This window comes from Plecotus auritus, assembly GCF_963455305.1.
Source record: "Plecotus auritus genome assembly, chromosome: 7".
NCBI classification, from domain to species: domain Eukaryota; kingdom Metazoa; phylum Chordata; class Mammalia; order Chiroptera; family Vespertilionidae; genus Plecotus; species Plecotus auritus.
This window is the reverse complement of record NC_137774.1, coordinates 171692877-171963623: the sequence shown is the minus strand read 5'-3', so window position 1 is coordinate 171963623 and position 270747 is coordinate 171692877. Positions and strand designations below refer to the sequence as shown.

Below are 270747 nucleotides of genomic sequence, written 5' to 3'. Positions count from 1 at the left end.
TTTTTTGTTTGTTTTTTTTAAATATATTTTTACTGATTTTCACAGAGAGGAAGGGAGAGGGATAGAGAGCCAGAAACATCGATGAGAGAGAAACATCGATCAGCTGCCTCCTGCACACCTCCCACTGGGGATGTGCCTGCAACCAAGGTACATGCCCTTGACCGGAATCGAACCTGGGACCCTTCAGTCCGCAGGCCGACGCTCTATCCACTGAGCCAAACCGGTTTCGGCCTGAGTTTTCTGTTTTATTGTCACGAGATTCAAATAGCCACGTGGGTCTAGTCCAAGGGTGGGCAAACTTTTTGACTCGAGGGCCACAATGGGTTCTTAAACTGGACCGGAGGGCCGGAACAAAAGCATGGATGGAATGTTTGTGTGAACTAATATAAATTCAAAGTAAAGGAGCGGAGGGGAGAGCAAGAGAACCGGATAGAACAGCCGGATCCGGCCCGCGGGCCGTAGTTTGCCCACGGCTGGTAGTCACTAGACCAGTCTAGTGGTTCTTGTGATGCGCGGTGTAGTTTTAAAGCGTTGCCATTAATGTGACTCAGCTGCAGTTATTCTCAGCTTCTGTCTCAGTTCAAAATTGCAAATCTCTTGGAGGGAACACGCAAATGATGCCGTTTGGGTAAGAGATTGCCTCCTGGATCAGCCAGCTGTGGCTAGGATCACACAGTACAGAAATGGCTGCGGCGGGCTTGTCTGTGTTTCTGAGTCTTGGTGCATAACCAAATGGCCACAGGGTCTTCCAGCCCAAGGGAAGGGGAAAGAGAGCATGCACACAGTCTCAAGACCTGGGCCCAGAAATAACACAGTTTTCCAGCTTATGTTGCTTTGGAGAGAAATTAATTCTCTGGTTAAACCTAATTGCAAGGGAGGCTGGGAAATGTAGGTTAGCAATTGCCCAGTAAGACTGAAAAAATAATTTAAAAATTTTTATTGATTTTAGAGAGGAAGGGAGAGGGAGGAAGGGGCGGGAGAGAGGGAGAGGGAGAGGGAGAGGGAGAGGGAGAGAGAGAGGGAGAGAGAGAGAGACATCAATGATAGAGAATCATTGATCAGCTGCCTCCTGCACGCCCCACACTGGTATCGAGCCTGCAATCTGGGCATGTGCCCTGACCTGGAATGGAACCATGACCTCCTGGTTCATAGGTCAACACTCAACCACTGAGCCAAGCCAGCAGAACAGAAAAAAATTATGTTTTAAAAATGAGCAATTAGGCCCTAACCGGTTTGGCTCAGTGGATAGAGCATCGGCCTGTGAACTGAAAGGTCCCAGGTTCGATTCCGGTCAAGGGCATGTACCTTGGTTGCGGGCACATCCCCGGTGGGAGGTGTGCAGGAGGTGGCTGATCAATGTTTCTAACTCTCTATCCCTCTCTCTTCCTCTCTGTAAAAAATCAATAAAAATTAAAAAAAATTAAAAAAAAAATGAGCAATTAGTAGTTTTGTTTTGTTTTGTTTTGTTAAATATATTTTTATTGAGCCAAAACGGTTTGACTCAGTGGATAGAGCGTCGGCCTGCAGACTGAAGGGTCCCGGGTTCGATTCCGGTCAAGGGCATGTACCTTGGTTGCGGGCACATCCCCAGTGGGAGGTGTGCAGGAGGCAGCTGATCGATGTTTCTCTCTCATCGATGTTTCTAGCTCTCTATCCCTCTCCCTTCCTCTCTGTAAAATATCAATAAAAATATATTTTAAAAATATATATATATATTTTTTATTGATTTCAGAGAGGAAGAGGAGAGGGAGAAAGAGATAGAAACATCAGTGATGAGAGGGAATCATTGATTGTCTGCCTCCTGTACGCCCCCTACTGGGGATCGAGCCCGCAACCCAGGCATGTGCCCTTGGCCAGGAATCAAACCTAGGTCCCTTCAGTCCACAGGTCGATGTTCTATGAGTCTATCCACTAAGCCAAACCGGCCTTGGGCAGGCAATTAGTAGTTTTTAGTACAAGTGGTTAGAATACAAAAAATAATACATATTTCCTGCCTTCAAGAATATCACAGGCTTGGTGAGGAGATAGATGAGTATTTAACTAGCAATGAATAAGGAACGTGCTATAAGAACTTAAAGAAAAGCATGGCTTAGAGCAGTATTTCTCAAAGTTTAATGTATGTGCGAACCACCTGGAAATCTTGTTAAAATGTGGATTCTGCCAAAACCGGTTTGGCTCAGTGGATAGAGCGTCGGCCTGCGGACTGAAAGGTCCCAGGTTCGATTCCAGTCAAGGGCATGTACCTTGGTTGCGGGCACATCCCCAGTGGGAGGTGTGCAGGAGGCAGCTGATCGATGTTTCTCTCTCATCGATGTTTCTAACTCTCTCTCCCTCTCCCTTCCTCTCTGTGAAATATCAATAAAATATATTAAAATGTGGATTCTGACTCGGGGCGGGGTATCTGCAGATGATGCCAATGTTGCTGGTCCTTGGCCCTGTCTTTGAGCAGCAGGTGATTTCAGATTTGGCAACACCGCAGAGGGAATGGCATTTACCCCACACCTTTGCTCGTAGCACAGTGATTAAGAGACCCGCTTTGCATGTGGTACAGCTAGCCGGAGTCTCATCTCCCCCTTGAGGATGCTGCAGTGCCCACGAAGGCTCAGACACATCCTTCATCCTCTGTCCAAGTCCCAGCTCTGTGAATTCCCGCCTGATTTAAAGTGCCAGTCTCTATGCTCGACAAAGATTTTAAGTAACAGAGAACCTCATACATAGGACTTAACCATGAAAGAAGTTGATTTGCTCGTTAACTCAGGGGCTCAGCAGGTTTCTTGCAAGTTTTGATCAGGCAAGCCTCCTGTTCCGTTTTTGTTTAATTCTTTTCACTCCGCCCTCTGTCTTCGGTCTGGCTTCTTTTGTGTTAGTGAAGAGATGGCAAATTTACACCCATTTCACAGAGAACATGTAGTTTAAATCTTTTTCTATAATTAAACATTCTTCATGAGCCTCTACCTCAATGTGTAGCAAGGAAAGTCTTTATCTTGACAATTATATTTTTAAACGTTTATTTATTAAATTGATTGGGGTGGCCCTAACCGGTTTGGCTCAGTGGATAGAGCGTCGGCCTACGGACTGAAGGGTCCCGGGTTCGATTCCGGTCAAGGGCGTGTGCCTTGGTTGCGGGCACATCCCCAGTGGGAGGTGTGCAGGAGGCAGCTGATCGATGTTTCTCTCTCATTGATGTTTCTAGCTCTCTATCCCTCTTCCTTCCTCTCTGTAAAGTATCAATAAAATATATAAAAAAAAAAATCAATTATATATATATATATATATATATATATATATATATATAAATTGATTGGGGTGGCATTGGTCAACATGAACATATAGGTTACAGGTGTGGGTTTCTATGTTTAAGATCTGTATATTGCACTGTGTTTTGTGTTCACAAGTTTTAGTTTTATATCCCACATGAGTGGAATCATACAGTTCTTAGCTTTTTCTGGCTGACTTATTTCACTTAGCATAATGTTGTCAAGGTCCATCCATGTTGTTGCAAATGGCGCTATTTCATCCTTTCCTATAGCTGAGTAGTATTCCATTGTGAATATGTACCACATCTTTGTTATCCCGGTCCTCCACCAGGACACTTTGGTTGTTTCCATATCTTGGCCACCCTGAATAATGCTGCAATGAACATAGGGGTGCATATATATTTGAGAATACATGATTGAGTTTTTTTCAGGTATATACCCAGGAGAGGGATTGCTGGGTTGTAAGGTAGTTCTATTCTCAATTTTTTGAGGAACTGGCATACTGCTTTCCATAGTGGTTGTACATTCCCACCAGCAGTGAATGAAGGTTCCATTTTTCCCACAACCTCTCCAACACTTGTTGCTTGTCTTGTTGATAATGGCCACTCTAACAGGTGTGAAGGGGTATCTCATGTAGTTTTGATTTGCCTAATTGCCAGTGAGGTTGAACATCTTTTCATATATCTACTGGCTGTTCGTATGTCTTCTTGGGAGAGGTGTATTTCCAGGTCCTCTGCCCACTTTTTGATTGGGTTGTTTGTTTGGTGTTGAGTTTTACGAGTTCTTTATATTTTGGAAATTAAACCTTTGTTGGAGCTACTGTTTGCAAATATCACCTCCCATTTGGTTGGCTGCCTTATTGTTTTGTTGTCCGTTTCTTTTGCTGGGCGGAAGCTTTTTAGTTTGATAATAGTCCCATTCATTTATTTTTGCTTTTACTTCCCTTGCCTTTGGGGTCCAGTTCATAAAATGTTCTCTATGACCAAGGTCCTAAGTTTGGTACCTATGTTTTCTTCTATGTAACTTATTGTTTCAGGTCTTATATTTAGACCTTCGATCCATGTTGAATTAACTTTTGTACATGGGGACAAACTGTAATCCAGTTTTATTCATTTGCATGTGGTTTCCCAGTTTTCCTAGCACCACTTACTGAAGAGACTATCTTTACTCTATTGTGTGTTTCTGGATCCTTTGTCAAAAATTATCTGTCCATATACATGTGGTTTTATACCTGGGCTCTCTATTCTGTACCATTGATCTGTGACTTGACAATTGATTTTACTTAAATTTGTCCTTTGGTCAAGTCTCTTTCCAACAAATGCAGATTTTTACTCTCATTCTACTTAATCTACAGAGCAGATTCGTAATGATAGTGGAAGGAGGGGTTTTGTGCCTTCACGGTAATGATGGAGAGAGTGATTTTACTCCTGTTTTCTTTTTTTTTTTTTTTTTAATATATTTTATTGATTTTTTTACAGAGAGGAAGGAAGAAGGATAGTCAGAAACATCGATGAGAGAGAAACATCCATCAGCTGCCTCTTGCACACCTCCTACTGGGGATGTGCCCGCAACCAAGTTACATGCCCTTGACCAGAATCAAACCCAGGACCTTTCAGTCCGCATGCCGACGCTCTATCCACTGAGCCAAACCGGTTTTGGCAACTCCTGTTTTCTATATGCTTACCCATCATTGCTTCAGATTGTCTGATGCTTGCTCCTGGGTTGTTGCACTGGTGTCAAATGGTACAGCTAGTCTGATTCTCCCCTCGATGCTGCTGCAGTGCCCTTGAAGGCTCAGACATCCTTCATCTTGCCATCCTGTGGCCTCTACAGTGGGTCCTCTTGCTCTCAACTCCCCTCTGCTCCCCACCCCCAAGTGTCTGAGAATGTTATGTTCCTCGGACTTGACATGAGCTGAGAGCAGTCAGGAATGTATCAGCTCCATCCCCTCTTACATATTTTATTCTGCTGGGATCACCTAAACTTGGGGGTGAAGGAAAACCCTGAGGGACAACCTTTCCCACTCTAACCATGTGGAAGTAGCTCTACACCTGGACTTCTTAGTTTTGAGGGCCAATAAATTATTTTGCTTAAACTTGAGATTTTTTGTTTCTTTTTATTTTTGTCATCTGCAATGGAGTCCTTATATGCTACATTAGGAATGTGGAATTTCTTCTGAGGGAGAACGTGAGGGTATAATATATGTAGGTTTCCATTTAAGACCACTCCAGTGTGGGAAAAGGAAGGAAGGGTCGAATTAGAGGCAGAGAGACCACTGAGAGATTACTGTAGGCATCCAAGTGGAACAGGGCAAACTGACTAAACCGTAAAAACCTGAGACAGTTGGACAGACATGGGGATATTACAGACTTGCTTGGAAATTGGTGACTGCTGGGATTTGGAGGGAGAGAATTTAAAGATGATATCCATATTTCGGATTTGAATAATTAGATGATAAAGCCTGGAGAGGCGGGGAGAGAGGACAATCCGGTGGCCACCTTTTGACTGAGCAGCTTTGGAGGGCCTCCAAGTGGAAATGTTCATTCCACAGGTGTGGGCTGGAGCGAGGACAGGCCCGGCTCCCACGGCAAATTGATTGATCTTAAAAAGAGTTAGTGCTCTTGCTGATGGTAGTTGCTAAAATGCAAGAAGCACACCTAGTTTTAAAGTATTAATTTCAGGAAAAAAACCAAGATGGCGGCATAGGTAAACACCTAAACTGCTGCCTCGCACAACAATTTCAAAACTACAACTAAAAGACAGAACGGACACCATCCAGAACCACAGGAAAGCTGACTGAGTGAAAATTCTACAACTAGAAGGATAGAGAAAAGCTCACAGAGAATTGGAGGTACAGCAAAGGGTCTTTGTGCGCGCAGAGAGGAAGGGCGGCTGAGAGCCTGGCTGACTTTCTCTGGCGGAAGGGGGAAGGGAGCCCCCGACCACACTGAACCCCAGTTCTGACTGCACTGAACCCCTGTTCCGGGCGAGCCCCTGGGGACCCACGCTCTTGTGGGGGGAGTCTGGACTCTCAGGCGGACACTCGGGAGCCGGGGAAGGCGGAGGACTGAAAGTCCTCTCGCGCCAGTGCGCACAAAGGCTGCGGAGGCTGCCACAGGCTTTCCCTAGCGGAAGGGAGTGAGAGGCTCCTGACGGCACTGAACCTCAGTTCTGACTGAAGTGAGCCCCAGTTCTGACTGCAGTGAACCCCAGTTCCAGGCAAGCCCCTGGGGACCCACGCTCTTGTGGGGGGAGTCTGGACTCTCGGGCGGAGACTCAGGAGCCGGGGACGGCGGAGGACTGAAAGTCCGCTCGCGCCAGTGTGCACAAAGGCTGCGGAGGCTGCCACAGGCTTTCCCTAGCGGAAGGGAGTGAGAGGCTCCTGACGGCACTGAACCTCAGTTCTGACTGAAGTGAGCCCCAGTTCTGACTGCAGTGAACCCCAGTTCCAGGCAAGCCCCTGGGGACCCACGCTCTTGTGGGGGGAGTCTGGACTCTCGGGCGGAGAATCGGGAGCCGGGAAGGCAGAGGACTGAAGGCACACACGTGCGCGCAAGGGCAACGCTGATGGGAAGCCAAGACTGAGACCCCACCCCATCCAAGCTGAGCACAGAGGCTATTGCAATTTGGCAAGTCTAATCCTATAAGGTTGTCTCCAGCACTGGACTTCTCCCAGCATAGACACAGCTGATCCTTACAGCCAACTGGCCTGGAGGTCAATTCTTCCCAGTGATACCAACAACAATAAAGACTTAATTACAACAAGGCTGTACACACAGTCCACAAAGGTGTGCACCAAGAGTGTCCACCTCAGGTTAACTGGGGAGGCAGACCCACTGGGCCAAATTGGAAACCTAGCACACAAATCTACCAACTCAGGGAAGCAGTGAAAATGCGGCGTCTAAGAATCAGATCACAAACAAAAGAAATGGAGGAAAAAAAACGACTGGATATAGAATTCAAAACCACGGTTATAAGGCTTTTTAAGAATATCCTAGAAAAGGCCGATAAATATAACGAGACCCTCGAAGAGATGAAAAAGGACCAACTAGAAATTAAACATACACTGACTGAAATAAAAAATATTATACAGAGAACCAAAAACAGACAAGAGGAACACAAAAATCAAGTCAAAGAATTGAAATACAAAGAAGCAAAAAACACTCAACCGAAAAAGCAAAAAGCAAAAAAAAAAATCCAAAAAGTTGAAGATAATGTAAGAAGACTCTGGGACAACTTCAAGCGTACCAACATCAGAATTATGGGGGTGCCAGAAGAAGAGAGAGAGCAAGATACTGAAAACCTATTTGAAGAAATAATGACCGAAAACTTCCCCCACCTGGTGAAAGAAATAGACTTACAAGTCCAGGAAGCCCACAGAACCCCAAACAAAAGGAATCCAAAGAGGACTACACCAAGACACATCATAATTAAAATGCCAAGAGCAAAAGACAAAGAGAGAATATTAAAAGCAGCAAGAGAAAAACAGTTAGTTACCTACAAGGGAGCACCCATACGACTGTCAGCTGACTTTTCAATAGAAACTATGCAGGCCAGACGGGAGTGGCAAGAAATTTTCAATGTGATGAATAGCAAGAACCTACAACCAAGATTACTCTACCCAGCAAAGCTATCATTCAGAATTGAAGGGCAGATAAAGAGTTTCACAGACAAGAAAAAGCTAAAGGAGTTCATCACCACCAAACCAGTATTACATGAAATGCTGAAAGGTATTCTTAAAGAAGAGGAAGAAGAAAAAAGTAAAGAGAAAAATTATGAACAACAAATACATATCTATCAACAAGTGAACCTAAAGATCAAGTGAATTAAAAACCTGAGGAACAGAATAATCTGGTGAATATAATAGAATCAGGGGCATAGAAAGGGAGTGGACTGATAATTCTCAGGGGGAAAGGGGTATGGGGGGGTTCATAAAGAGACTGGACAAAAATCATACACCTATGGATGAGGACAGTGGGGGGTAGGTAAGGGCAGAAGGTGGGGTGGGAAATGGGTGGAGGGGAGCTATGGGGGAAAAAAGGAGAAATAATTGTAATAATCTGAATAAAGATTTATTTTAAATAAAAAAAAAAAAATAAAGTATTAATTTCAAACATCCCATAAAGCCATAGAAGGAATGCTTATGAGGAATATTTCCTATGAGGAAAACTAACTCGAGTTTAAATGATTTACTAGAGGAGTCAAAAATATTCTAAAAAATTTTTATTAAGAGGATTTAAATGAAGAAACTGATAGACACTGAAAGGAAATGATGTGCCCTTTCAAGACCTGTGGATTCAATGTTCTCAGTTCTTCACTTCCTTGACACGATTGGACCACCACCCATGTTTTCCTGTGCTGAGAGGAAAACAAGTGGAGTGGGAAGTACCCTGAGGAAGAGACTGAGTCATCTGAGAGTCCTGAGGTGAAATTAACGATAACACATAGAAGTGGAGGAGGGCCCTAACGGGTTTGGCTCAGTGGATAGAGAGTCAGCCTGCGGACTGGGGGGTCCCGGGTTCGATTCCGGTCAGGGGCATGTACCTTTGTTGTGGGCGCACCCCAGTGGGGGGTGTGCAGGAGGCAGCTGATCAGTGTTTCTCTCATTGATGTTTCTAACTCTCTTTCCCTTTCCCTTCCTCTCCATAAAAAAATCAATAAAATATATTTTTTAAAAAAGTGGAGGAGGTTTATGTGGTTAGCAGAGTGGTTCAATGAACCAGTCACTAGCAAGTCGGGAATGTTGTAACTAAAAAAATGTTGAACATATGTCACATGCATTTCAGGGTCAATATCCTTTACCTTGCAGTTTCTCAAAATAGGTTTTTCTCTTCTTTCCTAACCATTTTGCCATACTAATGATCTACCTAAAATATACATATGTAACAATCGAGGCCTTCAGGGACTCCTCACTGCCTGCAATGAATACACCATTTCATAAGCTATGTTCTGTTGGTTACTCACTGCCCGTACGTTCACTAGTCACTATAAAGAAACGTGTCCCAGGTACAGAGCGCACAGATGCAGTGGGCACATGTGCCAGCACAGTGCTGCCCAAGCTTACACCACTGACCACCGCTGTCAGCATCCCACTGGGGCTGAAACTCTGTCATCTGTTTCCTAGGCTGCCCAGGTGAGTCTCATGAACGTTAACGTTTTAGAAACACGGTTCCAGAGGACTAAAAGGGAGGGGACTGAATTTCTTTTCTCTTAGGGATCTTACCCCCCCCCCCAAAGGGTAGTGAAAACACCTGTCAGGCAGCTGGAATTCTGAAAGCCCCTCAAAAGGTGCTATGTGAACGGAAGGGACAGGGCTCAGATTTGTGACTCCTAAGGACCATTAGCCACGATAGCCTACAGCCCTTTTGAAAGAAGTAGCTTCAATATTGTGAGTTGAGTATATTTAACACATATATTAATGTGGTTGTGCATAAATGTACTTAAAATAAAACTATATAGTTATATTTTATAAATATGACATATTGGTAAATGTAAGTATATATTATATAGTTAATACATTATATAATATGTTGTTACACATATTAGAAGTATATTATATATAATACATATCATATGTATTATATATAGTTATATATTATAAATATGATATATTGTCATATATTATATAGTTAATATATAATGTTATGTATAACACACACATATATAAAACAAAACTATAAGTATATCTAGCAGAACTGGCGTTATAGCTAAATTTTAATATTTAAGCAAGACTTTCAGTTTAAGTAGACATGACAGAATCTTAAATTTACAGAATTAACCAAGTATTGCATACATTCATTTTCCACATTAAAAAAATTTAATTGAAAATCTAAAAAAGATGAGAGGTAGTTGTATATTTTAACATTCTAGTAAATATTATAAATTAGAGGTTATGGGAGAAAGGGAGCTAAATTCTAAGAGAATAAATATGGGAAGGACAACTCATGATCTCGGGGAAAAAATAAAAGTGGAAAGAAAAATATTTCCAAAATGCATTTTAAAAATGTTAGTCATGCATCAGTGACAACGGACAGAAGGCAAGCACTCCTGGTAGCAAACGTGAGAGGAGAGGAGTCCGTGTCTTAGTCCTGCTCCTCTCTCCCCTCGTCGTCGCCATGACTTTGGGCACTTGGTTTAGTTATTCCAATTTTCTTAAAGCCTAAAAACGACATTACTAACAACCCTGCTTTCATACTGTGTGTCTTGGGTAAAACCCGTGGGTGTGGTTCCTGATGGGGGAGAAGGGGAGCACTCTGATAGGAAGCACAACCCAGCAGCTAGGTGCGTCCTGTAATGCAGTGGTTCACAAGCCTGGCATGTGCGGCAGGCCCACAGGCTGGTTAAAACACACCCTGGATTACAGATTCAGCAGGTTTGAGAATGGGATCAATAATCTGAACTTGCAACAAACTCCCAGATGTGCTGGTGTACTGGTTTGGTGCACACTATTTGAGAACCATTATTCTAATAGAATCAGTAGTCACAGGCCAAAGAACTAGGTAGACACTAGGAAAAACAGTATCTCCTGGATAGGTTTCCAAGACAGAACATTAGGTACAAGCTTATCACCTGCTCAAAAAATTAATCTTCCAGGATTATAACTGGAAAAATTACTAGTTGGAGGAAATTTCTTTCCAAGGATAAACCCAAACCTTAATAAATTTTAAAGAGAGTGTTTGTGTGCCTATTTAAGGATTGTTGCAGAATCCAGTATTATGCGAATGGCCTGCTCAGCTAGCCTGTCTAAATTTTGCTATCAACATCTTTGGACTAAATTAAAAATGAATATTGTAAATTCAAAATTTCTGCCTGCAGTAAAATTCAAAATAAGAGTTTCTAAATATTTCTCATCCTTGTGGGAATAAAGATAAAAATCTTAACCTCAATTGTTTTTTAACCTCATTATAAAACAAAGTAGTAAAAAAGAATTCATCTGGTAAATGTGTTGTTTGTAGACACTAGCCACCTATTAAAAACACATTTCTATTAAAATTGTTCTCAATTTCTTAGATTTAGAGCACTTGATATCTGGACCAAGCTGAGATTTTATTTTACAGATCAAAACGTGTGGATAAAAATACATGAGGATAATTAATGAAGCCGTTCTAATTTAGCCTGAAGAGACTTAAAATTCCCTGTGATGGCTTGTACTGCTCCTGACGGGCTCATAGACTGTAGCTCAACCAGGTAACCACAAATAGCATCCAGGCAGAGATTTGTAAATCTTCTCCTGCAAGGCAAAGACACCAGATCAGCTATCTGTGCATTTACAAACATTCCTTCCCTCCAACGTCTGCTAACCTTCCTGATACTCTCTCACAGAAGTGCAAGGATCATGCGATTTAAGTAAATGGCAAACAAATAAGGAAACTCAGGGGGTAGGTGGATTACCACACAACCACCATTTTTCTTTTAAAGATGATTATAATGAAGAGGCAGTAAAGGATAATTCTAAAATATTATTTGCAATCTTTTGGCCTTTTCAAACAAATATATCTTAAAATGGCCAATAATATCACAAAGTCATGATTAAACTGTCCTTGGTCACTAATTCAAATCAGAAAGAATTTAGAAGTAATTCATAAATTATATTTTTCCACTTGTAGAAAAAATTCAAGATAAGGGTTGAAAATGGAAAAAACTCTAACCTTTCTTTAATACACACTGATCAGTATCATTCAAATAGTTCTTATTAACATAAAAAGAGCCTAAATCTCCTATACTTCTTTATACTCACAGTTATCTTTCCCCATTCTCTCCAAATTTGTTAACCAGATATTTATTAGAAGCACTTAATAATGCAATATCTAATTCATAGTTAGTTACCTCTCACAATTTAAAACCTGGCTAGGATTCTCAACATATCTGGTCAATAGTACATGTAAACAATCCAAAAGGTGCAGTGGCTTCTTCATTCTGTTCCAGAATGGATCCTATATAGAAAATATACATTGTGAGTTATAAGGCAAACGTGTCGACTGACTGTTCAACCATTTGTGTTAGTTAAAACAGCCATCAGAGTCCAAGCAAAATGAACTGATATTAAAATAGGTATTTAATATTATGTGGTTACTAAATTACTTTCTGGTTATGATTAATATTTGAACAATATTGAAAACTGCACTTTGATGTTATTTCGAGGAATATTGGATGTATAAGTCTACTCTATAGAGCATGTAAATGTCCTGTTTAGGAAGCAGAGGTAAGAGAAACAACCCATCTCTTCCTATCATGTGACATCACTTTTACTTTGAACCTATGCAGACTTAGTCTGATATTGTAAATGAGAGACTAAATTAGTAGTCAAAGAATCTTAGTTCTAGTTCTGGCTTTACCTGTTAACTAGCCGTGTGAGTTGAGCAGATTATTTAACACTAGAGGCCCAGTGCATGAAATTTAAGCACTGGTAGGGTCTCCAGTGGTTGCCAGCCAGATACTCCCTTCCCCCAGCCAGCCCCCGCCCCTGGTCGAACTCCCGGTTAAGGGGACAATTTGCATACTGTGCTTTTATTATATAGGATTTCTGCCCTTGTCAGATGCAGTAGAAAAGGGGATAATACTACTTGCTCATTTCCATCACCGTTCATTGTGAGGCTTAAATGAGATACACAAATACCTTCAAAGCATATGGACATTTTGATGATGCCACTATAAAAGACACGATCTAGTTCACAAGGTTTTATTTGGATCTTGTATCGGACAAAAATTACAATGTATAATCTAATAACTGATTTTCAACCCGTGTGTCACAAAATGTTTTTAAACATGCAATACCTGACTATTTAGTCAGGGGCACTGACCTCTTTTCCCTTAGACTGTCAGATAAAAAAAATGACAACAGTCATAATGGCCATCTGGTGTGAATGCCCTGTCTTGACCCATAACTACATAGGTCATAATAGTTTCATCTTATTGATCATGTTGCATAATGAGGTTGCATCTGATTGGTTAATTCTTGGAACCAGAAATCTTTATATACAAGTATAGGCACCTGATTTTTTAAAGAAGTCACTTTGACCCCACCAGTGGTTGAGCGTTGATCTATGAACAAAGAGGTCATGGTTCTATTCCCGGTAAGGGTACATGCCGGGGATGCAGGCTCAATCCCTATTGGGGGGAATAAAAGAGGCAGCCGATCAACTATTCTCATCATTGATGTTTCTATCTCTCTCTTCCTCTCCTTTCCTCTCTGAATTCAATAAAAACATATTAAAAAAAATTTTTTTAATATATTTTTATTGATTTTTTACAGAGAGGAAGGGAGAGGGATATAGTGTTAGAAACATCAATGAGAGAGATACAAGATCAGCTGCCTCCTGCACACCCTCTCCTGGGGATGTGCCCGCAACCAAGGTACATGCCCTTGACCAGAATCGAACCTGGGACCCGTCAGTCCACAGGCCGACGCTCTATCTACTGAGCCAAACCGGTTAGGGCTAAAAAAAAAATTTTAAGAAGTCATGTTGGCCCTAACTGGTTTGGTTCAGTGGATAGAGCATCGGCCTGCGGACTGAAGGGTCCCAGGTTCGATTCTGGTCAAAGGCATGCACCTTGGTTGCGGGCACATCCCCAGGAAGGGGTGTGCAGGAGGCAATTGATCTATGTGTCTCTCATCAATGTTTCTACCTCTCTATCCCTCTCCCTTCCCCTCTGTAAAAAATCAATAAGATATATTTAAAAAAAAAAAGAAGTCACGTTGTAGCAAAAAGGGTACGTAAATACTATTACTATTTTTTGTAAATCAATAAAAATTGTCAGGTTGGCAAAAAGTATATTTTGGTGTGCTGATGAACTTTAGAAATTGGTTTTGTGAGCCATGAGATGAAAAAGGTTGAAATCATCGGTCTAATCAGGAGGAAAGACCTTTAAGCACTGATATTTTAGATGAGGTTTCAGTTAACACAGCTGAAAGGGTTAGCTAGGTAGCTTAATTAGGAAGGTTAGGGAATGAGGAGGGTCCATGGGAGAGGAAGACATAGATGGAGACTTGAAGACGCCAGGGTGCTTATTTCACTTGTACAGAGGACAGAGAAATGCAACAGGAAGAGGGGGTCCAGGCAGATGGAAACATTTCTGGCCTGAGCAATTAAAACAGCCACAGACCAAAGACAGACAGGGGTATCTCTGGCCTGAGCAGCTGGGAGATCTAAGGCAACTCCAACCAGCAAGATAAGGGCAGAGAGGTGGGGGAGAGGGGGGTACTACGTGGGCACTGAGCTTTGAAACTAATACCATGTAGCAGAATGACCAATGAGGAAAGCAGGGGCGTCCCAAATTAAGGAAAGGAACCAATTAAAAATGTCAGATTCAAACAAAGAACTGCAGCATATATTAACTGGAGACAGAGGGACATGAGGCGGGATTTTTTGATTTTCCCATTAGAGAGAGCAGGCTTTTCCCATTGGGGGGCCCCTCTGGGGACACCCATGTCCATTTGGAGTTTGTATCTGCTTCCCATAAACTTCTACATTTTTATTAAAGAAGCCTTTTTGTCCGCGAGTTTATTCTTCAAACTTTGTGAGGACAAGAACCCACGGGAAGAAAAGTCTGCACCCCAAACCCCAAGTTTCAGTTATTTTCTTTTAAAGTACATGATGATTCTTAATGTAATGTGTTTAGCCTATTCCAAGAGTAAAGAATTTATTGTGTTAATATTAAAAAGTGAAATTTAATTTTTATCATGACATATGGCAAAGCCACTCTCATTGGTTTTAAAAGTATGAATTATGATAATTTCTGATACTAAACCAATGAAACAAGTTTCTGATGTATTAGATTATGAGAGACTTATACACATGCAATCGGAATACGCCCTCCTATATCTAGAAAAAGTTACTGAACTTTACCTAACTAACTACTTTCATTTCATATTTTCCTTACCCGTGACTTGAACAAGTGATCATACACTTCCAGCAGCCTGGGTAAGGGCACTCCAATTTCATTCATTGTCTGTATTACAAAACCCACATCCCAGCTCAGAGTACAAACTTGCTGCTCTAAGAACTGCACAATAAAATCTGGGGAGGAAAAAAGATCAGATCAGGATGGTTATCTCTTTCCCACAGCTTTATGAGATCTAAGTGACATATAACAATGTGTAGGTTAAGGTGTACAATGCCATGATTGATTTGATACACATATAATGTAAAATGTTTACTGCAATAAGGTTAGTTATCACAAGCTTCATGTCACATAATTACTTCTGTATTGTTGTAGGATTGTTAACTCTTGATATTAAAAAGTAGGCCGATCCAGAGACATGGAAGCAAGGAACAGAGTGTGGAATCTTGGAGGGAAGGGTGAGGGGGCAGGAGGTAATCAACTAAGGACTGTGTATGCATATATGCATGGCCCATGGACACAGACAACGGGGTGGTGAGGGCCTGGGGTGGGGGTGGAGGCAAGCTGGAGGGGGTCAACGGGGGGAAAAAGGAGACATATGTGATACTTTCAACAATAAAGGTTTATTAAAAAAAAAAAAAAGTAGGCCTTATTCATAAATGAGTAGTTTATAAGGGGAAATCATTTAAAATTTTTTTCAAAAAATTTTTTGTAATAAAAATAAGACATATACCAGAATAAGCAAGTCTAGAGAGATGGAAAGCAGATTAGTGGTTGCCTGGGGCTGAAGAAGTAAGAAGTGGCTGCTACCTGGTTTCTTTATGGGGTGATGAAAATGATCTAATTGTGGTGATGGTTACAAAACTCTGAATACACTGTAACCACTGCATTATAATACACTTTAAAGTTACTAAGAAAAAAGTGCATTTAGTAAATTTGGAAAATACTGGCAGGTACAAGAAAATAGAGACCATCCACAACCCCACTATTGGAGAGAACCCACTGTTGACGTTTCTTTAACATATTACTGCAATATCCTCGATTTAACAGCTTTTCAGAAGAAAGGCTACTACAAGTTATTTACTTTGATCGTTTTAACGTGCGAACCCACTTTTTACTGCCTGTCGTATCATAAGACATAACAGTAACATTCGAATTCCTATCATGATACCTGAAATCTGAGACCTGCCAATGTGAGCATCCGTGGGTAAGAGTCACTGAAAAGGTGCCGCTGGGCTTATGTCTCCCCTAGAATTTACCAAGATTTCGGGTAGGAATAGAAATTCTAAAAACGCCCATCTTGTTCTAGTTTGGAGTCTCCCGGAGCCTGTTTGCCATTTGACAGAAAAAGGAAGACCTCTTCCACCCTACACTTTATGGAGCCCGAAATTAAAAATCGGAGTCAAAGCAGAAATACCCTCAAAAAGGAATTGTGCAGAATGTGGGTGGCCTTTTTAGTATTAAAATTGTCAAGTTTCATATACTTACTATATATATATATATATATATATATATATATATATATATATATACACACACACACACACACACACACACACACACATACGTATGTTTTTCTAATCAATGAAATGTCAGAGCAGGTAGTACTGTACTTACAAGAAATAAGGGTATGCTTATAATGGTTTTCTTTCTTACTATGCCCAAGGAACACTAAATCAGAGATGGTTTTCCTGGCGGGTTTCGCTCAGTAATTAGAGTTGGCCCCCAGACTGAAGGGTTGCGGGCTTGATTCCTAGTCAAGGGCACATACCTCAGTTGCAGATTCGATCTTGGGCCTCGGTCGGGGTGTGAGTGGGAGGCAATCAATCAATGTGTCTCTCTCACATCCATGTTTCTATCTCTCTCCCTCTCTCTCTAAATATCAATGAAAAAATATCCTCAGGTGAGGACTAAAAAAATAAATTTGTTGATTCCATTGTTTTAAAGCTGAAGAAAATATGGTAGGTTGACAAATGATTCGTAATAATTACGGCCACCTACATAATGATTATATTTAGCATATTATATTTTTAAGACAACTACCCACTATTTTAAAGAAAATATGCCCTCAATATAACAAGAGGAGTTGAATCAATCAGAGACTAGCCATTCACAAAAATACCAGCCATTTTAACAATATTATTCCGATGGTCTGTTAGCCAACACTATCCCAAGACAGATAGATGCACTTGGAAGGTCAGTCAAAGGAAGTTCCATACCAAGCTATTCACCAACAAATCCTGCTGTTCTGTGGAGGGTTTTCTTTTAGGAGAAGTAGAACTAAACTGCTCAACTAAACAGCAACAAAGATGCATTCACTCTAAAGGTAATTATTTTTCCATGTCAATGAAGAAAACCATCAAAAGACAAGAAAGACGCAGGCCAGCTGCGGTCCCTGCTCACCTAAAGGGAAGAAGCGAGGTGTGCCCGCATACATTTTGCCAAGAAGAACAATCTTCAGACTAAGGGCGTGCATTCTATCGGAAGAGCTCAGTGCCACACTTTCATTCAGTTCTGAAAGACAGAGAATGTTCTTAGAAACCCAGATGACTTTCACTGTGAAGTGTTCAAATCGGCTATTTTACTGTTTCAAGGAATAAAAAACCCTAGAACTGATATTCACTTAACATAATGAGCAGATCCTGTATTCTGTTAGTTTCTGAGATACTCTCGTCTTACCGGGACAGGGGCCAGGAGACTCTGAGAGAAGTGTCCCAGTCTCGCTTACTCAGCAGCACAAACCGAAATGACACTCTCAAGAGTCCTCCCCAATGTTCACTGGATCCTTCTCTGGAGGACCCCCCTCCGCCAGGTCCAGGTTCCCTCCATGCACCTCTGCTTAGGCACATACAAGTTGCCTGAGCCCTGGACATCTGAGCCACCAGCAGCCTGTGTCCCTCTACCGCGTCACTAAGTAATGCATGCTACGTGCACCTATAAGCGCTCCCTTACCTTTCTCTATGATATCTTGCCAAAGTGTCTGCACCAATATAGGGTCTGAATAACCGGCACAATGAATTATTGCAAGTTTACACTCTGCAAGTTTAAACGGGTCAGCAAATTCCCCATAAAGCTGTAGGAGAAAATGTCAACGTTATACATCCAATCAGAGGTCAGGGTCCAGAAACTAATAGTGAAAAATGACTTGAAAGTTCAAAACAACCATAGGTTTTATCTGAAGTTCCTAAAATATGAAATAAAAACATGATGATGCATAGCTGGTCGTAACTATGGATTAAAAGTGGTGAATGACTGGCAAGTACATCCACATAGATTCAGCACGTGTGCATTTTTTTCTTGGCTGGAAGATGTCACAATGACTTTTCTTCTAGAATTAACGTTGTCTAACACAAGGTTTGCAGAATCACGGGAACACTGGCCAATCTCAGGTGCTTAAGGGCGCCAAAGCCACGTCCAAGAGTGAATGAGAAAAGAACTGCTAGAAGACACAGAGAGGCTCGGGGAGATAAAGAGGCTGCTTGTTCGAGACAAGACGTGAGGCATTCAAAGACCAGGCTCGAGTTTTACCCAAGCCCCTGACGCTGATAGGTTCTTTACAGGCACTGCCCTGGAGAGAGGAACTCAGCTCTTTCTCCAAGTCAAACACCACAGCGGTGATTTGCCCGGGGACATGCTGCCGAGGAAGGCGTATCTGACTCTGTGGAGGAAGGCTGGCACTACTGACAAGGAATTCGTAGGTATGAGGCGACTGCCGCTTGACTGCTACAGGAATTCCACTGGGCTTCTCATTACCTTAGTTATGTCCATTAGCTCGGAATCCAGCTGAGAAATCGCGTCCTGTACAGAAGAATGATGGGAGTACTGCCTTTGTAGCGTGTCTTGTATCTGGAGTTGGATCCTAGCAACCTAGTTTGGACCGAAAAAAGGAAGTAATGATTTCATTATTTAAGATCAACAGGAACTCAAAGAAATGACTCCCAGGATCTGACGTCATGGGATTACATTAATGTTTTAATGAAGACTTCTACCATAACAGACTGGCAGCTCTACTAACATCTTCAACATGAGAGATTTCTCAGTCTTTCTGCCCACCCACACCTGCTCCTCCCAGAACTGTAGCCACACGAATGGCGAGGCCTCCAGCCTCCTCGCAGGGAGGTCTGAACCTGAGCCTAAGTTCCCTGCAGAGGAAGGCCAGTGAAAGTGAAGCGTGTCACATCAGAGCCAAGGTTTTTAAGAGTGAATGTGCTGCTGGCATGCTTTCTTCCTTCCTCCCTCTGACTGAAGAAAAAGTAAAGCCGCAGGTAATAGTAGAGAATAGAACTTGGATCCCAAAATCAAGCAGGAAGAAAGCCACCTGTCAACTAGAAATACCCACTCTGGATGTTTGTGACTGAGAAATAAGCGTTTGTATGGGGACCTTTATACACGTGGGGTCTCTTAGTTAAGGCCGTTTAGCCTACTCTACTTTCTAGCTTCCAGAATAAATGGTGAGTGTGATGTAATATGCTCCATGTTGGAATAGTTGGGAAAAAACCTTTTGAAGTGCCACAGAGAAAAGTTTAAACTACAGCAATATCCTATGACCCAAATGCTGTATCATTAAAATCTTTTACAATTTACACCTAGGTATGAAAATAAGTGAAAAATAAAGGCGGAAGAAACAAAGATTACTAAAACTGACTGCTACAGAGCCATCACAAGCTAGGGGAAGAAGGGAGTGAAGAACAGGCGACTATGCTGTCCGTGTGGACCAAGCTGAAGTGTCTTCCTCACTTACTTCCATTTTTTCTTCCATTTCATGAAGGAACTCCCCATCGGCAGCTGTGGAGGAGATGGCAGTGGAGCTTTTGGCACTAAGAATGGCTCGAGCAATGTACTCCAGTCGCTGCTGGAGTGAAATTTCTGTGCTGGGGAAAAACAATGGTTTTTATTTATGTGAGTTCTTAAGGTTTCAAAATACAAACACATCAGTCTGATGTACTATTTCAGACCAAATGGACATAAAACACAATCTGAAACTTGAAAAAATTATTAGAGGATTTCTAATAAGAGAAATCTACAACTGAAGGCAACAAATAAATATTTATGTATCTGAAGAAGTAACTTCCGACTTTAAAACTTCAGGATAGTAAAACTTAAATTCTTCTAGAATTAAGAATATCCCTTATGCCCTGGCCAGGTGGGCCAGGTGGCTGGAGCATCGTCCTGTACACCAAAAGGTGGCGGGTCCAATTTCCAGTCAGGGCCATACCCAGGTTGCAGGCTGGATCCTAGGTTGGGGCACGTACAGGAGGGAACCGATTGCTGTTTCTCTCTCTCTCTAAAATCAATAAACATAGCCTGGGTCGAGGATTAAAAAAATAAATAAAAAAATAAATAAAAAAATAAATAAAAAAAAATATATATATATCTCCTTTTTTGCTCCTCATAGTCTTCACTTCTTTGCCGTAACATGGCCAAGACTACATTTAATCTTCTATAGAGCTAGAGTGACCACTTAAAAACAAAGAACAGCCCGGTTGGCATGGCTCAGTGGTTGAGCATTGACCTAGGAACCAGGAGGTCACGGTTCGATTCCTGGTCAGGGCACATGCCTGGGTTGCGGGCTCGATCCCCAGTGTGGGGCGTGCAGGAGGCAGCCGATCAATGATTCTCTGTCATCATTGATGTTTCTATCTCCCTCTCCCTCTCCCTTCCTCTCTGAAATCAATAAAAATAGATTTGACTCTTCCAACCTCATCTCCTTCCACTTGCTCCCTTGTCTTTTCTATATCCCCTCCTTGAATTTTAATCTTTTCCTGTTAAAACAAGGATTAATTTTTGTTACAAAATATTCATAAATTCTCTAATTATACATTTACTTCACACACATACGCACAATTTTATTACATTGTCTTTGATATAATAATCTAATTAGAAACCCCAATGCTTTCTTAACAGGATTTAAAAAATATATATTTTATTGATTTTAGAGAGAAACAGGGAGAGGGAGAGAAACACCAATGATGAGAATCATTGTTGGCATCGACTGCCTGCTGGATGCCCCCTGCTCAGGATCGAGCCAGTAACCCAGGCACCTGCCCTGACCAGGAATGGAATCATGACCTCCTGGTTCATGGATCGACGCTCAACCACACCAGCCGGGCAACAGTATTTTAAGACCTTTTCAGTAATTTAACTCAATGTCAGAGTAGAGAAAATTAGTCTGGAACTGGTAAAACATTTAACAACTTTAAGTAGTTTCTGTCCTTTTAATTAAGAATAATAATAATTAACTCATTGGTAGGAAGAATCCAAAGACATACTTTAGAGAATTTACAAGACAGTTCAACAGAAAAGGTCTTAGGTAAAGAGAAAACTTCAGATAAATTCAAATAAAAGCATACAAATTCTACAGATGTATAACCTGAATGAAGTTTTCTTTAAATTATGAAACCTATATGTAACTAGATATAGCTGGGTTACAACCATTCTTCCCACTGAGGCTACTGCCATACCTGTGCATGTCAGCCAGCTTCGACAGGACACGAGCGGCATTGCTGAAACTCCTGTTCTTCTCGTAGTACCTCCAGAGCAAATCCATGTACCGAACTTTGTTTTGATCAACTTTGGCCATTCGGGATAGATGTGGCTCCAGAAACGGGGACGTGAACTGGAAATTGTACAGTAACCCAGAGACATTTTCTCACCACCCACTTGCTCTTTACGTAGTAAATATAACATTTAAAGATAACGACAGGTGTTCCTTATTTTATGGATATATAAGCAAAATTATAATCCAACAACAGATAAAAGAGAGGGTAAATTTTTTCATTATAAATTATTTTTGTTTTGTCACAGTTCATGAAAGAGTTGTTATGATAGTTACTTAGGCTGATAAAAAGAATTTACTGTAATCCAATTATAAATCTTTTTTTAAGGTGTATTTTTACTGACTTTAGGAAGGGAGAGGGAGAGATGGAAATATGTGATGAGAGAGAATCATTGATTGGCTGCCTCCTGCACGCCCCCTACTGGGGATCAAACCTGCAACCAGGCATGTGCCCCTGACTGGAATCAAACCTGGGACCCTTCAGTCTGCAGATTGGTGCTCTATCCACTGAGCCAAACCAGCAGGGGCCAATTATAAATCTTTTAATAAACCCTGAGATCACAGCTACTAAGTTCAGATTCTGAACTAAAAGGCACCCTTGAAATGATCAAATGCCACGTATTCATTTTACAGAATGAGAAGCACAGACTTAGGGTGGGGTGTGATGTCATAGCGACTTAACAGGAGAGCTAAAAGAAAGGTCATGTCTCCTAATTCACAATCCAGTGATTTCCATCCCACAAGAAAATCAGAGCAATGGTTTACTTTACCCACTGGGAAATTAATAATATTGGAATAAAAAGCCATTTTTTACCTGTAGCAGTTTATCTGTAAGGTCAGCTTGGATTAGCCAATTATAAAGGGCAATACTAAAGAGCTCATCTTTGGATCGTTGACACAATCTAAGCATTTGTTCAAACTAAAATAAAGAAAGAAAAAATTAGCATGATCAAGGGTCTGGACACCATGAACCCTGAGCTTAACCCCTGGTAAGAAATAAAGAATCCTTCAATGTTCTAGGAGTTACTACCTTTCCCAAGGTGGTCAGGCTAGTACTACCACACAGAAGTGCTAAACACGTGTTTTTAGAATGAAAATACGCTGTGTCCCTTACGTGGTGTCCGGCTTCTTCGTTACTCAGCATATTGGGGTCAGAGGACAGCACCGGAGGCCCAGGCTTTTTGGGCACACTGGGAGACTGGGGAGCAGCCTTGCTCTGATTCACCAGCTCCTGCAGGGTATCGGTAATGCACTTGTAACTGTTTAATCTGAAAAAAGAAAAGGAAAAGGAGCAATTCCATTAATTACACAGTAACTGACTTATCTTCTTTAAGTACACACAAGGATTGAAAGGCTATTTTGGAGAATATATGTATATATTTGGTATTAAAATTAATAGAAATCATATACTTTTTCTTTTTTAAAAAAACATTTTTATTGATTATAGAGAGGAAAGGAGAGGCAGAGAGAGAAACATCAACGATGACAGAGTATCACTGATTGGCTGCCTCCTGCATGCTCCTCACTGGGGATCAGGCCCGAAACCTGGGCATGTGCCCTTGACCGGAATCGAACCCGGGACCCTTCAGTCCACAGGCCAATGCTCTATCCACTGAGCCAAACCGGCTAGGGCTCATATACTTTTTCAATAGGTTTGAGAAGCATTTGGTTAAACATAAAAGGGTAAAGTCATAAAAATGAATGTATTAACAAAAACCACGTCTTAGAATATATATTTCCTTTATGGACATACACTTTTTTCTTCTAATAGTCTCTACTAATTTGTGAACATTTAAAAATCATCTTTTACAAAATAAAATGCTTCCTCAGAATCAGAAATGGGGTTGGGGAAGGAGCCAGTTTTCTTTCCAAGTAAGTTATCTCATTTATTTATTTATTTTAAAAATATATTTTATTGATCTTTTACAGAGAGGAAGAAGAGTGATAGATAGTCAGAAACATCGATGAGAGAGAAACATCGATCAGTTGCCTCTTGCACACCTCCTACTGGGGATGTGCCCGCAACCAAGTTACATGCCCCTGACCGGAATCAAATCTGGGACCTTTCAGTCCGCAGGCTGACACTCTATCCACTGAGCCAAACCGGTTTTGGCTAAGTTATCTCATTTAAAATGGACATTAATAGAGTCTCAAAAAAAAACCCACAGAATAAAACATTTGTAAGTTCTTAGGAATTTTTACTGGACTAAAGTGTTATCCCTAGACAAGAAATTATACTCCTGATTCAGACCTCTGATAAAAGAAGTTATTTTAAAGTGAAGCATAATAAACAGATAAATAGACAAGTGAAGTGAAAGTATAATTGAATTTTATAAGGGTTGCAGTTGGAGTATTATTTCCCCAACTAGAGGCCCGGTGCACGAAATTCGTGCACGGGGGTGTGTGTCCCTCAGCCCAGCCGGCACCCTCTCCAATCTGGGACCCCTTGAGGGATGTCCAACTGCCCATTTAGGCCTGATCCTGGGATGTCCGACTGCCCGTTTAGGCCTGATCCTTCCAGGATCAGGACTAAATGGGCAGTCAGGCATCCCTCTCACAATCCAGGACTGCTGGCTCCCAAATGCTCGGCTGTCTGCCTTCCTGACTGCCCCTAACCTCTTCTGCCTGCCAGCCTGATCACCCCCTAACCACTCCCCTGCCAGCCTGATTGATGCCTAACTGCTCCCCTGCCAGCCCAATTGCCCCTAACAGCCCAACCCTGCTGGCCTGGTCGCCCCCAACTACCCTCCCTTGCAGGCCAGGTCTCCCCTAACTGCCCTCCCCTGCCAGCCTCATCGCCCTTAACTGCTCTCCCCTGCTGGTCTGGTCCATCCCCCCCCCGCCCAACTGTCCTCCCCTGCAGGCCTGGTCCCCCCCCAACTGCCCTGCCCTGCAGGCCTGGTCCCCCCAAACTGCTGTCCCCTGCAGGCCTGGGTCCCCCCAACTGCCCTTCCCTGCAGGCTTGATCACCCCCAACTGCCCTCTCTTGCAGGCCTGGTCCCTCCCAACTGCCCACCCCTGCTGGCCATCTTGTGTCCACATGGGGGCAGCCATCTTGTGTGTTGGAGTGACAGTCAATTTGCATATTACTCTTTTATTAGATAGGATACTATTGGCCAACCGTTCTCTGGTACTAAGATGCACCTTTCTTGGAAAGCCTGAAGTCCCAGGAGGTCCTCCTCTGGCTCTCCGTGCTTGTAGAAGTGCAGCCCGAGGCCCTGCAGGTCCTTCTTCTCAGCAGCGGTGAGGGAGAGCTCCACCACTCCCTCATAGAAACGCACTGACGGGGAGAACGGGACAAGACGGGGGCATGTTAAGCTGGACACGCTTTGTTCTTAGCTCCCTTATAAAAATACTCACCAAGATCATTTTGTTTCTAATATACATTAGTCACTCTGGTGACAATATCATTTAAATATTTCTGAAGAGTCTATCAAAGAACAAGGCTGTAACATCCCTAAAAGGCAGCTATTAGGTATATTTCCTTCACTGGAAAAAAACAGTTGTATTTAAAAGAACCAACCAGAGAGTTTCAGTTTCTTGTTGAAAAAAATCCTGGGATTCAAAACAATACCCCTGGCTAAGAGTTACTACTTTTATGTGAGATTTAATTTTTAAGTAAATTTTAAAGAGAGCAGGAAGGTAATATTTTAAGAATTAATCAAAACTTGTAAGCATCTTAAAATTAAATGTAACCCAGAAAGCAACCTCATAGAGATAGTAGTGTAACGGGACAGGGACTGAAACACCAATGTTAAAAAGTTACATATCTGAAGATCTGAAAGAGCACGATAGCTTTTTCAGGGGTCAGTGCAGCCACCACAAACTGAGACACAAAGAATGAACTTGCTGCCATACTTGAGCCAACGAGCTGAAGGGAGACGTGCCTCCTGTTCGTCACAGTCACTCGGCCCCGGTCAGTTAGGAAGAACGGTGTGTTTCTCACCTTGTCTGTACTGAGCACAGACATTAGGAAGGTCCACTTGGTTGCTGATTTTCTGGTACTCCTTCAGTGATTCCCTTAACATTCTTTCTTTTTCAATCTTATTTTGAACTTGTCGGGAATGCTGGAGAAGCTCATTTGCCTGAAGGAGAAATGACAAGAACTTAAACAGATATAACATCAAGCAGACAGATGATGCTGTCAACATAAGTTTTAGTCTGTGTCTAAATTTACATCTGGTTTATTATAATCAATAATAAAAACAACTCTATAAACTTACTTCTTCTTAATTTTAGGCAGAAAAGTTTTTGACCAAAAAAATCCTAGCTATTCTTAATTCCTCTGACAAATATGTTAAGCAAGATAGCTTTTTTTCTGGTAAATCTCTTGTCTAGTCAATACATTATTTGGTCAGCAGGCAGTCCACACGGTACTGATTTTTTAAATTACTTCCACCTGTAGGAAAGGATCAATAAAAATTGCCCAATTAACTCTGATTCATTACAGACTAATTTTAGGTTTTAGAGAATTTCCTTAATTTCTAAGGAGGGGCATATGTAACCATCGTCTTTTTAAATATGGCCTAGAGATACCATCAAAGACTCTTTATGAAAAACTTAAATACATATGGACTTTAAGAAACCAGGTATTCCAACCCCTTTCTTACACAGAAGAGGATTCAGAGGCCAGGAGAGGTTCAGAAACCTATCAAAGGTATAAATTAGGCGAAAGAAGGTGGCTCCTGATTCCAATTCTAGCGTGCTGTTCATAACAGCGGGAAACCTCTCCTGTAAGCCCCACTGAAACAGGTACCCAGGCCTCCCACCTTAGAACAGACTGCATCGTCGGTGCTGTACAGAAGGGGGCAGATGTCCTGCAGGTGTGAGCTGATGCCGTCCACGGCAGCGTTGTCTCTGATATAGCAGTTGATCAGAGAAGCAATTAAAGCCCCGGTCAGCTCTTTGTCCCGGATGACCAGATCTTTAAAGGTGGTGATTTTCAACTGCTCCTGAAATTCCTAGGAGCATAAAAGAATCCTTCCTTCTATCAACTACACAGGAATATCATATTTCCTCACAGAATCAAATTTCTTTAATTAACCAAAACATTAACAGACTTCATAATTCAAGAGACAATACACAAAAACTATACAAACTAACACATTTTTGAAATTATCATAAAATCACACAGAAGTGAGAAAGAACCCACTGTCCGAATGGCTCACTTTACCAACGAGGAAAGTAAACCCCGCGGAGCCGGAGCCGGAGCCGGAGCAGGAGCCAGGTATCCTGACCTCAGTCATGACCAGGAAAACGGTCAATTAGCTACATCACAAAACTTGGCCTTATGTCTCTTTTTCCAAAATAAGTTAGCATTCTATTACTGAAGGCTTACTAGTGTTGGAGTTTAATCTCATTTTCAACAAACCTGCTTGTTAAAATTGAGTTTCAAATTGTTGAGGTAATTTTTACTAGAATAAATTATTGTTTAGTGATTTGCCTCACATGTGCCCGACAGGAATTAAACGCCAGACCTTCGGGATGATGCTCCAACCAGCAGAGCCACCTGGCCAGGGCTGATCCTTCTTTTTACCTCCCAACAGAACTCATTCTACCTGGTATGGAAAAGTTTTCATAATTATCGTAAGGGTTTTTTTTACAGTATGTATTTAAAAGCACCAAACAAATCCACTCTTTGGACTTTACTGAAAAGAACTAGAGGAATGACTTGAAGGATAAGAGAAAATTATTCTGATATAAAACATATTAGATTTTGCCTGGCTGGTGTGGCTCAGTGGTTGAGCATCGAACTATGAACCAGGAAGTCATGGTTCGATTCCTGGTCAGGGCACATGCCCGGTTGTGGGCTTGATCCGCAGGGTGGGGCTTGCAGGAGGCAGCCAATCAATGGTTGGTTCTCTCTCATTATTGATGTTTCCATCTCTCTCTCCCTCTCCCTTCCTCTCTGAAATCAATAAAAATATATTAAAAAAAAAAAAATGGAGGCTCTAACAAAGTGAATCCCTCAATCTTTAGTGCAATCTTCCTATGACATACTAACTTTGTCATAACCTAAATGCTTCTGAAATGATCCCCCCCAAACCAAAGTGTGAGATTAAAACTCACTTCAAAGAAAACAAACGGAGCAGAGGATTAACGGTATGGTCTTACAGGAACAAAAACACCCTACCTTCTGAAGTTCACCTACAATGACCGTGAACTGATGTTCACAAAGAAGTTTCCACAAAGCCAGAGCTTGGTACGATTTTCGGACCAATTGCTGGATCGCCTGAAGTGAAATCTTTTCACTCACTTGAGCCTCTAATTACAAATACAATTAATAAAGTTTTATCAAACGACATAGGTTGTTTTATTCCAAGTACAACATTTTACCTCAAATAGAAACAACTATTAAGGTGAAATCCTCATTGTTCTTCTCCCTCCCCCATCACAGGCAACCATGAGCACGAGTTGTTGAATTCATGTTCTTATCCTCTAACTAATATACACATGTGCATTTGTGTGTGTACACATAAACAGTAACAGCACTGCTGTTTTTAAAATATTTATTTACACCATAGCTTTTTCCATCAGTTATATTTTTGCAAGCTAGTCATAGCAATAAGTATAAATCTAGCATGTTGATTTTAATTGCTGAGTGTTCTATTGTGTAAAGAGGCTACAATTAGGTCCGCTGTCCACCTGACATATATTTGTATTTTTTCCAGTTTTCCCTCTAAAACTATAGCAATAAAATACCCTTAGAAAAGGTCTCCGGGAAAGTGCAGTGAGGTTTTGCTAGGACTGAGTTTCTTAGATCTAGACTAGGATGCATTGATGAGTCATCAAATCTAATTCAGTTACTCAATATAGCTTTTTATTTTTTCTTAAAGAGGAAATATAATAAAAAGGGAAAAACTTAGAGTGCAAATCAGGCAGAGTTTTTTCCTAAAATTCTGCTCCAGTTGGTGAGTCTGCTTTTAAACACCTGGGTCATAATGTAAGGTGTGTTTTTACTGTGAGAAAAGTCTGATAGACTGTTCCAGGATGTATTCCTAGAAGGGAAACTGCTGGCTGTGAGTGTACAGGCTTTCTCAGCTTTTACTAGGTCTGACCAGATTGCTCTACAAAGGGGTCATTTCAGCGATTATTGCCAGCAATCTGAATGCTCCTATTTGTGTAAATCCTCAGCATAATGCTTGCATTGCCAGGCTGAAGGCCTTATTGAAGTACTGAAAAAAGAATTTACAAATAGTGAACAGAAAACGAAGGCCAGCACGAAGGAAGGAAAGTACCTCGGGGTGTAATGGCTGGGTCTTAATGAGCAAATATAATAATTGGCTCAAAAAATAGAAGACAAGATAACAAAAAAATTAAATCTCAGGCAAAATGTAAGCAATAATTCATTATTCCTCTAATTCATATCTGGAATAATTGATGATAATGAGAACTTTTTAATTCCCTTACTCTTTCTTTAGTTATTACTATTAAATTAGATAAAAACACAACCAAAAACCTGATTCACTTTTTAAAAAAAATCCTTACCAGAGGACATGCTTATTGATTTTAGAGAGAGGGGAGGGAGGAAGACAGACAATGAGAGAGACATCAATGTGAGAAACAGCTACATACACACCGCCTGGGAGTGAACCTGCAACCTAGGTCTGTGCCCTGACCAGAAAAATCGAACCTGAAACCTTTCAGTGTACGGGACAACACCCCAACCAACTGAACCGCACTAGCCAGGGCTTGATTCACATTTCTAACTCTATAAAGAAGTGTCACTAATCAAATCAAACCACAATGATACCAGTTCACACCCATAAGGATGGATATTATTTTAAAAACTGCAAAATAACTGGTGCAATGTAGAGAAGCTGGAAGCCTTTGGGCACTGCTGGTGGAAATGTAAAATGGTGCCGTTGCTATAGAGAACAACATGTCAGTGCCTCAGAAAACTAAAAGGAGAATTACCACATGACCCGGCAATTCCATGTCCGGGTATTTAACAAAAGAATTGAAAGCAGGGATCAAAGTTACATCTGTATGCCATGTTCACAGCAGGACTGTTCACAGTACTCAAAGGTTAAACCAATCCTAATATCCACGAGGATGGATGGATAAACAAACGTGCTATAAACACATTGGAATATTATTGTTTTAAATAAAGAAAGGAATTCTGACATGCGATACAACATGAATAAACTTTGAAGGCATTATGCTAAGTGAAATGAGCCAATCACAAAAGGGTAAATACTGTATCATTTCAGTATTTGAAATACTGAAATGGAGGAGGTACCCAGAGTAGTGAGATTCAAGAGACAGAAAAAAAAAGGTTGATCGTCAGGGGCTGAGGGCGGTGTAAAGGGGGAGTTACTGTTTCACGGGGTTCAGTTCCAGTTTGGGAAGATGAAAAAAGTTCTACAAATGGACAGTGGTGATGTCTGCACACTGTGAGTGTATTAAATGCCACTAATTACACACTTACTAGTAGTTAAAATGGTCAATTTGTTATGTAAATTACAATTAAAAAACTCAAAGAAAAAAAGGTGTGTATCATGTTTTCTGGAGGATGGGAAAAAATGGGCTGAAAGTTATGAAAATACATGACATCCATACTGTCCACTTTCCCCAATCACACTGATGTTTTAATAAAAAATATTTGTTACCACAAACAAGATCTTATTGAGAGATGTGCATTATTTTCTATTCAACTAACAAAACTCTTTACTAGGTTCGTGTACACTGAAGTGATGAGAAGCAATAACTTACCATGAAACTTCCTCTGCAGCTCCTGCTGCATTTGCTGGGTGTTCCCATTTTCAGGACGCATGAATCCTATGAGCCTCTGCGGCACTTTGGCTGTAGTACTGAAACAGAAACTCCAGAATGTGTGCTTGCGTTTTTCACGGCATTATCGAGATAGAATTCATACACCACATAATTCAACAATTTAAAGCGTACAATTCATAGGGTTGCACAATTATCACCACAATCTAATTTTAGAACACCCCTGATTAAAGGTCAATCCCCATTTCCCCCCTTCTCCCACCTCTACCCTAAGCAACCATCCGTCTTACCCGCTGTGTCTATAAACTTGCCTTTTCTAAATATTTCATATAAATGAACTAGAAAATGCAAATATTTTTCCTCTGTAGATTAGTGACATAGCACTGGCAAATCAATGATAGTTTAAACTGAAAGTGTTTGGTTTTTTTAAAAATATATTTTTTAACTGATTTCAGAGAGGAAGGGAGAGGTAGAGAGAGATAGAAACATCAATGATAAGAGAGAATCATTGATCGGCTGTCTCCTGCATGCCCCATGCTGGGGATTGAGCCTGCAACCCAGGCATGTGCCCTGACTGGGAATAGAACTGTGACCTCCTGAATCATAGGTCGATGCTCAACCACTGAGCCGTGCAGGCTGGGCAACAATTTTGTTTTATTAAAAAATAAAAATTAAACAATATACAGCTTGAGCAGGAACAGATTTTGGCTATAATCTCCAATACCTTTCTCAGCTAAAAGAAACCAGGGCTCCCTGCAGAAATGGCTGATTTCAGGTCTAGGGCAGGAATTGGACCAAAGGAGATTGGAGGCTCTTACCCTACTAGAAAGCAAAGAAGCTACCAAAGACTATTGTCAGAATGATCAAGAGCAACCCGAAGAGGCAAAATACGGAACAATTTTGCATTAAACACCTACAACAGACTGAAATAACAAAACTGTAAGTTGTTACTGTTACTAAATAACAACCTCAACTGACAGCAGGGGCCGAGATGGAGCAAGCCTGCTGCTGCCTCGCTCACTGACCACACCTGGAAAGGAAACCTTGGACACTATTAAAGAGCAACTACTCCCTGAGGCAGATCCACCGAGCAGCCAGGTGAGTGGGTGCCAGGGACCAGGGGAGGGGAAAGGAGGAGTGACATGGACTAGATGTTGGAGTCCCACCAAATTCCTAAGCTGAAGCCCTAATCCCCAAAGCAATGGTGTTGGGAGGTGGGGTCTTGGGAGCTAATTAGGATTAGGTGAGAACATGAAAATGGAGCCCTATGATGAGATTGGTACCCCCATAAGAAGGTACCCGAAAGTTGCTCCCATTTTCTCTCCGCCATGTAAGGACACAGCAAGAAGGCAGCTGTCTGTAAACCAGGAAGTGGGTCCTCACCAGAACCTGAACGTGCTGGCACCCTGATCTCAGACTTCTAGCCCAAGAACTGTGAAAAATAAATGCCTGTTGTATAAGCCAGCCCATGAGATTTTTGTTACTCCAGCCTGAACTAAGACAGGGAGTGTCTACTAATGGGTATAGGGTTTCTTTCCGGCATGATGAAAATATTCTAGAATTTTAGATAGTGGTGGATGATGACTGCATACCCTTGTGACTATACTAAAAACCAATGACCTGTATGTTATAGAAGGATGAATTTCATAATATGTGAATTATACCTCAGTAGAAAAAAAGAAAAAAAAAAGAGTAAATAAATCTCTTTTATTCTTACTTTGGATTTCCTAGTGGTCCTCCCGCAAACTGGGAGTTTCTGTCTAGAAATTCTTGCAAGCCTTTTAGTTCCAGCAGCACCGACTCCAGCATTTGGGAGGGAACACTACTTTCAATCTGTAAGAAAGAAAGTATTTTCAAAAGTTTAAAACAGTGAAAAGGCATATATATGAAAAACATACACTGTACTAGTATGTCTATAACTAAATGTAAACTTTAATTTTGAAGTACCCTAACTTCATAAACAGTAAAATTATTTCTTACATCAATTCACTGTTGGTGACCAGAATCAAGGGCTAAGTACCACATCCCTCCCCTCCTACTCTGGTTTGATTGAGATATAATTTACAGATCGTAGAACATTCAAATCTTAAGTGAGTATCTTATTAATTTTTTGCATTTTAATACAGTCACAGCCATACTACAGTATAAAACATTTCCAACACTCAGGAAAGTTCATTAATGCACCATTACTCATTCCCTCTCCCAGGCAACTACTTTTTTTTACTTCTATTACTATAGATTAGTTTAGCCCACTGGTTGGCAAACTGCGGCTCTGTTGACTAATGAGTTTGCCGACCACTGGTTCAGCCTGTTCTCGAACTTTATATGAATGGAATCATCTGTATTAATAAAAGCCTAGGTGGTCCTCACACGATGCCCTCACATCGCCACAAGATGGCTGCCCTCACGTCGTCACAAGATGGTCGGCAGGGGAGGGCAGTTGGGGGCGATCGGGCCAGCAGGGGAGGGCAGTTGGGGGCGAACGGGCCAGCAGGGGAGGGCAGTTAGGGGCAATCGGGTTGGCAGGGGAGTGGTTAGGGGGCGATCAGGCTGGCAGGCAGAAGCGATTAGGGGCAATCAGGCAGGTGAGCGGTTAGGAGCCAGCAATCCCAGATTGTGAGAGGGTGCAGACTGGGCTGAGGGACAACCCCCCCCCCCGTGCACGAATTTCATGCACCAGGCCTCTAGTATACTATAATAAGTACATGCCTATTCTTTTTTTTTTTTATATATTTTATTGATTTTTTTACAGAGAGGAAGGGAGAGGGATAGAGAGTTAGAAACATCGATGAGAGAGAAACATCGATCAGCTGCCTCCTGCACACCTCCCACTGGAGATGTGCCCACAACCAAGGTACATGCCCTTGACCGGAATCGAACCCGGGACCCTGCAGTCCGCAGGCTGACGCTCTATCCACTGAGCCAAACCGGTTTCGGCCATGCCTATTCTTAGAAATGTGAACTGAAAAGGATCATCAGAATTTAAAAGATATTTGGTATCTTTTCATTTAAAAAAGAATAAGTTAAAAAAAAATGCATTCATATTCCACATTAAAAAATCTTACAACCTGAACTTAGGATAATACATAGTTCTATAAGATGCTTTCTCAAAGTAATTTAGAATGTAGGCAAGTACATAGAAATTAGTACCGGGTCCATGACTGGATATAATAACAAAGTATTTAAATGGTAGCTTTGAGCAACATTGAGTAGGACTTACTCTAACTCTCACAAAAACCTCATGAGGGAGATATACGATTTTTCTCATTTTACAAAGAGGTATCAGGCTCTGAAATGCTAAGAACTTTACTCATCTGTTAATAAAGGTTAGAGCAGAGACTTAACCCAGGGACTGGACAGTTTATTAGACAAGTACACAAATGTAAAAGAATAACCATTGCATCATGTGTATAACACCAAGAAATGTGCAACACTACCCTCACTCATCAGTAACAACCTGGTTAACATACAAATAATGGACCCCACTTACTGCAGTGATCTCTCTGTTGCCACTCTTGAATACTCTTTCCACAACTAAACTAGCATCCCAGATATTTCTGCAACAAAAAATGTTTTCATAATTATGCTGCAGTTGAATAAAAATAATTACAATATGTAGTAAATTTCTTCTATGTGTTTATTAAAATGTCATGGTTTCATTTAACATTGTACTAAGTTATCTGGAAAGAATGAAAACAGGAAAATTTTAAAAGCTGATATAGCTAACTTATTTAACTAAGTTGAAAGGCTCTGGATAATGAATTGTAAACAAGGAAGCTTATAATGCAAAAACAAATTTATAAAGGGGTTCTGCACTGTTTCAAAATACTAAACAAATAATTAGAACGAAAGCATACATCTCAAATCCAAGAAAAATACATACTAGATATGACAATTAACTAGATAATATGGTAGAACTGATTGCAAAAGTGGCTGCTATTCTTCACCCCTCTCTGTGCCTACCCCCTTTTCAGCTGACTTTGATGCTGCTCTCATAATGAGGGGTCCATGTCCCACCTTTTGAATCTGGGTTTGCCTGGGTTGGCCAAGTAAATGACGTGGAAATGGTGGTAGGCCGGTGCTGAGCACCACGAGGCTCGGCAAGTCTCTGCTCTCTCATGGAACTTGGCTACCACCACGTGGAAATCCCTGGCTGCCTGCTGGAGGATGGGAGGCACGTGGAACTGCCCAGCTGCTCCAGCTGAGACCACGCCGGACCAGCACAGAAACATGACCGTAAGCATGTGCGAGTCCAGCCAATGGGGAGAGAGCTCTCTGCAACCTCACAGTGACTGCACAACAAGAGGGAGCCTAGCCGTGACCAGAACTGTGTAGCTGACTTGCAGGCACATGTCACAGAGTTATGGGGCTTGTAACGCTATGTAGAATACATATACATATATAGGAACAAATATAGAAATATAAGTGGTTAGATAATAAAGGAGTTGAATACTAGAGAACAATCTTATTAATGGACAAGTGAATTAAACTTTAGGTACAATTTAATAGGAATAAATGAAGTCCCAAATATAGAATTAAAAATAGTCAATGACACAAACTAGGCTAAGATGAGCAATAGTCAGGTATTCCGTGAAAAACTTACCCCATGATTCGAGAAAAGTAAATGTATATGCCATTGTGCTTTCCGGAGTACACAATCTCTGGCCCAGCCATGTAGCTCATACCTGGGGCCTGAATGGCTGGGTTCCCTGAAGCTGGGGTAGACATGACAGGAGGGTGTACACCTTTACACACGTAATAAAAACAGATCTTAACATTGAACAATAAACATTCTCAACAACCCAAGTCTGCTGTATCTAAACCCACAGGAATAAGCATTTACAAAAATACTGGAATAAACAGATATTTGATTTTTCTTGACAGAGAGACTGAGACTTAAATGGGTGCTGCCACGTAGGCTTTCCAATATGGGCAATGCAGGATGGAAAGACAGCTTGCCATCACTGCTCCTTAATGCTGGAAGTGAAACTGACTACCTGTGCAGTTTTCATGGCTGGTAATTAGATCCTGGTACCCAGTTAAGGGGCTTTCCAGGTACTATCGGGTACTAGTAAAGATTTTCGAAGTACAGACATTCGTAGCCAAATGCCAACAGTTGCTTCGATGTCACTTCTTTTTTAATTTTATTATTGATTTTAGAAAGACAGGAGGACAAAGTGGGGGTGTGGGGGGTGGAGGGAAATTGATTTGTTGTTCCACTCCTTTATGCATTCGCTGGTTGATTCTTGTATGTGCCCTGACCAGACACAGAAACTGTAACCTTGGCGTAACTAAGATGATGCTCTAACAACTAAGCTACCCAGCCAGGATCTGCATGTCATTTCTTTGAAATCACATTATTTAACAGAAAAGGGCAAGTTAACCCTTTTCACAACAGGCCTCAGCGGTGAGACAGAACGCTAGCCCTTCGTGAAGAACAGCAGCAGTGATCTAAGGAAAAGAGGCACCTGTAGCCGGTGTCCCCAAAAAGGACGGGTTTGGGTATTGACCGCCACCAGGAAAAGGAGAGCCTACAAGGAAATAAGAATATGAAAATTTAGAAAGTAACTCCCCAATTTTTGAATTTGTTCAAAATTACACACAGAAGTTGTTTCTAAACAGAAGAGTGAGGAGTGGCACCGCTCACACTGTGCTCAAGAATTAGGGACTCAACTCATTTCCCAGTAATTTTTAACATCCCCACTTTGGAAAACATTGAGGTGGGAGTTTGTTTATTATAAAATCATTCACTTCCTTTTGGATAAATAACCAGTGAGTTCTGTAAACACTATTGGTCACATCTTATTTTGTTTCCTACTATACATTAAGAACTCAATATACCATTACTTTTAAGAGTCAGATATCTGTATAATTATTCACCAATATAGTAGCAGCAAATAAAATATAATGAAAAGCTTTGTCCATTGAAGGTTATACAATTCCCTCTATTGGAAACAGTTTCATTTCAGTGTTTCATACTCACTAGCATAGACAGGGGAGCCCAAGATGGGACCAACATTACTCGGGGTGGGGAGAGTGGCTGGAAATCTCATTTGCGCTTCACCGCCGTACCTGTCGATGCCAACACAGACGGAGTTTATTCAGTGAAACAGTCCACCTTAAAGGCTGGAATTGTTCTAAGGCCTGCTTAGCTTTCAAAATAGAGCTTCAAACACTAGAGACTTTAATAATATACAGGTATTGTGTTTACAGTGAAATACAGGGTGGAGCAAAAGTAGGTTTACAGTTGTGAGTACAGAGTTTTTCTTGTATTACTTTTGCTCACCCTGTGTATACATAGATACATTAAAAAATATTTAGTAAAAGTTGACTTGAAATTCTATCAGTAAGTATTATAAGGGACTGGCAATTTCTAATAAAAGGTTAGCAAAGCACAGAATTTACTTAATGAGATATGGTACTGTAATTTTCATACTAGATTATAGTTAGACAGAACTTAAAAAAAAATTCTTTTAAACAAGTCACATTTCAAATTCTTATCCTTGGCTAAAAGTTTTCCAAATAAAAGTGTCTGTTGATTCAAAATCTCAGTGCCAATAAGACCCATATAGCAGAAGTGGCTCAGTGGGGAAACAGAAAAGAGAGTAGCTGAGGTAGAAAGAAGACCAGACAGAAGAATGGGTAACAGTGCATGAGCTGCTAATTAATTAGCTGCTTCTATTAGCATTATAATCTTCCCAGAGTTCACCTTTGTGCAAACCAATTTTAGTAACTCCACTGTCTGTCAAGCCCTGAAAGTATCACATTCACCAATACAGCAACCGTTTAAAAGGGGCCAAGAGCGAGAGAAAACTGACGTATACCTGAAGAAAGCCCGAGCGGCCCACGCCGATACCTCCCGGTCACAGGCAGCGGTGGAACAAGCAAGGATAAGGCAAGTTGCACAAGCCTGGTCCTCCTGGGTAAAAAGAGTACCTTCCCTTGTATTAAGGGTAACATTTAAGAAGTGTTGCTTAATGCTGTACCCAGGGTTTAAATCTGTGCCTGGCACAGAGCAGGTCTCAATAAATATTTGCTGACTTAATGAAATCAATCGATATGAAAAAGGGGAAATAAGAAAGTATTGGTTTTAAACTGACAGTGTGTTAGAACTGCTCCCAAATATCAGTACATACGTAGTGGTTAATGTAAAGAAGGAAAGATGGGTAGGATTACCTGTTAGTTACAGTATTTTTGGTCCTAACATAAAAATTAGCCATCTTTCCCACTGTTTCATTATTTAAATTATCATCACAGTAAAAAAAAAAAAGTACATACAATTACCTGATGTAATTTAAAGAATCTTTCAATCTCTTCTCCATCTCCACCCACATTACTCACGAGTAGATGCCTCAGTTGATCTACTGGTCTAAGTTTATGAAACATAAGACTCCCCTACAAAGTAAAAAAAATAAAATAAAAAGAACATGAATAATAAATTTACCAAGTTTGATAACTGACCCTGTTATCTTATTTAATAAAATCAATGAAACAAAAAAAATACAATAATACAAAGTAAACTAGTCAAAAAGAGCATCTACATTTCCACTCCCAACCTAAACTAAATCTATGTATCCATAACAAATTTAATAAGAAAACACTGCTCCGTCAGACACACACATTAGTAGAGCATGTGCCATTACCATGCATTAAGAAAGCTGTCCTTCTGACTAGAAGATTAAAGTTAGATTACCCATTAATCATGTTGGTACAAGCATGTTCATTTAGAAAAAAAATGAAGCTGGATCCTTATTCAGACCTTACACCAGGATAAATTCCAAGCAGATCAAAGATTTAAAGGATAAAATAAAAAAAGAAACTATGGGTGAATGCTTTTATGAACCTCAGAGTGAGTTTTTCACTATCACATAAACCCTAAAAGATAACTTGAAAGTTTCCACTACTTATAAATGTATCAAACTCCTTGATACACAAAGAGCTTTTATTAATTAAATAAAAAAGACAATTCAACAGGAAAGTATGCACAAAATAGAAAGACAGTTCACAGAAAAATAAGCACTTAAAATGACAATGGATCTCACTCTTAACAAGATGGCATATTGTACTTGGACAGGATGCGAGAAAACAGGCACTGAACATTATGTACGCGTATAGGGAAGTCTGGCAACAGCCATCCAAATTACAAATGCACATGCCCTTTGTTGACTTTTTAGGATTTACAAACATTCCCGCCCTAGCCAGATTGGCTCAGTGGATAGAAGGTCAGCCTGCGGACCAAAGGGTCCCGGGTTCAATTCCGGTCAAGGGCACCTTGGCTGCAGGCTCCTCCCCCACCAGGGCCCTGGGCAGGGCTCATGCAGGAGTCAACCAATGGATGTGTTTCTCTCACATCGATGTTTCTCTCTGTCTTTCTCTCTCTCTTCTACTCTCCCTAAAAATCAATGGAAAAATGTCCTCGGGTGAGGATTAAAAAAAAAAAGAGTAAACATTTCCAAGTACTTAAGTAAATGACCACCAAGCAACTATTCCGAATATAAAAACATTAAATATGGCTTTTCTTTTTGTCTTCATCTTTTTTAAAAAAATATATTTTATTGATTTTTTACAGAGAGGAAAGGAGAGGGAGAGAGTAGCATCAATGAGAGAGAAACGTCAATCAGCTGCCTCCTGCACACCCCCTACTGGGGATGTGCCCGCAACCAAGGTACATGCCTGTGACCAGAATCGAACCTGGGACCCTTCAGTCCGCAGGCCGATGCTCTGTCCACTGAGCCAAACCGGTTAGGTGTCTTCATCTTAATAGAGTATGTACATACCTGTGCTGAGAGGAGAACAAATTTCTTTGGAGGCAACATGTGCTGCTGTACAACAACTGGTGAGTCAGTTATTGGAATATGATCCTTATTTAAAGGTGTAATTATCTTATCAACTTTCAATTCATCTATTGCAGACAGAGCCCAGGAGTGACCATCCACACGGGTCGTCATCTATATGAAAGAAACAAACTTCATACTAATAGTACTAACATTACTATTAAGGAAAACCTTTAACAAGGAAAAGTTATACAGACTTAATCTGTAATTAAGTGTAGAATTTAATAAGTTAATACGTTAACAAATATTCTCAGAAGTCTGTGTTTAATTTTCTAATTATTTCAACCAGGCATCTTCTGTAATACCAAAGGATAAAGGAAATTTTTCCTGGTAAACTATAAGTAGTATTTACTAGAATTACCTTTCCATAACCAAACACTAACTGCCTTCCACCATCTTTCAGGACCGACTGATCTATATGTAGGTTCAGTGCTTATATTTTGCTGACATGTAGATTTCTACTCTCTTCAAAGCTAATATATTTCTTTAAAAAAATGTTTTAATCTCCTAAAATACTTTTATTATAAAAAATTTCAAGCATCCATATGCCCAGTACCTAGATTCAATAATTGTTAGAATTTTGCCATATTTGCTTTTTTTTTTCTTTTATTGAACCATTTGAAAGTTATGGATATGATATCACTGCTAAATACTTTTGCATGCATCTCCTAAATATAAGGAAGTTTTAACCATGATACTATTATAACATTTAAGAATATTAACAATTCTCTAACCTAATGTCCAGCCAATATTGAATTTCCCCATTGTTCCAATGTCTTTTAGAGCTGTTTTTGGGAGATCAGAATTTGGCTAAAGTTTATGAACTACATTTATATTTGTTTGTTTTTTTAAAAAGTCCATACTTGTTTAAGAAGAACTCAAGCATTATATAAACGAAATAAGATATAAAGTATTTGCTTAAAAACAGTTAACATTTTTTGAGTGCTTCCTATGTACCAGGTAGTGTTCTCAGTGCTACATACATGAATTCATTTGATCCCACAATAATCCCATACAGGTAGGAACTCTAACTATTACAGACAAGGAAATTGAGGGCCAGAGACTTGTTATGTCATTTGAGCCATAGCTTCGAGGAAATGGAGCCAGAATGCAAACCTGCAACCACTAACATTGCACTCCCATCAGGACAGGGTTATATCTTACTAAGTTCTGAATCCTCAGTACAGTCCAAAGGATAAAGGGAAGAATTTGAGAAAGGTGCTTCTTGACCCCAAACCAACCTTCTGCTCCTACCCCGGCAACTTTGGTCCAGGTCAGAAACTTGGAGGAGCCATTACAAACCGTGAACCCATCCTGGGGGTTGGGTTCTTCCTCCTCCCATCTACACACCTTTTCTCACTGCTCTGATCAAAAGGGCTTAAGCTGGAGAATAACCAGGAAGCAGTAGTGACAGCTGGAACCAAAATGCCTTTAAAGAAATGGTTCCAAAGAGAGTATCAGATATTCACACCCCAGTGGGAGTTGGTTTATCTGTTTGATCAGCACCCTCTGGGGCAGGCAACACGGACTGTGCTAGGGCACCTAGGAGGACAGAATGGGGGGGGGGGGGGAATAGGGGACAGGAAGGGGAGGGAGCGGATGGCCTCCCCTTAGGTCCTCAGGGGCTGAGATGGCAGGCCAGATGTGGGACTGGGCTAGGACAGCAGGGTCACATCCTCACTCAGAGCCTCGACATCAACCTCAGGGAGTACGTGGTGGTATTTGCTTTTAAAACACACGTATATGTGTGTGTACATTTAGTTATGAAGGAAAGAGAGAAAACAAGATGGGGGAAATGTTGGTAATTTGCTAATGTGGGGTTCAAGTTACCATTTTCTCTATTTTTGTGCATGTTTGCAAATTTCTATAATAAAAAAATGTTTTTAGTTTAGGAAGGACTATAAATTAAAGAGATTAGTATAAATTCCTAAGTCATAACTATAATGGATGGCCTCATTTAAACTAAAAATACTATACATTTCAATGGGACAAAGATAATTCAGAAAAGATACATGCATTTTTGGGTTTACTATGAAAAATATACTGCAAAAGTTTCAAAGTTTACTTTAAAGATATTTTTAATGATTACTATGACTTCTAACTTCACAGAGAAAAAACAAAGAATTAACAGGATACATTTTTCCCCCCATTATGATTTCTAATTATATGAGATTGTTAGATGCAAACAGTAATAAATCAAAAGGTGAAATTTGTTACAATTTTATTCTTCACTTAAAATTACATAAAAAGCTCTTTACAATTCTCAAGGTAACTTACCTGGGTTTCCATCATTGGCTTTTGGAAAGGAAATGTATCATGGTTGACACACCACAAAATGTCATTATCTTCATTTTCTGAGGCTGCCATCAATAGAATACCTAAAAGTTTAATACATAAAATCTTATGATGCCAAATGATATGATCCTAAATAATATTAACAATTAACATTAATATACATACAGCATTAATCATTATAGGTAAGTAAGTTACAAAAATAAAAATAAATCCCCTAAAAGAACTTATAATTATTGGTAGGATCATTGAATGTTCCAGGTCTTCTACTTTACTTTTTTCAAGTAAACACTTACTTTTTTCAGACTTTGACATTTCTAAAGTTAGAATGTATTTTGCCATCGATGGATTTATCAGTTTACTAATTTTAAAAACATGTTTAATACATAAATTGTGTGACTTACAATCAATCTAATATTCAATGAAATACAGTTCACATACTGGTTAACTGAAACATATCATAAATAATAAAGATGAAGCTCCCAGTGGAACGGCAGAGATAGGTATATTATAAAAGCATTACCTCAACACTAGCTGACACTGCAGTTTGATTTTTAAATATATTCTCTGTGCTCAATTCCAGCTCCTCCCAATAATTTGCTCCCTTTGCAGGCGTCCTCAAACTGCGGCCCGCGGGCCACAGGCGGCCCGCCGAGGACATGTATCCGGCCCGCCGGGTGCCGCTGCCTGTCCTGCTTAGCAGCCGACTTGTCCCGGGCCCGCAGTGTGCATAGGAATTTGTTCATAGTTTTTTTTTTAAACTATAGTCCGGCCCTCCAACGGTCTGAGGGACAGTGAACTGGCCCCCTGTTTAAAAAGTTGGAGGACCCCTGCTTTATAGTGACTTTAGAGATATCAGTCTTAAGTCCACTGAGACCATAATTAATTAAAATGTATAACCAACTTGTGAAAAACTGAGACTAATTTATATCAAGGTGGTAGAAAAAGATTTCTTAAAATTTAGCATATATACTTACCAATTGAAAATGCTTAAAATATACACTGAATGGCCAGATTATGATCTCTGAACGCATAATCATCTGGCCACTCAGTGTACTTCTCTTGAGTACCTCATTTATTTGATATCAAGATTAATGAGCAATCGTGCACCTGATCGATCAGTTTTCCCCTTTGCACTGGCTGATAGAAAGCTCAGGGCAAATAGGTTGTTGATCTCCAGCAAAAGTCTAGAATATTTTTGGTACCCATTTGAGATACAAATACACTGAGTGGCCAGATTATTATGCGTTCAGAGATCATAATAATCTGGCCACTCAGTGTAATGTTAATATTAAAAAAAAATTCCTGAATAAGAAATCAAAACATTCTATATTTTATTGAAAAATCTTTATTTTCAAATGATTCAGTGCATTCTAATTATAATAATTTTAAGAATCCAACCTTCAATATGATAGTGTTTTAGAACTTACCTTTACTATAGAGAGCTTTATGTACTTTTGAAGGCTTTTCCACCGTGGAAGATGCTGAGAACCCAGGAGGTAAGCGGACATGAACCAGTGTCAATGAATTAGGTCGTGCTAATGGCTGTCTGAATGGGCAGGTGCTGAAATATAACCTTACACCTGATGATGGGTAAAATTATAAATCAGTAACAGAAAATAAAAGACCTGAGGTACATGTATTGTTATTAACGCAATTCCAAAGAGAAACAGAACTCTGTTAAAGCCACATCACTTTCCTGACTGATCTTAAGTTACCAGGGAACTACAGGAGGAGTGGATTTCTATGAAAAGATCACTTGAAACTGAGAGGTGAATCAACAGATCTCATCAGGAAGAGCCTGCCACGCTACGTGGTGAGCCTCAGGCTCCGTCCCTGATCGCTGGCACCTTAGCTTCCAGGCTGCTTTTCCATCTCTAAAATGAGCAAAAAGAACCGAGGAATCCTCCAATTTTCCAAATCCTTAATTTTATAAATCATTAATATGACTTTATAGTTGATACAGAAGTAAAAATTTCTCTCATGTTTCTAATCATAGATTTCCAATGCTGAGGATTACTAAGTTACAAAAGCAACAACAAACATATAAATAAAAACATACCGGCATGTGTGACAGCCAATAGCTGACAGTCCAGTGACTCAGAGTTTTCAATCACTGCTATCTGAACAATTGGTTTAAAAACAGAACGATCTATTGTCCTAAAAGGAAGAAAAAACACACACATAGTATATTTTTAAAATGTGTCTACTAAATTCTAAGGAACGTTTTCCACCAACAATTTTACATGTCAAAATATACAGGGAAGTAACACAACAGCAGCAAGAACTGCCAAAAACCCTTGGATGTGTATTGTTTACATTAGTTAATATCGTTAAGAGTAACCTTTTTTCAAAGACATAAAAGGCTAAATCCATTAGTCAAATGGCTAATGGGGAACAAGATGTTCTCAGAGCATCAAACTAGCATTGTAAAAGTTACCGCTAATTAAAAAGGGGGAAAAATGAACCTTTATAATGAAGAGATCTGGTGAACACCATCTTAACCAACTCTTCAATAGTGGTGAACTGGTGTTATGCCTCCTGATGTAATGCTATAAGAAATTCACATTACCTATGTAATACTAGCTAAAGAAAAATTACCTTTAATCTAATATGGAAAAAAAAAGACAAATTCAGAAAACTCCTGCCCCTCCCTCCCAAATGTGAACATTTAAAAAAAAATGTAATGGAAGTTCTGTTCTATATTAAAAAGATTAATGACCAATGTGATTCATGAGCTCTGACTGAACCTGGAGAAAAAATGGAAAGAAAAATAGCTATGAAGAGTTTGGGGAATTAGTAATTTTAATATGAACTATCTATATATATAAAAGGCTAAGCGACCGGCCGACCAGCTGACAGCTATCATGCGCACTGACCACCAGGGGGCAGATGCTCAACACAGGAGCTGCCAAGTGACAGCAACTTTGTAGTGTCCTCTCACAATCTGGGACTCTTTGGGGAATGTAGGCGAGCCAGTTTGGCCCAATCCCCGCAGGCCAGGCCAAGGGACCCCACCTGCCGGAGGGACCCCGCTCACTCCGCAGACGCCCTTCGAGACCCAGCACCACCCCAGGTGTGGCCTGCAGGGGGGAAACCACAGAAGGATGGCTCCAGGGCATGTCCAGCCTGTCTCACCCAGTCCTGCCCAGCGGGCCACCCTCTAATTAATTTACTTTCAATGTGCACGAATTCGTGCACTGTGCCTCTAGTATAATTATATTATTATTAATCTTTAGGTGTGGAATTGATATTGTAGTTAGCAGAGAGAAGATGAAGGATTTATAGATAAAAGTAATGATTTCTGCAACTTACTTTTCAAATGGCTCATAGAGTGAGCAACTGAGGCAAATTGTTAATTGGTGAGTTTAGATCAAGGGTATACCAGTCTTATGTCCTTCAACATTCCTCATATTTTAGAGATACTATGAGAAGGAAGTAACTTTAATATGCTGCACATAAACAGTATAATTATGCCTGCAAATGAAATGTCTGACAATAAGTTACATATCACCTCGCAATGTTTCCAGCAGCAGAGACAATAGAATTCTGTGACACTGAGGCAACTCTGCTCATGCCTTGTCCATCGCTGCCCAAATCATAAACCTGCAAACAAAAATTGTACCCATGACTATAACCTGTATACATTTTATTTAATATTTTTTTCATGTTTTAATGCTTTATTCATTGATTAACAAAATATACTTTTAGCCTGGCCAGCGTGGCATAGTGGTTGAGCAACAACTTCTGAACCAGGAGGTCACGGTTCAAATCCCGGTCAAGGCACAGGCCAGGGGTGTGGGCTTGATCTCGATCCCCAGAAAGGATTGTGCAGGAGGCAGCCGGCCGATGATGTTTCTTTCTGTTTGATGTTTCTATCTCTCTATCCCTCTCCCTTCCTCTCTCTCAAAAAATCAACAAAAACGTATGACAAAAAAAAGAATATATCTTTAACATACACCATATAGCATCAGTCATCAGGTCAAACATTCAGCTGGTTTCCTTAGTTTCTGCCAGCAGTTATCTTATCTGATCACATTTAAAAGATAAAATCTCACCCCATCTGGCATTTATATCCACTGTGCCAGTGAGTTCACACTACTGATGTACATATAAAACCCACACGGTATGTGCCCACTGGAGACAAGACACTGCACACCTGTCGAAAGGTCCTCTTAATAGAAGAGGGTAAAACCTTTTGTAAAACACACACCTAAAACTTTGTCCCTAAGTAGAATCGTGTCTGGTCATCTGCTGCATGAATTGTTTCCAAAGCTTACGACAGAGCAGCCAGGCGTCAGCACTGCTGGGCACCCCTGCTGGCTACTGTATTACTGCAGACTGTCCTTCAACATTAAATGCACAACGTTCCTACCACTTAAAACTGACTTAGTGCAAGTCTCAGACTTCTGTACCGCGCTTGTCCTGAAACCATTAAATCGGCTTTTCAAGCCTCTCAGATAGGTTTTAAAACGTATTTCATGGAATGTTCTTCCCGTATCATGGCAGCTCACACCTGTGATAGAAGAAGCTTTCCGTTTTCCCTTTCTTCTTTTACATTCACTATTCACAGACAAAGCGGGCACCATGTTTTTTTCCTTTTTTGTGTGTTTTGTTTTTCAGGCCTCTGCGGTGGCTGACTGAGCCCCAGCCAGCTGGGACCACAGATTGAAATGTGACATTAAATACTACACTTCTAGCAGAATCCGGCTGGCCCCTGCCAGCGTGCGGTTACATCTATTCTTTGGCAGCTGACATGCGCACTGACAGAAAAATCCAGTGACTTGTTGCTAGGGATATCACGACTAATGTTTGTTTGCAAGCATGTGTGTTCACAATTCTCTTTTTTTATCTTCTTTTAGGAGGTTTTACCCTGGAATATGGTTTATTTCTTCCTCCACTACTTAAAATGTGGGCTTAAAAGCTAACTTGAATGTGTAATATAATTGATAAAAAAAAGTCATGTCAGGTATAGTTTCTAAAAACCCAACAACTTGAGTATTTGTTCATGTAAGTGCATTTAAAAAAGGGTTAACAAGGTTCTAACCTAGTACTATACCAGCCGTGGGCAAACTACGGCCCGCGGGCCGGATCCGGCCCGTTTGGCTGTTCTATCCGGCCCGTGGAGCCGAAAGAGCGGAGAATTCTCTTGCTCTCCTCTCCGCTCCTTTACTTTGAATTTATATTAGTTCACACAAACACTCCATCCATGCTTTTGTTCCGGCCCTCCGGTCCAGTTTAAGAACCCATTGTGGCCCTTGAGTCAAAAAGTTTGCCCACCCCTGTAACTATACACATTTCAGAATGGTAATTGGTGAAATCAATTTTTCAAATTTGTGCTGTTGACACTATTGCAAATGTCCCACATTTCCGCCCTTTGCACTTCCCTCTGTCCATCACCACACAGTTGTCTGTGCCCACGGGTTATGCATAAATGTTCTTTGGCTAATCCCTTCTTCGTCTTTCATCTATCCCACCCCCTGCCCCTCTGACAGCTGTACCCATACCCCTGTTTCTATTTTGTACGTCAGGGTTGTTTTTTACAACTTTATTAAATAGACTTTTCCCTTTTAGGGACCCTTTAATTCTGGTACTTCATATAGGCTTGGAAACATTCACAGATTTGAAAATTCATAAAAAGGGGGCCCTAAAAGTGGTCTGGACTTTTTTTTCTTTAAAATCACACAGTTCATAGGAAAAGTCTAAAGAGCGACTAAATCATCTTCTTTAAAAACAGGGATGCTAGGCCCTGGCCGGGTAGTTCAGTTGGTTAGTGTCGTCCTGATACACCAAGGTTGCGGGTTGGATCTCCAGTCAGGGCACATACAAGAAGCAACCAATGAATGCATAAATAAGTGGAACAACAAATCAATGTTTCTCTCTCTCTCTCTAAAAATTAATAAACAAAACAAAAAAGGGAGGCTTATTCCCACCTTAAATGGTAGTATAATATTAACATTTACCTGTATTACTCCTTTCTCAGATCGTGTATATAAAATGTTTCTAGAATTATCAATTTCAATTTGAACAATAGGATCTGAAAGACACACACACAAAAAAAACCTCCAAGATTAACACATCAAATACAGTAAGTAGCCACTTAAATTAAAATTGTCAAATTAGAACTTTACATTCAGAGGCTTTCCTCTTGCTTTGCTTTGTAAAAGCAGACATCAAATACTGTGACTGGGTTAAGAGCATGAAAAATAAGTTGTTCTGTCTAAATAAATGTTAAAACAAACCCAAAACAAGTTCTGTTATTTCTTCATTTAACCAACATTTAATGAGTGTTTGCAATATGCTAGGAACACATGAAATACTTATTATTCCTCAGTCCATTCCATCAAGAAACTGCCAGTTTAATTTAATGATTCACTGTGTGAAGGGCAATAATTTATTTTAGTCATAAAAACTTTTTAATTTACCTTATTTCACTGAAGCATTTTAAAATTATTTCGCTGGCCTCTCTTTTTATTAAAAGCTCATTTATATTAATTTTGTGCTGGGAACTTGTTTTAGACCAGGCAAAACACGTATTAGATGTATGATTGTCTAGCTCTCACACAAACACCCACATGCTTTGCTTTTAACAGCTTAGGTACAACTGTTTTAGACACATGTTCCGTGATGCTACGTTCCAGGAACTTGGGAATGCACTCACAGTGTTTCTATGTTTTATAATCCCCTCTTCCTTTAAGAGACCTTATGAAGCCTGGGCCAGTGGCTCAGTTGGCAGGAGCATCGTCCCCTACACCAAAAGGTTGAGGGTTTGTTTACTGTTCAGGGCATATACCTAGGTTTCGAGTTTAATACCCAGTCGATTCCTGGTTGGGGTGCATATGGGAGGCAACTGATCAATATTTCTCTCTCTCTCTCTCCCCCCTCCCCTTTCTCTCCTTCTAAACACCAATAAAAACAGATTCTCAGGTGAGGATTAAAAAAAAGAGATCTCATGGATATATAAGAAATGTATTTAATAAGACAAACTTTCAATTAAGAATGAGAATTTCTCAAGAAAATGTTAAGTCACCAATCTGTTAAAAGTTTTTGACAAATTTATTTGTTTTCTACTTACCATCTTCTGAGAATGTGAATTGTAGCAATGAAGGAACAAGAAAAGAAAGTGAGCTCTTTGAGTGGTTGATTTTCCTACATCTTTGGCTAAACCAACCTGCTTCTGCCTTAAAAGAAAAAATTGAGAGAAGACTCATAAATGTAGATACCTCCATCAATTGTACACCCACGTTTACAAAAAACCTCAGATCTTAGTGAAATACCAATAATTGCAAATGAAGACATACTACCCAAAAGTAGCACTGAGTTTAGTCCTGTAATTAAAAATTGAAAGTGTAGTTAGCTATAACTAAATTACTGCCCTCAATGAAATCGATGTCTATTCCAGAAACCTCCATAGTGCTATGCTAGTGAACGCACATTTTAATTCTCTTAAAAACTATTTGAAAGTATAAGGAACACAATAAGCAGAGTTTATAAGTGCCCAAATACACAGGGTTGATATCATCTTATCCCACTTCTGCTAAAAGGAAATTTTAACAAGAGCAGCCACCACCATCATAATCTATAATCTACTTTTCAATGATGGAGTTTTGCCATACAAAACCATTTCCTGGTAATGAACAAAGCCAAGAGAAACTGGGCAAGAAAGAGGTACAATGTAATATTAAAAACACACCTAGATACATGGAAAAAAATGAAACTAGACCACCAACTTTCACCATACACAAAAATAAACTCAAAATGGATACAGGACTTAAACTTAAGACGGGAAACCATAAAAATACTACAGGAATCCACAGGCAGAAAAATCTCAGACATATGCCGAAGGAACTTCTTCACTGATACTGCCCCTAGGGCAATGGAAACTAAAGAGAAAATAAACAAATGGGACTACATCAAAATAAAAAGCTTTTGCACAGCAAAGGAAACCATCAATAAAACAAGAAAGCCCGCCGAAACCGGTTTGGCTCAATGGATAGAGCATCGGCCTGCGGACTGGAGGGTCCCGGGTTCCATTCCGGTCAAGGGCATGTACCTTGGTTTCGGGCGCATCCCCGGTGGGGGGTGTGCAGGAGGCAGCTGATCGATGTTTCTCTCTCATCGATGTTTCTAGCTCTCTATCCCTCTCCCTTCCTCTCTGTAAAATATCAATAAAATATATTTAAAAAAAACAAAACAAAACAAAAAAAACAAGAAAGCCCACTGCATGGGAGAACATATTTGCCAATGTCATTACCGATAAGGGTTTAATCTCCAACATTTACAGAGAACTCACACAACTTAACAAAAAGAAGATAAACAACCCAATCAAAAAATGGGCAACTGCTCTAAATAGACACTTTTCAAAAGAAGACAGAAGGAAGGCCAAGAGACATATGAAAACCTGCTCAAAGTCACTAATCATCAGAGAGATGCAAATCAAAACAACAATGCAGTACCATCTCACACCTGTCAGAATGGCTATTATCAACAAGTCAACAACAAGTGCTGGTGAGGATGTGGAGAAAAAGGAACTCTTTTGCACTGCTGGTGGGAATGCAGACTGGTGCAGCCACTGTAGAGAACAGTATGGAGTTTCCTCAAAAACCTAAAAATGGAACTCCCATTTGACCCAGTGATCCCACGTCTAGGAATATATCCCAAGAAACTAGAAACACGAATCAGAAAGGATATATGCACCCCAATGTTCATAGCAGCACAATTCACCATAGCTAAGATTTGGAAACAGCCTAAGTGCCCATAAGCAGATGAGTGGATTAAAAAACTGTGGTACATCTACACAATGGAATACTACGCTGCGGTAAAAAAGAAAGAGTTCCTACCATTTGCAACAACATGGATGGAGATGGAGAGCATTATGTTAAGTGAAATAAGCCAGGCAGAGAAAGATAAATATCACATGATCTCACTCATTTGTGGAATATAATGAACGGCATAGACTGATGAACAAGAACAGAACCAGAGACTGAGAAACGTCGATCAGAACCTCAAACCTCAGGGAAGGAGGGGGTCGGTGGGAGTAAGGGGGAGAGATCAACCAAGGGACTTGTGTGCATGCATATGAGCCTAATCAATGGACACAGACAACAGGTGGGTGCGGCATGAGTGGGGGGTGAGGGGTAATGGGGGAATAAGGACACATATGTATAAAAATAAAAAAATAAAAAAATAATAATTAAAAAAAAAACAACACACCTGACCTGGGTTCTAACTAATTAGATTGAAAATATTACTTTATCAGTTTTCTAAGGTTTATCTTCTGCAAAAGGCAACAGTAGGGAGATGAACGAGAAAAGGACACAAAAAGGCATTTCAAAATAGAGAAAAGATAAATGACCAATAAATACATGAAAAGTTTTGATAATCTCAGTCATAAAAAAATAATTTCCCTCCATTAGATTGGCCAAAATTGTTGGACAATACCAGTGTTAGTGAGAATGGGTGAAGGGGGAATACATTCATAGATGTCTAAAATTTTAATAGGGCAATATGAAAATATTAAATACAATTTTATTTTATTTTTTAATATTTTATTGATTTTTCACAGAGACGAAGGGAGAGGGAAAGAGAGCCAGAAACATCGATGAGAGAGAAACATCGACCAGCTGCCTCCTGCACACCTCCAACTGGGGATGTGCCCGCAACCAAGGTACATGCCCTTGACCGGAATCGAACCTGGGACCCTTCAGTCCGCAGGCCGACGCTCCATCCACTGAGCCAAACCGGTAAGGGCTTAAATACAATTTTAAATGAAAATACATCATAATCAAAACTACTAGAATTCTAAGATTCTACACATAAAAATCTACTTGTGCACAAGGAGACCTACAAAAGAACACTTACTATAGCTTTGTGAAAAGAAAAGCGGAACATCTAGACATCCTTCACGGAAGCAATTAAGTAAACCATATATAACAGTTTGTTTCATGGATAACTATGCAGCAATCACCAAACATAACATGCATCTATCCACCAGACACCAACAAGACTTTTAAGACATATTTAAGTGAAAAGCCAATTATGTAACAAAACAATTCAAGTAAAAACATATACACACAAAAATAGACTATTTTTATATGTGTATATACCCATGAATACATATACACTGAGTGGCCAGATTATTATGATCTCTGAACGCATAATAATCTGGCCACTCAGTGTATATTCTATATAATAAAAGGCTAATATGCAAATTGTCCCCTTGACCAGGAGTTCGACCAGCAGGCAAGCCGGCCAACCGCCCATGTCCCCTCCCACTGGCCAGGCTGGCTGGACCCTACCCATGCATGAATTCATGTACCAGGCTTCTAATATACACATATATACATATATATATATATATATACATATATATATATATATGTATAAAATATATGTAAAAATACATGTTTATATATATATATAAATATAAAAAAAATATATATATATATACACACACATACATACACATACACACATACACTGAGTGGCCAGATTATTATGCATTCATAGATCATAATAATCTGGCCTAGATATTTATAGATACTTATATCATGTTCTAAACAGACATACTCAGAACTGATCATCATGGTTTTACCTCTGGAAAGAGGACTGGGTTTTGTAGGCGTGTTGTAGTCATGCAAGACCATGGCTTTAACTGTATGGTTGAATACTTTCTATAAGAATATATTAATGTTCTTATATAATTACAAATTAAAAACAAAATCCACCCCTACTTCATCAAAAGGGAGAAAAAAAATGTTTATGAATGCCAGACTTACCTGGTATGCTACTTCATATAAACAGCCATCCTTTCCAGCCAAGAAAATTCTGCCGTTATCAGTGGAAGTTATTGTTAAAAGGTAAGTATTATCAGTGGGAAGAGAATACAAAGGATCTGGAAGCAACTGCATTCCACCACACATACTATCATTAAGAACTCCAGGACCTATATTTTTAAAAGAAAAAAATACAGGAATCAGTTTATCCACTTTTTAGTTGTTTGAAAATAGTCACTGAGAGAGAGAAACCAAGATGGCGGCACAGGTAAACACCCAAACTGCTGCCTCGCACAATATCAAAACTACAACTAAAAGACAAAATGGACACCATCCAGAACCACAGGAAGGTTGGCTGAGTGGAAATTCTACAACTAGAAGGAAAGAGGAAAGCACATTGAGACTCAGAAGAGCTGCAAAAGGCTGAAGTACTGAGATGTGCGCGCATGGAGAGGACGGGTGGCTGAGTGCATGGACAGCTCAGTGCGTGGCTGGCTTTCCCAAGCGGGAGGGAGATGGAAGCTCCCGACTGCGCTGAACTCCAGTTCCGGGCGAGACTCTGGGAACCCAGATTCATTCGGGGGGAATCTGGACTGTGAGGAATAGATAAAGCACCCTGAGACTCATGGGAGCTGCGGAAGGCAGAGGTCCGGAGGCACACGAGCACAGAGAGGACTGACTGCTGAGTGCACGGGCGGCTGAGTGTGCAGCTGGCTTTCTAAAGCGGGAGGGAGACAGAAGCTCCCGACTGCGCTGAACTCCAGTTCCAGGCGAGTTTCTGGGAACCCAGAATCATTCGGGGAGAAACTGGACTGTCTGGCAGCGGGCGAAACTCGAGGGCGGCTTTCTCTCAGAGGTGCTTACAGCGATTACCATGGGACACTGAGACCCAGGGGCCTCATAGGGCAGGGCTGACGGGAAGCCAAGGCTGTCTGCTCAGCCCTGAGACTCTGCCCCATCCAAGCTGAGCACAGAGGCTTTTGCAATTTTGCAAGTCTTGTCTCATAAGGGTGTCTCCAGCACAGAAGTTCTCCCAGCGTAGACACAGCTGATCCTCACAGCCAATAGGCCTGGAGGTCAATTCCTCCCAGTGATACCAACAACAATCAAGACTTAACTACAACAAGGCTGTGCACACAGTCCACAACAGGGGTGCACCAAAAGTGTCCACCTCAGGTAACTGGGGGAGGCTGAGCCACTGGGCCCTATAGGACACCTACCACACAAAGCTACTCTACCAACTCAGGGAAGCAATGAAATTGCGGAGACAAAGAAAGAGGTCACAATTGAAAGAAATGGAGGAGAGCAAATGACTGGATATAGAGTTCAAAATCACGGTTATAAGGTTTTTCAAGAATTTCCTAGAAAAGGCCGATAATTTAGCGAGACCCTCGAGGATATGAAAAAGGACCAACTAGAAATTAAGCATACACTGACTGAAATAAAAAAAATATTATACAGAGACCCAACAGCAGACTAGAGAACCGCAAGAATCAAGTCAAAGATTTGAAATACAAAGAACAAAAAACACTCAACCGGAAAGGCAAAAAGAATCCAAAAACTTGAAGATAGTATAAGGAGCCTCTGGGACAACCTCAAGTGTACCAACATCCTAATTATGGGGGTGCCAGAAGAAGAGAGAGAGCAAGATACTGAAAACCGATTTGAAGAAATAATGACCCCAAACTTCCCCCACCTGGTGAAAGAAATAGACATACAAGTCCAGGAAGCACACAGAACCCCAAACAAAAGGAATCCAAAGAGGACCACACCAAGACACATCATAATTAAAATGCCAAGAGCAAAAGACAAAGAGAGAATATTAAAAGCAGCAAGAGAAAAACAGTTAGTTACCTACAAGGGAGCACCCATACGACTGTCAGCTGATTTCTCAACAGAAACTATGCAGGCCAGACGGGAGTGGCAAGAAATTTTCAATGTGATGAATAGCAAGAACCTACAACCAAGATTACTCTACCCAGCAAAGCTATCATTCAGAATTGAAGAGCAGATAAAGAGCTTCACAGATAAGAAAAAGCTGAAGGAGTTCATCACCACCAAACCAGTATTATATGAAATGCTGAAAGGTATTCTTAAAGAAGAGGAAGAAGAAAAAAGAGAAAAATTATGAACAACAAATACATATCTATCAACAAGTGAATCTAAAAATCAAGTGAATAAAAAATCTGATGAACAGAATAAACTGGTGAATATAATAGAATCAGGGGCATAGAAAGGGAGTGGACTGACAATTCTCGGGGGGAAAGGTGTGTGGGAGGTGCGGGAAGAGACTGGACAAAAAGCGTATACCTATGGATGAGGACAGTGGGGGGGAGGTAAGGGCAGAGGGTGGGGTGGGAACCGGGTGGAGGGGAGCTATGGGGGAAAAAAAGAGGAACAATTGTAATAATCTGAAAAATAAAGATTTTATTAAATAAAAACAATAATAACAAAAAAAATAGTATCAAAAAAAAAGAAAATAGTCACTGAATTATCTTTAGAACTGAAATATTTACTGCATTCTTACTGATATGCTTAAAAGCTTCTATAACATATATTTTTAAATCACTATAAAAAATCTGATACAATGATTCAAGTGAAACAACCTATAGCATATAATTATAATACATAGCATTATAACACATCAATAAAAAAACTAAACCAATTATTACATTTTGGAAAAGAGTCTAAGAATGTGGCAGTAATAATAATTAATTTGAGTCACTGATTCAACATTGTTTTACCCAAAACAATGAAAAAGAAACCACTGAATGAGTTTGTAATAAATTGAGAACTTCTTACCTCAAGGTAAAGAATAATGCATATTTCATTGTTCCATGTAAAAATGGCCATTCAATAAATCAGAAATAAAGATGTTGAAGACACTATTGAAAATCTCACTAGCATAGACTATTCTTCTCCTATTGCCTTTCGTTTATATTGTATATTTAAAATGTGCACATTAATATGGTAAATACATCCAAAACACTTTGTAGAGCTACTATCCTGAAATATACCATATCTACAGGGAAATATGATTTTTCTGTTAGCAAATAGCACAGAAAATTATATTAGTGAATTGGTTTTTAATGATAACATTAAATCCACCAACATATTTTTACTTTAAAAACACAATATGTGGGGTGCTATACCTGTTTGCAAGTTAGCATAGCTGAGTCCAAGAATCACTATATCCACAGGGGTCGCCAACACCAGGAGGTGTCGTATATGAGGCTGGAAGATGCCTATGACAAAGCAGACATGGGTTTGGGATTATTCTCCCCCAAATCCAGTATTGAAGCATGTATTGAATGAGGTTTTGCCATCACAATAAGCTAGTAATTAAATAGTATATGAAAAGTCTGAACCTAATTTAGTTCATTTTGTTGTTAAAATATTACTATGACCATTTAAAAAAGTAAATAGCAAAAAAGAACCTTTGTAAATAAACATTTCAGTATTTAATGCCATTTAAAACCAGTTATATTAAAAAATAGTTTAGATTTATTAATATATAAAGATTTCTATTTGTATGCCCACATTTATAGCATCATAATTCACAGCACCCAAAAGGTGGAATCCACCCAAGTGTCCAACAACAGATGAACTGATAAACAAAACGTGGTATATACATACAATAGAGTATTATTCTGCCTTTTAAAAAAGGAAATTCTGTCCCTAACTGGTTTGGCTCAGTGGATAGAGCATTTGCCTGCGGACTGAAAGGTCCCAGGTTTGATTCCGGTCAAGGTATGTACCTTGGTTGCGGGCACATCCCCAGTAGGAGGTGTGCAGGAGGCAGCTGATCGATGTTTCTCTCTCATAGATGTTTCTAGCTCTCTATCCCTCTTCCTCTCCCTCTCCCTCCCTCTCTGTAAAAAAAACAATAAAATATATTAAAAACAAAAAAGAAATTCTGGCATACTACAACAGGGATAAACCTTGAAGGCATCATGCTAAGTGAAATAAATCAGTGGCAAAAAGACAATAGTATATATTTCCACTTATATCAGGTACCTGGAGTAGTCAAATTCATAGAAAGAGAAATGAGCTTATATGTCAATGAATTTCCCAAATGAGTTTATATATCAAAACAAGATAATTTACAGTAACACAGAGGACATTCCTAAGTACAAATTTTTTTTGTTAATGCTTGCTAAGGTACTGTTTAACTTGAGAAGTGTGGCATGGCATGAGATGCTATGCATAAGTGTCACTGTAATTATGTTATGAAGTCCAAAAATAGCGTCTCACTGATAGGAGTAAAATGAAATAATATCTTAGGTTATGATTATGGACATCTCTTTATACTTATGCATTTGGCCTACCTAAGGAGGTTAAATGTCATATAAAATACAATAAAGCTAACATCATGACTTGGTTTTACTTTCACTAATGAATATCAAGGGGCTTAAAAGCCAGTTTTGTGTATCAAGATTCAAGACCATGAAGCTGAAGGCACAGAAGTCCTACGTTCTTCTTTAATGACCTCAAAGTTAATGACTTAAACATATGTTTGAGTGTCAGAATTTTCAGGATTTATTGACAGCAAAGTCAGAATTGTTTAATTATCAAAGATGAAACCACTGCTGCCAAATCAGACTACATCATTAATTTTAATTTTGCGATGAAATTTACATTTAAGTAAAACAAAATTTTACTATATATTTGAGATGGACAACTGATGTTTATTAAATAGGGGGCAGGAACAGCTATTGACATTTATATCAATGAATTTTTAAATTCAGAGATACACACATCGGGTAAAGAATGCTTTTGAGTTCTATGTAAAGAAAATACATTTCCAAAGTAATCATCTAAAGAGTGCATAAAACTGCATTTGTTCTTAGGTGAATTACTGTAATCTCAAAACATCTGTGACCTTAAAACAGTTTTATTTAGGCCTTGCAAACAAGTGAATTTTGTCTATTATTCCTATTATAGGAGGGTGCATTCAAGAGATGCATGTTAAGTTTCAATCAATCAATTCTGCGTGGCAGTAGCTCTGAGAAAAGATCTGGCATAATGAGATTAAAACTGTAAGTTAAACAATGCTTGTGAATTATCTAAGATTTATTCTGAACTCTGTTCTCACTTTTCTGGGCTACCAATACTAGAGAAATGCAGAGACAAAAATGGTTTTTATAGTAAGTGATGAAAAATGTACAATGCAAAAAACTTCAGGTACATCAAAAGTAACAAATGGTAAGCAAGGTAAAAGTCAAGAACTATAATAATTTTAGAAGCAGACTCATTTACGCTATCATAAAGTAAGTAAACCGTTAACTATTCCTAATTACTTTATTTCTAACTACAGGCCCAGTGCCTGAAATTCATGCAGAGGTAGGGTTTCTAGCGGCTGCCGGCTGGGGCCTCCCTTTCCCGGCTGTTGTCTAGGGCCTCCCTTCGTTCCGCACCACTCCCTGGTGGTCTGCGCACACCATAGGGAGCGATCGAACTCCCAGTCAGAACTCCTGAGGGGACACTTTGCATAATAGGCATATATATATATATATATATATATATAGAGAGAGAGAGAGAGAGAGAGAGAGAGAGAGAGAGAGAGAGAGAAGATAAGCAATTCGGAAAAAATTTCAATAGGAAATTCACCGACTTAAAACATGTTGTCATTTAATCCTAAAGTATTTGAAGTCATAACTTTAATCCTTGTTCTTTATTTCTTACCAGCTTTTGGTTTCACAAGCCCCACAGCAAGAATAGTTTCACTAAGTCCATCAAAATAGGCAAGGTCTCCGCTGTCAATAGTTGAAGAAAAACATGTTATACAAAACATAATGGAAAATAAGTGAGCAAACAAACTGTTTCACTTCCAAGACCCAGGCACAGAGGCCTGCCTAAGGCTACACATAAACCAGGAAAACAGGAATGGATTTCCCCATTCCAAAACATTCCACCCAAGTTGTAGGTCTCTTAACAGCAATCTACTGTGGGGACAGAGACAAGCGTGTCGAGAGGGCCAACAAGCCATGAGTGAGATCACTAGATCAACAAACTTTAAGCAAAAATGCCTTGGGCCTTCACTCAGACTCTATTACATACATTTAATTTAAGGTCAAGCACGGAATCATAAAAGTCATTTCTATAAATCAACAGTCTCCCATTCTGTAGAAATGCAAGAAAAACATAAGTCTTTAAAAATGTCAAACCATCTTTCAAAGAAGTATCGATAGACAATCTTTATTGTAGGACAAAGAGCTCGGGACCTAGACCCCTGCTGCTCAGAGTGGCACCTCCTCGGACAGCGTCACAGAGCTTGTTACAAATGAACTCGCAACCTCATCCAGAACGGCTGTACCAGTCCCTACTCTAACCCTACCCCCAGGTGGTGGGACGCACACTGAGGAGCACTGACCCAGATGTTAGATGAATGAAACATACGTCAGGCAAGGTCTAATAAGAACACGAGGTGCAATAAGATAATCTAAATTCTAATCATGCTAAAGCATGCCAGCCTTAAATACATACCCATCTTCATAGTTCCACATGAATATGTCACTGTCAATTGTGAGCCAAGCTCTGCTGATAGGAGGAAACACACCCATCATGCAGTTACACTGCATATCTGAGTTGTGTGGATGTAAGGGAAAAATATTTCAATCTTATATATTTCTATTTTAAACTTGTTTCAAAAGACTTTGATATAAAATGTATGATTGCCAGTGTGGCTCAGTGGTGGAATGTCAACCCTTGGCCAGAAGGTCACTGTTCAATTCCTAGGTCAGGGCACATGCCATGGTTGCAGGTTTGATCCCAGTCGGGGGCGTGCAGGAGGTAACTAATCAATGAATGTCTCTCATCACTGATGTTTATATCTCTCCCTTTCCCCTCCTCTCTCTGAAATCCATAAAAACGTATTTTTAAAAAAATTAAAATCTTAGCCCTGCCCGGTTTGGCTCAGTGGCTAGTCAGCCTGCGGACTCAAGGGTCCCGGGTTCGATTCCGGTCAGGGGCATGTGCCTTGTTGCGGGCACATACCCAGTGGGGAGTGTGCAGGAGGCGGCTGATTGATCTCTCTCTCTCATTGATGTTTCTAGCTCTCTATCCCTCTCCCTTCCTCTCTGTAAAAAAAAAAAAAAAAAAAAAAAAAATCAATAAAATATATATATAAAAAAAAATTAAAGCCCTAACCGGTTTGGCTCAGTGGATAGAGCGTTGGCCTGTGGACTGAAAGGTTCCAGGTTCAATTCCGGTCAAGGGCATGTACCTTGGTTGCGGGCACATCCCCAGTAGAGGGTGTGCAGAAGGCAGCTGATCGATGTTTCTCTCTCATTGATGTTTCTAACTCTCTATCCCTCTCCCTTCCTCTCTGTAAAAAAATCAATAAAATATATTTAAAAAAATTAAAATCTTAAACAAAATTTATGATTAAAAAAATCATGACCTGTCCACTCTTTAATAGCTAGAATAAAATACCCTGATTTCCAATGAGTTTAATGAAAGCCATAGTACAGGACAGAAATACCTATAATTTATCATTTCTAAATAATGCTATTTGACCACATCTTCTCTCTCTAAAAATCAATAAAACATCTTAAAAAATTGTTTTTAAGCATTAAATACAAAGTAATAGGATACGTCCAAACTGTTCAACAAGTTCAGGTGGGAGAGGAACTCTTCGGATGGAACTGATCTCTGGAAGGTTGGGTACCGACAGCAAACCAGGTCCTTGTAGAGGATAATCCATATCTGACATGCCAGAAACAGTGGGACTATCTAAAAAGATAAACAAATAGAGCATTTACTTAACATTATTCATGTTTTGGGCACCAAGTAGGTATACAAAAGCATTGCAAGCTACAACAAAATTGTGCTTCTGATGGTTCTGAAAGTATAGAGAGAATAAAGTTAATTATAACCTGATGCAAAGGAGCCCTGAGAAATTTCAACGTTGAGGTGGGGGCACTAAACAAGCCTATCTTTCCCAGATACTCCATAAATAAGAAAATGGTTGTGGCCTGACCCCCTTGGCTCAGTGGATAGCGTCGGCCTGCAGACTGAAGGGTCCCGGGTTCAATTCCAGTCAAGGGCATGTACCTTGGTTGCGGGCACATCCCCAGTAGGGAGTGTGCAGGAGGCAGCTGATCGATGTTTCTCTCTCATCGATGTTTCTAACTCTCTATCCCTCTCCCTTCCTCTCTGTAAAAAATCAATAAAATATATTTAAAAAAATGGTTGGTTCAATATTTTAGTGTTTTTCTATTATTAATTAATCTTTGTGATTCTTAGCTCAAACAATTGTGGACAAATAAAATATTAATTGGGAGAAAAAAATAGCTATTTCCTTTCTCACTTAAACATTTAGAGGTTAAAATAATCCACGCCCTTTTCCACTGGATTTCCCCCTAGACCCGTGGTTGGCAAACTGCGGCTCTCGAGCCACATGCGACTCTTTGGCCCCTTGAGTGTGGCTCTTCCACAAAATATCACAGCCTGGGCGAGTCTATTTTGAGGAAGCGGCATTAGAAGAAGTTTAAGTTTAAAAAATTTGGCTCTCAAAAGAAATTTCAATCGCTGTACTGTTGATATTTGGCTCTGTTGACTAATGAGTTTGCCGACCACTGCCCTAGACCAACAAGATAAGTACAAATAATACCACAGAAACAATATTTTACTGAGGCAAAACCACAGACTGCTCTACAAAGGGTTCTCACTGCAACATTTCTCTTGCACTACGAGCCAGACACTGAGGGGGCAGGTTGGCCTCTTCAGCCTGTATTTCCTAGTCCGGAACAAAGTATTTAAATCTGACCACTATTTCACTCAGGCACCCCTTCAGGCTCTCTAAAGTACAAAGATGTTGGGGAAACTTACATGTGAGACAATTTTAAAATGTATTTAGAAATGTTAAAAATATGTACAACTAGAGAGAAAAATGCAATCAACTCCTATGTACTAATTACCTAGCTTCAACAATTACCAATATCATGCCCAATCATATTGCATTTACATCACTATCTGCTCCTTCCCTAATGGATCTTCTGAAGCAAATCCTAGACATCCCATTTAGTCTTAAAACCGATTTAATAGAACATTGCAACCTGTTAAATGGCAGTGGAGACACAAAGAACGGAATAACTCTGGTGAAGATGTAAATGGTTAAGAAAGCCTTCACAAAGAAAGGGATATATTTTTAAAAATATATTTTTATTGCTTTCAGAGAGGAAAGGAGAGGGAGAGAGCGAAACATCAATGATGAGAATCATCCATCGGCTGCCTCCTGCACGTCCCCTACTGGGGATTAAGCGCAGCAGCCTGGGCAGGAGCCCTGGCAGGAAATCAAACTGTGACCTCCTGGTTCTTAGGGGGAGAGGCCCAACCACCCAGCTCACAGGTGGGGCAAGAAAGTGATACTTAAGGGAGTCTGGAAGAACTGTGTGTCACAGAGGGAAGAACATTCCAGAAATGATGACAAGTACATGCAAAATAAAACCCCAAAGAGGGGGTTTCTTATGGAAAACGGGTTAAATTCAGTGTGACTGGAACACTGGCTGAGAAGAGGATGGAAGAAGGGGAAGAGATTAGATTGAAGAGGCAGGGGAATAGGGAACATGAGGGTCAGATATGGTGAAAGACCAGAATGTATGGACTGTTAATATCCTGCCTTCAAACCTAAGGAGGTCAGAGTGAGTAATGCTGTCCAGGAGGAGAGTTGCTCATATTCTTACAGGATAGGCCCACGGGTAAGTAACAGTCAGGTACAAATACCATCTTTGCTATGTTTTCTGTCTTTTCTCCGATTACAAGTCTAACTCTATTAACAAACCGTATAAATCGCCAGAGGTGTCCTTTAGGTTTACACTGCACAGATTATCCTGGTTATTTTAGCTCGGTTCTTGCTCACCAAAAATCTTGTCTCTATCTTACTTACACTTCTCTGCTTTTCTCTAATTTCCACCTCACAAAGGAGCCACTTTTTTTTTTCTAACCATTTATGTAATTCCACATGCCTCGAGGAGCCATGATTTAAATGTTTTTAAACAAAACATTTTTCCCCGCCCCAGGCGGTTTGGCTCAGTGGATAGAGCATCGGCCTGCAGACTCAAGGGTCCCAGGTTGGATTCCGGTCAAGGGCATGTACCTTGGTTGCGGACACATCCCCAGTAGGGGGTGTGCAAGAGGCAGGTGATTGATGTTTCTCTCTCATCAATGTTTCTAACTCTCTCTCTCTCCCTTCCTCTGTAAAAAAAAAAATCAATATATTTTTAAAAAAAACAAAACATTTTTTCCAGCCACTTTCCTTGTTGGCACATGCTCGCCCTTAGCCTCCCTGCCCATCATCATGGTCGATTTCTCTGCCTTTATTCCACGGGTAGTTTTTACTACCTTCCAGCACTTCATATTACACTAACTCTACACATGACAGAGCATGTTTTTGAGAGAACATGATCCACGTCCAAATGAACTTCGTGTGTTCTTCCGTTTCATTCGAATAGTAAGTAACACGAGTAATGAACAAGGATGAGGCTTGGATCTGGCGCTCCTCCTCACCCCGCCTTAGGGCGGAACCTTAGGAGGAGGGAGCAGCAGGTGAAGGTTGGGGTCTTTGCCTCTCTGCGTCTGCTCTTCTTCCTGCCCCCTCCAATGTGTGCAATGAAGAAGGCGAGGCCGGGTGGGGGGCGGGGAACTGCACATGGGCTCTTTTTCGCTCTTCGGTGTGTAGCACACAGCGCCCTGGGGGTGAGGACCCAGTTAGGGAGACCGGCGAGAGTCCTTTCGACCGAGCAAGCAGAGTCGCCAGAGGCACCGATCACTCACTTGGGGCAGACACCAGGAGCAGCTCGGAGAGGTCCGGGTACATGCGGTCTTCCAGCAACTGACGGTCGATGAGCCGCCCCGCATTTTCCAGCGCCTCCTGCAAGGCTGTGGCCGACGTGGAGGCCGGCATCGCCGAGCCCAGCAGAGAAGACGGCATCTCGGACAGCCAGGACACCAGCGTCCGGAAAAAGCCAACCACCACGGAGAAATAAGCGAGAACCCAAGCCCCTAGCGCAGACCCGAGGCGGACGGCGCGCGCGCCAAACGAGCGCCTCGGCGCCAGTGCATGACGCACTTCCGGTTCCTCGGGGGCGGGATTCGAAGGCTCCGTCGCGGCGTCCGGAGCGGGAAGCCGTTGAGGGCGCCGGGACTTAGGGGCGGGGCGAGGGAGGTAGAGGCTGCGGCGGAGCGTCGCTGGGGATGGGGCGGGGAAGCGGGCAAGCGGAGGAGGGGGTCTAGGGAAGGAAGGGAGGACCGGGAAGGGGCGGGGAGGGGAGGGACGGGAGGAGGATGGGAGGAGGGTGGGAGGGGCGGGGCGGAGGCGCTAGGCAGAGGGGCTGGGCCGCGCTCGTCGCTCGGTTCCGGGGGCTTGGCACGCGCTGGGTCCGGGTGTCTGGGGCCTCGCGGGTCCAACTGCAGCTGCTGAAGAGTGTGCGCGTGGATGCCTTTGGCGCTCCAAGTAACGGAGTGGACGGGAGTTGGTACCAAGTGGTCAGAGACAGTTTACATAGGAACCAAAATGTCACTATATTTCTTAGGGGTTTCAGCGTAAATTAAAATGTATTAGGCTTTTCTATTTGTGTGTTGCTGCTATTGGACTTTGTGGCCCGTTACTGTGGAGAATGATGCGTGGCTCAGTGGTTGAGCACGGACCTATGAACCCGGAGGTCAGGGCACATGCCTGGGTTGCAGGCTAGGTCCCCAGTGTGGGGCGTGCAGGAGGCAGCCGATCAATGATTCTAATCATTGATATTTCTCTCTCTGAAATCAATAAAAGCATATATTTAAAAAAGAATGATGTGCGTGTAGAATCTTCCGCTGCGTTCAGGGCGCTGCTGCCTTGCATTATTTCTCATTACAGAGAGGAAGCAGACGGTTCTAATCCATCGTTTCATTCATAGTGGAGGGGCAGTTACAAAGCTCCCAAGAGATCCCCCAGTCCTTCGGCAGAAACGGAATTCTTCATTTGTGTCCGGCATTGTGCCCCAGTGCCGGCAACATCAAACGGACAGCATTCCCGCCGGAAAGGTGCCTCGTGCAGGGGTACAGCAGCAAAGCAATCAAGTGCAGCGCCGTGACTGTTGTATGGGCTGTGCATTCGAAATACGAGAAATGAGCAAGGAGAGGCAAGGTGGGCTTCATTTGATCCAAAAGGCAACTTGGGTGGTTACACGACAGCACTCTTTTCAAGCAGCCATCCTTATTGAATTCCCCTCAGCCTCTGAACAGATGAGATCGGTGAAGCACAGAAAGCCTAAGTAACTCACCTAAGATCACATAATCAGAATCTCTAGTTCTGGAACTCATTTTCTTAACACTGTGCTAATCTGCTTCTCAAATTTATGAATAAATTCACTTTGCTGCAAGAAAATTAAAGTTGCCCTGGTATGCTTAACAATTTCATTATGAAGATGTTTCAGCAAACAGGAAAAAAATAGTTTAATATGGAAGTCTCCACTAGTGCAATTATTCCCTCTACCTTTTATCAAAAGCAAATACATCTTCTTGTGACTTTTCTGTAATGGTCATGATTATTCCCACTGGTTGATTATTTCCAGTTTCCTTTCCCCCCCCCCCCCCCCTCTAGCACATAGTAGTTTAAAATTGTATATAGCTACAATGGGATTTTTTCAACAGATGGTGCTAGAACAACCAGATATCCACATGCAAAAAAAAAAAAAAAATCTAAGCACAAACTGTATACACTTCACAAAAATTAACTCAAAATGGATGACAGACCTAAATGTAAAATGCAAAACTATAAAACAAATTAGTTGTGGATGATCCAAAGAATGTCCCTACATAAAATGCTCTAGAGACTTTTTGAGATAAATTCTGCATATAATTTTTAGTTAAATGTATTTTTAAAAAAGTAGATGAAATTGGGTAAATTGATGACTTTTTTGATATAACACCAAAATCATGAAAGAAATAATTGATAAGCTAGACTTTATTAAAATTAAAAACTTCTGCTCTGTGAAAGACAATGTCAAGAGAATGAGAAGACAAGTCACAGACTAAGAAAATATTTGGAAAAACATCTGACAAAGGACTGCAAGCCAAAATACACAAAGAACTCCTAAAACTCAGCAATAAGAAACAATCTGATTTAAAAATGGGCCAAAGACTTTAACAGACACTTTGACAAAGAAGATATACATACAGTAATATTATATTTTTCATATTAGCATGTGAAAAATGTTCCACATAGTATGTCATCAGGGAAATGCAAATTAAAACAGCAATGAGATGCCACTGCATACCTATTACAAGGGCCAAAATCTGGAACACTAACTACAACAAATGCTGGTGAGGATGTGGAGGAATAGGAACTCTCATTCATTGCTGATGGGAATGCAAAATGGTGCAGCCACTTTGGAAGACTGTTTTCCAGTTTCTTACAAAACTAAACATATTCTTATCATACGATACAGCAACCTTGCTCCTTTATATTCACCCAAAGGATCTAAAAAGATGTCCACACTAAAGCTTGCACATAAATGTTTATAGCAGCTTTATTCATAACTAGGGGCCCAGTGCACAAATTCGTGCACCTTGAAAGGAACTGTGGGCCGCAAGGCTGCAGTAGGCACAGGGGTGGGTCTTGACCCATCATCCAAGCCCCTGCCAAGCCCCTCCAGCCCGCCGTCACCTGTCTGCTGGCAGACCTGCTCCTGCTGCTGCTGCCGCTGCCGCCTCTGCTCCCACACGCTGATGGTGGCTCCGCTCGCACCCGCTGAAGGCACGAAGCAATTGGGGCTAGCAGCAGCAGTGGGTGTGAGCAGCAGCTGCTGCCCTGATCGCCCCTCAGGGGCAGGAAGAGGTGGAGATACCCTCAGGGGTGATCAGGACCAGCAGCTGCAGCTCAAACCCGCTGATGGTGCTGAGCGATTGGGACTGGTGCCGAGCACGGGCAGCGGGTGTGAGCGGTGGCTCCAGTGCTGACTGTGGGTGTGAGCAGGGCTGGCACTGGCAGTGGGTGTGAGCAGCGGCTCTGGCACCGGCAGCGGGTGCAAGTGGAGCTGTCACTGGCAGCAGATGCGAGAGGCAGCTGCTGGCCCAGATCTCCCGTCAGGAGCAGGCGGAAGTGGAGAAGCCCGGTGGTGGGGCGTGATTGGGGCTGACAGCCACCACTCATACTCATTGACGGCGCCGAGCAACTGGCACCTCGCCTTGGTCTGGCACTCCCGCTCACCTGCTTCACCATCTTGCTGCACCCGATGCCCGCCATATTCCGCACACTCTTCCTAGTGGTCAGCGCACGTCATAGTGACTGGTTGTTCGGTTGTTCTGCCATTTGGTCTATTTGCATATTAGCCTTTTATTATATAGGATTGCCAAAATTTGGAGGCAACCAAGATGTTCTTCAGTAGGTGAAGGATAAGTAAACTGTGGTACATCCAGACAATGGAATATTGTTCAGTGCTAAAAAGAAATGAGCTATGAAGTCATGAAAAGACACGGAGGAACTGTAAATGTATATTACTGAGAGCAGCCAATCTGAAAAGAGTACATGTATGACTCCAACTGTATGACATCTAAAACGACAAAACTATGGAGATAGTACCGATAGCAGGGGTTTGGTGATGGTGGGGAAGGGAGATGAATAGGTAGAGCTCAGACAATTTTGGGGGCGGTGGAAATATTCTATATCATACCATTGTGATGGAACACCTGTCATTATACATTTGTACACAGTGAGTGAACCCTATGTACTTAAGGTGATTAGGATATGTCAATGTAGGTTCATCAACTATAACAAAGGCATCACTATGGTGGGAGATGTTGATAATGGAAATCTCTACATCTTTTGTTCAATTTTCTGTGAGTGTTAAACTGCTCTAAAATTAAAGTCTTAATGAAAAGAAAGTATCAGAAAGCATCATCTTAAGCCCTTTCAAGCCCTTGACTACTGAGGAGCTGAAATAGCTATTTATAAACTTAAGCTGTATTCATAAAGTTCTGTTCTACTACCTAAGGCCTGTATATCTGAACTCAGAAAAGAGACAGTGGCATTAATAATAACTTACTTTGTTAAAGGTGCAATGAACTAGCCTTATTAATTGGAGGTCACATTGACTTATTTATTTATTTATTTATTTTTAAATTTGATTTTATTGTTTAAAAAATTTTTAAAAAATATTTATTGATTTTTTTTTTTTTTTACAGAGAGGAAGGGAGAGGGATAGAGAGTTAGAAACATCGATCAGCTGCCTCCTGCACGCCCCCTACTGCGGATGTGCCCGCAACCCAGGTACATGCCCTTGACCGGAATCGAACCTGGGACCCTTCAGTCCGCAAGCGGACGCTCTATCCACTGAGTCAAACTGGTTAGGGCGTCACATTGACTTTTGTCACTTGTGGTTCACTAATCTGTTGGGATGAAACCAAACTTTGTTGTGCCAAATTATATAACATCCTGCATATAAGCGGAGTAGCTTTTGTTTTCACTCCTACTTTCTTTTATTCATTTCACAAGTACTGAGTGCCCACCCAGGATTAGATTACATGACAGATAGAGAGGGCCTAACTTGGAGGTGTATGAAGGTCTGTAAAGTGCTCACAAGAGATTGCGATTTGAGTCCTGCAGGATGAATGGGGTTAAACGAAGGGCGTGGGGATTGGTGAAGAGTCAGAACTTCCAGGACATCGTGTTCTGAGGCTGCTTCTAGAGCTGAAAGAAGTCTCACGCGGTAGAGAGTGGAAAAGATGAAGCTGGAAACACTTCGGAGGGCATGCTAATTTTGTATTTTATTTTAAGAACAAAGGAACAGATATTAGACTTGGTCATTAACCGTCAGGGTTTGCAGGTAAAGCATAATTTGAGATAGATGAAGGTAGTGCTGGGGCTAAGGAGTAATTTTATGAAAATATTTGCATCCAGCAACATTGAGTAGGATTAGACATGATTTTGCTAGAATTCAGAAACACAGAGGTAAATAGCATGCCATTCGTTCATAGCACAGACAGGGAATCACGTTATACAGTAATTAAAACCAACGAAAAGTGAAAATACAGTGAAGCGAATACAGGGCGTGGGGAGCCCTTGCTGTGGAGAAGGAAACTCCATAACTAAGCATGGCTAACAGTCAGAGGGCGGCTTGGGCTAAGAGAATCAGCTTTGGAGAACTTTCTGACAATTCTTTTAGCCACTCGGGTCTTTTTAGCTGATGAGTGCTTTTCAGTCATGCGGTAAATATGCATTTCTTCCTTAAAATATACTCATAAGGTGGGAAACTGGGAGTTTCCTCATGGAAGACAAAATGCAAAGCAAGGGCCCTAACCGGTTTGGCTCAGTGGATAGAGCTTTGGCCTGTGGGCTTAAGGGTCCCAGGTTCGATCCCGGTCAAGGGCATTGCGGGCACGTCCCCAGTAGGGAGTGTGCAGGAGGCAGCTGATGGATGTTTTTCTCTCTCATTGATGTTTGTAACTCTCTATCCCTCTCCCTTCCTCTCTGTAAAAAAATCAATAAAATATATTAAAACAATGCAAAGCAAGGGAGTTTAGTACGGTTTTCTTTAGAATTCCGTGCGGGTTGGTCACCTTGGCTGTGGTCGCATCTGACATGTAATGGGTGTTGGAGACACTCCATCCCGCGTGGAGTGGGACGGCGGCGCGGCGCGCTCATCTCCTCCCGTCCGCCAGGGCGGCGCTGCGCGGAGGCCGCCGTCCCTCCGCGGAAGGCGCCGCTCTTGGCCGTGGCGCCGCCGGCGCTGCGAGGAGGTACTTCCGGCCGGGTTCTGGGCGCCGCTCCCGTGGCTGTGTGGGCTGCTGCTGCCGGCTCTGCGGCAGGCGGCGGCGATGGAGCGCCCGGGGCCCAGCGAAGGTGGGTCCGGTGAGGCGAGCAGGGCGGGGAGGGGAGGGGCGGGCCGGGCTGGGCTCCGGGGGCCCGCACTAACGAGGTCCCCTTTCTCTCCTCCTCTCGCCCCCATGACAGGCTCTGAGGCGTCGGGACCGGACCCGCAGCTAGCGGTCACCATGGGCTTCACGGGGTTCGGTGAGTGCACGCCCGTCCCCTGCAGGGTTTTCAGATCCGCAGGCCGGGGAGGCCGAGCTGGCACCTCCCCCGCACCGCCCGGAGCGCCAGGTCCTAGTGGCTTGCTCTGTGTGCATCTCGCAGTGCCTCCTCCTTTCCTACCTCCCGCCTGTCTGTCGGGGCCGCTCCGGTGACACTCGGGGAAGCCGAGTGAGGAAGAGGTTGCGGGGTGAGCCGCGCGCGGACGGGGTGGGTTGGTGGAGGGAGTGTTTCAGTTGCGTCCTGAGGCTGACACCCAACCCCTGGCTGTGGTCTGTAATGTGATGGCTCTCTTAGCAACAGATGGGCTAAGTGCTTATGAAGGTTTTCAATTTTTTTTTTAATAGGGTTTTATTGATTCTAGAAGGGAGAGGGAGAGAGAGAAACATCAACGATGAGAATCATCCATCCGCTGCCTCTTGCTCGCCCCCTCCTGGGGATGGAGCCCGCGTCCGGGCATGTGCCCTGACCGCACACCGGCTGGACGGTTTTAACTTCTTTTTTTTTAAAAATTATTTTAGAGAGAGGAAGGGGGAGAGAGAGAGGAAAAAAAAAAAAAAAAAAAAAACAACACACGTCGATTTATTGTGCATTCATTGGTTGAATCTTATATGTGCCCTGGCCTGGCACGAACCTGAAACCTTGGCATATCGGGGGCAACGCTCTCCCAGCTGAGCTACCTGAGCGGGGCCCACGTTCTTTCTGAGTCCAGCCTTTCATCTCCAGATCATCCCTCCGTCTCTCTGCAGAGCCTAGGCTGGGCATGCTACAAGGAAAAAGGCCAAACAGAGATGTAGGCACCTGTTAATAAAAATAAGCACACGTTGTTGTCTCACCCCATTTCTGTTGGGTCTTGGAGAGAACAAATGTCAGGCTAATGTGCCCAGACTTTTTGTTCATTCTTTCATATATTCACTTACTTTGGTAATGTATATAATTTGTTTAATTCTTCATATTGTGAGGATTTCCCCATATTGTAAAATGTTCCTCCAAAACGTGATTTTTTTAAAAAACATTTATTTATTTACTTTAAATTTTATTGGGGTGCCTTAGCTGGTTTGGCTCAGTGGATAGAGCATTGGGCCTGTGGACTGAAGGATCCCAGGTTCGATTCCAGACAAGGGCACATGCCTGGGTTGTGGGCTCGATCCCCAGTAGGGGCCACACATCTCTCATCATTGATGTTTCTCTCTCTCTCCCTCTCATTTCCTCTCTGAAATCAATAAAAAAAAAAAAACTTATAATTTTATTGGGGTGACATTAGTCAACATGAACTAAAACATGATTTTTAATGGATGAATAGTAGTCTATTTAATAGAAGTGTCATAATTTGTAGTAATTTAAACTTTCCCCTACGTAGTTTCTAATTCTTTTATCAAGAATGCTAAAGTGAACATTGTTGCAAATAACTATCTCCTTTTGTAAAAGGAATTTTGTGTGTATTTCCATTGGGTAGCTTTCTAGAGGGACTACTTTAATAGAAATGTAAGTATGAAAATGCAGCCAAAACATTGGGAGTGTACCTTTTAACTCTTATTGATACATATTACCCCAGCGCTCTGCAGAAAGGTGGTTTCAATTTACATCAGCATCAGTGTTATATAAGAATGCCATTTTTACCATGTTCTTACTGATCGAGTAGGTATTTAAAAAACACAGTGAAAACGAATATAAAATTGCTTCCAAGCTCATTCAGGTTATGGTTTTAGGGCTGAGGTCCTGTTTCCTTGCTGGCTGTAAAGTGTGAGTCTTTGAGCTCCTTAAAGTACCTGCATTACTTGTGGTCTTGCGCTCTTCATCTTCAAACCAACCACAGCACCTTCCGTCCTCATACTTTACACCTCTCTGACTTCTGCCATGCTTGCTCTGCATCTTTGCTTGTAAGGACTCCTGCGATGAGATTGGGCCAGTGAGGATAATTTCTGTAGTTGGAAGTCCATAACTTTAATTACATCTGCAAAGGCCCTTTTGCCAGGTGGTGTTACATATTCACAGGCTCCGGTGGCCAGGGTCTGCTCATTCTCCTTTCTGCCTACCGTATCAGTGTTGTAGTTTCAAGGGGTCGTGTCTAGATGAATTAGCGGAGGATGGGAAAGTTGGCTGGTTAATGTCACTTAGTGATGAGATTTTCATTAAAAATTCACTGGGAAGTAACTCTTTCTTCCTTGATATTTTATGGTTGTCTTGTAGCCATGCTATAAATTAGAGCAAGCAGTTACTGATCAATCAGTAAAAATTTTTGAGTACCTAAAGTTTGGCCAGCTTAGTGCAAAATCACAATCTGTTACTTACTCCTATTTTAGGAAAAAAAGCTCGTACATTTGATTTGGAGGCAATGTTTGAACAGACTCGAAGAACAGCTGTGGAAAGAAGTCGGAAAACACTGGGTAAGAAGTTCAATTATCTGCTGTTTTATTTGTTTTAAATACTGTGTACACCTTACACAAGGATATTGACAGTTATTATAAGACTGAAAAAAGTTCAAAATTGTTAAAAGACCATATGTACTGGTTCCTTTGGAAGCAGAGATTTATTTATCTATTTAATCTTTATTTTTGAAAGTATTACGTATATCCCCCTTTTTACCCCACATTGACCCTCTCCAGCCCCCCCCCCCCCCACTGCCCCAGCCTTCACCACCCTAATGTCTGTGTCCATGGGTTATGCATATATGCATACAAGGGCTTTGGTTGATTACCGCCCACTCACCCACCCTCCCCGGTCTTCCCTCCGAGATTCCGCACTCTGTTCAATGTGGAAGCAGAAGTTTAAAAAAAACACATGGTAAAAGTTATATCTAAATAGGGTAAGCCCTAACCGATGTGGCTCAGTGGATAAAGCGTCGGCCTGCAGACTGAAGGGTCCCAGGTTCGATTCCGGTCAAGGGCATGTACCTTGGTTGCAGGCACATCCCCAGTAGGGGGTGTGCGGGAGGCAGCTGATAGATGTTTCTTTCTAACTCTCTATCCCTCTCCCTTCCTCTCTGTAAAAAATCAATAAAATATATTAAAAAAAAATAGGGTAAGAAGGTCTGAGTGCTAAAGTGTTTTAGAAGTGTGTGCTATGAACACAACAAGGATTCTAAATTAATATATGAGATCGGAATAGCAATTTTTTTATTACCTCTCCTTCCACCTCTATTTAATCCTCATTTCATTTTTTCTTTCCTGCTTACAGCGGAACCAGTATTTGGAAGGCTGGGCGAGAGGTGGCTCTCATAGCTGTGTACACCACTGACTGTTGACCCAGACAGTATAGAACATTGAGACATACAGTGAATGTGGCTGCTGCTGTTGAATCCCTGCATTAACGAGCTGTATCAGATATTTAATGAAGGTCTTAATTTCCAGACTCTCTGTTTTGGTAGCAGGTGGTTGCCAACTCTGGGTACCACCACCTCAGGGTCTTTGAAGGAGACTGACTCTACACTGCTTTCTTTGGAACTGCTTCAGATTGTTCTTACACTAGATCGAGTGGAGGGGGCTAGAAATCAGGCAGGACTCCTGGAAAAAATTAATTGAATGTTGTTCTTGGCATTGTTGGTTTTAAAATATTATAGCAATAATCCAATATAATAAAAGCGTAGTATGCAAATGGTCCCCTCAACCGGGAGGTTTTCCAGGAGCTTGACTAGGGGGCGGGGTGGCCGGGGGAAGGGAGGGAGGCAGTGCACGGGCCTCTAGTATTTAATATTTGGGAAGTGAGCTTCACATGAAATATTTTTGGTCTCTGGAAGAATAACAGTTTGTTTTTATTGTGAAAAGATAGCTTTCTACATATACTATTTATTGTGTGAAATTTCAAACACATACAAAAGTAGAGTAATAGAATCCCATGTATTTATCACACAGATTTAACTACTGTAATAATTTATGGCCAGGGTTATTTCCAGATAGTGTGCTGACAGGCAGTAAAGGCTGTCTGTCCTTCATAGCCCTTTGGAGAGAGGTAGGTTCACTGTTAGATAAGTGGTGCTCGTTAGATAATTTTGATACCGAAGCCATGTTTGGCTGCCCACTGCACAAAATCCAAATCAAGACACAGGCTGGTGGATGGAAAAAGTGGTTTATTCAAGTGCCGGCAGCTTGAGAAGATGGCGCACTCTTATTGACACAGGCAGGGGTTTTTCTAAGGAGGGAGGAGGAAGAAGAAAAACAGAACAAGGAATCAAAAGGAAGGGATTGAGAATTTTCTGTTGAGGGGGCTACATGCAAGTCAACACAGTCTGTTCAGATAACTGGTTGAAGGCCAGCAAATCTCTCAGAGCTGTAATGTCTGAAGGTCTAAAGGTTGGGGTCTGCTTCTTTTGAAGTTAGTTCCTAGAATTCTTAAGTGAATAGGCTGTTTATCTGCAGTCACATATTAGTTAACAGATCATCATTTATAGCAGGGGTGGGGAACCTTTTTTCTGCCAAGTGCCAGTTGGATATTTATAACATCATTCATGGGCCATACAAAATGATCAGCTTAAAAATTAGCCTGCTATATTTGGTCAAACATTTAATTACCCCTAAGGCCTTGACAGGGCCAGACCAAATGATTTCTAGGACCTTATATGGCCCATGGGCCGGATGTTCCCCACCCCTGATTTACAGAAACGGTGTCAAAAAGAATGGTAAGGTAGGCTACAGTTTTAGTCCTTAGAAAGTGGTCATATCAGTTGTGGAGCCTCAGTTCACTGCTTTGGGACCTAGCAGCTCTGTTACTTAACTTCTCTGTGGCTTAGAGTTATACCATGGAATACTACGCAGCAATAAACAAGAAGGATCTCTTACCCTTTGAGACAGCATGGAGGGACCTGGAGAGTTATGCTAAGTGAAATAAGCCAGTCAGAGAAAGACGAGTATCACATGATCTCACTCATATGTGGAATCTAATTAACAAAATAAACTGATGAACGGAGTGGATCCAGAGACATGGAAGCATGGAACAGAGTGTGGAATCTCGGAGGGAAGGTGATGGAGGGTGGTGGGTGGGCAGTGATCAACCAAAGTCCTTGTATGCATATATGCATAACTCATGGACACAGACAATAGGGTGGTGAAGGCCTGGGGTGTGGGGCAAGGGTGGGCTGGAGGGGGTCAGTGGGGGAAAAGGGGAGACATACATAATACTTTCAACAATAAGGATATAAAGGATAAAATAAAAACTTGGTTTGGCAATAAAAAGGTGAACGTGGGGTAATGGATATGCTCATTGATTCCATTTGGAGAATCCTTTCACAGATTATATGTGTATTACATCATCACGTTGTATACTTTAAATGTCTTACAATTTTGTCAGTTATACCTCAAAGCTAAAAAAAATAATAGTACCAACTTCAGAGGTTGTTGTGAAGAATAAAGATTAGTGGAAGTGCTTAGAACAATATCTGGTACATAGTAAGCTCCATGAACTAGCTGGGATTTTTTTTTAAGTTGAGGCTGACACTAAGATGCTTTTGGTTACTTGCAAAGAAGTCATAGGAGACCTAATTTAAAATGGCTCATATAGGAAACATTTAGTATCACACATGACAGGAATTCTGGAGTGGGGCTCTCCCATCTTCTGAGTTCTGACATGAAGGATGAAGTTTTTCTCCCTTTTCTGCTTTGCCACTTTGAGGGTATTGGCTTGTCCTAAGCTGACTGTCCTCATGGTCCAAAATTGTCAGCAGAATTTTGTTACATGCAGATGACCACTTCTGTGGGCTGAAAGGGAACTGTTTTGTGTATCACTTTTTAGGAGGAAGAAAACCTCTCTCTTTTTTAAAAAAATTTTTTTTAATATATATATATTTTTAAAATATATTTTATTGACTTTTTACAGAGAGGAAGGGAGAGGGAAAGAGAGTTAGAAACATCGATGAGAGAGAAACATCAATCGGCTGCCTCCTGCACACCCCCTACTGGGGATGTGCCTGCAACCAAGGTACATGCCCTTGACCGGAATCGAACCTGGGACCCTTGAGTCCGCAGGCCGACGCTCTATCCACTGAGCCAAACTGGTTAGGGCTTAATATTTTTATTGATATTTTACAGAGAGGAAGGGAGAGGGATAGAGAGCTAGAAACATCGATGAGAGAGAAACATCGATCAGCTGCCTCCTGCACACCTCCCACTGGGGATGTGCCTGCAACCAAGGTACATGCCCTTGACCGGAATTGAACCCGGGACCCTTCAGTCCACAGGCCGACGCTCTATCCACTGAGCCAAACCGGTTTCGGCAAGAAAACTTCTCTCAAATGTACCATTAGCTGGCTTACCGTCACATCTTATTGGCTAGTATTAGTGTGGCATACCAGCTCCAAACATAGCCATTGAAAGAGCAGTGTGGTTGACTTGGAATTGAGATTCACCCCAGGTGGGCAGAGAGGGGCCCAGCACCTGAAGTACAGTGCTGCCCCCTACCTAGAGAAAGCTCTGGCTTTCTGAGCAAGTCAAAAGGGGAAAATGTGCCTTGGTGTGGTTTCCTGATTAGGGTCACAACTGTCCCAAGGACCTGAGCCTAGAGTCCAGGTGTCCAAATGTGGTATTTCAGTGCCTCCCAACCTCACCCTGGATGGCGTGGAAAGATTACTGGAGAAGCTGGGTGACAGGAGCCTAGCAGGCCCACTCTTAAATTTGGACATTATCCTATTTTTTAATTTTTTTCAACCTCCAGCTATCAGAGTGTAGAATTGTTGATCCATATCAGCCTACCAGAGAACATACACACACTCAAAAATCCCAAAACAAAAACAACCTGAACTAGAGTTACAGCATTTGCTTTACTTCTTCCTGGAGAGTTTTATCTTCCACATCCTATCTAATAAAAGAGAAACATGCAAATTTACTGTACCTCTGCTACACCCACAAGCCATGCCCACCAACCAATCAGGAGTGAGTATGCAAATTAACCTAACAAAGATGGCGGTGGCCATGGAGCTGGAGCGAGCAGGAGGCTTGGGTTGCCCCCAGCGATGGAGGAAGCCAAGCTTCCCACCCGCCCTGGCTGGCCCTCGCCTCTGCTCAAGGCTACAAAGTTTCAATTATAGAAAGATAAGTAAATCCCAGATACCTGCTTCCAGCTGGCCCTGGCCTCCGCTCAAGGAGGCACTGAAAAAAAAAAAGCAAAAAAGGAGGGGCTGGGAGCTTGGGTCACCAGGGGCTGTGGCCAGCCTGCAAACAGCCATCAGCCCCTCACCCAGGCTGGCCAGGCACCCCATTGGGGACCCCCATCCTGAAGGGGCTGTGGCCAGCCTGCAAACAGCCATCAGCCCCTCACCCAGGCTGGCCAGGCACCCCATTGGGGACCCCCATCCTGAAGGGGCTGTGGCCAGCCTGCAAACAGCCATCAGCCCCTCACCCAGGCTGGCCAGGCACCCCAGCGGGACCCCCACCCTGACCCGGGACACCCTTCAGGGCAAACCAGCCGACCCCCACCCATGCACCAGGCCTCAAGCTATACTAATAAAAGGGTAATATGCTAATTAGACTGGGAGACCTTCCAGACATTCTTCTGGACAAAGCCATGATGGCGGGGCCGAGGTAGAGATGGTTAGAGGCCAAGAGGGGAGGGCAGTTGTGGGTGATCAGGCCAGGATGGGACGGCAGTTGTGGGTGATCAGGCTGGTGGGGGGTGGAGCCGTTGGAGGTAAGCAGACCAGCAGGGGGGGCCAGTTGGGGGTGAGCAAGCCATCAGTGGGGGTCAGTTGGAGGTGATCAGGACAGCAGGGGGTGGCAGTTTGGAGTCAGCAGGCCAGCAGGGCGTCAGTTGGGGGCGAGCAGACCAGTGGGGAGGGAAGGTGGGGGTGAGCAGACCAGCAGGGGGGCAGATGGGGGTGAGCAGGCCAGCAGGGGAGGCAGTTGGGGGTGAGCACACTGGCACGGGAGGCAGTTGGGGGTGATCAGGCTGGTGGGGGGGCATTTGGGGGCAAGCAGGCTGGCAGCGGGGGGCAGTTGATGAGGGGTGAGCAGGTTAGCAGGCAGAGTGGTTAGGGGCAATCAGGCTGGCAGGCAGGCAGGTGAGCGGTTAGGAGCCAGCAGTCCCGGATTGCGAGAGGGATGTCCAACTGCCAGTTTAGGCCCGATCCCTGTAAACTGGCAGTAGGACATCCTTCGAAGGGTCCCAGGTTGGAGAGGGTGCAGGCTGGGCTGAGGAACACCCCCCCATGCACGAATTTCGTGCACTGGGCCTCTAGTCTATATATAAAACCCTAAGCGACCATTACAACCAAACAACCAGAACGACTGGAACAACCAGAACTAACGGTCGACCAGTCACTATGATGCGCACTGATCACCAGGAGGCAGACGCTCAACACAGGAGCTGCTCCCTGGTAGTCAGTGCACTCCCACAGCGGGAGCACCGCTCAGCTGACTGACCCGTCTCAGTGGTCCACCAGCCTGGCGGCAGCCACCCCCTCCCTCAGTAGTCCGTCAGGTCCAATCTCCAGAGAACAGGCCAGGCACCGATGCACCAGTGCTGCTGGCACAATCCCGACAGTGCTGCCAGCCTCCTGGAAGTCGGCCTTGGGCACTGAAGCCTTCCCCTTCCTAGACGCTCTGCAAGGAAGAAAGGATATAAAAGTGGCCACCAGGTGGCTCCTGCCAAACGGTGTGAACATTAGCAGGACGGATCCGGATACTGGGCCGGCAAGGGCATCTCACTGCCCGCCCGGATGGCCGATCGTATCCCGCCCCCCAACCCCCCTCGGGATCCCACCCGTGTACGAATTCGTGCACCAGGCCTCTAGTTTGAAATAAAAGACTAGTTAGTTGTGGACATTTGCTGGTTATCTCCTTGTTTCTCATCCTTCATAACCAAGCAAGGGAAGACTCTGAAGAGTACAATATTCTAATTAATAAGTGCCCTGTGATACTGCTTAACTTTGGGTGTATTGTTTTTCATTATTAAGGAAAAAATGTTAAAGATTATCTCAGGCTGTTGAAGATGGTAGCAGGTGAGAAACGGACTCTTCATATAATTCATTTACTTCCCGTTGTATTCCCCATTGTAGAGTTTGATAATCAGAGGAAAGAGATTAAATTTCCTTGGATAAACTTATGTCTTTCCAAAGTAAACAACTCTACAAATCTAATATAATTGACATTTTCTCATGATTTTGGTAGGAAGTCTCTGACCAAAACTCCAGTGTGGGAAATTCAGAAATGAACAAAGTGCTGACTTTATGGTTTAAAGCATTCAAAATAAAAAGTGAAATTAGGTGGGGATGTGAAGTACAGCATGGGAAATACGGTAAATAATATCGTCATAACTATGTATGGTGCCAGGTTAGGTACTTGAAATATCAGGGGAACACTTTGTAAAGTACATGGTTGTTTAACCACTGTGCTGTACACCTGAAATTAAAATAATATAATTGAATGTAAACTATAATTGAAAAAAAAGTATAAAAGTGTAATTACATCAAATCTTACCTTTGAACACTTTTTTACTTATCACCTTCCATATCTTTCTACATGGACCAATCCAGGTTCAAATTCTAATCACATGCTAATTTTATTGAGCATATTTGTTAATATTTTCCAAGTTTTGTACATTTTTTATCATTACTTGTATTGGATTTATTTTATATTATGTTGATATACAGTAATTCACTTATTTTCCCAGTGTTGGGTATTTAGGGTGATATTTTTTTGCTTTTAGTGATAACACTAAGTTACATTTTCATGACTGTTAATTTTCAACCTTTTTAATAACTGACAAATTTTGAAGTTTTAACTGTTGGAAATTTATTTTTATCTTTTCAGAGGCAAGAGAAAAAGAGGAAGAAATGAACAAAGAGAAAGAATTAAGAAGGCAAATTGAAGATATTGAACCAACATCTTCAGGCTCAAATGTGGTCAGAAATTGCTCTAAATCATCTTCCAGGTGCTTGACTTTCTCAAAAGGATTCTATTAAACTATCATTTTCTAGATGTTCATAGCACAAGTTAGGCAAAGTTCCTGATATTAAAAGCTTGCATAATTTCTCCTACTTTAGGCAGTAGTATAGTATATCCCTAGGATCATGAGAGGGTCCTGTGTCACACTGAATCAGTTGAGGTTTTCTAAAGTTTTCCAGATGCAGTGTTGAAATCTGTGCCCTTTTTTTTGTAATCCTCACCAGAGGACACTTTTTCCATTGATTTTTAGAGAGAGAGGAAGGGAGGATGGGAGGGAGAGATAGATAGGCAGATAGAAAGAGAGAGAGAGAGAGAGAGATGTGAGAGAGAAACATTGATCGGTTGCCTCTGGTATGTGTCCAGACCAGGAATCGAACCCACAACCTTTTGGTGTCAGGACAATGCTCCAACCAACTGAGCCACACAGGCCAGGGCTGTGCTTTTATGATTTGTTTAAGAAATGAGTCCTTAACTCTGTAGTCATTATTTCTGGTATTTTCTTCTAAAGCTTTAAAGTTTTATTTTTCATATTTAAGTCTAATTAACATAAAATTGTGGATAATCTGAAGTTGTCATCCAGTTCTTATGTTTTCCTTCACATGGATAATCAATTTTGCCAGCCTCTTTATTTTGAATGTTAAAAATTTTTTATTTAATAGACTTTATTTGTAAGTGCAGTTTTAGATTCATAGCAAAATTGAGCAGAAGGTATGGAGATTTTTCCATATGCCTCCTGCCCCCATACATTTATAGCCTTCCCCATTATGAACATCTCCCATCAAAGTGGTACATTTGTTACAGTTGATGAACCTACACTAACACATCATTATCACTCAGAATTCATAGTTTCCATGAGGGTTCACCTTTGGTGTTGTACATTCTATGGTTTGGACAAATATATAATGACATGTAGCTCTACCATTGTCGTATCAATCAGAATGGTCTCACTGCCTTAAACATTTTCTTGCTCCACCTATTTATTGCTCCCTCCCTGCTGTTAACAATCCCTCGTCTTTTCTTTTTTTCTTTTTTTCTTTTTATTTTTATTTTTTTTAAATAAATCTTTATTCAGATTATTACAATTATTTCTCCTTTTTCCCCCCATAGCTCCCCTCCACCCCTTTCCCACCCCACCCTCTGCCCTTACCCCCCCCCCCCCCACTGTCCTCATCCATAGGTGTATGATTTTTGTCCATTCTCTTCATGAACCCCCCCATACCCCTTTCCCCCTGAGAATTATCAGCCCACTCCCTTTCTATGCCCCTGATTCTATTATATTCACCAGATTATTCTGCTCCTCAGGTTTTTAATTCACTTGATTTTTAGGTTGGCTTGTTGATAGATAGGTATTTGTTGTTCATAATTTTTTCTCTTTACTTTTTTCTTCTTCCTCTTCTTTAAGAATACCTTTCAGCATTTCATATAGTACTGGTTTGGTGGTGATGAACTCCTTCAGCTTTTTCTTATCTGTGAAGCTCTTTATCTGCCCTTCAATTCTGAATGATAGCTTTGCTGGGTAGAGTAATCTTGGTTGTAGGTTCTTGCTATTCATCACTTTGAAAATTTCTTGCCACTCCCGTCTGGCCTGCATAGTTTCTGTTGAGAAGTCAGCTGACAGTCGTATGGGTGCTCCCTTGTAGGTAATTAACTGTTTTTCTCTTGCTGCTTTTAATATTCTCTCTTTGTCTTTTGCTCTTGGCATTTTAATTATGATGTGTCTTGGTGTGGTCCTCTTTGGATTCCTTTTGTTTGGGGTTCTGTGGGCTTCCTGGACTTGTAAGTCTATTTCTTTCACCAGTTGGGGGAAGTTTTCGGTCATTATTTCTTCAAATAGGTTTTCAGTATCTTGCTCTCTCTCTTCTTCTGGCACCCCCATAATTCTGATGTTGGTACGCTTGAAGTTGTCCCAGAGTCTTCTTACATTATCTTCAACTTTTTGGATTTTTTTTTTTGCTTTTTGCTTTTTCGGTTGAGTGTTTTTTGCTTCTTTGTATTTCAATTCTTTGACTTGATTCTTGTGTTCCTCTATTCTGTTTCTGGGTCTCTGTATAATATTTTTTATTTCAGTCAGTGTATGTTTAATTTCTAGTTGGTCTTTTTTCATATCTTCGAGGGTCTCGTTATATTTATCGGCCTTTTCTAGGATATTCTTAAAAAGTCTTATAACGGTGGTTTTGAATTCTATATCCAGTCGTTTGTTTTCCTCCATTTCTTTCGTTTGTGATCTGATTCTTTGACCCCGCATTTTCACTGAATCCCTGAGTTGGTAAGGTAGATATTTGTGCTAGGTTTCCAATATGGCCCAGTGGGTCTGCTTCCCCAGTTAACCTGAGGTGGACACTCTTGGTGCACCCCTTTGTGGACTGTGTGTACAGCCTTGTTGTAATTAAGTCTTTATTGTTGTTGGTATCACTGGGAAGAATTGACCTCCAGGCCAGTTGGCTGTAAGGATCAGCTGTGTCTATGCTGGGAGAAGCCCGGTGCTGGAGACAGCCTTATAGGATTAGACTTGCCAAATTGCAATAGCCTCTGTGCTCAGCTTGGATGGGGTGGAGTCTCAGTCTTGGCTTCCGGTCAGCCCCGCCCCTGCGCGCATGTGCGCTTTCCGTCCTCCGCCTTCCCCAGCTCGAGTCTCCGCCTGAGAGTCCAGACTCCCCCCACAAGAGCGTGGGTCCCCAGGGGCTCGCCTGGAACTGGGGTTCACTGCAGTCAGAACTGGGGCTCGGTGCAGTCAGAATCCTCTGACTCCCCTCCACTAGGGAAAGCCTGTGGCAACCCCCGCAGCCTTTGTGCGCACCGGCGCGGCGCGTGTGCGCACTTTCAGTCCTCCGCCTTCCCCGGCTCCTGAGTCTCCGCCCGAGAGTCCAGACTCCCCCTACAAGAGCGTGGGTCCCCAGGGGCTCGCCTGGAACCGGGGTTCACTGCAGTCAGAACTGGGGCTCAGTCAGGATCCTCTGACTCCCTTTCACTAGGGAAAGTCTATGGCTACCTCCGCAGCCTTTGTGCGCACTGGCCCGTGTGCGCCTTCAGACTTCTGCCTTTCCCAGCTCGCGGTCCGAGGCTTCCTTCCCCCTTCCGCCAGAGGAAGTCAGCCAAGCTCTCAGCCGCCCTTCCTCTCTGCGCGCACAAAGCCCCTTTGCCGTACCTCCAATTCTCTGTGAGCTTTTCTCCTTCCTTCTAGTTGTAGAATTTTCACTCAGCCTGCTTTCCTGTGGTTCTGGATGGTGTCCGTTCTGTCTTTTAGTTGTAGTTTTGAAATTGTTGTGCGAGGCAGCAGTTTAGGTGTTTACCTATGCCGCCATCTTGGTCTCACCTCGTCTTTTCTTTTTTTAATGTTTTCATTGATTTCAGAGAGAGGAAGGGAGAGGAAGAGAGAGAGAGAGAAGCATCAATGATGAATTTGCTTCCTATGTTACTATACATCTTATTTAATGCTTAGCTAAGCTGTCTTTTAAAAAGTCAGCTGAGAAAAAAATTAGGATTTGATTCTTAACTGTCTTTTCATCTAATACATATTGTTTCTCAGGCTATGGTTCATATATATATATATATTTAAGAATATATTTCATTGATTTCAGAGAGGAAGGGAGAGGGAGAGAGAGATAGAAACATCAATGATGAGAGAGAATCATTGATTGGCTGCCTCCTGCATGCCCCACACTCGGGATCGAGCCCACAACCCAGGCATGTGCCCTGACCTGGAATTGAACCGTAACCCCCTGGTTCATAGGTCAATGCTCAACTGAGCCACACCGGCTAGGGCTAGGCCAGCCGTGGGCAAACTACGGCCTGCGGGCCGAATCCGGCCCGTTTGGCTGTTCTATCCGGCCCGCGGAGCCGAAAGACCGTACCCTTTTATGTAATGATGTTTACTTTGAATTTATATTAGTTCACACAAACACTCCATCCATGCTTTTGTTCCGGCCCTCCGGTCCAGTTTAAGAACCCATTGTGGCCCTCGAGTCAAAAAGTTTGTCCACCCCTGGGCTAGGCTCTGGTTCATATTTGGTACCACATTGAGTCAAAGGCATTTTTAAACATGGAATGTGTTCTGTTTCCTGTCAGGGACATTTTTGGACATAATTTCATGGACTTTGTTTTTCAGAATATTGAAAATATGTTAAAGATTGTTTATTTTTTTGGCTTGTGTACATCAGAAGCAAAAAGGCAGAAATGGAGTTAGAGGCTGCATGGAGAAGCTGATGCCGTCCATCCAGTTTCATGTGGGTATCAGGCCTGCACTTTAAGCCCTGAAATCAGCATGGGCCCATGCTTTCTTCTGAGCTCGTTAACTCAGTTAAAGCATGGATGCTAAGGATTAGCATTTCAGTTTAGAGTTCTCTATGGTTTGAATAATTTTGCATTGAGAAAGTCTGACTTCTGAACCAGCACAGCTGGAAAACTGACTTAATCACAAGGGAGAAAATTTGGGAGAGTGAATGTTTTAATACAAATTTGTTCAGTCCCCCAACCATTACTTATTTGTTGAATATCTGTTGTGGCTTAGGCACTGCTTCAGGCGCTGGGGATACAGCAGCTAGCAAGTCAGATGGAACTCTGTGCTCATATTATTGGGGTTACTTGAAGGGATGGATAACAGATATAAAAAATAAATAAACACTCAAATGAGGTAACTTAGCATGTAGGTAACAAAGATAATCAAAGTAAGGTAAATGAGGTAATAGTGAGTGATAGGGTGTGTTTGGAAGTTTAGAAGACCTCTTTGCGGAGGCGATGTTTGAGGAGATCGCGATGAAGAGAAAGAGGCGGTATGCAGTCAGTTCCAAGAGGGAACTGCCAGGCAGAGACCCTCGTGCTGAACCAGGCTTACCCTACTCACTTAGGAAGAAGCCTGTGGGGCTGGAGCTGTTGCAAGAACAAAGGGAAACTCTCTATAGAGGTTTGCTGGCTCCTCCCTTTGTGTAAGGATAGCATGCATGTGAGAATGTATTCCTTTCAATATTGAACCTAGATAAAAATAAAAAGAAAAATCCGATTTTTTCTTTAATGGTTACGTCAGGCATCATTTGGGTGCTAGAGACATAGCAATGAAAGCAAAGGAGGGAAATTTTTGTTTTCACGGAGCTTACATACTGGAAATACTTTATTAGAAGGCAGTGACACTTTTGAGTCCTATAAAATATTTGATAGTTTAATTGATACAATTATGAGTGCAGTTCTCAACCCTTTGGGATGGGGTAGGTGGTGGAGGGATGGTGGATGATGGTGGCTTCCAGAGTGCTTAGAGGTGTTTGATAAAGACCTTCTTGAGAGTGTGTGTTCTCTGATGTGCTGGGTAGAAAAACAATAGAGAATCAATATGGTACTTCCCAGAATAATATATTTTTAGAATCCCTAATGCTACATTTAGCATTTTAGCAACTCAGCAAACTTGGATTAGAACTGAGAAATAATTTGTATTTTAGAAAATATATTGAAATATTCTTGGAATAATAAGAACTTTCTTACATGACTGGCTTTATTCACCTTTGTGGCTAACAGTGATTGGATTCAAATATAGTAAAGAGTGATTTTTTTTTCTTGTGGATGTAGTACCTTGCAGTTTTTCGTACACATCCCGATTGTTCTGCTGGCCCTTTATGAGGAACCATGGTCTACTGGGCCTCTAATGTATAATTGATATGGCCTTTATTTCTGACTTTAATTTATGTTTATGTAAGATAAGTAGATAAAATAAGTTTTTTAGTATGTTCTTAAGATGAAAACAATTTGAATACTCAGTTGTTAAGGGAGAGTCAGGGTTTCCTGAGAAATGTTGCCACAGAGGCAAAGAATTCTCTTTTTGTATTTTCAGTGATACAAGCAGTAGTGAAAGTGAAGAGAGTTCTGATTCCTCTGATGATGAGCTGATTGGCCCTCCTTTACCCCCTACAATGGCGGAAGAACCCGTTGAGCGTATGGAGGAAGCTATTGGTCGTTTACCTCCACCTCTTCAGGAGGAAGAGGAACATAGTGATGATGATGATGATGATGGTGCTTCAGAAGAGGAGGAAGTAAGTATTTAAGAATTCAGTGGCATAGTGTCTTTAGAGTAATGTAGACATCAATTCCCTGCTGGACTGTTATCTGTTATTCATAAGTGAGAGCAAATTAAAAAGAAAAAATCTGAGTTACTGAAAGCCCTTGTTGAAAGACTGTAAAGGATGTACTTCTGGAATAAAGAAATAGAATTCAAAAATAATAAATGGAGGGCCAGAAGCAATGTGTTAAAAAAGAAATTGAGTGTAAAGGATGGTAATGATGATTAAATTTGGAAGACAGAAAGGTGTTGGGAACGGGAAAAATTTGCTGAATGAAGGCCTAAATCTCTGCAAGTGCATGATATGTTGGTGAAATGTCATGTGATTAGTGTATGGCTGAGTTTGCTTACTAGGAACAAGTGGAAAGATGAGGCTGGTGAGATAAAATTCAGAGAGCAGTACATAGATGTACTTTCTGGAGGAGCTGGAATTTGAATGAGCCTTATAGAGGGTGTCATTTTGGTAGACATGGTGGGGGTAGGTCACATTCTGTCTACATAGAGTGAATGGCAGAAACAAAGGCACAGTGTGCAAGAATAGATTCAAGACGATGGGAAAATTCAGGTTGTCTAGAATAGAAAGTTGATAAATAAAAGACCAGACCTTTGACGTGGAACTGCTGTGTGATTAAACCTAAAATGCAGCTATGCAGAGGAGTAAAAACATGCCTTGATGGGGCTCAGAAACCCATTTGTAAGCTTTAGCTTTTTATGGTGCTAATGAAAGTCTGTCAAGAGATTAGCAGCTTGCTGGTTTGTTTTTATAAGATTATTTGCATTGATTCTTTATGGAAATAAATCAGTCTTTTTTATGATCTTTTATTATAAGTACTAGAGGCCCGGTGCATGAAAATTCATGCAGTTGGGGGGTCCTTCAGCCCGGCCTGTGCCCTCTTGCAGTCTGGGACCCCTTGGGGGATGTCCGACTGACGGCTTAGGCCCTCTCCCCAGGGGATCGGGCCTTAGCTGGCAGTCGGACATCCCTCTGGCAGCCTGGGAGCCTTTGGGGGATGTCCACCTGCCGGCTTATTCGGACATCCTTAGCGCTGCCGTGGAGGCGGGAGAGGCTCCTGCCACCGCTGCTACACTGGCCAGCTGTGAGCTGTCTTCTAGCTGAGCGGCGCTCCCCCTGTGGAAGTGCGCTGATAAGTTAATATGCAAGTCAAAGCAAGGCTGTTGGTGATGTGTGCCAACAGTAGCCTCAGTTTTAAAGTGTGCACTAATGGGCAATGCAGAGCTTATTAGTGTTGTTTGTGGATTAACTCTGGAGCTTCAGAAGGGAGACAAAACAGGACTGGGAGATTCCTTATTTATTTTCCAGTTCTCATTCAGACATGCCACAGCCAGCGTTTTCCAAGCTGCCGGACATGGTGGGTGAAGCAGATAGCTTGGGAGTTTGAATGTTGTGAGTGTGGCGTTGCAGTGGTCTTCCTAGATTTGGATAAATTATATTGGCCTTGAATGGAGGCCTTCAGTTTTCAGATTTTGTGGTTTGATAGTAGATGAGTTGCACCCTTAGGCGGTTTTTTAGGTTCTGAGTGAGAACACACGTTTTCCGCTGTGTTGTATTTGCTATTTGGGATATTGGCAGCTGGCTACCTCCAACACTAATAGAGTCAGGGATCATAGGCAAAGGAAATCTGCTGTTTATTGTCTTCAGTGTAAGTGTTGTGGGATCTACACAAATTAGCATGATTAATTTAGGTAATTTGCAGTATTTGGCAACATTGAGGTTAAAACTTTCTGGCCTTTGAAAGAATCTTGTTTTTGTGGTTGGTTGGACTTAGGGTGTAATAATTTTTTGCTTGTTAAAAAAATTTTTTTTAATTGATTTCAGAGAGGAAGGAAGAGGGAGAGAGAGAGATAGAAACACCAATGATGAGAGAGAATCACTGATTGGTTGCCTCCTGCACGCAACCCGGGCATGTGCCCTTGACCCGAATTGAACCTGGGACCCTTTAGTCTGCAGGCCAATGCTCTACCACTGAGCCAAACTGGTTAGGGCAATTTTTTTGGTTCTGAATTTAGTTACTTAAGGAAATCTGTTTGAGGTAATTCTAAACAAAATTATAAAAGATTATTTCATATCAGAATGCTAGTTATATTTTTACAATTTGGGATATGTAAAAATTGTCCCATATACTTATCAAGGCTTAATCATTTTATGGGTACCTTTGATCTCTCTCATACTTGGATTCTTTTTTTTTTTTTTTTTAATATATTTCTTTATTGATTTCAGAGAGTAAGGGAGAAAGAGAGAGAAACATCAATGATGAGAGAGAATCATTGATTGGCTGCCTCCTGCACGCTCCCCACTGGGGATTGAGCCCGCAACCCAGGCACGTGCCCTTGGCTGGAATTGAACCTGGGACCCTTCAGTCCGCAGTCTGATGCTCTGTCCGCTGAGCCAAGCTGGCTAGGGCGGATTCTTTTTTTTTAATATGTTTTTATTGATTTCAGAGAGAGGAAAGAAGAGGGAGAGAGAAAGAGAGAAAAACAATGATGAGAGAGAATTATTGATCAGCTGCCTCCCGCACGCCCCCTACTGGGGATGTAGCCCAAAACCCAGGCATATGCCCTGACCAGGAATCAAACCTTGACCTCCTGATTCATAGGTCAACACTCAATCACTGAGCCACACCGGCTGGGCTCATACTAGGATTCTTCACCATCAAATTTCTGCCTTTTATTTCCTTCTGTGCTTTCAGCTTTTTCCTTTCTATTTGTCCGTGGCTCTGAGCTCACAAACATACTAAAATCTTCCTTTAACTTAGTTTTCCTTTCACGCTATACAATTTCCTTTCTCTTTATCACTAAATGTCTCAAAAGCAGCGTCTATAGGATGTCCCCAAAATGTATACACACTTTGAATAGTTATAAAGGCAGTGCTTATTAAAATACATTTCATTTTCAGAACGTAATAGAAAGTTCAAGTGTGTATACATTTTGGGGGACACCCTGTATATTTGCCATCTCTGCTTTATCACCACAATCTTCTTCTTAATCTTTGTTGTTATTTTCTGCCCTTACCACACTTCACCGGAACTCTTCTCACAGAGATTTCCAGTGACAAACTCCAGATCCCCAAATCCAAAGGCCCCTCCCGAGTCTCACTCTGCTCCTCTGCAGTCTTGGACAATGGTGACTTCTTTTTCCTCGAAACTCTTCCTTTGGCATTTCTTTATACTATTGGTCTACTGCCTGTCTCTTTGTTTATTCAGCTGATCTTTATTAAACACCTCTTATGAGTTGGGTACTTTCCAGGTGTTGGGGACAGAGCAGTGAGTAAAGCAGGCAAACCCCTGCTCTGATAGTGCTTACCTTTCTGCTCTTCTCTTTTGCTACTTCCTGTGCCTCATGCTTCTCCAACCATGAGCATCCCCGGAGGACGTGTCCTTGCTTACCTTACCATTTCACATTTGTCCCGGGGTGAGTTTCTTACAGCTTCTGGTCCTCATGACTCCTATTCACTCAGAGCAGCTGAAGGCTTGCCCCATCTCATTTGAACTTCAGGTCCAGCTTTCTAGCCCCATGAAGCCGGTCCACATTTAAGCTCCAACAGTATTCTAAATTCAACATCTAAGGTCAGACTTTTATTTTCTGCCACTTAGCTTGTCTCGTTGCCTCTAGGATCTTTCATTCCAATCCCCTTTTCCTCACCGCTTCACGATTAAACTATGTGTAACGTGTGTCACATTGCAAATAATAGCTCTCATTCCCTAAATGAGTGAAAGAAACCACCACAGCAGCCAGGACTCCATCTGGGGATTCCGGAGTATAATTTGATTATTCTCTTGCTCAGGAACTTGCAAAGCACTCTGACATTCTACTGAGTAGGAAAGCAGCCAAGTTCACATACTTGAGTGGCTAAATATTTCAGCAAGTATTATTGAAATTAACGGAAAAATATTTTTTAAGATAACTTTTTTTTTAACCAGTGGTTCTTAGTCTGATTGTAAGGAACACCTTTGGTGATGAAGAAATACGCCTGCTTAGGCTGTGTAATCTGGAAATGGACTCAGTAGGTCTGGGCTGGACCCTGCCTCAACACCTGCAGTCTGTGTTGTAGCAGAGGCTCCGCAGGTAAGCCGTTCCCCAGTCAACCTGTGGGAGCACCTCTTCCCAAGAAAATGACTAAAAAAAGTTACAAGAGGATTTCCAGTAGGACAACTGATAGAGAAAGTGCATTTTAAATTGTTTCACTGTATGGGAATGAGCCCTTTAGTGAAGCCAGTTGTACTGGAAACAGAAGAAGCAGTGTTTCCTCAGTTGAGTTGATGATATCATTTTTTAAAGGTGTTTTACCTGCTCGCTGCTCTCTTTCAGTGTTTTCAACAACTTACATATAATTTGTCCCCATTTAGCACTGCCTCTATCAGGTATTCAGAATATATTTTTCAAGGATATGCCTAATATTTCATCAATATAGGCTAATTACTAAATAGAAGGTCTGATTTGTAAATGTATCCGACCTCACCAATTCCTGTTTGCCCATTAATTTTCTCTGAGAAAGGAGTCTGCTCGTTTTGAGTACATAGTGATAAAAAATTTAATGTTTCCTTCTCATTCCTCCAGGTTCTGCTTGTTAAAATTCTGTTCAGCCTTTAGGGGCCCTTTCAAATGTGACTTCCTCCAGGCAGCCTCTCCAGTTGCCAGCGGCATGTTACTCCCCAGGCCTGTTTCTGCCTTCCACAGCAAACTTAAACCATTGTCCTTGTGAAATCGTTACTTGTGTGCTTGTCCTAACTCCTCTGCCTCCCCTTTGCAGTCATATGTGATGACCTCAAATATAGGGACTTGGACCAACCGGGTTTGCTCAGTGGATAGAGTGTCGGCCTGCGGACTAAAGGGTCCTGGGTTCTATTCCATTCGGGGGCATATGCCCTGGTTGCGGGCTCCATCCCCCGTAGGGGGTGTGCCGGAGGCAGCTGATCAATGATTTCCTCTCATCATTGATGTTTCTATCTCTTTCTCCCTCTCCTCCCTTTCCCTCTCTCTAAAAAAAAAAAAAAAGAAGGAAATATAGGGACTTGTATATAAATGATATAGTAACTTTGAAAAACTCTTACAACCTCTAGTGCAGTGTCTTTTATGTAGTACATACAGAGTAAATATTTGTCAAGTGGAATGGAGCATATTTGGTTTTTATAATTGAAAAGTTTATTTTATGGCTTTTGAGAGTGTTTTCTCTTTGTGACATATTAATCCCCAGTTTTAAAATGGAAAATGGAAGTGTGAACCGAGGAAATGTGAGCATAGAAATGTAACTAGACACCTTGTTCTGTAAGGACCAGTATACGTGCCTTACCCTAAGTTTACACTTTTGTTATATAGTAGTTTATTAATTATGAGAGCTGCCCCAATTACATTAATTAGTTAATTTAATTGTATAAAGAATAACTGCTTATGAAGCTACCTGCCAAATGAGACCAAAACTAGTTATCATTTTCTCTTCTTTGAACAGTCTCACAAACATTTTTGAAAAATGTGATGGTTTTTATTGAGATGTAATTTAAATCAATGTGTACAGAACTTTAAGGTTTCAGTTTGATGAGTTTTTGACAATTATATGCACAAGATACAGGACATTTCCATCACATAAAAATAGTTCTTTATGCTCCCTCCCAGTAACATAACTTTTTTTTAAACAGAACATGATTATATTTCATACACAAGTTTGATATAACCAAAAAGTAAAACACCAGAGTAAAATAGTAACAAAAAACATGGTATTTCATTTGCAATGCCTGAGAAATGGTTAACATCTTTAGTCATAAACAAGCTCTTAAAGACCAGTAATGGAGACACTATAATGTAAAGAAACTGGAAAAAATAAAATGAAATAATACAAGTGATGATTAAGCGTTAAGCATATACGATGATTTTGTTGAGCAGTGATGAAGAATAATTTCTCTGCAGTATCACAGTGAGCAGAATAGTAACATAACTTTTTAAACATGAGTTTTTGATAGCACTAGAATTGGGAGGAAAGTATCAGTTTTCTAAGAGAACATAATTAGTAGGTACATTAAGAATTATACCGCTTGAGTATGATTATTATTTTTTGTTTTTGTTTATTTATTGATGAGAGATACAGAGAGAGACACAAAGAAAAAAACATCTATTTGTTGTTTCAATTATTTATGCATTCATTGGTTGATTCTTGTATGTGCTCTGACTGGGGATCGAACCTCCAACCATGATGTATCAGGATGATGCTCTAACCAACTGAGCTATGCAGCGAGGGTCTTATCTTTGTGTGTTTTTATATGCTTTTGACTTCAGTTGTTGTTTAGTAGTTGGACTAGTGTTACTGCTGAAGTCCTTGGATTGGAAATGTTAAGTTGTAGATCATGATTTCTTTTGATGACAAACTTGCTTTTCACTCATTCTTACTTTATTCCAATTTACTTACATACAATAATATTAATAAAATTGTTCTTTCAAATATAATACAAATGAAAATCATATGCAAATCATTATTGAACTTTGTCAAACTACACCAACTATTAAATAACTCGAAGTATTTAATATTTGAAGGTTTATTATTTTTTTCTCTGAATTTAATAAGTGAATAAAAATTTATGTGGGTAGGGTCAGAGAAAAGAGGTGAAAAATCATTGTTAAGTCATATTTATTCTGCATAAGTCTTTTTTTTTTAAGGTAGAGAAGTTTGTAACTTATAATGAAATGGAGACTTTGGGATTATTGGGGATTTTCATTATCCTTGCTATCCTGTTTCCCAGTACTACAGAAAACTGAAAGTTGAATTTTTATGACTGTAACTAAAGACGAGATGTAACAGTGACTTTTACGTTGTGAGCACCTGTTTTCCATGAACTTTCTCTGACTCCCTGCCTGGCACGTTCTGTGGTGGGGAGTCCAAGTTTGGCCACCACGGCACTTCTGTGACTTCTGGCCCGAGGCTCCTCATCCCTTTGGCCTGGGTCATTGCCAGCCACCTGTATCGGTCAGTCCCTTTCCCTCGGCGTGGGAAGGTTTAGGAGTAAAACGTGGAAAAAACCCCCCTCTCTTCTTAGTTCCCAGGAGTTGATATGAGAATGAGAATATTCATGTCAACACTAAACATAGGGATAGACCCATGCTAAGCACTCTAAATTGCTGGGTTTTATCATTGTTTTCATCATCATTACCAGTATTTGATTAATGACCAATTTTAATTTAACTATAGCTTACTGGAAAGAAAAAAATTTAAAAACATTGTGATTTTAACTTTGGAGAAAATCATTGTTCTTTAAAACAAAGAAATTTAATTACATGTGCAAGATTCTGTCAGCAGAGGATGCTAGAAGCTCTATTCCAAAATCCAGTGTGTATGCCTTAACATTTTCAAATTGATTGTGTGTGAAGGTATTCATTCTTTACGATGGGCACTAGGGGGCAGTAATCCACTTTTTTTTCAACTGTCTCCTGTCTACAGTGGAAGAAAAAAAAAGAATCTTAAAACAGGAAGTGCTACAAATTGGAACAAGTGATGTTTAGGTTGTGATTAATGCTAGAATAATTACTGGAAAAAAAAAAGCAGAAAGCAGAAACATTCTTTATATTCTTTGATGGTTTGATAGTAACATAAAGATATTTCTAGGTGTTTGCTTTTTTTTCATTTTAGCTTTTGTTTTTAAGCTTTTTAGGTCAGTAATAGATTCCTGCATAGGATAAGGCTTAATGGCAGTAATATTAAGGGTAGCCTCTTTATAATTTAAGATTTAAGTCATGAGGTAAATAAGACCCGGATGGCCCGGTCACCCCTAACTTCCCTCCCTTGCTGGCCTGGTCGTCCCTAACTGCCCTCCCCTGCAGGCCTGGTCACTCCTAACTGCCCTCCCCTGCTGGCCTGATCTCCCACAACTGCCCCCCCCTGCCAGCCCGGTCACCCCTAACTGCCCTCCCCTACAAACCTGGTCACCCCTAAGTGCCCTCCCCTGCAGGCCTGGTCACTCCTAACTGCCCTCCCCTGTAGGCCTGATCTCCCACAACTGCCCTCCCCTGCTCGCCATCTTCTGGCGACCATCTTGTGTCCACATGGGGGCGGCCATCTTTGACCACAGGGGGCGGTCACCTTGTGTGTTGGAGTGATGGTCAATTTGTATATCACTTCTTTATTAGATAGGATAGTCATCAAGCTGAACATTAGATCTCCAGAACTTAATTCAAATTATAACTGAAAGTTTGTACTCTTTGACCAGAAACTTCTTAAAAACATTAATTTTATAAACTTAACCTGGAATCATAAGTCAAATGTTATAGAAAGTGTCTAAAACAACATGTGAATATTGTGATAAGTTATTGACTGTTACTAAAGGCAGGGGAGAGCCAGTGAATATTTTCAATGAAAAACGACCTTTTTAATGGAAAAAGTAACATCATGTAATGAGCAACGTGGAGGGAAGTGAAGAAGATGTACCACATGGAAGGACCTAAGGTAGTGTTCATAGTTCTAGATGTGAATACGCTTAAGGTTAACCACGCCTTCATAGAATGTCATGAATTACCTAGCCTGACTCTTTCACTTTAAAAAATATATATATATATTTTATTGATTTTTTACAGAGAGGAAGGGAGAGGGAGAGAGAGTTAGAAACATCGATGAGAGAGAAACATCAATCAGCTGCCTCCTGCACACCCCCTACTGGGGATGTGCCCACAACCAAGGTACATGCCCTTGACCGGAATTGAACCTGGGACCCTTCAGTCCGCAGGCCGACGCTCTATCCACTGAGCCAAACTGGTCAGGGCTCTTTCACTTTTATAAGTGAAAAGCTCAGGTTCTACACAGTTAATCACAGAGTTCGGTTTAGGTTTCAAGTAATAAAAATCCTACATAATAAAACCCTAAAATGCAAATCGACTGAACGGTGGAACGACTGGTTGCTATGACGCGCACTGACCACCAGGGAGCAGACGCTCAACGCAGGAGCTGCCCCCGGTGGTCAGTGTGCTCCCACAGGGGGAGCACCGCTCAGCCAGAAGCTGGGCTCACGGCTAGCAAGCGCAGCTGTGGTGGCAGGAGCCTCTCCCACCTTCGCGGCAGCGCTAAGGACCCCTTGGTGGACGTCCTCTGAGGGGTCCCAGATTGCGAGAGGGCTCAGGCCGGGCTAGGAACCCCCCCCCCCCCAACCCAGTGCACGAATGTTGTTGTGCACTGGGCCTCTAGTAAGAAATATAAACCTTTAGTATGGTTACCAGAGGGGAAGGGAGTTGGGGGACTGGGTGAAAGAGGTGAACATATTAAGAAACACTAATTGGAAGGTACAAAATAGTCACAGGGATGTAAAGCACAGCATAGGGAATATAGTAACAATATTGGAATAACTACGTATGGTGCCAGGTGGGTACAGGAAGTATCAGGGGGAACACTTTGTAAAGTATCTGATTGTCTAACCACCATGCAGTACACCTGAAACCAATACAAAATAATGTTGAAAGTAAACTTTCAGTAATTGAAAAAGAAAGTAAAATAAAAAAAAATTTTAGGGTGTCAGGAAATGATAAGGCATGTTCATGGTAGCTGCTGAAAATAAATGTGTACTTCGATATAAATCCTGTTGGCTTATTACCGGCCATTGTTGTATGATAAACAGAAAATTGTCTTGTTTGTGTTTATTGATAATGTCGTGGAGTTTAAAAACAATAATATAATCCTACCTAATAAAAGAGTAATATGCAAATTGACCGTAACTCCAAGACACAAGATGGCCGTCCCCGTGTGGTCAAAGATGGTTGCCCTGATGTGGACACAAGATGGCCTGCAGGGAAGGGCAGTTGTGGGCAGTTAGGGTGACCAGGCCAGCAGAGGAGGGCAGTTGGGGGTGACCAGGCCTGCAGGGGAGGACAGTTAGGGGCGACCAGACTGGCAGGGGAGGGCAGTTAGGGCAATCGGTTCGGCCGGGGAGCAGTTAGGCATCGATCAGGCTGGCAGGGGAGTAGTTAGGGGGTGATCAGGCTGGCAGGCAGAAGCAGTTAAGGGCAATCAGGCAGAGGCAGGCGAGCGGTTGGGAGCCAGCAGTCCTGGATTGTGAGAGGGATGTCCAACTGTGGGATCGGGCCTAAATGGGCAGTCAAACATCCCTCGAGGGGTCCCAGATTGGAGAGGTTGCAGGCTGGGCTGAGGGACACCCCCCCTCGTGCATGAATTTCATGTACTGGACCTCTAGTCTATATATATAAAAGGCTAATATGCTAAATGTCCATCCGCCCAGTCGTTATGACATGTACTGACCACCAGGAGGAAGACACTCAGTGCAGGAGCTGCTGTGACGCGCACTGTCCATTTACAAAGAAACAGCACCAACGACCTGGTGCCCACAAAGCAATACTCGGCTTCTCCCAGGTGGGACACAGGCCCCACTACCACACTGGGGAGACAGCCCACCAAATCGCAGCCGATGCTGCTGAGACCCCATGGCACAAATGTGGCCCACAGCCCAGCCCAGCCCAGAAACAGTGGCTGTGGGTGCCAGGTAATGACGTCATGTAGCAACATCTGGCTTCCCCTCCCTAGTGACTAGCCTCTTTAGGGTTTCTTCAGCTCAGGAACACGACTTGCTTTATAGCCAGGTGCAAACATTTTACACTTTAACCAAATGTCTCGGAAGCGTTTTCTCATGCCTCATTTCATTTGATCCTCACAGAAGTCCTGGAGTAGGTAGATAGGAGACTCAGTAGAATCCTATTTTCTTTTTCATTAGCCGGAAAACAGATTTATAAAGTTTAGAAACTTGATCCGACTGAAAAGAAGTAAGAAATGGTGGAACTTAAAAATGACTTCAGGTTTTCTCACTGTGCAGAATATAGTCAAACACTGCTACAGTTAAATATTTCACCCTTTGTTCTCCCTGCATGATCCACAATAATAATCTGCTTCGTGTTGATGCTTGCTGCTGTGTTGCTGACAATTACCTGAAAGAGAAGTTGGTGCTTCACTGGGCTGGAAAAAGTTTAGCTAAATCAGAAAGCAGGTCTAATTAAGCAAGTTTATCTATATATATAAAGCTCTCGCTGGCACCAATCGCACACGTGTGTTTCCATCTGTCACTGTCGATCATGAATTTGGTTGACACTTCTGTTATAGAGAAAGGGTGAATAGTGATATTAAAATATTCTAATTAAATTTCCTTTCAATGTGCATGAATCCGTGCACTGGGCCACTAGTTTCTTATAAAATATTAGAGGCCCGTTGCACGAAGATTCGTGCAATAGGCCTTCCTTCCCCTGGCTGCCAGCACTGGTTTTCCTCCAGCACCCGGGACCCAGGCCTTCGCTCTGGCTGCCACCTTCCGTCTTAGCTCCAGCCAGAATGGCCGGAGCCTTCAGTGTTCGCTCCGGCCAGAGCCTTAAGTGTTTTCTCTGGCCAGAGCCTTCAGTCTTCTCCGCTCTGGCCTGTAGCTCCCTCCACCCCCCGCCCTCCGGCGCCCTCCCCCTCATAGCAGGCGTCGCGCCCTGCCCGGCCGCTGCACGCCTGTGTATGCAAATTAACCTGTCATCTTTGTTGGGTTAATTTGCATACTCCTAATTGGCTGGTGGGCGTCATGGAGGTATGGTCAGTTTGCATATTTCTCTTTTATTAGTGTAGATAAGAATGAACTATCCTTTTTTGAGTGTCTCAGCCCTCACACAAGTATAAAAAGTTATTTAACCATGCACTTGTAAGTCGTGTTACTGAGAAATGTTCTCCAGGATTTGCAGCTTGCCATATGGCATTGAATAGCTTGAAGGTAATTTAGAGGTGGTATGGTAATACTACTATTTAAAGGATTGGAACCAGTTGTGAGAATTAGATAGGGCCCAGCTGGCATGGCTCAGTGGTTGAGCGTCGACCTATGAACTAGGAGGTTAAAGTTCGATTCCTGATCAGAGCACATGGCTGGGTTGTGGTTCGATACCCAGTGTGGGGTGTGCAGGAGGCAGCCAATCAATGAGTCTCTCTCATCATTGATATTTCTATTTCTCCTCCCTTCCTTTTTGTTGTTGTTTTTTTTAAAAAATATATTTTATTGATTTTTTACAGAGAGGAAGGGAGAGGGAGGGAGAGTTAGAAACATCAATGAGAGAGAAACATCAATCAGCTGCTTCCTGCACACCCCCCACTGGGGATGTGCCCTCAACTAAGGTACATGCCCTTGACCGGAATTGAACCTGGGACCCTTGAGTCTGCAGGCTGACACTCTATCCACTGAGCCAAGCCGGTTAGGGCCTCCCTTTTTGAAATCAATAAAAATATATTTAAAAAATAATTATATAGGAAATTGTCTTTTCTTCCTGCAATATTTAAGACATGGGGACTGCACTGGTAACCGTTTCCAAAATAGTTTCTAGGAGAAAGCACTCATTTCAAACTCCAGGTTGGCTCTAACTCCTAGCCACTTGTGGCAGACCTGTGTGACTAGGTAGACTTTTACTATGGGTTATAGTACCACATTATATATGGTGTACAGTAAAACATATACACCACATATAAAAAATTAAATTGCTTTTTAGACTTATGACATCTGTACCCCAGAAATTTCTGATTTGCAAGTCTTTTGAAAACATTACCAGGATGTACGTCAGATGGAATTGCTCATGTTATTCCAGATATGTTTGCTATCATTGTTGTTATTGGGTGTAGACCAAAGAGCCTGGGAAATAATCCTGTGGTTGGCATTTAAAACCAAACCAAAACAAAAACTGGTATCTTTCTCCCTCTTCCATATGCCTGTAGCTCTTGTTGTGAATTCTGGTAATAAATTACTTAATTGAAGCCTTGTAGTTTATGATGTCCCCTGGCAGGGAAGTCTTGAAAATATTTTACTGTTATAGCAAATTTTGCACTAAGTAATATTTCAAAGAGTCATTAGTAAAAGTTCTGGAAAAAGAACAGTCACCATCAAGTGATATGTTACCAAAAGATGGATTGCTACTATTTTAGATGATTTAGTTGTGCCTATTATATGGACTTTTTATGAGTTATGCCCTACATGATTTCCAGTAAAACTTTGATTTTAAATGTAAACAGCATTTATTTAAACATTTAATTCACTCCTAATGTAAATACTAAGTTGTTCTGTGTTCTTGTAAGATTTTTCTTTAAATGTCAGAAATTGTCTATATATAGGCACATTCTGCATTGAAATCAGTGAAATAATTTTCATCCCTCCTGTTGGTGACAGTGTTTCTGTTTCCTGAGTGATGAGAAAGATATTACTTAAGAAATGAGGCACAGGTCATAATAGATTCTTCTCTAAGTGAAACATTTGATCTGTTCTCAGCCCTCACACAAGTATACTTAGCATGTATATATACCCTGTGTAGATTTTGTTATCTATTATAAATTAAGTGCATAACTACTTTAAGGTATGCCAGAGTACCAATGAAAAGCAGACTTTAAATATTTTGGATGATGAAAGGGCCTTATACTTTCAGGCAATCTAGAGTGTTTTTTAGGTTTATTGTTTTAAGAGCTTTAAGATAAATTCATTATCAGCTCAAAATGACCAATTGTGACCTATCTAGACATGCAGAAATAAGATATCGTTACACTTTTAATTTACTGATTTTTTAAGCTTGTGTTAAAACGTCAATGATACAATTTTTAAAAATTATCTTTCCTGTGAATGTGGCATGTTATAGTACTCATCAATGTCATGGAATTTTCCTTTTTTAGAATCCTGTTCAAAAGATCCCTGATTCTCATGAGATAACGCTAAAGCATGGCACTAAAACAGTAAGTTTAAAAATTTTGATTCTTTTCTTTCAATAACAGGGCTTTTATAGAAAAGTGAACTAAAAAGATAACATGTAGATTAAGAATACAATCAACTGATAACACAAACACTATAGACATTAAGAAAAGGTTATTTTTCTCTTCAGCCAAAATAGCCATTGAGTTTCATTTAAGATACAATTATTATTGTTGTTGTTGGCTTTAAAACCTCTTCTTCTTTGATATAAGAACATTACAAGTGAAAGAAAGAAATGAAACTCAAGTACAGTTTTGTTTTTTTATGGTGTGGGAAAATTTCTCATTACTCTTAGCTTTATTTTTATATCAGTAAAAGCCTGAGTTCATTTTTCAGATTAATGTTGAGATAAGAATTGAACATAAAATAGTCACTGTATTGTTCTAAATTTATATTACTGAGATGTATAGATTATTTTTTATATTATTATATTTATTTAAAGGTTAAGATGAAATAATTTTCTTATTGCCAAACCCATTAAAAAATGATAGTTGAATGAATGAAATTTGCTTATGAATTAATGAAAGAATAAAATTATCTTGCTTTCTCTTTATTATTAAGCTACCTTTTTCTAGTTGCCTGACATGTAAAGAAGTAAGAAAATACATCCAATAATGAGTGTGAAACATTAATAAATAGAAATAGACCCAGAAATGACATAAATAATATAATTAATAGACAAGGATATTAACAGTGACATTCTCACTAAATTTTTTTGCTTTTGAAAATACAGTTTTCATAAAAATATTTGTTAAAATTATTTTAAATGAAGCAAACAATAAATATTTTATAATGCCTTAGTTTTAATTTCTGCTATGATAAATATTGATACACTAGAGGCCCGATGCACAAAGATTTTGTGCAAGAATGGGCCTTCCTTCCCCTGGCTGCCAGCACCACCTTCGCTACGGCCTGGAGCCACCTTTCTGCCTTTGCTCTGGCCCGGAGCTGCCTTTCCGCCTTCCCACGCTGCCCAGAGGCCCAGAACGGCTGGGGTGGTGTAGAACGCCTATGTATGCAAATTAACCTGCCATCTTTGTTGGGTTAATTTGCATACTCACTCCTGATTGGCTGGTGGGCGTCGCGAAGGTACAGTTAATTTGCATCTTTCTCTTTTATTAGTGTAGATATGGCTCACATAAACAACTGCATTTTGGTATCCTCCATGGATTTTTAAGAATGTAAAGAGTCTTGAAACCAGTGTCTGAGAGTTATTGCCTTAAAAATTATTTCTATCTAATTATTGATATTATTAGATACACTAGAGACCCGATGCATGAAATTCGTGCTCTGGGGGTGGGGAAGGGGTCCCTCAGCCCAGCCTGCGCCCTCTCACAGTCCAGGAGCCCTTGGGGGATGCGGGCCTAAGCTGGCAGTCAGACATCCTTAGCGCTTCCACAGAGGTGGGAGAGGCTCCCGCTACTGCTGCTGCACTCACCAGCCTTGAGTCCAGCTCAGGGCTTCTGGCTGAGCAGTGCTCCTGCTGTGGGAGCGCACTGACCACCAGGGGGCAGTTCCTGCATTGAGCGTCTGCCCCCTGGTGGTCAGTGCACGTCATAGTGACCAGTTGTTCCACCATTTGGTCGATTTTCATATTAGCCTTTTATTATATAGGATTTTATTAAGTCAGACTTCTGTTAATTTTATTCTGAAATTGTGACAGTATTTTACCAATATTCATATTTTTAAGTATAAGGAAAATAATTGTAGACTGTTAGTACTTAAAAGGAAACTTTCCTACCATTTATGATTGGTCATAATGCTAGGTGAATTTCATAAAAATAATTATTTAAGGTAATATGCTGAGTCATTTAGCGATGTGCACAAGATAATTTCTACTTTGTCGTACGTTGTTAAATAGATTTCTTAAAGTTCCCATTACTACTCATTTTGGTAATTTTATTTTATTTAAATTTATTGGGATGACATTGGTTGATGTGTTCTTCATTTTGTGATAAACTATCTTGAAAGGTTTCCTCTAAATTATTTATTGAAAACACTGAATTGTTTGTGAGATTTCTACTTATACACTAAAACAACTTAGTTAATCATATGGAATTGCAATGATAGCTATTCTGGGTACACAGTAGATAAGTCGGACAAAGCTGGCGATTTGAGAAATTAGAATATTTTCTTTTTATTATTATTACTATTTTTAAAAAATACATTTTATTGATTTTTTACAGAGAGGAAGGGAGAGGGAGAGAGAGTTAGAAACATCAATGAGAGAGAAACATCAGTCAGCTGCCTCCTGCACACCCCTTACTGGGGATGTGCCTGCAACCAAGGTACATGCCCTTGACTGGAATTGAACCTGGGACCCTTGAGTCCGCAGGCCGATGCTTTATCCACTGAGCCAAACTGGTTAGGGCTCTTTTTATTATTTGAAAAGAAATTATACTCCTAATTCCAAAATCAAATAATAAAGGCGGTGTTGTCCATTCTCACTTTTCAGAAGTAGCAACTCTTGTTGATCTATAAGTCCAATGCCTCGAAGATAGGAGGTGAAGTTAGAGGAAGGAAGTGGGGGTCATAATCTTCCTATATAATAAAAGGGTAATATGCAAATTGACCCTATCAGTGGAACGACCAGGAACGACTGGTCGCTATGATGCGCACTGACCACCAGGGGGCAGACGCTCAACTCAGGAGCTGCCCCTTGATGGTCAGTGCACTTCCACAGGGGGAGCATCGCTTGGCCAGAAGCCGTTTCATCACTGGCCAGTGCAGCAGCAGTGGTGGGAGCCTCTCCCGCCTCCGTAGCAGCACTAAGGATGTCTGACTAATGACTTAGGCCCGCTCCCCAAGGTGAGCGGGCCTAAGCTGTTAGTCGGACATCCCCCAAGGGCTCCCGGGCTGTTAGAGGAATGTCTGACTACCAGCTTAGGCCCTATCCCCTGGGGAGTGGGTCTAAGCCAGCAGGTGGAAAACTCCAAGGGCTCCTGGGCTGCCAGAGGGATGTCTGACTGCCAACTTAGGTCCGATCTCTTAGGAAGTGGGCCTAAGCCGTCAGTTGGACATTTCCTGAGGGGTTCCGGACTGCGAGAGGGTACAGGCCGGGCTGAGGGGCCCACCCCCCACGAGTGCCCGAATTTTCATGCACCGGGCCTCTAGTAGACTATAAGTAGCTTTCTCCAATGAAAAAAAATTTTTTTTTTTTAAACCAGGTTTCTGCTTTGGGTCTGGACCCCTCAGGTGCCCGCTTAGTGACTGGAGGATATGACTACGATGTTAAGTTTTGGGATTTTGCTGGAATGGACGCTTCTTTTAAGGCATTTCGATCCCTTCAACCCTGTGAATGGTATGTATCGCTCAACTTAATATTTTCACATTTTAAGACAGAGTACTGTTCTTATTTGAATTCTATCTAAAATGATTTGTACCAAAATACAGGAGGTTTATATAACTGAATACTACTTCCATTATTCAAATGAAAGTAAAATGTACCTTAATTTTTTCGTTTAGTTTCATTAACCTACGTTTTAAGACATTTCTTGTCTTTTGTTGTTTTTTTGCTTGTTTGTAAAATATATTTTTATTGATTTCAGAGAGGAAGGGAGAGGGAGAGAAAAATAGAAACATTAATGATGAGACAGAACCATTGATAGACTGCCTCCTGCACACTCCACACTGGGGATCGAGCCTGCAACCCAGGCATGTGCCCTGACTGGGAATCGAACTTGTTCATGGGTTGATGCTCAACCACTGAGGCACACCAGCCTGGCTATTGTTTTAATCCTCACCCGAGGATATGTTTTTTACCCCTCATTGATTCTAGTGAGAGAGGAGGGGAGAGGGAGAGGGAGAGAAAGACAAAAATATGGTTGCCTCTGTACATAGCCTGACCAGGCATCAAAATCGAACCTGAGACCCTGCATGGGACAACACTCTAACCACTTAGCAACCTGGCCAGGGCTAACTATTTCTTTATCTCTAATATTTCCGGTAGAAGATTCAAAGGTTTGATTATCATTCACATTTGATCACATATATTGTCTTGTTGTTGCCACTATTAGTGACTAGCAATTAAAGCTGGTTCTTGAATTAAATTGGTAACATCGGATTCCTCCATTGTAAAGTTAATATTATATACTTGAGATAGGCAGGAACTTTGTGGGACATACTTTGGTACAATGTAAATATCCAGATACTTGCCATCTCTTCACTTAGTAAGTTTAGTGTCCATTAATTATTTGCCCCTAAATTAGTTATTTCAGTGAGGGTTGCAAGTTGGTGATTTTCTAATTTTATTATTAAATCTATGTTTGTTTGCTGGCATTTTTCTAAAAGAACTTTTCCTTATTAACCAATATGATTTGGTTCTCCTGAAATACAGCTTGTACTGGAGAAGCAGGAGAAATGCTCAGTTATTTCCCTTTAATTACCCATTTTCAGCTTAATGGTTACTGATGATAAATGAGTTGTAACTGTTATTGATGTTGTGTTTTTTTTTTGACTTTTTCTTTTCTGAGTGTCAGTATTTATGATTTTAAAATGTTCATGTGTTTCAGTCAATTGCAGTCATTATTCTTTTTGATATTTAAATTGTCCCACATTTGGGCATTGGGAGTTCCTGATTGCTATGTAGTTTCAACACGACCTCATTAGTCTTTAAAAGCTTACTTATTTTCTGGCATGACATGATGTAGGCTTCCTGGTACATTCCCTTCCAAGTCCTGGAGTCAGCATGTCCCATAGAGGTCTATTTTTTTTTTTTTTAATGTATTTTTTATTCATTTCAGAGAGGAAGGGAGAGGGAGAGAGATAGAAACATCGGTGATGAGAGAGAATCATTGATTGGCTGCCTCCTGCACCCCCCTGCTGGGGATTGAGCCCGCAACCCGGGCATGTGCCCTTGACTGGAATCGAACCCGGGACCCTTCAGCCCGCAGGCCGATGCTCCATCCACTGAGCCAAACCAGGTAGGGCTATTCCTTTTTTTTTTTTTTTAAGTGGAAATGGTATTTAGGGACCAAATCTGGATGTTACACAAGCTCATTGATATGGGGTTAATACTGTTCCTTGACCTTTTCTGTGAAAGAGGTGGAAAATATGATTACATGTGTGTGCATGCATGTATATTTAAATGACAAGATCAGGCCTGGCCATTGTGACTCACTTAGTTGGAGCATCGTCCCTTGCACCAAAAGGTTGCCAGTTTGATTCCCAGTCAGGGCACATGCCCGAGATGTGGGCTCAATAGCCCGTAGGGGGTGTGCAGGAGGCAGCCGATCACTGTTTCTCTGTCGATGTTTCTCTCTCTCTCTTTCTCCCGTCTTCCCTCTCCCTGTCTCTCTCTCAAATCAATTTTTAAAAAACTAAATGAGCCCTAGCTGGTTTGGCTTGGTGGATAGAGCATCGGCCTGCGGACTGAAGGGTCCCGGGTTCGATTCCGGTCAAGGGCACATGCCCAGGTTGCTGGCTTGCTCCCCAGCAGGGGGCATGCAGGAGGCAGCCAATCAATGATTCTCTCTCATCATTGATGTTTCTATCTCTCCCTCTTCCTTCCTCTCTGAAATCAATAAAAAAAATATTTAAAAAAATTAAATGGAAAACATTTAAAAATGACAAGATCATTGATATTTTCATTTCAAAATTTTAGTAAATTTTTAATTTCAGAAAAAATTTTAATTTACAGAAAGCTGCAAAGATAGTCCAGAATTCAGGTATACCCCTAACCCAGTTTCTTCTGTTGTTAACGTTCATCATTACCATTCTGCATTTGTGACAACTAAACCAATGTTGGTACCCTAACTCCAAATTTTTATTTATTTACTTATTTCTTGAAACTCCAAACTTTTAGATTTTACTTTTTTTTTTTTTTTTTTTTTTTTACTAACATCCCTTCCAAGATACCGTATTACATTTATAAGTACCGCGCGCTAACCGATGGCGTGACTGGAGCTCCGATACCGTATTACATTTAGTCTTCATGATAGTTTCTCAGGCTTCCCTTGTTTCTCATGACCTTGACATCTTTGAGGTGTACTGGTCAGGTATTTTGTACAAAGTCCCTCAATTTGTTTTTTTATGTTTTTCTTATGGTTAGACTGGTGATGTGGATTTTTGGGCTGAATATGACAGAGGTGAAGTACTTTTGTTACCACATATCATGTGTATATGCTATCATGTTTTTAAAAATATATATTTTTATTGATTTCAGAGAAGAAGGGAGAGGGAGGGAGAGAGAAACATCAGTGATGAGAAAGAAGCATCACACTCCCCACCAGGATCAAGTCCACACCCAGGCATGTGCCCCAACTGGGAATCGAACCATGACCTCCTGGTTCATAGGTCAATGCCCAACCTCTGAGCCACACCGGCCAGGCATGCTATTGTGTTTTTAAGTTTCTCTACTGTGCCATTACTTTTTCCCTCCCCTTTCTATACGCTAATTCTTTGGAAGCAAGTTAATAAATGCTGCTCACACTTGGGAGAGTTGAAAGAGTAAGCTTTATCTCCTAGAGAAAGTGGTATTTACATAAACTACTTGGAATTCTTCTATAAGGAAGAATTGTCTCTTTCCCCCACATATTTACTTATTTAATCAGTGTTTTTCCCACCAGTATGGATTACTGCGCATTTATTTCCTCCCCTGAGTTGTATGCCATACTTAGTTACTTATTGTGTGGCTCAGACTGTTTCAGTTGTGCCACGGGGAGCTATTTCAGTTTGGCTCTTAGGTCCCTTTCTTTGACATGCTTTTTTATTTTTTTGAGTACTTCCTTACTTTTTGGTACTATAAGATGCTCCCGACTCACCTTATATTCTTTCCTGCCCCAGTCCTAGAATCAGTCAGATTTCCGAGGAGAATGGTATCAGAAAACAAGAGCTAGGATCTCGGTGTGCTTGTTGCTCTAGGGCAGTGGTCGGCAAACCGTGGCTCGTGAGCTGCGGTTTGCCGCTCTGTTGACTAATGAGTTTGCCGACCACTGCTCTAGGGGTGTCAGTGCATGTAGGCCTTTTCAGACAACAGAGCTAGAAGTATATGCATGGATACTAACCTGTGCATGCCATTAGATCTATAATTGTTTCTGTATCCTTTTGCATCTATTTTAAGCTACATAGGTGTTCATACTCATGTCTCTGACTCTAATCCAGTGCACATTGGTTCATTCTAGCCTTCCCTCTTCTTCCTCCTGGGAAATCTCCAACTTGCCGACAGTAAGAAACCTGACTCCCACCACCCATCCCTGTGTGTATTTGTTTAACCCCAGTACAAATGTAATGCAGTTTCAGAATTGTGAATCTGTATCCCTGCTCCAGTTTAAGTTTAGCATTACAGAATGTTTACTTAAGGTTTACTTAATAGAGTATGTTCTGTTTCAAAGATAGAACATATTCTTGGGAAAAGACTTACTGGTCAAGAGCAGGGGTTGGCAAAATTTTCTGTAAAGGGTCTGATACTAAGTATTTTAGGCCTTATAGGCCACAAATGATCTTTTAATGTTTTCCCTGTGTGCCTGTCTATATTATCTAATATTAAATTGGGTTCACAATAACTTTTTTAAATAAAGGGAAAAGTGCAGTATAGGTATTTACATTTTTGGGTTTCAATTTTAGTGTCTTTATTTTGGTAGCAAATTATTCCAATTTTTTATTCCAACATCCAACATGTTAGTGATCAATCCTTGTTGTGTTTTTTTTTTGTGCCAATTTTCAGTTTGATAAATGTGCAATAAGTTGTCATCCAATTGATAACTGTTGAATATGGCAGTCAGACTTTGGTATGCCACTGGAAGCCTTTCTTTATGTTGATATTGATACGTTAAATAACTTTTTGCTTAAGTTCTTCATCCATATGAGAATCCCATGCATACCTATAACTCAGATAAATTCTTCCATAACTTTTTTTGTCACAATCTACGTTTTTCCTGTATCATCTGCCAAGAAGAACTGAGGGGCTTGGTAGACTGTCTTGAAGATATAAAAGCACAGGATGCTGTTTTCAGACCATCTCTTCACCTGAAGTAGCAGATGTCAGAATTTGGCTGATATCCAAGAGGCAGCATTATGGTGAATAAGTGGGTGTCAAAGAGGCATTCACACACAAAGGACCCCCGTAGGCACTCAGGAGGGGAGCTAGAATTCCTGAGTAAGGGATGAGACTGAGGTATGGTGTGTGAATTTGGGGTACCTCGGATGAATTTCTCCAAAGGACTCTGGTGCTGCAATGTTTTTAGCCTTGTTCTCACTCCCCTGGGACACCTTAATGAGACTGATGCTAAATGTTCTCTTGATCTGCCATTATGAAAATCAGATTTTAAAATGTGCTTTTCTTTTATTGTTGCTCAACCTCTGTGTGGTGCATCTTCCATTTTTGGTATTTTGAAGTCTGTTTAATAATTTGTTTTGGACGTTTGCCCAGCATCAATATTAGATTTGTGGATCTCTAGTTTCTACTGTTTTCCTTTGTCCCACTTAGTGAAAATCAGTACCACATTTTCTCTCATCCAGTCTGCTAGTCATCTTTTATTTTCTCTGTTTCCTCACAGATTCCCAATAATTACATATGTAGGTTTGAGTCACAATCCTTGGGATCACAAACCCTTCCTTCAGATGTACCCTCTATAACATAAAAAATATAGATGGAGTAAATTTTTTCATAAAATATTAAGAGTTTTCGGATTACTTAGGGTAACCCAAGTTAAGAATTCTCTTTCACCCCTTAAAAACGGTTAGATACTCTCAATTTCCTCTTTTTAAAACATTTTCATTAAGTAATGCATGTTATTTTCTCATACAGAAATTAAAACATTGCAGGAAAGACTAAAACTCTTCCTTGATTACCTTCATTTTAATCTCCTTCCTAGGTGAAATCACTGTTTTCATTATGGTATATATTCATTGAGGTTTTTCCATGCAGTTTTCAACAAATATCTGTACCTATCAAAGAACAGTATGTACTTTATTTTGTTTTCATAAATATTATCAGATGGTTGTTCTTCTATAACTTGTTTTTCTTTCCCACTTTGCAGTAGTTGCTTGGAGATTTTTAATATCACCACATGTATACTACATTCTTTCTAAGTGCTGCATAGCATACCATGTGAAGCTTAACCATAGTTCAGTGGTTTTGAAACTTTAATAGGCTTTAGAACCGTCTGAAGGGCTTGTTAAAATGTTAAAAGCTAGACCCCATGTTTAGAGTTTCTAATTCTTTGGATCCAGTGTGGTGCAAGAACTTGCATTTCTAACAAGTTCCCGGTGATTACTTAATTAAAACTATATTATTTGTCTTTTATGCTCTAGAACAGTGATTGGCAAATTAGGACCAGAGGGCCAAATCCGGTTCATGGATTTGTACGGCACTTGAACTAAGAATTTTATAATTTTAAAGGAATGTAAAACAAAATACAAGTGGCAGATACCATATATGGCTTGCGAAGCTTAAACTACGTACAGAAAAAGTTTGCTGACCTCTACTCTAGAACCTCTTCACAACCCCCTTGCTACTTTAGGGATTGCCTGGTGTCCAACAGGCCGACTAGGTCCTCACAGCTCCTCACAGCTCCTCGCTTCCTTAAACATAGCATCTTGTAGCTCGTGGGGGGCTGCACCTGTGGTCTGGGGGGTTTTCCAGGGGCTGCGAGCGGCCCTCACAGGGGAGTCGCCTCTCTGTGACGGATGCTGCTTCAGGGCAGCTGGTCGCTAGGTTCTGCCTGGTTGGCACATCTGTTTCATCAGCGCGGTGCCATGTCCTGAACATCCTTTCCAGCTGCCAGCGGTCTGATGTGGTAACTGTTTCCACAGGGGCAGCCTCTCTCCTTTGAGAACCTGCTCCCCCAGGAATTCGTGGTTTGTGGGGTATTTTCACATGAGGCTCTTGTACCCTTTGGGGAGGTGTCTTTCTAATCTCTCTGGTCCTTTTCTAACAGAAACGTCTGAATAGTTTCTACCTTTCAGTTGCCAATTCCGATATTTCTCCCCTCAATCCCAAAGAGACCTGGGAAATAAGGAAGTAATAACAACAGCAACTACCTGCTTCATGTGCTGTGCGAGGTACCTGTACGTGTCCTAGTTTCAGTTCCCACTCGGCCCTACACGTATGATTTCTCCTGGTTTTCAGTGGAGGAAACCAGGCCTCGGCCAAGCTGTCCCCTCATACATGGGCTGTCTCACAGCTCCGCGCAGTGCTGCCGTCTGGTCCCGTCCACGGACTCCCCAGAAAAACGGGAGACTGAGACTCGTGGGGCCTGGTTTGCATCCACAGCCGGTTAGCAGCGGGGATGGAGTCCCTGGCCTCCGGACTCACATTCCGCTGCGCTTTTCACACCTTGGCTCCCGAGCCCCAAGTGACAGCCCCAGACAGCTGTGTTTATCTGTCGTGCATGTCTCAGCTTGTTTTGCTAGCGGAGCAAAAACTACTTAAAAGGATCCTCAGTCTTCACCTTTCCATTCCCCTCCACTTCCACTCCAAGCACTCCCCTGACCCCACGAATAACTTCACAGAGAGAGTTGTGCAATGTCGCTAAGCCTTCCCCTGGAGGCAGTCACTCCCAGAGGACATGGCTTCCTCGGGACTCCAGTTGACTGTCAAGATTGGCTTTCCCTGCTCCTCTTTGATCGGAATCTTAGTTGTTGAGGCAGGAATTCGAGGAGCAGATGCTACACCCCTGAACAAGCCCCTTTAATTCTCCTTAGTGCTGTGTCTAATAACGCTTAATCCAGCCCTTTTAACTCGGTGGCTAGCAGAATGAGGAGCGAAGTGGGACAGGCATGGTGAGCTTGATGCTGAGCATTTCACTTTAGTGTTGGCAAAGAGAGCATGAAACACAGACGGCGGGAAACATGAGTTTTCCTATGAAGTTAAAAGGGCAAGGTGGATATTAGTTCGGGTCACTGAGATTTTGTATTTCCTTCCACGTGTAAAATCTGGTAGAGCAGGTAGCCAGAGAAAGGGAGCCACTGACTCTTTTTACTGCCATGTCATCTTAAATTTCACTGTTACTTTAGATTTTCCTTCCCCTTTGGAAATGAAAATGATTCCCCAGAAAAAAAACAAAACGATTGCTTATAGGACTTGATCTTTCATAGTTAGGGAAGAAAATGAAGACTTCCCCAAACGGGAGAACTGTAAACAAAGACATGCCTGTGAACGAACTGGCTCATTCTATCCCTGCTTTACAGGACTTTGGCTCAGCAGTCTGGACTATCTAATCATCAAAGAGCTGATCTGTTTGTTTACATACAAAAATATTGGACTAAACAGCCTACACTTTTCTCAGTTTCAATTCATAGCTTGGAATTTGGTATATCAGTCAGGGTCTGATTAGGAGAGAGAAGTCACAGTAATTTGGACGGGAAAATTTATAATACAGAATACTAACTGTAACGGGATTGGAGTATTGAGGGATTGGCTAGTAAAAAGTAAAGAAAACTCTAAAGACTATAGGAATGGCAGATACAAGGAGCAACCACTACCCTAGGGGAGAGAAATAAAACCTTCAAGGGAGAGGCCTCAAGACTGAGAACTGGCCGAAACCAGTTTGGCTCAGTGGATAGAGCGTCGGCCTGCGGACTGAAGGGTCCCGGGTTCGATTCCGGTCAGGGGCATGTGCCTTGGTTGTGGGCACATCCCCAGTGGGAGGTGTGCAGGAGGCAGCTGATCGATATTTCTCTCTCATCGATGTTTCTAACTCTCTATCCCTCTCCCTTCCTCTCTGTAAAAAATCAATAAAATATATTTAAAAAAAAAAAAAAGAAGAAGACTGAGAACCGGACCTCATTTGAGAGGGCAAGGCTGTGGCTCACTGAATGATAAAGTGGTTGCTGTGCTGTTATGACAGCAGAACTTTCCAGAAACCTGACCCACCAGGGCCCCCTCCTGCAAAGCCGCACAGGAGGTGCTGGGGAAGCTCCTGGTGCTGCCAGCTGCGGGTTGCCATGCACTTCAGGAGCTGGCCAGTGGAGACGCTGCACAGAGAGCAGGAGCCGGGCACAGGGAAGCCCCGTGCAGTGCGGGCGCTCACCTAGCGGAGCACTCTAGACCAGGAAGAACGCCCTCCTCCTGTCCTGCTCTCCAGCGCTCTCTACCCACGCCCACTGGCAAAGGAATCATCTTGGAAGGGCCCAAATCCATTTCTGCAGAGCAGGCAGTGAAGGTTGACTTTGTAGCTGAGAGGCAGTAAATGGACAATTGGGACATTTGATCAAACATTTAGTTTTTTATCTTATCGGTGCCGCCTTATGGACTTACATTGAAATGTGGGACCCTGCCGAAACCGGTTTGGCTCAGTGGATAGAGCGTCGGCCTGCGGACTGAAGGGTCCCGGGTTCGATTCCGGTCAAGGGCATGTACCTTGGTTGTGGGCACATCCCCAGTGGGAGGTGTGCAGGATGCAGCTGATCGATGTTTCTCTCTCATCGATGTTTCTAGCTCTCTATCCCTCTCTCTTCCTCTCTGTGAAATATCAATAAAATATATTAAAAAAAAAAAAAGAAATGTGGGACCCTGGTCAGAATTTTGCTGAGGATGTCACTCCTTCCCAGGATTTGAGAGATGCCAGGAGAGGTTTTTCGGTCTTCGGAAGGAAGGGCCCAGGCAGCAGCTCCACCTTTGCTTTTCTAGGTTCCTTTGTCATCAGCTGGTTTGGGAGCTTCTGTTCCTCATCCACGGGGACACTTTGCCTTGGCATGTGGGGACATTCCTCACAGTGTCACAGTCTCAGCTCAGCGCCCACTCAGATCTCTGTTTGAATGGTCTTTGCCGGTAGAGGCAGGATTGTGAATTAGAATTACTAGTGGCTTCTTGAAGAATAAATATTTCAAAAACAATCAGCTAGAATTTCGACATTTTAGGAGAGCTGGTCAGTATAAATTCTGAGCAGCAGTGTCTAATTGGTGGTGGTTGGCAGAGAGGCATTTCATTGGTAAGTATCTGATTTGGATTTGGTAACTAACCAGGAAGAATAATACTATTGAGACCTAGCCAGACCCACATACATTTTAATTTTATATATATTCTCTTTCTGAAGACAAAATTATTTTCTGAAATACCCCTTTATTTATCAGCCTTGAAATTATAGATTTAGAAAGTAAATTGGACTAAATAATCTAAAATTTTGTTAAGATTGTGTTATTTTATTTTAAGATTGACCTGTGAGGATAAATCATAAAGCAAGCTATAAAGACAGCTTAAAAAAAGATGTTTATTTTTACTTCTGATAGAGAACATTTATGTTTGGGGCCTTGATCATTAAGTTGGTTCTCCACAGAATTCTTTTTTTAAAAAAAATATATTTTATTGATTTTTTACAGAGAGGAAGGGAGAGGGATAGAGAGCTAGAAACATCAACCAGCTGCCTCCTGTACACCTCCTACTGGGGATGTGCCCGCAACCAAGGTACATGCCCTTGACCAGAATCGAACCTGGGACCTTTCAGTCCGCAGGCCGACACTCTATCCACTGAGCCAAACCGGTTAGGGCTCCACAGAATTCTTTATGGGATTGTTACTGATATTTACTTAAGGTGCATAACCTCTAGCTTCCCATTCACATTTGTTCGGAGATTTCTTTTGGAAGAGCATGGCACCTGTACAACATACCTCTCAGATTGCTCTGCTGTGATGGTTTGCATGCCATCTCTGAAGAATGTTATGGACTGTTTTATAGCAAGGTGAATAAGAGTTTTACCTGAGGAGTTTACTTTAATAGTCTTTCCAAATTTGTGACTGAAAGCCACACGTGGGAGTTGCATAATGACTTAAAAAAGCGTGCAAGGGAAACTAGGAAGATGGAGAAATTGCACTGCCATGTAATTGCAAGAGTAGCCTCAACTGATCCTACCGGGGGGAGCTGAAGCTGGACTAACCCTTCCCAGATAACCCACATTGAAACAGAGAGCTGGACCATTTTACTGCTTGTCAGCCAGTCCTTGAATGTGGGCTGCTTTGGAGTGGTAACCTTGGGTGAGGGAGTTCTCTGCAACTTGGGGAAATTCCTGAGGATTCCGTTGTTAGCCATCAGCAGGCCAAGTCCTGGGAGCTGGGAAATGAGTACTTTGGTCCTCAAGGGGTAGATCCGCTTGGCACACCACAGTGTTCACCACCGCCACAATGCCAGGATCAGTTTCAGTGGAGTGGTGAGGGTAGAAAGGATACTATAGTGCTAGAGAAATAAAGGTGGAGGTGAAAACTTGTTCGAACAGCAAACCTGTGAAGGGGAGGTGAGAGCCGATAGACGTTCCGAGGAGATGGGAGAGGATGGGATCCAGCATGTAGGCAGCAGATTTGTCTCATGTGGGAAGTGATTCATTTCCAACATTGTAATCAAAGAGAAGGAAGAAGAGAGTTCAGGTACAAGGAAGTTTATAACATTACTGGGAGGAAGTTGAGGCAGTTCTTATTTGTTTCTTTTGGGAAAGAGTGGGAAGAATCAATAGCTGGAAGAGGGGGAGTTGGTTGGGTTAAAGATTTAAAATGAGTAGAGCCCTAGCTGGTTTGCTCAGTGGTTAGAGCATTGGCCTGTGAACCGAAGGGTCATGGGTTCAATTCCTGGTCAAGGGCATGTACCTCAGTTGCAGGCTCAATCTTTGGCCCCATCAGGGTGGTGGGGGAGGCAATCAATGGATGTGTCTCTCGCACTTCAATGTTTTTTTCTCTCTCCCTCCCCATCCCCTCTAAAATGTAAATGGGAAAAATATCCTCTAGTGAGGATTATAAAAATAAAATGAGTAGAGAAGATTTTAATAGATGGCTATGGAGAGTGGGAAGAGAGAAGTAACACGGTAGCCGCCGGTGGCGAGGGCACATTTGAGGATGACGTTCCTGATTTTGTAGAATTACCAATTTGTGCAGGTGTGTGACTTTTTCTGTGACAGTACTTATTGTGGCTGAAGTATAAACATTATGCTCAGTGTCTTACCAGACTATTTCTTTTTCTTTTGCTTAGCCATCAGATCAAGTCACTGCAGTATAGTAACACAGGAGACATGATTCTTGTTGTATCCGGAAGCTCTCAAGCCAAAGTGATTGACAGAGATGGTTTTGAAGTAATGGAATGTATAAAAGGAGACCAGTATATTGTGGACATGGCCAACACCAAGGTAAGCATCAAACAGAATATTTCAGTGAATTTAATTAATTCAGCACACATTTATTAACAGTTCGTTTGAGTTGCCTCAATTCACACAAAAGTTAGTATCTTGTTTTAAACTTCAACAATTTATTATTTCTCACAATTCTGTGGATTGACCAGGAAGTTCTTCTGCTTGATATTGTGTCAGCTGGGGCACTAGGACGGTTATAAAGTCCAAAAGGGCCTCAGTCAGATGGGTTCACGGTGGGTACTCTGTCCCATGGCATCTCTTTCTCTCCCCCACTTCTCCCCCCACCTCTCCATCCCCCTACCCCCACTTTTCACATGTTTAGTTTGGGGTTTCTCACAGTGTGGTATAGACTTAGTGGGGTCGGACTTCGTGCTTGATGACTGGCTTACATGAAGGATGAACATGGAAGGTGTGGCTTTAAGTTCTGTGTAATATCACAGGGACAGTCCAAATTTGGGGGAGAAGAGAGATAGACTCCACTATTTGATGTGTGAGTGCCAAGGTCATATTTGAAATATCTTGTGAGGAGGGAGATATGGAGGCGGCCATCTTTGGAAACACAGTCTACTACAAACCTACTATGTCAGGACAAGAAGGAAAGAGGGTCTCATCAACCTTTTCTATGTAAAGGTTTTCAGTAGGATTATGATATTTTAAAATTAATGTATAAGTAATTAGATATTAACTCTGGCCACAATAATGCTCTAAAACTTAATGGCTTACTTATAATTGCCAACATATCTATGGGTTGGCTGCTCTTGGCTGGGTTCGGCTTTAAACCGCAGGTAGAGTCTAGGTCTGTTCTGTGTGTCTCCGTTCCTCCTTACACGAGAGGACTGTGTGAGGGTGGGTTTTTCTCTTGGTGATGGAAGAGACACAAGAAGGAAACCTCACATCTGGAAGTACATTTCAAGCCTTTGCTTAGATCATGTCCATGAACATTCCATTGGCCAAAGCAAATCACATGGCCCTGGGAAACACCAGTACAGTGGAGAAATGTGTCTGGTCTCTGTTGAGAGCAACTATGGTATCCCATGTCAAAGGTTGTGGGTCCAGGGAAGGTTGATGGATTGGGAACAGTAACATAAGGTACCACAGAAACATTAGAATGTTAGATTGATGCAGAATTTTGAGCCTTTGTTTTAATTCTGACTTCTATTCTTTCTCTACCTGTTTAGTACATTTTCTAATATACTAATCCTCATGGTTCGTGCCTATATCAAAATCGTATATGAGATTGATTGTCTAAGAAAAGAGTTTATTCTCATCATTCATGGTTTCTGTATTTGCAGACTTTCTTGCTAAAATTGTTTTGTGACCCTAAAGTCAGTACTCACGGCACTTTCTTTTTATTTGTTAATTCTTTATTGATTAAAGTATTACATATGTCTCCTTTTTCCCTCATGGACCTTTCCCCGACCACCCACTCATGGCACTTTCATGGTTTTTTGCAGACAGGCACTTGCACTAAACAACAACAAAGAATTTGAACAAGGTGACCCTCTGCTTTCTTGTTTCAGCTCTCAGACTGCAATCAAGTGTTCTTTTGGTGGACTACTGAATGCTTTGTTTTTCTTATTTTTGTGTACTTCTTGTTGGTGATGTTGCTGTTTCAAATGGCCCCTAAGTGCAGTGTTGAAGTACTGTGGTCCTGTCTAGTGTTCCTTAGTGCAAGAAGTCTGTGGTGTGCCTTAAGAGAGAGTACCTGTGTGAGACAAGCTTTGTTCAGGAATGGATTATAGTGTTGTTGACTTTGAGTTCAGTATTAATGAGTTTTATATATATTAAGTTGTCCTTAAACACAAACACGTAAAACAAAGTTATGTGTTGACTGGTTGATGAATCTATGACCAGAGGCTTTCAGGAACCTAACCTTGTATTCGATATTTCAGTGTTTGCAGAACTTTATGGACCATAACTACTGCAAGTACTGGGAATTGACTGGAATCTATTTTAGGTGCTGTGGTTGAGCTGTTGGAATAAATTAGTATAGTATGTTTCAAACTGCCCTCTGTTGAACCTATTGAAGTGCCTCTCACTCCTAATGAGGATCACAGTCCGATGCCTTTTCTTTTGTTTGTTAACTGTTTATTGAATGTTCAATATGTGTTAGATGATGATTCTCATAGAATTCAAATATAATTTAAACATAAAATTATATACAATTATATTATAATGGTGGTTTTGAATATTATTTTTGTTTCTAAGCATTCCATTATAGTTTCTCATTCCCTTCCCTTTAAAATCATTGCCCTAGAGATTCCACCAAAGATGTTATTTTGAGGATGATGGTGGTAAGGAAATAAAGCTAATGGGTTTTCAGATCACTCTCATTGTCTTAAACTCAAATAGTTCTGTTTTTTTCTGTTTTACTTGAAGCTTCAGGGAATCCAAAACTTTATTTAAACAACTGGGTTGTGGAATTGAAAACGATAAAAACTCCCATTAAATTTATTCTTTTACTAGTGACCCGGTGCACGAAATTCGTGCACATTAAAAGGGGATTAATTAGAGGAAATAATTTAATATTGCTATTTGCCCTTTCTCTATAAAGTGTCAGAGATGAAAGAAAATTAGTAAAAGGTATATGAAAACCTTCCTCCTGTCAGAGTCTGGGGCTCACCACGGGATCCAGAGTCAAGTCCCTGCCCACCCACATGTACCTCAAAATTGCGTGAGACCCAGACCTGGCCAGCTCCCCCCCACCCCACATTGGGCTAAATCCAGACCCAGCCAGTCCCACCCTTGTCAAGCCCTGCCGGGCAGGGGCGTAGCCTCAGGTCCCCTGGCCCGGCACCAGGATGCGGGGGGTGGGGGGGGGGACGCGGGGCGCGTGGCCTGAGATCCCTCAGCCCAGACTGGGGCAGGGGCGTGCCTTGAGGTCCTCTGTCAAGCCCTGCCAGGTGGGGGACATGGCCTGTTGGGGGCAGGGGAGGGTATAGCCTCAGGTCTCTGCTGATTGCTCGTTAAGGCTCCTTATGGGAACTTGGCCTCAGCTGTGGGTGCAGCCATCTTTGTGATGGAGTGATGCTCAATTAGCATATTCCCTCTTTATTAGATAGGATTAGTTTGTGCTTACGATAGATACTTTTTAAAAAAATGTGTGAGGAAGACCCAAATAATTCAATAAAATATAAATAAAAAGTGTGAGGGAGAGAAGTTTTTTCCAGCCTCTAAGCTCTTATTTTCTTTTTAAACATATTTTTATTGATTTCAGAGAGGAAGGGAAAAGGAGCGGGGGGGGGGGGGGGGGAAGGAGAGAGAGAGAGAGAACAAACCATTGATTGGCTGCCTCCTGCATGATCGGGGATTGAGCCCATAACCTGGGTATGTACTCTGACCTGGAATCGAACCATGACCTCCTGGTTCACAGGTCGATGCTTAACCACTGAGCCACCATGGCCGGGCCTCTAAGCTCTTCTTAACGATTGCAGTCATGGTTTCATAATTTACAAAGAGACTAAGGCTTTGCTGATTTAGGTTTTAGCCAAGAAAATGTCAAAAAGAAAGGAATCTTGTTGGGTCTGTGTCTGGCTTTTTCCAAAATCTCAACTTGTAAACATAGTACATATAGTAAGATAATAAGCAAAGTAGGATAAGGATGGATAAACAAATCTAGGTAGAAATATAGGAAATTAAAATACTATTAATTATCAATATGTAAAACAGTTTGTTTACTATACTTTAACTTCTGCCTAATATTATCTCCATTTTGATTTCAAAATCATGGTTAATATTTAGTCTTTTTATCTCCCAGAAGCAAATAATTAATTGATTGTTTACTTCTCTAGGAAATGTTACTGATATCTTTTTGTTGTTGTTAATCTTCACCCGAGGATATTTTTCCATTGAGTGTTAGGGAGAGTAGAAGAGAGAGGGAAAGACAGAGAAATAGCCATGTGAGAGAAACACATCAGTTGGTTGCCTCCTGCACAAGCCCCGACCAGGGCCTGGGCCAGGGAGGAGTCTGCAGTCAAGGTTCATGCCCTTGACTGGAATCGAACCCAGACCCTTTGGTCCGCAGGCCCACGCTCTATCCACTGAGCCAAACCGGGCAGGGCTTGCTGATATCTTGCAGTCTTTTGCTTGCGTGATGGGTTTTGGAAATGCAAGAATTATTTGAAAGTAGTAGATTTCAGGGACACTTTTTTTCTTAACTTTTAACGTCTTTTCTGATTTCAGGAGCAATTAGTGACTTGTGGCTATACTGGAAAATTCAGTGAATAGGTAATTAAGGGAAATAATTAATATATCTGATCTGTTATGATAAAATATTACATACTTCAAATATAAACAGGCCTTTCTAATTATATTGTCAAATGGTTATCTTGTTAAATTTGTATCTCTAATCTTTAAATTGTGTGTGTGTGTACATAGATGTATTTCTAAGTGTAGTTCCTGCGGTGCAGTTGCTGCTGTGGGTGGAGAGAGGCCTGGAATGGCTGTGAGGGGCAGGGCCTTCCTTCAGCCACAGAAGTGCTCATGTTGTCCCTGTTACGTGTTGATGTGTTGGAATTCTCCGTAAGATATCCTTTGCAAATCAGGTTTTGCTGCTTCTTTAAAATATTATCTTTAAAATAATTTAATGAAAAATAAAATAGGGAGCATTATCTCAATTCATTGAGGTTTTGCTTTGTGGCATTTGTCGACAGTTTTGCTCAAATAAACTCACAAAAATTCTGAAAATTCTAAAAAAATAAAAATTAAAAATAAATAATTAAAACAAATAAGATAAGGTAAAAGTTATTTTATCTGGGAATGGGACATTAGTTATTCAGGTTTAGGTGATTAGGAGCATATGACCCGGATAAACAGGCATCAACTAATTTAAGCCTTCAAAAGCTTGCTTTACAAGTAACTGCAGCTGTATTGTCATTACAACTCACTTATTCTAAACCAGGATTTTGGTATTTACTTCCAAGCAGAGTGTTTTCCTTTATTATTTTGAATTCTTAAGCACACACTTTGAGATTCAAATGGGGCTCTTTGGCCTAGAGCCCACAAAGTGTGATTATTCAGTTTCTATCCCTCAAAACTCTGGAACAAATCAGCGTTAAGTTAAATTCACAAAGTTTTGGTAGATTCTTAGTGAGTGAATGCCTAAGATAGCCGTCTTCTAACCTCCTTTATTCTCAGTTCACCTGCAGTTGACGTTGTTAAATGCATTTGCCATGGGTTGTCTTCAACCCTCTTCAACATCAAAACAATTCTGCGCCATTTATTTCTTAATTACAGTCAGGCGCCACTTACTGCCATTTCAGTCAAGGACTTCATATACGAGGGCGGTCCCATAAGATTATAATGAAGCTGAAAAATTCCCACCACCAGTGATGTAGTGAGGTCACAGCTGTTGTAACACCAGCGCAGCACATGGCTCACGTGCTTGTGGAGGTGCTGGTGTAAACTAACGTGCTGCCGTCATACACAGGTGAAGCCCGTGTCATTATGTACAGAACGTAATGATAATGCATCATTGATAATGATACCAAACAACCGTGTCACTGGTTTCTGTATTTACTATACTTTTAATCGTTATTTTAGAGTGTACTTTTGCTACTTATAAAACAAGTTTGCTATAAAAGAGTCTGTTCTATGCTGGTAGGAGCCTCATACATCTATCTCATGCTTACCGTGGCTCTTGATTGAGTCATTTTCTCTTATGCTTGAATTAATCTTGTGTTTTATAAATGTAGTCTAGCCTAAGTGTGCAGTGTTTATAAGTCTATAGTAAGGTCTACTAATGCCCCCTAGACCATATAGCCTAGGTGAGGAGCAGGCTGCACTGTCCATGCTTGTGGAAGTGCTCTCTATGGTATTCACACAACGATGAAATCACCGGACAGCGCATTGCTCACAATGTCTCCCGTTGGTAAGTGGTGCATGACTGTGGGTGACTGCAGTGGGAGAGGACTGGCTCTCCCGCCCTTTCAGTGGGACATTTCCCCAGGAGTGTACTTCAGGTACGGAAATTCAAAGCTTTAGAAGGAATGTTGGGGAAAATATGTTTTCAAATGCTTTATTTCTATTTGAACAGTACGTGTAGTTATTCCAATATCCAGCCACTCTAAAACATTGCCCTTGTATTTGTAGATGAAATTTATTAGCCATATCCAGTTAATAGTAAATACTGTTTCATAAGGAGTAAAATGTTTTAAACTGTGCGTCTAGGTATATTTTTGTTTATTTAAACAGTTTTAACCACAAATACAAACTCTAAACAGTGCAGTGATTTGAAGAACAGTATGTTTCTTTCTAATTTCTGAATATTTACAGATCTTTTGTCTAATAGAATCTTCCTCACACTGGTTTCTGTTCTTTTGACATACCCCCATCATTTTGGGGTACTTTCTTACATTCTGGCGCAACAAAATGTTCCAGGCTCATTTTGTACTGTTCCTGCTTTGATGTTACCCATTCTTCTAGTGATTCACGGCTCCTTTAGCTGGGAATTCTGTTTATAAATCAAGATCTGGGCACTAGATATGGTCATTGCTGCTGGGGTGTCCTTGCCTCTAGACTCTTTCAGAAGACAGAGCTGGAGTGGGGAAGTAAACCACCCAATGAATGAAAATAAACAGGATATATGAAAAATTGTAAGTTCACACTGATACATCAAATTCTAATTCTACTTCCTAGCATTAAACAGTTCCATATTTGTATTTTACTTCTCCAACAGCGAGAAACTTGTCTTCCAACATCATCATTGTATTTGCTCATTTGTTCAGTGGTATGCTACACAGAAAGTAGTTTCAGAATTGCTGCACCCATAATCCTTGTCGTAGACAGAATTCAGAACAACCCCTAAGATTCCCTACCCCTCCCCTTTAGTGAGGATGTGAACCTGGGTATGATGCGGTACTCCTGTGATTAGGGTATATGTATGGTACAGCTGACTTTAAAAAAGTAGGATTATCCTCAGTAGGTCCAGCCTAATCAGGTGAGCCTTTAAAAGGGATTGGCGCCCGGCTTGCTGGTGTGGTTCAGTGGTTGAGTGTTGATCTATGAACCAGGAGGTCATGGTTCGATTCCCGTTCAGGACACCTGCCTGGTGTGCAGGCTCGGTCCCCAGTGTGGGGCGTGCAGGAGGCAGTCAATCAATGAATCTATCTCATCATTGATGTTTCTATCTCTCTTCCTTCCTCTCTGAAAAAAAAAAAAAAATATATATATATATATATGTGTGTGTGTGTGTGTGTGTGTATATATAAAGGGATTGGCTATTCCTGGCAAAAGATATTCAAAGTGTGGGAGGGATTTGACTGGAGGGATTTTATCTGTTGCTGGGTTTGATGATGAAAGCAGAATTGGATGAAGTTGGAAAAATAGCTTAGGAGATTTCCAAGCAAAGTGCTGAAGGTACTATCTGGTTTCTTTTTGCTGCTTGTAATAAACTATGAGAGAAGAAAGATAAATTGAAAGGTCTTGTTAAAAGGTAGCCAGGACTAGATGATTTAGTTAATTTTGAGCCTATACAGATGGCAATGATTATTAAAATGAAGAAACTGCTTCTACAAGTGAGTTAGAGAGAAAAAGCCAAGAGTGTGCTGTATATGTAACCTTTTGCTAAAACCTCAGAAAGATAAGCGTCAGAGCATTCAGTAACACTAAAGGCTCTTTCTAGAAATTAAGCATGTGCCTTGTAGATCTTAAGCGAGCCAGATGACCTGTAAGAAGGATATCACTTCTTCCTCATTTCAGCAGGAGCCACCGATAAAGACTGGGCTGTTTTGCAGAGATTTGGGACATGGCTTTTGTCTAATTCAGATTCAACAGGAGATTGTCTTGCTGGTTTTGAAGATGGAGGAATCCATTTGGTACGAAAGACACACAGCTTCTAGATGCTGAGAGCAGCTCTCAGCAGACAGACGGCACGGAAATAGGCATCTTAGTCCTATGACCACAGGGCCTTGAATTCTGCCAGAAACCTGAGTGAGCTTGGAATCGGATTCTTCCCCAGAGTCTCCAGAAAGGAATGCAACCCTGACATCCCGACTTCAGCCTGTGAGACCCTGAGCAGAGAATTCAGCCACATTGTGTTAGGACTTCTGACCTAAAAAACTGTTTGCTAATAAATCGGAGGTGTTTTAAACCCCAAAATTTATGGTAATTTGTTGCACAGCAATAGAAAATTAATATAGTTATGCAAAAACTAACAAAAAATAAACACCCATACTAAGTAAAAATGAAAGTTCCTGAGTAGGTGGCAGTGATTGTGATCAAGCCCAAGAGCAAGAGTTAGCTTTGAGTGTGAGGAGGGGATGGAGCGAACAGGCTGGGCACACATGAAGTTATGTTTAGAGACGGTGGATCTTTTTTTTTTTTTTATATATATATATATATTTTATTGCTTTTTTACAGAGAGGAAGGGAGAGGGATAGAGAGTTAGAAACATCGATGAGAGAGCAACATGGATCAGCTGCCTCCTGCACACCTCCTACTGGGGATGTGCCCGCAACCAAGGTACATGCCCTTGACCGGAATCGAACCTGGGACCCTTGAGTCCGCAGGCTGACGCTCTATCCACTGAGCCAAACCGGTTTCGGCTTACTATACTTTTAATCGTTATTTTAGAGTGTACTTTTGCTACTTATAAAACAAGTTTGCTATAAAAGAGTCTGTTCTATGCTGGTAGGAGCCTCATACATCTATCTCATGCTTACCGTGGCTCTTGATTGAGTCATTTTCTCTTATGCTTGAATTAATCTTGTGTTTTATAAATGTAGTCTAGCCTAAGTGTGCAGTGTTTATAAGTCTATAGTAAGGTCTACTAATGCCCCCTAGACCATATAGCCTAGGTGAGGAGCAGGCTGCACTGTCCATGCTTGTGGAAGTGCTCTCTATGGTATTCACACAACGATGAAATCACCGGACAGCGCATTGCTCACAATGTCTCCCGTTGGTAAGTGGTGCATGACTGTGGGTGACTGCAGTGGGAGAGGACTGGCTCTCCCGCCCTTTCAGTGGGACATTTCCCCAGGAGTGTACTTCAGGTACGGAAATTCAAAGCTTTAGAAGGAATGTTGGGGAAAATATGTTTTCAAATGCTTTATTTCTATTTGAACAGTACGTGTAGTTATTCCAATATCCAGCCACTCTAAAACATTGCCCTTGTATTTGTAGATGAAATTTATTAGCCATATCCAGTTAATAGTAAATACTGTTTCATAAGGAGTAAAATGTTTTAAACTGTGCGTCTAGGTATATTTTTGTTTATTTAAACAGTTTTAACCACAAATACAAACTCTAAACAGTGCAGTGATTTGAAGAACAGTATGTTTCTTTCTAATTTCTGAATATTTACAGATCTTTTGTCTAATAGAATCTTCCTCACACTGGTTTCTGTTCTTTTGACATACCCCCATCATTTTGGGGTACTTTCTTACATTCTGGCGCAACAAAATGTTCCAGGCTCATTTTGTACTGTTCCTGCTTTGATGTTACCCATTCTTCTAGTGATTCACGGCTCCTTTAGCTGGGAATTCTGTTTATAAATCAAGATCTGGGCACTAGATATGGTCATTGCTGCTGGGGTGTCCTTGCCTCTAGACTCTTTCAGAAGACAGAGCTGGAGTGGGGAAGTAAACCACCCAATGAATGAAAATAAACAGGATATATGAAAAATTGTAAGTTCACACTGATACATCAAATTCTAATTCTACTTCCTAGCATTAAACAGTTCCATATTTGTATTTTACTTCTCCAACAGCGAGAAACTTGTCTTCCAACATCATCATTGTATTTGCTCATTTGTTCAGTGGTATGCTACACAGAAAGTAGTTTCAGAATTGCTGCACCCATAATCCTTGTCGTAGACAGAATTCAGAACAACCCCTAAGATTCCCTACCCCTCCCCTTTAGTGAGGATGTGAACCTGGGTATGATGCGGTACTCCTGTGATTAGGGTATATGTATGGTACAGCTGACTTTAAAAAAGTAGGATTATCCTCAGTAGGTCCAGCCTAATCAGGTGAGCCTTTAAAAGGGATTGGCGCCCGGCTTGCTGGTGTGGTTCAGTGGTTGAGTGTTGATCTATGAACCAGGAGGTCATGGTTCGATTCCCGTTCAGGACACCTGCCTGGTGTGCAGGCTCGGTCCCCAGTGTGGGGCGTGCAGGAGGCAGTCAATCAATGAATCTATCTCATCATTGATGTTTCTATCTCTCTTCCTTCCTCTCTGAAAAAAAAAAAAAAAATATATATATATATATGTGTGTGTGTGTGTGTGTGTGTATATATAAAGGGATTGGCTATTCCTGGCAAAAGATATTCAAAGTGTGGGAGGGATTTGACTGGAGGGATTTTATCTGTTGCTGGGTTTGATGATGAAAGCAGAATTGGATGAAGTTGGAAAAATAGCTTAGGAGATTTCCAAGCAAAGTGCTGAAGGTACTATCTGGTTTCTTTTTGCTGCTTGTAATAAACTATGAGAGAAGAAAGATAAATTGAAAGGTCTTGTTAAAAGGTAGCCAGGACTAGATGATTTAGTTAATTTTGAGCCTATACAGATGGCAATGATTATTAAAATGAAGAAACTGCTTCTACAAGTGAGTTAGAGAGAAAAAGCCAAGAGTGTGCTGTATATGTAACCTTTTGCTAAAACCTCAGAAAGATAAGCGTCAGAGCATTCAGTAACACTAAAGGCTCTTTCTAGAAATTAAGCATGTGCCTTGTAGATCTTAAGCGAGCCAGATGACCTGTAAGAAGGATATCACTTCTTCCTCATTTCAGCAGGAGCCACCGATAAAGACTGGGCTGTTTTGCAGAGATTTGGGACATGGCTTTTGTCTAATTCAGATTCAACAGGAGATTGTCTTGCTGGTTTTGAAGATGGAGGAATCCATTTGGTACGAAAGACACACAGCTTCTAGATGCTGAGAGCAGCTCTCAGCAGACAGACGGCACGGAAATAGGCATCTTAGTCCTATGACCACAGGGCCTTGAATTCTGCCAGAAACCTGAGTGAGCTTGGAATCGGATTCTTCCCCAGAGTCTCCAGAAAGGAATGCAACCCTGACATCCCGACTTCAGCCTGTGAGACCCTGAGCAGAGAATTCAGCCACATTGTGTTAGGACTTCTGACCTAAAAAACTGTTTGCTAATAAATCGGAGGTGTTTTAAACCCCAAAATTTATGGTAATTTGTTGCACAGCAATAGAAAATTAATATAGTTATGCAAAAACTAACAAAAAATAAACACCCATACTAAGTAAAAATGAAAGTTCCTGAGTAGGTGGCAGTGATTGTGATCAAGCCCAAGAGCAAGAGTTAGCTTTGAGTGTGAGGAGGGGATGGAGCGAACAGGCTGGGCACACATGAAGTTATGTTTAGAGACGGTGGATCTTTTTTTTTTTTTTATATATATATATATATTTTATTGCTTTTTTACAGAGAGGAAGGGAGAGGGATAGAGAGTTAGAAACATCGATGAGAGAGCAACATGGATCAGCTGCCTCCTGCACACCTCCTACTGGGGATGTGCCCGCAACCAAGGTACATGCCCTTGACCGGAATCGAACCCAGGACCCTTCAGTCTGCAGGCCGATGCTCTATCCACTGAGCCAAACCAGCTAGGGCGAGACGGTGGATCTTAGATAGGAAGTTGATGGTGTCACCATCTCATGGCAGGGTCACTTCCTACCTTTGTGTTTGCAGATGCTGTGATGAGGCCTTTAGTAGGATAGAAAAGACTTAGAATAGCCACTGATGGTTGTGAGAGAAAAATTACTAGAAGAATTGTGAAAGCATTTAGGGATATAGAATGTAGACTTGTAGGGACAGTCATTCTGCATATTCATATGATATTCTTGAGTCTTATATAGGAGCTTGGGTATTTGAATGGAATACAACGATGGGAGGAGGTAATTATTTCAGAATAAAAGTACATTGTAGGTACAAGCAAAAGAACATTCAGGTTTATGCTGAGAGAGAGGTTGAAGTTTAGGATATTGAAAATAAAGAAAGTTAGAGAACTGGAATATAGGCTGTAGAACTGGAATATGGAATGCCTAGAGCCTAGAATATCAGGTAATAAGTATTTGTTAAATCAACAAGTATTGGAAGTTCATGATTTCAGAGAAGGGATCATGTATAGTAATGGAAGACGTAGCCATAGTTGGGGCTGCTGAAATATCTTAGAAAACATCATTAGGCTTGAGTAGATCAAAGAAGAATGAATTTATCTCTTTGATGTGTTCAAATGGATTTTAAAGTTGCTTGGGAATTAGAAAGACTTGGACTTCAGAGTCCTTGAGTCACAGAAGGAAATGACTAAGAATGTGATGGATTACACAACAGGGTCTGGGAACTAAGGCCTGTGGGCCGAATCCAGCCTGCATCCTGTTTTTGTACATAAACATTTCATTGGAGCACAGTCACGCCCATTTATTTACTACTAGAGGCCCAGTGCATGAAATTTGTGCATGGGTAGGGTCGCTAGGCTTGGCTGGTGATCAGGGCCGATCTGTGGGATGACTGGTGGGGTGATCGGGAGGGCCCCCGCTGGCACCCACCTTAGCTGACCTGGGGCCTGCAGGCTGGGAGCAGTTCCTACGTTGAACGTCTGCCCTGTGGTGGTCAGTGCACATCATAGCGACCGGTCGTTCTGCTGTTTGGTTGATCTGCATATTAGGCTTTTATTATATAGGATTGTCTGTGTCTGCTATTGTGCTGCAATCATTGAGTTGAATGGTGCAGTGGGAGGACATTTGGCCACAGAGCCTAAAATACTTACTGTCCTGGACTGTTAGAGAAAAAGTTTGCCAACTTGCAAATTAAAACCCTGAATGTTTTCTCCAGCAAGGTATATTCATAAAACATTTTATTGACAATTTTAAGAGGTTTGGTGATTCCTGAAAGCCTGTGAATGGACTCTGGTTAAGAACTTTTGGATCAAGGCTCATAGTATTGATACCGTTATAATAACCTGGTTATTAAATAAGAGAAAAGGAGTAAAGGGCAGACTAGATAATACAGGCATGCCATTGCTACGGCTTTGCTAGGAAGCTGCAGTTAACATTCTTCAAGCCTGTTCCCCGCAGATCGCTGGGGGAAGGGGCGGGACAATAGGTGCATGCCCAGTAAGGACTGGGTGCATGGGAAGATGCTCATCTGTCAGTCACACCTGGGAACAGCAGTGGCCACTGCAGCATGGGAAGAGTTAACATTTAAACTCCTGAACAAAGAAGTTGCTGGCTCTCTTGCCTCTCCTGCTTGCCTGTGCTCCTGGGACTCCTCTTGCAGGGGGTGTGCTCCCCTGCATTGGCCCACGTGGCTCACAGCCATGTGGGACCCACACAATGGAGCACTGGACTAAACCTGGCCCGAGACTGCATCAGACCCTGCTCCACTATGGATCAGGAACTCTGGACACTGGCTCTACTCTGGGCTCTGCTGGAGCCCCGCCGCACCTTTTCCAGGACTGGGTGAAGGACAGTGGGACTTTGCAACCCAAGAAATGTAATGCAACACCAATAAAAACCATTTCGTTCTCCCATGAGAGTCTTAGAAAATTCAATCCCACTCCCACTAGCGATGGAGAAATCCATTTCTCCGGCAACAGTACGTTCCCTGCTACATTTCTTCTCTCACAGGAGTTGCTGTGTTAGCTGGCTCATCATTCCAGAGACATGGCACATGTGTTTGTGGCTCCGAGAGCCTCACCTCATTCAGTGACTGTCAATGGCATTGCAGCAGGGCCGCTGTATTTTTTTAAATATATATATATATTTTTTAAATATATTTTATTGATATTTCACAGAGGGGAAAGGAGAGGGATAGAGAGCTAGAAACATCGATGAGAGAGAAACATCGATCAGCTGCCTCCTGCACACCTCCCACTGAGGATGTGCCCGCAACCAAGGTACATGCCCTTGACCGGAATCGAACCCGGGACCTTTCAGTCCGCAGGCCGACGCTCTATCCACTGAGCCAAACCGGTTTCGGCTTAAATATATTTCTTATTTTTGTTGTTAATCCTCACCTGAGGATAGTTTTCCATTGATTTTTTTTTTTTAGAAAGAGTGGAAGGGATGGGGAGAGACACAGAGAGAGAAACATCAATGTGAGAGTTGTCAACCAAGGTATGTGCCCTTGACTGGAATTGAATTCGGGACCCTAGTCCACAGGCCGATGCTCTATCCACTGAGCCAGACTGACTAGGGCAGGGCACCTGTTTTTGCAGCTTTTGTCATAGGAGCAACCACAAGAGTCTGGACAGTTTTCAATACAGATCAGCACGTGTGTGTGTGTGTGTGTGTGTGTGTGTGTGTGTGTGTGTACACGCAGAGGAAGCCAATATTAGTCATGGATCAGTAAAAGTATAGCCTATTATGAGAGACTTAAATAGATGCTTAATTTTTCTAAGTTGTTTCCAGTTAAGGATGCTAAATAAATGAAGGGATTTTTTTCCCTGTAGGAGGGCCTATGTTCAGATAAAAGAGAAAGAGAACAACTAGTTTATTTGATGAAAAAGTGTTTTAATCACTGCCTGTTCTTTAATAGGTGTTACTTTAAAATTTTTTCCACTGATGTTAGCCATGGTACTGATTCTGTTTAGATCCATTTAAGAATCCTTAGTTGAACTTCATTTTTGTTATGACTGATCTTGGTCACTGTTTTAACACAAGGGTACTTAACATTCCCGTTGCCTTTGTCATGCTTCTGTCTTTACAAACAAGAAACAACATTCGTAGTCTTTCAGATTTTTTCATTTTAACCTACATCAGCGATGAGAGAGAATCATTGATAGGCTGCCTCCTGCACACCCCCTTCTGGGGATTGAGCCCACAAGCTGGGCATATGCCCTTGTTGGAATCGAACCCAGGGCCCTTCAGTCCCCAGGCTGATGCTCTATCCACTGAGCCAAACCAGCTAGAGCGATCCTTGTTAATGAAACATCTCGATAATTCTAGTTGGATTGTGGTGATATCTTGTGACTCCCAGTATCTGTCATAAATGGCCGTCAGGCTATGAATGATGAGAAACGTAATACCAGAAATAATCATGAGACATCTGCAGATTCTACTTGAATATCCTTTCTGCATTATTCTTTGCAACCAGGCCCAGGGATGGTCAGTGTGAGTAGCAGAGATCCTGGTGAGTGTCACCTGCAAAGACTGGTATTAAATGCAGCTCCTTCAGCACAGAAACCAGCAAACACCCTTTAAGATGAAACAACTATCTATGAGTTTTTGTTTATTTGCTTTTCTTGTTTGTTCATTTGTTGCTTTTACTTTCTTATCCTACATATGAGTGAAATGATATGGTTCATGACTTTTTCTGTCTGACTTATTTTGTCTAACATGATATTCTCAAGATCCATCCATGTTGTTGGAAATGACAGTATTTCTTCATTTCTAATGGCTGAGTAGTATTCCATTGTATATATGTAACACATCTTCTTTATCCAGTCATCTATCCAAGGACACTTGGTTGTTTCCATGTTGGACACCATGATTAATGCTGCAATGAACATAGGCGTACAAATATCTATGCCAATAAATGTTTTCAAAATTTTCAGGTAGATAACCCAGGAGTGGTGTTGCTGAGTCATATGGTAACTCTAGTCTTAATTTTTGAGGAGCCTCCATACTGTTTCCATAGCAGCTGTACCAGTTTACATTCTACCAGCAGTGAATAAGGGTTCTTTTTTTCTCCACAATCTCTCCAACATTTGTTATTACTTGTCTTGTTGATAATAGGCATCCTAACAGGTGTGAGGTGGTATCTCGTTGTAACTTTGATTTGCATTCCTGTAATAGCTAGTGAAGCTGAGCATCTTTTCATAGATGGTCATTTGTATGTCTTCTTGGGAGAAGTGTCTGTTCAGGTCCTCTGCCCATTTAAAAAAAGGTTTTATTGATTTTAGAGAGACAGAAAGGGAGAGAGAGAGGGGGGGGGGAGAGAGAGAGAGAGAGAGGAGAGAGAAACCTCAATCGGCTGCCTCCCACATGTGTCCCAACTGGAGATCGAACTACACCCAGCTCTTTTCCCACATTGGGACCCTCTCACATACTGGCTTCTTTTCATTCCTTCAATCTCAGGTTACATGCCACTCATTCAAGTAAGTTTTGCCTGGCCTCTGTCTTCGTAACTATGACCCATCTCTCCCTACTGCGGAAGAGGTTCCACATGTCTGGGCCCCGTTTGTATGCTGTAGACTTGAACAGGATGTCAGGAGTTGGCCAGCTGCTGCTTGAGGCATTGTAGGCAGCTTGCACCAGAGATGTCTCCAGGCCCACGCGTGGGTATTGTAGTTCCAACTTATGCTTTCCAGAGAACTACAGTTAGTTTCCTTCCAAGTCATTTAAACACGCACAATTTGCTTCTTGTAGTAGAGCTTTATTTTTGACCTTTTCAGAATAAGAGACCTTACCATTATTACAGTAAAAAATATTAGGTTCGGCCTTGCTGGTTTGGCTCAGTGGATAGAGCATTGGCCTGGGGACTGAAGGGTCCTGGGTTCGATTCCAGTCAAGGGCACATGTGTGGTGTGTGTAGGAGGAAGCCAGTTGATGATTCTTTCTCCCTCTCCCTTCCTCTCTGAAATCAATAAAAAATATATTAAAAAATATATTATGTTCTCTTCTGCCCCATCTGAACCTGACTTTGTATGCAACCACTCTAGCTGACTGCTACCTAGGAGGGGAGTGTGTGTGTATGTGTGTGTTTAAGTTTGATAGGTACTCTGTGGTTGGTATGGTGTGGATGTCAGTCTTATACCAACATCATATTGTTTTAATTAAAGTGTTTTTATATTATACTCTATACTTAGTAAGGCGAATCTTCCTGAATGATTTTAAAGATTTTTTCCTTTCCTCACATATATATTCTTCCATATTATTATAGAATCAAGATTGTTGACACACTTTTAAGAAGTATGGATATTTTACCCCATTGACATACTTTTAAGAAGCATGGAGTTTTTTACCCCCAACCTCTTGCTTTTGCCTTGATTATTTGAAAACACTTTGTATTCCTTTTAGTTCTTTTCCATTGAGAAGAATCTTTAAAGAAGGGCCTATTTTATTTCTCTTTCTTTCCTAAAGAGAAGCTGTTATTTCCCCTCGGTTTTCTTCCTTATTAAGCACCTATATGTAAGCACTGTGCTAATTCCTGGACAGTTGGGGTTTGGGGGGTGGGGGCGAGGGTGTTACACAGTGAATTAAACAAAGTGAAAATAAACAAAGTGAAATAAACAACATGCATTTTGAAATAAAACTGAGAAAATAATATCCATTTGTTATTAAAATAGTGTGCTTTTGAGAGGACTAAAAAGTTTAAGCCTATGTCAGTTTCTGGTTCATTTATAATTTTTTTATGTTTGTTAAACATCTTTTTTCCTTTATTTATTTTTTATTTTTTATTTTTTTTAAGGGTCACACAGCAATGCTTCATACTGGCTCATGGCATCCTAAAATAAAGGGAGAATTTATGACTTGCTCAAATGATGCGTGAGTATTGTTGATAATTCATCTAATACATTCATATCTTTTAATATTTTAACATTTGTATTGTAACAATCTTGCCAGTAAAGTAGGAGATAGAGTATTAGGAATCCTGATGTTTATATATTCTTGCTCTTACTTAGACTTTAGCTGGCAGTGTAAGGTTTGTTTAAATAAATATTGAAACTATGCAAATGAGAGTTAGTATAAATTCCAGTAGAGTTTATTATGGAGTACAATGGATCAGATGGATGTTATTAAATGGACTCAAATGACTTTGAAATTGTGACGAATAATTTGTTACTTTTTTTGTTTTGTTAAGCCTCACCCGAGGATATTTTTTTCCATTGATTTTTAGAGAGAGTGAAAGGGATGGGGAAAGACAGAGAGAGAGAAATATCTCGATTGGTTGCCTCCCACACAAACCCTGACCAGAATTGAACCTGGGACCCTTCAGTCCTCCCACTGAGCTAAACCAGCTAGGGCTAATTTGTTACTTTTTATAGTTAAGACTGATTTTCATCTGAGTCTAATTGCTAATATGTTTCTCGTTTAAATAATTGTTTCTTGGCAGTAATAACTGAAAAAATTGATTAAATGGTTATTAAGATTCTTTTCCATTATATCTGTTAGCCTAGGACTCAGGAATATTACAGGGAATATTTGGGCAGCTTTTTCCTGCATTGTCATATTGTATGATTCACTTTTAGTACTAAAAGTCGTTCACAAGAATGTGCTATTTGTAATATTACAGAGAAATTACAACAAAAATCCTATAAATTAAAAAGCATAGATGGTGTTATTTAGGTGAAACACTCTTATATTTTAGATAAAAATAACATTTTTATTCTTAGATTATTTTGTCTTTTAGCCTTTTTCTCTCTGATACTTAACATTTGCCTTATTAACTCTCAAACTTGCTCTTTATATTCTTGGATATTTTGTTTTCTGGACTTTATCTTTCAGATAACAGACAAAAGACATAATTTTACTTCCATAGAACAATTTAAAAATTAACAGTCTAAAAGGAACTAAAATTTGGGAATCTATACAGAATATGATGGAAAAAAGATAATATTTCTGAATAAAATTTTTGGTAAATAGAACTACATTAAGTCTTTACTTAAGATCCTTGATAAGGTTTTAGAAATTGCAACTTTAAGTGAAATGAGTATAATGAAACAAATTTTACCATAGCTTAAATGATGTAAACAAGTGTTCAAGCCTGGCCGGTGGGACTCAGCAGTTGAGTGTCGACCCAGGAACCAAGAGGTCACCGGCTGGATTCCTGGTCAGGGCACATGCCTGGGACATGCCTGGGTTGCAGGCTCCATCCCCAGTAGGGGAAGTGAAGAAGGCAGCCAATTGATGATGTTTCTCTCTCATTGATGTTTCTATCTCTCTATCACTATCTCTTCCTCTCTAAATACCATTAAACAAAATTAAAAAGAAAAATATATTAAACCTAAACACAAACCAATGAGCTTGCTTTTTTTTTTTTTTTTTTTCAAATTTTTATTAAGGTATTATATGTGTACATATCTTACCATTGCCCCCCACCCCCACCCCACTCCCATACATGCCCTCACCCCCCAATGTTTTGCATCCGTTGGTTACTCTTATATACATGCATATAAGTCCTTCAGTTGATCTCTTATTTCCCCCACCTCTCCCTAACCTTACCCCTGTAATTTGACAGTCTGTTTGATGCTTTACTGCCTCTGTAACTATCTTTTTGTTCATCAGTTTATAATGTTTTTCATTATCCCCAAATGAGTGGGATCATGTGGTATTTTTCTTTCATTGACTGGCTTATTTCACTTAGCATAATGTTCTCTAATTCCATCCAAGTGCCTACAAATGGTAGTAATTCCTTCTTTTTTACGGCAGCATAGTATTCCATTGTGTAGATGTACCATAGTTTTCTGATCCAGTCATCTGCTGATGGGCACCTAGGCTGTTTCCAAATCTTAGCTATTGTAAATTGTGCTGCTATGAACATAGGGGTGCATATATCCTTTCTGATTGGTGTTCCTGGTTTCTTAGGATATATTCCTAGGAGTGGGATTACTGGGTCAAATGGGAGTTCCATTTTCAGTTTTTTGAGGAAACTCCATACTGTTCTCCACAGTGGCTGCACCAGTCTGCATTCCCACCAGCAGTGCACGAGGGTTCCTTTTTCTCCGCATCCTCGCCAACACTTGTCGTTTGTTGATTTGTTGATGATAGCCATTCTGACAGGTGTGAGATGGTATCGCATTGTCGTTTTGATTTGCATCTCTCGGATAATAAGTGACTTTGAGCATGTTTTCATGTGTCTCTTGGCCTTCCTTCTGTCTTCTTTCGAAAAGATTCTATTTAGGTCCGTTGCCCATTTTTTTATTGGATCCTTTATCTTCCTTTTATTAAGTTGTATAAGCTGCCTGTAGATGTTGGAAATTAAACCTTTATCAGTGATACCATTTGCAAATATGTTCTCCCATACAGTGGGGTTTCTTGTTGTTTTGTTGATGGTTTCTTTTGCTGTGCAAAAGCTTTTTATTTTGATGTAGTCCCATTTGTTTATTTTCTGTTTGGCTTCCATTGCCCTAGGGGCAGTATCACTGAAAAAGTTCTTTTGGCATATGTCTGAGATTTTGCTGCCTGTGGATTCCTCTAGTATTTTTATGGTTTCCCGTCTTATATTTAAGTCCTGTACCCATTTTGAGTTTATTTTTGTGTATGGTGTAAGTTGGTGATCTAGTTTCATTTTTTTGCATGTATCTGCCCAATTTTCCCAACACCATTTATTAAAGAGACTGTCTTGACTCCATTGTATGCTCATTCCTCCTTTGTCAAATATTAAATGCGCATATTGGTTTGGGTCGATATCTGGATTCTCTATTCTGTTCCATTGATCTATATGTCTGTTCTTGTGCCAGTACCAGGCTGTTTTGAGGACAGTGGCTTTGTAATACAGCTTGAAATCTGGTATTGAGATCCCTCCTACTTTATTCTTCTTTCTCAGGATTGCTGTGGCTATTCGGGGTCTTTTTTTATTCCAGATGAATTTTTGGAGAGTTCTTTCTAGGTCTGTGAAATACGCCGTTGGTATTTTAATGGGGAGTGCATTGAATCTATAGATTGCTTTGGGTAGTATGGACATTTTAATGATGTTGATTCTACCAATCCATGAACATGGTATGTTCTTCCATCTGTTTACATCTTCCTCTATCTCTTTTTTCAGTGTCCTGTAGTTTTCCGCATATAGGTCTTTTACCTCCTTGGTTAGGTTTATTCCTAAGTATCTTAATTTTTTTGGTGCGATGGAAAATGGGATTGCTTTTTTAGTCTCTCTTTCTGTAAGTTCATTGTTGGTGTATAGAAATGCCATAGATTTTTTGGTGTTAATTTTGTATCCTGCTACATTGCCGAATTCATTTATTAAGTCTGTTAGTTTTTTGATGGAGTCTTTCGGGTTTTTTATGTATAATATCATGTCATCTGCAAATAAGGACAGCTTTACTTCTTCTTTTCCAATTTGGATGCCTTTTATTTCTTCTTCTTGTCTAATTGCAGTGGCTAATACTTCCAGTACTATGTCAAACAGGAGTGGTGAGAGTGGGCATCCCTGTCTTGTTCCTGTTCTTAGGGGAAATGGTTTTAGTTTTTGCCCATTGAGTATGATGTTAGCTGTGGGTTTATCATATATAGCTTTTATTATGTTGAGGTATGATCCTTTTATTCCCACCTTGTTGAGAGTTTTTATCAAGAAAGGGTGTTGGATTTTGTCAAATGCTTTTTCTGCATCAATTGATATGACTATGTGATTTTTATCTCTCAATTTGTTTATGTGATGTATCACATTTATTGATTTGCGGATATTGAACCATCCTTGCATTCCTGGGATAAATCCTACTTGGTCATGGTGTATGATCTTTCTGATGTACTGCTGGATCCTATTTGCTAGAATTTTATTGAGGATTTTGGCATCTACATTCATGAGGGATATTGGCCTGTAATTCTCCTTCATTGTGTTGTCTTTATCTGGTTTTGGTATTAGGGTGATGCTGGCTTCATAGAAGGAGCTTGGAAGTGTTCCTTCCTCTTGAATTTTTTGGAATAGTCTGAGGAGGATAGGTTTTAGTTCTTCCTTGAATGTTTGGTAGAACTCTCCTGTGAAGCCGTCTGGCCCCGGGCTTTTGTTTGCTGGAAGCTCTTTGATGACTGCTTCAATTTCTTCCATAGTTACTGGCATGTTGAGCTGTTTAGATTCTTCCTGATTGAGTTTTGGAAGGTTATATTTTTCTAGGAATATGTCCATTTCCTCCAGGTTGTCCAGTTTGTTGGAATAGAGTTGTTCGTAGTATTTTTTAACAATCCTTTGTATTTCGGCGGGATCTGTTGTTATTTCACCTCTTTCATTTCTGATCTTGTTTATTTGGGTCCTCTCTCTTTGCTTCTTGGTGAGCCTGGCTAGAGGTTCATCAATCTTGTTTATCCTTTCAAAGAACCAGCTCTTGGTTTTGTTGATCTTTTGTATTGTTTCTTTGGTCTCTATGTCGTTTATCTGTGCTCTGATCTTTATTATTTCCTTCCTTCTGCTTACACTGGGCTTTTCTTGTTGCTCTTTTTCTAACTCTTTGAGTTGTTGGGTTAGGTAATTTATTACCCCTGTTTCTTGTTTTTTGCAGTAGGCTTGTAGAGCTATGAACTTCCCTCTCAGGACTGCTTTCGCTGTGTCCCATAGATTTTGGATTGTAGTGTTTTCATTGTCATTTGTTGTCATGATGTTTTTTATTTCTTCTTTGATCTCTCTGGTAACCCAGTCATGGTTTAATAGCATGCTGTTTAGTCTCCATGTGTTTGATTTCTTTGGGTTGTTTTTATTGTAGTTGATTTCCAGTTTTATGCCACTGTGGTCTGAGAAGATGCTTGATATGATTTCTATCTTCTTGAATTTGAAGAGACTTTGCCTATGTCCCAACATATGGTCTATCTTTGAAAATGACCCATGTGCACTTGAGAAGAATGTATATTCTGTGGCTTTGGGGTGAAATGTTCTGAAGATGTCAATTAATTCCATCTGGTCTAGTGAGTCATTTAGGATTGATGTTTCTTTGCTGATGTTTTGTTTAGAGGATTTGTCCAATGGTGATAGTGGGGTATTAAAGTCCCCTACTATGATTGTATTGCTGTCAATCTCTCCCTTGATATCCTCCAGGAGTTTTTTTATGTATTTGGGTGCTCCTGTATTGGGTGCATATATGTTTACCAGAGTTATTTCTTCTTGTTGGATTGCTCCCTTTAGTATTATGAAATGGCCTTCCTTATCTCTTGTTATGTCCTTCAGTTTGAGATCTAATTTGTCAGAAATAAGTATTGCTACCCCAGCTTTTTTTTCAGTTCCATTTGCCTGGAAAACCTTTTTCCATCCCTTCACCCTCAGTCTGTGTGCATCTTTTTTTCTGAGGTGGGTTTCTTGTAGACAGCAGATATATGGGTCGTGTTTTCTTATCCAATCCGTTACCCTATGTCTTTTGATTGGGGCATTTAATCCATTTACATTTAAAGTTATTATTGATAGGTACTTATTTGTCGCCATTCCTATTCTTTACCCCTGTGTTACTTCTTCGCTTCCTGTTTCTTTCTTTCTTTCTTTCTTTTTTTTTTTTTTACAGCAGACCCTTTAGCATTTCTTGCATTGCTGGTTTGGTGGTAATAAATTCCCTTAGTCCTTTTTTGTCTGTGAAGCTCCTGATTTCACCTTCAATTTTGATTGACAGCCTTGCTGGGTACAGTATTCTTGGATTCAGACCCTTCCTTTGCATGACTTTGTATATTTCATTCCATTCCCTTCTGGCCTGATGAGTTTCTGTTGAGAAATCAGTTGCTAGTCTGATGGGGGTTCCTTTGTATGTAACTTTCTGTCTCTCTCTTGCTGCTTTTAAGATTCTTACTTTGTCATTGGTGTTTGCCAATTTAATTATAATGTGCCTTGGTGTCGGTCTTTTGGGGTTCATTTTGCTTGGGACTCTGTGAGCTTCTTGGATTTGTGTGTGTTTTTTCTTCCCTATATCTGGGAAATTTTCTGTCATTATTTCTTCAAAGAGGTTTTCTATTCCTTGCTCAGCTTCCTTTCCTTCTGGAACCCCTATTATGCGGATGTTGTTTTGTTTCGTGTTGTCCCAAAGTTCCCTTAGACTCTCCTCCTGCCTTTTAATTTTTTTTTCTAGAAGTTGCTTTTCTTGGGTATTTTTTTCCATCTTGTCTTCTAGCTCACTGATGCGGTCCTCTGCTTCTTCTAGTCTACTCTTGATGCTTTCTATTGAGTTCTTTACAGCAGTGATGTCATTTTTCATTTCTTCTTGGTTCTTCTTCATTTCCTCTTGGTTCTTGCTCATATTGTCGAATTTGTCTTCCATTCTTTTCAGCCACCTTATGACCATTTCTCTGAATTCTTTTTCTGGAAGGTTGCTTGCCTCCATTTCGTTTACTTCCTTTTCTGGTGATGCCTGCTTTTCTTTCATATGCGGACTGCTTCTTTGTCTCCCCATGGTCTCTCTTCTCTGGGTGTCTGGTTATGTAGTTCTCTCTCTCCTGGGTTGATTTAAAGGCACAAAATACAGCACTACCAGGTACAACTCACAAGGCACTGAACAGGAATGTATTCACGATATTAATAACCTCCAATAAAGGTGACCACCAGAGAAAGGCAAATTAGGTGATAGGAGAGAAAGAAGAAGAGGAAAAAGGAAAGAAAGAAAGAAAGAAAAAAAGAAAAAAGGAGTGAGAAAATGAAATTGGGAAAAGGGAAAGTAAAGAGAAAGAAAAAAAAAAAGTAAGAGAGATAAGAAAGTGACTAAGAGAGAAAGGGGAACAGACTATATATATTGGGGATAGAACTCCAATAGAACAATCACTAATCCCAGCAAATGCCAGCAACAAGTGCCTGGGGATTAGTACAAACTACCACACCAACTAATATGGAGTGAGGCAAGGGAAAGCTGAAGCACAAAACAAACAAAAAAATAAACATAAGAAGAATAAGCAAAACAATCTCACAAAAAAGCATAAAGATTGGATATAATCTACATTCAAGCAAACAACAACAAAAGGACAGAGAGAAGGACAAGTTTATGGATAGCTCAGACAGCGAAGGGAGAGGTGTATGTGGACTTGGAGCAGAGGATTGGAGATTAGATATGTAAGTAGGGTGAAATTTTAACAAGGGGTAAACAGAAAGAATAGGGAAAATCTAAAGCAGTAAAAGGGTAATATAAACAGGACACTGAAAAGGGGGAGGTTAGGAAGAGAGTGATGGCCTAAAGGTAGAGTTGAGATAGAGTAAAACGATGCTAAAGGAAAGATATAAATAGAATGTAGAACCCTAATCCCAAAATAAAATGAAGAGAAAATAAAATGACACTTTAAAAAAAAAAAAAAAGATAAAATAGCAGTAGTAATAATACGGATTGAAAATAAAAATGTAATCATTAAAAAGGTAAAATCAAGTGATGAAAAAAGAAAAAAAAAGTTTCTTGATTAAAAGATGCAAAAAATGAAAATAAAAAAAAAATAAAAAAATAAAAGGTAAAAATAAAATGTGAAGTAGTGAAGGTCATTCACTTCCTCTGTTTTTCTGTTTGGCACGCCTGTTTCTCAGTCCAGACAGTATTGCAGTTCCCTGCGATCCACTGCTCTTCGGTGTTGTAAGCCAGTCCTGATTTTTAAGCAGGCGGTGTGTCTTAATTTCTCGTATTCCTTTATTTTTGATTACACAAGAGTCGATTTGTGATTCAGCCCCTGGGTGGCAGTGTTTCTGGATTAACTTCTGGGTCTATCTATGGCCTCTCTAGGCAGTGTTAGAGCCTTCTTTCTCTGAGGCACTCGTCACCGGCCTGTGGGAGTGGTCTGCCTCAGAGCTGACTCTCTGATGGTCACTCCCCGCTCCGATCCCCAGGTTCCAGAAAAACAACCTTCCCCTGCAGTCTCCCAGGGTGTCCCCAACTGGGTGATCCTATGTATTGGGCTTAGTAATCAGAAGCAAGAATTTCAAGAGGAAAAACCCCAGTTGTGCGTACTCTGGGACTCCGCATAAGCCCAGGCACCCAGGGAACGCAGGGGCTGCGCGTAAGTCTGGACTGCCTGAAATTCTTAGGGTGTCCCTGCACTTCAGATCAAAATGGGTTGCTTTTTAGAGTGCCCTTCTCTTAGCAGCTCTGAGGACCCCTTTCCACAATCACAGATCACGCCAGCCCCTACAGCCACGGATTTTTCTAGGCACAGACTTCCCTGGTCCTCCAGCTCCCGCAAAACGCGCGTTCCTCTCTCCCGCCGGGACCAGAGACCTCACCTTATCCCAGGCGAAATCTGACCTTTCCGTAGTGGAGTGTAGAGCTTCTCTGAACCCGTGTGCTTGCGCCAGTTGGGGAGCGTTGTTCTGGGGCTCGCAGCTGTTCCTGGGGTGCCGCCGTTGTCCAATGAGCTTGCTTTAAAAAAAAAAAGAGTTCAGTTCTTATGCCATATTCTGGCCACAAAAGCTTCACCAAACTTCTACATAAAGACCCAAAACACTTCTAATATTAAATATTGGAATAAATGTGAGCTATACATTTAAGAAAGATTAATAAAAACAATTAAGAATCCTTTTCTAATCTGCTTATTTTGGTTCAGGGTCGAGGGTGGCTGGAGCCAGTCGGCAGCTGAGGGCACAAGGCAGGACCCACCCTGAACAGGGCTCCTTTCCATCACAGGGCGCACCCACACCCACACCCACACCCACTCAGACTGGGCCGATGACCCACGCCAGTTTCCTTACCTGCACACCTTTGGGGTGAGGATGGAAACGAGTCCCTGGAGAAAGCACATTCAGATGTGGGGAAATGGTGCAAACTCCACACAGACAGCGGATCAGCTCAAGTCAGCCCCTCCCCCATTAATGCTGTATGAAAACAACTTAGAACAAAATGATGTTATTCGAGGACTTGCTGTATCTTTTTAGCTTTGTCTTATCATTTGTTCAAATAAATTATGTATGTTTAAAGTGATATTCCAAACTTTAGCATTAGAAAATCAAATTTAGCGGTTAATCTAAATTAATAGTATCCCATGGCCAAGTAAAGTTTATTTTAGGAATTCAAGGCTATTTAACAATTAGGAAATTTTATCATCAAGAAATTTTCAATATAATTCATCATTTAACAAGTGAAAGGCGAAAGATCGATTGATTTTGTAATATGATAAAATTGGCATTTGTTAAAATTTAGTAGTCGTTACCAATGAAAGTTCTAAGTAAAATAGAACTAGGAAGAAATTACTGAATCCTGATGAAAACTACCAAAATTTAAAATATTGTATTATATATTGTAGTACTGAAGCTACTTGCATTTAAATAGGAAACAAGACAGGGATGCCCACAATTATTTAGAGACTTAATACAGTGTAGTAAAGTAAGAAAACAAGTAAATTGGTGTTACTCTTGGAAGAGAGCAAACATCCTATTAAAAAAAAGCACAGAGGATTTAGGCTATTCTGGTTAAAAACAAGCTGAATAAAGCAATTGAAAACAATTTCTTGTCTTCGGAACTATTTAAGGCTCACACAATTTTATTAACTCTACAGAAGCTTTCCCCAAAGTGACTTCCAGGATATGTAAATTAGTGGTTCGAAGAAAGGCATTCCAAGATCAGATAAATTTGAGAAACTTTGAATGTTATATTCCCAGGCCAGTGAGCCACAATAAACATTTAAATGGCTTTGGATAGGGCAGTGGTTGGCAACTCGCGAGCCGCGGTTTGCCACTCTGTTGACTAATGAGTTTGCCGACCACTGTCATATACTACCCTTTACCTCTTTGCACACAATATGCCACAATTGCCTAATCCTCACAGCTTCCAACTACACGGTAACATTTAGTCTAGTCCCGTGGTCGGCAAACTCATCAGTCAACAGAGCGGCAGATCGCGGCTCGCGAGCTGCATGTGGCTCTCGAGCCGCAGTTTGCCAACCACTGTACTAGTCTATTGTACCTTTGAAAACGTGCTCCAGTTTCTGTTTACACTGTAGAAATGGGCTTCCTTTGTCCATAGTCCTATGTGATGATCAGGGGACCTGAACCATAGACCCCCATTATACATATTCTTTACACCTGTTAGAGAAATATGCCACTAATAAATTCAGGTCATTTGATTGACTTTTTCTTGGCCTTTGACTCTGAAGGCAGTAATTAGAAATGTGCTAAGCTGTGGGAAACCATTCCAGATACTTAGTTCAATCAACAGATAGAGTGTTCTCATTATGTACCAGGGACACTGTCTGATCCAAGTCCCTGCCGGCATGGGGCTTACCTTCCAGCGGAGGTGAGTGCCGGAGCAGACAGGTACAGATTACATTAATGCACCAATATGGTTTTAGGTAGTAGTAAGCGTGAAGAATAAAGTAAAAGGATAGAGGAAGAACAGAGGCTCTTATGGCTGACAGTTGGGGAAATTTGGAAATTAGGTGATATGACAGACTCCTGGCTACAATTCTTCATCTTTCCTTGTCTCCATGCCCTTTGCAGGGTGACTTTATAGCTATTCCCATTTAGAGCCAGAGTCTCTCTACCCACCCCATGAATCTGGACTGGCCAGCAGAAGGTGGAAAGATGGCAGCATGCCACTTCTGAGCAGAGGCTTCTTGGGAGTTCCTGCGTGCTTCCACTCCCTGCGGACTTGCCTCACTGTCTCACCGAGCTGTAGCTACCCTGCTGAGGAAGGAAAGGTGTGGTGGAGGAGGGTTCTGCTGCCCTATTAATACCTGAGGCCGTATTAGACCAGCTTATACTCAGCCACCTCCTAAACTTGGAGAGTCACAGTGCCAAAGAGTAAATATATTAAACATCCTGAGAAATATATTCATGCCCAGCCAGTGTGGCTCAGCGGTTGAGCATTGACCTATGAACCAGGAGGTCATGGTGTGGTTCCCAGTCAGGGCACATGCCTGGGGTGTGGACTCGATCCCCAGTGTGGGGCATGCAGGAGGCAGCCGATCAATGATTCTCTCTCATCGTTGCTACAGCCAGTTACACCTATTACACTCTGTGTGGGGTGTCCCAGGGAAATGAAGGTTGTCACTAGTAAATGCTTTGGATAGTGGGATTCAGTAGATTATAAATATTCGTATTTGGTGGCATCTTACAAAGATGAATTATGCAATTAAATGGTTGGCAAAGTTGTCATGGCAGAATATATTTTGTGCGCAGTTTATAGACCCAGAGGAACTTGGTTGCTCCACCACTAGTCATGACTTTGAGCTCGTCATTTACCACCAGGTCTCAGATTCCTCTGAAATGGGATAATGCTTGATTCACAAGATTGTAATAGGGATTAAATGTGTAAAGCCTTGTGCATAGTTAGTGTTCATGCACAGGAGTAGCCTTGGTTTCATTTAAACTGGATTAAGGCTGCATATAGTTTTCAGTATTTTTCTGAGCATTTCAGTCACAGCTTGATGAGCATCTCCTGGTTGAGAGCACGTGTGGACGCGGTGTGTTGGGTCTCACCATGGGCTTTTGGTGAAGGCTGCTACGCAGATTTCACTTGATTTAATAATCAACAACATCTGCACATACAGTTATAAAATTCCCAAGGAACAATGGTTCATGTAAATGGATCCCTGAAAAGTAAACTTTTGTGTAACTCCAAGTTTTTCCCCCCTATTTTAAGTATTTTGGGGAGAAACTTTAAAATACAACATTCAGCCCTAGCCGTTTTAGTTTGGTGGATAGAGCATCAGCCCGTAGATTGAAGGGTCCTGGGTTCAAGTCCGGTCAAGGGCATGTGCCTCGGTTGCAGGCTCGATCCTGGGCCCTGGTTGGGGTGCGTGCAGGAGGCAGCCAGTCAATGTGACTCTCTCACATCGATGTTTCTCTGTCTTTCCCCCTCCTTTCCACTCTCTAAAAATCAATGAAAAAAATATCCTCAGGTGAGGGTTAACAAAAGTAAATAAATACAACATTAATGTCCTATGTGATTCATCAGTGTTTTGAATATAATTCAGTATTATAATTATAAATTGTTACCTTGTGGCATGATAGCCTCAGAATGTCTTGGCATTTGTAAGTATATTTACATCTTTTTGAGTTCTTGACTGCTGCTTTTATTTTTTGGTTTTCCTTTTCTGTTGTTATTTCTTGCTGCAGTTGTTGGGGTGATAATTTATATAAGTACCTCAGTTTCTCTCCTCAGTTTTGTGCTTCTAATAAACTGTGGACCTGGGCTGGGTAGGGCGGCCCAAGCTTTGAGAATTAGTGCAAAAGAAAAAGGAATAAGCCATTAGTATAATGCATGCATTTTTTAGCACATTAATCTTTACCATCTCTGGCTGCTAGGGGACTTTTTCTTGCTCACCTTCTGGTTCTGGGCAGAGTTTTGTACTGTCCATGCTGCCAAATAAGTACGGCACATTTTAATTTTCAAATTCCTGTTATGCTTGCATAGCCTTTGTTTGATTTATAATTTTCTTAAGACTTTCATCTTACTTAGATACATTTTTTATCATGTGTTTGCATAGGAGTAGCCATAAGTATAAAACTTCACCTCATATATCTAGGAATTGTAAGAAAATTTAATGTCACACTAAAACCTTGGTGTGAATTTTATGTAATTTTAATGCAAAATGTTGTTTGTATGTAATATAGGTTGCAAAAAATATATATACGTACTTTTACGTACTTTGAATAATTATAAAGGCAGTGTTTATTAAAATACATTTCATTTTCAAAATTGAGATATCAGCTGTTAAAGTGTGTATTCATTTTTTGGGGACTCCCTGTATATTGCCATATATAACAAAGGCAAGATGTTTATACCTTCAAAAACATTGGCGGAAAGTTTGATAAAGTCCTTTTTTTTTTTTAATGTTTTACTTTATACACTTTTTGCAGTTGTTAATCAGTAATTTATTTTGCCTATGTAAACATCAGTGCTGAACAATAATTCCTATGTATGGACTATAAACTGTACAGGATGCTATTTAGTATTTTCTTTGTTTATCTTGAAATCCATATAAAAACATTGTTCATATCATCAGTACATCTCTTAAATGTTACAGCAATTCATTTAAAAATATTTATTTATATGTATTTTTGAAGAAGAATGTGGATGTCTCCAAACGTTGAAGGGTATACTAGTGTCCTGGCATCCCTAATTCGCTGAGGGTTTGATAGGGGGCAGTTTGAATTCTTCTGGGGATTTCTAAGTCAGGCGAGGTAGCATCAGCACAGCCAGTCCACTGCATGCGTGACTAAGTGAGTCTGTGGGTGTGACTAACGCCCCAGTCCTCTGTGGTGTGTGCTGGCCCTGCGGGCCATTTATGGAGGAGTTGTATGTGGAGGAGAATATTGTTCGGTGAAAACTGATGAACTTAGTTGCAGAAATGGGAATAAAGGGTATCGTCATATTGTGGATCTTGTAATTCTTGAAACTTATAATTAAATCAAAATGTTTCTTTGGTTTGACTCTGTTTTTCTGAAAGATGGTTACAATAAATGATATTTCTTTTTAAAATTATCCTTTCCATTTCTTTTCTACCTTTTGTGCCTACATGGCAAATTCATATGTGTTCTGTTTCTGAATCCTTTCTTTTCAATTCTGCTGTATAAGCCTGTTGAGTCTACTCCCAACTTGGGGAAGAATTGTCCCCTCATCTTTTCAGTTTCGTGTTGATAGAGTTGGGAAGTCAGGGTGGCAGGTTACAGGCACTTTGAGGGAAGTGTGAATACTGGGTTGCCCTCTTCCATTGCCTCTTTCTAAACCTTGTAAGTTTACATGACTTTGTAAAACTATTTGTCTTATAAACTACCCTTTCATGTGATAATACTTTTAAAATTTCTCTTCATGAAAATGTTAGCTTCGTTGCTGCTTTTAAAAATGTGCTCTGAGTGAAAAGTTATCTTCTCTTGATAACACTTTTCTGTTGTCATTATAGTAGTAAAATCAAGCAGACTATAAAATAGAGACATCTCCTAAGTTAGTAATTACAGGCTCTCCTTTGATGCATGTTTTCTTAATGGACTAGGTTCTGTTAATTAAAATAAAACAAATGGCATTTTTGGAAAGCTGTGCTAAGCTATCAAAAAATACAACTAGCATAGACTTGTTTAGCCACATATCATATAGTCGCTTAAGTCTTGTAATATCAGTCAACTAGGGGCCCAGTGCACAAATTTGTGCACCTTGAAAGGAACTGTGGGCCGTGAGGCTGCGGTGGGCCCAGGGGCGGGTCTCGGCCCATCCTCCGCACCCCTGCCTGGCCCTTCCTGCCCCACAGCCCGGTCCCCTCTCTGCTGGCAGCCCCGCTCCCGCCAGCGCCGCCACCACTCCCATGCGCTGACAGTGCTGGCACTACTCGCACCCACTGATGGTGCGGAGCGGTTGGGGCTGGTGCCAGCAGCGGGTGGGAGTGGCAGCTGCTGCCCCGATTGCCCCTCAGGAGCAGGGGGAGGTGGAGAAGCCCTCAGGGGCGATTGGGCCTGGCAGCCACCACTCGCACCTGCTGATGATGCCGAGCAATCAGGGCTGGCCCCGGGCACCAGCAGCGGGTGTGAGCAGGGCTGGCACCAGCAGCAGGTGTGAGCGCCGGGCAGGACCGCAGTGCACGGGAGCAAAGAATTTTCAGTAACCACCAGAGGCTCGTCCTCTGCCGCCCCCGCTCACCTGCTCCACCATCCCGCTGCGGCCGATGCCCACCATGTTCTGCGCACACCCTCTGGTGGTCAGCGCAAGTCACAGCGACCGGTTGTTTGGTTGTTCTGCCGTTCAGTCTATTTGCATATTAGGGTTATATAGATAGCTGTGTCTTCATGGAGGAAATAAGACTCATTGATGACATTCTTGCCAACAAAAATTCGGTGCCACATCTTCACACAGAATAACTGAAGAGGCAGGGCAGCCTTTGTTTTATATCACGTGACTATGTTGTAGTTAGCATTCTGTATCTTACTGAAGCAGTTTTACTTATATGAACCAAATAGGCTGATGATTATAATGCTTTTATTTTTAACTTTTAAAAAATATATTCTTATTGATATCCAAGAGGAAGGGAAAGGGTGAGAGAGATAGGAACATAAGTGATGAGAGAGAATCATTGATTGTCTGCCTCTTGCATGCCCCCCACTGGGGTTCAAGCCTGCAACCCGGGAATATACCCTGACCAGGAACTGAACTGTGGCCTCCTGGTTCATAGGTCGACGCTCAATCACTGAGCCGTACCGGCTGGACCTACGCCACACTTCAAAGTGATTTGCAAAAATGTAGACCAGTGCCACGTTTATTACTACTTTGTTTGTTTGCTTTGGAAAATATTGTTTCATGAGACATATTTTTTGTTGTTTTTTTTTTTCATAAAAATGTGCTAACAGGTTATGAGTTTATTAATATAACTGAGGTAATAAATATTTTAAAATATGTTTTAATGCCGATTATGGTAAACATCCATGCACATGGTGCACGTAGACAAAAGTTCCTTAAGTGCATGGACATTTTTATGGCTATTGATACATGTTGTCAAATTGTCATCTTGTTATCAGCCTTTAAAGGATCCCTTTGTCATAACATAATACCTTCATTCTACTGGTGGCATGCAATTAAAAGTTCTCTATTTACTTGAGTTCTTTAAAATATGTAACAGCATTTTCAGCAGCTCATATTGGGCTTCTCCAATTAGTATTATCTAGCAAGGCTAGTGGTCTATACGTACTGACAGAGAAACTGCTGGAATATCTTCAACGCTCTCTATTTTTTCATGCTACCCAGAGAAATTACAAGATAATTATTTGTACAACTTTGTAGATTTGTATGTAAGGTTTAAAAGTGATAAGCACAGTGCTTAGCACACAACTGGTGCTTGGTACAAATTTACTTCCATTTATTCTGGTGATTTTTTTCCTTCAACCAAATGCATTTAAAATATACAAGGCCAAGTTTGCTGTTACTGTAGTGCAAAGCTTGGACCACAAATCAGTTTATCACCTGCCATCTACTACCCGTTAGCGCTTAGGCAGCATCTTACCCCTTTTCTAGACCAATGTTCTTGTCTGTAAAATTACTTTAAATTCTGGCCTTTCAAGAAATAACCATTTATCTATGTGAAGAACAACTCTAAAACTACAGAGAAGTAAGCCAACAGTAGTAGACCCTGATTTTGAAGGAGGTTAAAGCAATGGGCAGGGTAAAATGTTTACCGGGCGGACTGTCACCTGTGTGGATGCAGGAAGAAGAGGCAGAAAAGGAGCCAGGCAGCAGTGAAACGGGACATCGATTTGCACCTGGAGGTTTCTTCAGTTAGGCTCAGCAACCATTCGTTCTGTGTCTATTGCTGTGGGTCAGGCCCTGCCTTAGGCTCTGTGCTTTGAGCTGATTGCACAGAAATGGTCCTCACTCCCCAGGATGTTTCCCAGTTTTATGGGACCCTTGGACACCCATCACCCCATGTCTTACAGCAAGGGGATTGCGGCGGGGAGCGGGGCTCCTTCTGGCTGGTTTCTTCAGAGGAACACAAAGTCCTGTTTGCTAAGAGGCACGGATCCCAAATGAAAAAGCAGAGTTTTCCCATCGGTACTTTTCAGCGTGGGAGTTAGCTCAGGCTCACCTGGGAAAGAGACAGTTTGTTCCAGATAAAATGTTGCTTTAGTCTTCAGTAAGTCAGAGTATCAATTTCTAGATCCTTTCCCATTTTGAATTAACCCCAAACTCTGCTTTTATGAAAACTACTTTAAACTGACAGAGTCAACTCCACGGGTTGGTGTGGGGGGAAGAAAAACAACTCTTTCTTTATAGTATACTAGAGGCCCGGTGCATGAAATTTGTGCACGGGGGTGTGTGTCCCTCAGCCCAGCCTGCACTTTCTCCAATCTAGGACTGCCGGCTTCCAACTGCTTGCCGGCCTGCCTTCCTGATTGCCCCTAACCGCTTCTGCCTGCCAGCCTGATCACCCCCTAACCCAGCCGTGGGCAAACTACGGCCCGCAGGCCGGATCCGGCTGTTCTATCCGGTTCTCTTGCTCTCCCCTCCGCTCCTTTACTTTGAATTTATATTAGTTCACACAAACACTCCATCCATGCTTTTGTTCCGGCCCTCTGGTCCAGTTTAAGAACCCATTGTGGCCCTCGAGTCAAAAAGTTTGCCCACCCCTGCCCTAACCACTCCCCTGCCAGCCTGATTGATGCCTAACTGCTCCCCTGCCAGCCTGTTTTGCCCCTAACTGCCCTCCCCTGCAGGCCTGGTCCCCCTCCCAACTGCTCTCCCCTGCAGGCCTGGGTCCCCCCCAGCTGCCCTTCCCTGCAGGCCTGATCGCCCACAACTGCCCTCCCTTGCAGACCTGGTCCCTCCCAACTGCCCTCCCCTGCTCGCCATCTTGTGTACACATGGGGTCAGTCATTTTTGACCACATGGGGGCAGCCATCTTATGTGTTGGATATTATTCTTTTATTAGATAGGAGGATTAGATAGGACAGAGGCCTGGTGCACTGGTGGGGGCTGGCTGGTTTGCCCTGAAGGGTGTCCCAGATCAGGCTGGGGGTTCCCTTGGGGCGTGGGGTGGCCTGGGTGAGGGGACTGTGGTGGTTTGCAGGCTGGCCACGCCCCCTGGTGACCCAAGCGGAGGCCCTGGTATCTGGGATTTATTTATCTTCTATAATTGAAAGTTTGTAGCCTTGAGCGGAGCCAAGCCTCCTGCTTGCTCCGTGGCCCCAGCCATTTTTGTTGGGATTTATTTATCTTCTATAATTGAAACTTTGTAGCCTTGAGTGGAGCCAAGCCTCCTGCTTGCTCCGTGGCCTCAGCCATTTCTGTTGGGGTTTATGTATCTTCTATAATTGAAACTTTGTAGCTTTAAGTGGAGTCCAAGGCAGGCCAGGGCTGCAGAAACTTGGCTTCCTCCATCACTGTGGGCAACTCAAGCCTCCTGTTCTCTCCAGCTCCGTGGCTGCCACCATTTTTGTTTGGATTTATTTATCTTCTATAATTGAAACTTTGTAGCCTTAAGCGGAGGCCAAGGCAGGCCAAGGCAGGCGGAAAGCTTGGTTTCCTCCATTGCCGGGGAAACCCAAGCCTCCTGCTCTCTCCGTGGCCACAGCCATCTTGGTTGGGTTAATTTGCATACTCTCTCCTGATTGGCTGGTGGGCGTGGCTTGTGGGTGTAGCAAAGGTATGGTCAATTTGCAGATTTCTCTTTTATTAGATAGAATGTTACTAGAGCCTGGTGCATGAATTTGTGCACAGGTGGGGTCTGGTTGGCCAGCCCTGATTGGGGCGATCGGGCGGTCCGGCAGTGGGGAAGGGCCCTGGGCTGTTGGTGGGCCGGTCCTGCCCCCTGGTCGAACTCCTGTTGAATTTCTGGTTGAGGGGACAATTTGTATATTACCCTTTTATTATAAAGGATGGGCCAAGAGCTTTGTAAACTCTGTCTCACTTAATTTTCACAGTAGTGGCTCCAAGAAGGTAGTGACTTCCTAGTCATGAATCTTTTTAAGGGTTGAGTGGGGATTCGAACTCAGATCTGGCTCCATTAGATCACATTACCTCCCTAGCTTTAGCTTTCTTTTTTTTAAAATATATTTTTATTGATTTCAGAGAGGAAGGGAGAGGGAGAGAGAGATAGAAACATCAATGATGAGAGAGAATCATTGATTGGCTGCCTCCTGCACGTCCCCTACTGGGTATTGAGCCCACAACCCAGGCATGTGCCCTGACTGGGAATCAATGTGCCCTCCTGGTTCATAGGTCAGTGCTCAACCACTGACCCCCACCGGCCAGGCAGCTTTAGCTTTCTTAGGCCCAGAACCACTTGTATCCTGTTTACTACATCTTCCTTCAGAATAGGTGGTTGCATAGTAATGCTGATCCTGGGGTTAGTGCAGTGGTTTTGGGAAATCCTTTTTGGGTCATGACCAGCATTTCTTATAAAATAAAATAGAGTAGAAATTGTCAGACTGTGTCACAGGTAGAACTGTTTTCTGAAATTTCTGCTTCAGTGTATGAGGGTGGGGTACGGAGTGGGAGGAAGGGTGAGCGGGTGTGTGCGTGTGTTGGGTCTTAATATAATGTATTTCCTACTATGTGAAAGTCGCTCCCTTTTTTGAGTATAGCATGTGGTCACAAGCTCACCATGGGTCTCTTCTCCAGGCCTGGAGAACATTCCATGCTGTATTTCAGTTATAAGGCAGTAAAATGCACTGGTTCTCAGCATGGACTCTGGAGCCAGATATCAGGGTTGAATCCGGGCTCTGCTGTTTTCTCTCTGTGTGACCCTTGGCAGGTTATTTTCTTTCTCCGTGGAGCTGTGTGAGCATTGGATGAATTTCTATCCCTGAAGTTCTTGGGATGGCGTCTGTCTCACAGTAGCACTCCATGAGTTATCTGCTGTGACTGTTGTCATCGTTGGTGTTGCTGAAAGCTTTGTCTCTCTCTCAGAGGGACTGTGGACATGCTGCTTTAACAACAGCCTTGCATAGGTTTGATTTATTAGGTTAATTAATTTGTTGCCAACTTTTTATACGCTACAAGAATGCCAACTTTGCCACTGGCTCCGTGCACTGCTCCTTTTTCATGTACCACTCAGATTGTTCTTATTTGGCCAGCGCCACCCATGACAGCTACTAAGTCACGTGTGTGCTTGAGTTATTGTGGAAAGTTGTGAGCCTGACTCTGCCAGACCGTGGTCTGTGAAGCACTGGCTAGCTTTACAGGCTGATTTACTCCTGGTCATAGGCCAGCATTGCCAGCCCATAAAATATGTGTGTATGTCCTGGTCTGCTGTGCTGTGGAGGGCGAAAGCGCTAAACCTAGGTCCACCTGCCTCCAGGTCTGTGGCAGGTCTGGAGGAAGGTGTCACTTGGGTGCTCAGGGGAAGTTTCACAAAGGAAATACTATTTGGGTTTGGGGTTGAACGATCAGTAGAAGTCTTCTAGGAAAATAGTTAAAGGAGAATCGTTCCAGGCACCAGTAAGATATTATACCAAGCTCTGGAGCCTGGAAGTCATAGAGAGGCAAGAATAAGCAGAAGGAGTGAACAGAACAAACTCTAGGCTGTTACCTTCTAGGATATCAGTTACAGAAGCTTATAAGTACCTAATTGGAAAAGTAAACAAAGATTAAATATGTGTTATATTTCTTATATAGCCAACCCTATCTTATAGTGAATAGATACCTACATTTTATTATGATGATTATTGAAAAACTAGAGGCCCGGTGCACAAAATTTGTGCACAGGTAGGGTCCCTAGGCCTGGCTGGCGATCAGGGCCGATCTGGGGCAGAATAGCAGGGTGATCAGGGCCCCCGCTCTCACGTGCCTTGGCCTGGCGCTGCCCGCTCACCTGCTCCACCATCCCGCCATGGTCCCACTCTCATCGGGGCCCACCAGGCCCAGCAGCGCCTCCACTGCTGCCCGCTGCCAGCATTGCATTGCCAGTGCCCACCATGTTCCGCTCCACCCCCTGGTGGTCAGCGCACGTGTAACTCTAGTCAGTCGAACTCCTGCCTATGGGGACAATTTGCATATTAGCCTTTTATTATATAGGATAGTATTTTGTTTCTAGAATTGTACAGACTGACACAGAGGGGAGGGCGTTGGGAGCTGGGTGAGAAGGGTGAAGGGATTAAGCAAAGAAAAAATGAAAGACTCATGGACACAGACAACAGTATGGTGATGGCCAGAGGGAAGGGGGGGTGGAAGAAGTAAAAGGGGGTGATGGAAGGAGACTTGACTGGGGGTGGTAAACACACAGTGTAATATACAGATGATGTATTGTAGAATTGTGTACCTGAAACCTGTATAATTTTATTAACTAATGTCACCCCAATAAATTCAATAAAAATAAATAAAATAAATAAAAATATGGGAAAAAGAAGAATTGTATTGTGTGCTTTACCTCTTCTTTTTACCTGGGCCATAGCTCCCATTAGCAGGCACCACCCAATGGCAGCTGCTGGAATTGCAGGCAATGGATGCATTGGGAAAATTTATAGGACTTGACAGGAAAAGCCCAACCCGGGTCAAAAAAGAATTAGTATAATGTAGCGATCTGAGGTAATCTTTTTTCACAGAATCCTTAAACATGTATATTAATAATTACTGATTATTATTAAACTATAAGCATTGAACTAATTGTACCTTATCCCCATTTTATCATACAACATTCTGAAAGTATGAGCACTATATGAGATCAAGTTCTGGAGCCAGATATCAGGGTTGAATCCGGGCTCTGCTGTGTTGGGTCTTAATATAATGTATTAAGCTGATGAAGGAATCTCTCAAAGTTATGAAGTTATAAGTTCATGCCATTTTTCTAGTGCCCTTTTTATTTCCGTCTTTCTTTTTGTTTAAAATACATGTTTTATAATTACAAAGTTGTATAACGCATCACAGAAATCCGAGGCAGGTATGAAGAGCAGACCCTCACCCATTATCATCCATTGCTGTCATATAACTACCAATGTTTAGAGGAGAGGAAATACCTTTAAGTATTTTTATTTTTTTTAAATTTTTATTTTTTTAAAATATATTTTATTGATATTTCACAGAGAGGAAGGGAGAGGGATAGAAAGTTAGAAACATCGATGAGAGAGAAACATCGATCAGCTGCCTCCTGCACACCTCCCACTGGGGATGTGCCCGCAACCAAGGTACATGCCCTTGACCGGAATCGAACCCGGGACCCTTCAGTCCGCAGGCCGACGCTCTATCCACTGAGCCAAACCGGTTTCGGCCCTTTAAGTATTTTTAAATGCACTTGAATATAGCTATAATTATAGACGATACAAAATCTTACTTTTCTCTCAACCTTATACCAAAAGCTGTATAACCTTATACCAGTACTGTTTTCAAGCTGTGATGTACTTTTTATTACCATAGTTTTTAGTTGTGGCACAATAGTATTCAGTTTTAAGTACCATAATTTACAAAGCCTTTTTGTTACCTGTTTTTATCTATTATAAATAATGTGTTCAATATTTTATGTTTGCAACTTGTTTCACATTTTGGATTTTCTTCTTTCTTTTTTTTTTTTTTAAGTATGTTTATCAGCAGTGCCCACCCACATTTAGATGCAGAAAAATATTTGGAAATATAAAAAGAGTATCACTTTCCAAAGAATTTATTTTTGTTGCTTATTCTTTGATTATATGATGTGGCCAGTTCTGTGGTAGTTACTGCCATCCTGTTTGTATCTTATACTATACTAGAGGCCCGGTGCATGAAATTTGTGCACTGGGGGTGGGAGGCCCTCAGTCCGGCCCGTGCCCTCTCACAGTCTGGGACCCCTCGCTCCTTACCGCCTGCCTGCTCGCTGCTCCTTACCGCTCGGCTCGCTGCTCCTTAGCGCTGCCGCGGAGGTGGGAAAGGCTCCCACCACTGCCGCTGCACTTGCCAGCTGTGAGCCCAGCTTCTGGTTGAGTGGCGCTCCCCTATGTAAGTGTACTGACCACCAGGGGGCAGCTCCTGCATTGAGCGTCTGCCTCCTGATGGTTAGTGCACATCGTAGTGACCGGTCGTTCTGGGCGTTCCGGCCACTTAGGCTTTTATGATAAGACTAGAAGCCTGATGCACCAAGATTCGTGCTAGAATGGGCTTTCCTTTCCCTGGCTGCCGGCACCACCTTTCCACTCTGGCCCAGCCCCTTTCCACTCAGGCCCCGCCTTCCCACGCTGCCCAGAGGCCCTGAGAGACCGGGGGTGGGGCAGAACGCCTGTGTTGTTGCCATGGTGACGACACAAGCATCTCGCCCCATCACTCGCGCCTGTGTATGCAAATTAACCACCATCTTTGTTGGGTTAATTTGCATATCACTCCTGATTGGCTGGTGGCGTAGCGGAGGTATGGTCAGTTTACATGTTTGTCTATTATTAGGTAAGATGACAGGTCAGAGGACTGGGTGGAGCATCCCAGTGGGATGTCCTTAGTTACCTGTTTTGGACATGAAAATTTTGTAAAAACTAGTTAGTTTACTGATTCTGTAAAAAATTAAAAAAAAATTACTTGGTTGTTCTAGCACTGGTAACTGAAATCTTTAGTTTATATATTTGAATTGTAATAAACATACACCATATGGTCTTGATTCACAGCTACATATTCTTGATTTTAAGCAAATTTACCAGTGTTGGGTGAAATACCCAATACTTTACTCCATATTTTTTAATAGAGTACTCTTTTTAATGATTCTTTATTTCATCTTATAATTTAGGTTAGATGTAATATCTCTTTTTAATTCCTGGTAATTTTCCTTTTCTCAGGTAGATGCCCTAGGACTGTGGGAAATTACAGTAGCAATTGGAGGACTGTAGGAAGAGTGGGCTGGGAATTCCTGGAGCGCAGGAACAGTGGATCCCATTCCCAGATGATAGTGACTAAATACGAGAGTCAAAGTAAATTCCATTGTGTTGGATGTTGGGTGTCATTTTCTGATACCACACCACTGCAAAAGGAGCCACAGATACTGCATTGTGGAAAGGCGGGGTGCTGGTAAACACAGCCTGTTACTGTAAGGTAGATGCAAGGCCTGGGGCGAGCCTGTTGTGGAGGATGGGAGCCAACTTCCAGTTGTTGCATATCCAAATCAGTGTTCAGAAGTTCCTATGATTGAGGGGTTTCACTGGATTTAATATTTTTACTTTCTTTTTGAAGTGGAGTTATGGATTAGAAGTGAATCATTGAAATTTTGTCTTTAGACACAACTTGAGTAACTTCTGAAAGAAAGGTCAGCTTACTTTCATGGACTCTTATCTGGGGGTACTTGTGTTATAGAATGACATGTATGATCAGCCAGCATGAAAAGAAGTAAGCTGATATTTCAACACAGCAAACATAGTGCATGACCTTTATGAAGTTCATTTTTAAAAACAAGCTTAACAAAATCACTGAGGTTAATGACCACCCAAGTTGCTGTTGTAACGATTGCCTATGGTACTTGAAGAGCACTGGCAGGGCACTGACCCTGAGTTTACCAAATATGGGCTAGTTGTTCTTCCTAGTTAGTTTATGGAGATAGGACTTTTGTAAAACACTGTTTTTGTATGAGGGTAATGGCCGATGTTATTGAATGCTTACTATGCGCCAGATGCACTCTTCTAAACAACATACTAACCCAGTGCTCGGCAAACTGCGGCTCTGTTGACTAATGAGTTTGCCGACCACTGCCTTAGGGAAAAACACTTAAAAAACATTTTAATAATGTAGTAATGTCTTTAACCTGAAGTCAAAACTTCTGGGTAAGGATAATGTCTTACGCAGTGGTCGGCAAACTCACTAGTCAACAGAGCGGCAAACAGCGGCTCGCGAGCCGCATGTGGCTCGCGAGCCGCCGTTTGCCGACCACTGTACTAACCCATTTAATTGTCTCACAAGAAAGGTTGAACAGTTGTAAGACTCTTCCTTTTTTCTTCTTTTCCTCATCTCCTTTTTTTGTAGGAACTGAAAGTCATTGCCTTGTTCTGGGGATGCACTTTGTCAAAAAGTAGGGGGTGCTGTGGTCCCAGTGATAAGAGAAGTTTCATTTCTGGGAGAGTCGGTGGTGAGCCTTTGGTGACTACATAGTATCAGGTGTTAGGCATCTTTCAATAAGAATTTTATTCCGGTTCCAAGTAATTCTAAATATCTTATTAAATAAACCTATTTTTCATGACTAATCCATACACAAGAGGTGACTATAAAATAATAAATGAATTATTTAGGTTTGCATTGTGTGAACATCTAATTTAGATCTCCTCCTGGAATTTATTTTGAAATATATATTTTCAAATAATTTCTAATTATTTCCAACTCTGTTCATATTATCTCTTTAAATATTACTTAAGTGCTATGAAGGCCAAGACACTTTGCACTTCTTGTATCCCCTGTCGCCTTTCTCAAAGTTCTAGAAACATAGAATTAACTGATCTAGGAAACTAAGAGATAAGATTATTTTGGTGAACCTCAAAATTCAGATTTTTGAATTCTTTTGGAAATAAACGCTTCCTAAATGGTATTGATCCTGAGTTGATGATTACTGAATCTGAGTAATGGGTGCATGGGGATTCATTCTGTTGTTCTATTTCTGTTTATGTTTGAAATTTTCCATAATAAAAGTTCTAAAAAAAAAGAAGAAAGAAAGAAAGGCTTTCTAACTAGTCGATATCACAGAGATGGCATACACTGTATAAAACAACTGTTTAATTAAAATTGGATAAAATATTTGTATGAGATACATGGTCACAACAGGTAAGGTTGACTACCTTGGTGGGGCAGTGGGGAGATGGATGGTTCAAGAAGAATTCACTTTGGGCAGCTGTTCTGTTGGCATGGTGCTAAAGCTTGTTTTGCTCCCAACAAGGACAGGATCTGCTGTAGGAGGGTCTTGGCAACAGGCCATGCCATTTTGAGGGTTATTTTTATAAAGCAGGTCTCATTGTATTGGCAAAGCTCAGTCCCCTGGTGGGTAGAATTCTTTTTGTTATCGTCTATATTATGACATATTTTCTTAGTAGTAAACTAGCAAAGTACTCTCAGTCGATGTAACATAAAGATAGCATCTGAAGTTCTAAGTGCATTTGCTGTTTACATATATAAAGTGAATGTGCTACTGTGGGAAAGGAAAAACGAACTCATGGATTTGGAGAATTGAGGCTGAAGGGAACCGTGGAAGGAAAAGAGGGCCGTTTGAAGGAAACAGGACAGGGCAAGCACTCTGGGTACCCCTTGCATGGCCACCCAAGATGCACTGTGGTCTTAGGGACTGTACTAGTATATGAGTAGATGACACCAAATGCATTTTCAAATTTTCTGTAGTCAAGTGGAAATTTTTCTTTGTTCTTTAAAATGACACTCTAGAAAAATTAGAAGACTTAGGTTTAAAACCTACAAGATACCTAATAACTCACTGTGAGGCTCATTTGCCTCATTGACCATTATGTGGGCATGTTAGATAGTACCAGAGGAAGCTTAGCTCTTTCCTTTTTCTCTCTTGCTAAAAAATTGTGATGCCACCATCGGTACGGCACGATAAAATGTATAATATAAAAAAGCACGAGGTGGTCTGTTTATACTATTAGTTACGGGGGAGTGGGGGAACCTTTACCTTGTTTTTTGGAGTACTAGTATTTCTAAATTATGGTTTTAGAAAAGATTTTTTTCTATTGATGTTGACATTTTTCTAATAGTGTTTGTTTTATTTCAAAGGCAATTTAAATGGAGCTCATGTTTTTATGCATAGACATTTGCAGTAACTCATGTAGTTAAAATTTAAATACATCATAAGAATGAACCACTTCATATGACATTTTATATAGTGGCACAGAAGCTGATTTTACAGATCTTGCTCTTTCGTGATGTCCCACTGCTATAGTTTTGGTGGATTTGAAGTGTGTGCAGACGGCTTACAAATTAAGGAAAAGTTTATCGACTTGCTTGTCAGCACAATTCAGAGATACTCATCTGGATACATACAACTCTGAAGTCTAGATAAAAGTTACAAAGCACTTTACAAACTTGACAGATCAGGCCTTTTAAGAATCCCATCTTCCTCGCTTTGCTGCTGGGTGCAAGGCTGCTTGTGTCATTGGTAACCGAGCTGGTGAAATAGCTTGGCTGGTGGGCATATTTTGCTGCAGAAGTCATTCCCTTTTGATCTTAACAAGATGAGCTGTGGTCATTTATCGTTCGAGTCTTATCTTGTTGAAAGAAGAACCTTGAGTAGATTTATTTTATTACACATCAGCTTGATGTGTGAAATTACTTATGTTGTCTGTATTTACAGTTGTTAATTCTCAGGAAAACAGGTGTCTTTATATTATGTAGCTCACTGGAATTTAAATCTTTTTAAAAAAAACATGGTTCTGTCACTATAGCAAACTCTTCAATGTTTAGTGTAATTTCTGTGTTTTAGAGTTGTCAGAAGCCTGTGGATACAGCTTAAGTTGTTAGAAGCCTGTAGATATTTAGGGCACTAGAGTAACCATTCAGGGAGTTAATTCCCTAGAAGGTGGTAGACAGAGCCTCTATAGATAGATGTGAATGTGCTCAGCACATTACCCTGTGATGAATAATTATTTTCCGTTTAGAAATGCACCTAAGAAATAAAATGGTTAGCATTACCCTTTTTAAAAATATATTTTTATTGATATTAGAGATGAAGAGAGAGAAAGAGATAGTAACATCTATGATGAGAGAGAATCATTGATCTGCTGCCTCCTGCAGGCCCCCTAATGGGGATCGAGCCAGCAACCCGGGCAAGTGCCCTTGACCGGAATCAAACCCGGGACCCTTCAGTCCACAGGCCGACGCTCTGTCCACTGAGCCAAACCGGCTAGGACTAGCATTACCTCTTTTTACAACAACTTTATTGAGCTATAGTTCACATACTATGCAATTTACCTCTCTCCCTTTTTTTTAAACAAGCTCTGGTCAGTTGTATTAAAGAACAATTTTGCATGGTCTACTTCTCAGTCTGTTCTGGCGTGCCTCTATGAACCAGGATCACCTGGGTCAGTGGTAGCCGTGCACACACTGTAGTATTTTCCACTCGCTGTGCCCAGTGCGGTCTGATTGCCACTGTAGTGATAGGCGCCAGTCTTGGCCGACATGGCCTAGTGCTCTGCTCAGGTCTCCCCGCGGCGGGCTGGTTGTTGGCGAGGATGAGCGGTTTAGGTTTGCCTTGTCTGATTATTTTCAGAGTCTGCTTGCACCCCAGCTTGTACTGTCCACTTGTCATAACAAGTTGGAGCCCAGAGTTGGTCGACTCCAGTGACTTTGTCATCTTTTTTGCGGCCACCATCTTTCTGCTTTGGGTGACCCCCAACCAAGAGCAGTTGCCAAGCTGGCTGGGAGCAAGAAAAAAGTAAAATTTACCCTTTTAATGTCCATGTAATTCATTGGCTTTTAGTATATTCACAGAATTGTGCATATAGCTAATTTTTAGAACATATTTATTGCCTCCAAATGAAACCCTGTACCCATTAGCAGTCACTCCCCTTCCCACAGCCATATCAACCACTAATCTACTTTTTCTTAGTTTTTGAATTGTCCTTTATTTATTATTATTTTAAATTTATCTTTATTGTTGAAAGTATTACAGATGTCCTTTCCCCCCCACCACTCTCCACCCTGCACCTGCCCCCCTGTACTTTCTGAATTTTAAAATGATGGATTGAAATAGAAATAAATAATAGTTTAATGCCACTGATCCTTTATATTAATGAAATTATGTAATTAAGTTCTATATCATTAAATATTTATAGCAGTGACTGGGGCTTAGCCCTTGTTTATTTTAATATTAAGGTTTTATCTTCCTCGAGTTGTAAACAATAGCTTCTCATCACTTCATGCTTTAATTAGGCATGGTAGTAGTATATCTGAGTCTATCTCTTTTTTTGTTTTTGAAAATTTGAGATAAATGTTTCTTTCCTTTAACCCCCAACTTGAGATAAATACAATGAACTTGATTGTATTTATCTTTGCTTAGAATATTGTTTTTTTACAGGACAACTAAGTATTTAGATAGCAGTTATAATAGAAGTAATGCTTAAAGTAACTTAAAATAAACTTTGCACTTTTTTTCAGTCTTAGAAACATGCCATTTCTGCACACAAACAATTGATATTCTTTTATCATGCTGATTTGCTCACTAATGGAAACTCTTAAGGTCCTTGTGAGCTGTGTGACTTTGGGCACCTGACTGTTTCAATGACCAGTGGATTAATAATCACAAGTATTTGCTGATTACACAAGGTTAGTCCAGTTTTGCCTGGTTTAAATTGGGTTGACAGTGAGAGACAAAGGGAATGTTTTTTGAAGTTGGCAGATGTACTGATGATTCTGTTAGTATAGAGATCTGCTTTGTAGTTCACCTGATATGAGAACTGTCAGAATCATCCTAAAACTGTTATCGTATAAAACTCCAACATGTGTAAGGGGTGAGAGAGGTTGTGAAACTGATTGTTTAAGAATTCTGGGAAAAAGACCTTTGTAGGAACATCCCTCTAAGGCTTCTCTGACTCTTTTTGGAAGTGATGACAGAACCTGGGGTCTCCAAAAGCAAGTAATAGTAGTTCACAGTGACTGTTCCTAGAACAGCTGCTTTTCACTGCCTCTGTAGGAATAAGCAGTGGCAGATAGCTTCAACAACTAAGATACTGCAAAAACCCACAGGCCGGCCCTACTGCTTCGGCTCAGTGGATAGAGCGTCGGCCTGCAGACTGAAGGATCCTGGCTTTGATTCCTGTCCAGGGCACATGCCCAGGTTGCAGGCTCGATCCCCAGTATCTCTCTCTCCCTTCTCCCTTCCTCTCTGAAATCAATAAAAACATATTTAAAAACACACACACACAGCAATACAAAAAACAAAACCCCCAGGCCAAATGAGTACTCCATTCTTGAAGTCATGCCTAAGCTTTCTTCTCTGGATATAAAGTCAAAACATTATTTTTGAGTCGTAAGTAAACAAAGGATTAAAACATTGCCATTGCTGGATATTGACAAGAGATGCTTGGCGTCTACATCACCTGTGCAGGTGAAAAAGGCGTATCATCATACACGTGGACACCACACTACAACTTTTATTGTGGTACACAAGAATACAGCCTGGATCCATGGGCTCAGGAGCATGCTTATCTATAGATACACATGTTAGATTTTATAATAGCACTCCGAGGAAGAATGGGTTTCACTTTACAGAGTTGTGTTCTGCCTACAGAATTTTAAGAATAACTTGTATCACTTGATGCTCTCATGTGAAATAAAAAAAGGAAAGCTACCCTGTTTAGCTATCACAGACGAGGCCCTGTTAAGAAGCTCCAATAATAGAATTGGATTCTGAGGGTTTTTTCATGCTAGATTAGCTTCCGTGTCGGTCCCCCAAAGGTGCATATATTGCAGAGTGTTTCCTGTTTTTTCTTCACTGAGTCGGAACAGGCTGTTTTGTCCATGCCTGTAGCAGACTTCTCATGGCTCCCCGTTATCAGGTCTGGCTGTGTAATTGGGTAGTCATCAGAAAAAAGAGGGGGGATTTTTTTTAACCTTTGAAAGTGATACCCTTTTCAGCCTTGGCAGGTCTCAGCGTTCTATCTTTGTCTCTCAAATCCGCATCGGAAATGCTAAGCGTTCCCGTACTGGAGTTAGGAGAGGTCGTTGTCAGGAGGATCCTGTAGCACTTTTCAGAAATTAGAGGGTCATCCAGCGAAACTAGGCCACATAGTCTCAGGATCAAGTGCACCCGTAATATCACTTGGATTGGAAGACCTGCATGCTTTTAAGCTTATCTGTAATTTGGTCTGGTTTCTATTTACCTATTCAAGCCCAGTTTCTGTGGTTGCTGAAAAATACTAATATCAGTTTGCAGGTATGAAAGTATTTTTCCATTTTAATCTAATTTTTTTCTAGTAGGGGCCAGGCTTCTGTGTATTTGCCATAAGAACGTCTCATCTGGCCCTACCCACCCACTCACCTGGCTGCTATGATACAAGGGTACAGTGAGGGATTCCATCAGTGTTTTTTGAGAATTTGATCTGTTTGTGGCAGGTGTTTAGGAAGTGAGCCCATGGCCTGGTCCTTTTCCTGAATTCTATAAATACAGGATTTTTTGTATATTAAAAAGATGTGACTGGGGCTTAACCCTTGTTTATTTTAATTGAATCCTTCACCAGTGATATAATGGACTGTCCTATTACTGTTCAAGCCTGTTGACAGCGCTCACAGTGAGCAAACAGAATGCTCTGGAGTGAAACACTGATCTCTGAAATCAGTGGGAATGGCACCACAATAAATTGAGCTGGGTAGTGGAAATCTTTCAACCTGCGTTCCTATCATGGAAAGCTTTTTACAACACGTGTCTCTGCCTATAACATACTAAGTATTATTTAACTCCTTGCTGAATCAGAATCGTCATTATGAATATCATATACTGAACGGTACTCCCAGTAGGTGCATGTGTAGGGCCAAATAGTGTATGGGCGACTGACGGTAAAAAGGACCTTGATTTTTCTCTCTCTGTATCTGTGCTTCTTGCAATGTGACTCCGCAGAGGTAGAGTTTATTTACTTACTTCTTGAATCTGGGCTGATCTTGTAACTTGCTTTGGCTGATGGATATGGCAGAGGTGATGGTGGATCGAAAATGAGGCTAAGCCTCAAGAGGTCTTACGTGTTTCTGCACATGGAATCCTGTCTAGCTGCCATGAGAATTAGCCTGGGCTGACCTGCTGGCTGAGTCCCCATCACACCTGTCACTGCATCCAAGAGCCAGCCAACCACAATGTATACGAGGGAGGCCATTCCCGATAAGCCAGCCAGTCTTGGCTGACCTGTCAGACTCATGAGAAAGCTCAAAATCATGAGAAATCATGAGAAAGCACAAAATGCCCCAAAATGGAATTGCCAGTTGACCTGTAGAGTTAAGAGTTGAGGAATGCTCATTGTTTTAAGTCCTGGGTTTGGGGTAGTTTGTTATGCAACAGTGTCTAACTTGTGTGCATGTGGGTCTTAGGACATGTTTCTTTAGGGGGAAAAGCTTCAAACATCAGTTTACTTTCTGGTCAGTTGTTGCTGTCTCAGCAAATTATCCTGAATGATATTTCTGCAAAATTTGTGAATCAGGGACAAGGCAGCTGATTTCCATTGCTATTGGCTACTCCCAAGTGTCTGTTGAATTGAGTTACCTTCTTTCAAATAATTTTTTCATTGTTTTTGTTGTCCTTTTACTATAGTATTTCACGTATTATCTGTTCTGTTGACCTTATTAGAAGGGCAACCCAGAGAAGTCCCCTGTCATCCTACATCCATTTTTCAATCTGTGTACTCAGTGTTTTGATGAAGAATGTTAAGGATTTCCTCTTCATTTGTTTAGTGATAACACAAATAGATTGTGAGATTATACTATAGAAAAGCCCTGAGCCAAGCATGGGCTCTTGTGAGCGAACAGTCTAGGAAAACTGACCAGTAAACAACCAATTAAAATACAGTAGTCCCTTGCCAAAACCGGTTTGGCTCAGTGGATAGAGCGTCGGCCTGCAGACTGAAGGGTCCCAGGTTCGATTCCGGTCAAGGGCATGTAACTTGGTTGCGGGCACATCCCCAGTAGGAGGTGTGCAGGAGGCAGCTGATCGATGTTTCTCTCTCATCGATGTTTCTGACTATCTATCACTCTTCCTTCCTCTCTGTAAAAAATCAATAAAATATATTAAAAAAAATAAAATACAGTAGTCCCCCATGACCCACAGAGTCACTTTCTGCCGTTTCATTTACCTGCGGTTTCATTTCCTGAAAGAACTAACGAATGAATCCCAGGGCACGGGTGCTCGTCCGATGTGTTCACTGCTGTGTTTCTAGAGCCGCAAATCCACGTTGATTGAATGGAAGGGGGAGGGAGGGAGGGAGAGAAGAAAGGAAGGACATTTTAAAATATATTCATGACTGGCAGAGCAAAGAAAAAGAGCACGCAGAGATTTGATTATAGTCTGAAAGGAATATTTGAATCTCCGTGTATTGGCGTTTATGTTTCATTGCTGTGAACGTGGAGCGTTGAAGGGCCGGGGCACCGCAGTGGACCTGTTGCGGTAGACAGCAGCCTCACAAACAAGGCCCCCAGCATCTCATAGTTCATTCTTCTGTAGAAGATCAGCTCTGCTTTGTCTTCTTAGTTTCTTCTCTTTTGTATTTCCTTCACAATCCATTTTGATTTTGTTGTCCTGGGATTTTCAGATAATATACTTAAAGTTATTGGATTTTATTTTATCTCACTGCTTATTTAGAGGCCGTGCTTTTCTTCTTGGAAAAATATTTGCTTCTCAAGAATTCTTATCTTATCTGTTGTATGCCCAAGATAGTATATAACTTTGTAAAGGTATGGATAGGACGATATCTCTAGAAACTCAAATAATCCTGATAGCAACATATGTCCCAGTGAAACTGCTTTGTAAGTTTATTACCTCTTTAATGAATTCATTTAATTTTCTCGCTGCCCTGTTTTTAATTTCCCACTCACCACATGTGAGTCAGATGAATATAGTTTATTTAGAGGCCTTATTGCCAAGCAGCCAGGGAAAGCTTCTTTGCTTACATTCTGGTTCCCCCCTTTGTCTTTGGCCAACAGCTCAGTCCCTGTGGTGTCCCATCTGCTTAGCACACCCCGGCTGTGGGGCTGTGGCTCATTTCCACTCATCTGGGTCAGGAAGTAAGGAGACCTTTAAGTCAGCCTGGTATCACCGGCCAGCACAGTTAACGACTGGAAACTTCTGCTTTGTTTTTCCTAGGCATTGATACAATTAAGCTCGTGACCGTGAACTTATATTTTCTTTCTGAAATGCCCCTCACTGGATTCTAGAAGTTCTAACTGTCAGACTATAGAAGCACTCACCTCAGAGGACTAGCCTGTTGCCACACTCCCCATGACTTCATCACTCTTCACATTAAATTCCCATCACCACACTGGTGATTTGTTTTGCTCTTTGGCTGATGACTCTTGACTCAGTTTTTCTTTGAGGGTCTAAATTGGTCAAGGGCAGGTCCTGCTTTGGGAAGTAAAAATAATTAAATTTTCTCCTGGCTCTGTAGCTAATATACCCATGGATTAGGAAAATAAATTCTTTAAAAAAAACAGATTATCAACAATTCAAAAATAGCGCTATTTGTTTTTTTCTGTTGGTTTGTTAATTCACCTATTTAGTTTTATGCATCTTATATCATTCAAAAAATAATTCAAAGAAGCTTAAAATAATAATAGTGACACACATTATAAAAAAGAAAAAAAGCATCCAAGAGCATGAGAAAGTAAGGGTGAAGGATAAGGTTAGTTCACAAAAAATTACGAGGAGCTGGTTTTGCTACACAGTGGGTAAAGTTAGGTTGTAGATTCAGTTTGAAACTTGCAAATAACCAGAGCAAAGATGGAGACATGCTCAGTTGAGAGTCCCAGCGTCCTCAAGATGAAAACATAGAGGTTTTCCTGTCAAAAGAGCATAAAAGTTAAAAGTTTCCCAGGGGCCTCATATAGATTGCACTGGTTGATGTAGACAGTACAGTATCCTTACAATAAACACAGCAGTAAATTTACAGTAATTGGGTATTTACTGTACACAAGGCACTGTGCTAAGTGCTTTATGTATATTTTCGTAATCAAGTCCTTAAAATAACTCTGAAGTAATTATTTCAGAGGAGGAAACAGGCTGTGAGAGGCGGACTTGTCCACAGTCGTGGGAAGAGGGGCGAGAGGTTTAAACAGGCAAATCTGACTTCATTGTCCTCACCCTTAGTTATTTTTCTGGACTCTACTCCTGTTACTACTTTTTTGTTGCACCCTTCAATGTAAGTCAAGGGCAGAACCAAAACATGTAATTCCAGAAAAATCATTCTCAGAGGAGACCATGCAATGCAGTCTAAATCTATAGCCAGCTCTCTGAAGATCCTACTTGGGCCGGGGTAAGATTTGGATGACCTAGAGCCATGTTGTTAACCTTCTTGGGTCTCTTTGATGATGTAGGGGAAGTTACAGACGTTTTCTTCAAAAGGTACACATATGAACTCTCATAGGCAACGCACAGATCTCCCACAAAAACCATCCATGGATCTAGAGTCGGGTGTCAGAGAGTGCAAGGCCATGAGCTCTGATAAGTGTTAGGTGTGCTCAATGGGAAGAAATTCTTTTGCACTAACTGGCTGTTCAATATTAGATGGCTTATCCCCTCTTAAGTCATAGGCCAGTCATAAGCCAGTTCTATCTTCCCAAATTTCATTGGATTCTAAATTCCAGATCTACGTCAAGGCTGTGGGGCCAGAGAGCATTGGAGAGTTGCTGAGTTTCAGCCTCTGTTTTCAGCACGGGCTGCCCTGGTGTGTGACACTTCTCTGGTGTGGTCCCCAACAGTGCCTTTTCTCAGCCACCCTGTTCCCGGGGGCACAATGCTACTTGGTTCCCCTGCCCTGCTGATCCTAGTAGGTCATAGCCCCTGTGCAGTGTTTTAAACTGTGTGTGGTGAGTTTTAAAACTTTTCCTGGATTCACCTTATTTATTTCCCTGTTTGAACTTGGTGCATCAGCTGCTGCTGATCTGTCTATATCTTCTTTCTCCTCCCCTCCACACAGAAAATGTATCCCCTCAACGTATTTTTTAACAAGTGTCTAACAGGGCTTATCCAGGGGGAACTGCCTGCTTGTGGACACGTGTGATAGGTCTGGAAGTACAGGGAAGTGAAGGATGGGGAACAGAAGACAGGTGGTTATAATAAACTAGAGGCCCGTTGCAGGAAGATTCCTGCAAGAACAGGGCTTCCAGCGGGCTTCCACCCGCCACCACCACCCCTTCCACCCCCCCCCACCCCCCCCCCCCCCCCCCCGTGCTTTCCCTTCCCTCCCGCCGCCCTCTGCCCCCCCACCCCGCGCTTTCCCTCTCGCTGTTGCTGCTGCCCCGTGCTTTCCCTCCCACTCATCACCCCACACTTTTCCTCCTGCCGCACCCGCCCCCCCACCCCCCCCCCCCCCCCCCCGTGCTTTCCCTCCTGCTGCCACCGCCGCCTCGCTTTCCGCTTTCCTCCCTCTTCCTTCTATGCTGTCTTCAGTCTTCACTCCCTCTGCGTATGCAAATTAACTGCCATCTTTTGTTAGGTTAATTTGCATACTTGCTCTGATTGGTTGGTGGGCGTAGCAGAGTGATGGTTAATTTGCATGTTTCTCTTTTATTAGTGTAGATGGGATTCCTCATCCTTGTGTCCTTTTCAAAGTGTTTTCTTATTGATATCTTCATTGGAAGAGAAAAATTGTTATTTATTTTATTGAATAGTGAGGACTTCATGTCTGTAACATAATATATTTTATAACAGCGAGATTTTCAAAGTCACTGCTTATCTCTAAAAGATGCAAAATACAAATACTCTTCAGCTTTATTTTGCATTAATTTTATAAATATGGAATTTTTGCAGTATTCTTTCTCAGGTAAAAGTATTACTCAAACCATCAATATGTTATGGTATCCAAAATTGTTGTGACCTTACCTGTGTTCATGGGTCCATGTGGTGACTGAATCTTGAGTAGGCAGTAGACGCAGCAGTTGATTATTCCACTTACGTGAATATTGACATTTGTTTCTTCACCCTTTTGTGCTTGAGTTTTCCTCTGTAAAGTAGAGATAATAATAGTATTTTCTTCATGGAGTTGTGAGGATTAAATGATAGAGTGCTTAGAATAATGCTGTTTTCATTATGAGCACATACATGTCAGCTATCACCATTATTAGTTCAAATCTTAGCTTTAATTCAGATTATTCAGTATTCAGAATTCATTAGCAAAGACATCTTGGCATTCGTTGGTTTCTGGAAATAATCCTGCAAGTACAAGAGCTTGGCTGTGGATGAGTTTGCTAGAGATATGGAAAAGGTTCACTATTTTTAGTATAAACTTCTCAAGTAATGTTGACTTCACTGCTCAACTCTATGACTTGATTAACATTGTTTAACTTTTAGGTCAGGAAAAACCATTCTCTTTCAAAAGAAGAATATTTATCTCATTTTCAAATTTGCACTGAATCACTCTTGGCACATAACATTTTATCTTTTTAGAATCTGTTTTGCAGATGTGGAGCCTGCTGCTGTAAAACTTGCTGGGTTGAGTGAAAGTTTCATATATGTATTGCATTAAAAAAAAAAAAAAAAGCTGTAATCTTGAAGAATAATGGCTCCATCCTTCAGTGGCTTGTTGGAAAGCCTGCCTGCACCTGCTAATATCCCGGGAGAAGTTGGCCCAGAAATACTACTGAGCCCCGGCAGCACCGGGTAAAGGGAGGGTGGAGGCAGTTTCTGTAAGATTCGTCATACCTACCTTTTCCTGTGCTGGCTTCCCCTGATCTCTTCCCCTTCCCCCTGCAGCTCCTCCTTTCCCACCTCCACCCACTACGCTCTGTCTTGCTCTTGTCAGGAGGTAGTAATTACTTCTTAACATAAATTAAAACAGTCATCTGTAATTATAGACACATTTCACCTTTCTCCGCGTTTTAAGGCCAAGTTCACATGTGATTTCTTATCTTGATATGTGTGGTAAGAGTAATTCCGTGAGTTACTTGCTTTATGCCCCAGGTGGATTCATTGTGAATTTCCTGCTCCCCATCAAGTATACATCGACAGGAAGCTGGAGAATTATGGAATCCTTCGGCCTGTTCTCAGTGCCTTCTCCACTGGAGTTGATTTCCATCAATGGCCTCTTCCTGTTCACTTCCAGTTGGTCAGGAATAGACCCTATCAGAAGCACTTGATCTTTCCGATTTCAGTTTCATTTTCTATTTTCTCAGATTCTCCATTTATGTTAATAACAGCATCATTCTCCTTTGTCCAGGACCTGTGTCAGTGACACTGTCTTTATTTCTTCTTGGTTCCAGACTCTGCAGCCATGGGCCAAGCCCTTTTACTGGAGCACCAGTCCAGGCTGACTTTGGGGCACACTGCATCTTCTATACAATTTCTGGGATTCATCTGCAGAATCTCAACTCCCCCCAAAATAAACACATCTCTGGAATCCTTTCCAGATGAGCTACCTCTTTCTTTTCTCTGGGTGCTGCCTCATGACCCGATGACATTTCCCCCAGTTTTTCTCCTCCATTAGATAATGTGTTGGAGAACAGACAACTTTGTATCCCCAAGTATCTACCAAGATAGCTCATCTATAAAAAGTATTTAATATGTGTGTGTTGAATTGTAGCCCTGTGGCTTATTGCTTGTATGTTATTTCCACCAACCAAGCTGTGGTTTCTGGGAAGGCAGAGGCTTTGTCCTACTCAATCTTTGTTTCCTCAGAGCCAGGAACAGCGCTCATGATTTTTGAAAAGTGTTTTGGAGCAAATGCTTTTTTTTAATTGATATTTTTTAGAGAGAGGAAGGGGAGAGAGAGAGATAACACACACACACACACACACACACACACAAGAGAGAGAGAGAGAGAGAGAGAGAGAGAGAGAGAGAGAGAGAGAGAGAGAGAGGTAGAGAAAGAGAGAGAAAGAGGGGTGAGAGAGAAACATTGATTGGTTGCTTCCCACAGATGCCCTAACCAGGGATTGGACCTGCAACTTTGTAATGTGCTCTGACTTGGAATTGAACCTGCCACCTTTTAGTGTATGGCACAACGCTCCAACCAACTGGGCCATACCATCCAGGGCTAGAGCAAATGATTTTAAAGAGTATTTTAGGAGAACTCAAGAGTAGAGCAGTACTGAGAGCTAGATAGATAATGGTATATATTATAAATACGTATGTATTTAATTATATATATATAATTATAGACATGTGCTATAGGATTTTAATTGTATTAAAAGCCTATTATGTATGCAAAACAATGCTAGATATTGAGAGAATAAAAGGAGTCAAAATGGGTATCTGTGGATGATTCGAATTGGCATTGTAGAAGGTAAGGTGCATGGGGGTCTCCATACATTCCTTTGAAATACTTGTGAAGCATTTTTGCCAGAAGTCTGAGCAGAACCGTGCTCAGCATCTCTGTGGGCATTCTCTTAAACACTCTGGTGCATTTCCCATGAGCTTCGTGTAGGTTAAAATAAAAGGGGTAAAAGGGGAAAAAGGAAACCTACTGCCTCAACATATTTGGTTCTGCATCTGAGTTTCCCCTTCCCTCCCTTCTCCCCTTTCCCCTTCCTGTACTTAAGGTCACTTACTGAGATGTAAATATGTATATTATGTATTTTGTATTTATGCACAACCTTTAAGGGGTACAACATTTGACATCTGGTATAGAGGGCTTTTAAAAAATATATATATATTTTTATTTCTAAGGAGCGGCAGAAATCATTAGAATCACAGTCTCCTCATCCAGCCTTATGGTTTTAAAAATTGCCTCTGGGAACTTGCCTAAAATAACTTTTTAGAGTCTGCACTTCAATAGAGACCTTTCCTGAACCTTGAAAAAAATACATATATTTTTATTGATTTCAGAGAAGAAGGGAGAGGGAGAGAGATAGACGTGTCAATGATGAAAGAGTCATTGATCAGCTGCCTCCTGCACACCCGCTACTAGGGATCCAGCCTGCAACCCGGGCATGTACCCTGACCGGGAATTGAACTGTGACCTCCTAGTTTGTAGGTTGATGCTCAACCATTGAGCCATACCAGCTGGGTGAGAGGTTTTTTTTTTTTTTAATTTAAATTTTTTATTTTTAAAAATTCTTTATTGTTTAAAGTATTATATATGAATCCATCCCCCCATTGACCTTTCCTTGCTCATTCCCACTCCCCCAGCACGTGCCCACACCCCCCCTACTGACGTGTCCTTGGGTTATGCTTATATGCATGCATACAAGTTCTTTGGTTGATCTCTCACACCCCCCCCTGGAAACCACTCCCCTTGCACTCCCCATCTACCCCCCTCTCCCCCCCTGAGGTTGGATGATCTGTTCGATGCTTCTCTGTCTCTGGATCTATTTTATTTCATCAGTTTATGTTGTTTATTATATTCCACATATGAGTGAAATCGTGATATTTATCTTTCTCTGACTGGCTTATTTCGCTTAGCATAATGCTTTCCAGTTCCATCCATGCTGTTGCAAATGGTAAGAATTCCTTCTTTTTTACAGCAGCGTAGTATTCCATTGTGTAGATGTACCACAGTTTTCTAATCCACTCATCTGCTGATGGGCACTTAGGCTGTTTCCAAATCTTAGCTATGGTAAATTGTGCTGCTATGAACATAGGGGTGCATCTATCCTTTCTGATTGGTGTTTCTGATTTCTTGGGATATATTCCTAGAAGTGGTATTACTGGGTCTAATGGCAGTATCTTTTGAAGCAGATAAAATTTTAATTTTGACGATATCCAACTTACCTTTTTTTTTTTTTTTAATCATTTGTGCTTTTGATGCTGCCTCTAAGAAATCTTTCCTAATACAAGGTCATGTTTTAAGAGTTTTACATATATGTCTATGGTCCATTTTAAGGTAATATTTGTGTGATGTGAAGTAAAGGCCACATTCACCTTTTTTGCATATGGATATCTAGTTGTCTCGGCCATGTTTTTTGAAACACACACACACACACACACACACACACACTTTTCCACTGAATTGTTTTGGTATCTTTGTTGAAAATCAGTTGGCCATAAATGTAAGAGTACAAGTGGTATTTATTGTAGCATTCATTCCCTCCTCTGATGCTAGATTTCAGAAGGCCTAATTTTAGTAATTGTATGTTTATAGCATTAGTACCAAATCTGTTTCTCTTAAGTGCAAATATGTTCTTATTTGCAATTACTCTGTGGGTGCGTGAAAATTATGTATGCTTATGAAGATTATTGTGGCTTTATATAGAAGCTAAAACATTTTCCCCATTTCTGTGGAATCTTAATACCTTAGTATTTGGGCATTTTTAAAAAGAAGGTCGTTCTTGTTGGATTTGTTCTGCCAAGAGAGCCAGCCAGTTTCAGACTGTTCCACTGCTCACGCTGCTGTGCAGTCTTTCGAGGAAAAATTAAACCAAGATCTCTTAAGTGATTTCCATGCAAAATTAATGCTTCCCTTGACTTCTGCCAAATGCTGTGATGCGTGTATGCAGCAGATGCCAGAAAGTTTAGAACCTGCATTTGGAAAGAATTCAGAATTTTAAGATAGAAAGCATTTGTGCCCGGGGCAATGTCACAGCCCACCTGTGTTTTTTCCTTGTCTTCTGGGTGTTTTCATTGTGTTCTCAGAAAGGCCCGGGCAGATACTTCTATTTTCAAATCTTTTTTATAAAACAGTTTTAATTTTACAAGTCCAGATCTCCCTTCAAGTTTCAAAATATGTATTCTTTAACATAAAATGTTTTGACAGATACGTACTGGCCTTGTACTTTAGCATTCATTTTTGAAGACTGAGACTCAGAAAATCAGAGCCATAAAACATAGTGTAATTAGTCACCATCAGATTCTGCCTAAATTTATATTTCGTACATTTATATGCCACATTAGCTGCTTTCTTTTCTTCTGTTATTTTGATAACTAGTTCAGCCTGTTACTATACAACTGAAATAAATGGAACATACTTAGTGTTGGGTTTATTAGCTTTAATATCTTATTTATGGTCTAAGAGGAAGAGCAGAAAGGAGCTAGTATTTATTGAGTGCCTACTGTATTCCAAGTGCTGTCCTGGACACGTTTATATCCCTAATCTCATTTAATCCTCGTAACTCCTCATTGTGGCAGTATTATTCCAGTTTTAGAGATGAGGAACATTAAACAAGCCTGATAATGATAATGATATTTGTGTGTGGTCTTTCATATCATAATTCTAAAGTATCAGCTGACTTTTGGGGATGTTCAGTTATAAAAAAGGAGAAACCATCATAATTTATCCCCCGGTTGCAGAGCTGCTGTAGAAAGAAAAGGCACACAAGTTATTTCTCAATGTTTTGTGCATATTAACTGTGGGAGACATAGTGACCTGAGATAGGAGACAAGTAAGCAATACAGAATATGTTCAGCAAGGGTAAGGTTTGAATGTTCAGATACAAATGTTACAAAACAATGGATATTTATATGCAGAAAAAGAACATTGACTTCGTACCACATATAAAACAGCCCAAGAGCCCATCAGTAGAGGAGTGGGTGAAAAAACTGCGGTACAAAATGGAATACTCTGTGGCTGTAAAAAAGAAGGAGCTCTTACCCTTTGCATCAGCATGGATGGCCCTGCAGATTATTATGCTAATAAGCAAAAAAAGCCGGTGGAGAAAGACAGCTATCACATGATCTCACTTATATGTGGAATCTAATGAATAAAATAAACTGACGAGCAAAAAGGGTCTAGAGCAGGGGTGGGCAAACTTTTTGACTCGAGGGCCACAATGGGTTCTTAAACTGGACAGGAGGGCCAGAACAAAAGCATGGATGGAGTGTTTGTGTGAACTAATATAAATTCAAAGTAAAGGAGCGGAGGGGAGAGCAAGAGAACCGGATAGAACAGCCGGATTCGGCCTGCAGGCCGTAGTTTGCCCAAGGCTGGTCTAGAGGCATGTATGCATGGAACAGACTGACAAATCTCAGTGGGAGTGGGGAGGGGGCAGGAAGAGATTAGCCAAAGAACTTACATACATGTATGCATAACCCCTGGACACAGACAGTAGTGTGGGGATGGCTGGCGTAGGGTGTATGTATGCAAATTTGTTCAGAAAATTCCTTATCCTTTTAATGTTGTTAAGCTTTATAATGATATCCTCTCTTTCATTCAATATTTGATATTGTCTACATTTCCGTTTTTTTTCCATCAATTTTGCTAGCGATTTGTTAATTTTTTTTTTTAAATATATTTTATTGATTTTTTACAGAGAGGAAGGGAGAGGGATAGAGAGTTAGAAACATCGATGAGAGAGAAACATCGATCAGCTGCCTCCTGCACACCCCCTACTGGGGACGTGCCCGCAACCAAGGTACATGCCCTTGACCGGAATCGAACCTGGGACCTTTCAGTCTGCAGGCCGACGCTCTATCCACTGAGCCAAACCGGTTTCGGCGCGATTTGTTAATTTTATTGAACTTCTCAGAGAGCCAGCTTTTGGCTTCTCCACTGTTTTTCTGTTTTCTATTTTATTCTTTGTACTCTCATTTTTATTATACCCTTCCTTCTGCTTGCTTTGGATTTAATTTTCTCTCCCTATTTTTAGCTTCTTAAGGTTGAATGTTAGGTCATTGATTTGAGGTATTTTTTTCTAATATGTACAGTTAATGCTGTATTTCTGTCTGTGTCCTGTAGTAACAATACCATGAATTTTGATATACTATCTTTTAAAATCTGTTGTATTCTATCCCCACCCTAGCTCTAGACTGCTGTTGCTTGTTACTTAGTGAAAACTCAGGGGCTGACAGCTTTGTTTTTTAAATATATTTTATTGATTTTTTTACAGAGAAGAAGGGAGAGGGATAGAGAGTTAGAAACATCGATGAGAGAGGAACATCGATCAGCTGCCTCCTGCACACTCCCTACTGGGGATGTGCCCGCAACCAAGGTACATGCCCTTGACCGGAATCGAACCTGGGACCCTTCAGTCCGCAGGCCGACGCTCTATCCACTGAGCCAAACCAGTTAGGGCTATTCTTTTTTAATGACCTGTTTTTTTCAGTGTGCTTTCTAGTGTATGTTATAAAATGGTGCATTAACATATATAAGGAATTCAGGAAGTAAGGTGTATATACACGCGGTGTATGTTCAGCAGTTTTACTGATCAGAGTGTATCAGTCAGAGCTGTGTGGAGGCCGCTGCCTTAGAGGGTCAGAACGAATCTGATAGATGTGGAGTAGAATCTGCCATTTGCTGTTTGACGTGACAACAACACGGTTCCCCTTATTTCAGAGAGTAACCTCATTTATAACTGGAGAATGTTTCACAGAGCACATTTCATTAAAAACATTTATTAAATTTATATGCTTAAAAGTTGAAGCTGTCTTTATGGGCTCTTTTGTGTTTTGACCTCCTTTCTTTTTGTTACTTGACAATTTCCTTATTCTATTCAGGACTGTGCGGACATGGGAAGTTGAAAATCCAAAGAAACAAAAGAGTGTGTTTAAACCACGGACGATGCAGGGTAAAAAAGTGATTCCCACCACGTGCACATACAGCAGAGATGGAAACCTCATAGCAGCCGCCTGCCAGAACGGAAGCATACAGATCTGGGACCGGAATCTGACGGTGAGTCAAGGACATTTAAGTCCGTTTTTCTTAGAAGAAAATCACCTTATACTACTATCTAAGACAAATGTTAAAATGTTACGAAGATCAATTTTTCTGAGTTTAGCCCTAATTTAAACTTCAGTGTTGATGAAACATTGGAACTTTTGCAGTAAACAGCATTTTAGCAAATATACCAGCTTAGGATTTTCTAATGCATATTAGATTTTGTTTTTAAAATAAATTAGGTCTTTTGGTATAAAAATTAAGAAGCACAGTGGAGGTTATTATACAGCATTTCAATGTACATGATTTTGAAAATGAAGGATTTGATGGTAATATAAAGCAAGGCTAAGCAGAGAGCTAGAAAATATCCCTTAAAAGTTTTAAGAAAATCGTGAAATGTCCAAGAAGACACAGCCATTGCTTTGCAGTTATTCCTGTAGTAATTTAAAAAATATTTTGTCTTTACATTCCATGACATTCCATTTGAATAGGTTTCAGATTTTTCCTTTACATTATTAGAATAAATAAAAATTGAATTGGAAAGGATCATAGAATTCTATAATCAGAAATGATGAATATAAAAGACTTCCACTAATTTTGTGAATTGCCAATATGCTTTAAAAAGGGCTTTGTATGCCTGGCTGGTGTGGCTCATTGGTTGAGGGTTGACCTATGAACCAGGAGGTCATGGTTCGATTCCTGGTCGGGGCACAGACGCTGGTTGTGGGCTCTATCCCCAGTAGGGGGTGTGCAGAAAGCAGCTGATCAATGATTCTCTCATTGATGTTTCTGTCTCTCTCTCCCTCTCCCTTCTTCTCTGAAATCAATAAAAATACATTTAAAAGAAGGGGGGGGGGTTGTATATGTGGTAAAATAAGAACTTTTGATAAGTAGAATGATTCTACCTTACTATAGTACAATTTGGTTATCTTTTTTTTTTTCCAACAGTAATTCATTTTATTTTATTTTTATATTTTAAAACTTTATTGTTGAAAGTATTACATATACCCCCCTTTGTCCCCCACTGACTCCTTCTAGCCCGCACCGCGCCCCCCCCCGCCCCAGGCCTTTACCATCCTATTGTCTGTGTCCATGGGTTCTGGTCTACTTATTAATTTTATTAATGCAGTACATTTTTATTAAGTACCTACTATATGGCAGGCACTATTCTAGGCACTAGAAATATTGCAATTAGCCAAAATTCCTGACCCTGGCTGTGTAGCTCATTTGGTTAAAGCATTGTCCAAATCAGTGTTTCTCTCTCTCTCTCTCTCTCTCTCTCTCTCTCTCTCTCTCTCTCTCAACCAATCAATTAAAACATTAAAAAAGAATTCCTGCCCTCGTGGAATTTACATTCTAGTTCTTTTTAAAAATTACAAAAATAATGTCTTTCAAATAAAACATTCACATTTTGAAAGGGGTCCCAGGAAAGTAGTTGTCCTTTCAGGCGGAAGAGTTAAAGCTAGTTTTCTAGGAATAAGGTAAAAAGCAATGGTAGTGAAAGAAGAATCCGTGTTTATAATGCCAGAAATAGCTTTGGCATTTTCCGTTTGTCAGATCTCTTTATTTCTGTTTTCATCTTCACTATAAACCCCGTAAAGCTTCATAACAGCACAGAGATTTTTAAAATCCTTTGAATTGTAAACTGAGTTTTAGCCAAGCAATAAATTTTTAAGTAACTGGCTTTCATTGTCTCTGGGAGCTGTTGATTTAAACATAGAAATTCTAAACCATGAAGTTTTCTTGTGTAGCTTTAATAGTGTCTTTTTAACACGGTTCATATATATCAATGTGTGTGTCTTTCTCTTAGAGCCTTTATATTTTTATAAAGTTGAATATCTTTTTTAAAGATTGGCCTTGCATATCTCTTCAAGTAATGAGTATCCTGTTTCCAGTTTTGTAGAAAATAAAGCTGTTGGAATGCTAATTCTCCGCCCCCCATCTTTTCTAGCCATTCTGCTAATCACAGTCCTTGATTCTATATTGTTAGAATTTAATAGTACATGAATGTATGGCTTATTATACCACATCCCATTCATTATATTTTATTTATATTTTTACGTTTGCATGTAAGTGTGGGTCGGGGAAGCTGGGGCTAGAGCTGGGCATCACATCAGGAGATAAGCTCCTGGGCAGGTAACCCCTGGTGAGTAAGAGAGCATATGATGGAGAGAGAATGCAGGAGAGGAGTCCCCAGTAGCAACTTACACCCACTGCGCCCTGAATCTTTAAGTGTCTCCAGTCACCGTCAGGTAACCAACTGAACCACCCAACCAGGGCAAAATTGACATTTTAACCCATGTTAACATTTGCTTGATTTATGGCCTTGTTTACCTTACCCTTTATTAATAGGGATTAAGAGGTTTTATTTGTTTTTACATAGGGAGAGGATTTGCAATGTGCTTACTTTAATTGAATATAGCACGGACAACCTTGTAAGTAAATATGTATAACTAATTTGCTTTTTTCAAATTTTTTTATTTGAATTGAATCCTAATTTTATACATGTGAAATGTATACTTTTCAAAAAAATCCATTACTATTATTTTATTATTAATTGCCTCTCCTTTCTAATCTCATCATCCTATCTCTACCCCAAATGCTTGTAAATTACCTGGTATGTATCCCTCTGTACTTTTCTCCATATCTCTATAACTGTATGTATTTATATATCTAGCTATCTATGTAGGTCAGGAAAATTTCACCTGGTGTTTTTGAGCACCTACCACCTCACTGAGAAGGAGTCAAAAGTAAAAAATGTGTTCTTTCCCTTCTTTCTCCAAAGACTGATCACTTAATAATTCACAGCCTTTACCCAGTTGTTGTTCAAGTTAAAGCAGTGAAATACTGCATATAGGGGGGAGAGAAGCATATTATAGAGGAAATATGACTTTGAAAAAATCCTCACCTGAGGATATGTTCATTGATTTTTAGAGAGAGAAAGAGAGAGAGAGGGAGGGGGAGGGAGAGGTGAGAGAGAAACATTGATCAATTGCCTCCCATATGCACCCTGACGGGAGGTTGAACCCACAATCCAGGTTTATGCCCTGACTGGAAATCAAACCCACAACCTTTTAGTGTATGGGATGGTGCTCCAACCAACTGAACCTCCTGACCAGGGCGAAATTGACATTTAAAAAACAATTTTTAAAAAGCAAGTGATTTAGAAAAAGATTCTAGTATCATCCTTTGGGAAAAAATGGTGTATCTCTATAAAAAATACAAACAGCAATGTTAAAAATTCAAACAGAGATTTTTGTCTTTTCATTAGGCTTAATAATACTGGGAGTCTAGAAGACTATCTATGGACAGCTGAAAGTCTACTGTATAGTTCTGTAGCACATTTTGTCAGTGATACCTGAGACATGCAATTACATGGAACTTCCTGTCGATCAGTTCTGAGTTTCCTAAGCTCTTATACACCGCATTTTCTTTATTCATGAAATGAGGGCATGATCCCCACCTTGTCAGGTTATTTTGAGGTTTATATTAGGCAATGTATTTAAAGAACCCAGAATAAGACTTGTTTCACGAAACAGGTTCTTAATAAATATTGGCCTTCTTCCTCCTTTTTCTTCTTAGCTCCCAGGTGTTTTACAGTTTTTGAAATGATGACCAGTCGCTAGAAGTTGCTCTACATTCTCACCAAGGCTTATTTATCTTTTATATAATAGTCTTCCTAACAGGGTGTCAGGGTTATCTCATTGTGGTTTTATAAGTGTTCTTAAAAATTAAAATTTTATAAGTACTCTTAAAATATTTTCTCAATTTTTAAAATTTTTATTGATTTTAGAGAAAAGGAAGGAGGGAGGGAAGGTGGAAGGGAGTGAGGGAGGGAGAAAGAGAGAGTGGGAGAGAGAGAGAGAAGAGAAGAGAGAGACAGAGAGAAGAGAAAGAGAAAAAGAGAGAAACATCAGTTTGTTGTTCCACTTATTTATGCATTCATTGGTTGATTCTTGAATGTGCCCCAACCAGGGATTGAACCTAAAATCTGGCGTATCGGGACGATGCCCTAAACATCTAAACTGAGCTACTTGGCCAGGGCTAAAAAATGTTAACTTGTAAGTAAAATAGAAGAATTTTCCCTAAATGTGGTAGGAATAGAAAACATATGTATACCCACGGGTGTATGTTGATACTTAGGAGAGAAAAAATGGAAATCAGTCATGAACCTAAAACATCTCATTTAAAATATATGAATACTAGAGGCCAAGTGCACGAAATTCTTGCATGGGTAGGGTCCCTAGCGGCTGCTGGCTGCCGGCTGCCAGCTGCCGGCCGGGGCCTTCCTTCATTCCGCGCTGCCCCCTGGTGGTCAGCGCACATCATAGCGAGCGATCAAATTCCCAGTCTCACGGTCGAACTCCCAAGGGTACACTTTGCATATTAGGCTTTTATATATATAGATTAGAGGCCCGGTGCACGAAATTCGTGCACGGGGTGGGGGGTGTCCCTCAGCCCAGCCTGCACCCTCTCCAATCCGGGACCCCTCGAGGGATGTCCGACTGCCCTCTCACAATCCAGGACTGCTGGCTCCCAACTGCTCGCCTGCCTACCTTCCTGATTGCCCCTAACCGCTTCTGCCTGCCAGCCTGATCACCCCCTAACCACTCCCCTGCCAGCCTGATTGATGTCTAACTGCTCCCCTGCCAGCCTATTTGCCCCCAACTTCCCTCCTCTGCTGGCCTGGTCACCCCTAACTGCCCTCCCCTGCAGGCTTGATCACCCCCAACTGCCCTCCCTTGCAGGCCTTGTCCCTCCCAACTGCCCTCCCCTGCTGGCCTGATCACCCACAACTGCCCTCCCTTGGAGACCTGGTCCCTCCCAACTGCCCTCCCCTGCTGGCCATCTTGTGGCGGCCATCTTGTGTCCACATGGGGGCAGGATCTTTGACCACATGGGGGCAGCCATCTTGTGTGTTGGAGTGATGGTCAATCTGCATATTACTCTTTTATTAGATAGGATAGAGGCCTGGTGCACGGGTGGGGGCCAGCTGGTTTGCCCTGAAGGATGTCCTGGATCAGGGTGGGGGTTCCCTTGGGGCGTGGGGTGGCCTGGGTGAGGGGCCTGTGGTGGTTTGCAGGCCGGCCACGCCCCTCGGCGACCCAAGCGGAGGCCCTGGTATCTGGGATTTATTTATCTTCTACAATTGAAACTTTGCAGCCTGAAGCGGAGCCAAGCCTTCTGCTCCCTCCGTGGTGGCAGCCATTTCTGTTGGGATTTATTTATCTTCTATAATTGAAACTTTGTAGCCTTAAGCGGAGGCCTGGGCCAGCCAGGGTGTGCGGAAAGCTTGGCTTCCTCCACCTCCGGGGAAACCCAGGCCTCCCTCCTGCTCTCTCCACGGCCATAGCCAGCTTGTTTGGGGTTAATTTGCATACTTGCTCCTGATTGGCTAGTGGGCGTGGCTTGTGGGTGTAGCAGAGTGATGGTTAATTTGCATATTACTCTTTTATTAGGTAGCATATGAATAAAAGCTTCTGTTATGGAGTCAAATGAATAAACATTATAAGTAAGCAATTAGTATAATGTTATATTTCCATTATGTTGAATAAATAGACCAGAGGGCCTATGCAGATTAAATAGAGAATGATGTAATTTTTATCACTATTTGGTGACTTGAATTTAGCCAAAAAATTAAAGTGAAAATAATTATGCACTATTTTTTTTTTTTTTTAATATATATTTTATTGATTTTTTACAGAGAGGAAGGGAGAAGGAGAGAGAGTTAGAAACATCGATGAGAGAGAAACATCGATCAGCTGCCTCCTGCACACTCCCCACTGGGGATGTGCCCGCAACCAAGGTACATGCCCTTGACCGGAATCGAACCTGGGACCCTTCAATCCGCAGGCCGACGCTCTATCCACTGAGCCAAACCGGTTTCGGCTATGCACTATTTTTTTAAAGACCAGACATTTCTACCTGCATTGTGTGCAGTCATGATTACAGAGAGTCATTTTGTAACTCTGTTTCCAATTTCATTATACATGTATCCAAAGCATAGCTCATAATTTCCTCTGAAAACCAGATCCCAAGCTTTGCCCTCTTAATGGCCTCCAAAAAAAGTTAATTTTGGCTTTTTTTCTGATTATAAAAGTAATCCATAGTTATGTGTAAAAATGTTCACCCAAAATAGAAAAGCATCTGAAGAAAATGAGTCTCCTATAACTATACCATCCCGAGGTGAGCATTTCTAGATTCCTCTCTGTACTCACATAAGGTGTGTGTGTCCTACAAGTGTATTGTTTCAGTGCTAATAATTAGCACCCCTCTTCCCTACCTGGAATCTAATGAAGAAATAAGACGGATCACTAAAGCAGGACAGATGAAGGCCAGAGTCCCCCTTTGTTACAGATGCTAGAGGAAGATGAAAGCCAGATGTGCCTGTTGACTAACTCCTGGAATTCGACAGACTTGCCCCCTCACCCCCACCCCAGTCTCATCCAAACCTGAACCTGGCCAGGCTTGCCCCAGGAAGACTCAGGGCATGGAGAAGCAGAGAGTTACTCCCTAAGAGCAGTTTGCACTCAAGAAAGAAAAGGGAAGCCCTGGCTGGTGTAGCTCAGTTGATTGAGTGTTGTCCCATGCACTGAGAGGTCACTGGTTTGATTCCTATCAGGGTACATGCCCAGGTTGTGGGTTTGATCCCCAGTAGTGGGCATACAGGAGGCAGCTGATGGATGTTTCTCTCTCTATCCATGTTTTTCTTTCTCCTGCTCTCTTCCTCTTCTCTAAAAAAAATCAATAAAAACATATTAAAAAAAATGAAAAAAAAGAAAAGGGTAGAGCTGAGCCAAGCATTCTCCCCACATTCACAGGTCAGATTAAGAAGCCATTTTCCTTCTCAGGAAAGCCTGAATGGGAAAAGGTTGGGCAGAGGACATCAGATCGAATAGTACCTCGGAGGCTATGGAAAAGAGTTTGAAGACTCTTCTGAGGGCAATAGGGCCATTGGGTTTCAGAAGAATGACATCATCATCCAAGTTATATTTTAAAAAGAATCACACTAGCCCGGCCAGTGTGGCTCAGTAGTGGAGCATTGACCTATGAACCAGGAGGTCACGGTTCGATTCCCAGTCAGGGCACATGCCTGGGTTGTGGGCTCGATCCTGAGTGTGGGGTGTGCAGGAGGCAGCCGATCAATGATTCTCTCTCATCATTGGTGTTTCTATCTCTCTCTCTTCCTCTCTGAAATCAATAAAAATAAATAAATAAAAAAAAAGAGAATCACACTGGCTATTCTGCATGGGGACAAAGGCAGAAGCAAGGAGATGGTTGGGGGTTGGTGGTTGCAGACATCCAGATCATTTCCTGGGCAAGAGGTCACTTGTTTGATTCCTATCAGGGTACATGCCCGGGTTGTGGGTTCGATCCCCAGTGGTAGAGATGATGTTCGGACTCTTTCGGGTTTTTGAAGCTACAATTGACAAATGGGTAAAATTTAATAAAGGTAATTTTTCCACAGTATTTAAAACTATGCCTTTTAAAAGTCTTGTACACTGGCATAATATAGATAATTTAATTTAGAAAATGATTCCATATAACCCATTTGATTATTACCTTTCATGATGCCTGATTTTTCTAATGGTGAGTAGGCTATGTGAGAGTAGAGAATTTAGATTGCATGAAAGCCTGCTTCAGTATTGTGTAGCCAATTTCAAACAGCTAATTTTACTTTTATTGTTATCTTGTATTCATTGACAGTATGGTATGAATGCTCCCCAATTATTTTTAAAAAAGGCTGTTGGGGTTTTCTCTGGCACAAGTCAAGTCCCGTGCAGTGTTAGATAGGACTGCCGCGCCTTCTAAAAGGGCCAGGCTCTGGGCGCGCTGCAGAACCTAGAAGCCTATATAAGGGATGCCTCTCTCTGGGAGAGACTGCCTGAGCCGGCTCCTCAGTTGCAGGACAGCCGAGATTTATTCTGTAAGCTGACGAGGCCAAACATTACTGTCCTAACCATTATAAACAACATAGTAAATGTTCAGTGTTCACTCCCAGAGTCACTAGTAGGACTTTATATACAGAAAGTAAAGTCTGAGCCAAAAATGTGAAACAGTTCTCTGGTCTGCGTGCATTCTCTTAACCAACCCTGATTCATTGCTCACGGACGTGACGCAACCAGCAGTGACCGAGCTCCCAGGCCCTGGGTGCTTCGGGAATCCACCTGGCCTTTCCTTTTCCTTCCTTCTTCTGCTAATTACTCAAGCCCTGATGATAGTCCACATTTCTTACAACTTCTCAGAAACTTGCATTTTTGTATGTGAGGCCGAAATGGAAAACATTGCAAGATTCTGTTAAACCTCAACAAGTCAGACTATTTTAAATATTTACCCATTTTGTGACTTATCAGAGTTTTTGGGGCTCTCAACTCTATTCTACAAAGTAATGCAAGGATCAGATCTTAATTCAGAAGTATTTTTGAAGTCTTTGCCCAAATTTGCTTATAACTAGTTATATAAAGAATTACTCTCACTTGAAGCTATCTGATAAAGAATTTTATAGTAGTGCCCCCTTATCTGCAGGAGACACGTTTTCAAGACCCCCAGTCCAAGCCTGAAACCAGACAGTACTGAACCCCATATAAACATATACTATGTTTTTTCCTATATGTACATACCTATGATAAGGTTTAATTGATAACTTAGGCACAGTAAGAGATTAACAACAATAACTAATAGTAAAATAGAACAATTATAACACTATGCTGTAATAAAAGCCATGTGAATGTGATCACTCTCTCAAATACCTTATTGTACTGTACTCAGCTTTCTTTTTATGATGATGTGAGATGATAGCAGTGCCTGTGTGAAGAGATGAGGTGAGGTGAGGACGTAGGCATTGTGACGTAGCGTTAGGTTACCATTGACCTTCTGGCGATTTGGCTAAGTGACTCATGGGTGGGTGGTGTATGCAGTGTGGCTATGCCGGACAGAGGGGTGGTTTACGTCCAGGTACGAGGGAGTGGACAGCATGAGATTTTATCACACCACTCATAGGTGCAAGAGTTAAAACTTACGAATTGTTTATTTCTGAAATTTTCTATTTAATAATTTGGATCATAGTTAATTGTAGATAATTGAAACTTCGGAAAGCTAAACTGTAGACAAGGGGAGCTACTGTACTTTGTGCAGGAAAAGTGTGACCCTCATGGGCAGAAAACACTGATGCGCATGGGACAGGTGGTGAAGGAGCCCGTACCTGTGTACATCACGGGATAACCCTGTTTTATTCTAAGAGAAGGTCTTACGCTCTCTCAGCCTGAAAATATTACCGAGAGAGAAAGGGCTCATTTGTCTTAGAAAATTGGATTTTTTTTTTTTTTTTTACCCATAGTCTATTACAGTTTACATTGTGGGCGACTGCACACATATCTGTACACCCCAGCACACACACCCAAAACTGAAATAGACATTTACTATAACAGCTTCTAATCTTGCAATATACAATGCAGTCTTATCTATTTTTTCATTCATTTTTGTTTCTAAGAAGGTAGTGATCATAATCTATTAAACTGGTTTTATGACCCACTAATGAGTTAGAATCCAGAGTTTATACAGTACTTTAAAGCATGTCTCAAATGTCATTGGATCTTCACAACAACCTTGTGAGGCAGGAAAGGCTAATATCAGTTCTTTCAAAACGCAGTTAAAGCCTGTAACTAAAAGAGAGAAGTTCTGAGTGGTGATGAAAAAGAAATGGTTTGGGGCATCGAGTGACCAGAGGTCCCCATGAACACGGGGCACCTGAATGGTGAGGGAGAGGAGGGAGCTGCAGATGGAGAACAGGAGGCGGATGGAGGCAGAAGATGCTTTGCCTGCCTGGGGATTTTTGTCTGTGCCCTTGAAGATATCTGGTATGTCACCAGAAGTCACCTGAGCTTAGAAGGTTCTAGGTTGTTCGTTTCTTGAAAAGCTACCAAAATTAGTTTGCTGGGCTCTACCTATGCAATTACCATAGTTCACCCCCTGCCGTCTCAGCCATACTAATCCAGTCCAGTCTCTCTAGTGAAGCCTGTTTCCCAGACTTCATCTGTTTGCATAGTACGCTCCTAATTCCTTCATATCTATAGACCACCTTGCTGTTAACTTAATTTAAAAAATGACTTATTTAAAAATTATAAATACTTCTGAAAATTGATGTAAATGCACATAACATGCAACTAACCACTTTAAAACATACAATCCAGTGGTTTTAAATGTATTCACAATGTTATGCAACTACCAGCTCTCTCTGGTTTCAAAACTTTTTATCACCTCATAAGAACATGCAGTGCCTATCAAGTAACCCCCCCAGACCCCCCTTCCCTAAGGAAACATTATAACACTACTATAAATAAGAAGCCAAAGTTGCTGTAAATAGAGCATAGCGGTTTTTCAAGTTCTGTTAAAAGTAAAACAATTATAAATACTAGCTAGCTGTCTGCCAAGGCTCCGTGCCTGAAATCTTGCTGTGTGAAAGAGATATTGGCAGGTGTTATGGAGGTATTAAAGACAAATTAGTGCCAAATCAAGACTTTCTGCTTGGTATAATCAGAAGAATTGAAGGAGAATTTAAAAAACATAACTCTCTTGCTATGAGTTTACTGCTACTTAATGCTGTTCCCTTTAGCCACCTAAAATTTATCAGCTATAGCTGAATTCACCTTCACCTCCTCTCATTCCTCTTCTCATGAAAGGGACTGTACATTACCCCCATAGTTTTCTATAACAGCCCCTGGAATTCAGCATGTTCTACCAGGTGTGGTGAGTGTAATTTTCATTATTATCCTGATAGTATCAAATCGGGTATTTGGGGAGTTTTAAGGAAAGGACAGATACTACTCTCAAAAAATATAAATCTTGTTGTGAAAATTAATTTATGCACAATTAACACAGAAAATAAAACAGATAATAGTCAGTAGGTAAGTGGGTGGTATTCTAAAAGTTCACTGGCTTAAATTCTTTGGAGCTTGAGTACTTTTTCCTGTAACTAAGACTTACTATGAGTTCTTACTGTGAATGTTCTGTATTAGCCCAGTGTGGCTCATCTTTCTGTGCTGTTCTTCGCATTCCCCAGAGGTGGCTCTGGTGTGATCATAAGAGTACTTTGCCTCGCAGATTTTATTTTCCTCCTCTGAATAATGAGCTTCAGCTCCAGCTGCTTATAAGGATGAAATAAGATAATCTTTGTGAAAGTGCTGGGCACAGGGCCTGGTACTCAGGAGAAGGTCAGTACGCATTCATTCTTTTACGCAGTCCTTTACATTCATCGTCCTTTCCAATATATTAAAGAACTGCATCAAGACCGCTTGCCCACATAAACCCAGTGGCATTGTTCTGATGTGACCTGTAGAATGTGACCAGACATTTCACCTCCTCTCACTGCTACCTACCTCCACATTAGTAATGGTGTGGTGGCAGTGATAGTAGTAATAATAATAATAATTAGAATAGGAGCTAACATTGCTTGCCTGTTATGTACCAGGAATTTTTCTAAATGCTTCCAATGTATTTGCTTGTGATACAGCTCCAAGGCCAATATTCCTGTCTCCATCTGAATGATACGTTAACTGAGATTGAGTTATTTACCTAAGGATACACGTATGGAGTGGGTAGATCTGGGATTTGACTCCGGGGAGTCTGGCTCCAGAGTCTGTTCCTTAACCACATCTTTTGGGCCTGTCAGGGAGTGGACTCCCATTCTTCCTCTCCAGCTGAAGGACCATCAGCAAGGAAGAGATGGGGGGAGGGGTGGACAAGGGTGGCGGGGGAGAGGGGGCTCATTCTCCTCTAAAGGTTTGAAAAGCCAGGAATCGCATATGCTCCAGGGCAGACATGTCCAATAGAGGATTTGCTTCATACTGAAAAGACCCAACTTCCGTCTGTCTGTCCAGACAGGGGCTACAGAGGTGGGTGTGTGGGGAGCTAGGAGAGAAGGAAGGGGTAGGGGACATAGTGCAAAGGGTGTTTCTAGGCCCTTCTATCACGTTAACAAGGATCAAACTGCAATAGAGGGTGAGGAAGACAAGAAATCAGCTCAGACTCCAGTGACTTCCGAGTCATTCCCTCCGCTGTACTCCCAAGTGCTGTCATCTGAATCGGCTGCGTTAGAATTACTTCCAAATTGTATTTCTGGTTTCCTTCATGAGAATAGTGTGGAGAGTCCACATAAATTGAAGAAATAATTCATTTTGCATTATATTTATGCCTTATATGTTTTATTACTGAGAGAATCAAGAAATGGCATAAAATTAAAACATCTTGCTAAGTTTAAATGTCCATAACTTAAATGAAATTCCTTGTCATTGACCAGATCTAGTAGCCAGATGACATCTTGCTGTTTTATTTTTAAACCTAGAAAGAGTTGCCTGTAAACCATTTAGTAGCAGAGCAAACTTTCCAAATGCTATGAGTTAAAACATATGGAGATGCTAAAGATACTTCCCCGGGGCTTGACTGTTTTCCCACACATAAACTGTGAATCTCACAGAAGGAAAGATGTTTTAGACATTTCACTGAAATATTAATTTGAAATCCTAGCAAAACACATGATAACTTCTTATTTATTTTTTAAAAATTCTTCATTCAGTTTCTTCACTTTTGTTAGATATGATAAGCCCCCCATATCCCTAAGTCCACATTCTTAGAAAGTGACTCTCTTGTATAAGCCTGAAACTGATATGGTAGCTGTGTGTGTTTGAATGTTTGGGGTTGATAGTGATTGCTCATTTACATAGCGTTTCTCCATTTACAAAGATAGACTTGGACCAAGTGTTTCTATTTCATCTTATAAGAGTGGTTTTCAATATTTAAAAAAGCCAGTGCGTAGTCTGTTTTTCAGTTAGTGAAGAAGACTTTGTGAAGCTTCATGTTCTGTACTCTGTTACAGAAACAGTGGATAGATTGAGTGTGCTTTTCAAACGAGTCTTTATCCTTACCCCACATAGTGATTTGCCATGCCTCTCTCTGCGGCTTCGGGGTGGGGTGATGTCGAGAGGGAGGCCTACTTTTTTCCCTTTCAGTAAAGGCCTGTAAGCAAGAGAGAGGCATGATCAGACTTAAGTTTTGAAAAACCACTGTGTTTTCCATCTAGGAGATAAATCAAAGGGAATTAGGTGTGTGTGTGGGGGGGGGGGTCAGTTAGATTTCAGGTGAGTCCAGTCCCAAATGAGAGGTGAGGAGGAGCTCAATTGAGTATATGGAGTGAGAATGGAAGACCAATCCACAGAAGTGAATTAGAGAGTATTAGGTTACAAGGCACCTATGACTTGGTAGATGTTTGTATCTGAGGAGTGAAGGGTGAGTGACGGACTGGTTTGAATGACTGGAGGCCTAAGCCACCCCCCAAGGCGGGGAGATCTGCCTGAGGAAGTGGGGGGAACAGAGGAGGCTGCAGGGAAGTCAGTTTTAGATAAGCTGAGTCACAGAATCTTCAACTCCACAGCCAACTTAGTTGAATAAGTCAATGGATTTATTAATTACTGGGGCTTGTATCCATACCCATTACTCTCTTTCCCCAAATTTTGACTGAAAAATGCCCTCACTTTTTGGCTTAGGGCTAGATTTCTATTTCCAGAACTTCACTGAGATTGCATTCTTTCCTTCATGATCTCCTAGCCCAATTTCCTTGTTTTTGCTCATTGAATTTCCATGCCCTGACTCCATGCCTTCTTTACCTGTATTACCACTTTGCTTAGGACCTCTGGCCCGTGTTTAACGATGATTCTTACCAACTCCCTCTGTGCCTTACTCAGCTTTGGATCGGAATCCCTTCTGGATGCATATATTGAGAGAGATGGCACAGTAATCCTCCACAGAGATTGTGTTTTCTCCATGTCCCTCTGCACTAATTTTGATGGAAGTCGACAGGATACAGCACCGCCGTGTCGAGGCAGAGTGCTGGACGAGGTCTGTGCCCTGCTGCTTCTGAGCTGCCGTTTGAAGTCACTCCTTCTCCGCTACAAGGAGAATTCTGACTATAATGTACAGAGCTACTAATGCTGAGATGTTAGTGAAAAGGTGAGGAGTGAGAGAGTCCTTTAGCATGATTTTAATGGATTTAATAACCTTTTCCTGTTATTTAATGGAGAACTATCAGGAACTTGAAACTCTCTTCACCTTTCTTATTCTGTCTGTTAGGACACTAAAATGAGTTCATGTTGCAAGAGTGAGGCATGTACATTTTTTAGCACTTTGAGGTCTAATGTGCTTTTATATATGTTATGGTGAGCTAGTAAGTTGAGTTTGAAAGTCATTATGGTGTAATGATTACCAGTGTACACTATGGAGATATGCCTGAATTCAAATCCAGTCTCTGCCATTTATTATCTGAATGATAGTTTCTCCGGTTATAAAATGGGGATAATTACAGCACCGCCTCCCCCCCCCCCCACTCCGCCAGGCTTGTTAGGACTAAATGAATGGTGTGTATATTTGCATATGTATGTGGTATATCTATGTGGTGTGTGTGTATGCACGCTTCGAACAGTGCTTGGGAGGTAGTAAGCTCCCTAAATGTTAGCCATTGTTCAGCCTTATTAGTTCAGAAGTTTATTTACGTTTGTTTTTCTGGTTGACTTCAACATGTCAGGTCCTAACTCTCTGAGTCCGTAGTGCCTTTCCTCTCGGTGAACCTCTCCAGTACGTGTCGCACAGAAGAAAGGTCACACTGATGCTGAGATCTGAGATCACACTTTGTGAATTGGTATGGTGCTGAATTAGCTCTGTTCTTGGCAGTTATTGGAATCTATGCAGCATCTGAAGTTTTAGCTGATTTGCTTATAAGGGAAAGTGATAACTGACACTTGTTTTCAAGAGCAAGACTAAAATATTTGCTTCAGTGAATTATCTTTTAAGTATTTCTAGAATAATTTAATATACATAGCACTTAAAGAAAAATATGTAACTTAATTAAATGGTTTTATTAGCCAGATGAACAAAAGCTATTCACTGGCTGCCCAAGGGATGAGTAAGTTAGAACGTTCAGAAGAGACGGAAACATGAAAACAGCCCCAGAGAGGGCATTCATTTGAATGATGAACAGCAGCTTCATTGTGTCCAGCCTTTGAAATTCTTCCCCTAGTTGCTCATTGGAGTAAGTTTTCCTTAAATAATTACCATATTAATACGATGTAAAAACCTGAAAAAAATTTCCCATCAACTTTACACTTTCTGGCCATGTGATTAAGACTCAGTGAAGCAATTTTAATCATTATAATAGGACCGTGATTTCCCCCCTCCCGCCCAGTGGATATGGACTTTATCTATCTGTGAAGATGTATCAAAACTTCCTCAGACTTTTATTGCAGTTATTTAGAAGTCTATTTAAAGGAAAGCCAGAGAGCTCACTGGGGCTGCTAGCAAGACAGGAAGCAGTTAAAAATTACTCTCTAAATACTTTTTCTGCCGCATTTGTGGGTTCGGGAACTCTGGTCCATGAGCCTTATTTATGCACAAATTTGTCTTAATACCTTCACTTTCTTGGCTCTTCGCTCTTTTAGGTCTGAGCTCATTGTATAATTTTCTGTCCATGGCTCTGGCCTTTTACATCTGAGCTGATGCCCGTGTCATCTGTTTTGGGTTATAAGCTCCTTGAGGGCAGTGTGTCTCTTTTGGCTTGGGTTCGACAACACCCTTTGATGGTTATCATGATGATGAAGTGGTTTGCTCCCTTGATTTGAAATATACCCTTGACTTCTGGTTAGCATAGTTTGAGATTTCACAATATCGCAACTATTTCTTAATATTCATCAACTTGCCAACTGCTTGTGTCATAGCAAAACAACATAATAGCTACGGTATTGTTTGTTGATCATTTTCTGGGGACTAGAAGTGTGTGTGAGCATTTTACATCTATTATTTCACTGAATTCTGGAATTTGTATTATAGTCTCATGTTATAGATGAGAAAACCAAGGCTTAAAGAAGTGAAATAACTTGGGTCTTGTGCACAACTAGAAATATTAAAACCAAGAAACTCAGGTCCGTCTGACTGCAAAGGCACTACTTTCAATCACTGTATCATGGTCTTATTTGATCCCCATGGATATTTGTATGTGCTATTGATTCTTTTATATCTCTGAAATACATATTTAATTTTTTTGTTATAGAATGCTTACAGAGTTCTCATAATTCTAATACCATGCCATTGAAAAACAAGTGTATTTCACTTATTTGTCTTCATTGATTAGGGAAAAATTTTAAAAACATCTTATGTCATTTATGTAACATTGAAAAACCTGTGTTAATGCTGTTTTATGGAACGAACATTCCTGATGGTAGCTGTCAGTGTTGCTGCATTTTGTATTTCCATGATAATTCTATAGCTGTGTCTCAGCTTTTCTGATGTAGTAGTCACTAGTCATTGATCAATAGACTATTGTGCGGTTTTTCTTTGAGAGAATGATGGAGTTAAAAATAATCACAATAATAATTTTAAAAGAACATGCTGACATTTAGATCTAAAGACTTTCTCCTCTAGGCTATAAAGTCTTAAAAGTAGGTCACACTTTGGGTTTAAACTCTGAACAGATACTTGCTCTCTGTATTAGCTTACCTTTTGATCTCAAAGCTGCACTTATTCTTGACTCCAGTGAATTTTAAATTGTCCTTCCAAATTTGGAAATACTGTGTGAAATGAAAAATCACTAGTCACTTAAAGGAGATCAGTAAATAAACAAGTTTGTACTTTTTTGTTTGGAACTTTTCTTCAGTCGGTGATTTAAGCTAGAAATAGGAGGCAGCTTAAAAGTCCAGAACTTCATGCTTACTTGAATGAAATGAGGTATAGTGTAGCATCTTTAAAATTCCTGTTAGGACTATTTTTTATTGACCAGAGGACAGGGGAATAGGAGAGTGTTTGTGGGCTGTACCCCAACATAGCCCGTTTCTCGGCGTTAGCATCATTGACATTCCACTTGTTTTCCAATACTCCATTCATTACGGCAAAATTGCTGTGGGTCTTTTGAACTATTTTTCCTCCGTTCTACCACCACCACAAACCACTGGAGAACATGACCTTTAGCCTTTTTCATTTCTCTGATTCATAGCACACTTTCTTATACTTAGAATTTCTCTTGCAGATTTCCCTGCCCTATACTGCCTAGTTCCAGTAGATAGAAACCTCAGGTCACTTCTCTGCTGTAGGTACCGAACACTGAAACACTTAATTTTGTAAATTGATTTTTGTTGTTCCGTATGGTGGTGTAAACTATTTTAGAGAGGCATGTTTATTCTATGGCTGGAGAAGATTGGCGATGGTGGGGAGGTGTCATTAAACGTTACATTAAGTATTCTAGATCTAGTAACATCCAATAGAATATTTGATTTAAATATACTTGTAGGAGTTTTGAAAGTGTGACTGCTAAAAGTGTGGTACCTGCTTTCTGAGAGTAGGTCTTCCTTTATTAGTATAAACTCCCTACGGTTAAGTTGACAAGTATTTATTGCAAGATCAACTAACTAGTGATGATTTATTTCACATTTTAGTTGCTTAGCCTACTATTACCACCTCCCCACAATTTACCTGGTCTATTTTCTGTTTCTCTCTATATTAGCATTAGGTTTCCCTCCAAAATGCTTAGTCAAGTTCTTTCTTTTGTCTTCCTCCATTTCTTCATCGTCTTAGTATGGAAAGTAATAGTTAAAATTCTTTAAGTTTAGAAAATAAACTATATTATTTGTCCTATTGTTACTTATATTTGACATTTTAATCTTGATTTCTGTTGCCAAGATTTAAAATAGGAGCACTGAGGAGACATTTGAAAATGAGCATATAGGTTACGATCCTATATCCAGATATTGAAGGGGTCCCATTTAAGATGTTCTCAAAGACAGTATTTCCAGCATAAAGCTGTCCAGATAAGACCCGTACCAGGTGCTCATAACAATCAGGAAGTGGGAAGTAGAATTTGAATTAGAAAAGAGAACCCTGGTTGTTGGAGGCCCGGTGCCTAGGGGTACACGGTGAGCATGCCTTGTATGCTGACTCACAGAGGACTGAAAATGGAGAGGCATGTCTCCCTCACCTAAGGGTGGCAGAGGAAAAAGAAAAGGGTAAGAGAGAGATCAACAAAAACTCATCCTGCAGCTGTTTTTATGTCTTCAGTTTCTTCCTGCCAGCTCCTAATTAATTCCATCAGGTGTTCATAAATCGAGAAAATAAGCCAGCACTCTCAGTTCACCTCATTTTTATTGCATCAATACTATTGCCAGGTCCATTATTTTAAAAGATTATGATCCAGATCAAAGTATGAAAACAATTCAAAACTGATTAGAATTACACAATACATTTTTTGGTGTTTTTTTTTGTTGTTGTTGTTTTTTTTTTGTTTGTTTTTTTGTGAGCAATAAGTGACTTGTTTTCCTAAAAAGAATGAAAACTCATTTGCTAATTCATAAATCTAGAAGTATTTTGAACTTTTTATAAAAAACATATATTTTTATTGATTTTAGAGAAAAAGAGAGAGGGATAGAGAAATAGAAACATCAGTGATGAGAGGGGATCATTGATCAGCTGCCTTTTGCACGCCCCACACTGGGGATTGAGCCCGCAACCTGGGCATGTTCCCTGACCGGGAATCGAACCATGACCTCCTGGTTCATAGGTTGATGCTCAACCACTGAGCCACGCCGGTCAGGCTGTTTTGAACTTCTAATGACAGTTCTTACTTCTATCAAATATAGGATTAGATATGAGGTAAAACATTCTTTAGAACATGAATATTATACTTTCAAAAACATTGTCAAGCTTCACTTTTTCATGACTTCCTGGGGCATTTTGAGAAATAATTTTTAGGTTTTCTAAAATCTTTTAAACTTCACTCAAATGAAAAGACAGAATAAGAGCCAATTCCCTTTCCAGCCTTTCTTAGGGGAAGGCTAGAGCTTTGTGTCTGCAGTCGCTTCAGAAAAGGTGGAAACTCGGTGGGGTCTTCCCAGCTGCAGTCGATGTGTTGGGTGACCATTGTGACACTACCCAGGCTGTAACTAGACACATCCTGCAAAGGCTGCCTGAACTTCGTGAATGTTCTCATGAGACCTGGAAACAGAGTTGGTGCTTGTTCTTCTAGGTAGCGCATAATTTATACAAGGAAGGCCGCAGCTCTGCATTTTTGGTAACCTGTGATATTTCCAGCCTTACTACACTATGCCTCATGTTACAATGAACCGAGGGACAGCTGAAATCTCTTCTAAAACCGTTGCCAGTCAGTGGAGTAAGTTGAGTGTCTTTCATTCAGTGCCGTGCCTGTGACACTCATGAACTCATTTGGCCACTTTCCCACGTTCACATTGTTGTACATCCGCTGTAGCCAAATGCCTGTGTGTCAACTGTGCGACATAAAATGCCGAACGTCAATACTTTTCTCATGAAAATAATTCATAGTTTAGCTTTGAGTGCCTCAGACACAGGAGGCACAGACTGAAGTTTGTGTAAAGTTTCAAAAATATAAAATAGTTGTTTTTTCATGGAAACAATTTGTTTTCCACTTTTCTTTTCACAAAGAAACCCCCATACTAAAAACAGCTCATCAGTAAATAGGTAGGATGAGCAAATGAAAATGTTTATTTTGAGAGGATGTACTAATAAGTACTTTTCTTCAGTGTATTTTCTTACTTTATTTGCTAGACTAAGGTGGTGATAATGTCTGCAATGTCTGAAGAACCTGTGGGTTCCGTTTTTAAAAGGCCGTGTCTTTCAGGCATGTTGAATTTTCTTTTGTCTTTATGTACATTTATGAGGCTACTCTACTGTAATTTATGAGGCTGTAATTTAGAAACTTACTGTAATTAATCCCAATATTGACTTGAACTTAACTTTTTTTTTGTTAACTTCTTTTTAAAGAATAACATTTCCCCCCCAAAAAAAGAATTAAATATTCCAGAGAAAAAGAGCTCTTCTTTTAGTGATAATCTGTTGGTAGCTAGATTGTCAGAGGTCACTATAAAATAAAATATCAACAAACATCCTTATTACTCCACCGATTTTTTGTCATCTGGAGTTTATGTACAAAAATAGTGGTTTGAGCTATTTCTTTGGCTTTAATGAAACAACATTATGAAGTTGAGCATTTGCTGCTACTTTGTAGTTTGTTATTCACAGCCTTTGAATTATAGCTAAAAATAAGCATGCCTTTTTTATGAAAGGAAGAGTAACTGGACTTTTCAAATATGAAATTTTATTTACATATTTTTTTTTGATAAGTTGTGGTATGAGCACACACACACACACACACACACACACACACACACACACTGGAATATTATTTAGCCATAAAAATAATGAAATCTTGCCATTTGTAAGAAAGTGGTTGAACTTCGAGGGCATTATGTTAAGTGAAATAAGCTAGGCAAAGAAAGACAAATACTCTGTGGAATTATATATAATTTAATCCATGTAAATTGGATTTAAAAATGTTACAGCTCATAAAAAAATGGTAATTTGGAGCAAGAATTTTCTCTGCCATTTGTATTTTTATCTCTTCTAAATTGCACTGATCCTATTGAATTTTGCTACTTATGACCCTGTTGAATTTTACTTGTACGGCATTAAGTTTCTTTTTTAAAATCATTAACATTGTTAGCATACTCTGAATAATGTTTGAAGTGATTTTAGAAATCATTTAGAAATGACATAAAATGAAACAATGTGAATTTTGAATGATGAACTCCCTGAAGCATATTCCTGTACCCAACTTTATAAAAATCAAATCAAATTTTTCAAAAGGCATTTAAAAAGGGTGCTTGTGCGTATACTAGAAAGCTTCATGTAAAAAGGCCCCTGGTCTGAGATATGCAGGGTAATGACAGGAGACAGTCAGCTCTCTTAGTAAGGATCAGTCTGGCAGAGGTAGAGTGAAGAATGGAAGTCTAATGACAGTACCACTCAGGTGTAGCTAGAGCAAAGGGTTTTTACTGGGAGTAGCAGGAAGATGGGCCAGGAAGCTAGGTTTGGGTCAGGCCAAGGAGTATGACTATCATTGCACCTGATTTTAGACATTCATTCATGCATTCACTCACTTACTTTCTTACCTGTTTACTTACTTACCTTCTTATTTTGCAATGTTAATTCCCAAAACTTTATGCATATGGAAGTAACACAACCAACAGAAACTTTTAGAAAGATTAACTTGGTTGAGATGAAAGAAATGAGATCTCTTCTTACCTAAAGCTATTATAAAAATGAAAACTGGGATGAAGCAGAGGAGCATCATGGGAAGTGGGACTTGAGATCTTGAGCAGGTTATTAACCTTTCTGATCCTGTATGGTTTTTGCATGCGGACAATGGATGGAGTAAAAATATCTTTCCTAATTATCTCACTGGGTAGTTGTGAGCATGGAAAGTGATAGTACACAATAAAAGTGCTATGTACACTGTGAAGCTTGCATGCGTTTAGGCTTATATTTCTTTTTATATTACTACTAGAGGCCCAGTGCATGGATTCATACACCGGTGGAGTCCCTCGGCCTGGCCTGCGCCCTCTTGCAATCCGGGATCCCTTGGGGGATGTCGGACAGCTAGTCTCGGCCCAATGCCCACAGGCCAGGCCGAGGGAACCCACTGGTGCATGAATCTGTGCACCGGGCCTCTAGTATACATATGAGATCTTTGGTTAATCTCTTCCCACCCTCCCCCTACCCCCCTTCCCTTTGAGATTCATCAGTCTGTTCCATGTTTCCATGCCTGTGCATTGAGCGCCTGCCCCCTGGTGGTCAGTGTGCATCATAGCTAATGGTCAAATGGTCACTTATGCTTTTATATGTATACTAGAGGCCCGATGCATGAAATTCGTGCAAGGGGCTCGGCCCCCGCAGCCCCAGCTTTGTCCGGAAGGTTGTCCGGATGGTCATTCTGCTATTCAGTCTAATTAGCATATTAGCTCTTTATTATATAGGACTAGAGGCCCGGTGCATGAAATTTGTGCACGGGTAGGGTCCCTAGGCCAGGCCAGCAATCAGTGCCGATTGGGGCTTTCCTTCCCCTGGCTGCCGGCCAGGGCCTTCCTTTCCCTGGCTGCTGGCTGCTGGCTGGGGCCTTCCTTTCCCTGGCTGCCGGCTGCTGGCTGGGGCCTTCCTTCATTCTGTGTTGCCCCCTGGTGGTCAGTGCACATCGTAGCGAGTGGTTGAACTCCCGGTCAGTTGAACTCCTGAGGGGACAATTTGCATATTAGCCTTTTATTATATAGGATAGATCGGCATGTACTGGCAGCTCAGGGGGTGTAGGCCATTGTACTAGTTACTAAGAGGAGGATTGGGTGTGAGAGGAATACTTGGTAAGGATCAAAGATGATGCTTAGTGACTGAAAAAAGTGTAACTAAAATAAGTTAGGATTGGGAGTAAAAACATATGAGTTTAATTCTAAGAATATTGATTGGGAGAGATGATAGTATATCTAAGTGGAAATGGCTAGTATCATTAGACATACAAGACTTTGCTAGAAAGAAAGTTAGAGAGTAGCTGAGTGAGATAAAAATTTGGGGATCATTTGCATAGTAGGTAACCGAAGCTGTGTGTCTTCATGCGCTCTGGGGCAGTCAGTATGGAGAGGAAAGCAGACAGATTTAAGGGCAACACCATGCATGTGTTTTGTTCCCTCCCAGGCCCTCCCTCACATGCTCTACTTCCTGTTTTGAGGAGGAAAAGAAACTGTCCTTTATAACTCTCTCTGCTGCTCATACCCCCACTCTTTTGAAAAAATACTGCCTTGAAACAGCAACCCTTCCTTCAACAGAACTTCCCTGAGGGCTTTCAGAACATCAGTCAACAAAATGCACTTGGATTTCCGCAGGGGCAAAGTGTTAAGGAGTTGACTGGCTACTTACCACTGGTTTCCAAGGGGAAACTCTTAAAATATGCATTAGCGCCAAAACCGGTTTGGCTCAGTGGATAGAGCGTCAGCCTGCGGACTGAAGGGTCCCGGGTTCGATTCCGGTCAAGGGCATGTACCTTGGTTGCGGGCACATCTCCAGTGGGAGGTGTGCAGGAGGCAGCTGATCGATGTTTCTCTCTCATCGATGTTTCTAACTCTCTATCCCTCTCCCTTCCTCTCTGTAAAATATCAATAAAATATATTTAAAAAAAAAAAAATATGCATTAGCGTGTAATCCTCTTGAAGGCAGGGATAGTGTTTTTGCACAGTACCTACAAGCATAGCGTAACGCCAGGGACCTAGAAGTCAGCCAATAAACGTTTGCTTTAAATGGATTTCTTAAGTGAGCGAAACAGGAACACCTGCTTTTTTGAAGTTAATTAATGCTATCCTCAGAATAAGCAAAATGTTGATACTATCACTTACAGTTGTTGTGAAACCATTTTCTCTAATAAAGTGTACATTTAAAAAGGACAGAAGCCTGATTTTTGTAATTGAGCTGTCAAGTTAAAGTTGCATTTCACTGACCTCAACTTCGACTTTTGGGGCAAAAACACAGTTAACTCTGGGGCATAGTCCTTGGAGAAAAGGCAAAAAAAAGAAAAAATTATTAGATTTCTGTATGTTTTCCAAGATTTTGAGCTGAATTTTTGTTTTCTGACCTGAGATCCTAGTAGTATGGCTCTCTTGCTTCCTTGCTCTAGCTGTAAGTCCAACTTTATAAAACCCACAATTTTGCAGGTTGGTACCATTCCAGATTTATGACGTACATTTTCTTCTCACCCTTCTTGCCTTTGGTAATTGCTTCCTTTTTCCTGTAGTTACCTGTGCCATTTCATATCATCGGGTATTTTCAAACTTATCCAGGTTCATCTTATAACCCCTCCTCTCTCCTCCTTTACATGGAAAAGTAAGGGCAGTGGGCTGACTTCTTTGGGACTCTTCACCTCGTGTGTACAAAGGTGTCTGTGTTCGTGCCCACTGGCCTCTCAGCCTCCTTCCTGCAGTCTCCAAGGAGGAGGCCTTTCTCGACTAGTTCCTCACTAATCCTGCCACCTGTGTGCTCCATCGTGTCCTTCCTGCTTCCTCTGAGGCCTAATTTTATCAGTTGTTCCCTTTCCTGTATTTTTATCCTTTTCATCCCTATTGGCTCCTAGAAAATATGCTCAAGTTTCTGCTTTTTATTCATTTGATTTAACAAAAGCCTTCTTCAACGCTTCCTTCTTTCGTTGTCCGGTTTCTTTCCAGAATAGACCATATTTGCTCTGTCCACTTCACAGATTCATTGAAAGTGCCCATACCCAAGTCACTGATGCAACTTCAGCTATTCTCAGGCGTCCTCTTCCATTACTCAGCTTCAAGCCCTCACTCGATCCCCTGGACCACTGCAGGTGGTTCTCAACTCATCTCCCTGTCTGCGGTCTTCCTTTTCCAGGCTGTCTTTCTCACCGCTGCAGGGTGATCTGTTGACATACAGATGTGATCAGATTACCCCTCCCTCCTTAAAACCTTCAGAGGCTCAACATAGCCCATAGAGCACACTTTCAAAACTCCAGGGAAGGGCATGTGAGGCCCCGGATAGCTTGACCTACAGCTCTTCAGTCTTCCGTGCCACTGGTCTGTTCTTAGTACCACCTGTAGTTCCCAAAGCAGAGTGCTGTTTCACACTCCTGAGTCTTACATTCTGAGGCTCTCCTGGAGTTACTTTTCTTTGTATCCCTAGTAACTCCTACTTAACCTTCAAAGACCACGGTCAAGAATCCTCACCAGGCTTTCCTGATTTCTCTTTCTTCCACTCCCAACATATCACCATTATGCTACCATGGTAGAGTTGACCATTATTTTGTGGGTTTACTATGTACCGGTAGTTTATGGATACTGCCATTATTTATTACTAGAGGCCCGGCACATGAAATTCGTGCATGGATATGGTCCCTAGGCCTGGCCTGCGATCAGGGCCATCTTCCCCTGCTGCCCACAGCCGGCCCTGCCCTCCATCGCCACCCACCTCCAGTTCCCCGTTCACCATCGGGTGATCAGAGCCTGCCGGTTGGGGGGAGGAACCGAGAGGTCAGCCTTCCGCCCGCTCGCCGGCCCTGCCCTGCCGCGGGTCACCTTCTGTGTGTGGGGTGACCGGCGGGGCAGGATCCTTGGCCTAGCACTGCCTGCATCCCCGCCCCCCCCCCCCCCCTTCCCCGTTTGCTATCAGGCCATCGGAGCCTGCCGGCCAGGGAAAAAAACCGAGAGGTGGTCAGTGTGCCTCATAGTGACTGGTCAAGCGGTTGTTCTGGTTGTTCCACCATTAGGGTCAATTTGCATATTACCCTTTTATTATATAGGATACTGTGCATTGCAAATATATATTTTTATGTCTGCCTTCCTTTCCAGACAGATCTTCTTGAGAGTAAGAAGCCATTTTACTAGTCTTTACTCATTTGTAATACTGAGCATGGTGCCTTGCACATAGCAAGGACTCCATAAATATTTGTAGAATGAGTGAATAAACAGTTGGACTAATTTCAGCAAATATTAAATGGTGGTGCTTCTGTGGGCTCAGTATTATATGTTTAGAGTTAGATAACTTTTGGATTGTATGTCACTGTACTTAATGCTGGTTGACTGTGGTGTCATATATTTTAAAGAGATCTAAAGAGCAGGGAGAGGATGTGTTTGTAGCTAGGGACTTAATGTTATAGTCTAGTTGAATATTTTAGGCCTTTCTCATATTGTCATGGTGCATTATGTAAGCTCATCCATACATCCCTTCCTAACCAAATTGCACAATACCAGAGGACAGATTTCATGAAGTGTATGACCACTTCCCCCCAGGCTTCTTGTCTCTCTGTCCCCCGTCTCCATGTAGCTACCAGACAGCTCCATCTAAGATGCATATCTGATGATTTACCATTCTGTTCATGACCCTCAACTCTTTGTTTCCATTTTCTCATATCTCAGTAGTGTTCATAGTCTTTCAGTTTCCCAAGTTTAAGATCTTGGTCTAAGTTAGACTTCTTTTGAAAGTTTGTTGTCACCAACAGAACTGGTCTCATCCCTTTTACACCTGCAGCTGATAGCACTCACTACTCTCCACTCCAAGCCTGGGGCTCCAGAGGATAAACACAATATGCAGGGGTCCTCAAACTTTTTAAACAGGGGGCCAGTTCCCTGTCCCTCAGACCGTGGGAGGGCCGGACTATAGTTTAAAAAAAAAACTATGAACAAATTCCTATGCGCACTGCGGGCCCAGGACAAGTCGGCTGCCAAGCAGGACAGGCAGTGGCACCCGGCGGGCCGGATACATGTCCTCGGCCGGCCGCATGTGGCCCGCGGGCCGTAGTTTGAGGACCCCTGCTTGGGTGATGTTTATGTTCATTGAGCCCATCTTCTCCAAGCATCTGCTGCACAGGCGCAGACCCAGACAACGGCTTCACCTATTGGCTGCCAGGGGAACAGAAGGGTTGCCACAACACACTGGGCAAACAACCCCCAAATCCCCCAAGAAGTGTAAATTCATGTGGCTGGAAAATCAGAATTAGCGAAGGGCTGTGCCTTGTTGGTTTTTGACCTTAGCTTTGCCCGCTACGTCCCAGTGTAGAGATTAGACTGTTTTCTGCAGCAGCTGGGCCATCTTTACAAGAGTACATTTGAGATTCCCTCAGCTTTGGAAGAAAAGTACATTTGAGACCTCTCTGGTCTCTCCAAAGTTGCTTTGTAGTGGAGTTGGATTATGCGCCCCTTGGAAGCTCGCTTTTTGACTGACATTGATCAGGTTGGCTCCAAGGAAACCCAGCATCCTCTTTGCCCTGGCGCCACTGGGCTCGCCACCCTCCTCCCCCACCCCTTCCTCGCCCTCCCCTCCCTTCTCCACCACCTCTCTATCCCTCACTTGAACTGGCTGCCAGAGTTCACAGACAGCTGGGCAGAGTGGCTAAATCTGCCCAGCTGCCCGGGAAGCTTGGCGGCCAGGCTGAGGGAAGGAAGCATCGGCTCTCTTTGAAGGGCGGCTGCCAGTGAATCTCAGGCAGCTGGACTTCAAAGGGGGGCACCGCCGGGCTTTCCCTCCTGTCTAGGCAGGTCATTCCATGGCGCTGTGCTTCCGGTGTTGGCGCGGTGGCTCTCAAGTTCCTCTTCGATTGAAGAGCTGAAGTGAGAGCTGCACTTGTGTTCCCATGTGTGTGTCTTATGTGGTAGAGACAGGCTAAGATCCTAAGCCCTGTTACCCCGACTTCAGAGGAAAGACGGGAGAGAAATGGTGCCACCAAGCAAAGCAGCCAAGGAGAGCCACACCATTGTGGGATTTTTTCGTTGCCAGTTGTAACTTGTGTTGTTTACCAAGTTTTAAGGTAACTCAGGGGCTCTTGGTGATCTTGGTGAAGGCTAATCAGCCTGTGCTTGTGGACTGTTCAGCTCGTGGCCGGGAACTGGGTTGAGTCAAGGACGATGGTTTTATCTGTTGCCAGGGCTCACCCACCATCCCACACTTCACTCCTGCTGCACGCCTTCACCTTTCATCTTCAGACTCCATAGCGGGAGGGAGAGGACAGGCCTAGGCAGGAGAGAGCACGGGTGCCTCACTATTCAGGCCCAGCTTAGGTGCAAATGGGACTCAGAACGGAGGGAGCCTGGAGTCAGAAGAGCTGTGAGTAGGTACGAGTGCGGGCCCTGGTGCCAGGGGGCCTGGGTTCAAATCCTGGCTCTGCCACTCACTGGCCACATGATCTAGGGCAATTAACCTTACCTTTCTGCACCTCCATGCCCTCCCTGGAAAGCGAGGACAATAATAATTCTTACCTCATAAGGCCATTGGAAGATTCAAGGAGTTAATACATACCTTGCACTTAGGACAGTATCTAGTCCATAGTATACGCTCAATAAATGTTAGCTGTTATCATGTACCAGATTCCATTGACTGGGACTAGAGGGGGGTGAAAAATGACTGGTTTGTGAAAATGACTGGTTTGTGAAATTTACTGCCCGTGTATGGATAAAATACTGCTAGCTTCTGCCTTTGGTGGAATTTGTAATAGAACTCCCTCACCAACTCCACCCCCCTGAAATCCCTAATAGTGTAAAAAAATATGTTAGGTAGTTTGAAGGAGAAAAGTCATTTCATATCATCCATCTCTCTCCTTGCATTTACAGTTTATTGAGGGCCATTATGATGATAATCTATACAAATCCAAAATAAGCCTGGTGAAACATGACAATGTGTGTATGTGTGTGTGTGTGTGTGTGTGTGTGTGTGTGTGTATGCACGTGTGCCCATTAAACACATGTAAAATACAGATAAATATGTATATAATATACACACATAAAATACATATAAATAGGTGTTTTAGTGAAGAGTGGTTTCTGAAGTTGGAATCAGGGTTTGAATTTTTGCTCTGATGGTTTACTAGTCATATGTCTTTGGGTAAATTACCTTGCTAAGCCTCAGTTTTGTTTGTTTTTTTAAACTAGAGGCCCTATGCATGAAATTTGTGCAAGAGTAGGCCTTCCTTGCCCCAGCTACCTGTACCGGCTTCCTTCCAGCACCCAGGACCTGGGCTTCCCTCGCAGACGGAGGCCCCGCCCACCTGCTGTAGCCTGCCAGTCAGTGGCCCGGGCCTCCCTCTGCGGGGCAATCATGGGGCAATGGTCAGCCCCCCGACCAATCACATCGCACCTGCCTTGGCTGGCCTGGCACCAGTGGGTGTCATAGCGTGGTCCTGGAGGGTCGTCCGGATGGTCGTTCCGCTGTTCTGCTGTGCGGTCGATTTGCATATTATGCTTTTATTATATAGGATGACATAATAATTACATAATTAATAATTTCTTGTTTGAAGAATGAGATTAGAAGACATACATTTCATTGCACTAAGGATCAGCATGTTCAATAAATGTATCTGTTGTCATTGTCAGTATTATCGCCACCACCACTAGTGACACAAGTTAAAATCATTATAGTTTATGTAACAATGGCTTTACAGATAGAGTGTTTCTTCCTCAGATTTTTGTTCTCTCTAGATCAGAGGTCAGCAAACTATGGGCCAAATCCAGCCTGCCACCTCTTTTTGTGATTAAAGTTTTATTGGAATACAGCCTCATCTGTTGCTTTATATATTGCCTGTGGCTGCTTTCATGCCACAAAGGCAGAAGTGAGTCGCCCAAAATATTTACTGTCTGGCCCTTTCCAGAGAAAGTTTACTGACCCTTGTTTTGAATATACGTTTCCCCAATTAAGGTGCAGAAAATGTTAGTTCTATCTGTTTTAGTAAGTACTCTCTATCAAATAAGCTTTGGGCATGGTAAAGAAGCTGGTTTATTCTGGGACTCCTAGTGAAGAGACTCTGGCTTTAATACCCTAATGTGCACTGTGACTCTCGAGACGAGGCCGTGGTGAGCAAGTAAACTCTGGTTTCCCAGATTTCCTTGGCTGCAGAACCCCCTCCCCCCGCCCCCTATCCCTGGGTGCGATGATGTTACACAAAACACCCTCTGGGAAGCCTGCTTGGGGCTGTCTCTTAGTCATTCCTCTTGGTGATTTAGGTGATGTCCTCATTTGGAAACCTACAGAAGAGCAGATGGGATTCTGTATAACCTCATCTTCTCCCCAGTAAAAAAAAAAAAAATAGACTTCCTTTAAAATCAGAACAGTAAATACCAGGTATTACATTGTCTAATCAGATAATATCCCCGTCTTTAAATGTTTCTATATGATGTCCAGACATTAGAAAGGAGTCTGAGTCCAAAGTTTTATTTCCCGCCTTCTTGAAATTCCAGAAGCGTGGGCCTTTGTGGGGCTTTGACGTTTCTTACATCTAAACTTCTGAAGCCTAACTGGTACATCCACTGCGCTCAGCTAGGCTTTTTAAGAAGAAAGATTAGCGTGAAGGTACCTTGGGCCTTCACCGTAAGGGTTTTTTTTTTTTTTTTTTTTTTTTTTAGGGGTTTGTGTTATAGACTAAAGTAAACACCTTGAATTCCAAGTGGCAAGCACATGGGGAGCCAGGGATTCCAGAGCAGTGGCGTCATGTTCTGCCTGTGGCTCACACGTCCAGTGGCTGAGCTGTCTCCTGCTGCTGCAGCGTCCAGCCGTCATCGGATAGAGCCCAAGGTAGTCACACACTGCAGTCACCTGGTCTCAGATGACCAAACAGGCATGTGATTGCAACACTGTCTAGTTATGAATGAAGCCTGGGCTATCTCTTTGCCAAACACAGTTGAAAAAGAAATGCTAAGTCATAGCTGTTTTCTGAAATCACCGTCATTACAGAGTGAACCTGGGCTAAGAACGGAGAACCCTGCTGGCGAGTTCAGCCTGATCATAAATAAATGCTCATTCTCCCTACTTCTCTCTGTCTCTCTTTTTGTCTCTGTTTGTCCCTCTCTGTCTCTCTCTCTGACTTGTGAGCTTCCCGTTACGGCAGAGGCCAATCTTTTTGTCATTTTGATGCCCTCTAAACCCAGCTCAAAGTTGATGCAGTAAATGCTTTATGAAAGAATGAAGCTTTTCATTGTGTTTCTCCCCTTTTCCCAACTTGTACATCATTTGAAGAAAATTCCATGTTGTCTCTATTTATATATCTCAGTGTTGTGTGTATAATGGACCTTCAGTAAATGTGACACTGTAGATGTGAATTCCAAAAATCACATTACCACACGTTTATGGGGGACGATGAATGGAATTTTCAGAAACTTTTGTCAGGTGTCATTTCTTTTGTCTTTAAATTATTTCTTTAAAAAAGAGAGAGAGAAGGAGGGAGGTGAGAGAAAGAGAGAAGGAAGAAAAGAGGAAAGGGAAAAACATCTTGGCTGGAACAATAATGATCTTTTTTAAAAAGTTAGAAAGTTGGAAAACTGTCAAGTTACTCTGAAATATATTGTTTCCTTGAAACATGCTCAGAAGTTCAGAGTTTCATTTGCTATATTTATTAAGTATGTTCCTCTTGAAAGCACCATGGTATGTGACGCATAGCATATTACACTGAACTCAAGACTCAGATGACGTGCCTGGGAAAGAGAGAATCTGTGGCTGACCTACTTGAAAGGAAGGATCAAAAATAATGTGGGGAAGTGAGATGAAAGAGCTTTCATCTTACTACGTTAAGAAAATCAATAGAAACACAATTCTCCCTTCCATGTTTCCAAGCAGGTTCTTCTCTCACTTCATTATTGTCTGCTAGAATCATTGTCTTGTTCGGTGTCAAAGAACGTATAGAAGAAATGGCTGCAATTGGTTGGAAACAGACTACAGCTACCTGGAGACGCTGTGTGTGCCGAGCAGCCACAGCAAGCACGAAGGAACGCTGCCAGAGAGAAGCTGTGCTCTCACAGGCAGATACAAAATGGCAAGAGAGGAGCATAGTGATTATATGAAGAGCAAGCCATGATAAAGTTGAATACATTTGAGCCCTAACCGGTTTGGCTCAGTGGATGGAGCGTCAGCCTGCGGACTCAAGGGTCCCAGGTTCGATTCCGGTCAAGGGCATGTACCTTGGTTGCGGGCACATGCCCAGCGGGGGGTGTGCAGGAGGCGGCTGATCGATGTTTCTCTCTCATCGATGTTTCTGGCTCTCTGTCCCTCTCCCTTCCTCTCTGTAGAAAATCAATTTTAAAAAGAGTTGAATACATTTGAATTATAGGGTGGCAGGGCTAATTGATGTTAGTTATTATTTGGTAGAATGCCAAGTTGGGGGAGAGAGAGTCCACCTTATTAAAAAGTTATTAGTGTTACTGTAGCATCATCTGACTTATAATAGGGACAAACTAACATAATGTTTACTGTCAGGCACTATTCACATTCTTCATTTTTAAAAAAAACGTTTTTTTTTTAAATTGATTTCAGAGAGAAAGAGAGAGAGAGAGAGAGAGAGAGAGAGAGAGATGGAAACATCAAGGGTGAGAGAGAATCATTGATCGTCTGCCTCCTGCACGATTAGGGATCAAACCTGCAACCTGGGCGTATGCCCTGACTGGGAATCGAACTATGAGCTCCAGGTTCATAAGTCGATGCTCAACCACTGAGCTACCGCGGCCAGGCCCACATTCTTTATATATGTTGCATTAGTTTACTTTTGCTGCATAAGATATTACCCTAAAACTTAGTAGCTTAAAACACCAAACATTTATTATTTTTATGATTCTGTGATCAGTGGACAGTATTTCTGGTCTGAACTGGCTTGGCTGATTTCTCCTGGGGTCTCTATCGTATCTGCAGTTAACTAACAGCTTATTTGGGGCTGGATGGTCTAGAATGGCCTCCCCAATGTCTGGCTGTTGGCTGGTCAGCTGGTGCTATGGGGATGACTGGGCACACGACTAGTTACCTAGGAAGCTAGGGCGTGCATTTCACAAGGTGGCTGGGTTGCAAAGGCAGCAAGAGGAGGGCAAGTCCCAATGTATACGCCTTTATAGTTCTCTGCTTGTGTCTTGTTTGATGACGTTGGGATGCTGAGAAGCAGATGCTAAGGCAGCATTAGGTATGTAACTCTTGTAAGAGCAAAGCGGGTGGGGAACCACGAGAGGCTGGGAGTGTCAGATGGTGATGCCGGGCTGATCCCTCTGAAGGAAAGAGGGAAGGAAGGAAGGAGGATTGGCCAGGAAGATGCTCAGGCTGCCACCCAGTTCTCAGAAAGCTTTGGCCAGGCCAATGGGAAGTCCTTGGTCAAAGTCACCGCTAGGCTTTGTTAATCTGCTCTACCTGTGCTACCCCATTCAGCACAGCCACAATTGGGACCACTTCTTCGTCTGCAGAACTAGAAGGATTAGAAGCATTGCCCCACTGAGTAGCTCAGTGTTTTCTTAGGAATATGGCTACCTCTGTAGCCAGGAGGCTCCTGATCTGAAAATAGGCTCAGATAGGGAGACAGAGCTAAGGATCATGACTTTTGTTGGTGTGATCACCCTTAGCCTCCTGCTCCTCCATTTGGTTCTCTTTTTGATTGTAGATATTAAGCAATAATTTTGTCATCTGCCCATCTCTCCTCCCCTAGGAATGCAGTGTTTTATCAGCCATCCCCACAATTCCCTGCACGTCAAGCCCCCATGGTTGTCTCTCTGACCTTGTCAGTCATTATTAATTGTAGCCTTTTGATTTCTAGCAACTAAACACTGCAGCCTGGATTTATTGCTTTGGGCCTCATCTTCCTCATGGATATGAATGGCCAAACTCTGTGACGTTAGCCCGGGGCTGCGGAGGGGAGCTACCACTGAGGTTCTTGGCGCTGCTGGCTCCCTCTCACCTGTGCATTCCTGATGATGGCCTTGGTGAATGGTATTTTCTCTGGGCCCTCCCATGAAAAATAATATTCTGTGTTGTCTGGATTGACACAATATATCCATTCCAGCATGCCCACTTCTCCCAGTCTTCTTATTCCCCTTGTCATCTGCCAGGGCATTTGGGTGTCATTTTTTCAGGCCTTTAATAGCATCCTAGCAGCAAGTTTGTCCTTGTCTAAAAATGTGTCCCTAAATCAGTAAATCTTGCTTATCTAGTCTTACGTTGAAGCCCCCTTGAGTTAGCATCTTCAAAATCGAAAGCTTAACGTTAGTGGATGGCTCCTGCCAGTAGCTGCTAGCTAATTCTTGCATCTCTTTTGGTATGTAATCTCCTCCTCCCTTTTCAGCCCCAGCCACTTCCCCAACTGCATGAAGCTGGGTTTCAAGCCTAGTTATTGGCCTAGCAGCCAGGAGAAGAGGTGGGACAGGTCCAAAGAGAAGGTGCCTGCTGCCTTGTGGGGTGGGACAGTTGTAGCATCTTCTAGCACAAAGGAAGTTCTAGCTCTTACTAGGCAACAGCGGGCCACCCCTGGAAGCCGTGAGTGTTGCAGGGGGTCTGCAGATCCAGCATGGTATGGGCATCTGTTCAAGTATCCTCTCCTCATGTTCCAGGGTCTCTGGTTTTCCCAGTGAGAGCCCTGACCTCAGAATACCAGACCGGCCTTGGCTGAGCGTTTAAATGTCTCCGGAGCTCTATAAATCCACTACCAGAGCTCTCTTGTTTGTTGCTCAGCTGTGCCTGCTCTTCCACTGCAGTTCTTTGGAAGCAACTGAAGTGGCCCTCGGCTTCTCCCGCTTTGTCTGTAACTGGTACTGACCCTCGCTTCTCATTATCCCTCTGCAGGGTATCCATGGACTTAGCAGTAACCAGCCAACACTATTGTCTTTGTCATTTTCCCTCCCATATCTTTTAGATGCCTAAAAATCCTCTTCTGGCTACTGAATGATAACTGAGTGGCAAGATTAGTGTAGTAGAGTTACTTTTATAAGTCTGTGTAGAAGCGACATTGGAAGAAAAAGACTATTAACATACATTAGTAGAGGAGCATAATGTAGTGCCGCTCACTAGATGTGTGACTTTGGACAAGGTACTCAAGTCTTTGTGCTTTAGTAAAATGGAAATGATAATGGTAGAACCTGCTGTGTAGAGTGGTTGTGAGAATTAAATAGGCAAGATAAAAAAAGGGTACAGTGGCTAGGATATAATAAGCATTGTGAAAGAGTTAGATAGCTGTCATCATCGTTATCATCACCACAATAGCATCATCCTGCAGGCACATTAAAGAGGGTTCAAGCCTACAGCTACGTGCAGTGTCTGTCTACTAGGCATACAGTGATATTTTGGGTTAGTAAATAGTACGTTCAGGTGTGATTTTTATTTACATTTACTTTCAGATAACTATAAGAAATGGTCCCAGTAACTATGTAATAAAATTTGTAAGTATAAAAGGAAAAGCCAGGGGCTGTGGTTATCTTTAGTTGTTCTGAGCTTACTAAGGCAGTCTGGAAAATATCTTCTACTGATATTTTATTTCTCTCTTTTTTTTAAAAAAAATCTTATCTCTCTCTCTTTTTAAAAAATATATTGTTATTTATTTCAGAGAGGAAGGGAAAAGGAGAGATAGCAACATCAATAATGAGAGAGACTCATTGATTGGCTGCCTCCTGCACGCCCCCTACTGGGGATTGAGCCCACAACCCAGGCATGTGCCCTTGACCGGAATCAAACCGTGATCTGATTCATGGGTTGATACTCAACCATTGACCCACACCAGCCGGGTACCTTATCTCTTTTTATGCCTCTTATTAAAGCAATTGGATGTCATTTTCCCTCCCATATCTTTTAAATGCCTAAAAGTCCTGTTCTGGTTACTGAATGATAACTGAGTGGCAAGCTTTTTGAAACATTCTTTTTCCCAGAGTAAAGAAAACCATAATCAGGTGACATTAATATTTTACATGCAGATGGATGTATATCATTTTATGGATGATAATGTGAAATATATGTATTTTTAATCCTCACCCGAGGATATTTTTCCATTGATGTTTTTAGGGAGAGCAGAAGGGAGTGGGGGGAGAGAAACATTGATGTGAGAGAGACTGGTTTGCCTCCGTTTGCATCCCTACCGGGGCAAGAGATCAAGCCTGCAACCAAGGTACGTGCCCTTGAACAGGAATCGAACCTGAGATCCTTCAGCCCCTGGGCCAACACTCTAACCACTGAGCAAACCTGTCAGGCCTAAAGTGAAATATTCTTGCCACAAAAATGTCCTCATCTGAATTCAGATGAGATGTTAACACGTGGCTTTCTTCTCAAACAGGTTCATCCTAAATTCCACTACAAACAGGCTCATGACCCGGGTACAGACACTTCTTGCGTGGCCTTTTCCTATGATGGTAATGTCCTTGCCTCTCGTGGAGGTAGGTTCACAACTTTCTTTTTGATGTGTTTCTATGTATAAAATGATCATATTTAACTCCAACAAATGTTGCACTATGTAATAAAATTTAAGTAAAGCTAGTTTTGGCTAATGCACCTTTGCCAGGTTGATTGTTTTCATTAAAATGCATGCCCACCCTGGCAATATTATTTTATTTAAAGGTATCAAGTAAAATTTAGAAAATATGTACTTTTGTGGTAAGTTTTTATTTTACCTTCAAATTCCATATGAGTTTGGAGCATCCAAGGATGACTTTGCCTCTGCCTTATGGAATTCTGTAGATGGTGTTCTACATTTTTATACCATTTTATAATTCTGGGTCTGGTATTTCAAGATCTTTATTTGCTGACCATTAATCCCCCATTTAACCAGTCTAGGTCCTTTTACCCCCAGGAATTCCATTTAGATTCTCTTTTCTTCAAAGAACTCTATTCAATTCAGTTAAAAAAAAAAAAAAGGTTGGATACCTGGATGTTATTTTTTAATAGTTACACAATTCCTCATGGTCAGATTATATTCAGCTACACTCATGTGGTTGAATAGAGGTTGTTTCTAATTTTTTGCTAAATCTTTCTCACAAGGATAAGCTGTGTGTTGATAGACAGAAATAAGAGAATAGTGAGGGCAGCTTATGAGCAAAGCATTGTGGGGAAGTAGAGGACATGACTGGGGACGTAGGCCCATTTGTGGGGAGAGAAAAGAAACAGCAGGGTAAGTAGGTTGGAGCCGTGCTACAGATGCCCTAAAATATGACGTCGAGGAGTTAGTCTTTATTCTGTGGGCCAGATTAATCTAGCAGCACTACACGTAGTCAGTCACTCACCTACTCAGCTACTATATATCGAACGACTGCTCTGAGCTAGCGTTATGCTGGGTGATGGGTATAAACTGTGAACATCATGCACAGGGCTCCTTCCCTGAGAGAGTTTACAGCCTGGTGTGGGGCGGGGGAAGTGAGGAGGAGATGAGATTTGCACAGCTCTCCCCCAGTTTAACCAGGCCAGGTCCTTTCACCCCCAGGAATTCCATTCGGAGTCCCTTTCCTTCAAAGAAGCTTTATCCATTACATCGCTCACATAGCTAAACTAACTAAAAAAATACATGTGCCTGTATTTTCTATTTATGGTACACATGGCAAAGGTGGATATGTGCTAGTATAAAATATGTATTTTGGGCCATCTATTCTAAACTGCTACTTGAGTCCTAAGATAACTCTTAAGTAAGACTGTATATACTCTTTACTTATAAACAGTGGTTCTTACCCCAAGAGAGTTTCTGAATCCTTGGTAAGATTTTTTAAATGAGATCCTCACATTCACTTTTGCCTTTGTAGAGTGGTATACCCAGATCTCCAAGGCAGAGTGGGGAGGAAAGAGGGAATGAATTAGAAGGGAGCATAGTCTGAAAATTCTTTTTTGCACAATTCACTTTCTCATCAAATAGGCCAACCTCCACCTAGTTGATAATCACTCCCTTAGAAGTGTAGGACCGATTCCATTTCAGCCAGTCATTTTGGTGATAATTCTTACCACCCCCTTCCATCCTGTAGTAGCTATTGGGTAACGAGCAGTTGTCGACACAGCATGTATGCTGTATTCCATCATTTCCCTTCCTGGGCGTCTAGAATATGGCAAGTCTATTCAGCATAGTCCCCAGGGTGTTGTAAGGTGCTCCTACAAGCTCCAGAACCTGCCAGGTTAGCTAAACTGTTTAATGGAGGTTGATGTTTTCTTACTGATTGAAAATTATGAGGAAGAATATGTAACCTTTTTAAAAGACTGAAGCAGAAAGGTGAGTCTTGCAAAGTTCTTCCAATGCACGCGGGTCCCAGTCCAGCCTGTTGAGGATTAGCACACCTGCCTGAGTTGGGTCTCAGAGGAAGGGTCGCTGGGGAGAGTGGGGATTTTTATTGAACTCTCCACTCACCTCGCTTGCACCTGATCCTGATTCCGTATTGGACCCGAGGGGTTGAGGCAGGTCTCAGCTGTGGACACCGGGGAGAAAGAACAGCAAAGACGTTATTTATATGGGTTTTGGCTTTCGTTATGGTCGGGAATTAGTTAGTAGCCCTATAGAAATATAAAAAAGTGATTCTTAAAAGAATATTCATGATACTTTAAATAGCTTGGAGCACTCGTACTCCCCAGCAAAGCGAAGAATGATAGCCACAGTTCCATTTGGGCTGAAGTGAAGGGAGTCCCATGGCTCTCCCTCGTTAATGTTAATGGATAGCTTCACATACACACTCAAGGGAGAAAGAATGTGATGTGAGTTGAGCTATTTTCAGTCCTGATGGTTGTTAAACTGATATCCTCCTAAGAAGTCAGGTTATGCTCAAGTCTACCACAGGGAACTGCCATCTGCTCTAAAATCACTCCTTAGAGTGGATTCTCCAGGGCTCCTTCTACCTACAGATGCTGCAGCCATCTGGAAAGGAATTTCTAGACGGCCAATGCATTATCATATATCTTCTACCGTTCTCGCAACTACCACTTTCAAGCTCCCCAAACAGTTAAAAAAGGAAAACATGCCTCTGGGCCTCTCCTTCTTCCCTTCCTCCCCCTTCTCTCCCTTCTGATGGCTGTGCACTAAGTTTAGCAAGCTCTAAGCTGGGAACTGGTTCTTTTTCGTACAATTCACTCTGTCCTTTTTTTTTCTTCTTATTCGTCAATCAGGTGATGATACATTAAAATTATGGGACATCCGACAGTTTAATAAGCCACTTTTTTCAGCCTCGGGTCTTCCCACCATGTTTCCAATGTAAGTAACATATTCTTAATATTTGATAAGCATAAGAGAATAGAAAAGAAATTATTCACCGCTGTGTTAATTTATGTCATATGTCTTTTAGATCTTCTAGAAAAGGGATTTGAAGAGGGATTGAGATAGGTGTTTTGAAAAATGCATTTTATTTTTCCTTTTCATTTTGCACATTCTTCAGACTGTAAAACTTTGTTTGAAGTTGCGATGATGTTTGTTCAAGTGTTTGTGTATATATATTGGATGCATGCATAGGTCTTGGGGTAGCAAAAATATTTTAAGGGATTGATTTGTTCTCTTAATATTGTATAAATGACAGGGTAGGCCTACATTTTTGTTGCCTTTTAACAATTTGAATGCTTTATCATCAAAGCGAGTTTTTATAGTTAGTAAGCATTATTAGATACCATTTTCTTTTTTTACATATATTTTTATTGATTTCAAAGAAAAAGGGAGAGGGAGAGAGAGATAGAAACATCAGTGATGAGAGAGAATCATTGATTGGCTTCTTCTTGCATGCCCTCAATTGGGGACCGGAGCCTGCAACCCAAGCATGTGCCCTGGCCAGGAATTGAACTGTGACTTCCTGGTTCATAGGTTGATGCTCAACCACTGAGCCACACCGGTCAGGCCCAGTTTCTTATCATCATTAACCTGGATTTGTTCAGACCATCTTGCTGTGGGTAGCTGAACACTGTTATCTCTATCTTACTAAGTTGACAAGTGAGGCATTTAAAGATTTTTTTCTCAGGCAGCTGAGTTGGAATTTGACCTCCATGCCCTATTGGTGCCTAAACAGAATTTCCAATTTTGGTAGAAATAAAATTTCATGTCTGTATTAAATAAGGACCAGCATGGAGACGCGGAGGTAAGGGGAGCATCAGGTGCAGGATGCTGTGTGACAACAGCATTAACTCTAACATGGTCTGTTGCCCACGGCATTTATCTGTTAAGACAAACAGATGGACAAACATGGATTAATAGCTGATGAGGTTTTTTTGGAGCTACTACGCCTGCTACAAGTAATGCTAACTACGTAACTTGTTTGGATCATGACTTAGACTATTCCCAATCAGTGGCCAGACCTCCAATAACAAGAGCTATCCTATCTAATAAAAGTGTAATATGCAAATTCACTGTACCTTCGCTATACCCATAAGAAACGCCCACCAGCCAATTAGGAGCGAGTATGCAAATTAACCCAACCAAGATGGCTGCAGCCATGGAAAGAGCAGGAGGCTTGTGTTTCCCGGGCAATGGAGGAAGCCAAGCTTTCTGCATACCCTGGCGGGCCCAGGCCTCCACTCAAGGCTACAAAGTTTCAATTATGGAAGATAAATAAATCCCAACAAAAATGGCGGCATCCACGGAGCTGGAGAGAGCAGGAGGCTTGAGTTGCCCCCGGCGATGGAGGAAGCCAAGTTTCCACAGCCCTGGCCTACCTTGGCCTCCACTCAAGGCTACAAAGTTTCAATTATAGAAGATAAATAAATCCCAGATACCAGGGCCTCCGCTTGGGTCGCTGGGGGGCGTGGCTGGCCTGCAAACCACCACAGGCCCCCTCGCCCAGGCCGTCCCACGCCCCAAGGGAATCCCCACCCTGATCCTGGACACCCTTCAGGGCAAACCAGCTGGCCCCCACCTGTGTACCAGGCCTCTATCCTATCTAATCCTCCTGTCTAATAAAAGAATAATATGCACAGTGACTGTCACTCCAACACACAAGATGGCTGCCCCCATGTGGTCAAAGATGAGTGACCCCATCTGGACACAAGATGGCCGCCACAAAGATGGCCAGCAGTGGAGGGCAGTTGGGAGGGACCAGGTCTGCAAGGGAGGGCAGTTGTGCAATCAGGCCAGCAGGGGAGGGTAGTTGGGAGGGACCAGGCCTGCAAGGGAGGGCAGTTGGGGGCGATCAAGCCTGCAGGGGAGGGCAGTTAGGGGTGACCAGGCCAGCAGAGGAGGGAAGGTTGGGGCAACTGGGCCTGCAGGGAAGGCAGTTTGGGGGGATCCAGGCCTGCAGGGGAGAGCAGTTGGGGGGGACCAGGCCTGCAGGGGAGGGCAGTTAGGGGTGACCAGGCCTGCAGGGAAGGGCAGTTAGGGGTGACCAGGCCTTCAGGGGAGGGCAGTTAGGGACAAACAGGCTGGCAGGGGAGCATTTAGGCATCAATCAGGCTGGCAGGGGAGTGGTTAGGGGGTGATCAGGCTGGCAGGCAGAAGCAGTTAGGGGCAATCAGGAAGGCAGGCAGGCGAACAGTTGGGAGCCAGCAGTCCTGGATTGTGAGAGGGATGTCTGACTGCCCTTTTAGGCCCAATCCTGTTAGGATAGGGCCTAAATGGGCAGTTGAACATCCCTCGAGGGGTCCCAGATTGGAGAGGGTGCAGGCTGGGCTGAGGGACACCCCGCCTCCCCCCCCCCCTCGTGCACAAATTTCGTGCACTGGGCCTCTAGTCCTATATAATAAAAGGATAATATGCAAATCGACTAAATGGTGGAATGACTGGCTGCTATGACGCACACTGACCACCAGGAGGCAGACGCTCAACGCAGGAGCTGCCCCCTGGTGGTCAGTGTGCTCCCACAGCGGGTGTGCTGCTTAGCCACAAGCTGGGCTGATGGCTGGCGAGTGCAGTGGTGGTGGCGGGAGCCTCTCCCGTGTCCACGGCAGCGCTAAGGATGTCTGACTGATGGGCCTAAGCCGTCAGTTGGACATCCCCCGATGGCTCCCGGACTGCTAAAGGGCGCAGGCCAGGCTGAGGAGGTATTCCCTCCCCCTCCAGTGCACGAATATCGTGCACCAGGCCTCTAGTTGAATCATATCACCAGTTAGGTTCCAACTGTGCAGCCTGATCCTCATTTCATGGTACTCAACTCGACAAAACTCAAAGTATTGGAATGGTGGTGGTGGTGAAAAATACTCCAAAACTGGTCAGAGTACTCACTGCTTAGACATTAGTCATACCATGTCTGTGTACAGATACTGTCGATGCCTACATGGAGTTTTTCCCAGACTCCCTTTACATTAAAAATATTCTGATGTGTCAAAGTTCAAAGCACAGATTCTGGAATCTGACAGCCTAAGTTTGAATCCCACCTGCACCACTTACTTTTGTGATTTGGACAAGGTTTATTTAATCTCCTCCTGCCTCAGTTTCCTCATCAGTAAAATGGGGATAATAATAGCTATCTCATAGGATTCTTGTGATGATTAAGTGAATTAATGTAAGTGCTTGACTTGTTGTAAGTCCTATTTAAGAGTCATTCTTGTTACAGTGATATTGCTTATATTTTATTTAATTCACACATTATTGCTGCACTATTGTGAAGTCATAAGCTTATACTTACACACTCTTTTTGTCTGTAGGACTGACTGCTGTTTCAGTCCAGATGATAAACTCATAGTAACCGGCACATCTGTTCAAAGGGGATGTGGCAGCGGCAAACTCGTTTTCTTTGAGCGCAGGACTTCCCAGAGGGTGTATGAAATAGACATCACGGATGCGGTATGTAGATTCTCTATTCCCCAGCCTTGAGAATGAAGTGAAATGGGCCTGTTAGCTGTCTTTTTTTTTTTTTTTTTTTTAAATAGAACATAAGCCTTGGCCCCTTACAGTGCAATGGTAGCTACTTTTTTCTTCATCAGAATGAACTTAATTTCTGTTTAGTTATTTGGAAGTTTAAGACATTTCAGATTTAACTTATACATCTCAAAAAAACCCTTTAGTTTTCTTTACAGATTAATATGAGCACTACAATATCAGCATTCATTCATTCATGTCCCGAGAACGAACATGATGTAATCCATAATAATAATAAAAGTGTAATATGCTAATTAGACCGGACATCCTTCTAGACGACCTTACGGACAAAGCCGGGGCTGCAAGGGAAGCCCGGGTCCCAGGTGCCTGAGGGAAGCTGGTGCCGGCAGCTGAGGGAAGGAAGGCCTACTCTTGAACGAATTTCATGCATTGGGCCTCTAGTAATATAATAATAGTGAAGATCCTCAGGTCCTTTAGTAATATTCTATATCTTAAACAGTGCTCTGATGTAGGTTTCTCCAGTTGTTTTAGCTCTTTATAAACATTTGAGACATATTAAGCACTTAAATGATTCAGACAATTGAACAACTGTTTTTAAATCACCAGTAAAAAGCTTCTGTCTCTAATATTCTAGCATTACTTTAGAGTCTTAATTGTAGGCCTACATTTGAAACCATGGTACAGTTAGACAATATAGAAATAACAATGAGACCGAGTCTAGATGAGTACTTAAGTTTTATAGATCTAATCTCATGACATCATTTGAAGTGTGCCAGCACTAATAATACTTTTTTTGGGTGCATCCAAGAGCCAACTAAAACAGTAGAATCAAAGAAAAACACTCTTGATTCTATCAACTTTAATCTCAAGAAATAAAATTATTATAATTGAGCTATTCTGTTATGTCTCTCAATGACTGCGCATTTCAGTCTTATTCATGGTGTTGTGTTTTTAAATTGTAAGTTAAGTGGAAATGTAATAAATGGAGGGGTGCAGGAGTATAATCACACCTTTAAAGGCATGCTGGGTTTCTGTAGTGCACAGAACATGCTGTTTGCTGTGTAGCTCCGAGTTGCTTTTCTGGATAGACCTTTTTCTCCATAGCGCTTACCACCTCCTCATTTATTGTATATGTGTTTGCTTTTGTCTGTCTTCTGCCACCAGGATGTATAAGCCCAGGAGGGCACAAACTTTGTCAGTTTTGTTCACTGTGACATCCTCAATGTTTAGAAGAGTGTCTGATATACAGCGAATGAGTGAATGATATACAGTCGGCCCTCCATATCCAGAGGTTTTGGAACTGTGGATTCAACCAAGCCTGGGTTGAAAATATTCTAAAAAATTGCAGAAAGGTGATCCCCAAACATTTCAGTAAAACAACTATTTACATAGCATTTACATTGTATTAGGTTTTACAAGTAATCTAGAGATGGTTTAACGCAGTGGTCGGCAAACTGCCGCTCGCGAGCCACATGCAGCTCTTTGGCCCCTTGAGTGTGGCTCTTCCACAGAATACCACGGGCTGGGTGAGTCTATTTTGAAGTGGCGTTAGAAGAAGTTTAAGTTTAAAAAATTTGGCTCTCAAAAGAAATTTCAATCGTTGTACTGTTGATATTTAGCTCTGTTGACTAATGAGTTTGCCAACCACTGAACTAGACCATCTACTGAATTATCTTAGAAAAGCCACAGGCAGATTTGGAGATCCATTTTAATAGATGCGTGAGAGAGAACTTCAAAGGGCAAACCACATACCTTCCAGGGGCCTTTTAAATCATTGATTTAGGATTTGTTTGTCTTTTTATTGTTGTTAACATCAGACAACATTGTTTTCTGTTTATATAGTAGAATGGTATGTTAAAGAGACTTTAAACTGCCTCTTTGATCTGTTTTCTCAAGTTTTAAGTCTTCTTGGAATGAAAGAAAATAAACAAATGCATTCTTTGGGACGGATAAGGGGTGGACACTTTAGTGGTGTGCTTGATGGCTAGGCACAGGCAGTGGCGGCCTTAGGTCTGTCCTAGATGTGTCCATTTGCTGCAATAAAGTGTGATTGATTGTACCAGTATTCTTCGCGCACCCTCTTCTAAACAAAATAAACCCCTAGATAGTTACTAGGTATGTTCTAGAATGCTAAGCTCAACATGTATATGGAGGCAAACATTGTGTTCAGTCAGGGGGTATTAGAATCTACATAATTAGTTTCCTAATAACTAATAACTGTCCTACAATCTTCACAATAAATAGCTTTTAAAAATATAACAATTATACTTCCCATATTTATTTTTGAAACAAACTTAGAAAAAAACTGGTTATAATTTTGCTATCTGCATTGTCATATGCCCTAAAAATTTTTTCCCTCTGTTCAATGTTGAGATTCTCAACTCTCTTCACTAAGGGATGGCAAATGTTTAACATCTATTTATTTATTTATTTATTTATTTATTTATTTATTTATTTATGTATTTATTCATTCATTCATTCATTCATTCATTTATTTATTTTTTCAGGCAGGCAAGCAGTTAGGAGCCAGTGGCCCCAGATTAACATTTTTTTTTTTTACTGCATGCTATTTATATACATGCTATTTATATACATTTTATAATTCTGCTGTAATTCTTTTTAGATGTTTTCATTGTGTTTCCTTAAGTTGAAGGAAACACATGCGTATTCTTCACATATCTCATTCTTTGTGATTTGGTGGTGTGATTAGCTTCTATCTATGATTAATTCCAGAATATAACTTGAATCTTGAGTTTACACCCTCACTGTTGTTTTTGTGGAAGACGGGACAGACTTTTTATATTGTGTGAAAGGCTTTTATTACCTTAGTAGAGGCCCGATGCATGAAATTCGTGCAAGAGCAGGCCTTCCTTCCCCCGGCTGCCAGCACTGGCTTCCCTCTGGCACCCGGGACCTGGGCTTCCCTTCAGCCTCCAGCAGGCACCCGGGGCCCTGGCTTCCCTAGCAGCCCTGGCTTTGTTTGGAGGATCGTCCGGAAGAATGTCAGGTCTAATTAGCATATTGCTTTTATTATTATAGATGTTCTGTGATAAAAGTATAGGAGTGAAAGAATGGACAAAATATAATTTGGCCCTAGCTGGTTTGGCTCAGTGGATAGAGTGTCGGCCTGCGGACCAAAGGCTTCCAGGATCGATTCCCGTTAAGGGCACATGCCTAGGCTGCGGGCTCAGTCCAACGTGCAGGAGGCAGCCAATCAATGATTGCCTCTCAACATCGATGTTTCTCTCTCTCTCTTCCTCTCTGAAATCAATAAAAATAAAAAACAAACCAACAAAAACAAAATATAATTGAAGATGATGCATTGATTTAAAAAAATTGTTTAGAAGAAACATGGAAAATTTTCAACCTTTTCAAAATTCCAGTTCTTTTAGGGAATGCTTTAAATAACATCATAAACTATTATTAGCTTAGTAATTTTTTTATCAAACTGTAATTTATTGTAGAGTGACTAATAGAATTTCCTTTTTAGCTGCTATAATTCAAGGGACGTAGTTTATGCAATTGTATGAGCATATTACCATTTATATACTTTAACCCAGGCATAGTGACATAAAGTTGTTTTGAACTGGTGTTATTTAAGATGGTGGCTGTAAGGTTCGAGGCGCAGGAAACGGAGTCCGGGACCAAGACAGGTTAAAAGAGGAAGTTTATTCCGCACTAACGAGTGAGATTCATTACGAAAGAGGGTAGAGAAACCAGGATTAGAGGAAAAGGAGGACCCAGCCGGGCTGTCTCGCAGGGGAGAACAGCAACAGGTGCAGAGGTGAACGCGCCTTTTGAGGGGAGGAACAGGAAGGGGTGGGGCCCAGGGAGGAACAGGAAGGGGTGGGGCCCAGGGCACTCGGCACGCGCTGATTGGTGGGTCAGTGTCTCGGGACTGTACCAGCGCAGACGCAGGTTACGTCATTCTCCGCCCACCAGTTGGGGGAAGGAAGGCTCTCTCCGTGGCCTCTACCTCAGTTGCTTTTGGCAATAATCTGAAAATGCTGCTGGCATTTCCCTGGGCAAAGAGAAGAAAGGTGGAAAAGAAAAGTCAGAAATTTCACACCTGATCCTGACTTCTGATTTGTTTGTTTGCTTAGGAACTTTGGTGGGGACCCCTGTTTCTGTGAACACTGACTGAACAAAATGAGGAAAAGAAAGAAAAAACTGAACCTTTATTTTTAAAACAGCTATAGTGTCTTAACACAACTGATGTAGCTGAAGGGAAGGGAGGAGGAGGGGAATTTGCTCTATTTTCAACTACTCTGCCTTTATTTCTGAGTTGATTGAGAATCTTAGTGCCAACATAAGAAATATAATGGTAAAGGTCTTTTAATGAAGAAAAAAATTCATTTGTGATTACCTAAAGAATATTTGATTATCTTGAGGAACATTTTTTAAACCTCCGAAGAGAATAGATAGCAAAGAACAAGGGTATATTAGATAGTTGCCTCTTTTTACTTGTTTTCCAGAATATCCCCTTCCTATGAGAAATGAAATCTAGATTATGCAGCGCCCTTTGTGTTCTTTAAAACAACCACCCAGAATGTCGAGTACTAGGCATCTTCTTCTATCACTTTGAAATCTCACTAATTTTTTTCATGGAGCTACCTCTACAGTTAGAGAAAGTATATATTCTGGATCTGTCTTCCTGCAACTTTATCAGTTATTTTCATCTTCATCAGATGGAGGAAAGTGAAATAAAATTATATTGTTGTTAACTCTGGCCTTTCCCTAAAAGATAGGGAGAACTAGATGTTTTTCCATCAGATTTATTTATTTACTTACTTACTTAATGACTAGCTACAAGCTGTATTCATGCTTCATAATTATTATGGGCATTGGATGAAAAATAGATAATTATTGTTAAAATTATGTTAACTAAGTCACAATTTATATATTTACCAGAAGGAGGGAAAAGTTATATTTAAGATCCATATGTCTGATTATAGAGATAGCCAACTACATATGTTGAGGAGAAAGTGAGGACCATATTGTGTAAAAAATGATTTATTTGAAAAAAATGTCCATGAAGATATCAACTACGTTTTCTTCTTTATTTAATTAGGTGAAGTTCTGAAGAGAACTTGAGTTTACATTATTTTTTCTCACCTTGTAAGATCTGATTCTTCATATATACATTTCAATGAGGACTATCAGATTAGCTTTTTATATTTTAATTGCATTTTTCTGGTTATAAAAACAGTACATATTAAGTCTAAGAAATTGATGATGAATGTAGAAAAGATCCTTAAGGAAGTACATATCATATATAATCACATCACTCATAGAATAGTCCCAGATGTGACATATAAATTAATAAATTTTGATGTCCAAGAAAATTGTGTGTTAACATATAAAATGGCATACCATATAAAGTGAAAATATCACCACTTTTATTTCACATAAAGAGTTTTTGTGTTCTTATTAGGAGAGAATATTGATATTTTAAATCCAAAGAGATTGAAGAGGAAAAGTAAATGGGTATAACAGGGCCATTAAGTAATAGGCCCTCCTGAAACTAGCTACTTATCTTGATTTATAAGTGTAAGGAGCATGCTGACCATTCAGACTACAGTCATCTTCTGTTATTTGTGCATATGTAGGAGAACAGAAAGGCCATTCAAATGAATGGATATTCCAGGAGTTCTCAGAATTGGCTTTGGAGTGTATCTTCGTTCTTACATTTGAATATAGATATAACTAACCTGAAAATTGACTTCAAACAAATGAATGAAGCTATGCCTGGGAAAGCTTGTCTCTGAGGAAGTAAGGAGCTCACCTGTTCTTCCGTTCGTACTGGGAATAGGCTAATGATCTGTCTTCCTGATACAGTCCCAGGCCAGGCAGAGCTGCTCCTCTTGAAAAGTTTTCTAGAAAAGAGGGAAGGGCCCCCTTGCACAGTCAGGATTACAAAAGGACTGCTACACAGAGGCAACTTGCACTATTGGCGGCGCAAATGCCAACTGAAAATAAACTTGAAAGAAAGACTGTATTTGGCATTTATCTGCCTTCTAAAATGCAGTGAAACCTTCTTAATGGGTAGCACACGGGGATGGAAAAAATAGGCTTTGAATTAACTAACTTTCCATTATCTGATTTTTATTAAAGAGCAATCAGGCAACTGGTTGACCAGGGAATAGCAGTTGCTTTGAATTATGTATTATTTTGAATAAAGAGATATCAGCTGGATGAAATTTTACTGTAATCCACTTTCTTGGGAAGACTAAATAGTGCACATTCTAGATAGATCCTGTGAACATAGTTATGTGTAATAAAGCAGTATTTTCCCCCGGTGAAGAGGTAAGAGAGTACATCATAGGTGTAGGGATCTTTTGCTCACTGAGAACTGAAAGGCAGGGTATGTGAGCACTGGTTGTACCCTTGGATCCCAAGGTGTATGAATGTTTGATAGGGAACCTGGGAGTAAGTAGGTGACGGTGGCTTTTCAGTGGAAATCTGCCCATACAGCAGTTACATGGTTGTTTCTCTAGCACCGCCCTCTCCCGGGTCCTAGCTAGCTTCCAGCATGGCTGCTGGGACAGTGTTTCGCGGTTAAGAAGCATGTGATCAGTCAGTACTACTTTCTGCACCAGTATTTCCTTTCATCACTGGAAAGGAGAGATGCCGTCGGGCTGAGTGAAAAACAACGTTGCATTTTTGCTGCTTTTGTGATTTGGGTTCCTGAGCCCTTTCTTGGGGTTTCCTGAAGCAAGCAGCACACGCACCAGAGCTCAGTGGAGTCCAGCTGGCTGCCCTGCTGACTAAGCTTCGAGGTGCCCAAGGGCTGGCTGGCTGCAGGGCAGCTTGATGAAGTCACTTCTTGGTCCTCAATGTCCCTAAAGGTGTCACGTGATGGATGTCCGGGGCAGTCGTGTTCAGGATTTGAAGAATACACTCGAGTGCCCATCTGCAGGCACATGAGAGCAGAGAGAAGAGAAACCATCCATTTCATGGTGCTTTACTGTTAATACCTTCCTTATGAAGTCTTAAACTGTTTCAGTTAGGGGAAAATGACAGGAACTAGTTTAGTGCTGATTCCTTCTTCTTATTTAAAAAAATCACACAGTACAATTGATCTCGTTTTACAGTGTACAGATCTGTGCCTTTTATACAAGTAGAGTCTCAGAGCCCCATCGACACAATCAGGACAGGAGTTTCCTCACTCCCACATGCATCTTCCTGCTCCCCCCCTAGTCACACTCTCACCCGTCTCCCCGCCCCCCTCCCACCCTGGCACTCACTGATCTGTTCTCCATCCCGTAGTGTTGCTTCTCAGGAACATCTTGTAAGTGCCCTCATGTAGGACGTAACCTTCTCAGACCGCCTTCTTCTACAGAATGAATGCCTTTGAGACCCATGCAGGTAATTTCTGTGAATCAGTAGTTTCCTACAGCGTATTGCTGAGTAGCTTCCCACTGTATAGCACAGTTTGTTTACCTTAAAGGACATTTGATTATTTCCAGTTTTTGGAGATTATAGATAGAGCTGCTATAAGCGTTCATATATATATGATCATAAGTTTTCATAAACACCTAAGAGTAGGCTGGCTGGTCATATGGCGAGTGCATGTTTATTTTTATAGGAATATGCCAGGCCAGTCTTCAGAGAAGCAACGACATCTCGCATTCTCACCCACAGCGCATGCATTTTCCATCTTCTCCGCATCCTCACCAGCATTTCGTATTGTTGTTGGCATTTTGAACTTTATACGTTCTAATATGTGTGGTGCAGGATCTCATCATGGTTGTAATTTGCATTTTCCTAATGGCTCATGATGCTGAATATCTTCATGTATTCATTTGCCATTTTTATGTCTTGTTTGGTAAAGTACCTATTCAGATTTTTTGACCATTTTAAAGTCAGGTTGTATGTTTTCTTACTGTTAAGTTTTGAGAGCCTTTTATATATTCTATGTGCCAACATTTTTTTTTTGCCAAATACATGATTTAAAAATATTTTCTCCCATTCTGTTGCTTGTTTTTTTTTTTGTTTTGTTTTTTTACTTTTTCTTAATAGTATATTTTATAAAGCAGAAGATTTAAATTTTGATAAAGTCTAATTTATCAGTTTTTTTATTTTATAGAATGTACTTTGGTGTTGCATCTAAGAACTCCTTGACAGACCCAGGCCACACAGATTTTCTTTGTTTTCTTCTAAAAGTTTTATGTTTTACACTTAGCTGTGGTCCATTTTGAGCTAATTTTTGTGTAATAGAGTGAGATACAGGCTGAGGCAGGGCCAGGATGAGGGTCAGGTCCAAGAACAAAATCTGTGAAGGTGCCAAAAATATCAGTAATTAAGATAAAGGACATTTTAGCAGTGCTGTGCCAAACTGCATTAAGGCCTGAGACAAAAGAAAAAAATTAGTTGATCTGGTCTTGTCTTTATTTAAAATTTTGATGTTTTGTTCATCACAGATTTTGGGGGTTTGAGGGTGTGGAGCACCAGAGTGGGGGAAATGGTTAACTCACTGCCGCTTAGCGGTACTGTGAATTCTGGACGAATTCCCCAGTCTACCTACTGCTGTTTGCTTCTCAGAGCCCTCAGGTAGGTTCTCCATGCCTTTTGTCAGGTGTTACCGCTGCGCTCAGAGGGAGAGACTGCGTGGATGTGTTCCTCTGGCCCACTCAGAGTCAGGGGGATTTACAGCAGGGATGGAAAACTGACAGTGAAACGGCACACATCGCAGCAGTGTACCTAGGAGGCGCCTCTCCCAGCGCTGCACATTTGCAGGGACATTCGTAGTGCAGGGAGTAGGATGAGGTCACTGATCCCGGAGTGAGTCTCCTCTCTCACCCTAGAGGTGTGTTCTCTCAACCTCGATTTCCTGGTTCATAGGTCAGCGTTCAACCACTGAGCCACGCCGGTCAGGCTGGTTATGCTTACTTTTCACAGAAGATTTTACCTAAAGAGCTTATTCCTGCTTATGAAAGCCCTTACCGTCAGATCCTTTCCTCCTTTACTTTAGCCTCACATCCTTAGGGTCCGCATCCTTTACTCCAGTCCTCGTGGACTCGAAGAACAGCTGCTCAGCCTCCTCTGTTTCCGTGAGGATTATAAAGTTACTGTTCAGTCTTCTCTTGTCTAAAGGAGCCACACTTAGTTCTTGGTATTGTCGTCGTTGTTAACATTTCCTTGTGGGGTGTTTTCTCACCTTCTCTTACCTTTGATGCTCTCTTCTCAACCATTTCTAGATTCTAATGTGACCAAATGTGAGTAGGAGTCTCCGAGGTGCCATTTGGGTGGTAAGGGCATTCTGTTCCCAATGCTTAGCATGACATGTGGCACATAGTAGGTGTTTGGTGAAAAGGTATTTGTTAATGTTGCTTTACCTCTTGTTTTATTTTATCCTGGTGTGTCCTTACTGGTGCCTACCGTAATGGCCTATCATCCTTTCTTGTTTCTGTTTTTTGTTAATAGATTAAAAAAGTTAACTTGGTATTTCAGAGTATAAATGTTTTCTTTTAGATTTGATGAAAGAAGTGCATGTTTTATTTTGTCTGCTTCTTTAAAACTTGAGATGATCTTTTTCAGTCTTACTAAAAATAGCCCTGTTTCAAGTCCCGCGGAGGAAACAAATTTACTGCGGATGCTTAAAATGCTGGTAATTTAAAACTCGAATGAATGTAATTTGTTTGGGTTGTTATAATGTTGATGAATGTAATCTGTGCCCTGGCTCTATTTTGTAGAACACACTCTGCTTTGTAGTAAAGATTATTTGTTGGAGTTTGTCACTATATTTTATCAAAAGTCTGATCACTGTTCCTCCTTAGAAGGAAGAATTCTCATATACTTATCACTTCATTTCTGTTCTCATCTCCAGTCTTTTTAAAAAGAAAAACCTCAGAAATTTATGGAAACCAGTAGACTCTCAATTCTGGTGCAGCTAGTTTGATTCTCTATCAACATGCTCTTCTTTGAAATCCTGCTTGCTGTCGGAATGCAGACTCGGAACCCACAGGGAGATGTCTTCTCCTGTAATCACCTGTCTGACCGGGGCCCCGTTTGGGGAGTTAACCTGGTAGAAGCGCTCCTCAGGCTTCATAAATCACCAAAGGCAGAAGCATGAGGACTGGAGGAGGGCTTGTCCAGCTGAGCAGTTTATCCATTTTCTAGTGTCATTTAATCTTGTCACATACCATGTTAAAAGGCATCTACCACTTCTTGGTGCCAGCAGTTTCTTTCTTTCTTTTTTAATATTTCTATTGATTTCAGAGAGAAAGGGAGAGGGAGAGAGACTTAGAAACATCAATGATGAGAGAGAATCATTGATTGGCTGCCTCCCTCACACCCTCTGCTGGGAATCGAGCCCTCAACCCAGGCATGTGCTCTGACTGGGAATCGAACCACAGCCTCCCAGTTCATAGGTCAACGCTAAACCACTGAGCCACACCGGCCAGGTGGTTGCCAGGAGTTTCAAAGAAATGTTTTCTGTTTACTGTTTTGCTTTAATTTCTAGTAGAAAAGTCAGCATTTCCCTTTCGGTTAAACAGAAACTGTTTTCCCCTTCTCTGCACAAGAGTTTGGTGTTTTACTTATTTGGTATTTGAACTTACCTGTATTTCCTTAAATAGCCATAATTGCCGTGAATGCCAAAATTGGGTGAAGAATCAGGCGCTAGATAATACAGCCCCGAAGGAGAAACATACTTGACTCCTCTGTAACGTATCAAAAAGGAGAGCTTGATTTTGTAGATGTTTGAAGGTGTTCACAGTGACACACTGTTCTTTATGTGCTGTATAAACATATAACACAGTAATAACTAGCCCTCTTGCCTGATCCCAGGTCTGTCCCACTGAGCGATGACCGTGAGAAGACTGTATGTCTGGTAGAGTTTTCTGTGACACTGTCCCTCTCCCAACCTGAATCTGATGAATGATCTTCAGTAATAAGTTTCCCAGCTGTTCTAGCAGAACTCCGGCCAGAGTTCACTGTTATATATAGTGTGGGGAGGAGAGAGGTCTGTAATTAACACATCTCCCCCGAGAGTGGTGTTTCCCTCAGTGGTGTGACAGGTAATGCTGTGTCTTGTATGAGGAGGGGTTGTCAGACCCCCAAAGAGCTAAATAAAGGAGCATGAGCTGTGAAACATCTTTTCCTATACTCTATTAAGATAAATAGCGCTTTACATATCCTGTACAGCTCATCTTTAAAGATTTAGCTTTTCCTGTATTTTTTTGGTCTTACGTACTTAATGACTTCCAAGCTCTGATCACATATATTCCTCATCTAGTAGTTAGGGATTGAGTAGTTCTATCCACTTACGCCCTGTTTATTCATATACACAAAAAACTTGTGGTTCTTGTCTTTTTTTTTTTTTTAAATATATTTTATTGATTTTTTACAGAGAGGAAGGGAGAGGGAAAGAGAGTTAGAAACATTGAGGAGAGAGAAACATCGATCAGCTGCCTCCTGCACACCCCCTACTGGGGATGTGCCCGCAACCAAGGTACATGCCCTTGACCGGAATTGAACCCGGGACCCTTCAGTCCGCAGGCTGACGCTCTATCCACTGAGCCAAACCGGTTAGGGCTGTGGTTCTTGTCTTTATGCCCATCTCTAACTATTGATGAATGAAGAAGGCTAAAGAGCCTGGGTTCCGGTAGATTTGGCTGAGAGAGGGGCTGGGTAGTGCTGCCCAAGCTTCTCCACACCCGGTCCCCAGGGTAGATCATACATGATGTACACGGATAAGATTGCTCTTTGCTGGCAGGGACTTGCCTGAGGCTCTGGCACCCCAGGCCCCTCTCAGGCCTGGGGCTCCAGGTCTCAGCACCCGTCCCATCCCATGCCCACAGTGGGGAGCTCTGCTGGATGCTGGGATGTGCTTCCAGTAGCGATTCTGAGTGGATCCCTGTGGGGTGGGGCCTCTGGGCATGTGCCTATGGCACCCACCACCCGTGTCCCTCACCCTGTGGACTCCAGCTTCCAGGCTCGGGTTTGCTTCTTGCTCCCAGACTGTCGTTGATAAGAATAATTACCAGATTTTCTTCAGCCATAAGTTGTGCTTTTGACTTTATAAATTCTTTTCAAGGATTGGACCAAACTAAAATTTAGTGTTTTCAATTAGATGAAGAAAATTGTGTTTAATTTTCTTACCCAAGAGACTTTCCATTTTCTCCGAGAACTTTTTCTCGTGATGAAATTCTTTAGGCGAGTTTATTATCAGATGCAGATGTGATTCATTTAGTGCCAAGGACAACTACCAGATTTCAGATTTAGTGGTTATTTTAAAGCATAAGCTGTAAACGAACTGATTTTAATACATGCATTTCCTAGGGGCTCAATGAGAATTAATTTGCTAATTAGATGACAGTTTTTTAAATGTGTCATCTGTGCATCTGAACCAACATTTCTGGCAGGGGCGGAGCCACGCTTTTCCGTTTGGTTTTTATGAAAGTGCTCTGGCCTTGTTGCCTTTTCACCTTGGCCTTCTGTCTGGTTGATCAGAGATTAGTGGGGCAGGGAAGGGGAAGACAGAAGGTTGGTCCTGTGCTGGAAGTTCCTTGGAGTATGAGGAGTGTGGGGGAGGAAGACGGGACAGGTGCGAGCTCACTTAGAGAGCAGAGCAGAGAAAATGTCTGTCTTTGATCTTTCCATTCGAGGGTTGTCTTCGTGGGGCTCAGGTGGGTGCTGAGGAGTCTTGTTTATTAGACAGAAGCTCACGCACAGGTTTGCTTCCTGAACTTCAGAGGGCTGAGGCCCGGCCCCATGGCCTGTGCATGCGGCAGGATAATCCACGTTTGGGAAGAGCAAGGCGTTGGGAGGCCAGGACAGAGCCTGGGAAGGGGTACAGAATTCCCACCTCACTCTCCTCCCTCCCCAGCTCAGTGTTTTAACGTGGAAAGCTGTTTTTCTTTCTCTGTGAAATAAAACCTGTGAAAATCGGAAGACAGTTCTTTCTCAAGTACTTTTCCATTTTCATCTTACTCTTTTTATTTGTTTTGGACTCAACATCTTGATCTGTGTTGTTCGCCTTGGGGATCAACACACACATACAGGACCATGCCGATGTATTGGGTAGTCCTGAGGATGCCCATGGCTGGGGGCCGCCCCTGAACAAAGCTGCAAGTGGGCGGCAGCCTCCCCCAGTCTCCCCACAGACAGGTGCGGGCTCTTCATTTGAAAATCCTGAGAACGCTTGTTCTCGCAGGGATCCCTGAGTGAGCCTATCCATTCTCGGACTTACTGACAGAAACAAAACAGGAAAAGCCAGATGCAGCGTGGTTTACAGTGCGGGTCAGCAGCTGCGGAGGATCAGGAAGTGGGGCTTCATCATCATCAGGCCGCAGATATGAAATTATGAAGGATGCCGTCTTCTCAGCCGGGCAGTGGAGTGGGGCGCTGTTTGGATGTGTGCATTGCAGACGCCTGAGATGTTCCGCAGGCATTGGTTTCTTTTACAGAAACATTTGTGAACCGGGCAGTGGTGGGCTTGTTCCTTTAGGATTTTAGTAATACCATCTGCTTTTTAATATAAACTTGCTAAGATTTCTACTTCTGGGTTAGGTCGGTTTGGAAAGGATATAAAACCTCCGGCATTCCCTCCTCCCCATCTTCTGAAATAGGACTTTGCACAATTAGGTCGTGTGAGGGAACAAGCATTAGACTTGGAAAAACTTCCCTGCTTCTCCCAGCTGCTCTCTGTACAAGGTCGTGACCTTGGGCAAGTTACCCACCTTTCGACAAACCTCCATTTTTTTCTTGTGAAATGGAAATAAGTTTACTCATTTTGTAGTGTTGTTGTGAGGATTCCGTTACTTTAAATAAGGTAAAATTCCACATACCTAGTAGTTCTCTTCCCACATGTCCTAAAATGTAAGTTTATTTCTCTCATTGGCTTCCTTCTCCTCTCCTTATTTGCTTCCACAATTTCACTTAAAGTAAACCCCAAACCACAGAAGTAAATTATTTGGAATTTTTCATGGCCTTTCACTCGTGCTCAGGGCTAACTCCGGAATCCTTGTTGGGGCATTTGGACACTGCCGCTCATACACAGCGTCTCTTCCCCCCCAGCCCACCCTCTTTTCCTGTGGTCTCTGCAGAGGAGAAAGATCTGTGTTGAGCACATTAAAGTCTGGAACTCCTTCTTGTCCTCTTGCTTACGATTTCCAACTCCAGTTAGCGTCTCCTCGTGGCTGCCGCAGAGCTAAGGACTCTAGGGACAGATTGGGACTATTGTGCACTGCCGGTTTATAAGACGAAAATGAAAGTAGGCTTTGGTTTAAAAGACAAAATCAAATTTTATGCTAAAGTGAAGTTTAGCTTGAGCAGCTAGGGGAAGCCGTTAACGTTGCCACATGTTTTCGTAAGATGAACTAGATGAAATTGATAGAATGCTTTATCAATGTAGTTAAGCAAATCGTGAAAGTAGTTGTGAGATATGCAGACTCATTTCAAAATCGAGTTCTTTGCATGACAGTGGTCCGCTGCCATCTGAAGCTCATGGTATGATGTGCAGGCGTTTGCTCTGACCCGTGTAGGCCCCTTGTGACTCTTCTCCGGTCCTTCGATGCAGATGTGTTCTCCTCACCTGCCGCATGGCCGGTTGGTGTGACCGCCGGAGTGTGAGCCCCCAGCCACAGAAGCACCTCTTCAGGAACAGAAGCTGGAGGCAGTTGGGTGGGTGGGTGGGTGGTCGAGGGAAGGCACTCTTTCAAGTAGCCGTAGCTCATCCGTCTGCTGATGGCTCCTCGGGCTTCTAGCAGGCACGTGTCCCGTTGTTGGGAAGTCAAGCCCGGCATGTGTGTTTGACAAGTTAGTAGCGTGGCAGCTCTGCTTGCTCCCAGCCTCGCGCCGTCCGGGGATTGTTTGGGTTGGCAGATGGCCAGCTCTCTGCTTTAAGATGCATTTCCCTGACAGGACAAAGTGCGGGGCCGCATTAGCTGCAAAGTTTCTGAAGGTTAGCTAAACACGCACAATAAATATTAATAAACAAAAAAGGCCCACCCAACCTTTGACTTTGAATTCTGTTTCTTCATTCCACGTTCTGGAATCCCTGTAGTATTTGATTAATAACCAGTCTTAGGGTAATTGAGCCTTAAGTATCCCTTGCCTAAGTCTGGCTGCTCAGAGCCCCCATTGGCTGCACTGGGGACTCGCTGCCACAGTGGATGGATGGGTTCTGAATGACTGGTTAGTGCAAGGGCGCTTGTTTGCCTGCTCCTTGCTTCCGTGTGAAAGGCGTGTGAATGTGCTGGCCAGCCATGTGTGTCTGCGAGCTCTGAGGGGGACGTTGTGAACAGGAGAAGAGGGGCAGCGTCCAAGCTGGGCCTCCCTGGAAAGCAGTCAGACGCTGGTCTGTTGGCCTGGGCAGGGGCCTCTCTGACATTTACACCCGCGGCGTGGAGGGAGGAACAGTAACCTGCTGCCCCTGCACACTGCCTGTTTGGCCGGGCGTCTTGGAATTTCCCAGGCCTACGTTGTGGATCGTTTCCAATTCTGCACCCTGCTCACTTGAAAACATATTTGAAAACCGGTAATCTTAGATGCTGAGCCAGACCTCTAGAGAAACAAGGAAGGGAGATACCTTGAGTACTAGATCCTTACGATTGTCTCGGGACTATTTGTGAGTGGCCGAGGTTCTGAAGGCTCTTGACCAGCCGTGGGCAAACTACGGCCCGCGGGCTGGATCCGGCCCGTTCGGCTGTTCTATCCGGCCCGCGGAGCCGAAAGAGCGGAGGGTTCTCTTGCTCTCCCCTCCGCTCCTTTACTTTGAATTTATATTAGTTCACACAAACACTCCATCCATGCTTTTGTTCCGGCCCTCCGGTCCAGTTTAAGAACCCATTGTGGCCCTCGAGTCAAAAAGTTTGCCCACCCCTGCTCTTGACAGTCCCTCTCACGCTCCTCTCTTGCTCTCTGGTTCATGCTCGCTCTTCTTTTTAGGACCACAAAGGGGAGAACCGACCCCACTGCATTTGTGGGATACTTGAGTATAATAGTGGCCAGGAGAAAGAAAATTATTCCTTGTAAGTGGTAATATCTTAACTTGAAAGTCATCTCCAACTCCACTTAGCAAAGCAGTCCATTTAGGCTTTGGTGAAGTGTAACTTCTGACTCATTTCTTCAGCAAAAATTTATTGAGCACCAGATACTTGGCATACATTGCCACACCAAACAGACCAAGATCTCTACCCATGTGGACATGTGTTCTAGTGCAGAAGGCAGGAGGATAAGCATAACTCACAATACATTACACTTTATGTTAAAAGGTGATGCTCGCTGTGAAAAAAGAACGCTCGCAGTAAGGGGAGTCATGGGGTGCAGTGTTCAATAGGGTGGTCGGGTACAATGCCATCTAAGCAAAGACTGGAAGGAGGTGAATATTGGCTTGGGTGAACTTACTAGTGTGCTAGGCAGGGGCTATGAAATTATGTTTGTGACTCTTCTCATGTTTTCATGTGCCGGTCGTGACCACCGGAAATTTCCACTGTTCTCAAATTAGTCTCAGTAGTGGAGCTACTTTGCAGACCCTGAGCTACTGATATATTTAATCCATCTTAACAACCAGGCACAAGTTGACTAGGAAAAATGTAATTCTTATATACGCATGCATTTTAATGTATGTTCCACAAGCCTGTGTACCAGACTATGTACACAACAACGACAGCCCTCCCCAAAAAGGCAAGCGCTAGGTAATTTTATGGTTTATGATTTTTCAAATTTTTCGGTTAATAGTGACTCACTGTTGTGTGAATATTATATAGATAGAATATATATATTAAGGACTTATAACTGACTTACTTAGATAGATTTACAAAACATTGTGGAAAGCAAACCTAAGCTGTGAAAATCTACGCTTTTAGCTTAATTTCCCTCATACCAACAGGAGAAAGCAGCCTTCTGATTTGGTTTCCCGCAGTAGAACATCTCAGCCCCCTTCAGTGGTACAGAGCGGAGACCACTCTTGGAGGGTGTGGTCAGACATGAACTGGAAGTCTGCAGCCTCCTTACACTTCCTGCCCAGCTCCTCAGTCTCAGGGGAAGATGGGTAGCCATTGAACTACATGCATATTTTTCGCCACTCAGGCGGGAGCCAGAATTTCTATAAAAAGGGACTGCAGAGAGTTCCAGATATTCTGTCTTAACAAAGGAGTAGGAGGATTAGGGAGGAGAAATCAAAGATCAAGCCAAGGTAGACCGAGGAGAAAGAAATTCCATGGTTTTCATTTCACTATGAGAATGTAAAATGGCAGCACCTAACGTACCCTTTTTGCCTTGGTCCTTGTACATTGCTTGGTGCATAAGTTGTTAATAAACATTGATTTGAGGTTTCCACTCATTTCCTGTCCCATCCCAGTGGGATCTGCAGGACCTAGCTGTTTGTTCCTATCAACTTCTGCTTCATCGTTTTCCCCTTAATCCTATCCCTGCCACCCTCCCACCTGTGCCCTCTCACTGCAGTCCCTCTCACTGCAGTCCCTCCCACCTGTGCCCTCTCACTGCAGTCCCTCCCACTGCAGTCCCTCCCACTGCAGTCCCTCTCACTGCAGGCCCTCCCACCTGTGCCCTCCCACTGCAGTCCCTCCCACCTGTGCCCTCTCACTGCAGTCCCTCCCACCTGTGCCCTCTCACTGCAGGCCCTCTCACTGCAGTCCCTCCCACTGCAGTCCCTCCCACTGCAGTCCCTCCCACCTGTGCCCTCTCACTGCAGTCCCTCCCACTGCAGTCCCTCCCACTGCAGTCCCTCCCACCTGTGCCCTCTCACTGCAGTCCCTCCCACCTGTGCCCTCTCACTGCAGTCCCTCCCACTGCAGTCCCTCCCACTGCAGTCCCTCCCACCTGTGCCCTCTCACTGCAGTCCCTCTCATTGCAGTCCCTCCCACCTGTGCCCTCTCACTGCAGTCCCTCCCACCTGTGCCCTCTCACTGCAGTCCCTCCCACCTGTGCCCTCTCACTGCAGTCCCTCCCACCTGTGCCCTCTCACTGCAGTCCCTCTCATTGCAGTCCCTCCCACCTGTGCCCTCTCACTGCAGTCCCTCCCACCTGTGCCCTCTCACTGCAGTCCCTCCCACCTGTGCCCTCTCACTGCAGTCCCTCTCACTGCAGTCCCTCCCACCGGTGCCCTCTCACTGCAGTCCCTCTCACTGCAGTCCCTCCCACCTGTGCCCTCTCACTGCAGTCCCTCCCACTGCAGTCCCTCTCACTGCAGTCCCTCCCACCTGTGCCCTCTCACTGCAGTCCCTCCCACTGCAGTCCCTCTCACTGCAGTCCCTCTCACTGCAGTCCCTCCCACTGCAGTCCCTCCCACCTGTGCCCTCTCACTGCAGGCCCTCTCACTGCAGTCCCTCTCACCTGTGCCCTCTCACTGCAGTCCCTCCCACCTGTGCCCTCTCACTGCAGTCCCTCCCACCTGTGCCCTCTCACTGCAGGCTCTCTCACTGCAGTCCCTCCCACCTGTGCCCTCTCACTACAGGCCCTCTCACTGCAGTCCCTCTCACTGCAGTCCCTCTCACTGCCATCCCTCCCACCTGTGCCCTCCCACTGCAGGCCCTCCCACTGCAGTCCCTCCCACCTGTGCCCTCTCACTGCAGTCCCTCTCACTGCAGTCCCTCCCACTGCAGTCCCTCTCACTGCAGTCCCTCTCACTGCAGTCCCTTTCACCTGTACCCTCTCACTGCAGGCTTTCTCACTGCAGTCCCTCCCACTGCAGTCCCTCCCACCTGTGCCCTCTCACTGCAGACAGAAATTGAAATCAGGTTGTGGCTCTCACTGAGAACTCGAGCTTCTTTCTGACCCAGAGCACTGCTCACTGCCCTCACAGCCATGGATTCAGGGGTCAGAGCTTCCACGGAGCCTCCTCTGAAACAGCTTTTCATTTAGGTTCATGTCAAGTCCGTGTTCTGCGTCTCTGCTTTCCTTCTGCTATTGTCCTCTGGTTTATCTCACAGACAGGGAGGTGTTCTTCAATGCCTGCAAGTATGTGTTGTCCCTGAAAAAGCTTTATGAGATTTGGAGCCTTGTGAACAGAAAACAATAACCACCTGGCCCCAGTCTGCTGTCCAGGGACGCACTGTGAGTGTCCAAGCATTAAACTCTGAGCTCTAACTGCGCCAGAGGCAGCAGGACTGAGTTATGTGATGAGCTTTCCAAGATGCCAGCCTCCCGTGGCAGCGGAGCGGGGAAGCCCAGCGCTGTGGTGTCAGGGCTGTTAGGGAGGGAACATCTTCCTTACGTGACTAGGTGACACACAGATAATAGGTGTTGGAATGGAAATGGACCTCAGGAATACCTTCGGTTTAGAAGAAAATGTCCTACAAGATACAGAGGCAACCACTAGGTTGACAGTCTGTTTAGTAAACTGGCCATGGGAGTACCCGCAGAACTTTCCCATCTGTAGCTGATCACCATGCCTCTCCTTTTCAGAGTGTGGTCCGCTGCCTGTGGCATCCAAAGCTGAACCAGATCATGGTGGGAACTGGAAACGGGCTGGCGAAAGTCTATTATGACCCCAACAAGAGTCAGAGGTATTCAGCAGTGTTGCCTGTTGTAGATGGATGACAACAACTGGGGGAGGGCCTTTGTTTCACCTGCTTTCATTTATTCCCTCCTTTGATGGGGATCCACCCTTTCAGAAAATGCAGCTGGCACAGAGCAAAGCCTTAGACTTTTAGCATTGTGCTTTAGAGGATTTGGGTATCACCCTTGATCTAGACAGAATTCAAAGTGAAAGTGTCCTGGGGATTTGCAGTTCTTTAGCTGAAATGCTGAGTGCAGGGGGAGGCCGGCTCACTCTACATACCACCCTGGACAGTGGCATTAGCAGTGATGCATGTAGGGGATCAACAGGGCAACGAGCTGACCACTTACAGGAAATGGGGCTGGCCAGTCTGCTTTGTTCCCTCTCTATCTGGCCTTTTATAAGATAGAAGAGTGGTTCCCTGCCAGCAGAAGGGGAGAGCGCAGACTTCCGCCTTCCAACCCCAGGCTCACCCCAGGTGCCCAGCGTAAGCACACCAGTGTATTTCAGAGAACTTGGCTAAAGGCCAGTCGGTCTACTCCCATTTTCCTTGGGCACAAAGATGGACATGGATGGACAGGGAAAAGGATGGCTTTGCTTCTCTCTGACTGAATGGTTCTTTCTGGTTAGCGAGTATTAAAATTCATGCTCATGTCACTGGAGTCCCCCATAGACCTGCCTTGAGGTCCCACATCCTTTACTAATGAGTATTCATTGGCCATAATTTGGCTCTAAGTGGAAGCAGACAGTCTTGTCTTCTTCAGAACTTTCTGGACTAGGGTTGGAACCTTTGTCCTAGAAGATAAAGGTACATATTGTGGTATTTAAGAACAAGTAGGATTTTCTTTTTCCGTAAAGAATTTGAAAATGCTAATATAACTCGGATGAGAGGGAGTCCGGTCCACTTGAAATGACGACGAGCCCCATTTGATAGCGCCCGTGTGGGGAGCACTGCCTTCGGGATCTTTAAGAAATGCCTTGTCTGTGTTTGCCTCTCCCGGGTGGGATGGCTCGTGCTGCTAAGGAGAAGGAGGTGTCCTGAGCACACTTTTGGTTCACACCCCGAATTCTTGTGCGTAGCCCCTTGGCAGCGCTGCCCAGCCAGCTCAGTGGCTGGCACTCACACTCTTGTACTTGAGATGCATACAGATGCCACTTGGGGTCTAGACCACCCAGACTGCTTCCATCTGGGACATAAACGAAAATTTGAACCCTCTGACCTTTAGGGTGAAAAGGCTGATTAATGTTATTACTATCTCCTGAAGGTTTTCATTGTAGGTTATTTCTGTGCATTTTTAAACCAGCCTTCTGCTGCCCAGTTACCTCTCCATCCCTTTCTCTCTCTAGTAACCACTGACAGCAGGCTTGCTTTCCTTACGTCGGTCTCTTATCACGGGGCTCCATCTGTCACATCCCCGAGAAAGTCCAGGGCGTGGTGAGACGGTGCCCAGTGTGTTCCTGAGAGTGTCTGATGCTTTCTACATGTGCTTTCAGTTTCTGAGGCCAAGTAAAGAAAACACTGTGCTTTTACCCTCCCCAGGGGAGCAAAGTTATGTGTCGTCAAAACCCAGCGGAAGGCGAAGCAAGCCGAGACTCTGACCCAGGACTACATCATCACCCGTAAGTTGTTAGCTGGTCTCTTCACATCCACTCTCTCCGCTCCAGTGCGGTGCTGATCCTGTGGCTCTGGAGGCAGGAGAAGCCCTCGGAGCTCAGGCAGATGCCAGCAGCGCTCCCGTGCACGTGGACAGGACTGCGGCCGGGAAGCAGCTAACCCTGGGCTCCTGTGACTCATCACGGAGACCGAGTCACTTTATGTAACTTTCAACCCCAAACGGAAAAGCCTGTTGGAACCTAATGCATTACTCTGTAGCAGCCTTTTAAAGAATAACAATCTGTGCTAAGAATAAACAAGAAAGAGTGCTGGTCCTGGAATCAGGGGAGCTGGCGCGTCCAGTTCAATTACTGACCGGCCACGTGATGCTGGACAACAGCTTTATCAGGGGAGGGAGGAGGCCGCGTGGAGGCTCTCTCCCGCCTCCCTCTGCAGTTCTGTGACCTGCCGTCGCCCAGCCCAGAGGACTGAGATGGAAGGTTAACTACCTGGGGTCTGATTAGAAACCCCCAGGACAGCAGCTCCTCTGGGTTTGCCACACAACCTCGTCAGTCGAGCAGAAGTCTGTGTCCCCAGAGCCTCAGTCTCAGGCCGGTCCTAGGCGGTGGCCAGGAAGACAGCCTCGGATGCTGTAGCACTTGTCCTGGGCGGAAGCCCCTGTGGACTTATCCGCTCTCCTCTAAGCCCAGGGGCGCTGCACTGCTGGGCTCTCCCCGTGGTGGGTCTCCTGTGAGACCAGCTCCCTTAGAACTTATGGTCGCTGAAGGGATCCCCGACACTTCTTGCAGGACTAGAAGTGTTAAAGTCGGGGTCATGAAGTCTGGCTCATGTAATTACATGCGGCCTGCTTAAATTCCTCTAGCCGTTAGAAGTGAAAAGCTATGTTCCCCGCCTAAAAATACTGCGTGCCGTGTTGCCCAGCAGGGACGGCGCTGTGTCCCTGAGCTCCCCGGACTCAGGCTGCCTGTTTCACCAGCGCGTGATACGGCCCAGGCCCAGGTGCTGGAGTGGAGGCGGGGCGGGGGGGGGGGGGGGCGGTATTAGGAGCATGTTGGAGGTGGTGCAGACATATCTGTTATTCATATTATAAGCTCCTTTTAAATTCCTGTTATTCCTCTACCTGCCTCTCCCAGTCCTCTGGGGAAAATTTTCCCTTGTAAGGAGGTTTTAATCTGCACGTAAGCTTCCAAAGAAATAATTCAGGTGCTTTTTCTGTTCAAAGAAGATATTTTATTCCCCCACCTCCCAAATGTTCTCCCTCTCCCCCAGAATATCCGTTTCCCTTTTAAATCCATATGCTCTTTTATGTTCTGAAATTTAATTCTGACACTGGGTAAACACACAACCGTAATTGGACAAGCGTTGCTTTGATTTTTATTGTTTGGCTTTGCCCCACAGAGATGTAGGAATAATGCCCATCCAGTCGCCACGGCAGGAGAGCCAGGCAGCCCCGTGCATTCGGGCAACCTTTATCCCAGTTTCAGCGGGACAAGTGCCCCTCCCTTCCGGCCACTCAGTGTCATCAGCTCCTCCTGAGAGGTGGTCACATTTCAGAAACGTGTGAAGTGATTCCAGTGCCTCTGAGGCATCTGAGGAGACCTCGGGGCTGGCGGCAGGCTGTTGGCACGATGCACATGCAGGCCCGTCAGAAAAGAAGAGGCGGCCCCATTACAGTGTGTCTTCTCCAAACCACAGAAATTAGGTCTGACTGCCCCCCAGGGCTTGGGAAACGGGGAGCCTCACCAGTGTTTCCGTGACAGTCTCCGGCCATTTCCTGCATGCCATTGGCTGCCAGGAGAGGTGAACAACGAGTCTGGTCTCTAACAGAATTGGTTAATTGGTTGCAGTAAGACTGTCTTTTGTTATTAGAGGAAGGCTGTCATTATGACTTCCATTTCATCTTTCGGTTAGTCATGCCCTAGCTATGCCTTTGGGTGGAAGGCTTATTATTATAACGAAATTTTTCAAATGTGACTTCCCGTAGCTCACGCCTTGCCGATGTTCCGTGAGCCCCGCCAGCGGAGCACCAGGAAGCAGCTGGAGAAGGACAGACTGGACCCCCTGAAGTCCCACAAGCCCGAGCCTCCTGTGGCGGGCCCAGGTGACTGCTCTAGGCGTGGCCCGCAGAGGGGTGGGCGCAGCACGGGGGAGAGGCTGGAGAATCGGGACCATCCTTGGGGCCTGGGTGCTTCTTTGTCTTCAGAGAGATTTACTAAATAGGTGTTTGCAGCTATTTTCTTGTTAGCATCAGAAGCTTTTGCTTAGATATAGGATGCAGAATTGCAGTGCACATAGCTGACAGGATGGCGCTGCAATGCAGAAGTGGAGAGGAAGCCCGGGGCCTGTCAGCTCGGTTTCTAACTTGAGCCCTGGAGGTGACCTCGGTGGAACTCTGGGGCTCCTGGGAACCCACTGCTAAAACCGTGGCTCTCAGCGTTGGCTTAATATGCACCATTGGGCACTTTGACCAGAATCCAGGCTGGGTTAGGTTTCACATGAGGCACAAAATGGCCATCATTTTAGTTCCGTGCTGATACAATGGAGCTGCCCAGTGCCCTGGGAGATGAATAAAAGTCCTTGCAGGTTTTAACGAAGTCTGTACCGGAAGGAAGCAAAGCAGCCTTGGCCGCAGTACAGCACACGCCTTTACCAGAACCCCACTGTCTGTTACCCCCGGGGAGTTTCCTTCGGTCCAGGCTCACAAGCCCACAGCTTTTGACTTGTTCATTCATCTGAACCCGAGTTGTGGACCCCATCTGTTTGGCCTGCCCCTTCAGCACTGAACACATACCACGTATCAATCTCCCTCCTTAGCACAGTTTTCTCTGCTACCATCCTAATCAGAGTTCCGAAATAGTAGGGCCTGGATTATTGACAAACGCTTCTGACTGACTCGGCACCTTCTCTCCGTCACTCGCCCTCCTCCCCACCTCACCTGCATGCTCCTCACACCAGCGGTCATTCCCAACTCCTCCAGCGTTCCCCTTGCTGCTGCCCCAGATCTTCCCAAGCTTCCCACCGCCAGTTGCATTTCCAGAGATTGGAAGTTCTCGATAGTCTGGCCCTAACCTCTTCTGAGCTCTGTACCTCACTCCTCTCCTCCCGGATCTTCTGATCTGGCTGTTGGTTCGCTCCTACCCCCAAATGCCCATTGCATTTCCCTTTCTATAGTTTTGTACTTAGCCCATTCTGCTCATCAGAAATAACCTTCTCTCTCTTCTGAGCTTTCCCCAATTGGACTCATCTCTTCCTAAAGACCCTGCAACCACCTCACTCTAAATCAGTCTTTTAGTGCTGTTTGGCTTTTCATTTAAAAAAAAAAAAATCTTCCTAAAAAGTCAATCTTCCTGCGTTTTTGACTGTCAGGCATGTTGGGGACTCACAGAGAGTAAACGCCCTGCCTGAGGGTGCCTGCTGTCTCCAGGCAGTGAGAGTGAACTACTGAGTCAGTGCACCCAGCTTGCTTGCTTTCTCCACTACGAGGGCCTTTGGGGGATGGGAAGCCCTAAGATATGTTTGTTCAAAACGACCATAGCATCTAACAAATTCTGGTTACTTTTATTAATTGAATTTCAAATGATCATACCAGAGGAATTTTTAAGGTATATACATGGCAAACTACTTGTACTTCTTCCAACATCCATATCATTATGTAAATTAAGCAACAGAGACATAACAAAATATCTCTCTTTACGAGTGTGCCGGGGAAGTCGAGGTTCAGGGCGTTGCTACTTTGGCTGTGACCATCATAAAGGAAAGCTGAAAGGACCATGTTCAAGCACTGCTGAGATCTGTACGCTTCACACAAGTCTAAACAGCTTGAGCCCCTCGCTCGAGACCCTGATTCTGGGGGGAAGGACAAAAATCGGGTCGCGCCAGAGCTCCAGCCCAACTGTCATTCACTAACTGGGCGCCCTGGAAGCCAGCGCCGAGGGCGTCTCAGCCTTGTCAGAAGCAGAGCGTGCACAGGGCACACCGATACGTTGTCGTGCGTGTTATGTTCCTGACGTGGGTGTTTCCCTTTGGACAGGTCGTGGCGGCCGGGTGGGAACCCACGGCGGCACCCTGTCCTCATACATCGTGAAGAACATTGCTTTGGATAAGACCGACGACAGCAACCCCCGGGAGGCCATCCTGCGCCACGCCAAGGCCGCGGAGGACAACCCGTACTGGGTTTCTCCAGCCTATTCCAAGTAAGGAACAGCCTTTCACAGGGGAAGTCCTTACGCTTAATGCATCGGGAAGAACAGTGGCTGCTCTGAGGTTCTAATGCAGGCGTCCTCAAACTACAGCCCGCGGGCCCCATGCGACCCGCCGAGGACATGTATCCGGCCCTCTGGGGGCCGCTGCCTGTCCTGCTTAGCAGCCGAGTCGTCCCGGGCCCGCAGTGCGCATAGGAATTTGTTCATAGTTTTTTTTAAACTATAGTCCGGCCCTCCCACGGTCTGAGGGACAGTGAACTGGCTCCCTGTTTAAAAAGTTTGAGGACCCCTGTATGCCTCCATTTCATGTTTTATCCTGGAGCATGAAAACTAGGCCAGGCACCCATCGTTCTGAAATCCGGGCATTGTGTGTCTTAGGACTCCAACGTGGTGAATTGTCAAACCAGGCCAGTTCCACCAGATCACAGCCTAGTGCAAACCCATTAATTATGTGAAGTCCATTCCTCCTGTGATAAAACAGTTACTGCCTGTGTGCAATATCTAAGTTGAGGAGGTTTGAAAGCAAACGAAGGGGAGGAGCTCTAGGTCTGTTATTAAGACTGCCTTTCATGTGAGAGCGGTCCCTGTGAGTAACACTTACAGCAGCGGGGAGCCTGCCCGCTCAGGTTCCCTTACGTGGCCCAGCACGGGTGAGCATGTAGTATCCCTTAGAGCAACGAAACCGGCTACACTCACACGGAAGAAAGGCACTATTGTAGAATGGGGGCTTTAAAATTTTTTATTTTAAACTTACAAAGTTGCAAAAACAGTACAAAGTGTTCATGTATGCTCTTCACCCAGCTTCCCCTGATGTGAACACCTTACATAACCAAAGTGCAGTTAATTAGCACAACACGGATTGAGATAGGTACAGTACTCTTAAGTAAGCTACGGACCTTACTTTATTTTCCCACTAACATCTCACCGAGGATCCCAGCTGCGTTTAGTTTTTACTTCTTAGTCTCCTCCAGTCACACAGTTTCTCAGCCTGTCTAGTCTCTCATGACCTTGACACTTTCAGTGAACGCCAGTCTGTTAGTTTGTACACTTTCTCTCAGTTTGTCCGCTATTTTCTCACGATTGGAATGAAACTGCATTTTTTGGCAAAAACAACACAAGGGGGATGTCTTGTTCTCAGTGCATCGTATCAGGGCCTCAGGTCAGTCACTGTGTCTTCTGGCGGGTGATGCTAACTGTGACCGCTTGGGTGAGTGACGTGTCCTCCGGGCTCTCCACCATCAGGCTACTGTTACATTTTGAACAAATACATTTCGTGGGGGTGATACTTTAAGACGATGCAAATCCTGTCTCTCCTTAAACTTTGCTCTTTCTCTTTATCATCCATCCATATGTTTGCCTGCAGCAGCGATTACTGTGGTGCTTGCCCAGTGGTAACTTTCTAGTTCCCTCTTTTCTTCTGCATTTATTAATTGGAAGAATTGTCCTTTCCACATTTACTCATTTTTTTCAAGTACTTTTTATATCAGTATGGACTTTAAGATACTTTATCATCTGGGTTAAAATCCAATATTACTATTTAGTTTTTGTGCACGTTGTTCCAGCTTTGGCCAATGGACTCTCCTTCAGAATGGCTCCTGTCTTCCTACAACAAGCCCCTGTGTTTTTTGAGCACTTCCCTACTTTCTGGCATCACAAGATGTTCCAGGTCATCCTCGTCTTTCTTGCCACAGTCTTAGAATCAGCCACTTCTCCAGGAAGCCTGGTTACTTTGGTTGGAGAAGGATGTTTTGAAACCAAAAGTTGGTGCCAGATATCCTCATTGCTACCGGAATGCCATTGCCTCTAGGCCCTCTCAGCTGACCAAGCTTGGAAACATATATGTACACCAACCTACGCATACACACATACATGTTTCTGTGTATAGCTATCTGTATTGGTATTTTAAAACCATGAATATGAACTGATGCCTCTGATTTCAATTCCATATCCCAGGGTTCATTTAACCTTCCCCCTTTCCGTATTTGTAACTTCTTCCTCCAGTAGCGAGAAACCCAGCCTCGTTACCTGCAAGGTATTCATTCATTCATGTGTTCATGCCTTGTGTGCACATAAAGCAGCTCCTGAGGTGCTAGCCCCTGTGAGAAGCAGCTTCCCTAACTAGCCTGCAGCGTTTGTGTCCAGTTCTTTCTGTTTCAGCCTTGCAGTCTCCAGTCAAGATACTGTTTCCAGTTACTTAGCTTAGATCTTTTCTTCTCCCTTCCTGTCTGTGTCATTATGTTATTCATTTGGGAAATAGTTAATCTCATTAGTTAGTGTTTTTATTCCTTTTTGGGATTTCCCGCACATTCTGTTATTTTTTAGCGTGTGTACCTAGGGTATGCAAAATATTACTGTGATGCTAGGAGTCAGAACTTTTTCCACATGAACAACTGTAAACCTACTTTTGACCCACCGTGTACAAAAACGAGAAATTTATGTCCTCCTTTCCAATTTTATACCTATTTCTTTTTCTTCTCTAACTGCATTGACCAGAGCTGCCAAAACAATATTAAATAAGATCAGTGGTAGCACACATCCTTTTCTCACTTTGAACTTTAACAAGAGTGACTGTTAGGTTAAAACATGTGATAGCCCTTTTTTTATGTGGGGGAAAAAATAACTAGCAGCAAGTTCATATTATTCAATTTAATGGTATTTCCCCATAAAGCATGATATCTTCTGAAAACACACACATACAAGATGTTAAGGAAAAATCCATCTTTTTGTTTACTTATTCCATAAAGATTTAGTGAACAGCTACAATGTATAAGGTACTGTTCTGGGTTGTAGGGTAACAGCAGTGTTTATGGAGCTTATATTCCAGTAGAGAGAGAGAGAGACAATAAATAGATCCGTAAGTGTTAGATGGTGGCAAATATGAAGAAGAAAACCACATTAGTGCCGGGGGCATGGAGCACCAGGGAGAGGGAAGGAGTAGGTAGGGCCATCCGGTGGAACCTCGGCTGAAGTTCTGACCTGAGCGAAATGAGGGGGTGAGCCCGCAGGCCGCCAGGGGAAGGACATCCATGCAGAGGAGACCCCGCACAGAGGCCCGGCAGTTCATCTGCAGTGGAGGCTGAATTTCATTGCGTTCCTTTATTTATCTCTTTGGAAGTGATCATCGGGTGTTTCAGTGAATATGATGAATTATAGTACTGAGTTTCCTCCCATTGCACCATCCTTGCACCTTTGTAGGATCCTCACAAGGTTACGGCTTGTTCTTTGCCAGGTGTTGGGCTGGCTGCGTAAGCTTTGTGCCCACTCCTTTCCCGTGTGTACTCTCAAGCTGTTTTGCATACCATTAGGTCTACTGGGTAAGGATTGGATAGACTCCACCTGCGAAAGTGTCCAGGCCTGGTGCTTGTGGAGGCGAGGGCGAGTAGTAATTCCTTAATGTCTCTCTTCCGTCCCCTCAGGGTAAGGATTCCATTTGGATTTCTCTCTTCTGAATCTGCTTGTCATGAACATTTTCTTAGAAAATCATTCATCCATATTTTCAACTTACTTTTTTTTAAAATTTAATAAATCTTTATTGTTCAGATTATTACAATTGTTCCTCTTCTTTCCCCCAAACCTCCCCTCCACCCGGTTCCCACCCCACCCTCTGCCCTTACCTCCCCCCACTGTCCTCATCCATAGGTGTACGTTTTTTTTTGTTTGTTTGTTTTTTTAAATATATTTTATTGATTTTTTACAGAGAGGAAGGGAGAGGGATAGAGAGCTAGAAACATCGATGAGAGAGAAACATCGATCAGCTGCCTCCTGCACACCCCCCACTGGGGATGTGCCCGCAACCAAGGTACATGCCCTTGACCGGAATCGAACCCGGGACCCTTCAGTCCGCAGGCCGACGCTCTATCCACTGAGCCAAACCGGTTTCGGCCATAGGTGTACGTTTTTTGTACAGTCTCTTCCTGCACCCCCCACACCCCTTTCCCCCCGAGAATTGTCAGTCCACTCCCTTTTTATGCCCCTGATTCTGTTATATTCACCAGTTTATTCTGTTCATCAGATTTTTTATTCACTTGATTTTTAGATTCACTTGTTGATAGACATGTATTTGTTGTTCATAATTTTTATCTTTACCTTTTTCTTCTTCTTCCTCTTCTTAAAGAATACCTTTCAGCATTTCATATAATACTGGTTTGGTGGTGATAAACTCCTTTAGCTTTTTCTTATCTGTTAAGCTCTTTATCTGACCTTCAATTCTGAATAATAGCTTTGCTTGAGTAATCTTCGTTGTAGGTTCTTGCTATTCATCACTTTGAATATTTCTTACCACTTGCGTCTGGCCTGCATAGTTTCTGTTGAGAAATCAGCTGACAATCGTATGGGTGCTCCCTTGTAAGGTAATTAACAGTTTTTCTCTTGCTGCTTTTAAGATTATCTCTTTGTCTTTTGCTCTTGGCATTTTAATTATGATGTGTCTTGGTGTGGTCCTCTTTGGATTCCTTTTGTTTGGGGTTCTGTGCGCTTCCTGGACTTGTAAGTCTATTTCTTTCACCAGGTGGGGGAAGTTTTCAGTCATTATTTCTTCAAATAGATTTTCAGTATCTTGCTCTCTCTCTTCTTCTAGTACCCCCATAATTCTGATGTTGGTACGCTTGAAGTTGTCCCAGAGGCTCCTTACACTATCTTCAAATTTTTGGATTCTTTTTTCTTTTTGCTTTTCCGGTTGAGTGTTTTTTGCTTCTTTGTATTTCAAATCTTTGACTTGATTCTTGCGTTTCTCTAGTCTGCTGTTAGGTCTCTGTATAATATTTTTTATTTCAGTCAGTGTATGCTTAATTTCTAGTTGGTCCTTTTTCATATCCTCGAGGGTCTCGCTAAATTTATCGGCCTTTTCTAGGAAATTCTTGAAAAACCTTATAACCGTGGTTTTGAACTCTATATCCAGTCATTTGCTTTCCTCCATTTCTTTCATTTGTGATCTGTTTCTTTATCTCTGCATTTTCGTTGATTCCCTGAGTTGGTAGAGTAGCTTTGTGTGCTAGGTGTCCTATATGGCCCAGTGGCTCAGCCTCCCCAGTTACCTGAGGTGGACACTCTTGGTGCAACCCTTTGTGGACTGTGTGCTCAGCCTTGTTGTAGTTAAGTCTTGATTGTTGTTGGTATCACTGGGAGGAATTGACCTCCAGGCCAATTGGCTGTGAGGATCAGCTGTGTCTACGCTGGGAGAACTTATGTGCTGGAGACAGCCTTATGAGACAAGACTTGCAAAATTACAAAAGCCTCTGTGCTCAGCTTGGATGGGGCGGAGTCTCAGGGCTGAGCAGACAGCCTTGGCTTCCCATCAGCCCTGCCCTATGAGGCCCCTGGGTCTCAGTGTCCCTCGATAATCGCTGCAAGCACCTCTGCGAGAAAGCCGCCCTCGAGTTTCGCCCACTGCCAGATAGTCCAGTTTCTCCTCGAATGAGTCTGGATTCCCAGAAACTCGCCTGGAACTGGAGTTCAGCGCTGTCAGGAGCTTCCTTCTTCCTCCCGCTAGAGAAAGCCAGCAGCACACTCAGCAGTCAGTCCTCTCTGCGCGCACTCTGCCTTTCGCGGCTCCCCTGAGTTTCCGTGCACTCCTCTCTTTTCCCGACAGTCCAGACTCCCCCCGTATGAGTCTGGGCCCCCAGGGTCTCACCTGAAACTGGGGTTCAGTGCAGTCGGAACTGGAGTTCAGCGCAGTAGGGAGCTTTCGCCTTCCTCCCGCTAGAGAAAGTCAGCGGTACACTCAGCAGTCAGTCCTCTCTGTGCGTACTTGTGCGCGCGCCTCCAGACCTCTGCCTTTCGCGGCTCCCCTGAGTTTCCATGTGCTCCTCTCTTTTCCTGACAGTCCAGACATCCCCCTGTATGAGTCTGGGACCCCAAGGTCTCGCCCGGAACTGGAGTTCAGTGCATTCGGAACTGGGGTTCAGTGCAGTCGGGAGCTTCTGTCTTTCTCCCGCTAGAGAAAGCTAGCCAGGCACTCAGCCGCCCGTCCTCTCCGTGTGCGTGTCTCTGTACCTCAACCTTTTGCAGCTCCTCTGAGTCTCCGTGTGCCCCTCTCTTTCCTTCTAGTTGTAGAATTTCTACTCAGCCGGCTTTCCTGTGGTTCTGGATGGTGTCCCTTTTGTCTTTTAACTGTAGTTTTGAAATTGTTGTGCGAGGCAACAATTTAGGTGTTCACCTATGCCGCCATCTTGGTTTCTCCATATTTTCAACTTTCTTTATATAGAATTAGTTGAAGTGGAAATTGTCCTTGTTCGTTGTTGACCATTACCTAATGGCATTTTCCTGCATGGCAGGTGAGTTAGTTATGTTCACAACTGGATGATATGCTAGTTTAGTAGTTGCTCTGGGCAGCAGGTTGAGCAGGTATTGTCATATCCTCACCTTCCAAGTGAGGAGACCAAAGCTCCGAGATTGCAATTAACAGTGAATCACAACCAGAAATGGACTGTGATCTCTGCTCAGACACACTTTGCTGCTGCTGCATGTTGCTCCCCTCTCTTTCCTTCACCCAATCTTGTCACCTGTGGTTTATTGCGTGCTAGCTGGGTTCATGGCACCGTGTGCGTGGCATGCCATGTGTTAGCCAGGACTGCAGTGGTTTTTCTCCTGCTCACCTGCTCGAGTGTACGGTTTACTGCCAAGTGGCAGAGTGCTTGAAGGGAAGCGAATATTTAAAAGGATCCTCTCATAAAGGTCAGTGTAATTGAGAATGTGTGTCTGGTTGTTTTTCTTCCCTGAAATTGACTTCTGTCAGCGATGAAATGAAGATTTACTGCATCTCACTTTTTCACAGAAAAGCCCAACTAGCCCCTGCACAGTCTGCCTGCTTGTGCCTGCCATACACTCACCTTCATTCTGCAGGGATGCTCGCACAGTTTTTGCACACTTGACATTTGTCGACGGAGTATTTGAGCCTCCTTTCTGGCCCTGGCAGGGTGACAGCGTGGGAGTTTAGAGACACAGCAGGTCACAGAGGACTCTTGGTCAGTCACACACGGCAGATTCGATTACGGTTTCTTGTTGAAAGCTGCTGCTGGAGGGAGGGGGAAGGAGCTGGCTGAGGAGTGGGCAGGTATAGACCAGGCCTGCGATTCACTTACCTCACCGAGGGCTGTGTGCGGGAGCCTGGCCCCGCCAGCCTGACAGCCTGACAGCTCTGTCAGCGTGGCCTCTTCCTGCCAGAGGAGCCGCCTTCATAGCCGGTTCAGTCCCTTTCATGTTCACCGAGCGTGTTTGCTCTGACACAGGATCTGCGGATATGTGGATATCAAATACCATTCCCCCCACAAGGGGTGCGTTCGAAGTCAGTATTGAAAGAGGCCGCTCTCTGAGTGCGTGGAGCTTTATTTGTGTCAGCACGAGACATAACCTCATAGGGAAGCATAACTTTTTCCCGAGTTATACTTTAGTGACCCATCATCACGGACCACGTCCTGTGTGGAGCCAGCATTTCTCCAGGAGGATTTGTGGGCCATCTGTGTCGGAGTCGAGGGTGGGCATGGAGAGGTTGAAAACGCAGATTTTTAGATCCCGCCCCAACCAGCTCGGTCTGTGCCCTGGGGCTGGGGATTTGCATCCTACGAACTTCCCCAGGTGATTATTTTGCCACGAAAGTGTGGTAATAATACAAAAGTAATCCCTTAGAACAGACCGCATATGATTTGCCCTTAAGAAAATTCAAACGTCCATAATAGATTATTTTGGTTATAGAGATTCATACTGAAGACATATTGCATAACAAAAGTATTTCCCTCAGGGTTTAAAAAAATAGCAAGCGCCTATGTTATATTTAATATAGAAATTATTTTATTGAATATATTTTAAATATAACTTTTTAAAAATATACCTATTATATGGAGGAACACGTGATAACCAAAGCAAGGTAAATAATAATAATGACATTTTATATACTTCACCATATCAGGCTTGTTTAGAAAGGTTACAGATCATTCATTGAATCCTCACAGCAGTCCTATGAGGTAAGCGACATTATTGTCCCCCCACAGATGAGGACATTGAGGCTTACAACCTGATCAAAGCTAGATAGGTTGCAGGTGGCAGACCTGGAATTTGAACATAGTGGTCTGGCTTCTGAGTCAAACTTCTGCGTTTGACACTGCAGTGCACACAAAGCAACCGAGAATACTTATGGGAAAAGTGAGTAATAGTGAAGCTGAAAGGTTATTGTCAGCCATCGTGGTCTAAGAAGCAGAAGTGCTGGGCTGTTTCTGCTGAGAATTACTGACCTTCGCCAAGACCATTTCCCATCCCGAAGTGAGAGCGTGGGGCTGCAGTACTGCCAGCTTTCAAACGTGTTTCTGAATGGAAATCGTGGCGCACACAGTTATATGCTTTATAAATGTGAGCTTACAGAGGGCACTGAGATACGCGGGTGGTCTCAGTGTGCTCTTCAAGGATTTAATCATTCTAATTTTTTTATCCACTTTGTGGTAAGGTGGCTAACAGTGATTTTAGAAGGTTCTTTTGTTTTCCTTTCTCTCTCTTCCCCCCCCCACGCCCACCCCTTTTTGTTTCTAGTTTCCACGGGTTTCATGTAAGTCCCTTTCTCCATCCTCATCCAGTCTTTGACTCTCATACAGATCGTTGTGAGCTAGTATGTCCTATTTAATGAGTCTGAGATATGTTTATCTATTTTCCAAAATGTTATTGTCCATTTCCTGAAGAAAATAGGACTTTTTTTTTTTAACCTAGAAACATCTTGTTACTTCTCATGTGTCCCTCATATGTTTTTTGAAGAACTGTCTTTGATTAACTCTTCACCAGAAAGAAGGGACCATTTCAAGTGGAATCTTTTGGTCAAAGTCTTATTGAGTCTTAATAATTCTGCAGTTGTGAGGATCGGGTCAGAGTGCATCTGGACTGTGTTCATTCTAACGGGGTTAACAAGTGTGTCCGATTGTCAAGTCATGGCTGTAATTGGCTTTGGCTTTGAGGTTTTCCTTTATAATAAACAGTGGGCCCTGAGCCAGAAAAGCTGTGGTTTGTGCTCCCATACTGGTGACTAGATATTACAAGGGATTTCCCCTCATACCCATTTTATTGCCCTGGAGCTCAGGTTAGCTTTTTGGATGAATCATAGCAGAAGAAAGTCCCTGATTAAAAAGAGCCTGACCCGGGGACCTTTCACTGCAGCTGAAAACACTTGCGGCTTCCCTGTGGCCTGAGCGCTGGAGGAGGCATGACAAGGCCAGTCAGAGCTCAGCCCGAGAGAAGGGCCGCCCTGCGCGCACTGTGGGTCCCTCGCACACACAGGCACCCCACGCGCCCTCCTGGCAGGTTGCTGGGAAATCTTACTCATTCCCCACTGTTCTACACGAGACTCCTTTGGGGGTGGCCCTGCAGGTGGGTCGGGGTCTCCCCGCTTTGGTCCCTTTTCTGTAGCACACAGTGCCGCAGAGCCTCGCTTCCTACAGACCGCGTTGAGAATTCAGTTTTTTCTTAAATTTCTTTATTGATTAAGGTATTACATATGTGTCCTTCTTCCCCCATTACCTCCCATCCCCCCCACTCATGCCCTTACCCCCCTGTTGTCCGTGTCCATTGGTTAGGCCCATATGCATGCATACAAGTCCTTTGGTTGAGAGAATTCAGTTTTTAAGGCGTTCCAAGGGGAAGTTAATTAGCACAAAGTATCTGATAATTTATAAAGTTGAGAGAGGCATTTGCTTAAGCTTTTATATTTGCACTAGTAGCCCATCGTGTGATGTCACGTGCAGTAGGCCGCCTGCCACTTCTGTGGGAGCCGTGGGAGGCGGAAGTGAGCCACCGCGCCCATGGGAGCCGGGAGGGAGCTGCGCCGCTTCTGTGGGAGCAGGGAGGGAGCCGCACCGATTCCGCAGGAGGCAGGAGGGAGCTGCGCTGCTTCCGCTGGAGGTGGGCCCGCCGTCTCCTCTCTGGGCCTGCGCTCGGCCACAGAAGCTGCGGGCTGGCCCCTCTGTCCCTGTCTCTGCTCCAGCTCCGGGGGGCCGGCCTGAGCTGGGGTGCGGCGGCTTGCTGGCCCCCCCCCCCCCCGTCTCTGTCTCTGCACCGGGCCTCACCTGCGCGCGCAACCTTCTCCTGTCCAGTCGTGACCCGTTACAGAGTCCCAGCCTAATTTGCATATTTCCTCTTTATATAGAGACTAGAGGCCTGTTGCACGAAGAGATTCGTGCAATAGGCCTTCCTTCCCTTGGCTTCCAGCATCGGTTTTCCTCCGGCACCCGGGACCCAGGCCTTTGCTCTGGACAGAGTCTGCCTTCTTTGTCTTCGCTGCAGACTCCAGCCAGAGTCTGCCTTCTTCATCTTCGCTGCAGACTCCGGCTAGAGTCTGCCATCTTCGTCTTCACTGCAGACTCCGGCCAGAGTCTGCCTTCTTCGTCTTCGCTGCAGACTCCGGCCAGAGTCTGCCTTCTTCATCTTTGCTGCAGACTCCGGCCAGAGTCTGCCATCTTCGTCTTCACTGCAGACTCCGGCCAGAGTCTGCCATCTTCGTCTTCGCTGCAAACTCTGGCTGGAGTCTGCCATCTTCATTTTCACTGCAGACTCCGGAATCTGCAGTCTTGTCTTTGCTGCGGCACTCTGCTCCTGTAGATCCCTTCGTGCCACCCCCCCCCCCACCCCACCACCACCCCCGCCCTCCCTCTCATAGCAGGCGTCCTGCCCCGCCTGGCCACTCTGCGCCTGGAGCAGCTGGGCAGCCGCCATCTTTAGCCTTCTAATTTGCATACTCACTCTGATTGGCTGTGGGCGTAGCGGAGGTATGGTCATTTTACATGTTTGTCTATTATTAGGTAAGATAGATATGAAATAATAACTGAGCAAATGCAGAGTTTACCGAAGCTAAAACAAAACAAAAACCCTCCAGCCCTCCTCTGGTTAGTTTATTTAATGGTTAGTGTCTATAACCATGCTGATATCTAATCTGCTCTTCTTTTCTTGGTAACCCTAGTAAACAAGTTGACATGTATAGTCAAGTGAAAAAAGTTTACTGTCAAAGTGAGTCAAACTGGAAAACAAGTTTCTCATCAGCCTTCTGTATGTTTAAGTTTCCGATGAACACTTCCTGCGGGTTTTATTACATGAGCCAGTAATACAATAGTCTGGATGAAGCTGATTTCAATAAAGTGGGTACGCAACTGGCTGTCAGGAACCCGGTGAGCACCCACAGTGATTACACCGTTGCCGTTGCCTAATGAAATGTCCCTCCTCTTTTCTTTTTCTTCACTTTGATCCCTCTCTATAGGCTTTTGTTTGGGAGCTGAGATAAACCTGCCATGAGGCTGTAAGTTTGAGTTGATGATTTCCTGTCTCTTGAGAAAGGAAGCGTAGAATTCTGGCGTAACGGATTAAATGGAAGGCAGGGAATGGGCAGGGAATGGAAATGCTGTCTTGCAGTAGTGGGACACATTTCCCGTACATTTTCTTTTAGCAGTTTTACAGTTTTTGCTCTGAGGTTCAGCTCTTTGATCCATTCTGAGTAAGTTTTTGTATCTGGTGTAAGGTAAGGGCCCAGTTTCTTCCTTCATTGTATAAGGATATGCAGTTTTCCAAGCACCATGTATTGAAAGCAGCCTAGTTCTCACACTCAATTTTCCCTACTTGCCCAACAAAACGAGAGCATAGGTGGTAAACCGCATTGCTGGGAAATTTGGACACTGGTTTATGCCTTGATTTTGGCAATTTGGGGAAGGGGAGCACGGGTATCTGAAAGTTAAGTGTCATGATTTGATATCACACACACATAATATGGCCATTTTTCTGACGGTATTGTTATTAGTTCAAAAGTGGAATTTAAAATAAATTTTGTGGAGTTTCACAAAGAGGACCATCCCACCTTCCAAACAGGTTGATACCCCTAAGATAAAGTACCCACAGAGGAAAAGGGAGTGGGAAGTGTGTGGTTGGAAGTGTCGGTGACCATGAGGTAAAAATTTACTCGTGAATTCTGCCGAGTTCGGTGCTGGAGGGAAAGGTATCTCCTCTGAAAAACAAATCTAGGCCTTGTGTCCCGGCTGCCAGGCAGTTCAGTGCCAAGTTTTGTGCTCAGTTCCATGCCCTTTCATTCCTTGATTCTTCCTTCGCCTCACTGGTTTGTCTTGATTTTCCTTTTCCTAGTAAGTCAGCTTCATTGAGGTATAACTTACATACAGCAAAACCCAAAAAGCACTCATTTCCTGTCCTGACGAATGTATACGTCTGCGTAATCACCACTTCAGTGAGGAGGATAGCCTGTTTCCATCCCCCAGAATGTTCCGTGAGCCTCTTCGTGGTCATTCCTCCACCTCTGCCCCTGCTTCAAGCTGTGCCCTTCTGTGTTCGCCCCGGTCTGCTAGCCGTACTTTCAGAAGTAGGTGGACTGGAAAAGAAGAACTACTACGTTAGTTAAAGGAAATAACCTTTTCAAGCTTTAGGTTTTCTTCCTGTGATCTTTTGTTCATTTTCTTTTTTTATATCCAAAAAAGTAGCATTACCACTTCTTGGTACTTAAGTCTCATTACAGCTAAAGTCGATGAGCATTGCCAGATATCTTTAGAAGGCCATCTTCTTTTTATTTCCTCTTAGATTAAATAGCGAATTCAAAGGATTTTTAAAACCAGACTAATTTATTCCTCTACGGGTTTGTTCATACCCGCGCAGTCACTGTCTTTGCCTGGAGACCGAGTATGTAACGAGCATGTTAGAAAGCCCGGGTCCTGCTTCCTAGTAATTTGGCATCTCCCGACCTATGAAAACCTGCGGCTGTGTTTGGAACGTTCAAGTATGGCTATTGTTGATGCTGTAACAGGGTCTGGGCGTGACAACACAAGTTTAACCAACTGGACTGTGTATGGGGACGGCTTGGGCTCTCTATGGACATGTGTGACGTAATTGGAGAGAGGATTGTGACCAATGTATGCATGCGGAAGTGTACATGGCTCGCATCAGAACAACACCAGCATGAACATGTATGCTGGGTACTTCTTCCCCAGGATAATAAACAGCTAGACATAATGTAAGGTCTTAACCCCGCTCCACTTGCCAAATAAAAGAAGTTATCGTTGTTGATATTACATTGACCGTTCTGCAATTACCTCATATAATGAATTGAAGTCTAAACACAGATTTAAGCTAAAATATATCCTCTTCGGATATAATGCTTTCATGTCTCCTTAAACTTCGATAGAGCTGTTTTTAAAAGTAAGTCAGCAGTAGCTAACCAAAGGGGCACAAATTGCAACGACTTGACTTTTTTTAAAAATTACTTTCGGTGTAAAAAGGAGTGTCATTGGACCAGGTACGGTTGCAAAGCACAGAAGGTCCTCATGTGAAGATTGCCAGGCCTACAGCAGCGGTTCTCTACGATGTTCCCCCAAATGCGTGACCTTTCCACGCGTTGAGCTGACTGCTGGAGGGAATGTCTTTTTGTTTGTTTTGCTTGTGCTGGCAGTGCTCAAATTACTCTATATGTTATCTACTATTTTAAACTCATTAGATAAAATAACTATTAACTCAAATTCTCTCATTCATGAGTACTATTATCAACATGTGTTTGGACTACTTGAGTCTAGGGACAGCCACAGAGCTATAAATAAAGAGCGTGTAGATTCTTGCTCGGTGACTGTACTAGTAATCTGTCCTCCCAAATGATTCCAATTAGCCTGAGTTTAAGTGGAGGGTGGTTATGGGTATGCGAGAATCCGCTGAACTTGACTCGTTTGTTTTATTCAAGGAAAGGGCAGCACCCACAGTTGACCACAGAGGAAACCCTCTAAAAGATTCTGGCTCTTTTCTTGAACATGATTAAGTTTTCATTATTCTTTTCTTTGCCAGAAGTGTAACGATTGATATTTAATAATTGAAGTGTAATTGATTTCCCAAATGTGCTTCCACTCGATGAAAAGTAGAGTCTAATCTAATAAGCACTTGCCAACTACCTTTTCCTCTTCTCTTTAACTTTCTTTTAGGACTCAGCCCAAAGCCATGTTTGCACAAGTTGAATCTGATGATGAGGAAGCAAAGAATGAGCCAGAATGGAAAAAACGTAAAATCTGAAGAATTGCATATGAGAGCTGTTTGTATGAGGGGGAGCGTATTGGACAAGTTTTTTGTTTTTGTTTTTTTTAAATGCAATGAAAAATACATTTTTTGAACAGATGTTGTTCTTTGCCTTATTGAACCATTTAAAAGATAGGTAGCTACCCTTCCCTAAAATTATGCTTATATTTTCTTATCTACAACTATTAAACTGTATTATAAGTAAATCAGAAACAGATTCTTAGCCTATTACCAAGTAGTTCAGGTATTTGGAAACTTGATTCAATAACCATTGGTCTTGTGCAGATTCTCATAACCTGGGGGAAGGGAATGTACATTGGGATGTACATCTTGAGCAATCCTAGCAGCGGAATATGGAAACAGACATCAAAAAGTTTGCTACTTCTGTGTAATATCACAACAGCTGTTTACATAACTGTAAATAATTAGGCTGCGTTCAGACTAAAGCACTGCCCCACAAGGAAAGAACGTGCATCTGATGACCCTTCTACAGCAGAGTCCAGTGGTTAGGTGTTAGGAAGCAGGCTTTGAAGTCAGACCCGTGTGAGTTCAAGTCCTGCCTCTGCCCCTGCTGTCTGGGTCACCACGGAAGAGCTGTTAGATTCCTCTCTGGCTTCTGATGATAATCGTACTGCCCTCATAGGTTTGTTAAAAGGATTCGATGAGACTCCTTGTAGAGTGTTTAGCATAGTACCTGGCACACAGTAAATCTACACTCAGTATTTGCTGTTTTAAAATAGAGTTAAGGATATCTACGTTGCCTGGTTTTGATCAGTATTAAATTGGGTGTAGAAATGCTTTGTAAATGTAAGAGCTATGTAAGGAGAAGACATTAAGAATCATTCTGAAAGATCCTTGTGCTATAGTGACTAGAAAACTAAAACAAAAGTTGGCAGTTTGTCCAAAGTAATAACGAGTCAATAGAATACAATCCTGTGGACCGCTTTCCCACAGACATGGGGTAGTTTTGCATGTCAGAGGGTTCCTGCTGGACAGTTCCGTGTTTCCGGTGTTTCAGGGCCCTTCCTTCCGCCTTCCTGCTCTCATTTGTCTAGTGAATTAAATGATTACAAAAGTGAGTGATGATCCAAAGCATATGTCAGCAAGCTCCTGGTTCTATAGGCTTCACATAACATCCCTTCCCCAAAATCTATTTTAATGCCCAGTCACACAGCTTTCTTACCTTGGCAGTTCTGGGTAGTATTGGCATCCTTCCATCGATCAAGTCCTAAAAACCATCATTCTCATCCACTATTCTGTCCTTTTCCCTTTGAGCTCCAGTTAACCCCTCCCTCATCCCTTGTCACTTAGCTTATAGGTTATAAGAGGAAGAATGAACATTTACTGAGTACCTACCTACTAGCTGATGACTGCTATTCTGAGGTTTTTACCTGTATTAGCTCACTTCATCCTTACAAAACCCCCCTGAGTGGGTACAATTGTTAAACCCACTTTACAGACGAGAATAAAGAGGCTCACGAAAGCAAATAATCTGTCCGAGATCACATTAGGGAGCGCTGTATGAAGACATCCAAGATCCCTAAACATCAGTAATTAACTGCCCCAAGTTTCCTATTTTTGTGTAAGTACCTTCATCCAAAATCAATTACAGACCAATATTTTATTCCAGCTGTTTAGGATTTGTAAATTTATTGCTCCTTGGATAAAATTTACTGAAAACATTTCATATTTCCCCCCGGCTCAACATCAACATTGCACCATATGGAAGTATTCGTCTTGTGCAGCCAGGAGTTGCAGAGGAGGGTTGGAGGGAGGAATAAAACTTGATCATAGTGGTCTTGGCGGGGTCTGCGATGACATAAGGGGAGAGAAAAGCAAATACTGCACGAAGATGATTTTCTCATCATTACCCACAACACAAGTGGCCCTTTTCATGCTTGACATGATCTATCTCACTTGAGAGAGATTTAGAAAAAATTATTTTTTTCCACACAAGATTGGCAAAATACCCGTAAGTATTTCAGTCTCGATTTTGGTGAGCAAGGACCTTAGAACCAGGGCTGGGCAAGTAGTGGTGCTCATTTGACCCGTAGTTGCATCACCAAGACGGACGTCTCTCGAGGCCCTCACACGCCTCGCACTCCTCAGGCCTCATTACCTTCCCTCACACAGCCTCTTAGTTCCCGTCTTGGTCAACTGCATTTCTCTTGGCTCAAATAAGGAACCTGGAAGTCATAATAATGACCCCTCCCTTCCCCACACCCCCTCATTTAATCATTTGCCAGTTTCTATTCATGCTGTCTTCTAATTTCTTATATTTGACCTTCATTTCTTTCCCTGCTGCCCTGCTAGAATTTGGACCCCTTTCATCCCTCCCCAGGAGCCGCCCTCCAACTGATCTTCCTGTTTCTCATTTGGTCCTCACCTAATGCATCAGAGTTAGCTTTCTGAAACCCAAACCTACCACATTATTGCTCTGCCTAGAGTCTTCCAGAGGCCCTGTGTCAGTAGTCTGCTTCTTTTTTTTTTTGCATGGCACTTAGGACATTCAAGATTTGGTCTTTCCCTATCTTTCCTTTCTTGCTTTAACTCCTGCCCTCCTGCTGATCTCGCACATGCTTCCTAGGTCCAGCCACGTTGAACCAGACAGTACCATGTTCTTTGGCACCTGAATGCCTTTCCACATGTTGTCCCTTCTTCCTTCCTTGTCTGCCTATTTTTTTAAAATATGGGGGTCAGTTCCCCTTCCATGACCCACCCTGGAAGACAGTTGCCCTCCTCTGCCCTCACAATTACTTACGTATGTACCTCTCCACTGTCGCCTTCTTTTGCATCGCATTACTAATGTGCATATGTGCATGCTTGTGGGACATAGGTTGTAAAAACGAAAGTGCACTGGGTTCTGTGAATATTCAATGAATTTGTTTCATGAATGATGGGAACCAGAATTTATTCACATGTGTAGTCCTAGACCCCTGGCCCTGAGAGAGGGTTTTAAAAGGTGCTCATTAAGTATTCGGCAGAGGAGAGCAGAGGAACAGGGAAGCGGGAGGGAAGGATAAAGAGCACCAGGTGTAGGAACTATTTCTGCCTCGTGAATGGGCAGGAGGATCACTAGTACCAAACCTTGGTCTGTACCCAGGCTGCTTTGCCTTTCTCTGTTGGGATTTAGTCACATCACTGTTGTGATGGCTCAGGGAAGAAGCAGGGTTGTAGACAGTTGTGTGTGTTCCTGGCATGGCCCAATAGGACCTAAGCCACCATGGACACCTTCAGGCACTCACCTCCTGTCCCAAGTCACCAGAGATCTGAGCTCTCTCTAGTGTGAGGGTTTCTGAACCTCAGAGGGTGTCTCTGAAGCCCCCAAAGTATGCAGCATACTTTGCTTATGCTCATGTACATATACATTTTCTGTAGAGAGGATCCATAGCATTAGTTAAAATTCTGGGGTATTGGGTATTGTTAGCAGGCCTAGCATCTCCCAAGAGGATTGTATAGAATTGGGCCATTCCGACTTGAAAACCAAGGCAACCCCCCCCCCTCTCTCTCTCTCTCTCTCACACACACACACACACACACACACACACACACTACCAAACAGAACAAACTATGAAAACCTCTGACACACTGGTTCCCATTTCATCTTAGGCAGTTTATCTTATCGCTTTGTAGTCAGACCTTAATATTTATCCTTTGAAAGGTTAGCCTTCTGTTCCATCAAAAAGCAGAGGTCAGCTTCATGATTCCATGAAGGCAGCATCCTAAGATGGGCACTTGTTTAGGTAATCTAAGCGCAAAATGAGATGTGCTAATTTGAGAAAAGCTTTTCAGAATCAATATGCCCATATCAGATAACTGAGCCCTTTAGTGTGTAATGACCACTGAGTTAGATGTGGTGGGAGAGAGGGGAGGCAACCAGGTGCCTGCTTAGATGCTTAGATGTACACACACAGCTGGTCAGTAGCCCTTGAGAGCTGGTGAGCTTCACTCATTCATCAGTCTTCTTGTACATGAGGAGATCAGGAAATGGAGCGTTGTTAACAGACACCTTTTGAAAAGTGTCTGTAGTAGGGCGTGCCACAAATCACCATGACCAGTACTCTCATTTTTCCTTAATGTCCTCACCAGAAAACTGAGAGAAGAGCAGGCCAGGAGCAAAGTGCCCAAATACGAGAGATTGTGTGTGTGTGTGTGTGTGTGTGTGTGTGTGTGTGTGTGTGTGTTTGTGTCTAGAGGTATGTAGGTGGAGAAGGAGCTTTGAGGGCAAAGAGAATAAAAATTTGCTATTTGAAGTAGTTTCATGGATTAACAGAGTTTATATTGGTGTTTTAAAATTTTTAATTAAAAACAATTTAAAGGTATTTTACATGGCCCCATTTGTGATGATAGTCATTAAAGAAAATTCGGAAAATGTTGACTTCTCGTGGTAGATTAAAGATGGCCGAGGTTCTTTGACACAAGAGGGTCACCACCCCTGAATCTGAGCGGCTCTGTAATAGCATGCCCAGAGCTGTGCTAGTTACCAGGCCAGGCACTAAGAAACTTGCAGGTTCCACGTCCTTTCTCTTGGAACACTGGTCTTGTAACCCTGCCGCCATATATACTGGTAGGAAGTCCAAGTAGCCCCAGGGAGAGGCCCACCTGGAGGAGAACTGAGGCCCCTGGCCCGCAACCCCAACTGAACTCCCCGCTAACAGCCGGCACTGGCATGTTATTGAACTACCGGGGAAAGCAGATCCTTTGGGGCCAGTTGAGTCACATCAGCTGCTGTTGCATGAAGCAGAGATGAGCCAACCCCTCCTGAGTCCTGTCCAAATTGCAGATTAGTGAGAAAAATAAATGATTATTGCCATTGTAAGAAGCTGTGTTGTTTTGCGAAATATATCACTGGAACAACCTAAAAGACAAATCACTCATTCATCCCTATACAGACAGTGCTAATACTTTACTTCCCAATTTTTTCTTTAATGTATAATTTTGAGATTTATTTACTGTTCTTTTTAAAACAATTATATCTATTAAAATTGTATATTTTTCACTTGTTACACAAACATGTAAATTTTCTACATTATTATAAGCCTCATATAATTTTAGAGGCTACTCAATATAGAAGTAACTCCTATATTAACCATTCTCTTAGAATTTGTTACCAAGATGGAATTATGGAGGAGCAAAAAGAATGATTCGTATTTGCTTTGATAATAGACTCGTTATAATCTTTTAGTTACCTTATCTGTGGATGCGCAACTGGAGAGGGCAAAGAAGATTTCAGGAAATATTCCTGGTATACTGGGTGGAGTAGTATTCCCTCAAAATTCCTGCCCACTAAGAACCTCAGAATGTGATCTTATTTGAGCTTTTGTACATGCGATTAGTTAAATTATGATGAAGTCATAGTGGAGTAGGGTGGGCTCTAAGTCCCATGGCTGGCGTCTTCATAAGAAGGTCGTGTGAAGACCAAGAGAGACACACACACCGAGGGAGAAAGACCAGGTGAAGATGGAGGCAGATATTGGAGTGATGAAGCTTCTAAGTCAAGGACCTCCAAGGATTGTTGACAACCACAAGAGGCTCCGAGAGGCAAGGAAGGATCTTTCCCCAGGGCCTGCAGAGGGAACATGGCCTTGTTCACTCCCTGATTGCAGACTTCTAGCCTCCAGAATGCTGAGAGACTAAATTTCTGTTGTTTAAGCCCCCCAGTTTGTGGCGATTTGTGAGGGAGTCCTGGGAGCACTTGGATCCAGATGCGGGCTTCACATGGCTGCATATCACAGTTCGTTAAGGGCTCAGGATAAGAACATAAACCCACAAGAAGACTTTCAAGGTCCAGCAGCGAAGTTTAGAATCCTGTTCTCCTCTCCCACCCCACCCCAGGCCTCAACCGTCAGTATGGACTTGACTTACTATGGTTGTTATTTTAAGCCACTAAGTTTTGGGGTAATCTGTTGTTACAGCTAAAACAGCTTATACTTTGAGTATCTAGGGTGGACTCATTAAGATTTTGTTTTAAGACAGTGAGGCCACTTGGCTTTTCTTGATGGCATGAGGGGACAGATTTTATTCTACAGGATGGACAGACTGTCAGGAACCACTTGGGACAAGCTCAGAGATCATAGCTAGAGGGCATAATTGCAATGGTCTTTCTTTCAGTTCTGCTGAGTCAGCACAGTTGCTGTCCCAATTTCATTTTCCCCTCAGCTGACTTGGTTGGACGTGGTTCCCTGAGCCCCTGTCCTCGGGACAGACAGATGTCCAGCACTGCAGCCTCCTAGTCTCAAGTATCCATGAGGTTGGAATCCACACGTAAGTTTTCCTCACAGCTTGTTTTATTCGGAGTCATCTCTGGCTGAATTGGGATGGTTTTGCTATTTACGGGTCACTTTCAAGTGTGGTGGCTGACAACTGGACTCTCCCCTCAGATCTGCCTGGCAGAGCTGATGGGACCAGATGTCCGGTGCTGCTCCTCAGATCTCTGAACTTGATCAGCCATGGCAAAAGATAAACATAGGATGGAAGGGTACTTACTGCATTAATCAAGGAGCTTAATCATTGCTATGGCTGGTATCTTGGAAGCAGCATGAAATATGAAGTCAGAAGTTTTGGGTTCATGTTTCTCCTCTGCTATTTACTAATTGTGCGAGTTTAGGGAAGTCATATAAACTGTGAACCTCAGTTTCTTCGTCAGTAGAATGGGGACAATATTAATCACCCAGCCTTACATGGATGTGATGAGAGAGAGAGAGAGAGAACAAACTTTACAAGCTATGACATGTTAATATAGTTGTTGGCTCTTGTAGTTATTTATTATAGTATCTCGGGGAATGTTCATGAAGGGCATATTCTTAGAAAACAAGCCCAGATTTATATTAGCCTCATAAACAAGAACCACTGTGGTAGCAGATAGGACACTCTGCCCACAGGGAGAATTTGATTCTGTGAGTTTGAGAGGTTCTGTCTCCTGGGGAAGTTACTCAGGCTTTGGTTAAGGTTATCTTAGGTGGACTCTGGCCTGGTTGATTCAGCTTCTCACGGACCCAGCTGGGACCCTGGTCTACCTCCTGCTGGCCTCACTGTTGGCCATGTGGACTCTGACCCTTCTGGTGCCGGTGTTGACAGCATCGAAACCTAGCCAAATTTAGAAAAATGGGAAAGTTATCCTCTGCATTTCTCATAGGCTATTTTGATGCTGCTTTTTTCTCCTCTGCCCTGTTTCTCCCCAGCATTAAAAAGGATCGTGTTCACTTCGTTGGGTGCCATGTGGTCTTTTCTTTGACTCCGCTGCCTCTTGTTTATGAAACACAGTGAGTCAACCGTGACAAATGGCCAGCAGCCATCTGCCTCCAAAGGACAGAGACTCTTTTCTTCCCCTTATTTTGTTTTAAAAATAATAAGGTATTTTTCCTTGAGGGGGGAAGGGGGGATTTTTTATTATTCAGAGATACAAAGCATCGAGAAAAACTCTGAAGCCAGGAGACCTGGGTTCCAAACCCAGATCGGGCAAGTTACATGAGCTTTCCGGAGCCTCGGCGACTTGGGGGATGTCATGAGTCTGAAAGCCCGTTGCAAACAACGAAATGCAACACGGATGTTCTTCTCGCGGCTTCTCCTTCCCAGGCACCCTTGCAGGGGTAGCGGGCTTTTCAGAGACTCCTGGAAATGCTGTATCAGGGCATGTGTGTGTTTGATCTGCAACAAGAAGGCCCTGAAGACCCCATGGCGGATTTATTTCTCATCTCAAAGATGCGCAACCCTGCTTTTGAGATCTGGCCCCTGCCTGCTCAATGCCCTCCAGCAGTTGTGGCCCCACCTGCAAGTTTAAGACTAGACTAGACTGTGGCCTTGAGTCTCCTGTGGATCCACCCCAGTGGCCATTGGTTTTATTCCATCCAGCTCCAAGGCTTGCTGGGCCCCACAGGGTGACTATCTCTTTTGCCAGACAATGTGGGCTCTGGACCAGATGTGTGGCCCTAGCCGGCTGTGTGCTTGGATTCACTTGCATCTTCCAGGACCTTTGTCATTATGAACAGTCCAAAGCAATGAATGTTATTCTCTTAATTTGTGTGTAGTTGGCTTTCCATGTTTCCCCTTCTCTGAGGGTCACAGGAGTGTAAACAATGGGAAGACAGAACAGCACATGCAAATGTCACTGCTTTTATCTCTGAAGGTGTCAGCAAGCTGTCCCGCACCTTTGCCTCAGTGTGCCTAGACGCTGCGGCCTGTGGCAAAGCAGACACTTATCAAGCAGACTGTATTTGACCCACAAGAACAATGTTGTAATTGGGAGGCCAAGGAGATCAAGGACTGAGCACCCATCAGTTATCATTAAGACCTATCATGTGTCATAAAACCCAGAGAAGGCGCAGAAGGCGGCCAGAATAATGGGAAGAGCGAGGCCGTAATTAGAGACCGGTGGGCTCGAAGGAACATTAGAGACCCTCCCCTCTGGACCCCACGTTTGAGCAAATGGAGCCCTGAGGGGCAGCCACCTGTGACAGGGCACACTGTTAGTTAATGGCAGGGCAGGGACCGTGATAAAGATCTTGGATAGCAGCCCAGGTTCCCTCGCTCCACTCTCCTTGGGGGTCGTTGATTGGAAGGAGTCCCAGCTGTGTCATGTACTGTGTGACCTTGGGCAAGGTTATTTCATTTCTTTAAGTCTCAGTGTCCCCATCTATAAAACTGAGACATTAATACTTCACTCATGGATTGTTGTCAAGATCAAATGAGATAATTAATATAAGACAAAGACTTAACCAGTGGCCAAGACAACATTAAGTGCCTAGTAAGTGACAGTTATGGTTATACAAAGGGCCAGTATACCATAAAGAATAATACATCAGTCGCTCTATTGCGACACAGATTTGGCCTAACTGAAATGGATTTCCCCACAATTCTAGACTAGCCTTCTCTCAGCCTGTTTGCCTTCCATCGGCCTTGGAGAGGTGGGCCTGGATTCTGTCTTCCTAACGCACGCAGTCCACGGAAACTGAAATCACTCTCTCCGTGTTATCTTGCCAACTTCCTCAGCCCTAATTAGTCATGGGAGTCTTTTCGTTAATGTGAGGCTTGTGCTTAAAATTCAGATGGTTCTTGAAAAAAAAAAAAAAAAAAAAAAAAAAGACAATGGAACCTGGCTGGAGTGGCTCAATTGGCTGAACATTGTCGTCATGTACACCGAAGGTTGCAGGTTCGATTTCTTGCAGGTTCGTCTTCCAGAAATGAAAGACTAGTTTTTTTTGTGTACTATTTTTAAAGATATATTTTTATTGATTTCAGAGAGGAAGGAAGAGGGAGAGAGAGAGATAGAAACATCAATGATGAGAGAGAATCATTGATTGGCTGCCTCCTGTGGGGGCCGAGCCCGCAACCTGGGCATGTGCCCTTGACTGGAATCGAACCTGGGACCCTTCGATCCGCAGGCCGATGCTCTTATCCACTGGGCCAAACCGGCTAGGCCTGAAAGACTAGATTTTGAAGATTTTGAGTGTAGGTCACTCTTGATCTTTGGTCTCTCTGATGTCTTTCCCTTTTTCTCTCAATCTCTGCTTTTTTTTTTTTTTTTTTTTTTTGCTTTTTTTAAAAGCCACCAACAATTTCAAGGCTGCTCTGAAAGGAGGAAGGGAAGAGGGCACCCAGCCCCTGGCCTTGAAGGCGGCATACAAAGGCTCCGGGGCTCAGCCATGTGGGCCGTGGACCCCACGGGCTCAGGCACTGAGTGGGAGGAACAGGCTGACGGGCCTGAATGTGAGGAAGGAGCGGAGTGAGACACCGGAAGGCCTTGCATGGGATTAGAAGGGGCAGCTGGCTTCCCTTTGGTTCTGCCCCTCGGCTCTGCCTCTTGGCAGGGCCCAGCGTGTGAGCTGCGGCAGGTGGAGTCCATTTTGATTTTCCGACGAGGCTGCAAATCCCAGGGCATGTTCGCACGGGGGTGTGCGAGGGTGGGCCGAGGTTTCTGCAAAGCCCGAGTTTTCCTCCGGGCCATGCCCCTTAGAGGCAGGGCAGAGAAAGAGTTTCTGTTTTGTTTCTAAAGAAACCGAGGGATGGGGACTTAACCCGACTTAAACCAGCAGGTGTGGCTAAACCCTGGCGTGGAGAGTGTGTGGACCCCATGGTAGCGTGAATGGGCAGTGTTCCTACACATCCTGTTAGCCCTCAGATGGAGGGAAAGTGATCTGGTCTTAGGAAATGCGACCAGAGAGCCCACAAGAGTCAGAGCCGTGACTGGGGTGTAAGTCATGCCCACGGGCAGCGTCTGGGAGGATGTGATTGTGGCCGCGGCTGCATTGCTAACCTCTGGCTCAGCCGCTTGCTGGAGCCATCATTCTTTGGAAAGTGGGAACTGGACCCTGCTCCCTCCTGAAATCTGAATGCCATCAATGCCGCCCTTCTCCGGGCCGCCCTCCGACAGCTTGCGGTGTCTTACAGATTGCCGAAGGAATGTGGCCCGGAGGGGGGCCCTCTGGGTAGAGACCACTATGGGTGCAGGCTTCCCGTGTACGGTCTCGACATACAAGGGCGACCCAATGTCAGGAGAAACCGATGCTAGAACATTAGACTGCTTCCGCGTCCCTGGGACAGTGATTAGAAATGCCAGGTCCCGGGCCCACCCAGTCGGGTATGTCCTTGGGCAGAGCCCAGGCACCTGCATTTGTCCCGGGCCCCAGGCGTCCTGAGAGACGCTGACGCAGGAGGTCACGGACGTCGCCAAGACAGTGTACAGTGTTCATGTTCCGGCTGATGTTCATGAACCGGAGGAAATCCGGGACACTTGGCGCCTTCACCACCTTGGCGGCAGGGTGGCCAGGCTGCGGGCCGGATCCCCAGTGCGGGGCAGCAGGAGGCAACGGAACAATGTTTCTCTCTCATCAATGTTTCTCTCTCTCTCTCTCTCTCTGTGTGTGAAAATCAGTGAAAACATATTTTTAAAAACGTGTTTAATGTCAAATCAAACTAGAAATAGATTAGAAGTAAAGTGCTTTCTTTTCAGAGCTGCTCCCATTTCTGCAGCATGGTGCGGAATGTGCTCAGTCGGGGAGGAGCGGGGCCTTTTTATAACTAAGGGAGACGGGAAAGGGTTGTTTACTTTTGCAGTCCCCACACATTAAGACAATGTGACTTTTTTCAACTATTGAATTTTTTTCCAGAGACACATTGAAATCCTTTGTAGCCGGCGTCAGGTAGCAGTATGGCTGACATAATACTAACAATAGTAACGCATCACAGTATTGCATCCATTTGTGCTTTCTGCGACCAGCCTGTTTGCCTCTCCTTCACCAACTGCCGTCCAGGAGAGACCTGGCGTCTAACCCGAGGGGAACCTGTGGCAGCTCCTCCAGGAGATGGCTCTGCCTCAAGAGACGCCTGCTGATTGTATTGGAAACAGGCAGGGTGGCCGCCAGCGGCTCTGCTGTAAACCAGAGGGCGAGGGCAGGCAGGGAACCGGAGCCCATCTCCAGGGCGAGGTGCTTGATTACACAAGGGATGGGAGCCGAGTGCCAGTCCTCCCATCTGGAGGACCACTTCTGGTGGCAGGAGCTAAGGATGGGGTGCAGGAGCTAAGGATAGGGTGCAGGAGCTAAGGCTAGGGTGCAGGAGCTAAGGATAGGGTGCAGGAGCTAAGGATAGGGTGCAGGAGCTAAGGATAAGGTGCAGGAGCTAAGGCTAGGGTGCAGGAGCTAAGGATGGGGTGCAGGAGCTAAGGATAGGGTGCAGGAGCTAAGGATAGGGTGCAGGAGCTAAGGATAAGGTGCAGGAGCTAAGGCTAGGGTGCAGGAGCTAAGGATGGGGTGCAGGAGCTAAGGATAGGGTGCAGGAAAGTGATACACCCCGGAGAGCGGGGTGAGGCGAGGAGAAGAGGCTGGGCCCGGCCGGCCGGGGCAGCTGCCAGGGCCCGCATCGCCTCTGCCCTGCCCTGTCCGCAAGGGAGCTCCATGGACTGCATCGTGGTGGGGCTCAGTGGGTGTCCTGCCCGTTGGTCCATGGCTCTTCCTCCTCATGATCACCCAGATACACCCCTTTCTCCTGGCACTGGCTAATGGGTCACGTGCTGGCTCCTCCCGCTGGCTTTTCTGAGAGGGAGGAAGGAAGGAAGGAAGGAAGGAAGGAAGGAAGGAAGGAAGGAAGGAAGGAAGGAAGGAAGGAAGGCTCTTTGAGAACTCCCCTCCCTTCCCTACACAGGTGGGACTCCCAGCCTCCCCCCTCCTCCAAGGGGATATGTCCCAAGACCCAGGGTGGATGCCTGAACCACAGACAGTGCCGAACCCTATACATCCGATGCTTTTCCCTACACACACCTTCTCACCTCAGGAAGCCGTCGCCTCTCTGGGTCCTCCCCGAATTGCCAGCCCCGCCGCTCTGGAGCCCTGAAGCCATTAGTAAGGGAAAGGAGGGTGGCTTGGACACAAGACTGCGGCCCTAGACGGCTACTCAGTGCCCAATGGGCGGGAGCATGTGCGTCGGGGGGGATGGGGGACGGAGCAGGATGGCACCAGATTTCATCCCGCTCCTCAGAACAGCGTGAAATTTAGAACACGAATTGTTTTTCTCTGCAATTTTCCATTTAATAATTTCGGACTGAGGTTGACTGCATTGAACGGTGGAGGGCAAACCACGGATAAAGAGGGACGGCTGTCCTGTTCCCAAAGCTCGCAGACATCGCATCCTACCGGGCCTCTCTCCCCAGAACGGGGGCCCCGGGATGCCCTTGACCATGCCCTCAACTCCCGTGTCCAGCCAGGACCTGGCGCCCTGTCTGACACAAATGCAGTCGGTTCGGTGAGTGTCAGCTGCAGGAGGCAGGTCCAGGCTGGGCTGGAGGCGGCGGTGCCAGTGCCCGTGCCTGCTCTCCGGATCCAGAGCCCAGCGAGGCCGCCAGGTGCCTGGGGAAGGTGCCTGGGGAAGGTGCCTGGGGAAGGTGCCTGGCGAACGTGCGCAGGAATGAGGCGTCTGGGGAGCAGAGGGAGGCAAACACGATGTGAAACTGCCCTCACTTGCGGGGGCCAGATGCGGTGGGGGCCAGATATGGCGGGGATCTCCCTTTTCCGCGTCCAGCATGGAAAGAGAGATGAACGAACCGGTTCTAAGTGGAGGCGGCCAGGGATTGAGAAATAAAAGAATGAAGGAAAGAAAGAAGACACAGAGATAGATTTAAAAAGCTGGGAGCTGGTGGAACCGCTGTCACCTCTGATGGAGAGGCAGGGACCCCGAGCCTACGCAGCACGTTTATTTTATACCCCCAAATACCAGGAGGTAACACCAAAACTTAGGATCAAAGGAGCTTATTTGCATTCTTGAGTAGGCCCAAGCATTCCTGGTGCTTGCCTGGATTTACATATCAAAGTCCGCTAGGCCGACACCTGGGCTGAAATGAAGGCCAAGCTGATAACATGTCCAGCCTTTTTGGGGAAGCGTGTTCCCAGGGCGTGGCTCTGCCTATCGCCCTGAGTTCAGCTGACAGTAATTAAAGAAATGCCCATGTGCCTTCCCAGGCGGCCCTCTACACTCACTGAATGGCTTCAGAGCCTGGAGGGTGTGTGAGCCTCCGATATGTGTGTGATTCTCAACGTCAGGCTCAGACGTGCTGGGCCAGTCAGAGCATACCATTCGTGTCAGCGATGGCCATCGATACCCCATCTTGGATTTGGCACATACCCCGTTGCCACTGTTGGAATTACTCGCTACGGTGAGTTCTGGCCATGACCTCGCTCCGAGCGAGGGCACCAGGTCCCCGCAGCGCCGGGAGGCATTGAGGAGACGAGGCCAGGCTGGCACCGGGCAGATGACCCTGTGCTCACAGAGACTCGGGTTCCACACTCGGCCCCTTACAATTAGGGGCCTTGGGGAAGTTCTGTAACCACAGTCATGAAGACCAGAATATCAGGAAAGAAAGCAGCATTCTCCCGGCCAACCCACGCGGGCCGCAGGTAGAAGGGCAGGGGCGTGAATGCCTTCCCACATGTGGGGTGCGCACCTGTTCCGTGAACTTCGTGACCTCCCTGTCCCCGCTCTTGGGGGCGTGAGGGGAGGAGGCTCCAGGGTCAGGCATGCTTTTCACTGCTGGTTCCGGAGTTTCACACGCTGGACAGGCCTCGCTTTGGGACACGGGAGATTTATGACCTTGTTAAGCTCCTTCCACATTATCTTCCAGATGTCAGCTCAGATTCAAAGGCCCGGGGCCTGGGCAGGTCCGCGCTGGCTTCCGCACAGTTGCTATTGTACCGCTTCCTCGCTGACTATAATTAGGTGATTGTGTAAGGAGTCCGCCGCACGCTGAAGAGCGACTGCATTTGGCCATGATGTCACTCGCACCAGCCCCTTCTCATCAGGTGGCCTTCCCGGTGCGGTTGGAATTCCGCGGGGATGAAATCAGACCTGCACCGAGCTCCCCCTGGAGTAAGATAGCACTTAGGATGAGCTCTCGGGACAAGTGCCTTTCCATGCCTGAGATAATGATGACATAAGAGCCGGGAGTTCTGGGAAGTCCCCGTTCTAGCTCTCCCATCTCGACAAGCCCCCGAGCCTCTCGGAGACTCCCTTCATTCATCTGGAAATTGGGGCTCATCGTACTGGCAGCCTCAGGAGATGAAATG

At 42.5% G+C, this 270747-nt stretch overlaps 2 protein-coding genes across 3 annotated transcripts; one reads left to right on the top strand and one right to left on the bottom strand.

Moving 5' to 3' along the window:
* Positions 1 to 9954: 9954 nt before the first annotated feature.
* On the bottom strand, positions 9955 to 63351 carry NUP155 (nucleoporin 155). Of its 2 annotated transcripts, none has more exons than XM_080679923.1 (35): positions 63065 to 63351; positions 59885 to 60022; positions 58775 to 58871; positions 57974 to 58044; positions 55441 to 55533; positions 52292 to 52458; positions 48589 to 48694; positions 47477 to 47550; positions 45028 to 45119; positions 43576 to 43673; positions 42944 to 43096; positions 41499 to 41599; positions 39165 to 39335; positions 37672 to 37782; positions 37212 to 37306; positions 36371 to 36459; positions 35856 to 35918; positions 34991 to 35132; positions 33878 to 33944; positions 32105 to 32220; positions 30370 to 30467; positions 27788 to 27918; positions 26424 to 26615; positions 25601 to 25739; positions 24799 to 24934; positions 22769 to 22922; positions 22469 to 22573; positions 21560 to 21714; positions 19840 to 19969; positions 18852 to 18965; positions 18051 to 18171; positions 17502 to 17612; positions 15138 to 15274; positions 12084 to 12190; positions 9955 to 11487 (listed from the first exon to the last, which is right to left on the bottom strand). In XM_080679923.1, exons 1-35 carry the CDS (start codon positions 63219 to 63221, stop codon positions 11349 to 11351), a joined length of 4170 nt encoding a protein of 1389 aa, XP_080536049.1. In that variant the 5' UTR covers positions 63222 to 63351; the 3' UTR covers positions 9955 to 11348. The 2 variants fall into 2 exon arrangements, with proteins under 2 accessions (XP_080536049.1, XP_080536050.1); XM_080679924.1 differs by having other exon boundaries at positions 34991 to 35102; positions 63065 to 63342.
* Positions 63352 to 68999: 5648 nt separating this feature from the next.
* On the top strand, positions 69000 to 256297 carry WDR70 (WD repeat domain 70). Its single transcript, XM_080679033.1, has 18 exons — positions 69000 to 69110; positions 69222 to 69281; positions 71603 to 71686; positions 79034 to 79154; positions 84984 to 85182; positions 98872 to 98931; positions 102115 to 102248; positions 113841 to 113994; positions 131370 to 131446; positions 174890 to 175064; positions 210481 to 210580; positions 213276 to 213360; positions 216726 to 216864; positions 236275 to 236375; positions 237909 to 237988; positions 239968 to 240084; positions 242014 to 242176; positions 256108 to 256297. Exons 1-18 carry the CDS (start codon positions 69086 to 69088, stop codon positions 256193 to 256195), a joined length of 1962 nt encoding a protein of 653 aa, XP_080535159.1. The 5' UTR covers positions 69000 to 69085; the 3' UTR covers positions 256196 to 256297.
* The last annotated feature ends 14450 nt before the right edge of the window (positions 256298 to 270747 follow it).

Coding starts and splice junctions, on each gene's coding strand:
- NUP155 (XM_080679923.1), bottom strand. CDS start 63,221: ATGCCGTCTTCTCTGCTGGGCTCGGCGATGCCGGCCTCCACGTCGGCC. Junction 41,600..42,943: donor TAAAGCTCTCTATAGTAAAG/GTAAGTTCTAAA, acceptor TTAAACTTTTAG/GTATTCTATTGATGGCAGCC. Junction 26,616..27,787: donor TTGTAGGTGAACTTCAGAAG/GTAGGGTGTTTT, acceptor TTATGCTCCTAG/GAATTTCAGGAGCAGTTGAA.
- WDR70 (XM_080679033.1), top strand. CDS start 69,086: ATGGAGCGCCCGGGGCCCAGCGAAG. Junction 237,989..239,967: donor CCAGGACTACATCATCACCC/GTAAGTTGTTAG, acceptor GACTTCCCGTAG/CTCACGCCTTGCCGATGTTC. Junction 242,177..256,107: donor GTTTCTCCAGCCTATTCCAA/GTAAGGAACAGC, acceptor ACTTTCTTTTAG/GACTCAGCCCAAAGCCATGT.